This window comes from Cervus elaphus, chromosome 24, assembly GCF_910594005.1.
Source record: "Cervus elaphus chromosome 24, mCerEla1.1, whole genome shotgun sequence".
Taxonomy (NCBI): Eukaryota; Metazoa; Chordata; class Mammalia; order Artiodactyla; family Cervidae; genus Cervus; species Cervus elaphus.
Genome location: NC_057838.1, coordinates 13,560,485 through 13,832,458, shown reverse-complemented (window position 1 = coordinate 13,832,458; position 271,974 = coordinate 13,560,485). Strand labels below are relative to the sequence as shown.

At 42.0% G+C, this 271,974-nt stretch overlaps 1 protein-coding gene and 4 long non-coding RNA genes across 7 annotated transcripts; 2 read left to right on the top strand and 3 right to left on the bottom strand.

The window, feature by feature from the left end:
• Positions 1 to 36,739: 36,739 nt before the first annotated feature.
• LOC122682778 lies at positions 36,740 to 109,234 on the bottom strand. Of its 2 annotated transcripts, XR_006337515.1 has the most exons (4): positions 109,079 to 109,234; positions 108,776 to 108,997; positions 57,291 to 57,360; positions 36,740 to 38,343 (listed from the first exon to the last, which is right to left on the bottom strand). It is a non-coding gene; the product is annotated as an uncharacterized LOC122682778 (long non-coding RNA). The 2 variants fall into 2 exon arrangements; XR_006337514.1 differs by lacking the exons at positions 36,740 to 38,343; positions 57,291 to 57,360 and adding an exon at positions 106,242 to 106,656.
• Positions 109,235 to 109,341: 107 nt separating this feature from the next.
• VOPP1 (VOPP1 WW domain binding protein) lies at positions 109,342 to 256,272 on the top strand. Of its 2 annotated transcripts, none has more exons than XM_043885898.1 (5): positions 109,342 to 109,463; positions 187,696 to 187,754; positions 227,748 to 227,825; positions 233,098 to 233,234; positions 253,827 to 256,272. In XM_043885898.1, exons 1-5 carry the CDS (start codon positions 109,410 to 109,412, stop codon positions 254,015 to 254,017), a joined length of 519 nt encoding a protein of 172 aa, XP_043741833.1. In that variant the 5' UTR covers positions 109,342 to 109,409; the 3' UTR covers positions 254,018 to 256,272. The 2 variants fall into 2 exon arrangements, with proteins under 2 accessions (XP_043741833.1, XP_043741834.1); XM_043885899.1 differs by lacking the exon at positions 109,342 to 109,463 and adding an exon at positions 181,549 to 181,572.
• On the top strand, positions 145,747 to 162,762 carry LOC122682780. The gene is made up of 3 exons (XR_006337517.1): positions 145,747 to 145,758; positions 161,320 to 161,323; positions 161,930 to 162,762. It is a non-coding gene; the product is annotated as an uncharacterized LOC122682780 (long non-coding RNA).
• On the bottom strand, positions 190,863 to 216,692 carry LOC122682779. Its single transcript, XR_006337516.1, has 3 exons — positions 216,654 to 216,692; positions 212,306 to 212,310; positions 190,863 to 191,270 (listed from the first exon to the last, which is right to left on the bottom strand). It is a non-coding gene; the product is annotated as an uncharacterized LOC122682779 (long non-coding RNA).
• A 2,898-nt stretch (positions 256,273 to 259,170) lies between the features above and the next one.
• On the bottom strand, positions 259,171 to 260,822 carry LOC122683072. Its single transcript, XR_006337605.1, has 3 exons — positions 260,364 to 260,822; positions 259,816 to 259,965; positions 259,171 to 259,267 (listed from the first exon to the last, which is right to left on the bottom strand). It is a non-coding gene; the product is annotated as an uncharacterized LOC122683072 (long non-coding RNA).
• Between the last annotated feature and the right edge of the window lie 11,152 nt (positions 260,823 to 271,974).

The window sequence follows — 271,974 nt, the reverse complement described above, 5'->3', positions numbered from 1 at the left end:
TCTTAAATTTAGATCTTTAATCCATTTTGAGTTTATTTTTGTGTATGGTGTTAGAAAGTATTCTAGTTTCTTGAATTATAGTTTTGTCTGGGTAAAAATGTATAGTATTTTCCAGGAGTAGGATTGCTGGATCATATGGTAATTCTATTTTTAGGTTTCTGATGAACCTCAATACTGTTTCCATAGTAGCTGCATCAATTTTCATTTCCACCAGCAGTGTAAGAGAGTTCCCTTTTCTCCACATCTTCTCCAGCATTTGTTATTTGTAGATTTTTAAATGATGCTCATTCTGACTGGTGTGAGGTGTTACCTCATTGTAGTTTCAGCTTGCATTTCTCTAATAATCACTGATGTTGAGCATCTTTTTATGTGTCTACTGGCCATCTGTATGTCTTCTTTGGAGAAATATCTAAAGTTCTTCTGCCCATTTTTTGACTGGATTGTTTGGGGAGTTTTTTTGTTATTGTTGACTTATATGAAAAGACCCTGATGCTGAGAAAGATTGAAGGTGAGAGGAGAAGGGGACGACAGAGGATGAGATGGCTAGATGGCATCACCGACTCAATGGACATGACTTTGAGTAAACTCTGGGAGTTGGTGATGGACAGGGAGGCCTGGTGTGCTGCAGTACATGGGGTCTCAAAGAGTGGGACACAACTGAGCCGCTGAACTGAACTGAACTGATAAGCTATTTTGGAGATCAAGCCCTTGTCTGTCGTATCATTTGCAGATATTTTCTCCCATTCTGTGGGTGATCTTTTCAGTTTTTCTGGTTTCCTTTGCTGTTCAAAAGCTTATAAGTTTGATAAGGTTCCATTTGTTTGTTTTTGTTTTTATTTCTGTTGAATTGGGAGAGTGACCTAAGAAAACATGATTTATGTCAGAGAATGTTTTGCCTATGCTGTCTTCTAGGAGTTTTATAGTGTCATATATTGTGTTTAAATCTTTAAGCCATTATGAGTTTATTATTGTGCATGGTATGAAGGTGTATTCTAACTTCTTTGATTTACACGCAGCTGTCCAGCTTTCCCAGTGCTCTTGCTGAAGAGACTGTCATTTCCCCCTGTTATTTTCTTGCATCCTTTGTTAAAGATTAATTAACCATAGGCGTGTGAGTTTATTTCAGGGCTCTCTATTCTGTTTCATTGACCTGCATGCCTGTTTTTGTACCCACAGCACACTTTTTTGATACTCTGGCTTTGTAGTGTTGTCTGATGTCTGGGAGAGTTGTGCCTTTTGCTTTGTTTATTTTCCTCAGGATTGCTTTAGCAATTCTGGGTCTTTTATTTTTCCATATACATTTTTGGGTTATTTGTTCCAATTCTGTGAAAAATGTCATGGGTAATTTGATCAGACTCATATTAAATCTGTAGACTGCTTTGAGTAGTATTGCTGTTTGACAGTATTAATTCTTCCAGTCAAAGAGCATGGGATATCTTTTGGTTTCTTTGAATCATCTTTTTATTTGAATCATCTTTTATTTCTTTTTTAAATGTTTTATAGTTCTTAGTGTATAAGTTGTTCACCTCCTTGATCAGCTTTATTCCTAGGTTGAGTGGGGGTTGGTACAATTTTAAAAGGTATTGGTTTTTTTACATTCCCTTTCTGATACATTGTTAGTGTAAAGTTCGGTTCAGTTCAGTTGCTGTCATGTCTGACCCTTTGCAACCTCATGGACAGAAGCATGTCAGGTTCCCCTGTCCATCAACAACTCCCAGAGTTTGCTCAAATTCAGGTCCATCAAGGCAGTGATGCCATCCAGCCATTTCATCCTCTGTCATCCCCTTCTCCTGCCTTCAATCTTTCCCAGCATCAGGGTTAAATGAGTCAGCTCTTCGCATCAGGTGTCCAAAGTACTGGAGCTTCAGCTTCAGCATCAGTCCTTCCAATGAATATTCAGGACTGATTTCCTTTGACTGGTTGGATCTCCTTGCAGTCCAAGGGACTCTCAAGAGTCTTCTCCAACACCACATTTCAAAAGCATCAATTCTTCAGTGTCAACTTTCTATATAGTCCAACTCTCATATCCGTATATGACCACTGGAAAAACCATAGCTTTGACTAGATGGACTTTTGTCAGCAAAGTAATGTTTTCTATGTACACTATCATGTCTTCTACATATACTGATAGTTTTACCTCTTCCTTTCCATTTTGGATACACTTAATTTCTTGTCTGATTGTTGTGGCTAAGACTTCCAATACTATGTTGAAGAAAAGTGGTGAGAGTGAGAATCCTTGTCTTGCTCCAGACTTTAGTGGGAAGTCTTTCAGTTTTTCACCAGTGAATATTATGTTGGCTGTGGGTTTGTCATAAATGGCTTTTACTATGTTGTGATATGTTCCCCCTATTCCCACTTTGGTAAGAAATTTTTGTTATGAAAAGATGTTGAATTTTGTCAGATGCCTTTTCTGCATCTATTGAAATAATTGTGTGTATTTTTTTTAATTTTTCTTTTGTTAATGTGGTGTATTGTATCAGTCAGTTCAGTTCAGTTGCTCGGTTGTGTCTGACTCTGCGACCCCATGGACTGCAGCACGCCAGCCCTCCCTGTTCATCACCAACTCCCAGAGTTTACTCATGCGCATGTCCATTGAGTCGGTGATGCCATCTAGCCATCTCATCCTCTGTCGTCCCCTTCTCCTCCTGCCTTCAATCTTTCCCAGCATCAGGGTCTTTTCAAATGAGTCAGTTCTTTGCATCAGGTAGCCAAAGAATATTCAAGACTAATTTCCTTTAGGATGGACTGGTGTATTGCATTGATGGATGTATTTGCATATGTTGAAGCATCCCCTTGTGAACCTGGGATGAATTCCACTTGGTCAGGGTGTATGATCTTTTTTTTTTTCTTTAAAGTGGACCATATTTTAAAGTCTTTACTGAATTTGTTACAATATTGCTCCTTTTTTTTTTTTTTTTTTTGCTCTGAGGCATGTGGGGTCTTACCTGCACACCCGGCATTGGAAAGTTAAGTATTAACCACTGGACCACCAGGATAATCCCCTGTATGGTCTTTCTTATATCTTGTTGGCTTCAGTTTGCTAATATTTTGTTGAATTTTTACAGCTATGTTCATCAAGGATACTGGCCTGTAATTTTCTTTTTTGGTGGTGTCTTTGTTTGGTTTTGGTATCAGGGTGATGGTAGCTTCATAGAATGACTTTGGGAGTGTTCCTTCTTCTTCAGTCTTCTGGAAGAATTTGAGAATAGTCAGTATACTTTCTTTTTATGTTTGGTAGAATGTGCCTGTGAAAAGTCCTGGACTTTTCTTTGTAGGAAATTTATTATTATTATTATTACAGATTCTATTTCATTTCTAGTGATTGGTTTGTTCAAATTATCTGTTTCTTCTTGACTCAGTTTTGGTAGGCTGTGTGTTTCTAAAAAGTTGTCCATTTCTTCGGTTGTCAAATTTGTTGGCGTATAATTGTTCATAGTATTCTTTTAATGGTTGTATTTCAGTGGTATCAGTTGAGATTTCTCCTTTTTCATTTCTTATTTTGTTTATTTGGGTTTCCTCTCTTTTCTTCTTGGTAAGCCTGGCCAGAAGTTTGTCAATCTTGTTTACTCTTTCAAAACCAGCTCTTGATTTTGTTGATTTTTTCTATTATTTTTTAATCTCTATTTTATTTATTTCCTCCCTGATTATTATTATTTCCTTCCTTCTGATGACTTTAGGTTTTGTTTGTTCTTATTTTCCTAATTTTCTTAGGTGGTAGGTTAGACTTACTTGAGATTTTTCTTGTTTTGTTTGTTTTAATGAAGGCGTATATCGCTATGAACTTCCCTCTAAGCATTGCTTTTGCTGTGGACCATAGGTTTTATATGGTTATGTTTTCATTGTCATTTGTTTCAAGGTATTTTTAAATTTCCTCTGTGATTCCCTTTTTGATCCATTTGCTTTTTAATAGAAAGCTATTTAGTGTCCATGTAATCTTTTTTTCTAATTTATTTTCCTGTGGTTGATTTCTAGTTTCATGCATTGGCATCAGAGAAGATGCCTGAAATAATTTCTGTACTCTCAAATTTGTTGGGGTTAGTTTTGTGCCCTAGGATGTGGTCAGTCCCAAAGATTGTTCTGCATACACTTGAAAAGGATGTGTATTCTGTTTTTTTGGGGTTTAGTGTCCTGAAAATATTAATTGTTTAATTGTTCTATTGTATCATTTAGGACCTTTTGCTTTATCACTTCTGTCTGGAAGATCCGTCCATTGGTGTAAGTGGGATATTAAAGTCTCCTACTACTATTGTATTGTTATTAATTTCTCGCTTTATGTTAGTATTTGTTTTATTGTTTGGGTTTTTCTATGTTAAGTACATATATGTTAATGGATGTAAAATCCTCTTTTTGTATTGATCCTTTTATCTTTATATCTTCTTATATTGATCCTTTTATCATTACATATGTCCTTCTTTATCTTTCTTTATAGCCTTTGCTTTAAAGTCTATTTTGTCTGATATAAGTGTTATAACTCTTGCTTTCCTGCCATTTCCATTTGCATGAAATATCTTTTTCCATCCCTTCACTGTCAGTGTGTGTGTCTTTTGTCCTAAGGTGGATCTCTTGTAAGCAGCGTATTATAGGCTCTTGTGTTTTTTTTTAAACCAGTATGTCACTCTTTGTCTTTTGATTGGAAAGAAAGTGAAAGTGAACATTGCTCAGTCGTGTCCAACTCTTTGTGACCCCATGAACTATACAGTCCATGGAATTCTCCAGGCCAGAATACTGAAGTGGGTAGCCTTTCCCTTCTCTAGGGGATCTTCCCAATCCTGGGATCAAACCCAGGTCTCCCACATTGCAGGTGGATTCTTTACCAGCTGAGTCAAATATCTGGTCAATTGACATTTAAGTTAATTGTTGATACATATGTATTTTTCTTACAATTGAATAGATTTTTATTTTTTAATTAATTAATTTATTTTAATTGGAGCCTAATTACTTTACAATATTGTGGTGGTTTTTGCCATACATTGACATGAATCATATGTATTTATTGCCATTTCAAACCTTGTTTTCTGGTTGATTCTTTGTTTCTTTGTTCCTTTTTTTTGTGGTTTGATAAATTTCCTTTTTAATGCTTGTATTCTCTTCTTTTAGGTCTCTGTGAATCTGTTCTATGTTTTTGATTTGTGGTTGCCATTTTTAAATTATGTTAACCTCTTCCTCTGTCTGCTTGCTTTAGACTAATAGTCCTGTAGACTCAAACACATTCTAAAAAAAGAAAAAGAATCTTCATTTTCTTATTTTCCTTTCCTGAATTATATGATTTTGATGTCCCTTTTTACATATTTGTGTTTATCATTTTGCTGTTCCTTGTGTTTATCATTGTTTTCACAAATAGGTTGTTTGTCTCTTACGTCTCCTGTATTGACAGGCAGGTTCTTTACCGCTAGTGCCACCTGGGAAGCCCAGTTTAAGTGATTTACTTGTGATTTCTTCCCTCCTGTTTTCTTCTTGCTGCTTTTCTAGGTAGAGACAACCTTTCAATATTTCTTTTAGGATAGGCTTAGTATTAATGTATTCTTTTATCTTCTGCTTATTTGAGAAATTCTTTATTTCTCCTCCTATTCTAAATGATAATCTTGATTGGAAGGTTGCAGATTTTTCTCTTTCAAGACTTTAAATGTATTTTGCCATTCCCTTCTGGCCTGCAGGGTTTCTATAGAGAAATCAGCTGATAACCTTATGAGGGTTTCTTTGTAAGGAACTCTTTTATCTCTTGCTGCCTTTAGAATTCTCTCTTTAATCTTTGTCATTTTTATTATAATATATTTTGGTGTAGGTCTGTTTGGGTTTATTTTGTTTGGAACCCTCTGTGCTTCCTGTTCTGGATATATTCTTTAGATTTTGGAAATTTTCAGCCATAATTTCTTCAAATACATATTTAATCCCCTTTCTCTTTCTTCTTTTTCTGGAATCCCTATTATGTATAGACTGTCCTGTTTTATATTATCCAATAGGTCTCTTATATTGCTTTCTTTCTTTCTTTTTTTTGGGGGGTGGCTTTCTATATGCTGTTTTGATTGGGTAATTTCCATTAGTCTATCACCCAGGTCACTTATTCTTTCTTCTGCATTATTCATTCTGCTGTTCATTCCTTTGAGCTCAGATTTCATCTTGGCAAATGGATTTTATAAATTTTCTTGTTTCCTCATTATAGTTTCTAGTCCCTTTTTACAGTAATCTTCATTTCTGTCACTATCTTAATTCCTTCAGCACTTTTATTACCTCCTTTTTGAACTGAGTGTCTGTTAGGCTGGAGAGGTTTATTTCACTGTTCCTTAGAGGAATTTTCTTAGTTTTAACTGAGAGTGGTTCCTCCGCTTCTTCATTTTTGCTTATATTTCTCTTAGTCTGTGAGTTTAGGAAGAACAGTATCAGTTGTAGTCTTGGAGGGTTATTTATAAGTCGCAGCATCCCTGCATAGCTTGTATGGGTTTGATACTTTTGGTATGAGGGCTGTTTTGGGTCTGGACGCCTGCTGTGCTTTCCGCACCATGTTCGGGGTATTACCACCTTGACAAGGGGATGTGCAGATGCTCAGATGCACAGCTCACACAGGCTCACTGAAGGTGGGGCCAGGGGTCCCTCCTCAACAGAAATGGCGGCAGGTCACACCCCCTCCCAGGGAAGCTGGCCCTAGATTGCAGAGCCCTCAATGGTGTAGCTGTGTCAGCTCCCAGGAAGGTGGAGGCAGTGACCTGAGCAGGTGGCCTGCGCCGGCTCACAGGCAGCAGCAACGGCAGTCTGGGCTGCCTCTGGAGTCCAGGATAACAGCCGTCATTGGCGTCGGCCCCCGGAGCTCATGCAGGTGCTGCCTGCCGCCTGTGAGCTTGGAGGAAGAAGCTCCTATTGTGGGCCCACCCGTGTCCTCGCATGCTTCCCAGCAGTGATCCCTTGCCTGTCTGGCAGGCCCAGGCTGCTTCCTGGACTCAGGTGTGGCGCACTGCACCCTATCCCCCTCAGGCTCCCTTCACACAACCCCAGTCCTCTCTGCAGGGTGTGACCCCTGAAGCCTGAGCCTCGGTTCCCAGCCCTCACCTACCCCATGGGGGAGTGGACAGCTGTCTCAGCTGGGGAGAGCCAGTTGGCACTGACGCTGTTGGAAGGTCTGCCTCTGCTTTGCGCTCAGTACACCTGCTGCTGCCCTGGCCTCCAAGGCTCTGAAGCTGTCTCTGTCCCTGCTAGTGAGGGGACTTCCCAGCGTGCAGAAACCTTTCCTCTTCCACAGCTCCCTCCCAGAGGCACAGGGCCACCCAGATTCCGTTCTCTTTCTGTGGTTCTTCTTTCTTTTGCCATGCCCAGTTACATGGAGGTTTTCTTGCCCTTTTGGAAGTCTGAGGTCTGCCAGTGTTCAGTACAAGTTCTATGAGAGTTGTTCCACATGTGGTTGTATTTTTGATGTATCTGTGGGGAGAAGGTGAGCTCCACATCTTATTCCTCCACCATCTTGATCTGATCTCCCTAGTTATCTATTTTATATATATATTAGTTTGTACATATAAGTCCCAATCTCCCAATTTTTCTCTCTCCCTTCTTCCCCACTCCACCAGTAATCATGTTTGTTTTCTACATCTGTAGCTCTATTTCTGTTTTATACAGAAGTTCATTTGTACCTCGTCTTCATATTCCACATATACTAGATATCATATATTTGTCTTTCTCTCTCTGACTGACTTCACTCAGTATGACAACCTCTGGATCCATCTATGCTGCTGCAGATGGCATTATTTTGTTCCTTTTAATGACTGAGTAATCCTGGAATGTGAAGTCAGGTGGGCCTTAGGAACCATCACTATGAACAAAGCTAGTGGAGGTGATGGAATTCCAGTTGAGTTATTTCAGATCCTGAAAGATGATGCTGTGAAAGTGCTGCACTCAATATGCCAGCAAATTTGGAAAATTCAGCAGTGGCCATAGGACTGGAAAAGGTCAGTTTTCATTCCAATTTCAAAGAAAAGCAATGCCAAAGAATGCTCAAACTACCACACACTTGCACTCATCTCACACACTAGTAAAGTAATGCTCAAAATTCTCCAAGCCAGGCTTCAGCAATATGTGAACTATGAACTTCCAGATGTTCCAGCTGGTTTTAGAAAAGGCAGAGGAACCAGAGATCAAATTGCTAACATCCGCTGGATCATCAAAAAAGCAAGGGAGTTCAGGAAAACATCTATTTCTGCTTTATTGACTACGCCAAAGCCTTTGACTGTGTGGATCACAATAAACTGTGGAAAATTCTGAAAGAGATGGGAATACCAGACCACCTGACCTGCCTCTTGAGAAACCTATATGCAGATCAGGAAGCAACAGTTAGAACTGGACATGGAACAACAGACTGGTTCCAAATAGGAAAAGGAGTATGTCAAGGCTGTATATTGTCACCCTGCTTATTTAACTTATATGCAGAGTACATCATGAGAAATGCTGGGCTGGAGGAAGCACAAGCTGGAATCAAGATGGCTGGGAGAAATACCAATAACCTCAGATATGCAGATGACACCACCCCTATGGCAGAAAGCAAAGAAGAACTAAAGAGCCTCTTGATGAAAGTGAAAGAGAAGAGTGAGAAAGTTGGCTTAAAGCACAACATTCAGAAAGCTAACGTCATGTCATCTGGTCCCATCACTTCATGGCAAATAGATGGAGAAACAGTGGAAACAGTGGCTGACTTTATTTTTCTGGGCTCCAAAATCACTGCAGAAGGTGATTGCAGCCATGAAATTAAAAGACGCTTACTCCTTGGAAGGAAAGTTATGACCAACCTAGACAGCATATTAAAAAACAGAGACATTACTTTGCCAACAAAGGTCCAACTAGTCAAGGCTACAGTTCTTCCAGTAGTCGTGTATGGATGCGAGAGTTGGACTATAAAGAAAGCTGAGCACCAAAGAATTGATGCTTTTGAACTGTGGTGTTGGAGAAGACTCTTGAGAGTCCCTTGGACTGCAAGGAGATCCAGCCAGTCCATCCTAAAGGAGATCAGTCCTGGGTGTTCATTGGAAGGACTGATATTGAAGCTGAAACTCCAATACTTTGGCCACCTGATGCGGAGAGCTGACTCATTTGAAAAGACCCTGATGCTGGGAAAGATTGAGGGCAGGAGGAGAAGGGGACGACAGAGGATGAGATGGTTGGATGGCATCACCGGCACAATGGACATAGGTTTGGGTGGACTCTGGCAGTTGGTGATGGACAGGGAGGCCTAGCGTGCTGCGGTTCATGGGGTCACAAAGAGTCGGACACGACTGAGTGACTGAAGTGAACTGAACTGAACTGAATATGCCATTGTTTGTGTACCACATCTTTATCCATTCCTCTGTTGCTGGATATTAGGTTCTTCCATGTCCTGACTATTGTAAATAGTGCTGCAATGAAGACTGGGGTGTATGTATCTTTTTGAATTATTGTTTTCTTTGGAAATATGCCCAGGAGTGGTATTGCTGCTGCATCATAGGTTAGCTTTATTTTTAGTTTCTTAAGGAACCTCCATAGTGTTCTCCATAGTGATGGTACCAATTTACATTCCCACCAACAGTATAGGAGGGATCCCTTTTCTCTACACCCTCTCCAGCACTTACTGTTTATAGATTTTTTGATGATGGCCATTCTATCCAATGTGAGGTGATACCTCACTGTAGTTTTGATTTGCTTTTCTCTAATAATTAGTAACATTGGGCATCTTTTCATATGCATTTTGGTCATCTGTATGTCTTTGGAGAAATACCTATTTAGATCTTCTACCTATTTTTGATTGGGTATTTTTTTTTTTTTTTTTGAGCTGCATGAGCTTTTTGTATGTTTTGGAGATTGATCCCTTGTTCATCACTTTGATTGCAAACATTTTCTCCTATTCTGAGGGTTGTCTTTTTATCTTATTGGTTTTTCTTTGCTGTGCAAAAGTTTTTAAGTTTAATCAAGTCCCATTTGTTTATTTTTGTTTCTGCTTTCATTACTGTAGGTGGTTGATCAAAAAAGATCTTGCTGTAATTAATGTGAGAGTGTTCTGCCTATATTTTCCTCTAAGAGTTTTATAGTATCTAGTCTTGCTTTTAATTCTTTAATCCATTTTGAGTTTATTTTTGTGCATGATATTAGGGAGTATTCTAATTTCATTCTTTTTTTACTTATGACTCTCCAGTTTTCCCAGCACCACTTACTGAAGAGCCTATCTTTCCTCCATTGTATATTCTTGCCTCCTTTGCCATAAATTAGGTGACAACAGCTGTGTGGGTTTATCTCTGGACTTTCTATCCTGTTGGGTGGTATATGTTTTCTATTGAAGTGTAGTTTATTACAATACTGTGTTAGTTTTAGATGAACAGAAAGTTCAGTTATATATACATAATATATTTTTCAGATTATTTTCCGTGATAGGTTATCATGCTTATTGAATATAGTTCTGGTTCCCTGGGCTCTACAGTAACACTTGCTGCTCATCTCTTTTATGTAGAGTAGTTTGTATCTGTTAATCCCATGCTCCCAATCTATCCCTTTAGTAACCATCAGTTTGTTTTTTATGTCAGTGAGTCTGTTTCTGCTTTGTGTAAAGATTAGTTTGTGTTACTTTTTAGAGTCAACATATAAATGATATTACATAATATTTGTCTTTGTATGATATTCTGTAGGTCATCCAGGTTTCAGCCAGTGACAATACTTCATTATTTTTTATGGTTGAGTAATATTCCATATGGGCTTCCCAGGTGGCACAGTGGTAGAGAATCCCTCTGCCAATTCAGGAGACACAGGAGACATGGGTTTGATCCCTGGGTTGGGAAGATCCCCTGGAGTAGGAAATGGCAACCCACTCCAGCACTCCTGCCTGGAAAATTCCATGGACAGCGGAGCCTGACAGGCTACAGTTCATGGGGTTGCAAAGAGTCAGACAAGACTGATCATCACCACTGTCCACCCAATATTCACATTTTATTAAGCTAATCATCACTTGATGGGCAATTGGGTTGTTCCCATGTCTTTACTATTGTAAATAGTGCTGCTGTAAGCTTTGAGTGTGTGTATCTTTTAAGATTAAATTTTCATTGTTTTTGGTTATATGCTCAGGAGTGGCATTGCTGGATTTTATGGTAGCTCTATTTTTAGTTTTTTAAGGAACTTCCATACTGTTTTCCACAGTGGCTGCACCAGTTTACATTCCCAGCAACGATGTAGGTGGATTCTCTTTTCTCTGCACCCTCTCCACCATTTATTATTTGTAGATTTTTAAATATAGTCATTCTGATAGGTATGAAATGATACCTCACTGTGGCTTCAATTTGCTTTTCTCTAATAATTAGTGATGTGCCTTTTGAGCATCTGTATGTCTTCTTTGAAGAAATGTCTATTTGGATCTTCTGCCCATTTCTTGATGTGTTGTTTTTTATATTGAGTCATATTAGCTGTTTGTGTGTTTTGGATATTAACCCCTTGTCAGTCATATCATTTGTGAATATTTTCTCCTTTTCTGTAGCTTGTCTCTTCATTTATGGTTTCCTTTGCTGTGCAAAAGCTTTTAAGTTTGATGTAGTCCCATGTACTTTATTTTTCCTTTTATTTATTTTGACTTGGAAGACTCATCTGAGAAAATATTGCCACAATTTATGTCAGAGAAAGTTTTGCCCGTGTTCTTTTCTAGAAATTTGATGGCGTCATGTCTTATATGTAGGTCCTTAAACCATTTTGAGTGTATATGATGCAAGGGAGTGTTCTAATTTCATTGATTTACATGTCCAGCTTTCCCAACACCATTTGTTGGTGTCTTTTTGTTGTTGTTGTTGTGTATTCTTGCCTCCTTTGTTATAGATTAATTGACCAAAGGTGTTTGACTTTATTTCTGGGCTATTTATTTCTTTCCATTTGTGTGTCTTTTTTGTTGCAGTAACAGTATTTTAGAGCTTTGTAGTATAGTCTGAAGTCCAGAAGGGTTATGCCTCCAGCTTTATTCTTTTTCCTCGGGATTGCCTTGGCAATTCTGAGTGTTTTGTTGTTCCATATAAATTTTAGAATGATTTGTTCTATTTCTGTGAGAAATGTCATGGGTATTTTAGGTAGTATGGCTATTTTGCCAATATTAATTCTTCACATCCAAGAGCATGGGATACCTTTTCACTTCTTTGAATGATCTTGATTTTCTTTATCAATATTTAAACATCTTTGGTGTATAGTTCTTTCACATCTGTCAAATTTATTCCTAAGTATTTTTTTGGACACAATTTTTAATGGGCTTTTTATGCTTTCTCTTTCTGATATTTCATTGTTAGTATAAAGAAATGCAACAGATTTTTATACATTAATCTTGTACCCTTCTACCTTGCTAAATTTATTTTTCTGATAGTTTTTGAGTGGAGACTTTAGGGTTCTCTATATAGAGTATCATGAAATCTGCAAATAGTGACAGTTTTACCTCTTCCCTTCCAATTTGGATACATTTTATTCCTTTTTCTTATCTGATTGATGTGGTCAGGACTTCCAATACTATGTTTAATAGAAGTGGTGAGAGTGGGCATACTTCTCTTACTTCAGATTTAAGTGGAAAGACTTTCTTCAGTTTTTCACCCTTGAGTATTACATTGACTGTGGTTTTGTCATAGTTAGCTTTTGTTATGTTGAGATGTTCCCTCTATAACCACTTTATCTGTTTCTCTGGAGGCTCAGATGGTAAAGAATCTGCCAGCAATGCAGAAGACCCAGGTTTGACCCATGGGCCCCTGGAGAAGAGCGTAGCAACCCACTCCAGCATTCTTGCCTAGAGAATTCCATGGACAGAGATACCTGTGAGCTACAGTCCATCGGGTCACAGAGTCAGACACAACTGAGCAACTAACACTGACTTACTTAGTTATACCCACTTTGATGAGAACATTTATCATGAATGGACATTTAATTTTGTCAAGAGCTTTTTCTTCACCTGTGGAGATAATTATGTGGGCTTTGCCTTTTCTTTTGTTACTGTGTATCATGTTAATTTCTTATGTTTAACCATCTTTGTAACTCTGGAATGAATCCCACTTGAACATGGTGTATGATTCTTTTTCTGTATTTTAGGATTTGGTTTGCTAATATTTTGCTTGAGGATTTGCATCTATATTAGCCGATAAGTTTCTTTTCTTTCTTTCTCCTTTTTTTTTTTTCTTTTCTTTTCTTTTCTTTTTCTTTTTTTTTTTTTTGGTAATGTCATTGTCTGCTTTTGGTATCAGAGTGAAGATGGCTTTCTAGAATGAATTTGAGAGTGTTCCCTCCTCTTCACTCTTTTGAAATAGTTTTGGCAGGATAGGTATAAGCTTTTCTTTTCTTTTGTAGAATTGCCCAGTAAAACCATTTCATCCTGGACTTTTTTGTTTGCAGGGAGTGTTCATTTGTTTAATTAGAGATTCCATTTCAATGCTTGTCATCAGGTTGTTCAAATTATGTTTCTTCTTGACTCAAATTTTGGCAGCTGTATGTTTCTAGAAACTAGTCTGTTTTTTCCTAGGTTCTGCAATTTGTTGTCAGATAAATTTTCATAGTATTCTCTTATGATTTTTTGCATATTTCTGTGGTATCAGTTCCTACTTATCCTTGTTCATTTCTTATTTTGCTTATTTAGTGCCCTCTCTCTTATTCTCCGTGAACCTGGCTAGGGATTTGTCAACTTTATTTGTCTTTTCAAAAAACCAGGTCTTGGTTTTATTCATCTTTTCTGGTGTTTTTATCTCTATTTTATTTATTTCCTAGATGATCTTTATTATTTCCTCTCATTTGGCTTTGGGTTTTGTTTTTTTTTTGTTGTTGTTCTTTTTTAAGTTCTTTTAGGTGGTAGGTTGGGTTATTTATTTGAGATTTTTCTTGTTTCTTAAGGGAGGCCTGGCCTGTATTAACTACCCTCCAAACTGCTTTTGCTGCATCCCATAGATTTTGTAAGGTTGTATTTTCTTCGTGTTTTGTCTTGAGGTATTTTATTTTTTTGAGTTGTTTTCTTCCTTCTTAGAAAATTAGTTAATTTGAAGATGGCAGAGAAATAGGATGGGGAGACCACTTTCTCTCCCACAAAGTCATCAAAAAGATCGTTTGAATGTTGAGCAACTTCCACAAAACAACTTGTGAACGCTGGCAGAGGACACCAGGCACCCATAAAGGCAGCCTATTCTCTTTGAAAGGAGGTAGGACAAAATATAAAAGAAAAAAAACAGAGACAAAAGATTTAGGGATGGAGACCCATGCTGGGGAGGGAGTCGTGAAGGAGAAGTTTCCACACAGTAGGAAAGCCTCTCACGGGCAGGTCTGTGGGGCCGCGGGGGGGGGGGGGGGGGGGGTGGGGGTTGGAATCTCAAGAGGGCAACAAAATTGGGAGAAAAAAAAAACAACAAAACCTACAGAATACGTGCCTAACCACAACTGCCAGGGGAGAAGTTGCCCAGACACTTGCATCTGCCACCAGCGAGTCGGGGCTGGGCAGGGAGGCGCAGGCTGCATCCTGCATCTTGCCAATAAGGTAAGAACCCGGCCTGAATGCCCTGAGGACAATCCGAGGGAGCTAACGTGAGATAGCAAGGTAGCAACCCAAACCGTGGGATCGCCAGAGAGCCAAAAAACAGAAAGACCTGTCCCAGGAAAGGCTCTAATGCAGCCCAGTGACCCTGGGGCACTCAGAACAAAGGATTGAGCGAATACCAAAGGAGATCAAGCTGGCTGCCGTACAGGCCCTCCCCCTCTGGAGGCAGAGAGGCGGGTGTGACACCAGAGCTGGAAGGCAAGGGGCTGCTGCCGTCGCGGCCCCAGAGATGACATCTCCCACCAAACTGTGAGCAGGCTCCCAGTTGCTGACCACGTCTTCCTGGGATTCTGGACGGTTGACATCTGCCAGGAGTGTCGCAGCCTGAGATCAGCTCCCCAGAGGAGACACGGCGCACCTGAGACAGAGCTCTCGCAGTGCCCCCGGAAAGCTGAGCGGCCAGGACCAGGAGGTGATGAAGATGTACAGCTCCCCTGGGCAGTGCGCTCCCCAAGCACCCAGCCACCTGGGCTGCTCAGACCTGGGACGGGCACAAAAGGCACAGCCCATCCAGGCCTGTGTGCTTGCAGGGTACCAGTGAACTGAGTGGCTCAGACTTGGGAAGTACCCGAAGCCCTGGGCCCACCCGGGACAGTGCCCTTTCAGAGCACCTGGAGTCTAAGCAGTGTAGAGCTGGGAAGCACGCGCTGCCTTGGGCGGTGACAAACCCCGTGTGGTCCGTACACTGCAAGCGCTCCCCACACGTGCTGGCGGTATTTGTTTGCAGTCTCCCTCCCTCCCCACAAGACAGCTAATGTGATCCTAAATAAATGGCCACCTTCACCTCCTGTGTCAGGGCAGAAGTTAGACACTGAAGAGACCTGCAAACAAGTAAGCCAAACTAAAGAAGAGGGAACTTCCCTGGAAGTGACAGATGCAACAGATTAAAAGCCTGCAGTTAATACTGACAGTGCATTGGAGGGGGGCTTATAGACCTTGAGAACAAGTACAAGCTGGAGCAAGGAACTATCTGGCACTGAACTGACCCCACACTGCCCACAACAGCTCCAGAGAAATTCCTAGATATATTTTTATTATTATCACTTTTTAATTTTTAAAAAAAATTTAAGTTCTTTATTCTTTAATTTCCATTTTTATAACCTAGTATTACCTTGCAAAAAAGGACCATATTTTTCAAAGCAAATTTCATACATACATATATATTTTAATTTTTTGGATTGATTTTGTTTTATAATTTTTATATTGTACATATGAGAGTCTAACCTCTATTCTAGATTTTTAATCATTGCTTTTTGTTATTTGTTGTCAATTTTGTACCTTTAAAAATCTAATCTTCAGTATCCATTTTCATTTAGGGAACTGATTACTGGCTAGCTTGCTCTCCCCTTTTCTCCAGGTCGCCTCTCTCTCTCTCCTTCCCCTCCTCTTCTCTGCTTTACTCTGAGACTGACTCTGGGTGTTCTGGGCTGTGAGAGCACATAGGGAAGTGATTATTGGCTAGCTTGCTCTCTCCCCTTTTGCTCCCCCTCTTCTCCTTCTGGCCACCTCTATCTCCCTCCTGCCTCTTCTCTTCTCTGTGTAACTCTGTGAATCTCTCTGGGCGTTCCTTGCTGTGGAGAGTTGTTTCATCATTAACCTAGATGTTTTATCATCTGTGCCATATGGATGGGGAAATCTTGAGTCTACAGTAAGAGATGGACTGAAAGCCAGAAGCAGGAGGCTTAACTGCAAAACTTGAGAACATCAGAGAACTCCTGACTCCAGGGAACATTAATAGACAAGAGCTCACCCGAAAGTTTCCATACCTACACTGAAACCAAAATCCACCAAAGAGCCAACAAGTTCCAGCACAAGATATAACATGTTAGTTCTCCAGCAAAATAGGAACACAACTCTGAGCATTAAAATGCTGCCCAAAGCCATACCAAACCCATAGACACCCCAAAACTCACAACTGGACAATTCATTGCACTCCAGAGAGAAGAGATCCAGCTGCACCCACCAGCACACATGTAAGCTCCCCCAAGCAGGAAACCTTGACAACCCACTAGTCCAACCCCACCCACAGGGAGCAGAGTCCACAATAAAGAGGAGCCACAAACTTCCAGCCTACAGAAAGGGTACCCCAAACACAGCAATCTAAGGACAATGTAAAGCAGAGAAATATTCAGCAGGAAAAGGAACATGATAAATACCCACCAAACCAAACCAAAGAGGAGGAGATGGGGAGTCTACCTGAAAAAATTTCAGAATAATGATAGTAAAGATGATCCAAAATCTTGAACACAAAATGGAATTACAGATAAATAGACTATAGAGACTATTTATTTATAGATAAATAGTCTAGAGACTAGACTAGAGACACTTGAGAGGATGCAAGAAATGTTGAACAAGGGTCTAGAATAAATAATGAAGAAGCAATCAATAATGAATAATGCAATAACTGAGATCAAAAGCACTCTGGAGGGAACCAACAGTAGAATAACTGAGGCAGAAGAGAGGATAGTGAAGTGGAAGACACTTCATTTATTATAAATAAATGAAGCAGAGAGGAAAAAAGAAAATTAAATGAGGACAATCTCAGAGACCTTTGGGACAATGTTAAAATGCCCCCAACATTTGAATCATAGGTGTCCCAGAAGAAGAAGACAAAAAACAGGGCATGAGAAAATACTTGGGATAATAGTTGAAAACTTCTCTAAAATGGGGAAGGAAATAGCCACCCAAGTCCAAGAAACCCAGAGCGTCCCAAACAGGATAAAGCAAAGGAGAAATACCCCAAGACACATACTAATCAAACTAACGAAGATCAAACACAAAGAGCAAATATTAAAAGCAGCAAGGGAAAAGCAACAAATAACACACAAGGGAATCCCCATAAGGATAACAGCTGATGTTTCAATAGGCCAAAAGGGAATGGAAGGACATACTTAAAGTGATGAAAGAGAAAAACCTACAACCGAGATTACTCTACCCAGCAAGGATATCATTCAAATATGAAGGAGAAATCAAAAGCTTTACAGACAACCAAAAGCTGAGAGAATTCACCACCATCAAACCAACACGTCAACAAATGCTAAAGGATCTTCTCTAGACAGGAAACACAGAAAAGGTTTATAAAATTGAACCCAAAACAAAGTAAATGGTAATGGGAACATACTTATCAATAATTACCTTAAATGTAAATGTGTTAAAGGCCCCAACCAAAAGACAAAGACAGGCCAAATGGATACAAAAACAAGATTTCTATATATGCTATCTATAAGAGGCTCACCTCAAACCAAGGGACACATACAGATGGAAGGTGAAGGGCTGGAAAAAGATATTTCATGCAAATGGAGACCAAAAGAAAGCAGGAATAGCAATACTCATATCAAATAAAGTAGATTTTGAAATAAAGATGGAGAAAAGAGACAAAGAAGGACACTAAATAATGATCAAAGGATCAATCCAAGAAGAAAATATAACAATTATATATGCACCCAAAATAGGAGCACCACAATATGTAGGGCAATTGCTAACAAGTATGAAAGGGGAAATTAACAGTAACACAATAATAGTGGGAGACTTTAATACTCCACTCACACCTAGGAATAGATCAACCAGACAGAAATTTAGCAAGGAAACAAGCTTTAAATGATACAATGGACCAGTTAGACCTAATTGATCTCTATAGGGCATTTCACCCCAAAACAAATAATTTCACCTTTTTCTCAAGTGCACACAGAACCTTCTTCAAGATAGATCACATCCTGGACCATAAATCTAGCCTTGGTAAATTAAACAAACAAACAAACAAAAAAACATTTCAAGCATCTTTTCTGATCACAATGCGGTAAGATTAGATGTCGACTATAGGAAAACTATTAAAAATTCAAACATATGGAGGCTAAACAACAGGCTTCTGAATAACCAACAGATCATGGAAGAGGTCAAAAAGGAAATCAAAATATGCATAGAAACAAGTGAAAATGAAAACATGACAACCCAAAACCTATGGGATTCAGTAAAAGCAGTGCTAAGAGGAAGGTTCATAGCAATACAAGCTTACTTCAAGAAACAAGAGAAACAGCAAATAAATAACCTAACTTTACACCTGAAGCAACTAGAAAAAGACAGAAAGAAGAACCCCAATGTTAGTAGAAGGAAAGAAGTCAGAGGAGAAATAAAAAGAAATGAAGGAAATGATAGCAAAAATCAATAAAAACTAAAAACTTATTCTTTGAGAAGGTAAATAAAGTAGACAAACTATTAGTCAGACTCATCAAGAATAAAAGGGATAAGAATCAAATCAATAAAATTAGAAATGAAAATGGAGAAATCACAACAAACAACACAGAAATACAAAGGATCATAAGAGACTACTATCAGCAAATATATGCCAATAAAATGGACAACTTGGAAGAAATGGACAAATTCTTAGAAAAGTGTAACCTTCCAAAACTGAACCAGGAAGAAATAGAAAATCTTAATAGATCCATTACAAGCACGGAATTGGAAACTGGAATAAAAAATCTTCCAACAAACAAAAGCCTGGGACCAGATGGCTTCACAGGTGAATTCTATCAGTTTAGAGAAGAGCTAACACCTATCCTGCTCAAACTCTTCCAGAAAATTGCAGAGGAAGGTAAACTCCCAAACTCATTCTATGAGGCCACCATAACCCTAATACCAAAACCAGACGAAGATGCCACCAAAAAAAGAAAACCACAGGTCAATATCACTGATGAACATAGATGCAAAAATCCTCAACAAAATTCTAGCAAACAGAATCCAACAACATATTAAAAAAGATCATACATCATGACCAAGTGGGCTTTATTCCAGGGATTCAAGGATTCTTCAATATTTGCAAATCAATCAATGTAATACACTATGTTAACTAATTGAAAGATAAAAACCATATAAGTATCTTAATTATTTCAAAATTTTTTGATTGAGATTCAATCAAATAGTATCTCAATTACTCAAACATTTAAAGTAATTACTGATAGTACTTATTGTAATTTTAAGTCTCATTTCTCAGTTGATTTTGTTCATTACTTCTTTTTTTTTTGTCCTTTCTGGTTTGATGGTTTCTTTTTGTATTATGCTTGAATTCCTTGACTTTTGGCTTCTATAAATCTATTATGTTTTTGGTTTTTAGTTACCATGGTTTTCTAGTATGTCGACCAATAGCCACACCTACTTATTTTAAACTGATAGTCATGTAAGTTCAAACACATTCTAAAAGATCAATTTTTTTTTTTTTACTTTCCTCCTGCACATTTTGTGATTTTGATGCCCTATTTTACATCTTCATGTTTATCCTTTTGCTGTTAATAGCTATAATCACTTTTACAAAATTTTTTGGTTGTTTTTTAATCTATGTGCTGGTTTATTTAAGTGATCTTCAATCCTTTTCGATATTTGCTTTTTCTATTGTGATTTTTCCCTTTCCATAGACTCTTGTTTCTTTTCTGTTTAGAGAAGATCCTTTAAGTTTTCTTTTAGGGTAGGTTTTATATTGCTAAATTCTTTTCATTTTTGCTTGTCTGAGGAATTGTTTATTTCTCCTTCTATTAGAATATACTAGGTTTCAGGTTGTTCTCTTTCAAATTTTGAATATATGCCACTCCCTCTGCCCTGCAGAGCTTCTGCAGAGAAATCAGCTGATAGCCTTATGGGGGTTCCTTTGTAATTAAGATCTTTTTGTTGCTTCCTTTAAAATCCCTTTTCTGTAAGATTCGCCACTTCTGATATACGTTGGTGTGGGTCTGTTTGGGTTCGTCTTGTTTGGGACCTCTTGTGCTTCCTGTGCCTGAGTATTTGTGTTCTTTTTTTAAGTTTGGGATATTTTCAGCCATCATTTCATTAAATACATTTTTGATCCCCTTCTCTCTTCTCATCGTCCTGGAACCTTGATTATATGTAGTTTCAGTTCAGTTCAGTTTATTCACTTAGTCATGTTCATCTCTTTGCGACCCCATGAACTACAGCACACCAGGCCTCCCCGTCCATCACCAACTCCTGGAGTTCACCCAAACTCACGTCCATTGAGTCGGTGATGCCATCCAGCCATCTCATCCTCTGTTGTCCCCTTCTCCTCCTGCCCTCAATCTTTGGCATGCTTTTAATTATCCCATGGACCTCATGTTGCTTTCACTTTTTAAGTTTGTCTTTCCCTCCACTGTTCTGTTTGGGTGACTTCCAATATTCTATCTTCCAGATTACTTATTTCTTACTTAAGTCTGCTGTTGGTTGCTTCAAGGTTGGTTTTTACCTTGGCAGTTGACTTGTCTAATTTTGATTGGTGTATCTTTATAATGTCTAGTTCCTTGTTCCCTGTTATACATTTCTATTTATAATTTCTGGTTCCTTGCTATGTGTTCTGCATTTCTATGGGTAACCTTTGTTAATTCCTTTAACATTTCTAATACCTTTTTTAATATTTGGGGTTTCATAGACTAGTGAGGTCTGTTTTATTGTTTGTTCTTTCAGAGGATTTATCCTGTTCTTTTCATTGGGAGTAGTTCTTTTTCTTTTTTATTTTACTTAACTTTCTCAGTCTCTATGAATTCAGGAGAAACAGTTATCTACTTGGTCTTAAAGGGCTTTGCTTATGTGGGAGCATCACTGTGTAGATTGTGTGAGCCAGTGTTTTTGGTGTAAGGACTGTTTTTGGCATGCTGCGAGCCTTGTCTTTCCTTAGAGTGTGCTGGCTGTTATCCCCTTGATAAGAGTGTGGTTGCTGTTGTGAAGTCCAGACCTGTGCTGGATGTGGGCAGGGCCTCTTCTTTGCTCAGTGGCTGCCACAGCCCTGCTGGGGGGCAGGTTCTACTCTGCGGTTGTTGCAGTAGAAGCCCTGAAGGTTGGGTTTGGTAAGGCTTTGTTGCCCTTGAGTACATGCCCTGTCCCAAAGGAGGTGACTGCTAAAGCACGTGAAGCCCATATGGCCACAAGTGAGCTTATGTGCAACCTGTGTGAGCGTCTGCAGTTCTGCCCAAAGCAGCTCAAGGTAAATATCCTTTCTCTGTTGCGTTCATCCTGGATCTAGTGTTAGTCTGTGGTGTGGAATGGGCTGGTGCTGAGTACTGAGGAGGTAAGAATTGAGATTTTGCATCCACCTGGGACCAACCTGGGCTGACTCTGTGGCAGACCTTCCCCAGGACTTCTCTGCCCCATATCCGGCTCCAGGCTGCAGTGCAGGGTTGGTGGAGCTGGAGTGCTTCCACAAGGAAGCAAACTACTGTGTACTCCTCTCCAGGGCCTGTCCATGGAGATTTGCATTTCTGTGTTACCACCAGGTATGTGCTGCAGCAGACCCACCACAACTGGACCCATTATCACAGTGTAGGTGCTGTCACTGGGCTCAAAGCCAGACCCACCCCAGCCATACCCCTGCTAGTGAACTCCTCAATTCCGCTTGGACCACCTCAGACACTCTGGGCTCTCTCGACACAACTATACCGAGTTCTGTCCTGGGGATCAACTGCCCAGGACTTAATGTCTAGACACTGTAGCATCCTCTCTTGACATGTTTCAGACAGAATTGCAGTGAGGTGGCAGCTGCTATCACCTGTTTCTCTCCATGCAAGCAAGTCAGCATGAGTACTTTGCAAGCAGAATCCAGGCTCCTCCAGCCTCTCTATCTGTCCCAGCAGCCCTCTGAACAGGCAAAGGGAGAGTCTCCAGGTGAGAGTCTGCTAGCATGGACCTTCCCTTCTTCACAGATTCCTCCCAGGGTACCAGTGCCATTCTGATGCCTTTTCTTCTCCCACTTCTGCCCACGAACATGGACATTTTCTTTGCAAGTTTGGTAGTATGAGATCTACCAGTTTCTAGTAAATGTCTGTGAGAGTTGTTCACTCTGTTGATGTATTTTTTTTTCATTTATTTTTATTAGTTGGAGGCTAATTACTTCACAACATTGCAGTGGGTTTTGTCATACATTGATATGAATCAGCCATAGATTTACACGTATTTCCCATCCCGATCCCCCCTCCCACCTCCCTCTCCATCCCATCCCTCTGGGTCTTCCCAGTGCACCAGGCCCGAGCACTTGTCTCATGCATCCAGCCTGGGCTGGTGATCTGTTTCACTATAGATAATGTACATGCTGTTCTCTCGAAACATCCCACCCTCGCCTTCTCCCACAGAGTCCAAAAGTCTGTTCTGTACATCTGTGTCTCTTTTTCTGTTTTGCATGTAGGGTTATCATTACCATCTTTCTAAATTCCATATATATGTGTTAGTATGCTGTAATGTTCTTTATCTTTCTGGCTTACTTCACTCCGTATAATGGGCTCCAGTTTCATCCATCTCATTAGAACTGATTCAAATGAATTCTTTTTAACGGCTGAGTAATATTCCATGGTGTATATGTACCACAGCTTCCTTATCCATTCATCTGCTGATGGGCATCTAGGTTGCTTCCATGTCCTGGCTATTATAAACAGTGCTTCGATGAACATTGGGGTGCACGTGTCTCTTTCAGATTTGGTTTCCTCAGTGTGTATGCCCAGAAGTGGTATTGCTGCTGGAGAGGGTGTGGAGAAAAGGGAACCCTCTTACATACACTGTTGGTGGGAATGCAAACTAGTACAGCCGCTATGGAGAACAGTGTTGATGTATTTTTGATGTGTTTGTGGTGGGGGGGGGGGGCGGAGGTGAGCTGTACATCCTACTCAGCAATACTGATCCTCTGGACCAAGCTGTACATTTTCATATACCACTCCCTCAATGTTTTATGTCTTTAATGTTACAATTTTTTGGCATTTAGTATCAGTTAACAAATTACTGTGTTTGCTTATTTTAAATACTTTTGCCTTCTAACTTTTATTAGACTTAAAAGTGATTTGTAGATTTTTAACTGTTTATTCATAACCATTACAACATTATTCTGAATTTAACTGTATATTTAACTTTACCAGTGAGATTTATATTTTTAGATTTTTGTTGCTAATTAATGTCCTTTTGTTTCAGCTTGAAGTTCCTTTAATAGTTTTTGTAAGGCTGGTATAATGGTAATGAACTCTTTCTGCTTTTGCGTATCTAGAAAATTCTGTATCTCTCCTTCAATTCTGAAGGATAGCTTTGCCAAGTATTCTTGACTGGCAGGTTTTATTTTTCCCAGCAATAGTTTCTGATAAAAACTCTGCTGGGGGATTTCCCTGTATCACAAGTCTTTTTTTTTTTTTTTTCCCTTTTGCTGCTCTTAACATTTTCTCCTTATCTTTAATTTTTGACAATTTAATTATAATGTGTCTTGGTGTGAGTCATTTTGGATTCATCTTATTTGGAATTTTATGTGCTTCCTGGATCTGGATGTCTGTCTGTTTCCCCAGCTTAAGGAAGTTTTCTGCCATTATTTCTTTGAATAAGCTTTTTGTCACTTTCTTTCTTCACTTTCTGGGACTCATGATGCATATGTTGACCCACTTGATTCTGTCCCCTAAGTCCCTTAAACTATCTTCACTTGTTTTCATTGTTTTTCTTCTTTCTTTTTTGATTGGACAAATTCCACTTCCCTGTATTTGAGTTAGCTAATCTTTTTTTTTTTTTTTTTTTCCTGTTTAGTCTGATGTTGAATCTATTTAACTTTTCAGTTCAGTTATTATATTCTTCAGGTTTGTGATTTCTGTTCCATACTTACTTATGTTTTCTGTCTCTTTGTTGAAATTATTTCTTAATTTATGCATTGTTCTGAGCTCACTGAGCATCTTTATGACTATTATTTTGAACTGTTTATCAGGTAAATCACTTATGACCATTTCATTTAGATCTGTTTCTAGAGTTATATCTTATTTTTAGGAGAGTGGGCATATTCTTCTGCTGACTTAAAAAAAAAAATTGCACAAAGTGAGAGTTGTGAGTTAAGTTTTATTTGGGGAAAATGAGGACTGCAGCCTGGCAGAGAGCATTTCAGATAGCTCTGAGAAACTGCTCCGAAGAGTTAAGGGGGAAGGTCAATATATACGTGATTTTGGTGAAAGGGAGTTCTTACAGTCAAGCACATATTTTTGTGGAATATTTATGTAAGTCACAAGGAGCAGATGTCACCATGAAGGAATTTAGTGCTTTTCTAGATATGAGGAGGTGCAAGAATTGGGCTTGTAAAATCTGCTCCTGAAAACATCTATCTAAAGACCTGTCCTGCCAGTTTTTCCAGAGCACAGAGTGCCTCCTTCCTGATCGCCACCCTAAATTCTCTTCAGGGCGGTTAAGGTTAGCAGCTGCAGCAGCACCTGTAATTTAATCCTTGCAGAGGTAAATGGCAAAGGCCCATGGCAAGTACCAGTTTGTAGTTCACACCTGTACGTCTTCATTTTTCTTCATTATTTATGTTGGTTTCTGTGCATTAGATGAAATAGTCACCTCTCTCAGTCAATAGAGTAGTCTCATGAAGATGAACCTTATCACGTAGCCTGCGCTGAGCTCTTGGTTGTCTTTCAAACCTTTGTGATAGTCCAAGATATCTTCTTTGTTTTTAGTAGCTCCCAGTAGTGGGGGGTGTGCCAAGACTTGTCAGTGTTTCAGAGGTAAGGATCGCCCCGGGTGTATCCTAAATTAGAAGCCTGACCCTCAAGCAGAAGATTTTAAAATAGGTAAATAAGCCTCTTGCAAGGAAGGACAGCAAGATAGAATTTTTGTCTGTGTCCTCTGTAAACCTTGGGAGGATAGTGGGTTAAAATCTGTTTGTTTGTTTTTTTAACAGACCTGTGGGGCCTGGCAAACAGACCTGGGGCCCCTCACTGGCCACCAGAGACAGGTGATCAAAGAGTGTGTCCTTTGGATGGAAACTGCCAAAACTAGGGAGCTAGATGTATTCACAGACTCCTTAGGGAGACAGGTGAGCAGTTTCACTGTGAGTATTTTCTTATTCAGCTGAGATGTGGGCATTGCTCAGCTACATTCAAGATTTCTTTTAGAGGGAACGGCTTCTTGTGTAGCTATAGATTTAGTGTACCCAGAGGAGGAATTGAGTTTAGGAGCCTCCTATGTTGCTGTCTTGGACCTGAAGTCAGAACTAATTGACTTTGGTCAAGAAGATGTCAAGGATATTACAGTTAAGGGTCTAGAAGTAGTGAGATGTTGTAGGCAAGTTTATCTGGAAGCCTATTCCTCAGTCCTAACTGTTGAGAAGGAAGTGGTAGATGCTTCAGTTTCTCCAGTTTTCTGGGGAAATGTTTACAAAAATAAATTCAGGATAGATTAGACTCGAACATAAGACCTGAAACCATAAAACTCCTAAAAGAAAGCACAGAGGGAAAGCTCCTTGATATTGGTCTTAGCAATAATTTTTTGAATATCAAAAGCAAAGGAAAAAAATAAAAAACAAGTGAGGCTACCTCAAACTAAGAAACTTCTACACAGTCAAGAAAACATTCAACAAAAGAAAAGTTAGTCTATGAAATGAGAGAAAATATTTGAAAATCATGTGTCTCATAAAGGATTAAACTCCAAAATATGTAAAGAATTCATACACTCAATAGCAAAACCCAATCTGATTAAAAACAGAGGAAGTGAATTAACATTTTTCTAGAGAAGACATATAAATGCCCAATCGGTACATGAAAAGATGCTTAACAGCACTAATCATCACGGAAATGCATGTCAAAATTACTGTTATCACCTCACACATGTTAGAATGGTTGTCACCACAAAGAGAAGGGATAACAAGTGTCACTGAGGATGTATAGATTCTCCACACCTTAGAATCCAGCAAGCATACTTCTGGGTGTATAACCAAAGGAAATGTGTTCAATGGATGAATGAATAAAGAAGGTGTATGATGTGTGAGTGTGTGTGTAAAATTCAGCCATGAGAAAGAAAAAAAAATCTTGCGACTTGCAACAGTGTGGATGGACATTGAGCATATTATGCTAAACAAAATAAGTAAGAGAAAGACCAGTGCTGAATGGTATCACTTATATGGGGAACTTCAACAACAATATCAAACTTACACAGAAACAGAGAGAAAAGTGGCTGCTAGAGTGTGAGGAATTAGGGAGAGGTTGGTAAAATAGTATACACTTTGAGCTATAAACTGAGTACGGTCTGAGGATCTAATGTAAAAACCTGATGATTATAGTTGATAACACCATATTGTACAATTAAAGTTTGCTTAGAAAGTAGAACTTAAATGTTTTCATAGAATAAGCAAACTTCAGTCCCAAGAATCACTCCACTTTCTAACTTGCATATTAGCCTTTCTTTCCCTTCTTGTCCTCTCCTGGCTATTCCCTGCTCAGCTGAAAGAACACTCTATTGAACACCTGTTGCAAATAGCTTTTCAGTTCAGTTCAGTCGCTCAGTCATGTCTGACTATTTGCGACCCCATGAATTGCAGCATGCCAGGCCTCCCTGTCCATCACCAACTCCTGGAGTCTACTCAAACCCATGTCCATCGAGTCGGTGATGCCATCCAGCCATCTCATCCTCTGTTGTCCCCTTCTCCTCCTGCCCCCAGTCCTTTCCAGCATTAGGGTCTTTTCTAATGAGTCAACTCTTTGCATGAGGTGGCCAAAGTCAGTATTGGAGTTTCAGCTTCAACATCAGTCCTTCCAATGAACACCCAGTACTGATCTCCTTTAAATAGCTTTTAAGAAACAATTTTATAACAAGTCTTGTTAAACACTTCAGTAAATACATTCTGGAATAGTGTCACTCCCATTTGCTTAGATAACACAGTGTTGAAAATATGTTCCAACTAGCCAATAATTTTTTTTTTTTTTATAGTCAGAGGAGTCTAAGATGATGGCATAGGAATACTTTGAGTCCACCTCCTGCTACAGACACACTAATCTACACCTACATACAAAGCAGTTTCTTCTGAAGACTACCCGAGGGCAGAATGAACAACTACTACACATAAGGACCACACAGAACCAGAGTTGAAAGATGGAGATAGGAATCCCGTGCTCAGTGCAATGATCTGTAGTAAAGAGGCATATTGCTGAGGCACCAGGCTGCACATACCCCTGCTTTTGGATATTTGAAAAAACAGTGGTTTAAAAGGTACCTACACTATCTGACAAGAAATCCATGTGCTAACACTAGAGGTTCTGCCAAATGGGCAGGAACCTGATGGAGCTATCTCTGTTTGTTGGCATTGGTGAGTGCCATTTTGAGGCCCTTGAGAGTCTCATTGTCCCGGACCTACCCCAGCTCTATCCATACCCTCGGGGGTTATGCTGCCTTAGGGCTGCCCACAGCTCTTGCCCACTTCAGCCCACACCAACTCAGCCTCAGGAGCAGTTCACCCTGTGGACTGAGCTGGTCTTTTACCCCTCCAGCTCCATCTCTCTCAGCCTGCACCCACTCCAGCCCCAGCCAAACCTTGTCAAAGCCCCCAGGTGAAAGCAGTCTACACAAGGATGATCTCACACAAGACCAGGAAAAGTGGCTGTTTTGCCTAACTCAAATAAAAACCAAATGTCAAAGAAGAGAGATGAACACGTTTCAGATGAAAGAACAACAAAAATGCAGGAAAAACCCCTAATGAAACAGAGATAAGTAATTTGCCTGAAAAAGTGTTCAGAGAAATAGCTATTGAACTTGGGAGAAGAATGGAGGAACTCAGAACTTCAACAAAATCTTAAAAATATAAGAAGGAACTAACCAAGTTAAAGAACAGCTGAAATTTAAAAATCCTAGAGTCATTCAACAGTCAATTAGATGGTACAGAAGAATGGATAAGAAATATGAAAGATAGAATAGGAAATTGCCCAATCAGAACAGCAAAAAGAAGAAATAATTTTCTAAAATGAGAAGAGTTTAAGGTACTTCTAGGACAACATCAAGTGTGCTAACATTTGGATCATCGTAGTCTCAGACGAACAGAGAAAGAGAAAGAAAGAAAATTTTTGCCACTTTATTTAATTGAAGGATTGTGGTTTTCTGTCATACATTAACAAGAATCATACATAGGTACACCCATGTCCCCTCCCTCCTGAACCTCCCTCCCATCTCCCTCCCCATCCCACACTTCAAGATTGTCAGAGTCCCTGTTTGAATTCCCTGAATCATATGGCAAATTCCCATTGCCTATCGATTTTACATATGGTATTGTAAGTTTCCATGTTACTCTCTCCATACAACTGCCTCCTCCCCTCCCCCCATGTTCATAGGTCTGTTCTCTATGTCTGTTTCTCCAGAGAGAATTTATTTGAAGGGATAATCACTAAAATTCTTCCTAACCTGGGGAATGAAACAGACATCCAGGTGCAGGAAGCACAGAGGGTTCCAAACAAGATGTGCACAGAGAGATCCACACCAAGATGTATTATGATTTGAATGGCATATGTCATAAACAGTCTTAAAAGCATCAAGAAAAAAACAGCTAAGACAAAGGAACTCCCATAAGACTATCAACTGATTTTTCAGCAGAAAGGGGAAGAATAAAGGGAGAATTATAGGCCAGGGGGAGTGGTAAGATATTTAAAAAGCTGAATATTCTACCTAGCAAAATTATTCAGATTTGAAAGAGAGACAGTTTCCCAGAGAAGAAAAACTAAAGGAGTTCAGCATTAATAATGTGACCTTACAAGAAGTATTAGTCTTCTTTATGCAGATGAGAAAAGGCCACAACTAGGAATTACAAAGCATATGAAAAAAAAAAAAAAAAAAAGACCTCACTGGTAAAGGCGAGTACATGGTAAAGGCAGTAGACCAGCCACTTAAAAAGCCAGCACAGAGCTTAAAAGACAAAAGTAGTGAAATCAACTATAACTGCAATAAGTAATTAAGGGATACACAAAATAAAAAGGTGTGAAATGTGATATCAAAAATAGATTCCACTCTTAAAGGGCACACAAATTCTCACATGCTCCAGGACCCAGGACAGAAACGGTAATTTGAAAAGATCTCAGCTCAGGCTCACTTGCTGACATTTAAAAGCCTCCCACAGAGGCAGGAAGCAACTGGAACTCACCTTGGGTACACAGATGATGGTGAGAGTCATTATTGGGAATTCATCCTACCGTAAGAACACTGGCAAGTATCATTTTTCTATCCTCCCTCTAGTTTATTCAAAACAGGACCCAGCCCAGCTCACCAACCTGTCAGTGCTAGTCGTGGGATGCCTCAGCCCAAGCAACTAGTCAGATAGTGACACAGTTTCACCCATCAGCAGACTGGCTGCCATAGAAAGTGCTAAGTCCCCTGCAGCACTGAGACCCTCGCCCACCCACCACAGGGCTCAGGACCCACCCCCACTCACAGTCAGGCTGACACTAGTTCCAGGACCCACGGGGCCACACAAACAGCTACTCCTGGATCTGGACCTACCTAGCCGCAAGCCAACACCAGTTCTGTGGCCCCTTAGGCCGTGATCCCACATAGCAGCAGGCTGACACTAGCCCCAGGCCTCCCAGCCCCACAGAAAGCTACCCTCAGACACAGCCCCATCCACCAGCATTCTGACACTATCTGAGGACTCCCCCCACCCGGGCTGTGGTGCCACCCACCGACAGGTGGGTGCCAGAACTGGGACTCCTCAGACCATGCAACCAGCTGTGACAGGACCCGCCCCCACCCACCAGCAGCCAACAAACTCCATACTAAGCCGGGCCCGGCAGCCAACAGGGCTGGAGACTCGCCACATCAACCAGCATGTCCACAGTAGCCAGCCGGCCACAGCAGAAGGGCCCACGGGGCACACAGAGGGCACGCCTGGAGAAGACAGCTCTGGTGACTAGAGGGTGCGGCTGGACCTCACAGGATGTCTCCCACACAAGGCCACTTCTCCAAGATCAGGAAACATAGCCACCCTACCAAATGCATAGAAATAAAAACAGAATTGGCAAAATGAGGTGACAAGGGAATATGCTTCAAACAAAAGAACAAACTAAAATCCAAGAAAAAGAGATAAATGAGTAGAGATAAGCAATCTACTGTATATATAATTAAGTGTAATGATCATAAAGATGCTCAAAGAATGTGGGAGAAAAAGGAATAACATAGTGAGAAGTTAGAAGTTTCTAACAGAACCAGACATGATGAATACAATAACTGAAATTAAAAATTCACAAGAAGGAATCAACAATAGAATAGATGATACAAAGGAACGAATCAGTGAACTGAAGATGGAGTTAGTGGATGTCACCCCACTAACCTGAACAGAAAATAACTTTTTAGAAATGAGAACAGTTTAAGAGATTGGTGGGACAATAGCAAGTATACTAACATTCACATTATGGGGTCCCAAAAGGAGAATAAGAGAGAAAGGAACAGAGAACACATTTGAAGATGTAACAGGTGAAAACTTTTCTAACCTGAAAAAGAAAACACACACTCTCGGTCCAGGAATCACATAGAATCTCAACAAGATCAACTCAAAGAGGATCACACCAACAAGCATTGTAATTTAAATGGCAAAAATAAAGATAAAGAATATTAAAAGAAGTGAGGGCAAAGTAATGAGTTACATACAAAGAGACTCCCATAAGATCATCAGTTGATTTTTCAGCAAAAACTGGACAGTAGAAGGGAGTGGCACAATAAATTTTAAGTCATGAAAGCATCTGAAATCAAGAATATTCTATTCAGCAAGTCTCTCATTCAGATTTGATTAAGAGATCAAAAGTTTTACAAAACAGCAAAGCTAAAAGAATTTGTCACCATGAAACCAGCCTTACAAGATATGTTAAAGAGATCTCCCTAAGCAGAAAAGCTTACAATAAGAAATAGGAAAATTAAAAAAGGAATAATCTCATCTGTAAAGCCAAACATCTAGTAAAGATCAGCCATATATAAAACGTGTGTGTGTGTTTGCTCTGTCGTGTCTAACTCTGCGACCCTATGGACTGTAGCCCGCCATACTCTTCTGTCCATGGAATTTTCCAGGCAAGAATATTGGAATGGGTTCCCATTTCCTACTCCAAGGGATCTTCCCAACCTAGGAATCGAACATGCATCTCCTTCATTGGCAGGTGGATTCTTTACCACTGTGTCACATGAGAAGCCCATAAAACTAGTAGGAAAGCTAAAAGAAAGAATTGGTCAAGTTACCTATATCCACAATAAGTAGTTTAGGAATACACAAAACAAAAACGTAAAATATGATGTCAGTAGCAGTAAGTGTGAGGTGAGAACAGAGTAAAAATTGAGGCTGCTAAACTTAAAAATAGATATAATGCATTATATACATATACATATATACATCTTTTTCTGCATATATAAATATTATGGTAACCACAGACCAAAAAACCTATAATACAGACAAAAAAGAGAAAGAAATTGAAACATAACATGAAAGACGGCCATCAAATCACAAATGAAAGAAAAGGAAAAACAAAGAGAAAAATAACCTCAAAACAATGAACAAAATGTCAGTAAGCACAACCTTTCTAATAATTGCTTTAAGTGTAAATGAACTAAATTCTCCATTAAAAGACATAGACTGAATTGTTGTTGTTCTTTAGTTGCTAAGTTGTGTCTGACTCTTGTGACCCCATGGACTGTGGCGCAAGCTTCTCTGTCCATGCGATTTCCCAGGCAAGCATACTGGAGGGTTGCCATTTCCTTCTCCAGGGGATCTTCCTGACCTAGGGATTGTACCTGCATCTCCTGCATGGGCAGGTGGATTCTTTTTCTTTTTTGTAATTATCTGTAGTATTTTTAATAAGAAGGTTTTAAGTGAACAGTCAGTGTGTTTAACAATATTGGATAATTCATATAGGGTTATCGTTACCATCTTTCTAAATTCCATATATATGTGTTAGTATGCTGTAATGTTCTTTATCTTTCTGGCTTACTTCACTCTGTATAAGGGGCTCCAGTTTCATCCATCTCATTAGGACTGAAACAGACTTTTGAACTCTGTGGGAGAAGGTGAGGGTGGGATATTTCAAAAGAACAGCATGTATACTATCTATGGTGAAACAGATCACCAGCCCAGGTGGGAAGCATGAGACAAGTGCTCGGGCCTGGTACACTGGGAAGACCCAGAGGAATCGGGTGGAGAGGGAGGTGGGAGGGGGGATCGGGATGGGGAATAAGTGTAAATCTATGGCTGATTCATATCAATGTATGACAAAACCCACTGGAAAAAAAAAATAAAATACTTTCTTGGAAAATAAAAAAACAAAACAAAACAAAAAACAAAAACAATATTGGATAATTCAGATTTCTTACTGATCATTTGATTACTTAGGGGCACTTTGTGTCTTATAGGAATTTGCCCATTTGAATTAAATTTCTTTTTATTTATTTATTTCATTTATTTTTATTAGTTGGAAGCTAATCACTTTACAATATTGTAGTGGTTTTTGCCATACATTGACATGAATCAGCCATGGATTTACATGTGTTCCCCCTTCTGATCCCCCCTCCCACCTCCCTTCCCATCCCATCCCTCTGGGTCTTCCCAGTGCACCAGCCTGGGCAGGTGGATTCTTAACTGCTGAGTTACCAGGGAAGCCCATAGACTGGATACAAAAATAAGACCCTTACAAACAGCCTGCCCCCAAGAGACTCACTTCACATCTAAAGACACATACAGATTGAAAAGGAATGGAAAAAGATATTCCATGCAAACAGAAATTAAAAGAAACCTGGGTCCAAGGAAGAGTAAGAATCACGTCACATTTGGTAGTAACTTTGATCCTGGTCTAGATAGAGTCAACACTTGGGCTGCCCTGTTTATGAGATTGGAGCCGTTTGGCATGTTCATATACATTTTGAATGTAGGTATAACAAACCCAGTTAGAAGTAGTTGAAAGAGTGACAACATCAATCTTAACAGACAAAATAAATCTTACAATTTCTTTTTAGAAGAAGGAGTCTAAACCACAATGTAGACAGCTGTTTTAGGGAGACTTGTAGCCAGGTAGCCAGTTGTCTAAGTTTGTCCAAGTAGGTTTTAGCCTCTTATTGTGGTATTAACATATAAGCATAAGTAGTTGTCACCATTAACAATTTTAGCATTTTTCTAAGTGTGAGAAGATGCAAGAATATGGGCTCAAGAAAATATTTACCTGAAAACATCTAACTATCTGAAGGCCTGTTTTGCCCATTTTTCCAGAGCACAGAGTGAGTACCTAATTTCTGACTTCCACCCTGAATTCCCATTCAGGGGATGTTGAAGGTCAGCAGCTGTAGCATCTGTAATTTAACCTTTGTAGAGGCAGACAGCAAGTGCCAGTTTCCAGTCACAGGATCCCTTTATGGCCATGAGTTTGACCACGGTTTGGGGGCATTTCATGACCATTTTGTCCCACAGTGCTGGGAAGGTTCATCCCCAGGTCTATCACAGATTTCACTGACAGGCCACTCAATGTGCTGTCACTGGACTAGGCCCTGTGAGTATCAAGTCTGTGGATCGCACCTGTCTCACTAGTCTCTTGGTCCAGGAGAATATTCCCTGTTGTTGCTTCTTCTCATATACAGAGTCACACCATTATAACTATGGATTTCATATGGAACTGTATACCATCATTATATCAGTGGCTCAGTCACACTTGATAATGTAAGGGACACTTCCTGAAACAGGCAATATAGAAACTAATATAGTTAGCAGTAATAGTAAAATCATAAGTAAGAACTTAAGAACTTCCATTAGGTATAGTCCAGTGACATCTCCAGGTCCTCTGACTTAGTTTCTTAAATGACTATAGCCTGCTGTCAATCTCCTGGTTGTAGATCTTGGAGCATATGATCTTTATTCCTAGACTGGTTACTAAGATAAGCTTTAGAAACAAACTCAGAGTGTCCTTTTTAATAACTTAATTAAACCTCTTAGTGATGTAACATAATCACAAGGAACTATCTCAGAAGTGAATCTTAATAAATACAGACCTTAATGAACAAAACTAGAACTTAATATTCAGTGAAATATAATAGATGCCACAGGCCTGACATCGGTTGGGTGGGTGTCGGGAGCCGGCGAGAGAAACCCTGCCTGTGACAAGGTCTGGGTTCAAGGAACTGGCACGCAAAGGCGTCCGGACCTCCGGGGGTTTCTGGGACCGCCCCACCATCCACTCCCAGGCTTTCGTCCTTTCATCTTCTGATGGTTGACGTTCTTCTATGTTCCCTGAAAACTAGTCTGACTCTTACCTAAAATCCCTCCTTGAAACCTTTGCATGGCAGCAACACAGTCCCTGGGGGCACATGGGTCCCATAAACAGGCCAGAGGTAAGGAAAATATTACACAGAACATCCTGCCTCTTCTGGCTCTGTTGGAATTATGATTGCCAGTTTAGAATCTGGAATGCTCATGATTGCACAAAAACCCTTCTAGCACAAAACCAAATCTGCTAGCAACAGGCCTATCTATCCCATAAGCAAAAGTAGATAAACAGTCCATTATGAGATTGAGAAGATTCCTTAGGGTGTGATCAGGAGGGAATTCATGAGACCTCTGACCCTTAGGATTACATGCCAGAGCTAGCCCAGGGCTGAGCTTCCCAAGATAAGGTTTGTAGATGGCTTTTCACAGTTGACTAGCTGCTGCCATTGAATTGTTTAAAAGTTATGTGTAGGTATTGATTGTTCTGAAAAGTTATTTATGATGTAACCCGTGATTATGCACCTGGTAAAATCTTATCATTCCCCCCTCCTTAAACCTCTTTAAAGGATTATTGGTTTTAGGGTATATAAGCACTGATGTAAAATAATAAAGTAGTCTTGATCCTGCACTCAACCAAGACTCGACTCGATTTCTTTTCTTCGCTGACGCCGCTCATCCGAAGGGAACCCCTGGACTCCGCTGGGGCTGGACCCCGGCAGGTGGGTTTTTCTTTAGAGCTCCCCAGTACACTTTGAGATTTCTGTATATGTTGGGAGAGAGTCTTTTTTAATTTGATGTGGCTATTCAGAACCCCAAATGTCTCAAATTTCTGGAAGGATGAGGCAGAAAGAAAAAATGTTTTAATTTTACCCACAGGTGTAAATTACTAAATTGTTTTAAATCATCAGTAACGTGAGAAGAGCTTCTTTATATCTGAAAACAAAGATTAGAAGCCAGTAATATGTCAGACAAAACGTCATGAAAATTGTAATCATATTAGGCAGTCTAATCTCATGCAACCAATTCCTTTGTTTTGCCATCCCTGCCTGACAACCGAGGATGCCAGTGAAAGCAATAGTCTCTAAGAAGCTTGTGAAGCTCTTTGCCAATGTCTGTATGACCCGTCCAGCAAAGTGGGTCCCCCAATCACTGGAGATCTCAGAAAACACATTTTAACCATGTTTTCTTCATTGTGAGATATTAACCCTACAGCCAGGAAAGGCTTTATCCTGTTAAATAAAAGTAAAGTCTGTCAGGGAGCCAGGAAAAGCCAAGCGGCCAGCTTGGATTTCCCATAGCCCCAACTATTTGGATTATAGCCATTATTTATCCATTTAAAATTCCGTGATGGGCTAATTTTGTAGAAGCAGAGTGAGCTTTGTCTATGTGTGCCACAGTCTGTTAGCAAAAGCCACATTTCAAGAAAACTTTGTTCTTTTAATCAGGGAGAGAAAACCAAATTCCAGGTTGGTACCATCTTATATTCACTGTGAAACAATAGTTATTTACTTAGTCAAAGAAACAATAAAAGGTTTCAAAGGCAGTTTAATGTCTTAAGAAACTTGTACCAAGCACAAAACTCTTCTTTTACTTGCCACAAACCTTTTTACACTTCTGTACTTATCACTTCATTTGCCCATTTGGAGAACAGCCATGTGTAAATTTAGACTTGCTTTTTTTTTCCTTAATAGAATGTAATTCCATTCCTTATATCTTTTTATTAAAAACACACATCTTACTTTAGCACCAATGAACTGTACTTTATATTATCATTTTATAGATTGGTGAACATAAATCACCCAAAGCTATGTCATTTGCAAAAGTATCTTCACAATGTCTATGTTAATTAGATCAATAAACAAACATTAATACCAGGTATCAATTCAATTGTGAATATTTCCCAGTTCACACAGCCTGAAATTCATTTTAGTTTAATTTTCTTGAATTTAGAATTGTTTGATGTGTAAGCACTTACTTCTCTTTAGGCCAATTAAAAAGAGCTCATTGACCAATCAGCCTTCAGCAATGTTGTCCAAAGATGGAAACACACACTGAGACACACATAAATCTAGGCAGAGAGAGACCTCATAGTTTTCCATTTGAACTTTAAAATGTCTCTTTGCCCTTTTTCTCTCCCCTTGTATTGAAGTTTACCAATTTGCTCATGGCTGGCGTCCCAGAAAGAGTGGACTGTATATCTCAAGGACATGATAAGAGTTAACTTCAGGTTTTTTTCCCAGGGCAGTTTTTGTTTTTCAAGCAGGGTTGGAGCTCCAATAAAAGTATTTTAATAAGCCAACTTTTTCCTAATTGCAAGTGCAAAAAGAACCAGTTTTGTGATTTCAAAAAGATTTCATTTTAACCAGTTTTCTCTAGAGTCTAAAGAATATCATGGCCATTCAGTGTCAAAAATGTCATCTCTCCTTTTTGTAGTCATAGTTTCATAGCTAAAATTAAACCAAAGATTGTTCAAACTGGCTCTGATGACAGGGGTGGGGACCGACTGATAAGATGTCCCAGCAGGGATTGTCTCTAGGGAGGTGAAGTCTTCTCTTAAATCAAAGAAAGCCTGTATATAAGGGACTTTTTAGGGTCTGAGGATCAAACTTATTCCATCTTTTCAAGATACAGTTCAAAGAGGGTGGTTCTGGAACTGCTAGCTCCCATCTGTAACACAGAAAGAGCCGCACCCAGTGCCATGGCTTTTTTCTACTGGAGGCACCCCTCCCTGCTCTAGATGGGGGTGGAGACAGGTCTCCCACCTAAGCTTCCTCCCCTAACCTGTCTTACTGATGCCGGTGTCCACTATCATCCCTCCCAGTTCTACCACTGAGGTGGGGTGGAGACGCACCAGGGGTAGACCTGATGGCATCCCAGATTGATGTCCAGTTCCTCACCATTAAAACCTTGGCTTGATTTCCCCTTTTTCTCTGGTGCCATGTGGGTGGGGCGGAGTAGCCTTCCGGAATGTCTCCCAAGCTAAGACGGCTAGAGGAAACATCCGTCTTTTGTGTGCCGGTACACATTCTTGAACATATTCCTGACCACAGTAGAAGTGATAAGTCATAAACGGATGAACAGAAAACCCAAGAGGTCCCTTCTGAAAGTTGCCACATGAGTCTATGCAATAACAAAGGAGGTTATGGAGGGCTGACCTGTGAGGAAAAATTAATCTTTCATGTTCATGGAGTGTCAAAGTCAACCTTCTATTCCTGTCCAGCAGAGTGTACAAAAAAACCATCTAAGGAATTGAAACAAGAGGCACCAGAGGGCTTTCTCTGGCCCACTAAGAGCTGGCACTACCAGGGGAAGAAGCCTGTTGTGTTTCCAGTCTGCCCAAATCTGGGGTTCCCCAATCTGTGTCCTCAGGAATCTCATGCTCACCATCAATGTCTCCACCACACAGTCCAGAGGCATAGCCATGACAAGAACTTGCCTCTGGGTCTCTGGGTCAGTATGGTGATTTCCAGTCTGGGAGCTGTCTCTGCAGCTAGAGGTCCAGCTAGCTCCCTCATGTGTTCCTACCTGCAGTGTCCTGTAAAACTTGGAATGGGGTCTGGTTAGAAAAACACAAGAACAGCATAGACTGCAAGTCCCCTGAAAGTGTACAAACCAGCACATTAGGTTAGTAGCTTTAATTCCCCAAGCAGTTATGAAATGGTCAGAGAGACCAGGAGAAGCAGCTCAGTCCATATGCTTCTGAGTTAGTAAAGTGGAGACTTTACAGTAAAAGAACAAAGGAGTCCCAGCTCTGAACATTCTTACCTTGTCTTGACGATTCCGGATGTGACCCCAAGATGATAGTTTACGGTGTTCAGTGAACAGTGTCACCAGATGTGTGATCTCCAAAGGAGATTTAACTCTGGGACCAAAGACAGTCTCAGTCACTCAGAGCTTTGTGTAGATTTTATTTAAAGTGAAAGTGACAGAAGAAGCTTCTGACATGGACATCAGAAGCAGGCAGGAGAGTACCCACCTCATTAGTTTAAGTGGGGCCTTATATACTTTTCAACTTGTTGCTGAAAATAGATAAAAAGAATACCTCAAGGTTGTAAGAGTTCCACCAGACCATTTCCCAAGGCATACATCCTGAGATGATCAGCCAGGGAGAATGGGTTCTGGGCAACATCTCTGGGACAGACATACTGTTGCTGTGTAATCAGGGGTACAAGTCTTGAGAAACAGGTTCCCCCGCATGATTTGTTACAATTATAATCATTAACATGGAGCTTAAGAAAAGCATTTCCATGAGTAGGACATTGTGCTGTGTGATCCTTAGTTTGGACCTAAAGAAAGGCCAGTTCTTGGGTAAGGTACATTGTTGTGCAAGGCTTAAGGAAAGCATGATCCAGAAAGTTCACCTCCTCCTTAAAGGGCCTTGGACTGCCTGCCTAAGCTTTAACTCTTTCACACCACAGTCAAGAGTAGCCCCCACTCACCACAACTAGAGAAAGCCTACGCAAAGCAAGGAAGACACAGCACAGCCAAAAATAAAAAATAATTATCAAACTAACATTATTAATAAAACGGAAGTAGCAGAAAACACATTCTTTTCAAGTTCACATGGAACGTTCACTAGGATAGATCACAAAACAAGTGTCAATAACACTAAGAAGACTAAAGTTACATCAAACATATTTTTTCGACCAGAACACTCTTAAGACTAGAGATCAACTACAAGGAAAGAAAAAAAGTTAATACCCACAAGCATATGGCCGTTAAAAATATGCTACAAAACAACCAATAAGTCAATGAAGAAATGAAAAAGGTAATTAAAAAAATACCTGGAGACAAATGAAAACAAAAACACAACGATCCAAATATCTATGGGATTCGGAAAAGTAGTTCTAAGAGGAAAGAAAGTTTATAGCAATACATGCCAACCTCAGGAAACGAGATCTCAAATGAACAACCTAGCCTTACACCTAGAGGAACTGGAAAAAGAACAACCAAAATCCAAAGGCAGTAGAAGGAAAGAAACAATGAAGGTCAGATAAAAAATAAATGAAATACAGATTTACAAAACAGTAGAAAAATTGATAACAGTAAGAGCTGGTTCTTTGAAAAGAAAAACAAAATTGATAAACTTTTAGCCAGACTAATCAAGAAAAAAATAGAGAGGGGTCAAACAAATAAAATTAGAAGTAAAAAGAGAAAAATTACAACCAACACCACAGAATAAAAAGGATCACAAGAGATTACTATGGACAACACCTAAGAAGTGGAAAGTTTTCTAGAAATTTACAATCTCCCAAGACTGAATCAGGAAGAAACAGAAAATATGAACAGACCAATAATCAACAATGAAATTGAATTGGTAAGAAGAAAACGCCCAATAAACAAAAGTTCAGACCCAGACAAGGTCACTGGTGAATTATACCTAACACTCAATGAAAAGTTAACACCTATCTTTCTCAAACTATTCTAAAAATTACAAGGGAAGGAACACTTCTCAAATCATTCTGTGAGGTTAGCATCACCCTGATGCCCAAACCAGACAAGGATATCATGAAAAAATAAAATTACAAGCCAATTTCACTGATGAATATAAATGCAAAAATCCTCAAGAAAACCCCAAATACCATATGTTTTCACTTATATCTGGAATGGTGTATGTGTGCATATGTGCATGTCTGCTCAGTTGCTCGGTTGTGTCTGACAACCCCATGGACTGTAGCCTGCCAAGCTCCTCTGTCCATGGAATTCTTCAGGCAAGAATACTTGCATGGGTTGCCATGTCCTACTCTGAGGGATCTTCACAACCAGGGACAAACCCTTGCCTCCTACAATCCAGATGGATTCTTTAACACTGAGCTGGTAAAGAATCTGTCTGCAACGTGGAGACCTGGGTTTCATCACTGGGCTGGGAATATCCCTTGGAGAAGGGAAAGGCTACCCACACCTGTATTCTGGCCTAGAGAATTCCATGGACTGTATAGTCCATAGGGTCACAAAGAATCAGACACAACTGAGCGACTTTCACACTCACTCACACCAGGGAAACCCATATGTGGAATCACAGGTATATAATAAACACACTTTACACAGTTCATGGGGTTCTGACAGCTAGTATACTGGAGCGGCTTGCCATTCCCTCCTCCAGTGGAACCTGTGCATGTTAGATGGCCCTACATGGCCTGGCTCGTAGCTTCATTGAGTTATACCAGCCCCTTCACCACAAGGCAGTGTGACAAGCCACAGTTAGAACCCTGTCTGGAACAACTGACTGGTTCAGGATTGAGAAAGGAGTGCCACAAAGCTGTTTATTTTCACCCTGTTTATTTAGCTTACATGCAGAGCACATCATGTGAACTGCCAGGCTGGATGATTACAAGTGGGAAAGAAGGTTGCCAGGAGAAATATCAACAACCTCAAAGATAGCAATGATACCACTCTAATGGCAGAAACAGAAGAGGAACTAAAGAGCCTCTTGATTGAAGGTGAAGGAGGATGGTGGAAAAGCTGGCTTAAAACTCAGCATTAAAAGACCTAAGATCATGGCATCTGGCTCCATCACTTCATGGCAAGTAGAAGGGAAAAAGGTGGAAGCAGTGACAGATTTCCTCTTCATGGGCTCTAAAATCACTTCAGATGGTGACTGCAGCCATGAAATTAGAACACAACTGCTTCTTGGCAGGAAAGCTATGACAAACCTAGACAGTGTGTTATAAACCAAAGACATCACTTTGCCCACAAATGTCCATATAGTCAAGGCTATGGTCTTTCCTGTTGTCATGTACAGATGTGAGAGCTGGACCATAAAGAAGGCAGAACACCAAGGAATTGATGCTTTTGAACAGTGGTGCTGGAGAAGACTCTTGAGAGTCCCTTAGAAAGCAAGGGTATCAAGCCAATCAGTCTTAAAGGACATCAACCTTGAATACTCTTTGGAAAGACTGATGCTGAAGCTGAAGCTCCAACACTTTGCCCACCTGATGCAAAGAGCTGACTCATTGGAAAAGACTTTAAGGCTTGGAATCATTGAAGGCAAGGCAGAAGGAGAAGAGGGTGACAGAGGATGAGATGGTTGGATGGCATCACTGATTCAATGAACATGAATTTGGGCAAACTCTGGGAGATGGTGAGGGACAGGGAAGCCTGGCATGCTGCAGTCCATGGAGTCGTGAAGAGTCGGACATGGCTTGGCAAATGAACAACAAAAAATGTACACATAGGGAATATAGCCAATAATATTGTAACAACTTTGTATGGTGACAAAGGTAACTAGTTTCTTTGTGGTGATCATTTCATAATGTATAAAAATCTCAAATCACTACATTGTGTACGTGAAGCTAATATAGTATGTTGTATCTCAACTTAAAAATCTTTATTACAAGTCTTATTAATATTTGCATCTAGAATGGTTTTCAGTTGCATTCATGAAAGAACACTGTGTTGAGTGCTACTGCAATTCAATTGTAAGAAGAAGCTTTTATTACAAGTTTTGATTAACATTGGTATATGCATCGGAGAAGGCAATGGCAACTCACTCCAGTACTCTTGCCTGGAAAATCCCATGGGCAGAGGAGCCTGGTAGGCTGCAGTCCATGGGGTCGCGAAGAGTCGGACACGACTGAAGTGACTTAGCAGCAGCAGCAGCTATATGCATTAGAGAATGGGTATCACTTCCTAAAGAACACAGTGTTGAACAGTTGTTGCTAGTACAGTTGACCCTTGAGTAACAAAGGTTTAGACTATGTGGGTTCACATACACGTGGATTCTTTTCAATAGTAAATACTGTGCTACCGCAGAAGCTATGATTGGTCGATTTGAGGATGCAGCACCATGGATGCAGAGGAACCTTGGTTTCATAGGAACCATGTATATGGAGGGCCTAGTATAAGTGGTTTGTGGATTTTTGATTGTGTGGAAGGTTGGTGTCCCTAACCCGCATGTTATTCAAGAGTCAACTGTAGTTTGTAAGAATTATCTTATTATTAACATGTCTAGTTAACACATCACCACATGCATCACAGAATGTGTATTACTAGAAGCACTGGAAAAACTTGGTGCTGAACTCTGTGCACCTAACTTGTAAGGAATGACTTTATAAGTGTTTTTAAATAGTTCACACTTGCATCAGAGATGGGGCATCACTTCCATTCACCAAAAGAACACTGCCGAGAGTAGCTTGGGATGGATATGTAAGAAACTTCTTTATCACAAGTCTCTTTAGACATTTTATTGCGTGCATTACAGGATGAGTACCATTCCCACTCACTAGAAAAATGCAGTGTGCTGAATGTCTGGTGCAAACAGCATGTAAGAAACATCTTATTTCAAGTTTTGTTAAAACTTCACTGTATCACTGAAATTATTAGATTGTTCTGCCATACTTTATTCTCATAGAGAGAGGGTACTAGAGCCCAGACAACTTTTAAACTTCCCAGTGGTTTAGCAGGCTAAACTTTATATCTTATAGGAGCCTCCGAGTGATAATTAAATATCTTGGGGAAGTGTTAGCTCTTCATCATAATTGCCAGGGAGTTGGGGCTGATCTCATAGAATGATGTTGCTAGTGTTCCTTCCTTTGTAATTTTTTTGAAATAGTTTGATAAAGATAGGTGTTAACTTAAATGTTTGGTAGAATACAGAGCCCCTTTCTTTGCCCTATCTCACCATACTCTATGGCATAGTGTCTAGGGAGGAAAAACAGGAACAATATGAAAAGCCTTTGCTTCCAGTTTCAAGGGTGAGGTAAATACAGTGGCTTTCTACTCCCTGGTATCAGGCTAGACTAAGAAGACTAGTTTCCTCCACCCTACTGGGAAAGCAAATCTGTCAGCTGTTCTCTTATCACCTCAAGATGACTTTCAATTATGGCTATCAGTCATTATTGTTTTAAAATATAGCCAGTGTTTTATGTTAAAGAGGTATGGTAAGATGACAGACATGACTGCATTTAAAGAATATATTACTTACAGTTCCCCAAAGAAGGGGGCAAGGGAAAGCATGCAGGACCACATGAAGAAGCACCAGGGTCAGGAAACAGAAGGAACAAGAATAAAGTGTGAGCAAAATCTTTACTTTCTTTTTTTCTTTCCTTCCTTATTTCTTTTGGGGTAAGGAATGGAAAAGCAGGAGGCTTATAATGGGCTAGTTTTAACAATTTCTGCAGACTACTGAGGTGGTCCTTAGTTTTCTGGTACCTGGCACTGGAGTGATTTACTTTTTAAATTTTTAAATTTCAGTTGGAGGATAATTACTTTACACTACTGTGTTGGTTTCTGCCATACATCAACATGAATCAGCCATAGGAATAAGTGCGCCCCCTCTGTCTTGAACCTCCCTCCTACCTCCCACACCATCCCACCCCTCTAGGTTGTCACAGAGCACCAGATTTGAGTTCCCTGCATCACACAGTAAATTTGCACTGGCTATCTAATGTTACATACTAATGTAAATGTCTCAATGCTACTCTCTCAATTCGTCCCACCCTCTCTTTCCTCCCCTGTGTCCACAAGTCTGCTCTCTATGTCTGCATCTCCACTGCTGCCCTTCATGTACGTTCATCATCTTTTTAGATACCATGTGTGTGTGTGTTAGTTGCTCAGTCATGTCTGATTCTTTGTGACCCCATGGACTGTAGCCTGCCAGCCTCTTCTGTCCATGGAATTCTCCAGGCAAGAATACTAGAGTGGATTGTCGTTCCCTTCTCCAGGCGATCTTCCTGATCCAGGGATCAAACCCAGATCTCCTGCATTGCAGGCAAATTCTTTATCACCCATCACCAGGGAAGCCCCTTCAACTCCATATATATGCATTAATATACGATATTTGTCTGTTTCTGACTCATTTCACTCTGTATAGTAGGCTCTAGGTTCATCCGCCTCATTATAACTGAGTCAAATGCATTCCTTTTTATGGCTGAGTAATATTCCATTGTGTATATGTACCACAGCTTCTCTATTCATTTATCTGTCAATGGACATCTAGGTTGCTTCCATACCCTAGCTATTGTAAATAGTGCTGCAGTGAACAGTGGGATGTGTATGTATTTTTCAACTATGGTTTCCTCAGGGTATATGCCCAGTAGTGGGATTGTTGGGTCATATGGTAGTTTTATTCCCAGTTTTTAAAGGAATCTCCATATTATTTTCCCTAGTGGCTGTATCAACTTGGATTCCCACCAAGAGGGCAAGAGAGTTCCCTCTACTCCACACCCTCTCTAGCATTTATTGTTTGTAGATTTTTTGATGATGGCCATTCTGACTGGTGTGAGGTGACAACTTATTGTAGTTTTGATTTGTGTTTCTTAACTAATGAGGAATGTCAACATGTTTTCATGAGTTTATTATCTATCTGTATGTCCTCTGTGGAGAAATGTCTGGTTAGATCTTCTGCCCACTTTTGATTCGGTTGTTTTTCTGGTATTGAGCTGAATGACCTGCATATATATTTTGGAGATTAATCCTTTGTCAGTTGTTTCATTTGCTATTATTTTCTTCCATTCCGAGGCTTGTCTTTTCACCCTTTTTTATAGTTTCCTTCACTGTGTAAAAGCTTTTAAGTTTCAGTTCAGTTCAGTCGCTCAGTCGTGTCCGACTCTTTGCGACCCCATGAATCGCACCACGCCAGGCCTCCCTGTCCATCACCAACTCCCGGAGTTTATTCAAACTCATGTCCATCGAGTCGGTGATGCCATCCAGCCATTTCATCCTTTGTCTCCCCCTTTTCCTCCTGCCCCAAATCCCTCCCAACATCAGGGTCTTTTCCAATGAGTGAGCTCTTTGCATCAGGTGGCCAAAGTATTGGAGTTTCAGCTTCAACATCAGTCCTTCCAATGAACACCCAGGACTGATCTCCTTTAGGATGGACTGGCTGGATCTCCTTGCAGTCCAAGGGACTCTCAATAATCTTCTCCAACACCACAGTTCAAAAGCATCAATTCTTTGGTGCTCAGCTTTCTTTAGAGTCCAATTCTCACATCCATGCATGACCACTGGAAAAACCATAGCCTTAACTATGGTTGGCAAAGTAATGTCTCTGCTTTTTAATATGCTATCTAGGTTGGTCATAACTTTCCTGCCAAGGAGTAAGCGTCTTTTAATTTCATGGCTGCAATCACCATCTGCAGTGATTTGGGAGCCCAAGAAAATAAAGTCAGCCACTGTTTCCCCATCTGTTTTCCATGAAGTGATGGGACTGGATACCATGATCTTAGTTTTCTGAATGTTGAGCTTTAAGCCAACTTTTTCACTCTCCTCTTTCACTTTCATCAACAGGCTCTTTAGTTCTTCTTCACTTTCTGCCATAAGGGTGGTGTCATCTGCATATCTGAGGTTATTGATATGTCTCCCCGCAATCTTAGATTCCAGCTTGTGCTTCCTCCAGCCCAGCATTTCTCATGATGTACTCTGCATATAAGTTAAATAAGCAGGGTGAAAATATACAGCCTTGATGTACTCCTTTTCTTATTTGGAACCAGTCTGCTGTTCCATGTCCAGTTCTAACTGTTGCTTCCTGACCTGCATACAGGTTTCTCAAGAGGCAAGTCAGGCGGTCTGGTATTCCCATCTCTTTCAGAATTTTCCACAGTTTGTTGTGATCCACACAGTCAAAGGCTTTGGCACAGTCAATAAAGCAGAAATAGATGTTTTTCTGAAACTTTCTTGCTTTCTTGATGATCCAACGGATGTTGGCAATTTGATCTCTGGTTCCTCTGCCTTTTCTAAAACCAGCTTGAACACCTGGAAGTTCACAGTTCATGTATTGCTGAAGCCTGGCTTGGAGAATTTTGAGCGTTATTTTACTAACATGTGAGATGAGTGTAATTGTGCGGTATTTCTTTCATTAGTGTCTTATAATTTTCTGCATACAGGTGTTTTGGCTCTTTAGGTAGGTTTATTCCTAGGTATTTTTTTGTTGTTGTTGTTGTTGCAATGGTGAATGGGATTGTTTCCTTAAGTTCTCTAATTTTTCATGGTTAATGTATAAGAATGTAAGAGATTTCTCTGTATTAATTTTATATCCTGAGACTTTCCTATATTCATTGATTAGCTTTAGTAATTCTCTGGTGGCATCTTTAGGGTTTTCTATGTATAGATAGCACCATCTCATCTGCAAACAATGAGTGTTTTACATCTTCTTTTCCAATCTGGATTCCTTTTTTCCCTTTTTGTCTCTGATTGCTATAGCTTGGGCTTCCAAAATTATGCTAAATGATAGTGGCTACGAGTGGGCACCCTTGTATTGTTCCTGATCTGAGAGGAAATGCTTTCAGTTCTTCACTATTGAGAATAATGTTTGCTGTGGATTTGTCATATATGGCCTTTATTATGTTGAGGTAGGTTCTTTCTATGTCTACTTTCTGGAGAGTTATTATTATTATTTTCTTTATTATAAATGGGTGCTGAATTTTGTCAAAAGCTCTCTCTGCATCTACTGAAATGATCATATGATTTTTATCTTTCAATTTGTTAATATTGTGTATCATAGTTATTGATTTGTATATACTGAAGAATCTTTGCTTCCCTGGTATAAAGCCCACTTGATCATGGTGTATGATCTTTTTAATGTATTGCTGGATTCTATTTGTTAGAATTTTGTTGAGGATTTTTCATATATGTTCATCAGTGATATTGACCTGTAATTTTCATTTTTGTGGTCTGATTTTTGGTATCAGGGTGATGGTAGCCTCATCACTACCATGGTAGACTCATGGGAGTCTTATTTCTTCTGAGATTTTCTGGAAGAATTTGATGAACAGGGTAAGTATTAGCTCTTCTCTAAACTTTTGGTAGAATTCCCCTGTAACGTCATCTGGCCCTGGGCTTTTGTTTGTTGGAAGATTTTTGATTACAGTGTCAATTTCCATGCTTGTGATTGGTCTCCATATTTTCTATTTCTTCCTGGTCCAGTTTTGGAAGATTATAATTTTCTAAGAATTTGTCCATTTCTTACAGGTTGTCCATTTTAGTGGCATATAGTTGTTTCTCATGGCATGTAGTAGTTTCTTATGATCCTTTGTATTTCTGTATTGTCTGTTGTAACCTCTGCTTTTTCAGTTCTAATTTTATTGATTTTGATCTTCTTTTCTTGATGAGTTTGGCTAATGATTTGTCAATTTTGTTTATCTTCTCAAAGAACCAGCTTTCTTACAGTTTTATTGATCTTTGCTATGGTCACCTTCATTTTCTTTTATTTCTGCTCTGATCTTTATGTTCCGTCTACTAATTTTGGAGGGTTTTTGTTCTTTTTCTAGTTGCTTTAGGTGTAAGGTTAGGTTGTTTATTTGATATTTTTCTTGTTTCTTGTAGTAGACTTATACTGCTATAAACTTCCTTCTTAGCACTGCTTTTAGTGCATCCCGTAGGTTTTGAGTTGTCATATTTTCTTTATCATTTGTTTCTAGGTGTATTTTGATTTCTTCAGTGATCTGTTGGTTATTCAGAAGTGTATTGTTTAGCCTCCATGTGCTTGTGGTTTTTTTGTACTTTTTTCCTGTACTTGATATCTAGTCTAGTCAGAAAATATGCTTGAAATTATTTCAATTTACCAAGGCTTGATTTGTGTCTCAAGATGTTATCTATCCTGGAGAAATTTCCATGTGCTCTTGAGAAAAAAGTGAAATACGCTGTTCTTGGATGAAATGCCCTATAGATATCAATTAGGTCCAACTGGTTCAATGTATCATTTAAAGTTGTGTTTCCTTATCAATTTTCTATCTGGAAGATCTGTCTGTTTGTGTGAGTCAGGTATTAAAGTCTTGCACTATTATTGTGTTACTGTCAAGTTCCCCTTTAATACTTGTTACCATTTGCCTTATGTATTGTGGTGCTCCAAAGTTGGGTGCATATATGTTTATCATGGTTATATCTTCTTGGATTGATATCTTGATTACTACATAGTGTCCTTCTTGCCTCTTATAACGGACTTTATTTTAAAGTCTATTTATCTGTCATGAGTATTGCTACTCCTGCTTTCTTTTGATTTCTGCTTGCATGGAATATCTTCTTCCAGCCCTTCACTTTCAGTGAGTGTGTGTCCCTAGTTCTGAGGTGGGTCTCTTGTAGATAGCATATATAGGGATGTTGTTTTCTACATTCAGCCAATCTGTGTCTTTTTGTTGGAGCACTTAACTAATTTATATTTAAGGTAATTATTGATATGTATGCTCCTACTACCATTTACTTTATTGTCTTGGGTTGCATCTTGTTTGTAACTTTTTTCCTTTCATCACTCTAAGTATGTCCTGCCACTCCCTGCTGGCCTGCAGAATTTCTGTTGAAAGATCAGCTGTTAGCTTTATGGGGAACCCCTTGTATGTTATTTGTTGCTTCTTCCTTGCTGCTTTTAATATTTGTTCTTTGTGTTTAATTTTGATTAGTTTGATTAGTATGTGTCTTGTGTTTCTTTGAGGGTTTATCCTATATGAGACTCTCTGGGCTTCCTGGATTTGGGTGGCTATTTCCTTTCCCATGTTAGGGAAATTTTTGACTATAATCTCAAATATTTTCTCATACCTTTTTTCTTCTTCTTCTGGGATCCCCTATAATTCTAATATTTGTATGCTTAATGTTGTCACAGAGTTCTCTGAGACCATCCTCATTTCTTTTCATTACTTTTTCTTTATTCTGCTCTGCCTCAGTTATTTCTACCATCTATCTTCCAGCTCACTTATCTATTCTTCTGCCTCAGATAGCCTGCTATTATTTCCCTCTAGTGCATTTTTAATCTGTTACTGTGTTGCTCACTGTTGATTGTCTATTCTTTTAAATCTTCTAGGTCTTTGTTAACATTTCTCGTAACTTCTTGATTTGTGCCTCTAGTCTATTTATCTGTGCCTCCATTTTGCTTATAAGATTTTGGATCATCTTTACTATCATCACTCTGAATTCTTTTTCAAGTAGACTTTTTCCTCTTCATTTTTTTGGTCTTGTGGGTTTTTATCATGTTCCTTCATCTGCTACATGTTTCTCTGTCTTTTCATTTTGTTTAACTTAGTGTGTTTGGAGTCTTCTTTCTGCAGGCTGGATGGTGGTAGCTCCTCTTGACTGTGGGGTGCAGCCCCATGAGTGGGGCTGGACCAGTGCCACGTGCAGGCTTCCTGGCTGGGAGGACTTGTGCCTACTTCTCCTGACTGGAGTTGGACCTTGTTGCTCTGAAGGGCAGTGCCATATGGGTTCAGTATGGCTTTGAGCAGCCTGTCTACTAACGGGCAGGGCTGTGTTTCTGTTTTACTGATGGTTCGGTGTGCGGCATCTGGCACTGGGGCTTGCTGGCCTTTGGCTGGGACTTGGTCTTAGTGTTGAGATGACGGCCTTTGAGAGAGTTCTCATGAGTTAATGTTATGGGGTCAGGGGTTCTCTGGTGGTCCAAAGTCCTGGACTCAGGTCTCCTACTTTGGGAGCTCAGGCCCAATCCCTTACTGTAGTGTGAAGACTTCACAGGCCTCACAGCACAGAAGACAAAGCCCCATGACTAATGGTGAAAGAAACACTCAACAGCCAAGAACACTGAGGCAAACTTGTGCACTTACAAAGAGAAGAGGAAAAAAAGGGAAAAAAGGATAAAATGGGGGTCAAAAAAGAAGACAGCAATCAAGAATGTAAAAACAGGAAAAATGAGTTTATTTAAAAATAAGCCATTTTAAAAGTGGAAATAATAGGTTATAAAAAATAAAAATTGAAGGGTTAATAAAGACAGTATATGATAACAGTATGAAAAAGAAAAGAAAGAACCAAGAAAAAAGGGGAAAAGATAAAAATAACTCTGCACCTGCTTTCTCCTTAAGCAGTGGTAGTTCCACCTCTGCTTCCTTATGAGGCCCTTCAATACTGGACTTTTCTCTGGACCTGCTGTGGGAACAGCTCAGACTCTAATCTGGCCCTGCTCCTGCATGTTTGTACCTCCAATGTCCATTGTTGCCAGAGCTAGGGCTCTTTCTTTTGTGAGATCCTCTGCATCTGAAGATGTATTCCTGAGGCATCTGTGGAGAGAGAAGTACCCTTTGTCCACTTACTCCTCTGCCATCTTGCTGTCCTGGAGTGACTTAGAGGAAATATTGGCTTGCTGTGTGACAGTAAGATGAAGAGGGTGGTTGGAGCTATGAGTTTTGGCTTGGTTAGTTTACATATAAAGGTGCAGTTTTTTAAAATTAATTAATTTTAATTGGAGGATAATTACAATACTGTGATGCTTTATGCCATACATCGACATGAATCAGCCATGAGTGCACATTCTGAGCCCCCCCACCTCCCTCCCCACCCCATCCCTCTGTGCTGTCCCAGAGCACCAGCTTTGAGTGCCCGGCTTCATACATCAAACTTGCACAGGATGCTAACAATGTCTAGGATTAAAAAGCACTGTGCCTGTAATATTCATTACAGATATAGCTAACTGTGAATGCCCAGATAATAACATTCAACCATTAAAACTTAAAAGAGGATGTTTAAGTATCTTTTGTCATATATAAACTCTTTTGCTGCCATAGAAAGGCTAAATGATTATCCATCTAAGTGATGTCATTTGAAGCAGCATTGCCTTCAGAAATTGCTTCCTGCTCTACCTGCTGTTTCTCAAAAAAAAAAAAAAACACTGTAAACATTAAGCTTATGATTTAATCCACTGATTTCACTACTGCGTTTCCATTAGGAAACAGCTGAAAATTTAGAGATCATTTTGAGAAATTCCAACCGTGAGAAAGTGGTGGAATATGAATTCCCACTAATGTCAATATTGGAGGCAAGAGAAATCCTCTTAAGATCTAGAACTAAAAGTCACCTCTGAGGATTTCAGCTGGATGGCAGACAAGGAAGAAACAGACCCTTGTACCCCATAGAGACACTTGAAAAGAAAGTGAAAGTGAAAGTCGCTCAGTCATGTCCAACTCTTTGGGACCCCATGGACTGTAGGCTCCTTTGTCCGTGGAATTCTCCAAGCAAGAATATTGGAGTGGGTAGCCTATTCCTTCTCCAGGGGATCTTCCTGACTCAGGAATTGAACTGGGATCTCCTGCATTGCAGGCAGATTCGTTACCAGCTGAACTACCAGGGAAGCCCATAGAGACACTTGGTTAACACTATTTAGCCTAGGATACCTTTGTGAGAACTTTAGAGGTCAGCTGAAAAAATGCAGTACCAAAGCCTATGCAAATCCAATAAGGATTCCAACAAGAGGTAGAGAAGTTTGTAGCATTTTGAACACCCATGCCCCTTCCTCTACCAAGCATAGCATCACTCAACTAGGAGGAGACTTCCATAATGGGACTTCATCCTCAGGGTGGAAACAAGTGTTCAAGATTCTGGCTTGTCTGGGGATTGCTTAAGGATCTGATACCTCTATCACCTAAATTGGAGCCCTAGCCCTAGAGATGACATAGGTTGGAAGTTTCTAAAACCAGAGGACAGTGCCTGGAAATATTAGGATTGTAGTTCTAGAGACAGACCCAAGGGAAGCAAGAGATCAGTCAACATTTGAGAACTCTTAAAACCTCTATCTGTATTCCCTAGTGAAGAGCTACTGCAGCACAAGTCCAGTTCATAAAGACATAAATAAGTGGTTGTTTTTGTTTTTTCCAAATGCCCAGATCTCAAGAAAATGTCACAAAGAAAAGTTACAAAGAAATAGGGAAACATGACCCACGGAACAAAATAATACTTGAGAAGTGAAGTGAAAGTTGCTCAGTTGTGTCCGACTCTTTACAACCCCACAGACTATACAGTCCACGGAATTCTCCAGGCCAGAAAACTGGAGTGGGTAGCTGGTCCCTCCTCCAGGGGATCTTCCCAACCCAGGGATTGAACCCAGGTCTCCCGCATCACAGGTGGGTTCTTTACCAGCTGAGCCACAAGGGAAGCCCAATACTAGAGAAACTAACCCTAAAGAAATTGGAAGTCTATGAGCTGACTCACTAGGAATTTAAAGTAACTATCTTAAAGGTGCTGAATGAGCTGAAGGAAAATGTGTATGTGTCTGTGTGTGTGTTAGTCACTCAGTTGTGTCTGACTCTTTGTGACCCCATGGAGCTTGTCAGGCTCCTTTGTCCATGGAATTCTCCAGGCAAGAATACTGGTGTGGGTAGCCATTCCCTTCTCTAGGGGATTGTCCTGACCTATGGATCAAACCCGGGTCTTCTGCACTGCAGGCAGATTTTTTACCATCTGAGCCACTAGGGACGCCCAAAAGAAAACATATACAGACAGCTAAATGAAATAAAGAAAATAATTCATGAACAAAATGAAAATATTAACAAAAAAATGACTATTAAAAAAAGTACTAAAAGGAAATTCTAGAGTTGAAAAATAAAATAACTCAGTTGAAAAAGTCACAAACAGTACAAAAATTGATGCAATCTGGCAGAAGAAAAAAATCAGCAAATCTGAAAACAGTTCATTTCAAATCATTGAGTGAAGGAAGAAAAGAATAAAATGTAAAGAGAGATGGTATGGTCCACATGACAGAGTAGGAAGACCCTGAACTCACCTCCTTCCACAGGAACACCAAAATGACAATGATATATGAAGAAACTATCAGAGATAAAAGATCAGAAGACCAGCAGAAAAGATCTTCTACAACTAAAGATGTAAAGAGGGAATCACAACAAGATGGATGGGAAGAGTGGAGACACAGTGCAGTCAAGACCCATAACCTGGGGCGAGCAACCTACAAATGGAATAATTTCAATTCCAGAAGTTCTTCCCAAGGAGCAAGCTCTGCAGCCTGGGATTCTTGCGCTGGAAAGACAAGCCCACAGAACATATGACTTTGAAGGCCAGGAGAGCTTACTTTCAGGAAAGCCAGACGACTGTGGGAAATAGAGACTCTTTTAGAATATATTTACTTATTTATTGCTTTAATTTTTGCTGCACTGGATCTTCATTGCTGTGCATGGGCTTGTCTAGTTGTGGCAAGTGGGGGCTAACCTTTGTTGTAGTATGCAGGCTTCTCATTGCAGTGGCTTCTCTTGTTGTAGAAAACAGGCTCTAGAGTATGCAGCCTTTAGTAATTGCAGTGCATGGGTTCAGTAGTTTTCATTCACAGGTTCTAAAGCATACGCTCAGTAGTTGTGGCACATGGGCTTAGTTGCTTTGTAGCATGAGGGATCTTCCCAGACAAGGGGTCCAACCCATATCCCCTGCATTGGCAGGTGGATTCCTAACTACTGGACCACAAGGGAAGTCCTCAGACTCTACTCTTCAAGGGTGCACACAAAACCTCAGACAGTCCAGAACCCAGGGCAGAAGTAGTAACTTAAAAAGAGCCTGCATCAGACCCAGCTACTGATCTTGGAGAGACCCTCGGGGAGGCAGGAAGCCACTAGATCTCACCCTGTGCACAGAGACACTGGGGGCAGCTATTTTGTGAAACTCAATTCTAGCACAAGAACAGTGGTGCTAGCAAGAGTCATTTTGGAATCCTCCCTCAAGCTTATCAGTGCTGAGATCTGGCACTGCTTCTCAGCACCAGTACTGGGACACCTCAGGCCAAGCAACTAGCTGTGAGGGGACACAGCAACAGGCCTGTTGCCTTAAGGATCCCTGAGCCCATAACTGTGTCAGGACTCGGCCCTGCCTACCAGCAGGCCCTGCACCTAGCCTCAATTGCTAGCAGACAAGCATCGAGGCCAGGCATACCTGGACTCCAGCCCTTCACACCAGTGGGCTAAAACACCAACTCCAGAACTTCCAGGGCCATGCAATCAGAGACCTTAGGACCCGGAGAAGAAAGAAAACCAAGATGCCCACTCTTACCACTTTTATTCAACATAGCATTGAAAGTCATAGCCATAACAATTAGGCAAGAAAAAGAAATAAATAAAAGGAATCCAAATTGCAAAGGAAGAAGTAAAACTGCTGTTTGTAGATTACATGATACTATAGATTGAAAATCCTAAAGATGCTACCAGAAAACTATTAGAGCTCATTGGTGAATCTGGTAAAATTTCAGGATACAAATTAATATACAGAAAGCTATTGTATTTCTATACACTAACAGTAAGCTATTGAAAGAAGAAATGAAGAAAACAATAAAAGTAGGAGAAATGAAGAGAAGAATAAATCTAATAAATGAGGTAAAAGGCCTGTACTCAGGAAACTATAAGACACTGATTCAAAAAAAATTGAATATTATGACACAAACAGGTGGGAAGTTAAACTATGCTCATTAATTGGAAGAATTAATATTGTGCAAATGAGCAGACTACCCAAGGAAATCTACAGATTCAATGCAATCTCTGCCAAAACACAAATGGCATTTTTCACAGAACTAGAACAAATAATTCTGAAAGTTATAAGGAAATACAAAAAGACCACAAATAGCAAAACAATTTTTATACAGAAAAATAAAGCTAAAAGTACCAACCACCTTGATTTCAAACTATACTACAAAGCTACAGTATCAAAATAGTATTGTACTCATACAAAAACAGACACATAGATCAATGGAACAGAATAACAAGCCCAGAAATAAACTCACACATATGTGGTCAAATAATTCATGAGAAAAGAGGCAAGAGTATACAATGGGGGAAAGGAAGTCTCTTCAATAAATGGTGTTAGATCTGTCCTTAGACAAGGGAAACAAAAGCAAAAATAAGCAAATGGGACTACATCAAACTTAAAAGCTTTTGCACAATGAAAAAACTATGAAAGATGTATTAAATAAGAGAATATATTTACAAACAATATATCCAATAACAGATTAATATGCAAAATATACAAAGAATTAATACAATGCAGTATCAAGAAAGCAAACACCCCAAATAAAAATTGGGCAGAAGGGACTTCCTTGGTGATCCAGTGGCTAAGACTCTGTGCTCCCAATACAGGGGTCCCAGGTTCCATCCCTGGTCAGGGAACTAGATCCCACATGCCACAAGTAAAGATCCCACATGCTACAGTGAAGATTGAAGATCCCATGTGCCACAGCTAAGACCCAGCACAACCAAATAAATAACTAAATATTTTTTTAAAAGGGCAGAGGATCTGAACAGACATTTTTCTGAAGAAGGCATACAGATGGCTAATGAGCACATGAAAATATACTCAGCATCACTAAATCATCAGGGACAGCCAAATCAAAACCACAATGAGTTATCAACTCATACTTGGCTATTATAAAAAAAAACACCAAGAACTTCCCTGGTGGTTCACTGGTTAAGAATCTCCCTTCCAAAGCAGGGGACGCAGGTTTGACCCCTGGTTGGGGAAATGGGATCCCACATGCTGAGGGGCAACTAAGCCCGTGTGTCACAACTAGAAAGCCCACGCATCACAGACAGCCTATGCCCTGCAACTACTGGGCCCTGGAGCCCATGTGCCACAGTCAGGGAGACTCCCACATGCCACAGTGAGGGTCCCACGGCCGTGACTAAGGCCCAGCACAGGCATATCAATAAACACCTTAAAACTCACAGTGTCATGGGATTCACCTTTAAAAACACAACAGATAATGTGTCAGGAAAGCTGTGAACAAAGGGAACACTTATGCACTGTTGGTGGAAAGATAAATTGGCACAGCCACTATAGAATGCAATTTGGAGATTTCTCCAAAAATTAAAAATAGAACTACCACATGATTAGCAACTTCACTCCTGGGTATTTCTTAGATGAAAACAAAAACACTAATTAGTATCCCATGTTCTTCACTGTACTACTTACAATATCCAAGATATGGAAGCAGTGTAAGTGTTTATCAATAGGTGAATGGGTAAAGATGTGGAGTGTATATACTTAGCCATAATAAAAAATAATGAAATCTTGCCATTTGCAACAAAATGGATGGGCCTTGAGGATATTATGCAAAGTGAAATAAGTCAGACCAAGTAAGGCAAATTCTGTATGATTTCATTTATATATGGAATTCAAAAAACAAAACAAATGAACAAATAGCAAAACAACTACAGTTATAGATGCAGAGAACAAATCAGTGTTTGACAGAGGAGGAGGAAAGAAAGTTGACAGGAAGAGGAAAGAAACTGGTGAGGGAGATTAAGAGGTTCAAACTTTCAATTGCAAAATAATTGAGTTGTGGGTATGAAATGAACAGTGTGCGGAATAGTCAATAAACGTAATATATGTGTATAGTGACACCATTATCCAGACTTATCATAGTGATTATTTGAAAATATTAATATATAGAAATATCAAATTACTATATTGTGTAACAGGAACTAACATATTCTTATAGATCAACTATACTTCAAAAACAAATGATAGAAAAATAGATCAGATTTGTGGTTACCAGAGGCAGAGGATAGGGGAAGGGGGAATTGGATGGAGGCAGTCAAAAGGTACAAACTTCCAGTTTTAAGATAAGTAAGTACTAGGGATGTAATGGACAGCATGATAAATGTAATTAATGCTGCTATATATTCTATATGGAAGTTGTTTAGAGAGTAAATCCTGGAGTTGTCATCGCAAGGAAAATTGTTTTCTAGTTCTTTAATTTTGTATCTATGTGAAAGAATAAATGTACTAAACTTGTGATAATCATTTCATAATATATGTAATTCAAATCATTATGCTGTAAACTGTAAACTTACACAGTGCTGCATATCAATTATATCTCAATAAAACTGGAAGAAAAAAGTGAAGAGAGCCTAAGGCACTTATGAGATATGAGCAAGTGGACTAGTACATGCATAACAGAAGTCTAGAAAGAAAACAGAGAAACAAAGGAACAGAGAGCTTATTTGAAAAAATAATAGAAAACTTTCCAAACCTGAGGGATAAAACAGGCATACAAATTCTAGAAGCTCAACAGTATATAACAAGAATAGATCCAAAGAGTTTCACACACAGACACATTTTATTCAATGTCAGAAGTTACACACAGAGAGCAAAAAGTGAGCTTCATAAGATTACCTGCAAATTTCTTATGAAGACTCTTGCAAGCCAGGAAACTTCCCTGGTGGTCCAGTGGTTAAAAATCGACCTGCAAATTCGGGAGACACAAGTTCAATCACTGGTCCAGGAAGATGCCACGTGTTTCAGGACAACAAAGCCCATGTGCCACAGCTGCTGAAGTTTGCAAGCTTCAACAAGAGCCCGCAAGCTGTAACAAGAGAAGCCACCACAAGGAGAAGCCCACTCAATCAGTGAAGATTAGCCCCTGCTCACTGAAAATAGAGAAAGCCTGTGTGCAGCCAAAAATAAATAAATTTTCTTTAAAGTTTTAAAAATTTAAAAACAAAAGCAAAACAAAAAAATCTTGCAAGCCAGAAGGAAGTAGGGTGATATATTCAAAGAGCAGTGAGAAGGGCGAAAATCTACCAACCAAAGATATTGTGTCTAGCAAATTTTCTTTGGAAATTAAAGAATTTAAACTCTTCAGAGAAACAAAAGCTGAGGGAGTTTATCATCACTGGATCTGACCTGTTTTTTTTTTTTTTTAAAAGCTAAACTGAGGTGTTCAATTGAAATGAAAGGATACTAGAAAACAATAAAATGGAATACAAAAATACTAGGTTCTTGGTAAATGTAAACACTCGGACATATAGTAACCTATATTATTCTAACTTGGTGCATAGAGTTTGAATAATAAAAATAGTTTTAATTTTAAAATTACTTGTTTACTTATTTTTGGCTGTGCTGGGACTTTGTTACTGCGTGTGGACTTTGTCTAGTTGTGGAGGGCAGCCTTCTCACTTCGGTGGCTGCTCCTATTGCAGACCACGGGCTCTAAGGCAAAAGCGCTTCAGTAGTTGGGTGCACAGCCTCAGTAGCTGCAGCTCCTAGGCTCTAGGGGGCAGGCTCAGCGGCTGTGGGGCACAGGGTTAGTTGCCTGATGGCACTGGGATAGTCCCAGACCAGGAACTGAACCCAGGTCCTCTACATTGCCCGCTGGATTCCTAACCACTGGACCACCAGGGAAGTCCTAAAGAAAAAAAATTTAAAAACCATACAAAGTAGACATTTTATTGATATTTGTGATTCAAATTATATTGCTATCAGTTTAAAATAGAATGTTATAACTTGAAGATGTTTTTATATAAATGCAATGATAACTACAAAGAAAATGTCTATAGAATATATACAAAAGGAAATGAGGTAATCAAAGCACATCACTACAAAAAATCAACAAAACACAAAGGAACATAGCTAAATGAATGATGAGATAAAGAAAGCTAGAAAACAAAATTGCAATAAAAAGTCCTTTCATATCAGTAATCAAATTAAAAGTGGATGAATGGTGATTGACAATAGCATCGTAGTGGCATAAGATATACTCCCCCATTTTTGACAACTAATTAGATGTTGATCCATGAACAAAAGTGCCTCAGAGGGAGCTGTGGGACACAGCATCACATATCAAGGGACCCTGGAGGACTATCATTCACCCGTATATCTGAAAATACACAAAAGAACCTTGGTAAGAACTGTATATCAAGCAGATGTACAACTTGCCCATCTCTTTTCACCATGACTGGAGAAAAAACATGGGGAGCAGACACCCATGGGCAAGAGAATTTTTAGAAGTCCAGCATACCCGAGGACAGCTTCTAACACCCATCAGAGAGAAGATGAAAGTTTGGAAACACAGAGGAGAGGAAGAGATTTTAGCAGGGCTGCTCCCCACTCCCCTGTCCAGAGCAATATTGCAAGGGACTAAGCTGTTAGGTGTGGGCAAATTCTTCCCACAGGAGAGTTTGAAAGCAGTGAATGAGTTCCCAGCTATCCTGGTTGTGTGGGTTGTGCCCAGAGAAACCCATATTTTACCAGCAGAGCCCTGAGTACCGAAAAGAGACCTCTATGACAAGTGGGATAAGGGAGAAAGAGAGAAGCAGATAAGGATTCCCAAGATTAAAGCGCCTAGACTGCTGACTGCTTTAGGACTTTAGCAGGAAGTCAGCCCCATAAGCCTCTTGGAGTATCCCTACTGAGCATCTTCCCATATGGTCTGAAGGTACACAAAACACCCCACACTAAACCCCAACTTGCAAGTGCTCTGTCCCCAGATCCTTGTAAGAAAGAGCTCCCAGGTGCAGAAGCTACAGCAGGTCCAGTAGTCATAATGCTCCCAGCAAAATCATAGTGCTCCCAGGGTCTGTGGGCAAAAAGAAAACCATAAACTGGAGCTATAGTACAACTTTTTGAAAAACAAAAATATTTCCAGCAGCTAGCCTCATGATTTGTAAGAATAAGAGAAGACATTAAAGTCAAATAAATCTGCCACAAGAGGGAGCAAGAAGAATGAGGACTGGGAAGTGTTAGTTGCTCAGTTGTGTCAGACTTTGTGACGATATGGACTGGAGCCCGCCAGGCTCCTCTGCCCATGGAATTTTTCAGACAAGAATACTGGAGTGGGTTGCCATTCCCTTCTCCAGGGGATCTTCTCAACCCGGGGATCAAACCCGGGTCTCTTGCATTGCAGGCAGATTCTTTACCATTTGAGCCACCAGGGAAGCCTAGAGAAGGACTTCATAATCTAGGAAACCTCAGAAAGAGCTACACCAACTAATCTATCTGAAGGCAAGCAATAAAGATTTAAGGAAGCGTCTGCTACTTCAAATATGAAAGCAGCAATGCAAAACTACAAAAAAGAAAAGAAAAAGAAAAATCAAGAAAATATGTCATCACCAAAAGATACCAAAAACTACACAATCAAGCTCCAAACAACAGAATATTGCAAGCTGGCTAATGAAGAATTAAAAATAGATGTTTTGAAGATACTCAATAAGCTTCCAGAAAACTCAGAAAGACAGTTCAGTAATATCAGGAAGCTCTTTACTAAATAGATAGAAACCATAAAAAATAAAACAGAAATTCTGTAGCTGAATAATTATTGAATGAGCTAAAGCATGCAGAGAGAACATCTGTAGTAGAGTAGAGCAGATGGAAGAGAAGAGCAAGGGCTTAGAGGACAGGACTTTTGAAATAACACAGAAAAAAAAAAAGAATAAAGAATTAGAAAGAGTGAAGAAAGCCTGCGTGATCAATGGGAATACATCAAAAAACAAATATTAGAATAATCTATATTCCATAAGAGTAAAAGTGAAAGAAGATTATAGAAAATTTATTTAAAGGAATAATAGTTAGGGAGTTCTCTGGTGGTCAAGTGATTAGATTAGGAGTCCAGGTTTTCACTGCTGTGGCCTGCCAGTCCTGGAGGTGAACTGAGATCCTGCAAGCTGTGTGGCATAGCCAAAAATGTGTTTGTTTGTTTCTTTGTTTTTGTAAATAAAGTAAAAAATGAGGGAATAATAGCTGAGAAATTCCCACATCTGGACAAAGACTTGGATATCCAACTTACGGAGCTAATAGATCATCCTATTATTTTCAATGACAAAAGACCATCTTCAAGACACATTATAATAAAACTGAAGTGAAAAATCAAAAATAAATTAATATTAAAGGCAGCAGGGAATAGGGGCACGTAATCTACAAAGGAACCTCTGTTAGGCTATCCGTGAATTTTTCAGCAGAAACTCTATAGGCCAGTACAGGGTGGAATACTTTATTCAAACCATTGAAAGAGCAGAAAAAGTCAGCCAAGAATACTCTGTATGGCAATGTTATTGTTCAGATATGAAGGAGAAATAATTTCCCAGACAAAGACAAATGGATGGAGTTCACCACAACTAGACTTGCTTTTGCAAGGAATGGTAAAAAGAGTTCCTCAAACTGAAATGAAGACATGATAGTCAGCAACATAAAAACATATGAAAGTACACATCACACTGTTAAAGATGAAAACCACGTGGTCAGATTTAGAACAATCTAATTCTATAGTAGAGTGGTATATTAACATATCTATGGCATAAAAGTAAAGAGCACTAAAATAACTAGCGTGAATTAGCAATCTAATTCTATAATAGAGTGGTATATTAACATATCTATGGCATAAAAGTAAAGAGCACTAAAATAACTAGAGCGAGTAGTGATGAGACATCAGTATCATGATGCTGTGAGTCCTTCTTTCTCTCCTCTTTGATACTTTTGTTGTTATGGTTTAGTTGCTAAGTCGTGTCCGACTCTTTGCAACCCCATGTTCTTAGCAGGCCCTGCTCCTCTGTTCTTCACCATCTCCTGGAGCTTGCTCCAATTCATGTTCATTGAATCAGAGATTCTATCTAACCATCTCATCCTCTGCCACCCTCTTCTCCTTTCGCTTTCAGTTTTCCCCAGCATCAGGGTCTTTTCCAAAGAGTTGGCTCTTTGCATCAGGTGGTCAAAGTATTGGAGCTCAGCATCAGTCTTTCCAATTAATATTCAGGGTTGATTTCCTTTATGATGATGTACTCTGCATATAATTTAAGTTAGCAGGGTGACAATATACAACCTTGTTGCACTCCTTCCCCAGTTTTGAACCAGTTCTATGTTCAGTTCTAACTGTTGCTTCTTGACCTGCAAACAGGTGTCTCAAGAGACAGCTAAGGTGGTCTGGTATTCCCATCACTTTAAGAATTTTCCATGGTTTGTTGTGATCCACACTGTCAAAGGCTTTAGTGTAGTCAATGAAGCAGAGGTAGATGTCTTTCTGGAACTCCCTTGCTTTCTCCATGATCCAGTGAATGTTGGCAACTTGATCTCTGGTTCTTCTGCCTCTTTGAAACCCAGCTTGCACACCTGGAAGTTCTTGGTTCACATACTGTGGAAGCCTGGCTTGAAGAATTTTGTGCATAACCCTGCTAGCATGTGAAATGAGCACAACTATACAGTAGTTTGAACATTCTTTGATTAATATCAGTACATTATGGCTGGATCCCTAATGCACTCCTGTAAATGGCAATTAAGAAAGTACACGCCTTTGCAGACAGACAGCAAACAAATGCGGAGAGTCAGCCCAGCTCTATGGAGCTGGAAGAAGAATCAAAAACAGCAGCAACTCAGGAAACCATTTTAAAGAAAACAAATGGGAGGCTGTCAGCACCCCGCCTGGCTTTCTGGGAAGAAGCCAGGTCTTCTTCCCAGAGGAGGCATGTAATGTCAGGAATTCCACCCCCACCCCCATCATCAGAGGACACTAGAAGAATGGAGCAAGTGCATCCACAGAAAAAAGGTCTGAGAAACTCAGGATCCCATGCTGAACTGACTGGGGGAAGTTCTCTGTCTCTCAAAGAGAACAGTAAGATTCGAAGCGGTGATTGATTCTTAGAATGTGAAGACAGCAACACAAGACTTTAAGGAACATGGAATACCAAGGAAACATGACACCACCAAAGGGACACAAAAATTTCCAGTTACTGACCCCAAAGAAATATAGAAATATAAAAAAGATAAAAAAAAGAAAGATCTTTGTTTTTGAAAGATAAAAAATTGTCAAACATTTCACTATGTAACTAGGGGGAAAAGGGAGAAAACTCAAATAAATAAAATCAGACTCAAAGTGTAGACATAACAACTGATACCATAAAAACACATATAATTGCCAGAGATTACTATAAATGACTGCATGCCAAAGATTTGGGTACCTTAGAAAATAGATAAAATCCTACACATTACCTACAGAGACTGAATAAGTAAGAAATAGAAAATCTGAACAGACTAATTAAACAAGTAAGAAGACAGAATCAGCAATCAAAAACCTCCCAACACAGAGAAGTCCAAGACCAGATGATTTAGCTGGTGAAATCAACCAAACAATATCAATCTTTCTCAAACTCTTCCAAAAACTGAAATGGAGGAAACATTCCCAAATTCATTTTACAAAGCCAGTATTACCCTGATACCATGGTTAGATAAGGACAAAATAAGTAAAGAAAACTATAAATCAATATCCCTGATGAGTGTAGATTTAAAAATTCTAAATGATATATTAGAAAACTAAATTCACCAACAAGTTAAAAGGATCATATAACATGATCAAGTGGGATTTATCCCTGGGATGCAAAGATGGTTCAACACATGTAAATCAATGTGTGATATCATATTAATGAAATGAAACATAAAAATGGTATGGTCATCTAAATAAATGCAGGAAAAGCAACTGACAAAAAACATCTCTTCATGATACAAACCATCAACAAATTGGATATAGAAGGAATATACATCAACATAATAAAGACCATATAGACAAACCTACAGCAAATATCAGAATCAAAAAGTGAAAGGTTGTAAGGGTTGTAAGCTTTTTCTCCAAAATCAGGAATAAGACAAGGATGTCCACTATTCCTGCTCTTATTCAACATAGTACTGTAAGTCCCTGGTGGCTCAGATGGTAAAGAATCTGCCTGTAATGCAGGAGACCCCAGTTTGATTCCTGGGTTGGGAAGATCCAGGGGGATAGGCTACCCACTCCAGTATTCTTGGGCTTTCCTGGGGGCTCAGCTGGTAAGGAATCCACCTACAATGCAGGAGACCTGGGTTCGATCCCTGGGTTGGGAAGATCCCCTGGAGAAGAGAAAGCCTACACACTCTAGTATTCTGGCCCGGAGAATTCCATGGACTCTACAGTCTGTGGGGTTGCAAAGAGTCAGACAGGACTGAGTGACTTTCACTTTTCACTGTAAGTCGTAATTAGAGGAATCAGACACAATAAATAATTAAAAGGCATGCAAATAAGAAAGAAAGAAGCAAAATACTCATTATTTGCAGATGATAAGATCTAATTTGCAGAAAGTACTAAAGATTTGACCATAAAACTATTAGAAATAGTCAACAATTTTAGTAGAATCGGTGAATATAAAGTCAACATACAGAAATCAATTAGACTCAGTTCAGTTCAGTTCAGTTCAGTCGCTCAGTCATGTCCGACTCTTTGAGACCCCATGAATCACAGCACGCCAGGCCTCCCTGTCCATCACCAACTCCCGGAGTTTACTCAAACTCATGCCCATCGAGTCAGTGATGCACTAAAAATGAAATATCTGACAAAGAAATAAAGACATTCACAATATCAAAAACAAACAAACAAAAATACTTAGGAATAAATTTAACCAAGGAAGTGAAAGATTTGTACAATGAAAACTACATGAGTTTGATGAAAAAATATTGAAGAAGACATAAACAGATGGAAAGTTGTCCCATGTTTATGATTCAGAAGAACTAACATTGCTAAAATATCCATATTAGCCAAAGCCATCTATATTCAATACAGTCTCTAACAAGTTTCCAATGACATTTTTCACAGAAATAGATAAAAACTATCCTAAAATTTGTATGAAATTGTAAGAAACTTGGAATAGTCAATATGATCCCAAAAAAGAACAAAACTGAAGATAACACACTTACTGATTTTAAGACTTAAACATAAATCTTGATACTTTAAAACTGTGAGAAGAAAATGTAAGAGGAGAAACTCCTCAATTATGTCTTGGCAACAATTTTTTTTTTTTTTTTTTTGGAAATGACATCAAAAGTACATGTAACAAAAGTAAAAACTAGTAGGTGAATGACTCCAAACTTAAAAGTTTCTGGAAAGCAAAGGAAACAATAAAGTGGAATGAAATAAAATATTTGCAAAGGATATATCAGAAAGGGTGAACACCCAAAATATATAAAGAATTCATACAACTCAATAACAAAAACAAAACAATCTGATTAAAAAATTGGCAAAGGAGCTGAATTGACATTCTCCAAAATTAGGAGACACACAATGGCCAACAGGTATATGAAAAGATTCTCAACATCAGTAATCACCAGGGAAATAAGTGCAAATCAAACCCACAAGGAAATATCACCCCACACCAGTTAGAATCACCGTCATTAAGAAAACAAGAGGAACTGTCCTGGCGGTTCAGTAGCTAAGACTCCACACTCTCAATTCAGGGGCCTGGATTTGATCCCTGGTTAAGGAACTAGATAACACATGTTGCAGCTAGGAGTTTGCATGCCACAATAAACACTGAAGATCCTTATGCTGCAACTGAGCACAGTCAAGTAAATAAATAAATAAATGTTTCTTAAAAAGACAACAGATACCAAGCACTGATGAGGATGTGTAGAAAAGAAGACACTGGCGCGCTGTTTGTGGGAATGTAAGTTGGTACAGTTGCTATGGAAAACAGCCTGAAGAATCCCTAAAAAATTTAAAAATATAACTACCAGCAATTCCATTTCTGAGTATATATGCAAAGGAAATGAAAACTCTATATCAAAGAGACATCTGCATCCCCTTGTATATTATGACACTGTTCCAATAAAACAGTGTTCCAATGAAACGGTTTTACTGTTCCAATGAAACAATCCAAGTGTTCATCAGTGGTTGAATGGATATTGAAGAAGTGGTACATTTATTACAATATAATGTTATTTAGCCATGAGAAAAAAGGAAGTTGAGGGCATTGTGCTAAGTGAAGTAAATCAGACAGAGAAAAACAAATATTGTGTGATGTCATTTATATGTGGAATCTAAAAAAGCTGAACTTGTAGAAACAAAATGGTGGGTACCAGAGTCTGGTGTTATGGGGAGTTGGGGATGTTTTTTAAGGATACAAACAACTAGGACATAAATAAGTTCTGAGAATCTTATGCACAGCATAGTATTTTTAGCCAACAATACTGTATTATATAATGCAAAGTTGCCTAGAGACTTGATCTTAAATGTTCTCACCACAAAAAAGGAATCAATAATTATGTTACATGATATGATAATTATGTTACATGTTACCTAACTCTATGGTAGTAATCATATTGCAATCCATGAAAATATCAAATAAACAAGTTGTATACCTTAAATTTACACAATGATATGTGTCAATTGTCTCTCAATAAAAAACTAAAGAATTAAAAAATATAAATGATAGCTTTATATAAATGGATTGCCCTAGAATGAGTGATTTAAGAGAACAAAGAGTGGTAATATCTTTTATGATTAGCTATAAGTCACACACCATCATTTCCACTGATAACCATATGAGGAAATTACATGGCAGTGGGAATATCAGAAGGTGAGAATCATAGGACCGTCTGAGAGGTTGGACCCCACAGTTCCACATAACAAAAGAATTCTGCATTATTACTTTAGGACAATCTGCTGGATATTCATGTCTTGGAAAACCTGTTTATAATTAAGTCCACAATGAAACTGTGTTTTACATATAAACACTATGTAGCTTTTGAACCAGCACATATACACTAAATTTTCTAGGAATGTAAATTTCTGTGTAAATATAAGGAAAGAGTATAACCATTTTGTTTATAACTGCACTAAAATTTTTTTAATCACTTCCCATCACCAACAGTAATGTCACATGACATTTCAGCCAAACAGCACACCTGGCAATCCTGGTATACACTTGTCTTCCAATTCATGGTAATTCTCTATATAATGGCAACTAGTTAACCACTTCACTGCATCAACCAGTGCTGGATATTTACGAATCAAGATACATATTATTTAACCATAAAAACCTTTTTCTCCTTTTTGCAATAAGATTATTATGTTGTTTTAAATTATGTGTCTGGGAGGTATGAATTTCATCTCAGGATAGTAACAGTATTACAGTGTATTTTAAGAAAAGGTGTGAGAGTCAAATAATGTTATGGATCTTTGCTTTAGTTCAGGGTCTATTTTTCTAATTTTTATTTTATATTTGGGTATATTTGGGTATAGCTGATTTTATATTTGGGTATAGTTGGGTATATGTTGTGATAATTTCAGATATGCAGCAAAGTGATTCAGCTATACATATACGTGTATCTATTCTTTTTCAGATTCTTTTCCCATATAGGTTATTACGTATTGAGTAGAGTTCCCTGTGCTACACAGTAGGTCCTTGTTAATTAAATATTTTACACATAGTAGTATATGTATGTTAATCCCAAACTCCTAATTTATCCCTTCCCCAATCTTTCCCTTTGGGTAACCATAAGTTTGTTTTTTATGTCTGTGAGTTTGTTTGTTTTGTAAATAAGTTCATTTGTATCATTTTTCTTTTTTTGATTTCATATATAAGTGATAGAACATTCATCTTTGTGTGACCTACTTCATCTGGTATGGTGAGCTCTAGGCCCATGCATGTTGCTGCAAATGGCATTGTTTCATTATGTTTGTGGCTGAGTAATATTTCATTGTATATGCGAATCACATCTTATTTATCCATTCATCTGCTGATGGATACTTAGATTGTTTCCATGTCTTGGCGGTTGTAATAGTGCTGCATTGAACACTGGGGTGTATGTATCTTTTTGCATTACAGTTTTCTCCAGATACATGCCCAGGAATGGGATTGCTGGATCATGCAGTAGCTCTATTTTTAGTGTTTTAAAGAACCCCGTTACTGTTCTCCCATAGTGGCTGCACCTATTTACATTCCCACCAGCAGTATAGGAAGGTTCTCTTTTCTCCACATCCTCTCCAACATGTATTGTCTGTAGATATTTTGATGATAGCCATTCTGGCTGACGTGAGGTGATATCTCATTGTAGTTTTAATTTGCATTTCTCTAATAGTGGTGTTTGAGCATCTTTTCTTGTGCTTTCTGGCCATCTATATGTCTTCTTTAGAGAAATGTCTACTTAGATCTTCCACCAATCAGCCAAGTTTTGATTGGGTTGTGTGTTTTTTTAATATTAAACTGCATGAGTTGTTTGTATATTTTGGAGATTAAATCCTTGTTGGTTGCATTGTTTGCAAATATTTCCTCCCATTTCGTAGGTTTTCTTTTCATTTTATTGATTGTTTCCTTTGCTGTGCTAAAACTTTTACGTTTAATTAAATCCCATTTGTTTATTTTTGTTTTTACTTTTATTATTCTCAGAGGTGGATCCAAAAACATATTGCTCTGGTTTCTGTTAAAGAGTATTTTGCCTATGTTTTCCTCTAAGAGTTTTTATAGTATCTGGTCTTATATTTAGGTTTTGAATCCATTTTGAGTTTATTTTTGTGTATAGTGTTAGAGAATGCTTTAATTTCACCTTGTACACATAACTGTCCAGTTTTCCCAGAACCACTTATTAAAGAAGCTGTCATTTCTCCATTGTATATTATTGCCTCCTTTGCTGTGTATTAATTGATCATAGGTGTGTGAGTTTACTTCTGGGATGTCTATCCTGTTCCATTTTGTAAACTGCAACATCTTCGAAATACATTCATGAGCTCTCATAGTTTTATAGTAGCAACTTTAGGATTTTCTATGTATAGTGTCATGTCATCTGAAAACAGTGACAGTTACTTCTTCCTTTCCAAGTTGGATTTCTTTTTTCTTCTTTGATTTCTGTGGCTAGGACTTCTAAAACTATGTTAAATGAAAGTGGTGAGTGGCCATTATTGTCTTTTTCTTGACCTTAGAGGAAATACTTTCAGCTTTTTATCTTTGAGTATGATCTTAACTGTGGGTTTGTCATATATGGCCTTTAATTATGTTGAGGTATAGTCTCTCTGTGCCCACGTTCTGGAGAGTTTTTAGTACAAATGGTAGTAAATTTTGTCAAAAGCTTTTTCTACATCTATTGAGAATGTCAATTTCTTAGTGTGATGTATCACACTGATTAACTTGTATATATTGAAAAATTCTGTATCCCTGAGATAAACCCCACTTGATCATGGTGCAGTGAAGTGAAGTGAAGTGAAGTGAAGTCACTCAGTCGTGTCCGACTCTTTGCGACCCCATGGACTGTAACCTACCAGGCTCCTCAGTCCATGGAATCTTCCAGGCAAAGATACTGGAGTGGTGGTACATGATCTGTTTAATGTATTGTTGCATTTGGTTTGCTACTACTTTTTTGAGGATTTTTGCATCTATATTCATCAGTGATATTGGTTTGTAATTTTCTTTTTTGTGCTATCTTTGTCTGGTTTTGGCATTAGGATGATGGTGGCCTCATAGAATGAGTATGGGAGTGTTCCTTCCTCAACTATTTTTTTGAATAGCTTCAGAGGATAGATGTTAACTCTTATTTAAATGTTTGATAGAATTCACCTGTGAAACCATCTGGTCCTGGGCTTTTGTTTGTTGGCAGTTTAAAATCAGAATACTAGCAATTTGTTCATATTTTCTTGTAATTTGTCTGTTCATATTTTCTGTTTCTTCTTGGTTCAGTCTTGAGAGATAGTACCTTTCTAAAAACTTGTCCATTTCTTCTAGGTTGTCCATTTTATGGCACAGCATTACTTCTAGTAGTCTCTTATGATCCTTTGTATTTCTGTTGTTTCTATTTCATTTTCATTTCTAATTTTATTGATTTGAGCTCTCTTCCTATTTTTCTTGATGAGTCTGGCTAAAAGATTATCAATTTTGCTCACCTTTTCAAAGAACCAGTTTTTAGTTTCATTCATCTTTTCTATTGTTTTGTATATATCTATTTCATTTATTTCTGCTCTGATATTTCCTTTTACTAACTTTGAGTTTTGTTTTTCTTCTTCTAGTTCCTTTAGGTGTAAAGTTAGCTTGCTTCTTTGAGATGTTTTTTAATTTCCTGAGTTAAGACTGTATTGTTACAAACTTCCCTCTTCAAGCTGCTTTTGCCATGTCCCATAGGTTTTGAAGTGTCATGTTTTCATTTTCATTTGTGTCTAGGTATTTTTTAATTTCCTCTTTGATTTCTTCAATGATCCATTGGTTATTTAGTAGAATATTGTTTACCCCTCATGTATTTGTGTTTTTTACAGCTTTTCCCCTTGTAATAGATTTCTAACTTCATAGCATTGTGTTCAGAAAAGATGATTGATGTGATTCCAATTTTCTTAAATTTACTGAGGTTCTTTCCTCAACTATCACTTTGTGGCCCACCATAAGATCTATCCTGGAAAATGTTTCATGTGCACTTGAGAAGAATGTGTATTCTGCTGTTTTTAGGTGGAATACTGTAAACATATCAATGAAGTCCATCTGACCTAATGTGTCATTGAAGGCCTGTGTTTCCTTAATGATATTGTCTGGATCACCTATCCATTAATGTAAATGGAGAGTTTAAATCCCCGACTATTATTGTGTTACTGTCAATTTCTCCTTTTATGGCTGTTAGCATTTGTCTTGTATATTTTAGGTGCTCCTATGGTGAGTATATATGTTCACAATTGTTATATCTTCTTCTCGGGTTGATCCCTTGATCAATTATGTAGTATCTTTATTTCTTGTAACAGTCTTTATTTTGTAGTCTATGTTTTTATGATATGACTATTGATAGTCCAGCTTTCTTTTGATTTCCATTTGCATGGAGTACATTCTTCCATCCCCTCACTTTTAGTTCATATGTGTCTCTTGATTTGAACTGATTCTCTTATAGACAGCATATGTATAGATCTTGTTTTTAATCCATTCAGCCAGTCTATGTCTTTTGATTGGAGCATTTAATCCATTTACATTTAAGGTAATTCAATGTGTATGTTCTTACTGCCATTTCATTAATTGTTTTGGATTTGTTTTTGTTGGTGTTTTCCCTGCTTCCTCTTTTGTTGTCTTTTCTTTTGATTTGATGGTTTTATGTTTGGATTCCTTCTTCTTTTGTGTATGCGTATCCATTGTAGATTTTTGGTTTGCAGTTGCCATGAGGTTTTGATACAGTGGTATGGTATATATATATAGTGGTATGGTGTGTGTGTGTGTGTTTTAAAACACAAAGTTGTTTTAAATTGCTAATCTCTTAATTTCAAATGCATTTCCAATATCCTTCATTTGTACTCTCCTCATGATTGCTGGTTTTGGTATCATATTTGTGTGTGGATGATTTCCTACCTTTACTATACATTTATTTTCCCATTTATTATTTTCTTGTTTCTTGTTATGGCCTTTTCTTTTCTACTTAGAGAAGTTCCTAAAGTTGGTTTAATGAATTCTCTTCACTTTTGCTTGTCTATAAAGCTTTTGATTTATCCATCAAACCTGAACGAGTGCCTTCCTGGGTGATTATTCTTGGTTATAGGTTGTTTTTTCTTTCACAGCATTAAATGTATCATGCCACTCCTTTGGGCTTGCAGAATTTCTGCTGAAAAATCAGTTGGTAACATTATGAGGATTCTCTTGTATTTTATTTGTTGCTTTTCCTTTGTTGCATTAAATATTTTCTCTTTGTCTTTAATTTTTTTCATTTGATTACTATCTTTCTCAGCATATTCCCCCTTGGGTTTATCTTGTATTGGACTCTGTTCTTCCTGGACTTGGATGACTCTTTCCTGTCCCATGTTAGGGATGTTTTCAGCTATTATCTCTTCAAATATTTTCTTAGGCTTTGTCTCTCTCTCTTCTCCTTTTGTGACCCCTAAAAAGCAAATATGGGTGCATATGTCCCAGAGGTCTCAAACTGTCCTCACTTAATTCTTTTTTCTTTATTATTTTTTCTGTAAGTGTGATTTCCACTATTCTGTCTTTCAGCTCACTTATCCATTCTTCTGCCTCATTTATTCTTCTATTGATTCCATCTATTGTATTTTTCATTGAAGTTGTTGTATTCTTCATCTCTGATTGTTTATTCTTCATATTTTCTAACTCTTTGTTAAGCATTTCTTGTATCTTCTTGGTCTGTGCCTCCATTCTTTTTTTGAGATCTTGGATCATCTTTACTATTATTACTCTCAATTCTTTTTCAAGTAGATTGCGTATCTCCTCCTCACTTAGTTGTTCTCCTGGGGTTTTATTTTGCTCATTATTCTGGAACATATTCCTCCACTGTCTCATCTTGTCTAATTTCCCGTGTTTGTGGTCTCTATCCTGTAGGCTGCAGGGCTGTAGTTCCTCTTGCACCTGGTGTCTGCTTTCCGGTGGGTGAGGCTGATCTAGCGGCTTGTGCTGGCTTCTTCACAGGAGGGGCAGTGCCTGGCCACTGGTGGATGGACCTGGGTTTTGTTTTGTCCCTGTGATAGGCAGGACTGTGTCAAGGTGTGTGTTTAGAGGCAACTGGGCGCTCAGGAAGACTTTAGGCACCCTATCTGCTAATGGGTGGGGCTGTAACCCTGCCCTGTTGGTGTTTTGGCCTGAGGTATCCCAGCACTAGAACCTACAGGCTCTTGGGTGCGGCCAGGTCTTCGTATCAAAATGGCAGCTTCCAGAGGAGCTCACACCAATGAGTACTTCCTGCTACCAATGTTCTTGTCCTCACAGTGAGCCAGAATTGCCCCCTTGCGTCCCTAAAAGACCCTTCAAGACCAGGAGGTAAGCCTGGCCCAGGCTCCTATAAAGTCACTGCTATTTCCCTGAGTGCCAGTGCACATGAGACCTTATGCACACCCCCCAAGAGTTTCTATTTTTCCCAATCCTGTGGAGTTCCTGCTACCTAGCCTCATTGCCCAATAGGAGACTCTCAGGCTGGAAAGCCTGACAAGGGGTTCAGAATTCTCACTCCTATGGGAGAATCTCTGTGATATAATTTTTTTCTAGTTTGTGGGTTGGCCACCCAGTGGGTATCGGATTTGATTATATCATGGATGAACCCTTCCTACCATTTTATGGTGGCTTCTTCTTTGTCTTTGTAGGTTCCAGTCTTTCTTTGCCGATAAATGTTTAGCTGTTAATTGTGGTTTTGGTGTTTTCATGAGAAGTGAGCCCAAGTCTTTCTATTCCACTATACTGTCCCAGAACCTCTCCAGGGTCCTCTTTTACATTTACAAACTGAAGATGAGAGAGTCTGAAAATGGTCACACATCTCCTGGCTAATTAGTGGAAGAGCTAGGAGGAAAACCCAAGCCTTAAATATAGTCCACTGCAAACTCCATTGCATCAAGTTCCAGGGACTGATTTACCAGTTATTTTCTATGCTTTAAACATCAGCTTTGGATCAGCTTTTGGCTACAGTGGTTGAGGAGCTCATTCTTTAGATGGGTAGCTTCTCTTCTTCCCTACAAAACTTAAATCTATCTTATGAATTACTTCTTACTACATCAAAAGTTATTCTCTCCAGTCAAACCTGGATAGCTGAGAGCTTTCCAGGTGCCTCAGTGGTAAAGAATCCACCTGTAAATGCAGGAAACATAGGTTCAACCCCTGACCCTGGAAGATCCCACATGCTGCAGAGCAACTAAGTCTGTGCACCACAACTACTGAGTTTGTGCTCTCGAGCCTGGGAACTGCAACTACTGTACCCACACTGTAGTACTGAAGCCCCAGAGGCTGTGCTCAGCAAGAAGAGAAGCTTCCACAACAGGAAGCCCGCACCACAGCCAGTGTGCCCTCTGCTCACAGCAACAAAGACCCAGCACAGCCAAAAATAAATATAATGCTTTAAAAATCATCAGGGAAAACCTAAAAAAGCTTGGGCAGTTGACTGTATGTTTAATATAATTACCCCACTTTGACTTTTACTAACTGCAGAGGATTTCTGGTGTGCAAAACTTTTATATTAGTAATATATATAGTAATATTACTATGCAGAACAAAGTTTTATCACAAATGTCATAAATCACATGTGCAGATTTTAATTTCTTTACATAAGCTTGAAAATAAAATTCTTGTATTTCAAAAAAAGCAATTTAAACATTGGAAATACATTTTCTGAGGAAGGAAGTCAGAATGAAACGATGTTTTCCTTGTACAAATTTTATCTCAAAATAGATAACTAGTGCTATGAAGAGCAAACTTGGACCAATGAACTATAGGAGAAAATTCTTTAAACAAACAGATGAGATTTACACAGAGATACATATGTATTATTTATGTTAAAATCCTATCTATTAAAAAATCTAACTCATGTTTCCCAAGTAAATTACTTAAGGGTAATAAATCTGGAAACCTAGCTATGGGATTGTATTCTAAACATATGGATTTTGCGACAAGGAATGGAGACTGAAGATTTCAGTGGTTTAAACAAAATGGACATTCATTTCTCTCTCAAGTAAAGGGCTAGAGGTAGGCAGCCAAGGACTACAAAGGAAGCTCTGCATCTATCCAAATGATCAAGAATCCGGCTCCTGCAATATCATCGCTTCCATCTTTCCTAGACTGTGACTCTCATTTTTATGTCCGAGATGGCAGTATTTGTGTCCCATTTATCTGCTGAATGAAGAAGGAACACACACACACAAAAGAGAGCATGAGTCTCTAAGAATACATCCTAAAAATTCTCATCACAAGGAAAAAAATTTTGTAACTATATGAGGCAGTGGACACTAATGCTGGGAAAGATAGAAGGCGAGAGGAGAAGGGATGAGGGTGAGATAGTTGGATGGCATCACTGACTCAATGGACATGAGTTTGAGTAATCTCTGGAAGTTGGTGATGGACAGGGAGGCCTGGCGTGCTGCAGTCTATGGGGTCGCAAAGAGTTGGACAAGACTGAGCGATTGAACTGAACTGAGCCAATGGATGTTAAGTAAAACTTATTGTGGTGATCATTTTGCAGTAAGTCAAGTCATTTCTGTAAAGTTTAAACTTATACAAGTGCTGTATGTAAAATATATCTCAATAAAAATGAAAAAACAAAGAACATGAGCCATCTACCTCTGATTGTTTATTTTACTTTACTTATTCTGTAACTTTTTATTATGACCATTGGTAGAAATTGAGAAAGATTGAAAATATACAGTAAGCATCTATTTCCCTCCTTCTCCAGAATCAACAATGTTCTCTCTCTCTGCTCTCCGACCATCTGCTGTACCTCACCCCCAATATCTGTGTTTGACTTAAGTAATCAAGACACTTGAAAATAAATTGTAGACATCCTATTTCACCCTTAAGCTTTCAGTTGCATTTCCTAAGAATAAGAACCTTATCCAACATTTTTTGTTTGTTTGTTTTTGGTCACTAAGTCATTCCCAACTCTTTTGCAACCTCACGGACTGTAGCCCCCAGGCTCCTCTGTCCATGGGATTTCCCAGGCAAGAATACTGAGGTGGGTTACCATTTCCTTCTCTAGGGGCTCTTCCTGACCCAGGGATGGAATCTGCATCCTGCATTGGCAGGCAGGTTCTTTACCACTGAGCTACCAGGGAACCTTATGGAACCTACTCACAATATAATTATCCAGCTAAGAAAATTAACTATATTATCTGGTATTCAATATTTTCCAAATATTCCAAACAAGGAGCACAAACTATATTTGGTTTTTATGTCTCTTCAATTTTTTCAAAGAATGGTTCTCTAAATTTTTCTTTCAGGAGACATTAATTTTTTTTCAAGAGTCCACATTAGTTATTTTATAGAATGTCTCATATTCTGGAATTGTCTGATTTGTTTTTCCATTGCGCTATTTGATTTGTTCCTATATCCCTATATTTGCCGAAAACTGGAAGTTAGGCCTAGACTCTTGATTAGATTCAAGTTAAGTTTTGGCAAAAGTTCTTGACAAGTCTTTTTTATAGTGATGCTGTATACTTTATATTGCATAGCGTCAGAGAGCACATAATACCACATTATTCCACTGTTATTCACGTGGTATTTGATCATTTGTTTATGGTGTTGTTCAATGCATCTCTTCATTGTAAGGGTACAGTTTGCACCTGCAGTTGTAAATAATCTCTTAGCCTTCTGTACATAGACTCTTCCTCAAATATAGGTCACTCAAAGGGTGATGATCCTCATCTGAATTAATGACTACATTGAGGGTCACAAAAATGTAGAATTTCTTGGACAGATTCTTAGAAAAGTTCAGTCTTCCAAGACTGAACCAGGAAGAAATGGAAATCATGAACAAACCAATTACAAGCACTGAAATTGAAACTGTGTTTAAAAAAAAAATCTCCCAAGAAACAAAGGCCCGGGACCAGATGGCTTCACGGGAGAATTCTATCAAACATTTAGAGAAGAGCTAATGCCTATCCTTCTAAAACTCTTTCAAAAAATTGCAGAGGAAGGAACACTTCCAAACACAGTCTATGAGGCCACACAAACCAGACAAAGAACACACAAAAAGAAAACTACAGGCCAATATCACTAATGAACATAGTTGCAAAAATCCTCAAAAAAATTTTAGCAAACAGAATTTAGCAACACATCAAAAAGCTCATACACCATGATCAAGTTGGGCTTATTCCAGGGATGCAAGGATTCTTCAATACATGCAAATCAATCAATGTAATACCCCATATTAACAAATTGAAAGATTAAAAAAACATGATAATCTTAATAGATGCAGAGAAAGCCTTTGACAAAATTCAGCATCCATTTACGATTAAAACTCTTCAAAAAAATGGGCATAGAAGGAACCTACCTCAACATAGTAAAGGTCATATATGATAAGCCTACAGCAAATATTACTCTCAATGGTGAAAAAGTGAAAGCATTCCCCCTAAGATCAGGAACAAGACAAAGGTGTCCACTTTCACCACTATTATTCAACATAGCTCTGGAAGTCCTTGCTACAGCAATCAGAGAGGAAAAAGAAATAAAAGGAATCTAGATAGAAAAAAAAGAAGCAAAGCTCTCACTATTTGCAGATGATATGATACTGTACATAGAAAACCCTAAAGATAATATCAGAAAATTACTAGAGCTAATCAGTGAATTTAGCAAAGTTGCAGGATATAAAATCAATACACAGAAATCAGTTGCATTTCTATATACTAACAATGAAAAATCAGAAAGAGAAATTAAGGAATCAATCCCATTCACCATTGCAACAAAAATAATTAAATATCTTGGAATAAACTTACTTAAGGAGACAAAAGAACTGTACACAGAAAATTATAAGACACTGATGAAAGAAATCAAAGATGACATAAACAGATGGAGAGATATTCCATGTTTCTGGGTAGGAAGAATCAATAATGTGAAAATGAGTATACTACCAAATGCAATCTACAGATTCAGTGTGATCCCTATCAAATTACCAATGGCATTTTTCACAACACTAGAACAAAAAAAACATAATTCATATGGAAACACAAAAGACCCCGAATAGCCAAAGCAGTCTTGAGAAAGAAGAATGGAACTGGAGGAATCAACCTTCCTGACTTCAGACTGTACTACAAAGCTACAGTCATCAAGACAGTATGGTACTGGCACAAAAACAGAAATATAAATAGCAAATGAAACAACTGACAAAGGATTAATTTCCAAAATATACAAGCAGCTCATACAACTCAATACCAGAAAAACAAACAACCCAATCAAAAAGTGGGAAAAAGATCTAAACAGGCATAAAAAACACATGAAAAGTGCTCAACATTGCTCATTATTAGAGAAATACAAATCAAAACTACAATGAAGTATCACCTCACACCGGTCACAATGGACCTCATCAAAAAGTCGACAAACAATAAATGCTGGAGAGGGTGTGGAGAAAAGGGAATGCTCTTGCACTGTTGGTGGGAATGTAAATTGATACAGCCACTATGGAAGACGGTATGGAGATTCCTTAAAAAAACAGGAATAAAACCACCATATGACCCAGCAATCCCACTCCTAGGCATATACCCTGAGGAAACTAAAATTAAAAGAGACACATGTATCCCATTGTTCATTGCAGCACTATTTACAATAGCTAGAACATGGAAGCAACCCAAATGCCCATTGATAGATGAATGGATAAAGAAGTTTGGTACACAATGGAATATTACTCAGCCATTAAAAGGAATGCATTTGAGTCAGTTTTGATAAGGTGGATGAACCTAGAACCTATTATAGTGAGTGAAGTGAGTCAGAAAGAGAAAGATAAATATTGTATTCTAATGCACATATACAGAATCTAGAAATATGGTACTGAAGAATTTATTTACAGGGCAGCAGTGGAGAAACAGACATACAGAATAGACTTATGGACATGGGGAGAAGGGAGGAGGGGTTGAGATGAATGGAAAGAGTAACATGGAAACTTACAGTACCATATGTAAAATAGATAGCCAATGGGAATTAGCTGTATGGCTCAGGAAACTCAAATAGGGGCTCTGTATCTAGAGGGGTGGGGTGGGGAGGGAGGTGGGAGGGAGGTTCAGAAGGGAGGGGATATGTGTATACCTATGGCTGATTCATGTTGAGGTTTGACAAAAACAACAAAATTCTGTACAGCAATTATCCTTCAATAAAAAATAAATTAAAAATTAAAAGAATGTAGAATTTCTAATTATATCATTCTGTTAGGCAGTTAGAGCAGGGAAGAAGGGGTCCAAAATGGCAGTCAGAGGAAGTGGGGACTGGAAGACCCACACAGAGGGCAAACAAAGGTTAAAAAAAAAAAAGCCCATGAAAAAGGAAAACAATGGATCAGAGTGAAGACATGCAGCAGGAAAACACTCCCAACACATCCCCTTCTCTGACTGGTCTCAGACATATGCCCTATTTTCATTCCCTTCTCTGATTGGTCTTGGGTTCATGCTTCATTTGCATAAGGCACAACCAATCAGACTCTGGAGACCACCCAGAGGAGGGAACAAAAGATTAAAAAACAGAAGCCAAAATGAGAGGAGACCACTCCAATGGGGGTTGCTCTGCTCTCACATCTCAAGATTGAACTTCTTACTGCTTGTTCAATAAACTTTGCCTGCCTGAGCTGTCCTGGTCTGTTGTTTCAATTCTTTCCTATGAGGAGATAAGAACTGAGGAGGAGAAGAACCGACCCAACCGTTTGGTGCCATGACTAACATCTAAGACCTCTTTCAGTTAAGGTAAGGTTCCTCGCCCATATGACTGGAAGGACCTTGACTCCCTCTAAGGCTTCCTCTGAGATTTCTCGTTTCTTATCTCCTCAAACCCTCTGTACATGGGCAAGCAGCTATGGAAGAAATTGAGGAACTCTGACTAGGGTTAGCCCCTGGCATCCTCCAAAGTCTCTACTGCCCATGGTGCTCCAGTAGTTGCTGTCCAAGTGGACGAGGATTCCTCTTTCCTCTATCTCTCTTGTGCTGAGGAACAGGCCAATTATAATTGTCCAGGCATGGGTCAGGAACATACAAGCCTTTAGGGGCCTGCTGCTTGAAGATTCCTGTGACAGGATAAGAGAGGGTCATGGAATTGACCAGACAATTAATATCCACCCCCAGCAAGACAACTTCCATGCAATCCAGGCACATATTGGTTCAAGCAAAATACTGATCCCACTTCCTGGCTGCTGCCTCCCTTAGTAGGACTATGGGGTGGACCTGGCCAATCTTTCCTACTGCTTTCTCCTCCCATCCTCCTGCTCCCTCTTCTATCTACGCTATTCTCTACAAAGTTTTGGGAGGATCACCAGCTTCCTATTTCCAGAGGATATACTCCTTTAGCAAGTCCTGTCCGGGCCCTCAGTGCTACTTCTGCAGCCTTCTAGCAAGAAAATTGGTTCGCTCGCCCTAGAAAGCATGGGAATTCCCTACCTCAGAAGGGAGGTATTCTACAGTCCCCTTTAGGTCCAAAGATTCAGGCCTTCATCTCCTGTGGTTCCTATGACATGTACAATGCAACAACTCTCAGTGGACCCATCAGAATGAGCAGCAGGCACACAGTGTCTTTTTTTTTCTTTTTTTTCTCATTTGTTTTTATTAGTTGGAGGCTAATTACTTTACAATATTGTAGTGGTTTTTGCCATACATTGACATGAATCAGCCATGGATTTAACACAGTGTCTTTTAGAAGTTCACCTATTGGTGCATCTCTCTGAAGGCAGTTGGCTTTACTGGGATGTTTGCTGCTTTAGGAGTTAGCCCTCTTGGCCATTCGAACCCAAACCCTTACTGCCCTTCTCCTAAAGTTACAAACCCTTACTGCTCTTCTCCTCAATCCCTTTGATTAAGTCTCCACTCCACTCTATCAAACACAGTCTGCTGCCCTTCATTATTCTTTTTAAGTTTGGCAGTCCTTGGTCTGTAAGCCATCTCATGCTTTACCTCTTACAATCGCAAGCTTGCACTCTCTGTGGGCAGAACTGCCCCACCTGACCAGCCCTTGAGGCACTCCGAGTACCCCTCACAGGATCAGACAACCCACTCCTTTATCATTACTTCTGTTCTTACCTAGAATGGGCCCATGGTAGAAAAATGTTCACTATTGGGAATACCCTGGGCTATTACTGAGGGGGGCTGGGGGAAGAAATAAAAAATTCACATCTCCTCAGGGCAGTACAGGGATTAGACCTGCAGTTATTTCACCAGCCTCTGAGTCTCAGGGCACACTGCTATATATCATTCTATTTATTCCCACTCAGGGTAGACAACTGACAAGGAATCCAGCATCTATCTCTGCTCAGGCTTACCAGACATCCTTCCTGCTAGAGTTTCCTGGGGATGCCCAACTCCAGTAAAGGGGATCCCAAGGAGAATCACAATCTGTTTGGGGATCTGTATCTTGACACCGGGAGGCTACTCTCTCAGGTTACAACCCTTATTAAGGTGGCAGAACAGGGATCCTTTCCCATTAGGCATGGCGTGGAACCATCAGGAGGATGAGATGGTTGGATGGCATCACTGACTCGATGGACATGAGTTTGAGCAAGCTCTGGCAGTTGGTGATGGACAGAGAAGCCTGGCAAGCTGCAGTCCATGGGGTGGCAAAGAGTTGGACATGACTGAACGAATGAACTGAACTGAACTGAACTAAAGAGACATGAAGGAACTTTGCCTTAAGTATGGGATTGACGTATATCTTAAATGTGAGCCTGCTAGACAAATGGTGTTAGGCATAGACAATCAAGATAAAGAAGTCCCCAATGAGGCTCACCTCCCATGGCTTCTGAGCTGTTCCTTCCCTGTACCTCAGAGCACCCCCTCCACAGAAGCCAGCTGGAATATGTCCCTTAGTTGAAATCAGAGGGGAATTCAGACCGACTCATGCCCATAGCCTTTCTCCCCTCTTAGAATTTAGACAAATCAAATAAGATCTAGGAAGCTATACAGACGACCCAAGCAAATATATAGATACATTCCAACACATTACTTTGGCCTTTGACTTAACATGGAAAGGTGTCATGGTAACATTAATCAGACTCTATCTGACCCTGAGTATACTAGGGTCTTAAAGTGAAGTGAAGTGACGTCTCTCAGTCATGTCTGACTCTTTGCAACCCCATGGGCTATAGCCTACCATGCTCCTCCATCCATGGGATTTTCTGGGCAAGAGTACTGGAGTGGGTTGCCATTTCCTTCAGCCCAAAAGTATGCTATGGGACTTCACATGTCAAGCAATAAATATCCAGTGGGGGAAACTGAAGTACCCTCCTCAGATCCCGGTTGGAACTGTAACAACCTTGGTCACATTGGGAAAGAGACCATTTTTCTAATCTGTGTAAAGGCAGGACTAAAAGCAGCAGAAAGTAATCAGCTACACCTGAGTCTCAGCAGTAACTCAGAAGCCCAGTGAAAACCCCATGGCCTTTTTGGAAAGGCTAAAAGAGGCTCTCCATATGTTTACCAATGAGGGACAGATGACTTTAAAGATCAAATTTCTGTCCCAAAGTGCATCAGATATAAGAATAAAGCTACAGAAGTTACAGCAACAGGACCTTGTGGCCTCTGTAGATGAGATGGTCCAGACAGCCACTAATGCCCTTTACAATCAGGAGCAGGAAAGGGAGGCTAATGCTCAGGAAAAGGAAAAAAGGAAAGAGACCAGGCATACCAGGCTGCCAGCCACCCTCCAAGGGTGCTCTATGGCAAACCCAAGCCCCAGGTCCTTAAAGGACAAGGCACAGATAGATGCCTGATGTGCAGGCAGGTGGGGCATTGGGCTAAAGAATGCCTCCTAAAATGGCCTGCCACAAATGCTCTCACCTGGGACACTGGGACCCAAGGAACCCAAAAGCCCTGAGATCAAGCACCAAGCCCTCCCCTGTGATGCTCCAGCAGGACTGAAGCAGCCCACTCCAGCCAGCCCCCATGTCACAGATAACCATCACGGGTTGGAGCCAAGGATGCAAGTGGATGTGGCAGGTAGGTCCAAGAATTTTCTGATTAACACCAGGATTGCCTACTCTGTTCTGACCTCCTATTCTAGAGCCTTCTCCCTCAAATCCTGTATCATGTTACATGTCACAAGAAAAACAGTTACTAAAAGATTCACACAGACACCTCACTGTTGCTGGGATGGACAGGTATTCTCCCACCAGTTTCTGATAGTTCCTGAGTGACCTGACCCACCCCATTGTTGGGTAGGGACATACTTTACAATTTGGAGACTACACTCATCATGGGTGGCATCATGATCCCCAAGGCTTTACAACTTCTCCTGGTAGTGGGGGAAGCTATGATGATCCCTCTGACAGGGAAAGCCAAGGAACCCTGGGAAAATGAAATTGACTCCCAGGTTTGGGACCATGGGGCCCGGGTGAGGGCACTGAACCAAGACTGTCATTACAACCCACCAAAGACCCCACTTGGTTCCCAAATTGAAAACAATATCTCATCAAAATCAGGGGATTACAACCCCTGATAAATAAGTTCCTTGCCTGCAGTCTATTAATCCCCACGAATTTGCCATGCAATACCCTGATTCTTCCTGCAAAGGAAAAGGATGGGACATGGTGTATTGTCCACAACCTAAGGGTCATAAATGAGGCTATGGTCCTAACTGTACCCAATAGTCCCCAAGTCATATGTTATCCTGGGCCAGATCCCACCTAATGCCAGGTGGTTTACTGTCCTAGATCTTAAAGATGCATTCTTTTGCATACCACTGGCCAGAGAATCCCAGTTTCTTTTTGCCTTTGAATGGGATGTCCCAGGAGAAAAGCATCAACAGCTAACTTGGATGGTATGACACGCAGGGTTCAGAGACAGTTCCCATCTGTTTGGATGGGCCTTAAGTCAAGACCTCCTAGATCTAGACTTGGGACCAGGAGGAAAAATAATACAGTATGTAGATGATTTATTAATTTGCTCAGCAGATAAAGAAGGGAGCCAATGACACATGGTCCAGGTTCTAACTTCCTGGCCGAATAAGATCTCCCGTGCCAAGGCACAATTAGTCCAGTCAGAAGTATTTTACTTGGGAGTACACATTGCCTGTGGATCAAGAAGGCTCTCATCTGATTGACTACGGGGACTACTCCAACTATCCAATTCCACGATCCAGAAACAACTTTTGGGGGCTGACAAGGTACTGAAGAAACTGGATACCCAATTACAGTCTTATAGCACAGCCCCTCTATGAGAGCCTAAAAGGGCAAGATGACACTGTCCCATTGACGTGGGGACCACCTCAGGAAAAGGCAATGTCTACCTTAAACAGGTCTTAATCAGGGCTCCTGCACTGAGATTACTGGACTAAGAGAGGCCATTTCAACTGTGTATTTATGAGAGGAAGGGAATGGCCTTGGGAGTCCTAACTCAGAGTTTGGGGTCTGAACCCCAGCCAGTGGGATACTTATCTAAAAGACTTGACCAACATGGCTAGAAGATGCCCTCAAGCTCCCATTGGGAGGAAATTTAACCACATTCATCAATCATTGGGTGAATCAACTCCTCAATGGGAAAGGTCATTTGTGGATATATGACCAGAGGATCCTCGGATACCAGGTAATGCTAAAGGAAAACCCATATTTCCCTGTGGGACACTCAATCCTGCTACTCTCTTACCCCTACAAGAAGAGTCTCTCCCCTTCACTCTTTCCTAAAGACCACAGACCATTGGGCAAAGCCCAAAGAGGGATTATCAGAAGATCCTGTGACCAATCCTGAGGAAAGTTGTGAGCAGTTGATGGGAGCAGCTTTGTCTTAGATGGAAAAAGGAGAGAAATGTATGCCATAGTCTACATTCATGAGGCCAAAGAGGCTAAACTTTTACCACCAGGAACTTCAGCCCAATTGGCTGAAGCTCTGACCCAAGCATTAGAGCTTGGGAAAGGGAAAAGATTAGCTATTTACACTGACTCCAAGTATGCCTTTCTGATGCTACATGCACACTTGGAAAGAAAGGAGTCACCTGACCACCCGTGGGTCCTCAATCAAGTATGGCGACCAAATCCATAGCCTCTTGGAAGCACTCCATCTGCTTGCTGAGGTTATGGTCTCCCACTGCAGGGGACACCAAAAGGGAAGTACAGTGGTGGCACAAGGAAATCAAGCTGCCGATCAGAGCTAAGAGAGCGGCACTACAGAGTAATGACCTAATAGGATTTGCCACCCTAAGGTACTTAAGGGTACCTTACCAGAAACCCCTTCATATACCAAGAGTGGAACCCTCAAGGCTAAGAGTGAGGGCTTTCAACAAGATCATATGGGGTAGTTCCAAAAGGAGGGATGCTTCTTTCTGCCCAGGTACCTCCAATGGAAACTGGCTAACTCCCTACATGCCACCACTCATCTAGGGGACAAAGCCCTCCAAAGATTACTGGAAAGATCTTTCAGGGGAATAGGTCTCCAAATGACTATAAGGCAGGTGGTCTCCTCATGTCCCACTTGACAACTAAATAACCCCCAAGGAGCTCAAAAGCCCCAGTTGGCCCAACCAGTCCAGTGGTGAGGAGCATACCCAGGGAAACAGTGGCAGACAGACTTTACCCAGATGCCAGTCTCTTAAAGAAATAAGTACCTACTGGTCATGATAGATATCTTCACAGGGCGGATTGAAGGCTTTCCCACCTGGACCGAAAGGGCTGAAGAGGTGATGAAAAAGGTGCTCCATGAAATTATTCCAAGATTTGGTCTACCGAAGTTGCTGCAAAGTGACAATGGAACATCATTTACTTCTAAAGTCACCCAAGGGGGTTGCAAAGCATTGGACCTTACTTATTACCTCCACTATGCATGAAGGCCTAAGTCTTCAGGAAAAATAGAAAGAGCTGACCAGTTCTTAAAATTGACAATAAAAAAGATAACCTAGACAACCTCCCTCAGATGGAAGGAGGCTTTGCCAATAGCCCTCCACACTTGCATTGCTCCTAAAGAATAAGTCAGTCTTAGCCCTTATGAGATGCTATATGGGAGGTCTTTTATTTTAATGACCTCTTTTTAGATCCAGAAATTCAGGCCCTCTGATCTTACACTATGGCCATTGGACAATTCCAACAAGAAATGTGCTTATGGGGTGTCAACCAGGACCTAAAAGACTCTAAGGAACTACCACTATATGTTTCAGGGACCCAAGTCCTAATCAAGATTTGGAAAAATGGGTCCCCAAAGTCTCAACTCCAGCCCTTATGGAAAGGACCCTACCCTATAATACTTTCTACCCACACAGCAGTCAAGGTACAAGGGCATGACTCCTGCATTCACCTCTCAGAGTCAAACCATGGAAGGAAAACAGAGAAGACACCCAATATACCTGCAAGTCCCTGGGAGATCTCTGATATCTATTAAAGGCTACAGATAAGTACCATTCTTATGAATACGCAGAAAATTAAGCTTCTTGGGATAAGCCTACTGCTCTATCTATACTTTGTTACTATCACTCTCTTGGTTTGCCTATCCCAAGGAAACTCTTTCCTCACTTGTTATACTCAGATCCCATAAACTCTGTACCCTAGATACCACACTTCTTTCTCATCTGTTTCACCAGCTTAGGCAACTTGTACATACACCCTTTAAGCCTGGCCAACACCAAGGTTGCCAAGTCCCTCAACCAGTCTGTTGGGTGTGCCCTCATCCAGTGAAGAATGTTGACAATAAAACATGGTGATCACTTGAATACCCCTTGGTGGCCATCATTGAACTTTATGCCAATCTAACACAGGTCAATGGGAGCTGGCTAGGTTCCACTCACTCAAAAGGAAATAATATTCCAAAGGTCAGAAAAGTTGAAACAATGTCTGGTGTTGCCCCTATATGCTTTGTAAGTTGCCCCTGGCAAAATGGAAAACTACTCATGAAGGTGTCGTTTGATTTCTTCATTGGAGAACTTAACTTCTCCACCTACTGTAACTGGACTATGAAGATATGGAACTCTTCCAAGCTCTGGGACACCAGGTTCAAAACCCTTAAAACAAGGACCCGAACCCTCAAAGGGCTCATCTCAGATGGTTGAAGAGGAATCAACTGGCACCAAAATTAGACCATCAACCCCCGGGACTTGGAATGGGCATCCCTTGTCAGGGGAAATATGAAAAATTGTACATATGATTATAAGGCCTACAACAACACTAATAGCTTCCCTAACAATGACAATGGAACCTGGTTTGCAGATGCCCACATACAGCTATACAGGTCTGTCCAAGCTGAGATTGGGGGAGGATGAGATATTGTGGAGCAAATCCCTGTAACTCTAACCAAGATTGTGGAGCTGGCACACAGTAAGACACTGCTACTCTAAATAGTCCATGCACCACCCTGGAAATATTATTTCACTCATCTTCCGAAATGCCATTTGTCAAAAGACAGCAACACATGCGACATGCCAAAAACTGCCCCCAATAGTGACAGACTACACCAAATGGGGGGGGGGTACCATCATCCAGCACAGGTCCCCATACCGTGTATGGGAAACAAATTCACCCCGCCAGGGCTAAACCGAACATCTCAGGTCAGCCCACATCAAGGGGAAATCTCTATGGTGGGAATAGGATATTATTTCTAATGCAGGAAGTCTCTATACCTCGTCCTCCTGGCCCAATGATATGGGGTTTGCACAGTAGTCCTGACTGTTACGAGGGTTTGGTTTCTTACAGCTGAACAAATTGGAGCAACCTCGGGGCAATCTCCAACTTGAGTTCATTCTTAGAATGGACAATAGCAAAAGCCATATATTGGCACAAGTGTTCCTTCCCTTCTTACCAATTACCATCTGATATAGGAGGACATGCTCGTGATAATCCCATCTTGGAAAGACTGGGAACAGGACATTTTATAGCTAGAGGGTTTTTTTAGTTTATGGGAATCCCCCTCCTTGAGAGCTCAATAATAAATATCTCTCACTGAGACATTTAGACACAGCATCAGCTCTAGAGGATCAATAAAAATCCGTTGCCACCTTCGCAGGGGTGGTACTCCAAAATAGTCAGGCTGTAGGTCTTTTAACTGCTGAACAAAGAAGAACCTGTGCCATCCTGAATGAGACTTGCTTTTTTGGGTAAACACCTCAGACCAAGTTGAAGAAAGTCTTTCTATTCTCAAAAAGCACCTACAGATTATCTAAGATCTCAAACATCAAGCAGGGGACCTCCAGATTGGCTCCAGTTCCTCCTCAGGCTTCTCTTGGAGAGGAGGGATTTGGAGTTGCCTGCTGCTCCTGCTGACCCCTGTTGTCACCATACTAATACTATTATGATTGCTCCATGCATTATCAACAGTTTAACCTACCTTATTTCTGTCCAGGTCAACAAGCTACAGAATGCAGCGTTAGTTCACTGAGGATATATAGAACTGCACCTGACCACAGAAGGAATCTACCACTCTCCCCTTGAGGGACATTATCACCACGACCCTGGTTTTGAAGTCTAAGTAGCAGCAAGAAAGGGAGACCCCAAACCCTTCGTCGCCCCTTCTCAGCAGGAAGTAGCTAGATCAGTCATTGTCCCTATCCTTAAAGAACTGGGTCTCCCATCTCTTGAGAGGTGTATGTTAGGCAGTTAGAGTAGGGAAAAAAGGGGTCCAAAGTAGCAGTCATAGGAAGTAGCAGCTAGAAGAACCACACAGAGGATGAAAAAAGGGGGGGAAAATAGTCGACTAAAAAGGAAAACCATGGACCAGACTGAGGACTTCCAGCCAGAAAGCGTGCTCAACACACCTCCTTTCCTGATTGGTCTTGGGCTCATACCACCTTTGCATAGTGTGTAACCAATCAGGCTCTGGGGACCACTCAGAGGAAGGAACAAAAGATCAGAAAAGGGAAGCCAAAAAGAGAGGAACCATTCCTGTGGAGGGTTGGTCAGCTCTCACGTCTTGAGAGTGTACTGCTTACTGCTTGCTTAAGTGAGATTCCTGGAAGACGTCTTATATTAAGGAAGCTGATAAACAGATTGTGTTCCCCTTCCTCCAATTTTGTATGTTGAAACCTTAACTTCTAGTACTTCAGAATGTCACAGTATTTGGAAATAAGACCCATAAAGAGCTGACTAAGTTAAAATGAGGCTATTAGAATCCAAGATGACTGATGGCCTCATAAGAAGAAGGAACTTGAATACGTAGATGCCAGGCATGCATATGAACAGAGGAACAATCACATGAACAGAAAGCAAGAGGGTGACCATCTATAAGCGAAGGAGAGAAGCCTCAGAGAAAACCAATTCTGCATGTAGCACCTTGATCTTGGACTGGCTTCCAGTCTCCAGAACTGGATAAAATAAACTTTTGTGGTTTAAGCCACCCAGTCTATGGTACTTTGTTATAGCAGTCCTAGAAAACTGACACAGACTAATTCTGAAAAGTGGGGTGCTGCTGTAACAAATACCTAAAAATGTAGAAGTGACTTTGGAACTGTGTAGAGGCTAGAGTTTTAAGTACATTTTAAAAAAAACCCTAGATTTTTTTACCTTGAAGTAAAAAAGGCTAGATTACCTTGAAGGGAGTATTGACAGATGAAATATGGACACTATAGATCAATCTGATGAAGTATCAGACATAAATGAGGAAAATGCTACTGGACAGTAGAGAAAAGGTGATCCTTGTTATTGAGTCAATTCCTAGGCAGGTTGATAAGAAGTCCAGGGTCTCCCAAGGAGACAGATGTTTGGGGTTCTTGAGGAGGAGATAGAGGTCTGGAATTCTCAAGGAGGAGGAAAGGACAAGCATCTTTTTTTCCCTCTACATTCCTTAGTCTTAGGCACATAAAACGTTTTTTTCTTTAAGCCCAGAACTGATGATTACATAACAAACAACTCAGTTTAAACTCTGTACTAAGGATTATATAACAACAATGTATCCTGCTTGAGGACAGTTTGTCCTTCCTAAAAACCTTCTGGCTAATCCTGTTATCCTAAAATGTAAATTATGGGAATGGGTCTGGTAAAATTTTCACAAACTTGAGACATTCTTTTGATTTATTGTAATAATTAATTAAAAAGTATATAACTCCCTTGCTAAAACTAGCAAGGGGGGCATTCTTCATCCCCCTTCTGATGTCTGTGTCAGAAGCTTTGTCTGCCCCTTTTCTTAGTTTAATAAAACTCTGCTACAAAAGCTCTTGAGTGATAAAGCCTGGTCCCTGGTCCCAAAGCTAAATCTTCTTCGGAGATCACAAATCTGACATTGTTCACCACAAGCTATTATTATAAAGTGGCAAAGAACTTGATTGAATTGTGCTCTTGTATGTTACAGTAGAAATCATAAGTGACAAAATATAGCTAAGGAGATTTCTAAACAATCACAGTCACAATCTTAAAAATCAGAAGGTGATTATAGCTGCCTTAAGAATAAATCTATTACACGGGGAAGTGAACTGTCCTTGGTGTTCACATGTTGCAGGTGCAGAACTGGTTTCCCCTACTGCTTAGAGTGAAATGAGAGTGGAGAGAGACAAATTGAAGAATCAATTGGTAACCAAAGCGGATCTATAACTTGAAGATTTTAAATTCTGTCTGTCCATATTGCAAAAGTTGAGAAAGCATTGTCAACCACCAACTGGCACTTGCCATGGGTATTTGCCATCTACAGCTACAAGGATTAAATAATGTACTGCTGCAGCTGCTGACCTTCAACACCTCCTGAAAGGAGTTCAGAGTGGAGTAGAAATGAGGCACTCTGTGCTCAGGGAAAAATTGATAAGATAGTCCTTCAGATAGCTAGATATTTTCAGGAGCTGACTTTATGAGCCCAATCCTTGTATCTCCTCATATCTAGAAAAGCACTAAAATCCATCAGTGATGGCTATTTCTCATGTCTAGCAGAAAGCTTCACAAGAATAGCAGAAACCTGGAAAAATATGTGGTTGATTGCATGTATTCCCCCTTCACCAAAATCACATATACACTGACCTTGCCCCCTGCCACAGTTTCTCAGAGCTGTCTGATGTGCTGTCCTTTCGGCTGCAGTCCTCATTTTTCCTCAAATAGAACTTATAAAACTCACAACTCTCACATTGTGCATATTTTTAAAGTCAAGAGCTTTATGGTGTCCAAGAAGAAGGGGCCCAGAGGGGACTTCTCTTCTTCGTCTGAACGCTATGGGGAACCAGAGCCTTGGTATCAGCCGAGGCTCCTTGTGCCTGTTTGCCTCCTTGGAGAGTCCAGATGAATCTGGTAAGTCTTCCCTGGTTTGATGGATCTCCCATATTGGTTGATGATCCCGAGTTTTATTTGGCGGTGGAGCAGGTACCTACCCGCTTCCAGTTGAAAAAGATGGGGGGTTGAAAGATACCAGGGCATACTCACCTAGTGGAAAGATACTGGGGTGGGGCTCAGTTGAAAGATACCAGGGGAATACCTACCCAGTTGAAAGACACTGTGGGGTGTGGTTGACATATACCAAGGCTGCTTAGTTGTAGGAGACTGAGGGGTTAGGTAAGAGGCTGACCTGATGTTTTTATAAGGGGCATCAGAAAGCCAGCCTCTAACTAACACCCCAGCCAGGGTCATGTAGGTACAAAATTTATACTTGAAAGTATCTACTTAATTGGGGAAATCATACTAAAGGAGATCTGAACCTAAAATGGCCAAATTGGGGTTCTTTTGATATTCCAAAGTTGATATTTTTGTGCTTACAATTAGAAAAAGCTGGCCATAAGATCAACAGAATGAATGGAATGGAATGCTTACTTTGATTGGTATCTAGAAGCTTCTCTTGAAACTATCAGAGCAAAAAATACTGCTAGCACTCTGTCATTGACTGTCTCTCCCTCTGCTTCTCCCATATATCATCTTTTATCTGAATTACCTGACCAGACGCTTCCTCTTTTTTCTCTTTCAACTCTTCCTCCTCATGCTGCTCCCCTTTTCCCAGCAAAGGAGGAAAAAAAAAATCAGAAGGTAATTATAGCTCCCTTAAGGAGAAATCTATTACACGAAGAAGTGAGCTGTCTTTTCTGTTTACATATACACCCAGGACCCGAGCAGAATTTAAAGCCTTCGCTAAAGAATTTTCCAATCCAAGTCAGGATCCATTGGAATTCGCTAAGGAATTCAGGTTAACTATCTGGTCCTATGAGCCTGGGTTTTCAGATCTCTATCAATCTATACAGATTTTAGCTTCTAAAAACAAAGCAAGGGAATGATTAAAGAAAGCAGGGTGGAAACACCCCTTAATGAACTCTGAATCACATAGTCCAGAAGCTCACACTAAATGCAATGAATTAGCTCAAAAATTACTCTAACTTGTCCCAGAGCTTTCCCCTAAAACTGTACAACTGGACAGAGATTCAACAGTGCAAGCAAAGATCAAATGGATCAGCTCTGGTCTTTAAGAGAGGTTTGGGAAAAAATACTTTTAAGCAACATTATGGCTTGAGACCTGAGTGATTCTCTAATCCTTTGCTTAACTCCACTTTTTAGAATCATCAGATGAGGATTTGGCTGCTGCAGTCAAAAGACAACCTAGGTTGGTCTGAGTTGCCCACAAACACCCTTGTTACACTGGTTGACCAACTTTGCAAAACCATTAGAAGAAAAGGGGGATCTATGAAAATTATGAACTTTCAAGAGTGCCAATTAAGTACACAATGCCAGTAGAAGGTAAACCGACTCCCAACTAGTTTAATTTCAACCAATAGAGAAAATCAGCTTGAAAGAATAAGTCCTGAAGGAATAAGCCCTATTTGGAGAACCTGAGTTTTGCTCCCTATGCCTTGAGACCACAGGTCTCAGGATCACTTATCTTATCTAGATCATCTCTAATTCCTGAAAATGAAGGAAAAAAACAGGAAATGAATTATTTAAATTTTTTCCTTACTGTTATTACAAACTTGTGAGTTTTGTATTGTGATATCTGACTCATGACTAAGTTTAGAAAATGGAGCTAGATTTCTTGTTGTGTCTATCTGAATATATATGTCTCAGTATGTGCCTTGATCTTTGGATAATATTACTGAGGTTAATTTATAAATGAACTCTAATTTAATTGGCATAAGGAAAAGTAAGTACTTACAAATCAAACAATTCTAAATATAAGAAAAATTAAGTTAAATAAATTCCAGGTTCACATTAATCAACATTAAATTAATTCTTAAGTATTAATGATTATTAATGCTGGTATTAATGCTTAAGTTTATTGGTTGAATTAAGAGAGATGTCTTGAATCATCAAGATTAAGAATAATATTAAGTATAATACTTTCACCATGCCTAGATTTAATATAAGTGAAATAAAATCTTGTTATATCAGTTTCAAACTTGTCAGCAAAGTAATTTGATATGAAGAAAACCTTTAGGAAAAAGTAAATGAGATAGCTTTAGATAAACTCTGTTAAGAATAATTATGCTTTAGGAATCTCTATTTTAGTCTCTGCAGATATTTGACAACTTTAAAATATAGAGTTGTCGCAAATTTTAAGTGATGGAAGTTTATTGAATAGCTAAGTCATTCCCAAATTAAAAAGATAGTGAAACATTAATTACTAAACATTAGCTTCTTCTTACAGAGAAACTAAACATATTAATAATGAATATGTTTGGTGCCATCCAGAGATGTTCTCTATAAGAAAGCAAATGTTTTTAGAATTATCACTGGGTTTTATGCACACCAAACTACAGAATGCTAATATAAAGAACAGTGCATGGTTGCTTAAGGATCATAGGATGTGTATTTTCAGTAAAGAAGGCATGATGAATGGGATTTCATTTTATTAAGGGAAAAGGAAGTAGGTCTGATTTATAGGTGGCTGTTTCTGGATGAACAAGTTAAGTGACGGCTACAGAAAGTGAGGAAGGTTTCTGGAAAGTCGACCCTGAGAAAAGAGTTTTGTGCATGGTACAAGTTTTCTTAAGATGATGCACGTCTTTTGATAATAGATTTTAAATTTCTTTACATCTTGTTATCTGTTCTGTATTTGCCTTTGAAATCTTTTATTGTTACTTGGTTAAGTTAATAATGGTTTCACAGTGACCTATGATCCTATATGACTGAGTGTTCTAAGCCCTTTTGGACTGAGTGTTTCTAAGCCCTCTTTGACAAAACTTCCTAAATCAAATTCTAATGAAATCTTTTCTAGACAGCTAACTTTGGGATGCTTCAAAGGGCCCCTGAAATATGCCAAAGAGAGCTACAAACCAGGTTCATTTGGTACATTAAGGACTTCCCTTGTGGCTCTATTGGTAAAGAATCCACCTGCAATGTGGGATACCTGGGTTCGATCCCTGGGTTGGAAAGATCCCCTGGAGAAGGGAAAGGCTAGCCACTCCAGTGTTCTGGCCTAGAGAATTCCATGGAATGTATAGTCCATGGCGTTGCAAAGAGTTGGACACAACGAGCAACTCCCACTCACTTAGTATATTAATTACATGGAAAGTATTGTCAAATGAGTAATAAACCTTTTCAGACTATATTGTATGGTAAATGTTACTAATACAGATAACCCAGAAATTATATGCCCTAAAATTCTGACATTTGTCCTGGCAAAATGTTACCAGTCATGATTCTAGTTATTTTCTTCAAGTGTTCTGTGTCACAGCAGTAACCAAGTTTCTCTGTCAACTGCATTATAATCAGATTTTAAACATGCTTTAAGTCTTTTGTCATTATAGACGGTTATGGTTTTATTCTGATGCCTTTGCAAAAATGCCTCCTCTTCAAGAAGACTAGTAGAAAGAACCTTTGGATAAATACAAGTTTATGATTTTTAGACCATAATGCTGAACTTGGGCTTCTCAGGGGCACTAGTGGTAAAGAACCCGCCTGCCAAAGTAGGAGACATAAGAGATATGGGTTCAGCCATGGGTAGGGAAGATCCACTGGAGAAGGGAATGGCTACCAACTCCAATATTCTTGCCTGGAGAACTTCATGGACAGAGGAGCCTGGGGGACTGCAAAGGGTGACAAATAGTCAGACACGACTGAAGTGACTCAGCATGCATGCATGCATGCTGGATAAAAAATATCCAAACTGGATAAGAAATTAAAGAATACTAGTGAGAAACTAGTGAGAAACCTAATGGCTTCATAAACTGTTAACAAAAAGAGTTAGCTTCCGGTTCAAGAGTTAGTTCCTCTTCTGGCAGAGTAGAAGGACTTGCGCTCCTGTCCTCTCGCAAGAGCACCAAAATCGCAACTAGTTGTTGAACAACCATCGGCAGAAGGATACTGGAACCCACCAAAAAAAGATACCCCATATCCAAAGACAAAGAAGAAGCTTCAGTGAGACAATAGGAGGGGCATAATCACTATAAAATCAAATCCTGTACCCACAGACCGGAGAAAAATAATACCAAACAAGTTTTCAGACTGTTGTGAAGGTTCTGAACCCCAGATTGGGCTTTCCAGCCTAAGAATCTGACAAAGGGACTGGGAAACCCAGGGAATATGACCTTGAGAGCCAGTGGGAGTGATTATAGGACATCCAGAGGACTGGAGGAAACAGAAACTCCAGTCTTGGAGGACACAAACAAAATTTTGCATATACCAAGACCCAGAAGAGAGGAGCAGTGACACCACACGAGACTGAACCAAAATTACCTGCTAGTGTTAGAGGGCCTCCTGTGGAGGCATGGGTTGGCAGGGGCTCATCACAGGGACAGGGGCACTGTAGGGCCCCCCTTGGTGCAAATCCTGTAGGCTCCAGGGCTGGGTCACCTCAGGCCAAACTACTACCAGGAGGGTGTGCAACTGCACCCATCAGCAGATAATTGGATTATAGCTGTACTGAGCAAGGCCTGCCCACCAGAGCAAGATCCAGTTTTTACCATCACTAGTCCCTCCCATCAAGAAGTTTACATAAGCCTCTTAGCCTCCTCCATCAGAGGGCAGAGAGAAAAAGCAAAAAGAAGCACAGTCTCACAGAGGCTAAAATAAAAATCATATTACAGAAAGTTAATCATGAAGAAAAAGCAGAAAGTTATGTCCCAGATGAAGGGACAAGATAAAATCCCAGAAGAAGAACTAAATGAAGTGGAGATGGGCAACCTTCCAGAAAAAGAATTCAGAATAATGATAGTGAAGATGATCCAGGATTGTGGGGAAAGAAATGGAGAGAGAAATTGAGAAGATGCAAGAAATGTTTACTAAAGACCTACAAGAACTAAAGAACAAACAGAGTTGAATAGTACACTAGAAGGAATCAATAGCAGAGTAACTGAGGCAGAAGAATGGATAAATGACCTGGAGGAGAGAATGCTGGAAATCACTGCTGCAGAACAGAATACAGAAAAAAGAATGAAAAGAAATGAAGACAGCCTAAGAGACCTCTGGAAAAACATTAAATGCACCAACATTCACATTATAGGGGTCCCAGAAGGAGAAGAGAGAGAGAAAGGACCTGAGAAAATATTTGAAGAGATAATAGCTGAAAATTTCCCTGAACATGGGAGAGAAAATAGTCAACCAAATTCAGGAAGCACAGAGAGTCCCAGGAAGGATAAACTCAAGGAGGAACACACCAAGACACATGGTAATCAAACTGACAAAAATGAAAGACAGAGATAAAATATTAAAAGCAACAAGTGAAAAACAACAAATAACATACAAGAGAACTCCCATCAGGCTATCAGCTGATTTTTCAACAGAAACTCTACAAGCCAGAAGGGAATGGCATGATATATTTACAGTGATGAAAGGGAAGAACCTACAAGCAAGAATACTCTATCCAGCAAGACTCTCCCTCAGATTTGATGGAGAAATCAAAAGCTTTCCAGACAAGCAAAAGTTAAGAGAATTCAGCACCACCAAACCGGCTTTACAACAAATACTAAAGGCACTTCTCTAGGCAGGAAACACAAGAGAAAGAAAAGATCTGCACAAAATAAACCCAAAGCAATTAAGAAAATGCTAATAGGATCATACATATCGATAATCACCTTAAATGTAAATGGATTAAATGCACCAACCAAAATTCATTGACAGGCTGGATGGATGAAGGATAAACTTTCGCTTACCACATCACTCTGCTTGAGCCCCGCTCAAGTTGTATGCAATGATTTTATATTGTTGCTAATCATGTTCCCATTATAGCTTGAATTGTAATTGTCTTCTGTTTTTTGTCTGGCTGTTGAAGTGAAACATCAATAAAGATGTATAATCAAAAGAATATAAACATCTTTTACCATTGTGATTAGGCAGCTATTACTCACTTAATACCATTGTATCATGATTGGTGAACAGAAAAATAAAAGAACTCTATATCACCTAAAATAGGATCTAACAGAAAAACCTGTAATCACTTTTTAATGCATATCAGATGCATATCAGAATTATCTTGAAATTTTTTGAAAAATACAAATCCTCAGGTATTGCTATTTTTTTCTCCAGAGCTCCAGATATGTTTCTATTGAGCAGTTATGTTTAAAAACACCTGAACTGTACGATCTCTTTTACTTTTAGCTAGTTTGTTTCACTTTTTCTGTTTAATATTCAGCGCTTCCATTTCACTTGGTTTGTGTTCTCCAATTCTCCATCTCTTCTTCTTTTTTTTTTTAATGTTCTTTCTTAAGCCTTTATCAAGTGTAATAGAAAAGCTTTTGTATACATTTATATAAATATGTATAATATATATTTTGGAAAAAATGAATTTTTGCCTAAACAGTTATGACATTTTGATTCCACTTGTTTGATTAAGTATGAAGAGAATGCTAGATTTCTAATTAAAAAATAGATATGCAACAAGAAACAAAGGTTTACTATATAGCATAGGGAACTATGGTTAATATCTTACAACAACCTGATAGAAAATAATTTAAAAAATAATATATGTGTATAACTGAATCACCTTGTTGTGCATCTGAACCATTGTAAGTTAACTATTCTTCAATAAAAAAAATATATATTTTTAAGAGTTAGTTCACAAAAGGACTGAGTGAACTGGTAAAAATGGTGATAATTTTTATGGTTGGTGTTCTGAAAAATTACTGGTTTGAATCTGTGTTACAGGTGTAAGGAAAATCTTCCCCTCAAATTAATTATGACTCATAGTAATTTGGTAAATTACATTTTTGTAAACAGAATTGATACATTTGTGCTTTTTCTCTATCTACTCCCTCCAGAGACTGTAAATTCTTAGGTTTTCAGCAGCTTTATCAGATAAGTTAGGAAGGCTACCTCACTAACAGGTACAGAAATCTCAATATATTTTGGGGATCTTGTAAATGGAGGAATTCACCTAGATATGTTAGGAACCCGTGTGATAAGCCCTTAGCATGACTTTCCTAGCCCTGAAAGGTTTTTTCCCCAAGGTTCAGTCTGAGACTTCTTGTAAAAGTTTCAGTAAAGCAAAAAGCTTATATGATCAATTATAAATTGTATAAATTATCAGGTCAAGTTTTTCTGAGACCAGACTTATTTTGCAACAAATTAGGATATATTTGGTAGAAAGGAGGGTAGTTTTGGAGGAAAAAAGATTATGTATCAATGAATGTTAATCCCAGTTTTGTTAATGGAGGACTATATTACTGATTCACTTCCCAGAAAGTTCCTTGCTATTATGCTGCATTAATGTAAAAGTTAATGGAATTATTAAAAGGACACTCTAAGTTTTGTTTCTGAAGTTTATCTCAGTAATCGGATGAAGAGCAGATGCCCCATAACCTGTAACCAGGGGATTATGCCTACTGGGAAAGATACAATTTAAAGGAGAGTCTCCAACCTGGACGGGAGCACCTTTCTCAGGTACTCTTAACTAGTTCATGCACAATGAAACTAAACGGAAACTGGCTCTTAGATGAATTCCCACTTCCAAAGGCCCCAAGCCTAGACTGATCTATAGAGGGGACTGCTGACTTCAGTTCAATTCAGTTGCTCAGTCGCGTTTGACTCTTTGCGACCCCATGAACTGCAGCACGCCAGGCCTCCCTGTCCATCACCAACTCCTGGAGTCCACCCAAACCCATGTCCATTGAGTCAGTGATGCCATCCAACCATCTCATTCTTTGTTGTCCCCTTCTCCTCTTGCCCTCAATCTTTCCCAGCATCGGGGTCTTTTCAAACAAGTCAGCTCTTCACATGAGGTGGTCAAAGTACTGGAGTTTCAGCTTCAACATCAGTCCTTCCAATGAACACCCAGGACTGATCTCCTTTAGGATGGACTGGCTGAATCTCCTTGTAGTCCAAGGGACTCTCAAGAGTCTTCGTCAACACCACAGTTCAAAAGCATCAATTCTTTGGTGCTCAGCTTTCTTTATAGTCCAACTCTCACATCCATACACGACCACAAAAACCATAGGTTTGACTAGACAGACCTTTGTTGACAAAGTAATGTCTCTGCTTTTTAATACACTGTATAGGTTGGTCCTAACTTTCCTTCCAAGGAGTAAGCGTCTTTTAACTTCATGGCTGCAATCACCATCTGCAGTGATTTTGGAGCCCCAAAAAATAAAGTCAGCCACTGTTTCCCCATCTATTTGCCATGACGTGATGGGACCGGATGCCATGATCTTAGTTTTCTGAATTGTGCTTTAAGCCAACTTTTTCACTCTCCTCTTTCACTTTCATCAAGAGGCTCTTTAGTTCTTCTTAGCTTTCTGCCATAAGGGTGGTGTCATCTGCATATCTGAGGTTATTGATATTTCTCCTGGCAATCTTGATTCCAGCTTGTGCTTCCTTCAGCTCAGCGTTTCTCATGATGTACTCTGCATAGAAGTTAAATAAGCAGGGTGACAATATACAGCCTTGACATACTCCTTTTCCTATTTGGAACCAGTCTGTTGTTCCATGTCCAGTTCTAACTATTGCTTCCTGACCTGCATACAGGTGTCTCAAGAGGCAGGTCAGGTGGTCTGGTATTCCCATCTGTTAGAGAATTTTCCACAGTTTATTGTGATCCACACAGTCAAAGGCTTTGGCATAGTCAATACAGCAGAAATACATACATACATACATACATACATACATATATATATATATACATATATATATATATTATTAACTCTCTTGCTTTTTCAATGATCCAGCGGATGTTGGCAATTTGATCTCTGGTTCCTCTGCCTTTTCTAAAACCAGCTTGAACATCTGGAAGTTCACGGTTCACGCATTGCTGAAGCCTGGCTTGGAGAATTTTGAGCATTACTGCTGACCGCAAACTCACCTTAAAAAGACACTCAAACAGAGGAAACCACAATTATACCAGCATGAGATGAAGATGACATCAGAAGTAGACAGCTTACCCAAGGTGCTAGACCTGGTTTGTGTGATCATTTATGTTTTTTTGACTTCTTGGATCTTTTCATGTAGATCAAATGTTTCCTATTAAGGACAGAATCTTACACTAGTTTTTAAAATCAATTCAATTGTTGGGTTGTGGCCAATTACCCATGTCTAGCAGTTCTAGACTTCCTTGGTAGATTTCTTCACTTCAAGGCTCTACTTGGATGACCCTTAAAATTTTATTTTAGAAGAAAGAAGGCTCAGTTCCGTTCAGGCTATTTTTAATATTACTAGGTGGGATCCTCTTACCTGGTCAATTAATAATACCTGCTCTGACCCTATCCGTAATATGAATTTTCCTCTAAGTTACTCAAGCTCAATCAGAACAACAAGCAAAAATTTAGCCAGGGAATAAAACTTCCCACAATCAGGGGATGGAGTCATGTGGTTAACATTTGGCTGTGGTTGTTTAAGATTTAATACCCCCTTTATCTTGGGAGGGCTTCCCTTGTGGTTCAGTTGATAAAGAATCCACCTGCAATGCAGGAGACCTGGGTTTGATCCCTGGGTTGGGAAGACCCACTGGAGAAGGGAAAAGGCTACCCACTCCAGTATTCTGGTCTGGAGAATTCCATGGACTGTATAGTCCACGGGGGTCACAATGAGTCGGACACGACTCAGTGACTTTCACTTTCACTTTATCTTGTGAACAATTAAATTATACTATGGATAACCAGCCTAGTAACAGTAGGACATTGGGCTGGGAACCTTATGGACAGTGCCAATATTTATTAGGTTGGTCAAATATAATTCCAGTTTCAGATTGTGACTTTTAAGTCATTATAACTAGGCTCAAACACATCTATATTAATCAAAATAGGAACCATTAAAATCAACACATGTTTGCAATGAGAAAAAAGTTTCTTTATTCTTGTAGCGTAGAAATCCATGCTTCAGGACTCAATGAACTCTTGGAAAACATTTTCTGCCTCATGCTGGTCGTGGAAGCATTTTAGCTGCAAAAAGTTGTCAAGATACTTGAAGAAGTGGTAGTTAGTTGCTGAGAAGTCAGGTGAATATGGTGGATGAGGCAAAACTCTGTAGCCCAATGTGTTCAGCTTTTGAAGCTTTGGTTGTATTATGTGTGCTTGGGCATTTTGAGAAGAATTGGGCCCTTTCTGCTGACCAATGCCTATTGCAGGTATTGCAGTTTTTGGTGCTCTCATTGATTTGCTGAGCATAATCCTCAGATGAATGGTTTCACCATGATTCAGAAAGCTATAGTAGATCAGACCAGAATCAGACCACCAAACACTGACCATGACCTTTTTGGGGTGCAAGTTTGACTTTGGGAAGTTCTTTGGAGCTTCTTCTTGGTTCAGCCACTGAGCTGATTGTCTCTGGTTGTCGTAGAAAATCCACTTTTCATTGTATGTCACAATCCAATCAATAAATAGTTCATTGTTGCATACAATAAGAGAAGCCAACACTTCAAAACAACAATTTTTTTTTTTTGATTTGCAGTCAGCTCTTGAGGCACCCACTTATCAAGCTTTTTAACCTTTCTAATTTGCTTCAAATGCTGAATGACCATGGAGTGGTTCATGTTGAGTTCTTTAGCAACTTTTCATGCAGTTATAAGAGGATCAGCTTTGATGAAGGTTCTCAACCAGTCATTGTCAACTTCTGATGGCCGGCCACTGTGCTGCTCATCTTCAAAGCTCTTGTCTCCTTTGCAAAACTTCTTGAACCACAACTGCGCTGTGCATTCATTAGCAGTTCCTGGGACAAATGTGTTGTTGATGTTGTGAGTTGTCTTTGCTGCTCTAACACCCATTTTGAACTCAAATAAGAAAATTACTCAAGTTTGTTTTTTGTCTAACATTATCTCCATAGTCTCAAATAAATATAAAATACATAGTAAGTAATAAATCATTAGCAAAAAATCATAAAGTGAGAAATGTGCATTACAATGATGTATAACATAACCACATTTAAGAATGCATTCCAATATCAGACAGCAAAGTTCAACAATGTCAAACTGCAATTACTTCTGCACTAACCTGATAATTTCCCTGAAAGATAAAGAATAGACTAGGTTAGATGACCTGAGGACATACTGGGCTGCACCTAATGGAAGTCCTTGGCTTAATTCTTAGTTACCTTTAACAATATTGCTAGCTATGTTATTTATACTTTGTTTTACAAGATTGTTGTTTCTAGCATTATGAAACATGTGACTGAACCTCCAATGAAAATGATGATGACTTGAAACAGTTGATCAATATATAGATCTGTAAGCGATCAATGACTGTAATAGTGTAACTCTAGATATGGGAAGATAAAGCAAGTAGGACTATTTCCTGGACCATAACAGATTGAGGAAGGCAGCTGGTCCAGAGCCCCTTTGGTTACTATTGATAGACCTAGTCCAGTAAGAGAAAACTAAGTGACCTATCAGTGAAACCTTTGCTAGACCTGGGAATGAGCCTTCTTAACATCATGGGATGAAATGGTCATGAAACACCTCCCAAAGTATAGTCAAATTTGTGACGAAGAGGGGGCCCTGTCAACTACAAACTGGCACTTGCCAAACAGTAATCCAAGTCTATGCTCCAACCTCTAATGCCGAAGACGCTGAAGTTGACTGGTTCTGTGAAGACTTACAAGACCTTCTAGAACTAACACCAAAAAAAATGTCCATCATAGGGGAATGGAAGGCAAAAATAGGAATTCAAGAGATACCTGGAGTAACAGAGAAGTTTGGTCTTGGAGTACAAGATGAAACAGGGCATAGGCTAACAGAATTTTGTCAACAGACCACAATGGTCATAGCAAACACCTTCTTCCAACAACACAAGACACATCTCTACATATAGACATCACCAGATGGCCAATACCAAAATCAGAATGATTATGTTCTTTGCAGCCAAAGATGCAGAAGCCCTATAGAATTAGCAAAAATAAGACTGGGAGCTGACATGGCTCAGATCATGAGCTCCTTACTGCAAAATTCAGTCTTAAATTGAGAAAAGGAGGAAAAACCACTACGTCAGTCAAGTATGACCTAAATCAAATACCCTATGATTATACAGTGGAGGTGACAAATAGATTTAAGGGATTAGATCTGGTAGACAGAGTGCCTGAAGAACTATGGAGATCCATGACATTGTACAGGAGGCAGTGACCAAAACCATCCTAAAGAAAAAGAAAAGCAAGAAGGCAAAGTGGCTGCCTGATCAAGTTTTACAAATACCTGAAAAAAGAAGAGAAGCTAAAGCAAGGGAAAAAGGGAAAGGTATATCCAACTGGATGCAGAGTACCAGAGAATATCAAGAAGAGATAAGGAGGCCTTCATAAGTGATGAATGCAAAGAAACTGAGGAAAACAATAGGATGGGAAAGACTAGAGATCTCTTCAATAAAACTGGAGATATCAAAGGAACATTTCATGAAAGAATGGGCATGATAAAGGACAGAAATGGCAAGGACCTAACAGAAGCAGAAGAGATTAAGAAGAGGTGGCAAGAATACACAGATGAGCTACACAAAAAAGATCTTGAAGACTTGGATAACCATAAAGGTGTGGTCACTCACCTAGAGCCAGACGTCCTGGAATGTGAAGTCAAGTGTGCCTTAGGAAGCATTACCATGAATTAAGCTAGTGCAGGGGATGGAATTCCAGCTGAGCTATTTGAAGTCCTAAAAGATGATGCTGTTAAAGTCCTGAACTCAACATGCCAGCAAATTTGGAAAACTCAGCAGTGGCCACAGGACTGGAAAAGGTCAATTTTCATTCCAATCACAAGAAGGACAATGCCAAGGAATGTTCCAACTACCATACAATCACACTTATTTCACATCCTAGCAAGGTAATGCTCAAAAGCCATTAAGCTAGGCTTCAGCAGTACATGAACCAAGAACTTCCAGATGTTTAGAAAAGGCAGAGGAATCAGAGATCAAACTGCCAACAGTCGTTGGATTACAGAGAAAGTAAAGGGATTCCAGAAGAACACCCACATCTGCTTCATTGACTGCACTAAAGCCTTGACTGTGTGGATCACAACAAACTGCAGAAAATTCTCAAAGACATGGGAATACCAGACCACCCTATCTCTCTCCTGAGAAACCTGTATGCAGGTAAAGAAGCAATAGTTAGAACCAGACATGGGAAAACAGACTGGTTCAAAATTGGGAAAGGAGTACAGTCAAGGCTGTATGTTGTCACCCTGCTTACTTAACTTATATGCAGAGTACATGATGTGAAATGCTGGGCTGGATGAATCACAAGCTAGAATCAAGATTGCCAAGAGAAATATCAGTAACCTCAGATATGCAGATGATACCATTCTAATGGCAGAACATGAAGAGCCTCTTTAATAGGGTGAAAGAAAAGAGTGAAAAAGCTGGCTTAAAACTCAGCATTCAAAAACTAATGGCACCTATTTCTATCACTTCATGACAAATAGAAGGGGTAAAACTGGAAGCAGGGACAGATTTTTTTTTTTTCTTGGCCGCCAAAATCACTGCAGTGACTGCAGTCATGACATTAGAAGATGCTTGCTTCTTGGTAGGAAAGCTATGACAAAGCTAGTTGTTATTGTTCACTTAGTTATGTCTGACTCTTTGATATCCCATGGACTGCAGTATGCCAGGCTTTCCAGTCCTTCACTATCTCCTGTCCTTCAGGAGTTTGCTGAAACTCATGTTCATTGAGAATGATGTCATCTAAGCAACTTTCTTTGTTGCCCCCTTCTCCCTCTGCCTTATCTTTCCCAGCATCAGGGTCTTTTCCAATGAGTCGACTCTTCACATTAGGTGGACAAAGTATTGGATCTTCAGCTTCAGCATCAGTCCTTTCCGTGACAGGGTTGATTTCCTTTAAGATTGACTGGTTTGATCTCCTTGTTGTCAAAGGGACTCTCAGAGTCTTCTCCAGCACCACAGTTCAAAAGCATCAATTCTTCAGTGCTCAGCCTTCTTTATGGTCGCTGTCTAGGTTTGTCATAGCTTTTCTTCCAGGCAGAAAGTGTCTTTTAATTCCCTGGCTGCAGTCACCATCTGCAGTGATTTTGGAGCCCCCAAAAATAAAATCTGTCACTGCTTCCATTTTTTCCCCATCTATTTGCCATGAAGTGATGGGACTGAATGCCAGAATATTAAAGAGCAGGGATCACTCTGCCAACAAAGGTCCATATAGTCAAAGCTATGGTTTTTCCAGTAGTCATGTATGGATGTGAGAAATGGACCATGAAAAAAGGCTGAGCATCAAAGAATTGATGGTTTTGAACTGTGTTGCTGGAGAAGACTCTTGAGTGTCCCTTGGACTGCAAAAGAGATCAAACCAGTCAATCCTAAATGAAATTAACCCTGAATATTCATTGGAAGGTTTGATGCTGAAGCTAAAGCTCCAATACTTTAGCCACCTGATAGGAAAAGTCTACTCATTGAAAAGACCCTGATGCTGGGAAAGATTGAAGGCAAAAGCAGAAGGGAAGCGACAGAGGATGAGATGGTTGGATGGCATCACCGACTCAATGGACATGAGTTTGAGCAAACTCCTCGAGATAGTGAAGGACAGAGAAGCCTGGCATGCTGCAGTCCATGGGAGTCACAATGAGATGGACACAACTTAGCAATAGAACAACAACAACAAATGGGCACCTGCAATCTACTTCTACAAGGATTAAGTCAAGTGCTGCTGCAGCTGCTGACTTTCAACAACCCTTGAAGGGAGTGCAGGGTGGAGAGCAGAAATGAGGCACTCTGTCTTTGGGGGGAAAACTGGAAAGATAGATCCTCAGATAGGTATTTTCAGGAGTTGATTTTATGAGCCCAATTATTGTATCTCCTTATATGTAGAAAAGCACTAAAATTCTTCATGACAATGACTGTTCCTCATGACTAGCAGAAAGCTTCATGAGACTAGTTGAAATTTTCTGGAAAATAATTCGATTGATTGAATGTGTCCCCCCTTCACCAAGATGACATATTTACTGACCTTGCCCCGTGCCTCTTTGGAACAGTTTCTCAGAGCTCTCTGAGTTACTGTCCTTTGGGCTGCAGTCCTCATTTTGCTCCAAATACAACTTAACCTGAAACTCTCATTTGCATTTTTAAAGTCAACAGAATATTTTAGAGAGAATCCCAAGAGTGGTTAGACAATCTTTCTGTACACAGATTACATATATATATAATAGATAACCAACTACTTACCTACTGTATAGCACAGAGAACTATACTCAATATCTATAATATTTTTCAGATTCTCTCTCCTTATAGGTTAGAGAATCTGAAAAATGATCTCTCTCTCTCTCTCTCTCTCTGAAGATACATATACATATGAACGTATATATGAATCTCTTTGTTGTACATGTGAAACTAACACAATATTGTAAATCTACTGTGCTTCAATTAAAAAATGGTTAAAACATAAAGAGATTTCAGTGTGACCTATGGATCTAGTCCACTGTCTCAGCAGAAGCTGGGAATATAAATGGGGTTGTATATTACCCAGCAATCCCACTGCTGGGCATACACACTGAGGAAACCAGAATTGAAAGAGACACGTGAAACCCAATGTTCATCGCAGTACTATTTATAATAGCCAGGACACGGAAACAACTTAGATGTCCACTGGCAGACGAATGGATAAGAAAGCTGTGGTACATATACACCATGGAATATTACTCAGCCATTAAAAAGAATTCATTTGAACCAATTCTAATGAAGTGGATGAAACTGGAGCCTATTACACAGAGTGAAGTAAGTCAGAAAAAAAAAAACACCAAAACAGTATATTAACGCATATATATGGAACTTAGAAAGATGGTAACAATGACCCTATATGTGAGACAGCAAGAGAGACACAGATGTATAGAACAGTCTTTTGGACTCTGTGGGAGAAGGCAAAGGTGGGATGATTTGAGAGAATAGCATTGAAACATGTATATTACCATATGTGAAACAGATCGCCAGTCTAGGTTTGATGCATGAGACAGGGTGCTCAGGGCTGGTGCACTGGGATGACCCTGAGGGATGGGGTGGGGAGAGAGGTGAGAGGGGGGTTTAGGATGGGGAACACATGTACACCTATGGCTGATTCATGTCAATGTATGGCAAAAACCAATACAATATTTTAATTAGCCTCCAATTAAAATAAACACACACACACAAATAATTTACCAACAGGAAACGCACCAAAATGTTAACAAGATTATGTCTGGATAGTAGGTTCAATGGTGACTTTATACCTGCTTTCTATATTTTTCCATTTTCTATCATGTTTTTATTAAAAATTCAAAATTTTATTTTTAAATAAAGTAAATAACACACACACACACACACACACACACACACAAAATGGGGCTGTAACAGCAGGAACACCAATGTCTTGAACTAAAGGGGACAGAAATAGGATAAAATGAGGGAAGGCTATTGCGGATTCTTTAGGACAGGACAACAGAAGTATTTGACTTTGAACATGCATTATCCTTGAAGAAAAGGGGGAAATGACCTTAAGGTGGGACTGTCCCCTTAGTTTCAGAGAGCAGGGCCACTTACTAGGTTCCAGTGGGCCAAGCTGCCACCATCCAGGGCTGAGGAGGCAAACTTACCTCTGCTGTGCCCTGTCAGTGGGCCCAGATGCCAGAGATGCAACCCCAGTGAGCCCAAAAAACATAGCACTGAGGCAAAGAGAATTATTCTCAAGACTTAAAATCTATAAATTTTCCCTGCTGGATTTGAATTTGTTTGGGACCCATCCCTGCTTCCTTTTCCTCCTATATATCTATTTTGGAATGGCAATGTCTGTACTACGCCTGTCCCACTGTTGTATCTTGGAAATAAATAATTTGTCAGGTTTCACAAGTTCACAGCTGAAGAGAAATTTTCCCTCAGGATGAGTGACACCTCAAGTCTCAACACACACTTGAAGCAGATGGAATCTAGATGAGATTTGGGACTTAAGAGTTGATGCTGGAATGGGTAAGACTTTGGGGCTATTGGGTTGTAGGTGAATGTATTTTGTGTGTGTCAACTGAAAAAAAATGCACAACCTAAAAGTTGAAAATGATGCTTTTTTGTGGACTTACTGAGGACTTAAGCCTGGGACTTACTGAGACTTAAGGCTCTCAGATACCTCTGAAGGACTGTTCTGAAGAGATAAGGAAGGAGGGAGGTACCAGGATATATAGGAGTTTTTGCAAAATAAAATTAAAAAACCCAAAAACCAAAAAGTAGGTAGTGTGAACATCAAAAGATTACTAATAATGAAAAACCAGTCATCTCAAATTAATAAATTTAGCACTTTTCTCTGTACGGGAAGATGCAAGAGTCTGGGCTCACTGAAATCACTCCTTTGCTATGTACCTTAACTATCAATGGCCAGTGTCCTGCTTTCCTCTATCCTGAATCTCTTCAGGGTGTGCAGTCTGGGGGTGCACAGTGGTTGACGGCCTGATGGCCACATCATCCTTTGTTTAGTGCTTTGGCAGCCAATATTCTTTGTCCACATGTTTGAGAAGGACATGAATTAGGGAAGGACAGTGGTGGAATATTGTGGGCTGAATTGGGTCTTCTCCAACTCATATGTTGAAATCCTAATGATCAGTACCTCTGAGTGTGATTCTGTTTGGAGACAGGGCCTTTAAAAAGGTGAGAGAGGTAAAATAAGGCCATTGTGGACCTGAATCCAATCTGGGGGTGCCCTTACAAGAGGAAATTTGCACAGGGCCACCAGGGCCCTGTACACAGAAGGATCAGCGCGTGAAGAGGCAACTAGAGGGTGGCGACCTGCCAGACACGGAGAGAAGTCTCAAAGGAAATCAACCCGGTTGACACATTGATTTTGAACTTCTCTTTGGAACTATGAGTAAAATAAATTTCTGTTGCTTAAGTCATCTGGTCTGGTACTTTGTTATGGAAGCCTGAGCAAACACCTAGTGCAAGGGAAACTGAAAAGTAAAATCCTCATTATTCTAAACCCTGGGGGCCTATTTTTATGGAAGAAGAAGAGAATTGGTATTGTGGGGTAACTCAGGGACGCATAACCCCTGCCTGTTGAAGACCTTTTCTTTTTTAAAGGGTCCCAAGTAACTATTCAGTACCCCCTGGTCTCTGCACTTTGCATCCTACTGGTGCAAGAGACTATCTCTCCCTGTAGACACCAAGCAGAGTTTTCTCACCTCGCTCCCCACCTCCCCCACGAGCTGGCTCTCCAGCTCATGATCTGGTACAACTTACAAGCTCAATAAATACTTATCGAATAACTGTAAAAATGAGATGCAATCTGAGCCACATTGTGAAAAAAATATATATACACACACCAGTAAGTACGTGGTAGTGGAAGTTTCCCTTGTGGCTCAGCTGGTAAAGAAGCCGTCTACAACGCGGGAGACCCGGGTTCGATCCCTGCGTTGGGAAGATCCCCTGGAGAAGGGAAGGGCTACCCACTCCAGCATTCTGGCCTGGAGAATTAAATGGACAGTACAGTCCACGGGATCGCAAAGAGTTGGACACGACTGAACGACTTTCACTTTCTTTCTTTCCTTTCACGTGGTACTGAGGAGTGGAAAGTCAGTTCCGCAGAGGCGAAGGACATTGCAAACTTACCAGCGGGACGGTGGGCTTCAACGTGGTCCAAATGTAGAGGGTGTGCAGGCAGGGACAGCGCAGGGGGACGTGGGCATGAAAGCACCACATTTAAGCGAGAGATGAGGCGTAGGGAGCCTTCCACTCTCGGTCTGCCTCCTCATCCTTTGGCCGTCCTTGCAGTCATCCGTGGTGAGGGTGTACCATCCCACGGTGAGCGCAGGGATGAGAGGGAAGAAGAACCTGCAGGCACACAATAGGTTCCTGTGCCTCCTTGGAACAAGCCTCACATCGCGGAGACTCTGCTTCTTTTATAAACCTTACCGGGTCTATTCAGGGGCGACACGACTGTGTCTTCGGAGGGAGCAAACGATTGGCAGCTTCCCTCCCACTCGCCCTGCCGCGCGACTCGTCTCCAGGCTCCTGGCGCGTGCACTCTGGAGGAGAGGACCCTTGACACTCCTTAGCTGAGCCGGGGGCGCGCGAGCCCGGGCGCGCGAGCCGGGGGCGGAGCGCGGCGACGGCGGAGCGGCTTATCCCGGGTCCCCGCTCGCCCGCTCGCGCCTCTGGGTCCCCAGGCTGGGATCCCGCCCGCTGGCCGCCTTGCAGGGGACGTGCTACTGACCCGCACCTGCGACCAAGAGGACGTGCAGCCATGGACCGCCTGGCCTGGAGGGTGGCGGCACTGCTGCTCGGGCTGCTAGTGGAGGTAGGGCCGGGCCGGGCGGGGTAAGCGGGAGCGGCACCGAGCGTCCGCAGGAGCCCTGGGAGCCGAGGGCCGAGAGCCAGAGGCTCACCGGTGCGGAAGGCTCTGGGCCCTGGTGACAGGGTCGCCCGAGCCCTTCCCGCTCTTCGGAAGGCCCTCGGTGCCCCCGCCCCGCGCTTATCGATTCTCGCGAGTGTAGAGGACTCAGGAGCACCCTTTGCGCGCTCTGCGCCGGTTCCCATCCCCGGGGCCTCGGCTCTGGTCCGCTCGAGGGTCTCGGGTGCGGCGCAGGCGGAGATTCCAGGCGCCCGTGGCCTGGGGCTCGGGACTTGGGGCGCCGCCGGGTCCAGGTGCGGCCGCGCGGGTGCGTGGTTGTGGGAAGCGTCACGGGAGCACGAGTGAAATGGCGGGACAGTGAAGTCCTCGCTCGTGAAAATGGAGCGCGGAGTCTTCAGACGCGAGAGAAAACCTCGGAAGAGATGGCTGGTGGGTGTGGCCTTTTGGCGCCGAGACCCGGGACTTGTTGAAGCGACTGCGGAGGAAGCGCCGGTAAACCGCAACCTCGTGGAGACCTCGACTGCCTACGGCTGGAAAGGGGCGCCCTCGGATGGGGTCACCTCCTTCTTGATAAAACGGAGTCTTTAAAATGTGAGCTGGGGGTAGGTGCTGGGGTGCAGTGTGGATTAGGGCTTGTTCCATTCTTTGCTCGGCTTCATTATTTTAAAGGAAATTTTATTAATGAAGTCTAAGTAAATGGATGATGAGTATCTTAACGTTTTCTCTTTTAGGTAGTACATCTCTGGAAATGACTCCTTGGTTTTCTTCATTTGTAAAGAAATACAAGTTACAAAATGTTGGGAGGGAGAGCCTTAGCTCTCCTGAAAGAAAGGTTGATGGAAAAGTTTCTTGTGCCAGGCGCCACCATAGCAAGTCTTCTTGGTTTTGTTCCTGTGTCCCCCCTGGCTAAGTGGTTAAAATTTTTGTGGAGTGCTCTCCACTCCCTCCACTTGGATTGTCTTCGGTTATTCGGAATTTTATGACCTTAGGAATAACATCCTTTCCGTGATCACCAGAGAGATAATGGAGAAGTGAATCTGACACCACTGTTCACATAAAAAGGGATGCATCTGTACTTAACACGTGCAATCCTCCCCCCACACTTTAAAAATCAGCACTTGGTGAAATAATTTACACTAAAATTTAAATAACTGAATTGATGCTTTCACGAAGTCGAATATCTAGATGGTTGGTAATTTTTGTTTTCATGGGATGATGCAGTGTAGCCCATTTTTACATGATTGTCCCAAGCATCTATTTTGTTTGTGGTAGAGGGGTGTCTCTCTGAGGCATTAAGGAGATTTCTTTCTCATTTATCACATGGAATCTTAACACATGAGTTATGTGTCTGAGATGTTTTCATCTTTAGTGTGTTGCTCTGAATTTCATTTAATATTTGTTATCAGTACATTTTTGATGCTTTTGAAGTCCTTAATCACATACTTAAATGTGAAATTTCTGTTGCTGAGATGTGGAAGCAAAGAGCTGTTTTCAATTTGAAGGTATAAGACAATTAAGAGAGATGTTGGGAGGCCTGACAGCCAGCTGCAACCTGGGATTCTCGTCTTTGTTTCTTTGTTCTGCTTGCGCTGGTTTCATTGCGGTTGTAGAGTAGTTGACCATAAACCACCTGGCAGCCTTTATGCCCTCTGGGATCCTCTTCCAAGCCAGAGTCACTCTGGGTTGCTTGGGGCAAGGGTGGGGGAAGTGTGCTTGGCAGAAGTCCTTGAGCAGGGAGAGTATCTAAAAGCTGTTTAAGAAGGGCTTTCCTCCAGCTGCTTCACATCCTTATATAGAAATTCGCTTACCTGTTAGAGAGCTAGACTGCCTGTTTGTTTTTTAATTAGCAAACATAGAGTGCCTACCCTGTGTCAGGGATTGTTGTAAGCACTTGACAAATATTAGCTCATTAATCGTCTTAGCAATTACTTTAATTCCCTTTTTTGTTTCAAATGGGAGGTGGTAAAGAGCTTGCCCACAGTCTCACTGCTGTGACATGTGAGGACTTGAGAGGTCAGCACTAGGAGTGGCCCGACCACGTGGTCTTGCTGCCTCTCCCACTGCTAGACACAGAGACATGGAGAGAATTTGTACAGGTCTGTCCTGAGGCCAGTGGTGGACTTGGAGAGGTATTGTCTCATGAAATGGGTAAGCCAACAAAATACCCATTAGGAACTCAGTTAACATTTCCTTAGGGGCCCATATAATTTAACATCCAAGCTCTGACCCTGGAGAGTGAAGTTGGGGACTGTTAGCAGTCACGTCAGCACAGTTAGGCAGCAGCAGGACTGTCCTGGAAGCCCCAGTATGTGCTCACCCGAAAGCCCAGGCACGGCTATTAGTAGAAACAGGCTGGGGGTGGCATTATCCCTTCCCTGGGGAGGCTTCAGGAAGCTCATTACTGAAGTGACCTTTTCTTTCCATCAACTTGGACTTGCCTGTGAACTGCATGGGAAGCCAGTCCTCGAGGACCCTTGTTACATCTTTTCTCCTCCCCAGTCACTCTATGCCAGCCTTGGAGATCCCAGGCACATAGGCCATGGGGAGGCCACAGAATAGGGAAATCCCAAAGCTCTTTGCAGGTCATGAAATTCTAAAGTTCGGTGTTTTTCTTCTGTTCTTTGGTTTCTGGGAGGCCCTGCTAACAATGCCTGCAGGAAGAGTGATGGTGTGAGCGGTCTCCTAGTAACTCTGGTGAATTAATTCCCGGTGGCCTTCACTGGGCTGCAGCAGCACCTTAGAAACTGAAAAAGAAAAGCAGTTTCAAAACTAATTATGCCTTAGTAGAACCTGGGGAGTCATTAGGTGAGCATGTGTGCGTATGGGCTTTCGTCAGAATGTGTGGTTTTCTGGATATCTTCACTCCAACCTCTTTCTAGAGGTCAGGTTGTTGACACTTTGTTATATACTGAGTAGTATTTGTTCTGGGTTCTGTCCTCGCTGAAATGAGCCCAGAAATGTGTAGTATATTATTTAGTATAAAATCACCCCTGTACCAGGGCTGGGGGCTCTGTGAGCATCCATTCTCAAGGGAAAAGACTCTCTACTATGTTATTTTATTCAAGAGACTGGCGTCAGTATCTTTCTGATCCTTCCCTGGACCAAAAGCTGGAAACCTTTAAGTGAGGCCGCCATGTGTTTCAAAGTTATTCTGGCCAAAGAACATCCCTTCTTGGGCTGGAAAAAGGATTGGTCTTCTTTAGAGACAGTTGGAAAGGGACCATTGCCTCTTGAAACTAGGGAAACTAACAGGATTACTGAGTATTTTTCCAAGTCCATTGTATTTTGACACCCAGGAGTCTTGAAATTAGAACCAACTCATGTTTAAGAGTGTTTTTTGTCTCATGCCATCTGTTTTTTGTACCCTGGAATTGCAATGAATGTGGCAGCCGCTGGATGCCAATTTTCTGAAATAAACCAGTGCAGTTCTCCCTAAGCAACATGCAGTTTGAATGAAAGAGAAGACTGGAGGCAGTTTGTTATCTCTGGAAGCTCCCTGGAGGCTGGGTGATGAGGGTGAGAGGTGGCAGTGGTAAATGAACCTGGTGGGAAGGACTCTACTTGGAACTCTGGGAACTGGCTCCTGGTGTATGAAGAGGACCTGGGGCTCTGGGCCCAGATTCTGGGGCCCTAATTAACCTTGCATTCTGTGACTTGTGCAAACCTATGAAGACCAGCTGGACAGCAGTGACTCTAGAAGTACCTAGATTAGGCTAGTGGCCACTGGATTATTTAACCATGGGCTGGCAAGTGAATTTCTTAGAACCTACATTTATCCTCTCAATGAGGCCTCTCAGATTTCCCCCTCTTGATGAGGCCTACCTTGACCACTCTATATAAAATTCCAACCTAAATCTCTTCCCAGCACTCTGTCTCTAACCGAACCAATTCCCTCTTTCTCTGTATTTATTCACTTCAAAATATGATGGAATTTACTTCCCATAATCTACACATTATAAAGGCAAAGGTTTTGATTCACTTGTGTTAACTGAGATATCCCAGACTCCTGGAACAGTGCCTGGCATAGAGTAGGGATTCCATAAATGTTTGGACAAGTGAAAAGAACCATGGGTAATGATCATGGGAGGAAGGAGCTGAATACATCTTCAGTAGGAGAGGGGAAGGTAATGTATTAGCTATATGACTCTGAAGGGTCTTTGTGTGCTAATCACACAAAGAGCTAATCATTATGTGAACACCTGTAGAGATGGAAACTCAGTATCTCTAAAGCAACGTATCAATATTTTGGATAATTTTAATTGTTAAAGTTTTCTGTTGTGTTGAATAGAAATGTCTGCATTGTTTCTACCTGGTCCTAGTTCTGGATCCTTGTGCTTTTCAGAAGAAATATAATCACAATGACAGCCCTTCAATTGAGCGCAGCTGTGTTGGTCTCCATGTGTTCTTCTCTAGGTTTCATTTCCTTCTGTGATTTCTCACAAGACATGGTTTTGAATCATCTCATCATCCTCACAGCTGCCCTTTGAAAACTGCCAAACTGGACGGACAGTGGTTAGGAAATTATCACTGAAAAACTGGTCCTAGAAAAAGACCTTGGAGTACAAAGTGAAGTTTGGCCTTGGAGTACAAAATGAAAAGGGCAAAGGCTAACAGAGTTTTGCCAAGAGAACGCACTGGTCATAGCAAACACGCTCTTCCAACAACACAAGAGAAGACTCTACACATGGACATCACCAGATGGTCAGTACTGAAATCAGATTGATTATATTCTTTGCAGCCAAAGATGAAGAAGCTCCATACAGTCAGCAAAAACAAGACCAAGAGCTGCCTGTGGCTCGGATCATGAACTCCTTATTGCAAAATTGAAGAAAGTAGGGGAAACCACTAAACCATTCGAGTATGACCTAAATCAAATCCCTTATGCTTATACAGTGGAAGTGACAAATAGATTCAAGGGATTAGATCTGATAGACAGAGTGCCTGAAGAACTATGGACGGAGGTTCATAACATTGTATGGAAGGTGGTGATCAAAACCATCCCCAAGAAGAAGAAATGCAAAAAGGCAATATGGTTGTCTGAGGAGGCCTTACAAATAGCTGAGAAAAGCGAAAAGCAAAGGAGAAAAGAAAAGATATATCCATCAGAATGCAAAGTTCCAAAGAATAGCAAGGAGAGATAAGAAAGCCTTCCTCAGTGATCAATGCAAAGAAATAGAGGAAAACAACAGAATGGGAAAGACTAGAGATCTTTTCAAGAAAATTAGAGATAGCAAGGTAATGTTTCATGAAAAGAGGGGTAGAATAAAGGACAGGAACAGTATGGACCCAACAGACGCAGAAGATATTAAGAAGAGGTGGCAAGAATACTCAGAAGAACTATACAAAAAAGATCTTAATGACCCAGAGAACCATGATGGTGTGATCACTTACCTAGAGCCAGACATTCTGGAGTGTGAAGTCAAGTGGGTCTTAGGAAACATCAATACGAACAAAGCTAGTGGAGGTGAAGGAATTCTGGCTGAGCTATTTCAGATCCTAAAAGATGATGTTGTGAAAATGCTGCATTCAATATCCCGGCAAATTTGGAAAACAGCAGTGGCCACAGGACTGGAAAAGGTCAGTTTTCCTTCCAATCATGAAGAAAGGCAATGCTAAAGAATGTTCAAACCACTGCACAATTGCATTCATCTCACATGCTAGCAAAGTAATGCTGAAAATTCTCCAAGCTAGCCTTCAACAGTATGTGAACCAAGAACTTCCAGATGTTCAAGCTGGATATAGAAAAGGCAGAGGAACCAGAGATCAAATTGCCAACATCTCTTGGATCATCATAAAAGCAAGAGAGTTCCAGAAAAACATCAACTTCTGCTTTATTGACTACACCAAAGTCTTTGACTGTGGGAATCACAGTGAACTGTGGAAAATTCTTCAAGAGATGGGACTATCAGACCACCTAACATGCCTCTTGAGAAATCTGTATGCAGGTCAAGAAGCAACTGTTAGAACCAGACATGGAAAAATGGAATGGTTCCAAACTGGGAAAGGAGTACGTCAAGACTACATATTGTCACCTTGCTTATTTAACATCTATGCAGAGTACATCATGTCCAATGCTGGGCTGGATGTGCAAGATTGCCATGAGAAATATTAATAACCTCAGATATGCAGATGATACCACCCTTATGGCAGAAAGTGAAGAGGAACTAAAGAACCTCTTGATGAAAGTCAAAGAGGAGAGTGAAAAAGCTGCATTAAAGCTCAACATTCAAACAATGAAGATCATTGCATTTGGTCCCATCACTTCATGGCAAATAGACGGGGAAACAGTGAGAGACTATTTCCTTGGGCTCCAAAATCACTGCAGATGGTGACTGCAGCCCTGAAATTAAAAGGTGCTTGCTCCTTAGAAGAAAAGCTATGACCAGCCTAGACAGCATATTAAAAAGCAGAGACGTTACTTTGCTGACAAAATGTAGTCAAAGCTACGGTTTTTCCAGTAGTCATGTATGGATATGAGAGTTGGACCATAAAGAAAGCTGAGCACCGAAGAATTGATGCTTTTGAACTGTGGTGTTGGAGAAGATTCTTGAGAGTCTCTTGGACTGCAAGGAGATCCAACCAGTGAATCCTAAAGGAAATCAGACCTGAATATTCATTGGAATATTCATTGTAAGGACTGATGCTGAAGCTGAACTTCCAATACTTTGGCCACCAGATGCGAAGAAATGACTCATTGGAAAAGACCCTGATGCTGGGAAAGATTGAAGGTAGGAGGAGAACAGGATGACAGAGGGTGAGATGGTTGGATGGCATCACCAACTCAATGGATGTGAGTTTGGGCAAACTCTGGGCCTTGGTGGTAGAAGTTGGTGATGGACAGGGAAGCTGCAGCTCCGTGGGGTCTCAAAGAGGTGGACACGAGTGAGTGACTGAACTGAAATGAGAAAAAGACCACTCGAGTGAATAAAACAGGGTTCATAGTTTTCATAGTGGGAAAAACATTTTATTTAGCTTTATTTGGAAAAATCAAAGCACAGATTGTAAAATAAGTTAATTTTATTCCAAGTTCTCAGTTTTAGAATTGAATCAATGGGTGAGGGGAGGGATTATTTTTCTGGTAAAAGTCTGTGATGCATAATAGCATAGTCTTCACTTCACTTTGGAAGTTAGTGGCATGATTATATTAAGAATCTTCTCTGTTTTTCCAGAATTACTTGCTTGAGTAATCAATCCCACCATCTCCAGGTGGGGGCAGGAGGGCCATCCCCAGCTTCTCTTGGTCTTTTTTTATTCATATCATTCTGTTTTGTGCATCTGTAGGGTCATTATTATCAGGTACCTTCCATAGGCTTGGTGTATCTTTGTAAGATCTGCGTCAAGATCTGCAAGGTCACTTTGCCGCCCATCTGTGTGTTACTGGTGTTGTAGTTACTTGCCTGTGATCCTGGCACGGGAGGTTGCTTATGGAGCTGCTCTTGTTAAGTGGGCTGGGGTGTTGGTGCACTTTTTAGAAGGAACGAGTTCAGTGTTGTGTGCATTTTGTCATGCAGCCTTTGGCTTGACTCCCATCTCTTCCCCACTGGGACTTGTTTGAACAATAAGGACACGCTGTTCTGTAGATGTGCGCTCACTGGCACTGTCTCAGCCCTTGTTTAGACCTTTTCGTTATGCAGATAAAATCGTCCAAGAGATTCACCTTGACTTTGCAGTGACACTTCAGTCTTTTTAACCTCAGCTGCTGGTAACCCACAAATCCTCATAACAGTTGTAAAGTGTTTAGTATAATATTTAAAACCTGAGTTGAGGACTATATATTCATTCTAATTATGTTTTATGTTACTTCCTTCATCTCATCTTCTTAAGCCTGTTGGAATACTGGTTTTTAAAATCAGGTGTCCTTTACGGTTTTGTGCCATATACAGATTTCACTATCACACCATTTTCAGCTTTTCCAATGGAGTAATGAAAATGTTGAATTGAGCCAAGTCAAAGATGGAGACTCTTATCTGGGTTGAAGTAGATGCTTGAGATTTTGACTTGGAGAATACTGATGTCCTTAATTTAAAAAGTCAGAATTTAGCTTTAAATATGCAGTGCTTTGAAGTGTTTCCTTGGTGAGGAAAGATCCAACAAATGAAGTCTGGAACTCCAGCAAGATATCTAAATTTGGGAGTTATTTTGTGCTTATGCTGCAGAGCAGTTGAGAGCTTTATGCAAAGCTGTTGTGCTTGGTCAGTTGGACACGGTGACATGGTTGGGGTTAATGAGGCAAGTGGTCAGCGAACACAGAGAGGCAATGAATATGAATATACTTATTTTTTCAAGAAGTGCATCTGCATACTTCAAAGTTCTTGAGGAGCACAGTATCCTCAGACCAGAACAAAGAAATAGTATCTTATAAATCAGGTTTGAAATTGATCAGTTGTGTACTTGAAGCACAGAAGACATGTGATAGTAGTTTCTTGTTTAGATGTTGTCTTACTCCATTTGAGCTGCTGTAACAAAGTACAGAATACTACTTACTGGGTGGTTTATAAACAACAAAAGTTCTGGAGGCTGGCAAGTCAGTAAGGGCACCTGCAAGGTCCATTTCTGGTGAGGACTGTCTTCCTGGTTCAGAGCTGGCATCTCTGCCTGTGTCTTCACATGGTAGAAGGGGTAAGCAGTCTCTGTGGAGTCTCTTTTATAAGAGCACCTATCCCATTCATGAGGGCTCTGCACTGTGATCTAATCACATTCGAAGTGTTCCCACCTCCTAATGCCACGACCCTAGCTTTGAGAATTCAACATGATTTTTAGGGGACATGAACACTCAGAGCATAGCAGATGGCAATATGGTGATGTTTTATGGAATCTCAGCTCTTTGTCTATTGACTGGCGGGCTTTTGAGTGAATTACTTAGGCTCTCATTGACTCAGTTGAGTCACCTGTAAGAAAAGAAGTGCCCCAGCTTTCCCAGAGGGAAGCTCTGGGAAAGTTCACCACTTGAAATTCAGCTCTCTGCACAGGATAGACCAGCAGATTGTGAATATCGTCACTTGTCTCTAAGCAAGGTTCTTTGCCCAGGTTCCCTGCCAAAATGGAGAGAGGGTTCCAAAAAATACCTTTTCTAAAAAAATGTGTACTTTATTTACTTATTTTTGGATGTACTGGGTCTTTGTTGCTGCATGTGCTTTTCTTTAATTTTGGTCAGTGGGGACTACTCTCTAGTTGCGGTGTGCGGATTTCTCGTTGAGGTGGCTTCTCTGCTTGCAGAGCACAGGCTCTAGGGCACATGGGCTTAGCAGTTGTGGCTCCCAGGCTTTAGACACAGGCTCAGTAGTTGTGGAGCACTGGCTTAGTTGCTCTGAGACGTGGAACCTTCCCAGATCAGGGATCAGACCAACATCTCCTGCAGTGGCAGGCAGATTCTTTACTGAGCCACCAAGGAACACCCCAAAATACCTTTTTGTTTAAAAATTGCGCTTTCTTGCCTTCTTGTCGTTGTTGTTCAGTCTCTCAGCCGTGGCCCCGTGGACTGCAGAATGCTGTCCTGTCGCTCACCGTCTCCTGGAGTTTGCTCAAACTCATGTCCATTGAATCAGCGATGCCATCAAAACGATGTCATCCTCTGTTGTCCCAACTGTTCAAAAAAAGTGAAAGGAAGATTGTGATTATTGTCATCTTTGCCTCTTCATTGTTGCTCTGGGTAAAGCAATGAAAGAGTGCAAATAAATGTTCTCTTCCCCTGCTGTGCAATTTGGATGGTGGAGCAGAAGGCAGCATCCACACAGGTCACACCTGGACTTTAACTGGGAAGTAAAGATGAGTGAGGGAGAAGGCAATGGCAGCCCACTCCAGTACTCTTGCCTGGAATATCCCATGGACGGAGGAGCCTAGTAGGCTACAGTCCACAGGGTCGCTAAGAGTCGGACACGACTGAGCAACTTCACTTTGTTTTTTTGTTTTTGTTTTTGTTTTTCAGTGAGTAGTATCAGGTTTTTATTGCATGCAATCTTCAATAGAATAAAAGATTGCATTTAAAAAAGCCCAACAACCCTTATAACGTCTGTCTTTCAGAATTTTGAACCTTTCATTCACAGCTTTATTAGAATGAACATCCTCCTGGTTTGCGCCTAGAACACTAACGAGGCACAGTTACTGAATTGCTTTAGAAGAGCAACTTCACTTTGACTTTTCACTTTCATGCACTGGAGAAGGAAATGGCAACTCACTCCAGTGTTCTTGCCTGGAGAATCCCAGGGACGGGAGCCTGGTGGGCTGCCGTCTGTGGGGTCTCGCAGAGTCGGACACAACTGAAGCGACTTAGCAGCAGCAAGATGAGTGAAACCCTTTGGCTCTTTAGCTTGTCTTGGTCTCTTTGTGTTTTGTAATTTGTGACAGTTTTTTCAAAAGAATCGAACTGTTGCTTCCTGGAGAGAGTGCGGGTGGGGAGTGTGGGAGTGTGTGTGTGAGGGTTGCTGAAAGTCCCTATTGCAGTACTTGTTTCCGTGTGTGTGGGTGCTCAGTCGTGTCTGACTCTTTGCAGCCCCATGGACTATAGCCTGCCAGGCTCCTCTGTCCATGGAATTTTCCAGGCAAGAGTACTGGAGTGGATTGCCATTTCGTTCTCTAAGGAATCTTCCTGACCCTGGGATCCAACCCATGACTCTTGCGTCTCCTGCACTGGCAGGCAGATTCTTCACCACCACGCCACCTGGGAAGCCCACCTTGTTTCCTTAGTTAGAAAAGAAGCTGGGATGAGAAGTGGGATGGGAAGGGTGCGGGGTGTCTGAAGCAAGGCCCATAGCCCCATCGTTCTTGCACTCCTGCAGGGGCTGTGCCTTTAGCTACAGTCTCTGCAACTCAGCTGCTCTCTACTGACATTATATATTTCAAGCAATTCAGGATTCTTTTCAGGAACCCTGTCTTCTTTCTGTTCTTCTTTTTTACTAATTTCTTGTCACTTTTCACGTAACCATTTTTCTATAGCTTAGAGAGTGTCAAAGTTTTTGTTAGTATACTCTCTTAAGGAACTTTCAGAAACTATATACACCTGCATGTATTTTTTAACTTGACATGCAATCTTTTATTACAGATTTTAAATGACTAATGAATTGGATTCAATGAGATGAATAGATTTGATCCCTTGTGTATTGTGAAAGTTAGCTATTTAAAATTAAAGTAGAATAGCCCTCGTTGTATACAGTGAAATTTAAATACCAGTAGCCAGGACTTCCCTGGTGATTCAGTGGTTAAGAATCTGCCTGCCAGTGTAGGGACACAGGTTCGATACCTGGTCTGGGAAGATCCCACATGCTGCAGAGCAGCAGCGAAGCCCATGTGCCATAACTACTGAACCCTGTGTGCCTACAAAGAGGAAAAATTGAAATTTTCCATAACCTCCTGCTCCTCCTGCCTCTGTAACTCAGCTTGCTCCTTGCAAAGTCTGGATCACGTAGGTCATGTGGTCTCAGAAAGTGGGGACTTAACAATACTAGGAACTGGAGCTTATGTCACTCACCCTTGTCCTGCTCTTTGCAGTTGCCCAGCCCTTGCAAACCTGCTTAATCATGCCTGTCCGTGTAAAGGTCAGGCATCCCCTACCCCATCCTGACTGCTGTTCCCGAGCATGCGAAACCCTTTAGTTTAAACCAGCCTATTAACACCCAGTGTTGCCCACTATAAGCTGTCTATGAAAGCTCTGTAACCCCTTTGTTCAGGGCTCAGAGCTTGGAGTGTTAACTGCTCTGGGCCCACTGGCATAGTAAACGTGAGTTCTCCAGCTCTCCGAGTGTGGTGCTTGGTTTCTTGAGTAGTGGTTTCTGCAACACCTAGAGCCCATGCTCTACAACAAGAGAGGCTCCCACAGTGGGAGATCCACACACCACAACTAGAAGAGTAGCCCTGCTCACCACAACTAGAGAAAGCCTGTGCACAGCCTTGAAGACTTAGTGCAACCAAAAAAAAAAAAAAAATACCAGTAGCAACTTGATACTGATTATTGTGGAGGAAGAATGTCACCTGCGGTATCAGTAAACAAAGGATGTTGTGGCCTCTAAGCCAGCAGCTACTGCTGCCTCGAAGACTGTGCACCCTGAGGGGATTCAGGATAGAGAAAAACAGGATACTGGCCCTAAATAGTTAAAATGCATAGCAAAGGAAGGATTTCAAAGAACCTAGACTTTTGCATCTTCTCATACTTAGAAAAGTAGTAAATTTATTAACTTGAGATGCCAGGTTTTCTTTTTTTAAATTTATTTATTTATTTATTTTGGTTATGCAGTGTCTTCATTGCGGCCTGTGAGATCTTAGTGGCAGGTGGGATCTAGTTCTCGGATCAGAGGTTGAATTTGCGCCCCCTGCATTGGGAGCAGAGAGTCTTAACCACTCGGCCACCAGGGAAGTCCCAAGATGCCTGGTTTTCTTTAGCAGTAATCTTTTAATACTCTTAACTGCCTCTTTTGTTTTGTTTATATATCCTAGCTTCTCCCTTACCTCTCTGGAACTGTCTTAGCTACCTGAGAACCTGTCTCCAGGACTTATGTCCTCAGTATATCTGCTGAGTAAAACAATTCTCAGCTTCTAGGTTGTGTCTTATAATTCCTTTAAAAATAAGCAAACAAGTTCATCTTATAACATTTGGAAATTTCATATCATATGCCTTTCTCTTTAATCTTCTGTTTCCATTCTACTTCCCCCACAGAACTTTATTCTAGTGAAATCTATGCTTAATAGTCTGTTTCTGATATCCATTTTTATAACAAAAATATATATCTTGAGTTAATTTTTGAAACATTTCCTCAGATAAATCATTAAAAGATTAAAGAGTTACTATTACAGCTATTACTATACATTTGATTGAAACAATATAAGTATATTACAAACTGAATATTATTAAACAGAAAAACATTATTAAACAGTAAACATTTACTGGCAATGCATTTCTGAGTGAGGTGGATGAGGGTTTTTTTGTTTTTCATTTAGATCATGTATCACTGGTAGAAATGGAAGAAGTTTCCTGTTGAACTTCTTCTGAGTAATGTGCACAAACCTCATAGTAAACTATGATCAGGCTGTTTTTCAATTTAATTAAAAGCAAAATATTTGAGAACACCTGAAGTGTAAAGTACGCATTGACAAGGGTAGTCTCCTTGATGGGACTTCAGTGAGGTTCTTTTGAGCTGTCTTCTTGACTAGTCCTCTCCTTGGCCTTGCACATCTGTCTGCACTGACCCACATTTAGCGAGAATATTGCTAACTTATCCCCCTACCGTGGATATCCAATTACTTTGCCCTGCCTTCAGTAAGAATTCTCTTAAGTCAACTTAGCAAGAATGCCCCTCCCCTTGATGTGTCCTGCTAGTGATTTTCCATCCCCTGACTCCCTCACTCTGCTCCTTGGCTATAAACCCCCACTTGTCCGTGTTGATTTTGGGATTCAGCTCCATCACACTCTTCCCTGGGCTCACAGTCTTGAATAAAGTCTTTCTTAACATTTTAACATGTGTCAGAGTAATTTCTCTTTAAGAGAGTTGATACCAGTATGTGCAGTGGCCTTAGACAGATACCTAAACAGTTTTCAGTTCTAGACCAGTACAGCCCATAAGGATAGGAATAAGCGGGAGGTGTGCCTTGTTTTGTACAGAGGAGAAGGCTGATTGTGAAAGGGGAACTAGCGCAGCCACTTGCCCAGCATCTTCACCAGAGCGTGTGTTCTTAGGAAGGCCAGTTTCAGGAAAGAGGGCCCATTAGGAGGTCTAGAAATTGCATTTTTAACAGTATGTGGAATTGAGACCACAGGTTACTTGATGCATTTGCCACTCCCTTGCAGGAGAGGACCTGGTGGCCACAGTCATGACGCCTGGGCTTCAGGCAGCGGAGCCGGGTGTGAGGGGCCATCACTGTGGCAGCTGGTCAGGCTGCCGTGTGCTAGGCTCTGTGGGCAGTGGCTCTTCTTCTGGACTTCATCCTGGGCAGGGTCATGCTTCTCTCAGGGCTGGAGGGGTAAACCTCTTCATCAGGCCTCTGTCTGGCCCCTTCCCGAGTGTCAGCATGACCTGCTATTGATGTATTTCATGAAACTGCCAAGAGTAGAGATAGGTTTACTTATTTTATTTTATTCCCACCCTTTTGATTGGAATTCAGTTGTGTGTTGCCGCATGCAGCACAGCGGGTGAGAAAGACCTGAAACGGGGGCGAGCACATAATGAAAAGACAGACACATAAAATTTGGCAAGTGCGGAGTCAGGGGGCCTTCCTGCTCTCCGTGGCAGGAAGACAAAATGGGCCTTTCAGCCCGCACTTTTATTGGCAGAAGAGATTATTAGGGAATAGCTATACTGGGGAGCTCAATTAGCACCCCGTAAAAAGAGAGTAAAGTTAAGGCTCTGTTGTTGATCAGGAATATCTTGTTTTGTTTCCATGGGGATGGACGCAGGGGTAGGCAGTGAAGTAGAGCAGCGAGCACGTCCAGCCCCAAGAATGTCCTGTTCGGCATGCTTCCTAGGACAGTCACGAGGGCGCAGTTTGCCGCACCCTTGAGTCATGGGGCAGGTTCTGGTCTCTGGGTTGCTCCAGAAAGCTACAACAGTATGTCTAGTTCTATTTTTGGCAGCTGGCTCAGGATCTCATTGAAAGCACCGTCTCAAAGAAGTGAGGGAACCAGAATAAAGGAAACTCTTACTATCTACCTAACACCTAACATCCACCTGACTTAAGTTCTCTGTGTATTAGTACTTTGAGCACAAATGTAATTAATACCGTTAAGTCTTCAGAAGGAAACTTAAAGTCGTGTAAAGCTTTTCAATGAAGCCAGCTCCTCTCTGACCTTGAACATTAACCTTCCATTTGCTTTCTCCTCTGATTTTTAGCAAGTTTGCACTATGTTTGCTGAAAATGTCTTAGGACACTAAAACAGCTCCTTCTTTGATAGCATCACCAGTGATGCCAGGGTCTGGTGTTGTCCCTTTAGCCTACTGTGTTTTAGGCCATGGTCTGAAATCCTTACTCTGTGGGGTCATTGGCTACAAGGGGGCTGGAGTGAAAGAACGGGTGACTATGTGGGTGAAGGTGGGGAATTCTTCAGTGCAATGCACAGCCATGCTGTCTCTGTGCAGGGAAATCGTGGCTCCTGGGAGACTGAGCAGTGATGGTTGGAATTGGCATTAGCAGAGCATTTGCAGGTGGCAGGACCCGTCCACTGATGAAAGCAGTATCTGTCTTCCTTGAGGTTTTCCACAAGGAAACAAGTTAGCAGGTATAAAACACTCACATAATTTGTATGAGTTTACATTTATTTCTCTGGGGAAAGTTTAGGGTAAACATTTGAAAAAATAATAGGATTCTCTTGTGTGCCTCTAATTACAGAGTCCTTTAGTTAGACTGTATATTGATTAGAATGCTCTCACCCCTAAGTGGTGGTGGTGGTGTTCAGTTGTTCAGTTGTGGCCAACTCTTTGTGACCCTATGGACTGCAGCACACCAGGCTTCCCTGTCCTTCACCATCTCCTGGAGCCATCCAGCCATCTCATCCTCTGTTGGCCCCTTCTCCTTCTGCCGTCAGTCTTTCCCAGCATCAGGGTCTTTTCTAATGAGTCAGCTCTTCGCATCAAGCGGCCGAAGTATTGGAGCTTCAGCATCAGCATCAGTCCTTCCAGTGAATATTCAGGATTAATTTCCTTTAGGACTGACTGGTTTGATCTCCTTGCTGTCCAAGGGACTCTCAAGAGTCTTCTCCAACACCACAGTTCAAAAGCATCAGTTGTAAATTTGGTCCACTGTAATGCAAACCACATCAGCATTCTTGCCTTGATAACCCTGAGTAACAGGGTTCTGCCTATGTGGCTGCATTGTGGGTTGCAGCAATCGTTCATGTTATGCAAATAAACCAACTTCCACAGCTCTCTGTGAGGACATAGATGTACTTTTTCTGTTCTGGTCTAGCAGTATGACTTGTTTCCCCCCACCCCCTGCCCATTATTTCTCCATGTGAAACTCATTTTGGATGAGGATGGTATTGGATCAGCATTTTCAAGTCAAAAATCAACCCAGTGATTCAGATATAAACACACAGAAAACTTGCTAGCATGTAGCATTAATTACTTTTTGAAACATCTTACATTTGAGTATTTTTTAAACTCTCCACTGTTATTTACTTTTTTCTGATTTATAAGTGATGATGGTGATGATGTGGTAACTAGTACTTACTGTGTTTTTACTATGTGTCAAAGACTATTTTTTAAAAATTTTTTGATACTTTCAAATTTTCTTTTTTTCAGCTTTACTGAGGTATACTTGACAAATTAAAATGATATATATTTAAGGAGTATAATATGATGATGTGATGTGTATATTTGTGAAATGAGCACCACAGTCAAAGTCATTGACATTTTATTACCTCATGTCACCTTGTGTGTGTGTATGGTAAGAACACTTAAGATCAACTCTCTTAAGAAAATTTCAAGTACAATTTTATTAGCTTCAGTCACCATGCTGTACATTAGATCTCCAGAACTTATTCATCCTATATAACTGAACTTTTATACCCTTACCAACACCTTTTCATTTCCCCATCCTCTCAACTCTTGCAACCACCACTCTACTCTCTTTTATGAGTTCGACTTTCTTAGATTCCACATATAAGTAAGATTATATAGTATTTATGTTTGTGAGTTGTCTTATTGCACTTAGCATAATGTCCTCCAGGTTCATGTATGATGTTAAATGACAAAATAGTCTTTTTTTAAGATTGAATAATCCATTATACATGTTATATATTTTAAATAAATAAATTTAAATAAGTTAACTTTGTTTAACACATATATTTAAATTTTATTTTATTTAAATAAATATATATATGTTAATACATAGAAGATAAATTACTATACTAAATTTTATTTCACTTAAATATGTATATATAAATATGTTATATATACTGTATAATATATAAATATTATATTTGTACATATTTTTTTCTTTATTCTTCTGTTGATGTACACTAGGGTTGTTTCCTTACCTTAGCTATTACAGATATTGCTGCAGTGAACATGAGGGTTCAGATATCCCTTCAAGATAGTGATTTATTTCTTTTAGATTTGTAGCCAGATATGGGATTGTTGAATCATATGGTAGCTCTATTCTTAATTTGTTGAGGAATCTCCATACTGTTTTCCATAATGGCTATACCAGTTTCTATTTCCATTAAAAGTGTGCAAGTGTTCTCTTTGCTCTGCATCCTTGCCAACACTTATCCTCTTATGTTTTTGATAGTGGCCACTAAAACATCTGTGAGGTGACACATCATTGTGGTTTTGATTTATGTTTCCCTGATAATAACTCCAGAATGAAGAGATGGAGCCAAAGCAAAAACAGCACCCAGCTGTGGATGTGACTGGTGATGGAAGTAAAGTCTGATGCTGTAAAGAGCAATATTGCATAGGAATCTGGCATATTCGGTCCATGAATCAAGGTAAATTAGAAGTGGTCAAGCAGGAGACAGCAAGAGTGAAAATCGACATTTTAGGAATCAGTGAACTAAAATGGACTGGAATGGGCGAATTTAATTCAGATGAACATTATATCTGCTACTGCAGGCAAGAATCCCTTAGAAGAAATGGACTAGCCATCATAGTCAACAAAAGACGCCAAAATGCAGTACTTGGGTGTAATCTCAAAAACGACAAAATGATCTCTGTTCGTTTCCAAGGCAAACCATTCAGTATCACAGTAGTCCAAGTCTATGCCCCAACCAGTAATCCTGAAGAAGCTGAAGTTCAATGGTTCTATGAAGACCTACAAGACTTTCTAGAACTAACACCCAAAAAAGGTGTCCTTTTCATCACAGGGGACTGGAATGAAAAAGTAGGAAGTCAAGAGATACCTGGAGTAACAGGCAAATTTGGCCTTGGAGTACAAAATGAAGCAGGGAAAAAGCTAACAGAATTTTGCCAAGAGAATGCACTGGTCATAGCAAACACCCTCTTCCAACAACACAGAGACGACTCTACACATGGACATCACCAGACAGTCAATACCGAAATCAGATTGATTATATTCTTTGCAGCAAAAGATGGAGAAGCTCTATACAGTCAGCAAAAACAAGACTGGGAACTGACTGTGGCTCAGATCATGAACTTGTTATTAAAATTCAGACTTAAATTGAAGAAAGTAGGGAAACCCACTAAACCATTCAGGTATGACCTAAATCAATTCCCTTATGATTATACAGTGGAAGTGAGAAATAGATTCAAGGGATTAGATCTGATAGAGTGCCTGAAGACTTATGGATGGAGGTTTGGGACATTGTACAGGAGGCAGTGATTGAAGACCATCCCCAAGAAAAAGAAATGCAAAAAGGCAAAATGGTTGTCTGAGGAAGCCTTAAAATAGCTGAGAAAAGAAGAGAAGCTAAAGGCAAAGGAGAAAAGGAAAGATATACCTATTTGAATGCAGAGTTCCAAAGAATAGCAAGGAGAGATAAGAAGGCCTTCCTCAGTGATCAATGCAAAGAAATAGAGGAAAACAATAGAATGGGAAAGACTAGAGATCTTGTCAAGAAATTAGAGATACAAAGGGAACATTTCATGCAAACATGGACACAATAAAGGACAGAAATGGTATGGACCTAACAGAAGCAGAAGATATTAAGAAGAGGTGGCAAGAATACACAGAACTGGAAAAAAAACGACCCAGATAACCATGATGGTGTGATCCCTCACCTGGAGCCAGACATCCTGGAATGCAAAGTCAAGTGCGTCATAGGAAGCATCACCATGTAGAAAGTTAGTGGAGTTGATGGAATTCCACTTGAGCTATTTCAAATCCTAAAAGATGCTATGAAAGTGCTGCACTCAATATGCCAGCAAATGTGGAAAACTCAGCAGTGGCCACAGGACTGGAAAAGGTCAGTTTTCATTCCAGTCCAAAAGAAGTGCAATGCCAAAGAACGTTCAAACTACTGCACAATTGCACTCATCTCACATGCTAGCAAAGTAATGCTCAAAGTTCTCCAAGCCAGAGTTCAACAGTATGTGAACCGTGAACTTCCAGATGTTCACGCTGGATTTAGAAAAGGCAGAGGAACCAGAGATCAAATTGCCAACATCCTCTGGATCATCAAAAAAGCAAGAGAATTCCAGAAAAACGTCTGCTTCTGCTTTATTGATTACACCAAAGCCTTTGACTGTGTAGATCACAACAAACTGTGAAAAATTCTTAAAGACATAGGAATTACCTGCCTCCTGAGAAATCTGTATGCAGGTCAAGAAGCAACAGTTAGAACCAGACATAAGACAACAGACAGGTTCCACAGTGAGAAAGGAATACATCAAGGCTGTATATTGTTACCCTGCTTATTTAACTTGTATGCAAAGTACATCATGCGAAATGCCATGCGGGATGAAGCACAAGCTGGAATCAAGAGTGTCAGGAGAAATATCAATAACCTCAGACACACAGATGATACCACCTTTATGTCAGAAAGTGAAGAGAACTGAAGAACCTCTTGATGAAAGTGAAAAAGGAGAGTGAAAAAGCTGGCCTAAAACTCAACATTCAAAAAATGAAGATCATGACATCCACTCCCATCACTTCATGGCAGATAGATGGGGAAACAGTGGAAACAGAGATACTTTATTTTCTTGGGCTCCAAAATCACTGCAGCTGGTGATTGCAGCCATGAAATTACAAGATGCTTGTTCCTTGGAAGAAAAGCTATGACCAACCTAGACTAAAAAGCAGAGACCTTACGTTGCCAACAAAGGTCCGTCTAGTCAGAGCTATGGTTTTTCCATTGGTCATGTATGGATGTGAGAGTTGGGCTGTAAAGAAAGCTGAGCACTGAAGAATTGATGCTTTTGAACTGTGGTGTTGGAGGAGACTCTTGAGAGTCCCTTGGACTGCAAGGAGATCAAACCAGTCAATCCTAAAAGAAATCAGTCCTGAATATTCATTGGAAGGACTGATGCTGAAGCTGAAACTCCAATACTTTGTCCACCTGATGTGAAGAACTGACTCAATGGAAAAGACCCTGATGCTAGGAGAGATTGAAGGTGGGAGAAGGGGATGACAGAGGATGAGGTGGTTGGATGGCATCACTGACTCGATGGACATGAATTTGAGCAAGCTCATGAGTTGGTGGACAGGAAAGCCTGGCATGCTGCAGTCTGTGGGGTCACAAAGAGTCAGACACAACTGAGTGACTGAACTGAACTGATAGTTATGTTGAGCAACTTTTCATGTGTCTGTTGACCATCTGTATGTATTCTTTTGCTTAAGTTGCTCAGTCATATCTGACTCTTTGTTTTCCTACATCATAGCCCACCGGGCTCCTCTGTCCATTATATTCTCCAGGCAAGAATACTGGAGTGGAGTACCATTCCTTTCCCCAGAGGATCTTCCTGACCCAGGGATTGAAGCTGGATCTCTTGTGTTGCAGGCAGATTCTTTACTGTTTAAGCTATAGGGAAGAATATATCTTTGGGGAAACATATTTTCAGGCACTTTGCCTATTTTTATTGGGTTATTGTTTTTTGTGTTTCATTTTTTGTTAATGAGTTCATTGTATATTTTAGATATTAGTTCCTTATTAGATGTATGGTTTACAAGTATTGTTTACCACTCTGTAGGTTGCCTTTTCACTTTGATTGTTTCCTTTGCTGTGTGGAAGTTATTTAGTTAGAGGTAGTCACACTTGTTTATTTTTTTATTTTATTGCCTCTTCTTTTAGTGTCATATTGCAAAGACTCATGTCAAAGAGCTTTTTTCCATATGTTTTCTTCTATGGGTTTTACAGTTTTAACTCTTACATTTAGGGGTTTGAACTTGTGACGCCTTGATTTGTTTGAAATTTTTATGACCTGTTTTGTGAACTAATGTAATCTTGCAGAATTTGCAGTGTGTACTTGAGAAGTATGTGTATTCTTCTACTGTTGATGCAAAGTTCTATATATGTCTGTTAGGTCTATTTGGTTCTATAGTGTTGTTCGGTTCTGTTGTCTCCTTATTGGTATTTTCTGATGATTTATCCATTTTGAGAGTGGATCTTGAACTCTCATGTTTTTATTGAATTGCTGTGTATTTCTCTCTTTAGATCTGACAGTATTTTCTTTATGTATTTAGATGCTTTGATCTTGGGTAAATACATATTTATAACTATTACAGCTTCCTGTTGAACTGTCCTTTTATCACTATGCAGTGACCTTCTTTGTCTCTTTTGACAGTTTTAACTTAAGGTCAATTTTATCTAGTATAAGAATAGTTGACCCTTGAGCAGTGGGAGTTAGGGGTGTCTGTTGCCTAAGTATTTGAACATTTGTATGTAACATTACAGTGAGCCCTTTGTATTCAAGATTCTGCACTCACAAGTTCAGCCCCCTGAATCATGTAATACTGGAATACGTATTTATCACAAAATATCTGCATAAAAGTGGACTCTGACTTAACACTGGTGCAGTGACAGCTATACAGTCACCCCTGCTCTTTTTTGGTTACCGTTTGCATAGATTATCTATTTCCATCTTTTTGAGCCTATGTGTGCCTTTAAAGCTTGAGTCTCTTGCATGAAGTGTATACTTGGATCTTGTTTTCTCATTAATTCAGCCATTCTGTTTTTTTGATTGGGTAGTTTCATCGGTTTATATTTAAAGTGATTATGAACTAAATGGCAAAAGAACTACTCTTGCCATTTGATTCATTATTTTGTGACTTTTTTTTTCAAGTTTTTTTGCTTTCTTCCTTTGGAATTTGTAGTGGTACACTTTGAATTGGGCTTCACAGGTGGCACAGTGGTAAAGAATTTGCTTGCCATTGCAGGAAGTGTAAGGACTGCAGGTTTGATCCCTGGGTTAGGAAGATCCCCTGGAATAGGAAGTGGCAACTTCCCACCTCAGTGTTCTTGCCTGGAAAATTTCATACACAGAGGAGCCTGGCAGGCTGCAGTCCATGGGGTTGCAAACAGTCAGAGACAACTGAGCAATTGCGTTCTCACACATGCTTTGAATCATTTTAAGCTTTTGTGCATCTGCTGTAAGTTTTTTCTTGGTGATTACCAAGCTGCTCTTGCTGCTGCTAAGTCGCTTCAGTCGTGTCCGACTCTGTGCGACCCCATAGACGGCAGCCCACCACGCTCCCGTCCCTGGGAGTCTCCAGGCAAGAACACTGGAGTGGGCTGCCGTTTCCTTCTCTAGTGCATGAAAGTGAAAAGTGAAAGTGAAGTCGCTCAGTCAAGTCCAACTCTTCGTGACCCCATGGACTGCAGCCTATCAGGTTCCTCTGTCCATGGGATTTTCCAGGCAAGATTACCATGAGGTTTACATAAAATGTCTTACAGCAGTCTATTTTAAGCCAGTAACTTACCTTCATTGCGTACAAGAACTCTATACACTTTTACTACCTCACACATTTTATGCTATTGTTGTCACACTTCTTTTTATATTGTATATCCACTAACAAATTATTGTGTATGTAGTTATTTTTAATATTTTTGTGTTTACATTTTTATACTAGAGTTGAAGGTTATTTACCCATCAGCATTGAGTATTATTCTGAATTTGATTATGTGTTTACCTTTACCAGTGAGTTTTATACTTTTGCATGTTTTCATGTTATGTATTAGCCTGCTTTCATTTTAACTTGAAAAATTCCCTTTAGCTTTTCTTGTAAGATAGGTCTAGTGGTGATGATTCCATCAGATTTTGTTTGTCTGAGAAAGTCTTTGTCTTATCTTCATTTCTGAAGGGCAGCTTTGCTGGGAATAGTATTCTTCATTGGTCATTTTTTTTTTCCTTTTGTCACTTTGAATGTATTATCCCACTGTCTCCTGGATTGTAAGTTTTTTTGCTGAGAAATTCACTTACAGCCTTGTAGGCGTTCCTTAATATATCATAAATCCTGTTTTTCTCTTGCTGCTTTTAAAATTTTGTCTTTGGATGTTGATTATTTAGTTATAATATGTTTCTGTGTAACATTCTTTGGGTTGATCCTTTGAGGATTTGGGTTGATATTTTGGGGACCTTTGAGCTTCAGGAACCTGGATGGGCTTACCACTCTCAAGATTTGGAAAAGTTTCAGCCATTATTTCTTTAAAGAAAGTTTCTGCCTCTAATTTTTTCTCCTCTGCAAAGTCCCATAGTGCATCTATTGATCTGCTTAATGGTGTCCCTTAAATCCCATGGGCTTTCTTCACTCTGTTTCATCCTCACCCCCCCACTGGATAATTTCACAGATTCTTTCTTCTGCTTGGTAAAGTAGTGTTGAAGAAATCTATTGGATTTTTCATTTCATTCATTGTGTTCCTTAGCTCCAGAATGTCTGTTTGGGGCTTTTTAATGATTTCTATATTTTTGTTGAAGTTCTCTTCTTGTTAATGTATTTTATATGGATTTTATTGAGTTGTCTACCTGTGTTCTCTTGTAGCTTGCTGAACTTCCTTAAGACAATCACTTTGAATTCTTTGTGAAGCAAGTCATAGATTTCCAGTTCTTTGTGTTTAGCTACTGGGGCTTTATTAGTTTCCTGTGGTGGGCCATGGTTGCCTGTTCATGTAGCCTTGTGTTGATGTCTGTGCATTTGAAGAAGCAAACACCATTTCCTATTTTCACAGGCTGGCTTTGGTAGATTAAGACCTTTTGCTGCTCTGTCCCCAGGCTGATGGAACTGCCTCACAGATTAAATTTGAGCAGGGCTAGAGCCTGGTTACTTGGCTGCTGCCAGGTCCTCAGTTGTGTCCACCTTTGGCAGGCATGTAATTGGGGATGCAAGTGGTTTGAATCCTGTCTATTCCCTGGGTGCTGGGACTGCTTGCAGGACTGGGGTTGAATAGCCTAGTCATGGTGCCATATCTAGGTCCACAGTTGAAAGGCCTTCTAGCAGGGTCATGGATAGTGTGGTATCCACGGTGTCCCTGAGCATTCTCCCACCGGGTCTCTGGGTGGGCAGCACTGCCTCTGGGACCAGGGCAGAGTGGGGTTAGACTGTCACGGGGCTACTTCAGGATTTACCATCAGAACTGAGGTCAGCAGACCTGCCACTGGGGGTTCAGACAAGTGTGTCTTACACTGGTTTCCCGAGTGGGCAGTATTGCCTCTGCATCATGGCAGATTGGGCCTGGAATCAAGTGGTAGGGCCGCTTGAGCATCTGCAGCTGGGACTGAAGTCAGCAGACCTGCTATTTTCAACACTGATAGAAATTGCTTCTAATATTTAAGTCTATAACTTAAATAGAATGCTTCTCCTAAAGTTTATGATTGATTTTGTTGTTATATATTTACTATTGACTTGTTACTTTGGGAAGTAAGCATCTGGTTTAGCTATACCTTCTTTCACACACATGATGGTTTTGGTGGTGTGTGCTCAGTCACGTCCAATTCTTTGTGAGCCTGTGGACTGTAGCCCACCAGGCTCCTTTGTCCTTGGGATTTCCCAGGTGAGAATACTGTACTTGCCATTTCCTCCTCAGGGGCAAAGACTGGTGTGGCTGGGTCCCCGGGCCAGCAGGAGTGACTCCAAAACCACCTTAGAGTGGGGCGGGGGCCAGGTCACAGGACTGCCTCCAGCCTGCAGTTGGGTCTGAGGCTGGAAGTCCTGTTAACAGGGGCATGGGTGTGTGTGGCATCTCCTGGTCCCTTGGCAGCTTGGTTCTCTGCACCATGGCCAGGCTGGGCCAGAGCCGAGTCTGTGGGGAAAGGGCTGCTTTTGGTCTGTAGCCAGGGCCACTGTCAGCAAGCCTGCTTCTCCAAGCAATTCTTCTTGGTCTTGGGCTTCATCAGGGTTTTGCAACTTTATACATGGATCCCAAAGCTCCCAAGAAGACCCTTTTGTCTGTGGAGGGATGCCAGGTTGCTCTTTGTGTGGGAGGTGTGAGCTGGGCACCACCTATTCGACCATCTTGCTGATATCCTGCTAAACACTTGACATTTCATCTCTACAACCCTTCTCTGAATTTACTGCTGCATTATGTCCGTTTTGCAGGTGAACCAAATGAGGCACAGGCGATTAAGAAGCTTGTCCAAGGTTTTCTAGCTGGAGTCAGGATTCCAACCTCTTCAGACTGACTTCAGAGTTTGTGTTCTTAAATACTGTGGTTCCCCTGCCCTAAGTGTTTACATTCATATAATAATAACGTTTTCTTCTCTGCAGTTCCTGGGTAGCCTGACCTGAAAGGAGTTCTTGGTGGATGGTTCACATGTAGGGCTTTTCCATTCTTAAAGTCTGAGAAATTCACCTATGTTACCTTAAGTGATGTGTCTTTATTTTAAATAGACTGTGGAAATAGGGAAGATGGGGATTTTGGTTCGTGGAATCCAGAATGGATAAACAAGCTTAAGATCTGGAAGGCGACTCGGGAACCAGTGCCCTCACTGGATTGTCTTTGTGGCCTTTGAGTCACATCTTCTGCTGGGCTGCCTCACCAACCCCCCCAAACCCTCACCTGCCTCACTAGGTAGGCTGCAGTCAGGGGCCCAACCTGTCTGGCCTGGTACCCTGTGCCAGATTGGGTCGGGCAAGTTTAAGGAGGCCTGACAGGCTCTGTGAGAGTGACGACTCAGAAGCAGGCTGCAGAGACTCCAGGCGAGTGCCTTGTGCTTCATAAATGTGACTGACTGGTCCCTGCACAGGTGAGCTGGGAGGCCCTGGGCGCACATACATATTGTCATTGCCATGTAAAAATTGTTATGCACATCTGTTGGAAAATGTCTTAGAACACACAAAACAAGCAAGTAGGTTTTGGTTTATGAACTATTTGGCATTATTCACTAATTTGTATTTATTTTCTGTCTTATATTTTCATTATTAGAACTCACTGAAGTATTTCTAGTACAAGCAGTCTTTTTATCTTGGCTGTGTGGCATATGGGATCTTAGTTCCTCGACCAGGGATTGAACCCATGACCCCTGCAGTAGAAGCAGAGTATTAACCTCTGGACCATCAGGGAAATTCCAATCAGTCTTTTAAATTGGTAGGATTATAATCCTTGAAAGGCCTTTGTAGGTAGAAATTATGTGAGTGAAACTTGGTTTTCTTTTTAAAACTCATCCTAAAGAATTATGTTGTCAGCCAAAAAGACATGCCACTGCTGTGAAAATAATGGGCCATTACTACTCTAATAATGAGGTGTGGGGCAGGGAAATGAGGAGCTCGCACCTAGAGAGCTTTTGACACTTGGACACTTAAGGAAGGAGCCGCCTAGAACAATAAGCTGAACCAAGATAGCACTCCCACCCATGAAAGCTGGACCTCACTCGCCCCGGCAGTTTGCTGCTCACCCTTTCAATTGTGGTGCCCTATTGTTTCCCCACAGGAACCTTGTAAATATCATTACTCTACAGGATGCAAACCAAGGTTGAGAAGTTAAGTGGTTTATTAAAGATCATGTGTGAAATAAATGAAGATGGTCGGAGCTTTCTTTTCACCTTTCTTGTGTGTGGGGAAAACTGAAACACTAAAGGTCAGTGATTGTTTCAAGTCAGCATCATCCCCTTCCACACTTTGTCCTGCACCTTGCGTATTTATGTCTTCTACCCTTGGTTGAGCACTTCATCCTCTTCTCATTCTCTGAACGATCATGAGGAACTCATTCATGCCTAAATCTTCAATTACAGTGTTTATGCTCATGTTTCCAAAATATGTTTTTCTAGCCCAGAAATTCGGAGAAGGCAATGGCAACCCACTCCAATACTCTTGCCTGGAGAATCCCATGGACGGAGGAGCCTGGTAGGCTGCAGTCCATGGGGTCGCAAAGAGTCGGACTCGACTGAGCGACTTCACTTTCACTTTCCACTTTCATGCATTGGTGAAGGAAATGGCAACCCACTCCAGTGTTCTTGCCTGGAGAATCCCAGGGACAGCGAAGCCTGGTGGGCTGCCGTCTATGGGGTCGCACAGAGTTGGACACGGTTGAAGTGACTTAGCAGCAGCAGCAGCCACCCAGGAATTCCCTGCTAAGTGCCAGCTCCTATTGATCTGGTTGTCTAATAGAAATCTCTGAGGGCCTGTATCTGAAATAGAGCCCATCCTTTCCCCAATAAATGGCCCCACCACTCACCCAGAATGCTGCTCCAGAAACCTGGACTACTCCCACACCACCTGCTCTGCATTCTCTGCAGTCCTGTTCACGCTTACTCCTCCAAGTTTCTGGAACTCACCTCTCTCAGGCCTGCAACCTGTGCGCTTGCCTCAGTCCAGGTCATTCTTCCTGTGGACAGCCCTCTTTCTTCTGCCTGTGTGCTCTCTTAAGGCCCTAACCCAAGCTGTCACTTCCTTGTTTGAAATCCATGAATGGACCTAAAAGTTCCACTCAGCCTTAGCTGAGTTCAGAGTGCCCGCAGGTGCCCTGTCCACTCTTTAGGTGGTGTGGCTGTCCTGTCCCGAGGCTTTCTGACTCTATACACCCTTGCCCTAAGCAGATGCTGCATCTAAGAGCAGAGATCACACATGTCTAAGTATGTTTTATCTTATGAGAATTGACTGATTACAAGTTTTGGAGCCTGGCTCGTCAGCAGTAAATGAGGAGGGCCTTTGAATGGCTAGTTCTTTCTGTCTTCCTTACTGGTGATCACAGTTCTGAGTAAGGTTTCACATTTTGGAAATCACCAAGGGTTGGAGGGAAAGATATCCAAGATTGTGAATTTTGAACAGAGTAGGCAGCCTTGCTGAGATCCCACCAGGACATGCCTGCCAGAGCCGTCTTTCTGAATGCCCCCACTGTGGCGTGCAGTGTACCATCTTGTTCTTGAGCAGGACAGCCTTGGGAGCAGCCCTACTATGAGGCTCCAGGCTCTGGGAGGAGGAGTGTGTGTGAGCAGTGGTGTGTGTGTGCGCTTAGGGTGGAGGAGAGGGAGCCCAGTGATACCAGTGGAATCGGGGTGGGGGGCTTCTTATGTGGTGATGAATTACTCAGTAGCCATGTTGTGTGTGTGGGGGGGTGTGGAGCTGTTGGGGTTGAGAACAGGGAGTGGGGCCACCTGGTAGAGTTGAGGGGAGCCCCAGTTTGTCTCATTGGTTTTGTTAAGGGAAATATTTAAAGCAAAACCCCCATCTTTAGGCCTAGACATGTAATCTGAATATTATGTCTTGCAGTTGATGAATCAGCAGTCACAGCCAAGCCTCGTAACCTCGTCTTAGGGTCTGTGTCATTGGTAAACAACCTCTGGCTCCCCAGGCTCGTCTTTTATTTCCCTCACTTTGAAAGCAAACCTCTGGCAAAGATTTTCCACTGGTGAGAAGGCCGTCAGTGTGTTCCTGACCGCTCCTCCCAAGTGGTGCAAAAGCAGAAATGAAAATATATCCCGTTTAAATTTTGTTAGGTGGTGAAACTAGTTGCTAGGGACTAGGGGCATTAAAAATTTTTTCCTTTTAACCTCTCTTTTTGCAAAAACGAATTCCTGAATTCAGACTTTTAAATTAGCTGGTACAAGAGATGAACTTTGGTTCCTTTCCAGCAGTGCCTCCTGGTAGTGTAATAACGTATACTGGGAATGAGGTTATGAGATGCAGTTAACTCCTGCACCTGTATTGTCACTCCCTGAATGGTTCCAAGCTTAATTCCTTGGAGGAAGATTGACAGTTGTAATCATGTTGTCCGTCATTTGCCTTTTTTGCTGTAGCAACATTGATGTCCAGACAGAAAGCTCCACCCCGACTGACTAATATGAGGCGCAGGTCTTGGCTGCATGTCTCTCCTAAAATGCCAGTACTCGTCAGCAGTTTGCAGCCAGTGCTGTGTGTACCTGTTTCTTTGGGTTCAAGAGTGCAGTCTAGGGAGTCCTGCGTCTTGTCTCCGCAGTGTGGCCCCTTTCTGAGTTTAGTGTGGTCGACACTTGGAGGTCTCCTGGGAGAATGTCTCCACCAGCCGCCCTATCACTTTCTTCTGTGAGTAAATCCCCATCAGCCGTCTGGAGTATTTAGACTCCATGACCTGAGGTCTCCCTCGGTTTTTGGAGGTGATGTAATGTGGTAGGAAAAGGCAGCTTTGGACCCAGACATTCCTGAGTTTTAAACTGATTCCAGCATTATGCATGTCACTTAGCTCTCCTGGACTTTATTTGTAGCACAGGGAAACTCTTGTTCATCTGGAAGGATGTGAGCTTAGCAGTCCTGTGGAATGTGGAGATCTGCCAGGTAAGAGACATCTGATAATGCCTGATGTCCTTGATATGTCATTTGCCTATCAGGGAAGCCATTCAGTGTAAGGTGGGAATGAAAATATTTGCCACCATATTCCTAGAGACAGTGTGAAGACAACAGCCTTTGAAGGCAATTTAAGCTTCTTGAGGGGAAAGGCATTTTGTGCAGAGCTTTTGAAATCAGCTAAACTCTTTCCTTGCTCATACTTACACTCAATCACTCAGTTGTGTCCGACTCTTTGCGACCCCATGGAGTGTAGCCCACCAGGCTCCTCTGTCCATGGGATTTCCCAGGCAAGAATACTGGAGTTGGTTGCCATTTCCTTCTCCAGGAGATCTTCCTAACCCAGGGATTGAACCTGAGTCTCCTGCTTGGCAGGTGGATTCTTTAACACTGACCCTTCAGGGAAGCCTGACCTCTAGCCTTGCTGTTTCTAAATCCAGAAGTTGCCAGTATTTGTCGATTTCATCTGGTTCTTAAATGGCCCACCTTATCCATGCAATGCATGTTAAAAACTAGCTGAAGGCACAGCCCTCAGCTGCAGTGAGCCCCCCACGGCAGTCCCCGGCATGTCGCTGGTCTCTGCCCTGGTCCCAGTTCTCTCCCTCCACCTCTCCACCCTTGTTTGGTTCAGCACCCACTTTGTCTTGTCCTCCTGCTCCAGCTTCCGTGCGCTCCTTCGCTGTGTCTCCCCTTCCTTCCTCCTGTCCTGAAGGGAAGCCAGGCCCTCCTTCTCCACCTCATGGACCCCTCCCCACTCAGGGTTTCCCTTGGGAGGACAGAACAACACATCCTTTCATTTATTTTGGGTGTGGGTAGGAAAATTGGCCTCTGAGATATGGAAAGTGCTCAGAAACTGATTGAGCACAGAACACGTCTTGTACTGTTTCAGTTCTCTAGGAAATCTATAGGTAATTTGTCAGCCAAACTGGAGTGCTCCGTGTTTACACAGAAGAACCTCCCTTTGCTTCTGGTGGTGCTGTTTCTTCCTCTGGGAATGCCCTCTCTCCTTGTCTTTCTGTTCCCATTTCACAGCCATCCTCCTCCAAGAAGCCTGTCGCAAAACAATGTGATCTCTGACTTTCAAACTTGATAATTAAAAATTGCTGTATTTATTATGAAAATAAAACTAATGCATTCTAATCATGAAATAATTTTAAAGTAGAGAAATACATGAAGAAACAAAACCACATCTCTCATTACACCAAGACAGGAGCTGTTTACATCAAATGATGTTTTCCTTCCAGCCGTTTTCTTTGCATCCTTCATACAGTGGTCATAACATACATAAAGTTTTGTATTCTCCTGTCATAAGTACTTCTATTCCATTTTACATTTCCTTTAAACATTGTAGAAGCTGTATGATATTTTATGATGTGGCTACTGATTGGCTGATCCATTCTCCTGATGTTGAATATTTAGCTTCTTCCCCATTTTTCTGTGTTTTAAGAATCATGAGATAAGCATCTTGGTGTGTTTTGGATTAAAAAAAAATAGATTTCTAGAAATGCAATAACCAGATCAGAGCTTATTGACAGACTTAAAAGTATCTGATATATATTACCAAACTGACTTTGAGAAAGTTTGCTTGTTATTTGTTTATTTTTTTCTCTGCCTACCTTTCTTTATTTTTCTCATTTTAACTTTTCATTTCATGTTGGAGTATGGTTGGTTAAGAATGTTTTGTTAGCTTCAGGTGTACAGCAAAGTGATTCAGTTATACGTGTATCTAGTCTTTTTCAAATTCTTTTCCCATTTAAGTTGTTACATAACATTGAACAGAGTTCCCTGTGCTATACAGTAGATCCTTTGTGGTCATCCATTTTATATATAGCAGTGTGTACATGTCAGTGCTAAACTCCCTAACTTACCCCTTCCTCGTTCCCCAAGTCCTTTCTTGCATACAATAAAATTCACCCTTTTACAGTTACAATCCAGTAATTTTCAGCATATTCACAAGATTACACAATCACCACTATCCCCCAAAGAAATGTGATACTCATTACTGGTATTACCCCCTACACCCTCAGTTCAGTTCGGTTCCGTTGCTCAGTTGTGTCCAACTCTTTGCGACCCCATGGACTGCAGAACGCCAGGCTTCCTTTTTAAAACAAATTTATACTCCCAAATTTATACATTCAGCAGTGTATGTGACTACAAGGTCACATATTATATGTTTGCTATTTGAACAAAAATATATTTCCCCATGTTATGAGACTTGGAGGATTAAGACTGTAGCACATGTGTGCATTTACTGGGTGTTGCAGATGCCCTGTCTTGGAGGTGGGTTGACAATCTACCCCTTGGTCCCAGCTTTCACGCCAGGTAGACCTCTCGGTTGGTGTTGGGCTGGACTGTCGATCCAGATGGCTGAGCTCCGCAATGATAGGAAGTTGGATTCTGCCAGGAGCTTTTGGTCTAGTGCTGCGCCCTCTCCCCAGCACAGCATTTTCTGGGGTGCTCCTTCACTCTGCTGTTCTGTCCCCTTGACTCTAGCCCTGTGGTCCTCAGCGGCGTGGGCCCCAGGAGCATCCTAGAGAGCAGCCAGTTTTGATGTGGGTGACCCAGGCACTGCTTCCCTGGTCAGAGGAGTCCATCCCTGCAGCTACCCTGATGGGAGTGGGTGAAAACGAGCATTGTCCTGACTTGAGAGCACCATTTTTTTTCCTTCAGAAAGAATCGGAGTGGAGGTTTTTAAATATATAGGATTATTTTTTTTTAAGAGAGGATTTCTTTTAGAACAATCCCATACTCTCTTGTCCAGGAAGAAGCAAAGTGTTCTTCATATAGTTGGATGTGTGTCTGTTTAGAATGTAGTGTTTGGATTAAAGAAAGTAGATGAAGCCTTGCATGCCTAGGCAGATGTCCCCTCCTTTTGTGTATTGAGCACAGAGCATTAGCCAGTGTGGCCCTGCTCCTCCCAGCCACCCTGGGGAGACCGTGAAGGTTGAACAGATTATTTCTTAGGGTGGGAAACATGAAAAGATCTCTAAGAACATGGATCTCTGGTTCTGTCCCAATCGCAAAAGTGATGTTTGAGGGTCACTGCCTTCCTTAGTTTTTGTCTGGCTGTGTCACAGGTTGGAGGATTTTGGTAGAAATTAAGCCATATTACCAAGTCTGTATTCCATGAAGTGTGGATCCCTGACCTGGGGGCCACTTGCCCTGAGGGAAGGGCAAATGGTAAAAGGACTTGAGCCCTTGCTAACCTCTTTGCCCCATAACTGTCTTAATAAATGGGCCTTTGCTTTAGGAGCCTGGGTATTTTTTTTTCTTTTTCTTTTTTATAGTGAAAATTTTTATTATATTTGGAATTAACCAGCTGGACTCAGTTTAGGTGTTCCTAATTTTGTTGGCAACATCCAAAGCATCATAGTCAGGAGCCCCTCGAACATATGCCTTCTCTCCATCAGGCCTGATCACAGTTTTCACCTTGGCCATGTCAGGCCACAGAGCTTCTTCACAGCCTGTTTAATTTGGTGCCTAGACATCCACAGTGGATACCACTGTGTTGTTGTCTTCTATTTTCCTCATGGCTGACTCGATGCTGAGAGGAAATTTGATGATGGCATAGTGGTCAAGTTTGTTTCTCCTAGGGCCGTTCTTCTGAGGACGTTTGGGCTGCCTCCTTAGCCAGTGTTTCAGGCTGCCGGAAGGTGGGTAACATCTGGATCTTTGTGTGTGTGTGTGTGTGTGTGTGTGGCTGTGGATGCCTTTCAACACCGCTTTCTTGGCCTTCAAAGCCTTTGATTTGGCTTTGGCTTTAGGAGGGTCATGGGCTTCCTTCGTCACCTTCGGCACCATCTTTGTGTGTGTGTGTGTGTGTGTGTGTGTGTGTGTGGCTGTGGATCCCTTTCAACACCGCTTTCTTGGCCTTCAAAGCCTTTGATTTGGCTTTGGCTTTAGGAGGGTCGTGGGCTTCCTTCGTCACCTTCGGCACCATCTTTCTGTGTGTGTGTGTGTGTGTGTGGCTGTGGATGCCTTTCAACACCGCTTTCTTGGCCTTCAAAGCCTTTGATTTGGCTTTGGCTTTAGGAGGGTCATGGGCTTCCTTCGTCACCTTCGGCACCATCTTTGTGAAAAGGAACCTGGATATTTTTAATGCTTGGGAATGGCTTATGGTGAACTGGTCTTATCTCCTCTCCTATCTCCAGCTGAGCTATTTCAAATCCTAAAAGATGATCCTGTGAAAGTGCTGAAATCAATATGCCAGCAAATTTGGAAAACTCAGCAGTGGCCACAGGACTGGAAAAGGTCAGCTTTCCCAATCAAGGTTTGCAATCCCAAACAAAGATTGTTCAAACTACCACACAATTACACTCATCTCACATACTAGCAAAGTAATAATCAAAATTCTCCAAGCTAGGCTTCAACAATACGTGAACCAAGAACTTCCAGATGTTCAAGCTGGATTTAAAAAAGGCAGAGGAACCAGAGATCAAGTTGCCAACATCTGTTGGATCATAGTGAAAGGTTGCCGCTGTGAGCCGTGTGCTGCGCAGGGGTTTGTGACCTCCAGAGGAGAGGCTTTTGATCTCGGGCCAGAGACCAGGCTTGACTAATGGAGGTTTTTGTGTAACAGAACTTTATTAAAGTATAAGAGAGATAGAGAAAACTTCTGACATAGACATCAGAAGAGGACAGAAAGACTGCCCCCTTGATAGATTTTAGCAAGGTGTTTTATGTCTGCTAGCAAGCTTATTAATCAGACAAGTGAGACCTCAGGGCTGAGGGAGTTTCACCAGGCCCCTCTACCACAATATGCATTTTTGAGATAGGATGGCATGAGGTGTGTTGTCCCCCAGCCATAAAACAACTGGAATGAATACTACTTTGTTGCACCGTTATCAACCCAAGGTTTAAGAAAAGAATAGTTAGTCTTAGGGGGAACCATTTTGAAGAAAGGCAGATTTCAAAGCAAATACATAGTTTCATTAACATAGCTTAAGAAAAACATTTCCTTAAGGAAAACACATTGGTTAGCTCAAGTCAGAACCAGGTGTCCTCAACACAGAATTAAAAGAAGCCTCTTTTAATTCTGTGTAGAGAAGGAAAAGTCTGCCACTTGCAGTTTATTTCCTCCTGCAGCTTGGGGACCTTTGGCCTTTCTATGTGTTACCCTCTCAATAGAAAAAGCAAGAGAGTTCCAGAAAAAATCTATTTCTGCTTCATTGACTATGGTAAAGCCTTTGACTGTGTGGATCACAACAAACTGTGGAAAATACTTGAAGAGATGGGAATACCAGACCACCTGACCTGCCTCCTGAGAAATCTGTATTCAGGTCAAGAAGCAATAGTTAGAACTGGACATAGAACAATGGACTGGTTCCAAATTGGGAAAGGAGTATGTCAAGGCTGTGTATTGTCACCCTGCTTATTTAACTTATATGCAGAGTACATCATGAGAAATGCTGGACTGGATGAAGCTCAAGCTGGAATCAAGATTGCTGGGAGAAATATCAATAACCTCAGATATGCAGATGACACCACCCTTATGGTGAAGAGGAACTAAAGAGCCTCTGATGACAGTGAAAGAGGAGAGTGACAAAGCTGGCTAAAGCCCAACATTCAAAAAACAAAGATCATGGCATCCGGTCCCATCACTTCATGGCAAATAGATGGAGAAACAATGGAAACAGTGACAGACTTTATTTTCTCAGGGGCTCCAAAATCACTGCAGATGGTGACTGCAGCCATGAAATTAAAAGGTGCTTGCTCCTTGGAAAAAAAGCTATGACCAACCTAGATAGCATATTTAAAAGGAGAGACATTACTTTGCTGACAAAGGTCTGTCTAATCAAAGCTATAGGTTTTCCAGTAGTCATGTATGGATGTGAGAGTTGGACTATAAAGAAAGCTGAGCACGAAGAATTGATGCTTTTGAACTGTGGTGTTGGAGAAGACTCTTCAGAGTCCTTTAGACTGCATAGAGAGCCAACCAGTCTATCCTAAAAGAAATCAGTCCTGAATATTCATTGGAAGGACTGATGCTAAAGCTGAAGCTCCAATACTTGGGCCACCTGATGCGAAGAACTGACTCCTTGGAAAAGACCCTGATGCTGGAAAAATTGAAAGCAGGAGGAGAAGGGGACTACAGAGGATGAGATGGTTGGAGAGTATCACCGACTCGATGGACATGAATTTGAGCAAGCTCCGGGAGTTGGTGATGGACAGGGAAGCCTGGAGTGCTGTAGTCCATGAGTCTCAAAGAGTTGGACACGACTGAGGAACTGAACTGAACTGAGTCCTATCTCTTCTATCAAACCTTTAGGTAATTTAAGGTCCATTTGGAACACCTGGTCTCTGACTGCCTGACCTGTCCGTTGTGTGCCGGCAAACCTCTCAGGTGTGCTTTCTTTCTGTCAGCAGAACCCACGGAATCCACTTCCAGTGCCTACAAGGCCCCGTGTCTCCAGGTGGCCGGTCCCATCCTTGTCACTCCGGGCTCATCCAAGACATACATGGTGATAAAACAAGATGCCCCCATCTCCCTCCTAAGATTATAGACTTTGTTGTGTATTGGGAGATGCTGGTTTTTCATTACACTATAGTACCTATTTCAGAACCCATGATATTTGCCAGCTTTTTCCTCATATTTTGTTTACTCCCAGCTTCACCTCATCCTGAGTAATGGGAAGGAAGGTGGTGATCCAGAACAGCCTCATCACGTAACAGACAAGTCAGTGCGGGCAGGAGGAGGGAGAGGGTAGGTACCACTCAAGGCCTAGTTGATTGTTGATAGGCCTTTGGACTTTTTCACAAAAGGCTGAAAAATCTTGCTTTTTCTGTAACGTTTCCTTGTCATAAAACTACTGTGGGCCAAACAAAACACATACATGGGTGGCTAGTTAGAGATAACTGTTCTCAACTCAGCTTCCAGTAAGGGCTTGAATGATTGGTATACTTAGTCCCAGGTGTTTAGAGGTCACTAAGGGAATTTTCCTGCTGTTTCTCAAGTTTACATGGTTCTGTAACTCCCAAAAAGCTGGCAGGATTTATCAGGATGCAGAGACTTAAGTTTAAATGATTGATCCCTGCATTTAAATGTTGCAGAAGATAAGGACTTCACTATAAAATTAGCAAAAATGTCCTGCCTCAGTTCTCCAAGTGGCATCAGAGTTAGAACCTCAGAGGCACCTGGGCACCCCTTTCCTCTTCCTGCCTCGAGGGGAAGGAGGTGACCATGGTCCATTGGGATCTATTTGTGAAATCCCTGGAGTCTCTTTTGTCTTCCCCCCTAGCCTCAGAGCTGGGGAAGGACTTGACCTGGATGTTAATAGGCATTAGCTGAGAGGATTGAAATGATCTCCAATGCACCAATGTTCAGCTCCGCTTCCTAGAGCTGTGACCTGGGGCTGCTGAAATCTGGGTCAGAGGAATTAAGAATTGCCCAGCCTTCTGTCACACTGGACACTTGACACAATGTGGGTCAGAGCTGGCCCTCCACTTCCTTCTGTGCTCATGTGTGGGTTCACTCATCTGCACCCCAAGACCTGCCCATCAGCCACGTCCCAGAAGCTTTCTCTCCCCCTCTTAACAGAGGCCATAAGCCTCAGGGCCAGGCTGAGGGCTGGCCACCCCGCTGCAGCCCTTCCCCATCCCTGCTGCCTCTGCTCCTTGTGTTTGAAAGCCAGGAGCCTTAATTCAGGTTTTGTTGTCATTGTGGTTGTTTATATGTTTTGGCACAATATGTTTCTGTGTTTTTAATCAGTCTTTAGAAAACTTTTAGATTCATAGAAAAGCTGTGAAGCTAATGTAACATTCCTGTATACCGCTTACCCATTTTCCACTGATTTAACATCTGATATTGCCTCACTATATTTGCTAAAAAAAAAAAACAAGCCTACATTGATAATGTTACTATTAATTAACATCTGATATTACCTCACTATATTTGCTAACATATCAGGAAGCATTTAACAGGGGGCTTCCTGTGTGCTGTTTTGAATCTGTCAGGAATCCTTTGGTCCTTATTAATTCCTGAATATTCAGGAACTAAGAAGAGAGGCACGCCTTTCCTGGGCTGAAGAGTCCAGGCATTTCCTTTGTTAGTTTCTCATTATGATGATAAGTACCGTCTTCTCTCTTTAATAGGGATCGCCTTGTGTTTTGTAAGTCTGGAATTTTAATCTTTATCTTTGCTGAGAATAACTACCTTGTAAGACAGTATATATGCCCAGGCCATGTTGCTTAAAACACCTTTGCTCCATCAGAGCTTTGGTCCCCGTGCCTTTCTTTCTTTCTCTCTCTTACTTTCTAATCCTCGACTCCGGATCACCAGGTTCCAGTCCATCAAAGGACCAACACTAAAGGAAAGCAAACCTACATCAATAACGTTCGTATTAATTAAACTTACGGCTTTGTGTGGATTTCACTGGTTTTCCTGCTGTGCCTTCTGCTCCAGGACTCCATGTTGGATTTAGGCTTCCGTGTTCAGTGTTGCCCCAGCCTCCTGCCTGCCTTTCTTTCCCTTTTCTTTACACATTCTGTTTGTATAACCATTCTCAACCTGGGCAATTCCCCAGGAGAGATTATATGTTTATTTTCGGGCTCGTTTTTAAATACGAGAGCCTTAATCCGCATCCCATGATGGAGCCATCAGCTTGGAAGGTACACGGCTAACACAGACGCGGGTGGGGGCTTCTCGGGGCCTTTGGAGCAGAGCAGGAGCAGGTGTGCTCGGGCAGACCCCGCGACCCCGCGCTCTGCCGGCGAATGGCCAGCAAGGCCCACGAGCCGGGCCTCCAGCTGCAGGCACGTCGGCTTTATCTTCCCAGTCACACCAGGGTGTCATCGTGCCTGTGTTGATCTCTAGGTGAAGTCGGCTGTGCCCAGCCAGCCAGAAAGTGGGAGTGGGAAGAGACACCGTGGCCCGAGCTCAGGAGCGGGCTGTGTTGAGGCTGGGGGACTCGGGAGAGGCCGCGGCCAGGCGCGGATGGGCAGACCCCGCCACCAGAGCACTGGCTTCCTCACCCGGCCTCGGCTAGTGCCTCCTTTGGTAGAAGCCGTGCTCACAGCTGACTGTAAATGACCTTGGCTGTATGTAGCGGGTTTATTTTTATTTTATTATTTTTTGTTTTTAAGAAACTAACATGCATATCAATGGAACAGTTCAGTAGTACCAGAGTTTAAAACTAATTACAGCCCCCTCATGCTTCTGCCATTGCTGTCTGCTTCTGAAAGGCAATGAGGTTCAACTTTTTAAGTTGGTTCTTTTTTTTTTTTTTTTCATTTATATTTATTAGTTGGAGGCTAATTACTTTACGATATTGTAGTGGTTTTTGTCATACATTGACATGAATCAGCCATGGATTTACATGTATTCCCCATCCCGATCCCCCCTCCCACCTCCCTCTCTACCCGATCCCTCTGGGTCTTCCCAGTGCACCAGGCCCGAGCACTTGTCTCATGGTTCTTTTACTGTTTGCCTCCAAAATTAAAAATAATATGCATATACTTCTAGCTGTAGACTCAGCAGTGTTGGACATTTTTTCAGTCTCTCTCCCTCTGGCATCTCGGTATATTTGATTATAGCAGTAGACATATGGCATACTAATATTTTGCATCTCTTAAAGTACAGCTTTTTTTTCCCCCTTGAGTTCAAAACAGCCTCATGTTTTCATTAACTTAGCCTATTTAGAATATATGATTGAGTTCCCAGGGTCTCCACCAGCTGTGTAGAAATCCTTAACAACGTCTTTCAGAGGTTAGCATCAGATGACATTTGTCAGTCCCAGTTTCCCTCTGGGGAGGTCCTCCCTGAAACTCTGAATTCTCTTTCACGCCAACCACACTGTGTCCTCCTTGGGAAGAACATGCCAATATCAGAAAGATGATTGTTTTCTGAATTGTTTTCAGTTGGATGAATCCTGGGGTGTTAGGGCTAATATTGTTTCTCTCTGCCTTGGCTTCTGGAAGCTGGGGGCCTACCTCCCCCCACCTGCCACACTGCTGCAAACGACCAACACTGTGTTATTTTGTGTATGTATTTCATTCCAGTTTCATCATATTTTCCTCTTCCTGTTCCCCTTTTACTCAGCCGTCATTTTAAAAAAATGTATCTTAGAAATGAACATAATACATCCTTGTTTTTCTTATATTTTTAAAGAAATTTTATTAAGATGTAATTCACATATCATACACTTTGCCTGTTTAAATATATAATTCAATATATTCTAGTATATTCACAGGGTTGTGCAACCATCTTTGTGATCTAATTTTAGAATATTTTTTGCCTCCTGAAAAAACCCCCATACTCATTAACAGTCAGTCATTCCCCATTCTGCCCCATCCGATGGCCAGCCCTGAGCAACTGCTAATCTATTTTCTGTCTCTCTAAGTTTGCTTATTATGGACACGTTACATAAATGAAGTCATACAATGTGTGGTCTACTGTGACTGGCTTTTTCCCTGTTATAGCATGTATTAGTACTTCTTTCCTTTTTTATTGGGCTTCGGTGTCCAGGAATAGATCAGAGTATTTATTCAACAGTTGATGTGCTTCTGATTTGCTTCCACTTTTTTGCTGTTATAAATAATGCTGTTGTGATATTTGTGTACAAGTGCTTTTTTATGTGGATGTATGTTTTAATCTTTGTTAAGTATATACCTGGGAATGAAATTGCTGAGTCATATGCTGTTTAGCCTTTTGAAAATCAGCCAGACTTTTTCAAAGTCTGAGAATAGCTGCATCATTTTATATTCTCAGCAAATCCTTGTAATTGTGTCTTTTTTTTTTTTTTATCGTAGTCATCCTAGTGAGTGTGAAGTGGTGTCTCATTGTGATTTTCACTTGCATTTCCTTAATGAGTAATGATGTTAAGCATCTTTTTATGTGCTTGTTGGCCATCTGTATATCTTCCTTGGAGAAATGTCTGTTCAAATAGTTGCCCATTTAAAGAACAGTTTTATTGAGTTATGATCGACATACATGCAGTTCGCCCGTTTAAAGTGAACAAGTCAGTGGTTTTTAACATTCACAGTTGCGCAAGTACTGCCACAGTAAGTCTGAGAACTTGACTAGTTCTCATCACCCCAAAAAGAAACCCTGTAGCCATTAACAGTTATTCCTTTGTCCATTTTTAATGAGTTGTCTTTTTATTGTTGAGTTTTAAGACTTCTTTATACAAGTTGCTTATCAGCTGTCAGACTGGCAAATATTTTCTCCCATTCTGTGAGTTGCGTTTTTATTTTCTTAATGGTATTGTTTTCATCAAAACAGTTTAATTTTTGAAGTGGTCCAGTTTATTTTACTTTTTTCTTTTGATACATTTGTTTTTGGTGTCTTTGCCTTGTGTTTTTAGTTGTTGTTTACTTCTGTAGTCTCAGATTTTTTTGAGATCAAAGTCATTAATAAAAATAAATAAGAAAGTTGTGTGGCGATGGCATGAACTCTGTCCACGTGCATCTCGGCAGGGAAATCGGTAATGAGTTTTTAATGTTGAAGCCTCAGTAGAGGCAGGGATCTTTCCAGTGTCTGGAGGGATCAGTTGCCTTCAGCTAGGCTTCCCTAAATCTTTCTTTCAACCTCTGTCTCGGGTTGGTGTGGGGCTGGGCAGCAGGTAGAAGCTGGAGGAGACTTGATGAACCTCTGACACAGTATCCGGGCCTGTCCCCTTCACTTCTGCTGGGGCGCTGGGTCTGAAGAGCACAGACTGGGATCCTCCTGCAGACAGCTCGCACCACTTACAAGGATGGAAGAGAAGTTCATTTATTTTATGAGCTCAGAAGAAAGGGGTTGGCTACCAGGTATTTAGCCACATGTGCACCATTATTTCTGTGAGAAAACAGGCCCTAGATTCTCAATCATCAGTTCAAAAATAGACTTTTGAAAAATGCTGTGTTTCTGAGTTGGTTCTACCTGTGCTCAATCAGTGTTCTTTTTTAGCTGTTCCACCCATGGGGGCTGTGTGTGTGTGAAGTTTTATGTCCCTTTTTTTTTGTCTGCCTATGAGCATTACTATCCTAAGATCCTGGCTTTAAGGCAGCATGCCTGGGGTGGCCATCCCCCTCCAGACCGCACAGTCTGTCAAGGGAGAACGTGAGCTCGCCGAGGCTGGTCTGAGTGGCTGTAGCCCTTTTTCATGAAGAGCTGATTATCCAAGTGTGAATTAGAGCCCTTTTTTTCTCTTCCAGACTCCCATTTGGTTGTTTCATGGCTCATTAGTTTTGTTTTAAGGATGGGCAGGGAAACATGAATAGGGAGAAACTGGAGCTTTTGAAAAAGTGGTGGATATCAACTGAAATGGCATTCTTAATTTATCTAGGAATTTTATCTGTGTTGATCTTGTTCCATGTTTTCATAGAGAATTGGTATGATGGTTTTTAAAAATAAAATGAATGCATGTATATGGTTAGAAAGGGGTGTGAAACTGAACATGATGGCCTCTCCCCCTCCCCTCTACCTCCCCAACTCTAGACTCTTTGCAGAGGTAGCTACCCTTAAATTTCTTTTGCTTTGCTCTGAATTTTTAAAGTATTTATATATTAGATACCTTGTTAAAAGTGCACAGATGGTATCATATTACACAGTCTTGTGCATCTTATTTCTTCTTTTTTCATAAGAGATATTTGTTGAAACTGTTTCCATGTTGGCATGCACAGACCTACTGCATCCCCCTTGGAACTGCAGAATATTCCTTTATGTGAATGGTCCTCTTAATCTACTCTCTTGATAGACATTTAGGTAGTTTCTAGCTTTTTGCTAATACAGTGCCCCATGAAACTCTTGGGCAAGTGTCTATCTTTTGCAAATTTGTATTAATGGATTATTATATTTGCTCTTAAACCATGAAAGGTCCTGGTTTCCAGTGATTCTTAACTGGGCCATAGAATCATGAGGCTTTGGGTTGTGGACTGATTTGTTGTATATGGTTTGGGTGCAGTCTGATAGGAGAGACTAGAATTCAGATTTTATTTTTCAGAAGATACTTGAGCATTAAGTTAAAACAGGACCCAAGCATTATTATCTGTTTTGGAGTGCTCAAACATTTATGCTTACATTTTGCATCTTTGTAATGCTTTGGAGGCTGGAAGGACCTTGCTTAACTTTGCCTGGATTTGGAGATGGACTAGAGAGAATAGCTTGGTTACAGAATACAGTCCCAAACAAGAGAGTTGGGGCAGAACTGGTGAACTGCACCCACTCATTCTGGTCAATAGGAAAAAAGCCACACTGTGTTTCCTGTTCTAGAAGTACTTTTGCAGTGAGATGGAGACATGGTCTGGGGAGTGGATCAATAGTAAAAGTTCTCATGATGTCAGATATTGAAGACAGGTGTCCTGAAGCTCAGGGTCTGGTATGTGGGAGTGTGGCGGAGGGCAGCTTGGCATGACTGATCTGACAGGGCTGGGCATTTGGTTCTGACTGTGCGAACCTCTCTGCTCAGACCCACAGTTTCCCAAGCAGAGCTCTTGACCTCCTTGTTGGCTTGTGGAGAAGAGCTAGCAAGACAAACAAGATGTGGGCAGGTGATGACTTCAATCCATCTGGCCACTGCCACCCCCTCCTGGCGTGACAGTCAGGGCTTACTAGTACTTACTAAGTGGGTTTGGGGAGAATTAACTTTTGTGGGTAGTTTGGGAGTTGAATTTTCATTAAATGGTTTGGAGTCGTTGGATTGGGAAGACCTGGGAGATACAGGAAGGTGATTGTTTCTTGATGGTCAGTGAAAGGGCGGCAGACCAATTTCATGCTTTTACACACATTATCTCGTATAATCTTTATAATATCCTCAGTGAGGTGTTTGCCATTATCTACCTTTAATGGTGATTGCAGCCATGAAATTAAAAGACACTTATTCCTTGGAAGGAAAGTTAAAACCAACCTAGACAGCATATTAAAAAGCAGAGACAGTACTTTGCCAACAAAGGTCCACCTAGTCAAGGCTATGGTTTTTCCAGTGGTCATGTATGGATGTGAGTTGGACTATAAAGAAAGCTGAGCACCGAAGAATTGATGCTTTTGAACTGTGGTGTTGGAGAAGACTCTTGAGAGTCCCTTGGACTGCAGGGAGATCCAACCAGTCCATCCTAAAGGAGATCAGTCCTGGGTGTTCATTGGAAGGACTAATGCTGAAGTTGAAACTCCAATACTTTGGCTACCTCACGCGAAGAGTTGACTCATTGGAAAAGACCCTGATGCTGGGAGGGATTGGGGGCAGGAGGGGAAGGGGACGACAGAGGATGAGATGGCTGGATGGCATCACCGAAACTATGGACATGAGTTTGAGTAAACTCCGGGAGTTTGTGATGGACAGGGAGGCCTGGCGTGCTGCGATTCATGGGGTTGCAAAGAGTCAGACACGACTGAGCGACTGAACTGAGCTGAACTGAACATTTAACTGATGAGGGTATGAGTGGAGTCAGAGTTTTACTGACGGTTGATCTGTAATTGGTTTCATTTCTGTGAGCTATAGATGGAAGGTAACTGTGGGTCTTCCACTGACTGCACTTTTTTGCTCTGTGTCTTTCCTGGCACCCAGTGTGATGCTGAACTGAACACTCATTAGAGTGGTCATGGGCTGATGATTGAGTTTGCTGAAGCCTTGCCCAAAGTTCGGATTTCTGTTCTCAGAAGAGTATGGTTGGGGTGTTGTACATTATCCTCCCAAAAACTTGAATGTGAAGCTACTTGTGTGACTTATATGCTTCTGCTTGCTTGAAGAATGATGGCATGATCATTTCTTCCTGCTGGGTTTGGTTCCTGTCTGTTTCCTCATAGTGAGAACATGCCCAGGAATGTTGTGTGAGCTGCCTCACCTGAGAGGCTTGCCTGAGGCTCGCGGCTGTCTTTCATGGCTTTACTGAGCCCCTGGGGTGCTCAGGGCACACAGACTGAGCATGGGGAAGCAAGCTTTTTCCCTGTAAGTCCAGCTGGCTCCAGAAGAGGTCCTGACAGACCGTCCTTTCCAGTTAGAGAATTAGATAGGGTTAGGTTGAAAGGTCTCTGACTCAGCATTGACATTCAGCCTGCTGTTACAAAATGGCCAGGCTCCTCCCTCCACACGCTTCTGTTGACTTGAAGTTTCTACTAAACCCCCCAAACTTCTTAGACACAACTTTATTTTTTTATAGGGTTTTTTTTTTCCATTTATTTTTATTAGTTGGAGGCTAATTACTTTACAGTATTTTAGTGGTTTTTGCCATACATTGACATGAATCAGCCGTGGATTTACATGTATTCCCCATCCTGACCCCCCTCCCACCTCCCTCTCCACCCGATCCCTCTGGGTCTTCCCAGTGCACCAGCCCTGAGCACTTGTCTCATGCATCCAACCTGGGCTGGTGATCTGTTTCACCCTTGATAATATACATGTTTCGATGCTGTTCTCTCTAAACATCCCACCCTCGCCTTCTCCCACAGAGTCCCAAAGTCTGTTCTGTACCTCTGTAGACACAACTTTAAAATCCAGTTCTTCGGCCAGTTCTCTTGCCTCCTTCCCCAGTTCTGCCGCAGGAGCTCTGTCTCACACACGACAAAGTCTGTTCTGTTCACTGTTTGTGACTGCTCTGCCTAGTCAGAGTGCGTTTCCCGTCTGCGGGGAGCGACGCCGCGTGCCTGTATTGGTCCAGGGACAGCGTGCCTTTGCTGCTGCTGACGTCCAGTCACCAGAGCTGCTGCCCTGTCACTGCTCTTGCCAGCGCCCCAGCCAGGGTCTTCCACTAAGAGTGTTCTGCTCTTCAGTCCTGCGCACGTCATCTGCTTCCCATCCCTCGACGGTGCCCCGGGATCTCGTCCCACCTTGTTCCCTCAGCAGCCCCCACTGCTGTCCTCACTGTGCTGAATCCTAATTGGAAAGTGACCAGGGCTGGGTATCAACCGTGCTGTGCTCAGTCAAATCAAATGGAAACTTTTCAGCAGGCAGAGGAGGATATGTAAGCATTTCCACAAAAGCATCTCCTGGACCCCTGCGCTGGGCCAGACACTGGACGTAACAGGGCAGATATGGCAGGACCGCTAAGCTTCAGAGGCTCCTGGTCTGTGGATGCTCAGGAGTATGGAACAGCGGAACCCCCAGGTAAAGAATATGGGCCCTTGAAGACAGCATCATACCAGCTGCTGGGTAGGCACCACATGCTCCCTGATATACTGGGGATGGTCCTTCCCTGATCACATCATGGGACAGCCCACACCACACTAAGTATCCCTCCAGGCTCAGCAGTCTACCCATTGATCCATTTTTAGGAATCAGTTCAGTTGAGTTTAGTCACTCAGTCATGTCTGACTCTTTGAGACCCCAAGGACTGCAGCACGCCAGGCTTCCCTGTCCATCATCAACTCCCAGAGCTTACTTAAACTCACGTCCATCAAGTCAGTGATGCCATCCAACCATCTCATCCTCTGTCGTCCCCTTCTCCTCCGACCTTTTATCTTTCCCAGCATCAGGGTCCTTACAATGAGTCAGTTCTTCACATCAGGTAGCCAAAGTATTGGAGTTTCAGCTCCAGCATCAGTCCTTCCAATGAATATTCAGAACTGATTTCCTTTAGCGTGGACTGGTTGGATCTCCTTGCAGTCCAAGGGACTCCCAAGAGTCTTCTCCAACACCACAGTTCAAAAGCATCAATTCTTTGGCGCTCAGCTTTCTTTATAGTCCAACTCTCACATCCATACATGACCACTGGAAAAACCATAGCTTTGACTAGATGGAACTTGGTTGGCCAAGTACTGTCTCTGCTTTTTAATATGCTATCTAGGTTGGTCATAGCTTTTCTTCCAAGGGGCAAATGTCTTTTAATTTCTTGGCTGCAGCCACCATCTGCAGTGATTTTGGAGCCCAAGAAAATAAAGTCTGTCACTGTTTCCACTGGTTCCCCATCTATTTGCCAAGAGGTGATGGGACCAGATGCCATGATCTTAGTTTTTTGAATGTTGAGTTTTAAGCCAGCTTTGTCACTCTCCTCTTTCACTTTTCATCAAGAGGCTCTTTAGTTCTTCACTTTCTGCTCTAAGGTTGGTGTCATCTTCATATCTGAGGTAATTAATATTTCTCCCAGCAATCTTGATTCCAGCTTGAGCTTCATCCAGCTCAGTGTTTCTCATGATGTACTCTGCATATAAGTTAAATAAGCAGGGTGATAGTATACAGCCTTGACGTACTCGTTTCCTGATTTGGAACCCGTCTATTGTTCCATGTACAGTTGTAACTTTGGCTTCTTGACTTGCATACAGATTTCTCAGGAGGCAGGTCAGGTGGCCTGGTATTCCCATCTCTTTAAGAATTTTCCACACAGTTAAAGGCTTTGACATAGTCAATGAAGCAGAAGTTGACATTTTTCTGGAACTCTCTTGCTTTTTTGATGATCCAGTGAAAGTGAAGTTGCTCAGTCGTGTCCAACTCTTTGCGACGCCGTAGACTGTAGCCCACCAGGCTCCTCTGTCCATGAAATTCTCCAGGCAAGAATACTAGAACGGGTTGCCATTTTCTTCTCCAGGGGATTTTCCCAACCCAGGGATCGAACCCAGGTCTCCCGCATTGCAGGCAGACGCTTTAACCTCTGAGCCACCAGGGAAGCCAATGATCCAGTGGATGTCGGCAGTTTGATCTCTGGTTCCTCTGCCTTTTCTAAAACCAGCTTGAACACCTGGAAGTTCACAGTTCAAGTACTTTTGAAGCCTGGCTTAGAGAATTTTGAGCATTATTTTACTAGCATGTGAGATGAGTGCAATTGTATGGTAGTCCACACAAATGTCCACACCGCACATTTTTAGGAATAAGATAATGTAAATGAAGTTTCTTGTACTAATGATTTTAGAAAAACTTAGAGCCCCAAAGAGAATGTTAACATCTCATTTTCTGAAAATTCAGGAAATTTTCATCTAAGCAACACAGCCTGACCCCAAACAGTGGGCACTGCAGGGAAGAACATTCCAGGTGGAGATAAAGATCTAGACTTGCCTTCACGAGCTTGCTGTCCAGAGGCAGGTGGAAGGCAGGGAATGGAAAGTGGCCCTGGTGTGGCCGAGCTTGGAGGTCTGGCAGGTTGGGGCATGTGGCCAGGCCAAGGTGAGACCTTCCCTGGTTGTCTGGAGTTTAATCTGTCATGAGGAATTTTCAGGGATCTAGGGGAAAGCTGTACAGGTCAGGCTTTCTGAGCCCCATTGCTTTCTCTTGTTCATATAATGCAGTCCTGTGTAGGATAAAATTATATTCCAAAGGAAGGGACTATATATTCCAACCTCCAGGAGAAAAAAAAGAAAGAAACATGCAATCAATGGAACGTCACTGGAGATTTGCAAGCAAGGAGTTGGTGTGCTGCTGTCCATCCTTCTGGGTTGTCCTCTACAGAGCCCGGTGTAGCCCCTGAGCCTCGTTTGGTCTTGTGAGGAAGGAGGGAGGCAGGCGCAGTCCCAGCTGTGCCCCCAGCCAGGCCTCCTGTGGTGTGGGAGCTCATGAAGGCTGTGCGGAATACAGGAGTGGCCTTGGGCCTGCCCAGCCTGGGCCCCTGCTCTTCTGTCCCCACCTGCCTCCCCTTGTCTTCCTCATCCTCTTCTTTACTGCTGGCAAGCTCCTACACGCTCTCTATTCAACTCCTGGCCCCTGGCATGGCTTGCTGACCAGATAGCTGGGGTGGCAATAAGAGGAGGAGCTGGCCTGTGTGGCTGGCATGCTCTCATGGGGGTGCTGCTGTTCCCAAATAGGAGCTGGAGGCAGTGGAGGCTCTCTGCTGATATGCTACCAGGAGGTTGTATCTGATTCGGTGTCTAGATGGCAGGTAGAGGTGGAAGAAGGTCCCCAGGTCAGTAGAGAACCCTCCGCAGTATTGTATTCCGGCATTTGTCATACTCAGGATGCATGTACGAGGGCTGCACTGGAGAAATGTGGGCGACCTTAGGTCATAACTGGGGAAGCTGCAGAGAAAACTCAAAAGCAGAAACTCAGTTTTGGGAAATCCTGAAATTGGGTTCTGAGTGACAGAGAGAGGCAGAGAGGCAGAGATGCAGAATGAGGCTATGGGCAGTCCCAACTTCCCAAACAGCTACTCTCAAGGGAGTAAGAATTTTTGCATTCTGCAGGCAGCTGTCACAGGACCAGGCCCTTTGTCAAAACTGCAGAGCAGAAGATGGTATGAGAAATGAAGCTGAGTCCACCAGTGGAATTTGTCTTCTGCTTGTATTTACTTTTTTACCACCATATGGTCTTCCTTTTCTCCCTTCATTCTCCATTCCCTTAAGAAAAAAAAAAAAAAACCCACACAAACCAATTTCCATCACAGATTTTAAAAAGCAAGACACAGTGAAAGCTATTAGAAATGATAGCTGATGCAGCCATGAATTAAAAGATGGTTACTCCTTGGAAGAAAAGCTATGAGAAACCTAGACAGCATATTAAAAAGCAGAGACAGTACTTGCTGACAAAGGTCTGTCTAGTCAAGGCTATGGTTTTTCCAATAGTTATGTATGGTTGTGAGAGTTGGACTATAAAGAAATCTGAGTGCCAAAGAATTGATGCTTTTGAACTGTGGTGTTGGAGAAGACTCTTGGGAGTCCCTTGGACTGCAAGGAGATCCAACCAGTCCACCCTAAAGGAAATCTGTTCTGAATATTCTTTGGAAGGACTGATGCTGAAGCTGAAACTCCAATACTATGGCCACATGATGCAAAGAACTGACTTATTGGAAAAGACACTGATTCTGGGAAACATTGAAGGCAGGAGGAGACTGAGATGACAGAGGATGAGATGGTTGGATGGCATCACTGACTCGATGGACATGAGTTTGAGTAAGCTCCGGGAGTTGGTGATGGACAGGGAAGCCTGGTGTGCTGCAATCCATGGGGTCTCAAAGAGTCAGACACGGCTGAGCAACTGCACTGAACTGAGAGCTAGGAGACAGAGCTATAAAAAGTTTGCTGATAGTCTTGCAGAAATGTGTTGCATTGGGTGGAAAGCCAGGGCTGTCTATAATACTAAAAGAATTGTTTTATTTTTTAACTGAGTTCTGCTATCCTCCTCCCAGTGGGTGTTTTGCTGCACCCCAGCCCACCCCAACCCACATCCTCAGTAGGAGAAAAGAGGAGTCACTCAGAACAGAGCATCAAGAGGGTGATGACCCCATGAGGTCAGTTGATTGTAACCACTGTCAGATGTGGGCAAGCAGGTCATTCAGACCACATGCCCTGACCGTTTCAGGACATATTTCTTTTCATTCTTTAAGCTCATGTATTATGCATCCTATGCATGCAAGGGCCAAGTGTGAGTCACACCCATGTATCCCTGCCATCCTGTCTAGGGGAGCAAGGATGGGAGCAGCAGTTAACACCAAGGACTCTGCTCGTTGCAGCCACAGCATGGAGTCCAGGGCATGCAGGCACAGGGCTCAGATGGCACAGAGGAGTCTGTTCAGCAGAGTCCCCCCTCATACACTCAGATCTGGGAGAAACTTCATGTTTAGGTTGAGACTTGAAGGAGAAGTGCCCGGCACTGTGGGGCTGACATGGAGACGCACACTGTTAAGTCGAGGCTGCAGGAAAGAACAAGACATGACTGGAGCTCTTGACCCAGGGCGACGGGTAGGTCACAGTGCCTCTGAACATGGGGAGCCACCATATGTTCAGCCTTTAGACATGCTTTAGTCAGATCTCAGCTTCTTTTCTTCTCCTGTCCTCCTTACAGTTAGAATCCAGACTTAGAGATGTATATGTCATCACACTGTCCAATACACTCTTCTTGCAAAATATAAGTTAAATAGGAAGGGGTAGTACACAGGTTAAGTTAGGAAATCCTTATCTACTCATTTCGGCATTTTTTGCTCTTAAAGCTGCTGGTCTTACTAATCTAAGGCATTTCTCTTAGTAAAAGTTGATAAGTAGATATTTTCTCCTTTGTCTGGTGGCTAAGTTTTGGGTCTGCTGGTAAAGACTTAGAACCAGTATCTGTTATTGAATTTGAGCTGTGTGATGTGGTTGGAAATCACAGTTCTTTCTCCCATTCTCACTCACTTCCCTGGTGGCCCTTAAAGCTACGTTTCAGGCCCCTGCCCACCCCCTGCCCCCACTCTGGGCAGAGCTGCTCTGCTGGGCTTTTCACACTGCAGCTCGCTGATTCCAAGCAGTGCTGCTCAAAGGGATGCCTCTCCTGGACTAGGCCTTTGGGAAAAGCACCAGAAGTCTGGACTTTCTTTAGGGATTTTGTTGGAATTGGGCCTGTAACCAAGGTTGATTATATTAGTTTATTGCCACCAAATAGCACTGATTTTCCATCTGTTACCATTGCTTTCACACCATTCTAATTAACTCTCCTGGTCGTCAGTTTCTGAATGAATTATGTTTTGTGACATTTGGAAAATTTGTCACATAAACCCTTTTGGCTGCAGCCCATGCATTCATTTCCTGTTGTTTTGTGCCATGAGGTTGCACCTCTGAGTATTTTTAGTAGCTAAGAACTCTCTTCTGTTGCCTTAAAAATTTGCACAAAGTGAGAACTGAGAGTTAAGTTTTATTTGGAGCAAATGAAGACTGAAGCCTGGGAGATAGTACTTCAGATAGCTCTGAGAAACTGTTCTAAAGAGGCAGGGGGAAAAGGTTAGGATATATGTGATTTTGGTGAAGGGGGAATACATGTAATTAAGCACATGTTTTCCCAGAAGTTTTCTACTAGTCTCATGAAGCTTTGCTAATCGCAAGGAACAGTCATCACCTTGAAGGGTATTACTGGTTTTCTAGATATGGGGAGATACAAGAATTGGGCTCATAAAATCTACTCCTGAAAATATCCAAGTATCTGAAGACCTGTCCTGCCAGTTTTTGCCCCGTGAGCACAGAGTGCTTCATTTCTGCTCTCCACCCTGAACTCTGTTCAAGGAGCATTGAAAGTCAGTAGCTGCAGTAGCACATGATTTAATCCTCATAGAGGCAGATGTGTGTGTGTGTGTGTGTTTGCTCAGTTACTCCATGTCCAACTCCATGCGACCCCATGGACTGTACAGCCTTCCAGGCTCCTCTGCCCTTGGGATTATTCAGGCAAGAATACTGGAATGGGTTGCCATTTCCTCCTTCAGGAAATCTTCTCAACCCAGGGATCGAACCCACATCTCCTGTGTCGGCTGCATGACCACTGAGCCACCAATTGGCAAGTGTCAATTTGTAATAGACACTTGTAAGGGCAAGTGTGGGTGGTTTTTGGTTTGCCTCCAAGATGGGTTTTGGGTCCATTTGTTCTGCAGTTGTTCTTGGCAGGTCAGCCAATTTGAGCACCTTTGTTTTCATTTTGCTCTCAGAGATGCAGTAAGTGACAGCTAAGATATCTGAAGAATAGTTCCTAATAGCCTATAAAAGGAGATGGAGGTAGACTCTTCCATGTGGTTTCAGTTGTCATTTTAATTTTCTTCTAGACAGTGAAATCATGCCTAAAATAAATCTCATATGACTCCCTGTGAGAGCTGTGTCAGATGTTCCAAAGAATAAGATTGTGGATTATTGTGGCACAGGAAACTGCATCTTCTGTTCACTGCCAGGGAAAGAACAGACGTAGAAACCAACTTACCTCATGCAAACCCAGCTTTCCGCTTACTTTTTGTGTTACCTTGGCCAAGTCTACCTCTCTGAGACTTAGTTTACTCATTTGTAAGTATATGAGCTCCTGATTCCCGGGGTTGTTATGCTGTTGAATGAGATTTCATCTGAAGAGCCCCTGGAGGATGATAGATTCTCCGTCAATGGCAGCTGCTACTTTTACCTTACAATTGAGCTGGAGTGAAAAGGTGTTCATTGTTAGGGAAATGCCAATTAAAACCACAGTGGGGTACCAGAACATCAGACGATTAGTGTGGAGGAACAAGCCTAAGACACTGCTGGTTGGAATGTAAAGTAGTACAGCTGTTTGGAAAGCAGCAGGTTCCTCACAAAGTTAAAAGTAGAGTTGCCGTATGACCCAGCAGTTCCACTCCTAGGTACCTTCCCAAGAAGTGAAGACAGACGTTCACACAAAGACCTCCATGTAAGTTTTTGTAGCAGCCTTATTCATAGTAGCCAAAATTAGGAAAACAACCCAAGTGAATAGATAAACAAAATATGGTATGTCCATTCAGTAGAAAACTATTTAGCACTAAAAAGGAGTGAACTGCTGATAAATGCAACATTGATAGATCCAGATATAAAGGATTGTATGTCGTATGATTTTTATTTAATTGAACCTTGTAGATAAGGCAAAGCTATAGTGATACAGAATTGGTCATTGTTGCCTGGGCTGCAGTGGGACTCTGCGCTTTCACTGCTGAGCGCCCAGGTTCAATCCCTGGTCGGGGAGCTAATATCACACAAGAAGTACAGCACAGCAACAAAAAAAAAGAAAAAGAAAAAAAAGAAAATGGATGATATCTACAGTTATAATTTTGTGATTTTTAATGAGAAATATGTATTCAGTAAAGATGTCTGTTGTTAGGTTAATGGAGTGACTTTTGGAAAGCCCCTAGGCAACCTAAGGATTGGGGCTGCTTCCAGGGAAAACAGCCATGTGATCAGAAGAACATGTGAACTTTCAGTATACCCCCATATCTCCAGGGGAGGGGACAGGAGTGGGAAACTGAGTCCATTTACCAACAGTCCGTGATTTAATCCACTCCAAGATGGCAGAGTAAAAGGACATGTGCTTATCTTTTCCTGTGAGAACACTAAACTCGCGACTAGCTGCTGAACAACGATCAATAGGAAAATGTTGGAACCCACCAAAAAAGATACTCCACATCCAAGGACAAAGGAGCAGCCTCACCAAGATGGTAGGAGGGGCCCAATTGTGTTTAAAATCAAACCTCATACCCGCCAGAGATGTTGCAGGGCACAAACAAAACCTTGGTGCTCCAGGGCCCAGGAGACAGGAGCAGTAACCCCACAAGAGACTGAGCCACACTTGCCTGTGAGTGTTTTGAGCTCTCTGGTGAAGGCATGGGTTGACAGTGGCTTGCTGTGTGGCCAGGAGCACTGACAGCTGCAATACTGGGAGACGCAGTGTGCTGGCAGAAATTTTTTTGAAGGAGGTTGCCATTACCCCTACCGTAGTTTGGGCTCAGGCCAAACTACAGAGAAGGGGCACAGCCCCACCCATCTGCAGAAAATTGGATTAAAGATTTACTGAGCATGGCCCTGCCCATCAAAGCACGGACTGGATTTTCCTCATAGGCAGTCCCTCCCATCGGGAAATTGCACAAGCCTCTTATTCTCATGCATCAGAGGGCAGACAGAAAGAAAACCACAATCTCAGAAAACTAACCAAAATGATCACATGGATCACAGCATTGTGTATTTCAATGAAACTAAGAGCCATGCTGTGTAGGGCCTTCCAAGACGGATAGGTCATGGTGGAGAGTTCTGACAAAAATGTCCACTGGAGAAGGAAGTGCAAACCACTTCAGCATTATTGCCTTGAATACCCCATGAACAGTATGAAAAGCATAAAGATATCACACTGGAACATGAACCTCCCAGGTTGGTATATGTCCAGTACGCTACTGGAGAAGACCAGAGAATCAGCTCCAGAAGCAGTGAAGAGGCTGAGCCACAGCAGAAATGATGCCCGCTGGTGGGTGTGTCTGTTGGTGAGAGTAAAGTCTGATGCTGGAAAGAACAGTTTTGCCTAGGAACCTGGAATGTTAGGTCCATGAATCAAGGTAAATTGAAAGTGGTCAAACAGGAGATGACAAGAGAGAACATTGACATTTTAGGAATCAGTGAATGAAAATGGACAGGTGGGCGAATTTAACTCAGATGACCATTATATCTACTACTGTGGACAAGAATCCCTTAGTATAAGTGGAGTAGCCCTCATACTCACACAACAGTCTGAAATGCAGTACTTGGGTGTAATCTCAAAAATGACAGAATGATCTCAGTTTGTTTCCAGGGCAAACCATTCAATATCACAGTAATCCAAGTCTGCCCCAACCACTAATGCAAAAGAAGCTGGAGTTGAATGGTTCTATGAAGATCCACAAGACTTTTATAACTAACACCAAAAAAAAAAAAAAAAAAGGATGTCCTTTTCATCATAGGGAAGTGGAAAGCGAAAGTAGGAAGTTAAGAGATACATGGAATAACAGGCAAATTTGGCCTTGGAATACAAAATGAAGCAGGGCAAAGGCTAACAGAGTTTTGCCAAGGGAATGAATGGTCATAGCAAATACCCTCTTGCAACAACACAAGAGAGGACTCTACACTTGGACATCACCAGATGGTCAATATCAAAATCAGATTGGTTATATTCTTTGCAGTGAAAGATGGAGAAGCTCTATACAGTCAGCAAGCAAGATTGGGAGCTGCCTGTGGCTCAGATCATGAACTCCTTATTGCCAAATTCAGACTTAAATTGAAGAAAGTAGGGAAAACGACTGGGCCATTCAGGTATGACCTAAATTAGAACATTTATGATTATACAGTGACAAATAAATTCAAGAGATTAGATCTGATAGACACAACTCCTGAAGCACGATAGACAGAAGTTCACAACATTGTATTTGGTGGTGACCAAAACCATCTCCAAGAAAAAGAAATGAAGCAAGACAAAATGGTTTTCTGAGGAGGCCTTACAAATAGCTGAGAAAAGAACAGAAGCTAAAGGCAAAGGAGAAAAGGAAAGATAAATCCATTTGAATGCAGAGTTCCAAAGAATAGGCAGGAGAGAGAAGAAAGCCTTCTTAAGTGATCAATGCAGAGAAATAAAGGAAGAAATAGAATGGGAAAGACTAGAAATCCCTTCAAGAAAATTAGAGATACCAAGGGAACATTACATGCAAAGATGAGCTCAATAAAGGACAGAAACAGCAATGACCTAACAGAAGCAGAAGATATTAAGAAGAGGTGGCAAGAATACAAAGAACTGTACAAAAAAGTTCCTAATGACCCAGATAACCAAGATTGTGTGATCACTCACCTAGAACCAGACATCCTGGAGTATGAAGTCAGGTGGGCCTTAGGAAGCATTACTACAAAAAAAGCTAGTGGAGGTGATGGAATTCCAGCTGAACTATTTCAGATCTTAAAATATGATGCTATTAAAATGCTGCACTCAATATATCAGGAAATTTGGAAAACTCAGCAGTGGCCACAAGACTGGAAAAGGTCAATTTTCATTCCAGTCACAAAGAAGGGCAATGCCAAGAAATGTTCAAACTCTTGCACAATTGCACTCATTTCACATGCTATCAAGGTAATGTTCAAAATCCTTCAAGCTAGGCTTCAACAGTATGTGAACCAAGAACTTCCATGTACACACTGGATTTAGAAAGGGCAGAAGAACTAGAGATCAAATTCCCAACATGTGTTGGATCATAGAAAAAGCAAGGGATTTCCAGAAAAAACATCTATTTCTGCTTCAGTGACTACGCTAAAGCCTTCAACTGTGTGAATCACAACAAACTGTGGAGAATTCTTAAAGAGATGGAATACCAGACCACCTTACCTGCCTCTGGAGAAACCTGTATGCAGATCAGGAAGCAATAGTTAGAACCGGACATAGAACAACAAACTGGTTCAAATTTGGGAAAGGAGTACATCAAGGCTGCATATTGTCACCCTGCTTATTTAACTTATATGTGGAGTACATCATGCGGAATGCACGCTGGAAGAAGTGCAAGCTGGAATCAAGATTGCTGGGAGAAACATCAATAACCTCAGATATACAGATGACACCACCCTTATGGCAGAAAGTGAAGAGGAACTAAAGAGCCTCTTGATGAAGATGAAAGAGGAGAGTGAAAAAGCTGGCTTAAAACTCAGCATTCAAAAAATAAAGATCATGGCTTCTGGTCCCATCACTTCATGGCAAATAGATGAGGAAACAGGGAAAATAGAGAGATACTTTATTTTCTTGGGCTCCCAAATCACTGCAGATGGTGACTGCACCCATGAAATTACAAGACGCTTGTTTCTTGGAAGAAAAGCTATGACAAACATAGCATATTAAAAAGGAGAGACATTACTTTGCCGACAAAGGTCCATCTAGTCAAAGCTATGGTTTTCCCAGTAGTCATATATGGATGTGAGAGTTGGACTATAAAGAAAGCTGAGCGCCAAAGAATTGATGCTTTTGAACTATGGTGTTGGAGAAGACTCTTGAGAATCCCTTGGACTGCAAGGAGATCCAGCCAGTCCATCCTAAAAGAAATCAGTCCTGAATATTCATTGGAAGGACTGATGCTGAAGCTGAAACTCCAAAACTTTGGCCACCTGATGTGAAGAACTGACTTACTGGAAAAGACCCTGATGCTGGGAAAGATTGAAAGTGGGAGGAGAAGGGGACGACAGAGGATGAGATGGTTGGATGATATCACCAACTCGATGGCCATGAGTTTGAGCAAGCTCTGGGAGTTGGTGATGGACAGGAAAGCCTGGCGTGCTGCAGTCCTTGGGGTCACAAAGAGTCAGACATGACTGAGCAACTGGACTGATGAGACTTCCCAGAATTTTCCCAGGGATATTAACTGGGACTAATTATGTCTTATAATCTCTATGATCCTGGAATCTTCAGTATTTTAGTAGATAGTGCTGTATCTTTGTTGGTTATTTGCTGGCCATTTGTGAATTCCTGGTGTGGTGTGGTTTCCTTGTATTAGACACTGGAGGATTTTTTGTTTCTGTCTCTTAGCTTCTGTGGCTTTTTTTCCCTTTAGAAGTTTTTTCCCTTCCCTCTGAGAAGTCTCATACTCTTATTGCAAAAAAAAAAAAAAAAAGAAAAGAAAAAGAAAATAAAGAAAACAGAACAAGTTTCCTTGGCGATTTCTTCCTGAAAATAATGAATGCACATAAGCCCAGAGATTAAGTAATTAGCACTCAAGGAATTGATTAAAATTCCAATACAGGAGTTTAAGGCACTATCATTTCAATATATTATTTGAGACATTGAGATAACTAACTGTCACACACTCTGTAAATTCTTTTTTTTTTTTTTCTAGGTATTTTCTCCCCTCCCCCCCCCCCATTTATTTTTATTAGTTGGAGGCTAATTACTTTACAATATTGTAGTGGTTTTTGCCATACATTGACATGAATCAGCCATGGATTTACATGTATTCCCCATCCTGAACCCCCCTCCCACCTCCCTCCCCATCCCATCCCTCTGGGTCTTCCCAGTGCACCAGCCCCGAGCACTTGGACTGGCGATCTGTTTCACAGTTCATAATATACATGTTTCGATGCTGTTCTCTCAGATCATCCCACCCTCACCTTCTCCCGTAGAGTCCAAAAGTCTGTTCTATACATCTGTGTCTCTTTTTCTGTCTTGCATATAGGGTTATCATTACCATCTTTCTAAATTCCATATATATGCGTTAGTATACTGTATTGTGTTTATCTTTCTGGCTTACTTCACTCTGTATAATGGGCTCCAGTTTTATCCATCTCATTAGAATTGATTCAAATGTATTCTTTTTAATGGCTGAGTAATATTCCATTGTGTATATGTACCACAGCTTTCTTATCCATTTGTCTACTGATGGGCATCTAGGTTGCTTCCATGTCCTGGCTATTATAAACAGTGCTGCGATGAACATTGGGGTACACATTTCTCTTTCAGATCTGGTTTCCTCGGTGTGTATGCCCAGGAGTGGAATTGCTGGGTCATATGGCAGTTCTATTTTCAGTTTTTTAAGGAATCTCCACACTGTTCTAATATCTAAACAGACATTTCTCCAAGGAAGACATAAAGATGGCTAACAAACACATGAAAAGATGCTCAACATCACTCATTATCAGAGAAATGCAGATCAAAACCTCAATGAGGTACCATTACACGCCAGTCAGAATGGCTGCTATCCAAAAGTCTACAAGCAATAAATGCTGGAGAGGGTGTGGAGAAAAGGGAACCCTCTTACACTGTTGGTGGGAATGCAAACTAGTACAGCCACTATGTAAATTCTTTTTTAAAATCTGTCTATTTTTAATTGACTTCCCTGGTGGCTCAGATGGTAAAGAATCTGCCTGCAATGCAGGAGTCCTGGGTTTGATCCCTGGGTCGGGAAGATCCCTGGAGAAGGAAATGGCAGCCTACTCCAGTATTCTTGCCTGGAGGATTCCATGGACAGATGGACTGATGGACTACAATCCATGGGGTTGCCTAGAGTTGGAAATGACTGAGCGACTAACACAGAACACACAGTGGAGGATAATTGCTTTACAGTGTTGTGTTAGTTTCTGTCATACATCAAAATGAATCAGCCATAGGTATACATATATCCTGAAACTCCTTCCCACATCCCACCTCATCCGCCCATGTAGGTTGTCGCAGAGGACCAGTTTGAGCTCCCTGTGTCAGAAGCAAATTCCCACTGGCTATCTATTTTTCATATGGTAATGTATGATTACATGCTACCCTCTCTTTTGCCCTCTGTGTCCACAAGTCTGTTCTCTATGTCTGCATCTCCATTTCTGCCCTGCAGATAGATTCATCAGTACCATCTTTCTAGGTTCCATGCTGCTGCTAAGCTGCTTCAGTCGTGTCCGACTCTGCGACCCTATAGACGGCAGCCCACCAGGCTCCTCCGTCCCTGGGATTCTTCAGGCAAGAACAGTGGAGTGGATTGCCATTCCCTTCTCCAATGTGTACATGCTTGCTAAATCGCTTCAGTTGTGTCTGACTCTCTGTGACCGTATGGACAGCAGCCCACCAGGCTCCTCTGTCCACAGGATTCTCTAGGCAAGAATACTGGAGTGGGTTGCCATTTCCATCTCCAACCTAGATTCCATATATATGCATTAATATATATGATATTTGTGATTGTTTTTTTTTCTGACTTACTTCACTCTGTATAATAGGCATTATGTTCATCCACCTTGTTAGAACTGACTCAAATGAGTTTCTTTTTATGGCTGAGTACCATTGTATGTGTACCACGGCTTCTGTATCCATTCATCTTTCAATGGACATCCAGGTTGCTTCCATGTCCTAGCTATTGTAAATAGTGCTGCAATGAACATTAGAGTATGTATGTCCTTTTCAGTTATGGTTTTCTCAGAGTATATGCCCAGTAGTGGGATTGCTGGGTCATATGGTACTTTTATTCCTAGTTTTTTAAGGAATCTTCATACTGTCTTCCATAGTGGCTCTATCAATTTACATACCCACCAACAGTGCAAGAGGGTTCCTTTTAAGCCACACCTTTCCAGCATTTACTTTTTATAGATTTGATGATGACTATTCTGACCAGCATGAGTTGATACCTCATTGTAATTTTGATTTGCATTTTCTGTAATAATGAGCGATGTTGAGCATCTTTTCATGTGTTTTTCAACCATCTGCATATCTGCTTTGGAGAAATGTCTGCTTAGGTCTTCCACCCAGTTTTTGATTGGATTTTTCTGGTATTGAGTTGCATGAGCTGCTTGTATATTATTGAAGTTAATCTGTTGTGTTTGTTTTATTTGCTATTATTTTCTCCCATTCTGAGGGTTGTCTTTTCACTTTGTTTATAGTTTCCTTTGCTGTGCAAAACATTTTAAGTTTAATTAGGTACTACTTGTTTATTTTTGTTTTTATTTTTTAATATATTTTTAATTGAAGGATAGTTGCTTTACTCAACTTCATTGTTTCTGTCAAACATCAACATGAATGAGCCATAGGTATACACACATCCCCTCCGTTTTGAACCTCCCTCCCATCTCCCTCCCCACCCCACCCCTCTAGGTTGATACAGAGCCCCTGTCTGAGTTTCCTGAGCCACACAGCAAATTCCTGTGGGCTATCTATTTTACATATGGTCATGTAAGTTTCCATGTTACTCTTTCCATTCATCTCACCCTCTCCTCCCCTTTCCCCATGTCCATACGTCTATTCTCTATGTCTGTTTCTCCATTGCTGCCCTGTAAATAAATTCGTCAGAACCATTTTTCTAGATTCTGAATATGTGCATAGGAATATGATATTTATCTTTCTTTTTCTGACTCACTTCACTCTGTATAACAGGTTCTAGGTTCATCCACCTCATCAGAACTGACTCAAATGCATTCATTTTTATGACTGAGTAATATTCCATTGTGTGTATGTACCACACTTCTTTATCCATTCATCTATTGATGGGCATTTGGGTTGCTTCCATGTTCTAGCTATTGTAAATAGTGCTGCAGTGAACAGTGGGATACATGTGCCTTTTTCAACCCTGGTTTCCTTAGGGTTTATTACTAGGAGTGGGATTGCTGGGTCATATGGTGGTTTTATACCTAGTTTTCTAAGGAATCTCCATACCATCTTCCATATTGGCTGTATCAAGCTACATTCCCACCAACAGTACAAGAGCATTCCCTTTTCTCCACACCCTCTCCAGCATTTATTGTTTATTGACTTTTTGATGATGGCCATTCTGACAGGTATAAGGTGATATCTCATTGTGATTTTGATTTGTATTTCTCTAATAATGAGCCATGTTGAGCATCTTTTCATGTATTTGTTAGACATTTGTATGTCTTCTTTGGAGAAATGTCTGTTTAGGCCTTTGTCCCATTTTTTGATTGGGTTGTTTGTTTTTCTGGTATTGAGTTGTATGAGCTGCTTGTATATTTTGGAAATGAATCCTTTGTCAGTTGTTTCATTTGCTATTATTTTCTCCCATTCCCAGGGTTGTCTTTTCACATTGCTTATAGTTTCCTTTCCTGTGCAAAAGCTTTTAAGTTTAATCAGGCCCCACTTCTTTACTTTTGTTTTAATTTCTGTTACTCTAGGAGGGTCATAGAGGATTTTGCTTCGATTCATGTCATTGAATGTTCTGCCTATGTTTTCCTCTAAGAGTTTTATAGTTTCTGGTCTCACAGTTATGTCCTTAATCCATTCGAGTTTATCTTTGTGTATGGTGTTAGGAAGTGTTCTAATTTCATTCTTTTACAGGTAGCTGTCCAGTTTTCCCAGCACCATTTATTGAAGAGGCTGTCTTTGCCCCATTGTATATTCTTGTCACCTTTGTCAAAAATAAGGTACCCATAGGTGCATGGGTTTATTTCTGGGCTTTCTATCTTGTTCCTTTGGTCTATAATTCAGTTTCTGTGCCAGTACCATACTGTCTTGATGACCATAGCTTTGTAGTATAACCTGAAGTCAGGAAGGTTGATTCCTCCAGCTCCATTCTTCTTTCTCAAGACTGCTTTGGCTATTTGGGGTCTTTTGTGTTTCCATATGAATCGTGAAATTTTGTTCTAGTTCTGTGAAAAATGCCATTGGTAAGTTGATAGGGATTGTATTAAATCTGTAGATTGAGTTCGGTAGCATACTCATTTTGACTATATTGATTCTTCCTACCCAGAAACATGGAATATCTCTCCATATGTTTATGTTGTCTTTGATTTCTTTCTTTATTGTCTTATAATTTTCTGTGTACAATTCTTTTGTCTCCTTAGGTAAGTTTATTCCTAGATATTTAATTCTTTTTGTTACAATGGTGAATGAGATTGATCCCTTAATTTCTCTTTCTGATTTTTCGTTGTTAGTATATAGAAATGCAAGTCATTTCTGTGTATTGATTTTGTATCCTGCAACTTTGCTAAATTCATTGATTAGCTCTAGTAATTTTCTGATACTATCTTTAGGGTTTTCTGTGTACAGTATCATGTCATCTGCAACCAATAAGAGCTTTACTTCTTCTTTTCTTACCTGAATTCCTTTTATTTCTTTTTCTTCTCTGATAGCTTTAGCTAGGACTTCCAGAACTATGTTGAATAATAGTGGTGAAAGTGGACACCCTTGTCTTGTTTCTGATCTTAGGGGGAATGCTTTCAGTTTTTCACCATTGAGAATGTTTGCTGTAGGCTTATTATATATGGCCTTTACTATGTTGAGATAGGTTCCTTCTACGCCCATTTTTTGAAGAGTTTTAATCATAAATGGGGGGATTAATTTTGTCAATGGCTTTTTCTGCATCTATTGAGATGATCAAATGGTTTTTATCTCTCAATTTGTTAATATGGTGTATTACATTGATTTGCGTATATTGAAGAATCCTCACATTCTGGGAATAAACCAAACTTGATCATGGTATATGAACTTTTTGATGTGTTGCTGAATTCCATTTCCTAAAATTTTGTTGAGGATTTTTGCATCTATATTCATCAGTGATATTGGCCTGTAGTTTTCTTTTTTAGTGTTGTCTTTGTCTGGTTTTGGTATCGGGGTGATGGTGGTCTCATAGAATGAGTTTGGAAGTGTTCCTTCCTCTGTAATTTTTTGAGAGTTTTAGAAGGATAGGCATTAGCTCTTCTGTAAATGTTTGATAGAATTCTCCTGTGAAGCTGTCTGGTACTGGGCTTTTGTTTTGTTTTTTGGGAGATTTTTTTATCACAGCTTCAATTTCAGTGCTTGTAATTGGTTTGTTCATAATTTCTATTTCTTCCTGGTTCAGTCTTAGAAGATTGAACTTTTTTAAGAATCTGTCCATTTCTTCCAGGTTATCCATTTTATTGCAATACAGTTGTTCATAATAGTGTCTTATACTCCTTTGTATTTTTGCACTGTCTGTTGTAACCTCTCCTTTTTCATTTCTAATTTTCTTGATTTGATTTTTTTTTTTCTTGTTGAGTCTGGCTAAAGGTTTGTCAATTTTGTTTGTCTTCGCAAAGAAACAGATTTTAATTTTATTAATATTTACTATTGTTTCTTTAATTTCTTTTTCATTTATTTCTGCTCAGATCTTCATGATTTCTTTCTTTTTACTAATTTTGGGGTTTTTTTGTTGTTCTTTTTCCAGTTGTTTGGTGTAAAGTTAGACTGTCTATTTGATGTTTTTCTTGTTTTTTGAGGTAGGATTATATTGCTATAAACTTCCCTCTTAGAACTGCTTTTGCTGCATCCCATAGGTATTGAGTTGTTGTGATTTCATTGTCATTTGTTTCTAGAAATTTTTTTATTTCCCTTTGATTTATTCAGTAACCTGCTTGTTATTTAGAAATATGTTGTTTAATCTCCATGTGTTTGTGTTTCTTACAGTTTTTTTCTTTCTTGTAATTGATATCTAGTCTCATAGCATTGTGGTTGAAGAAGATACTTGATATGATTTCAATTTTCTTACATTTACTGAAGTTTGATTTGTGACCCAAGATGTTGTCTATCCTGGAGAATGTCCCATGTGCACTTGAGAAGAACATGTATTCTTCAGCATTTGGTTGGAATGATGGTCCTGAAGATATCAGTGAGATCCAACTTGTCTAATGTATCTTTTAAGACTTGTGTTTCCTTATTAATTTTCTGTTTTGATGATCTGTCCATGTGTGATTGGGGTGTTAAAGTCTCCTACTATTATTGTGTTACTGTCAATTTCTCCTTTTATGTCTGTTAGTGTTTGTCTTGTGTATTGAGGTGCTCCTATGTTGGGTGCATATATGTTTACAATTGTTATGTCTTCCTCTTGGATTGATCCCTTGATCATTGTATAGTGTCCTTCCTTATCTCTTGTAATCTTCTTTATTTTAAGGTTTTTTTTTTTCTTTCTTTTATTTATAAAGAAAATGTGTTTTTTTTTTTTTTTACATGTACATGTGTTCCCCATACTGAACCCCTCTCCCACCTCCCTCCCCATCCCATCCCTCAGGGTCTGATATGAGGATTGCTACTCCAGCTTTCTTTTGCTTCCCATTTGCATGGAATGTATTTTTCCATCCTCTCACTTTCAGTCTATATGTGTCTTGAGGTCTGAAGTGGGTTTCTTGTAGACAACATATATATGGGTCTTGTTTTTGTATCCATTCAACCTGTCTGTGTCTTTTGGTTGGAGCATTTAATCCATTTACATTTAAAGTTATTATTGATATATATGTTCCTATTGCCATTTTCTTAATTGTATGGGGTTGATTTTGTAAATCTTTTTCTTCTCTTGTATTTCTTGACTGTATAAGTCCATTTAACATTTGTTGTAAAGCTGGCTTGGTGGTACTAATTCTCTTCACTTTTGCTTTTTATTTCTCCATCAATTTTGAATGAGATCCTTGCCTGGTTCAGTAATCTTGGTTGTAGATTTTTCCCTTTCAGTACTTTAAATATATCCTGCCATTCCCTGCTGGCCTGCAGAGCTTCTGCTGCAAGATCAGTGGTTAAGTATATGGGGTTTCCCTTGTATGTTACTTGTTGCTTCTCCCTTGCTGCTTTTAATATTCTTTCTTTGTGTTTAGTTTAAACTTTCTTTGTTAGTTTGATTAGTATGTGTCTTGGTGTGTTTCTCCTTGGGTTTATCCTGTATGGAACTCTTTGTGTCTCTTGGACTTGATTGACTATTTCCTTTTCCATGTTGGGGAAATTTTCAACTATTATCTCTTCAAAAATTTTCTCATGCCCTTTCTTTTTGTCTTCTTCTGGGACCCTGTTATTCGAATGCTGGTGCATTTGATATGGTCCCAGAGGTCTCTGAGACTATTCACAGTTCTTTTCATTCTTTTTACTTTTTTTTCTGCTCTTCAGAAGTTATGTTCACCATTTTATCTTCCAGCTCACTGATTTGTTTTTCTGCTTTAGATATTCTGCTATTGATTCCTTCTAGAGTATTTTTAATTTCAGTAATTGTGTTGTTTGTCTCTGCATGTTTATTCTTTAATTCTTCTAGGTCTTTGTCAATTGATTTTTACATTTTCTCCATTTTGCTTTCAAGGTTTTTGATAATTTTTAGTATCATTATTCTGAATTCTTTTTCAGGCAGTTTGCCTGTTTCCTCTCCATTTATTTGGACTTCTGTGTTTCTGGTTTGTTCCTTCATTTGTGTAGTATTTTTCTGCTTTTTCATTATTTTTTTTAACTTGTTGTGTTTGAGTTCTCCTTTTCTCAGTCTTCAAGGTTGAATTCTTTCTTCCTTTTGGTTTCTGCCTTATAAGTTTGGTCCAGTGGTTTGTGTGAGCTTCTTATAGGGTGAGATTTGTGCTGAGTTTTTGTTTGTTTGTGTTTCCTCTGATGGGCAGGGCTGAGTGAGGTGGTGATCCTGTCTGCTGATGACTGGGTCTGTATTTTTGTTTTGTTTGTTGTTTAGATGAGGCGTCCTGCACAGGATGCTACTGGTGGTTGTGTGATGCCGGGTCTTGTATTACAGTGGTTTCCTTTCTGTGAGTTCTCACTATTTGATACCCTCTAGGGTTAGTGCTCTGGTAGTCTAGGGTCTTGGAGTCAGTGCTCCCACTCCAAAGGCTCAAGGCTTGATCTCTTCTGCTGTGAACTGGGACAGCAACCACATCTCTTGGGGTTTTAGTTTCCTTCTTCAACCTCCATAAGCTTTGGTTCCTTCATAAGTGAAACCAGACCTCTCAAGACACTGGGGAAGGCAGTTTTTCTTAGGCAGGACACTGAAAGGACCACCTCTCGGAGCTCACTGTCTTCCTGGAAACTCAGCCTATTTTTATTTTTATTTCCATTACTCTAGAGGGTGAATCATAGATGATCTTGCTGTTGTATATGTCAAAAAGAGTCCTGTCTGTGTTTTTGCTAACAGTTTTATAGTTTCTGTTCTTACATTTACATCTTTAACCATTTTTAGTGTATCTTTGTGTATGTTCGGAAGTGTTCTAATTTCATTCTTTTACCTGTAACTGTCCAGTTTTTTAATTACCACTTAGTAAAGATACTGTCTTCTCACCATCGTGTGTTCTTGCCTCCTTTGTCAGAAACAAGGTGCCCATAGTTGCTTGGGTTTATGTCTGAGCTTTCTGTCCTGTTCCTTTGGGCCGTATTTCTGTTTTTGTGTTGGTACCATACTGTTTTGATGACTGTAGCTTTGTAGTATAGTGTGAATTCAGAAGGGTGATTCTTCCAGCTCAATTCTTTCTAAAGATTGCTTTGGATATTTGGGGTCTTTGTGTTTCCGTATGAATTGTGAAATATTTTATTCCTGTTATGTGAAAAATGCCATTGGTAATTTGATAGGAATTGCATTGAATTGGTAGATTGCTTTGGGTAGTGCAGTCCGTTTTTGCAATACTGAGTCTTCCAGTCCAGGAACATAGTATCTCTCTCCATCTGTTTATGTTTTCTTTAATTTCTTTCATTAGTATCTTACAGTTTTCTATATAAAGCTCTTTTGTCTCCTTAGGTAGGTTTATTTTTTATTGTTGCAGTGGTAAATGGGATTGTTTCTTTAATTTCTCTTTCTCATTTTTCATTGTTAGCATATAGGAATGCAAGTGATTTCTGTATTTTGATTTTGTATCCTGCAACTTTACTAAGTTCACTGATTAGCTCTAGTAATTTTTTTGTCTGACATGTTTAGGATTTTCAATGTGTAGTATCATGTTTTCTGCAAACCATGAGAGTTTTACTTCTTTTCCAGAGTGGATTCCTTTTATTTCTTTCTTCTCTGATTTCCATGGCTAGGACTTCCAAAACTATGTTGAATAGTAGTGGTGAATTGGCACCCTTGTCTTAGTCATGATCTTAGAAGAAATGTTTTTAAGTTTTTCACCATTGAGAATAATGTTTGCTTTGGGTTTATTGTTCAGTTAGGTTCAGTTGCTCAGTCATGTCCAACTCTTTATGACCCCATGCACTGCAGCTTGCCAGGCTTCCCTGCCATCACCAACTCCCAGACCTTACTCACATTCATGTTCATAGAGTTGGTGATGCCATCCAACCATTTCATCCTCTGTTGTCCCCTTCTTCTCCCACGTTCAATCTTTCCTAGCATCAGGGTCTTTTCAAATGAGTCGGTTCTGGTATATGATATATGGCCTTTATTATGTTGAGGTAATTTCCATCTATGTCCATTTTCTGAAGAGTTTATCATACATGGGTGCTGAATTTTGTTAAAAGCTTTTTCTGTGTCTGTTGAGTTTTTTGTCTGTTAGCATTTGGTTTTTTTTTTTTTTTTAGCATTTGTTTTATGTATTGAGGTGCTTCTGTGTTGGGTGCATAAATATTTATAATTGATACATCTTCTTGGATTAATCCATTGATCATTATGTGGTGTTCTTCTTTATCCCTTGTAATATTCTTTATTTTAAGGTCTATTTTGTCTTATATGAGAATTGCTACTCCAGCTTTATTTTGATTTCCATTTTCATGGAATATCTTTTTCCATACTCTCACTTTCAGACTGTATGTGTCTCTAGGTCTGAACTGGGTCTCTTGTACACAGCATATATATGGGTCTTCTTTTTGTATCCATTCAACCAGTCTATGTCTTTTGGCTAAAGCATTTAAGTCATTTACACTTAAAGTAATTATTGAGATATATGTTCCTATTTGCATTTTCTTAATTGTTTTGGATTTCTTTTTGTAGGTCTCTTCCTTCTCTTGTATTTCCTCCGTATAGAAGCCCCTTTAACGTGTGTTATAAAGCTGGTTTGGTGGTGCTCTTTAACTTGTGCTTGTCTGTAAAGCTTCTGTTTTCTCCCTCAATTTTGAATGAGATCCTTGCTGGTAGAGTATTCTTAGGTGTAGATTTTTCCCTTGCAGTACTTATGCTGTGTCCTGCCATTCCCTCCTGGCCTGCTGAGTTTCTGCTGAAAGATCAGTGGTTTACTGTGTGGGGTTTCCCTTGTGTGTTACTTGTTGCTTTTTCGTTACTGCTTTTAATATTTTTTCTTTGTTTTTAGTCTTTGTTAGTTTGATTTATGTTTCTCAGCGTGTTTCTCCTTGGGTTTATCCTGGATTGGTATCTCTGTGCTTGTTGGAGTTGATCGACTATTTCCTTTCCCATGTTAGGAAAGTTTTCGACTATAGTCTTTTCAAAAATTTTCTTAGACTCTTTCATTTTCTCTTCTTTTTCTGGGACCCCTATAATTCGAATGTTGGTGCTTTTAATATTATCCCAGAGGCCTCTGAGACTGTCCTTAGCTCTTTCCATTCTTTTTTCTTTATTCTGCTCTTTAGCAGTTATTTCCAGCATTCTGTCTTCCAGCTCACTCACCTGTTCTTCTGCTTCAGTTAGTTATTCTGCTATTGATTCCTTCTAGAGTATGTTTAATTTCAGTAATTATGTTGTTCGTTTATGTGTGTTTGTTCTTTATTTCTTCTAGGTTCTTGTTAAGTGTGTTCAGTGATTCTTGTATTTTCTCCATTCTATTTTCGAGGTTTTGTGTCCTCTTTACTCTTGTCACGCTGAATTCTTTTTCGGATAGTTTGCCCATTTCCTCTTTGTTTATTTGGTCTTCTGAGTTTTTACCTTGTTCCTTCATTTGCAGAGTATTTCTCTGTCTTAATTCACTTTTTCTAACTTCCTATATCTGAGGTCTGCTTTCCCCAGGCTATAGGGTCACAGTTCCCCCTTTCGGTCTCTTCCCTTAGTGGCTGGATTGGGTTCAGTGCTTTGCGTAGGCTTCTTGTGGCTGTGTTCTGGTGGGTAGGGCTGGGTGAGACGGCATGTCTGGCGTGTCTGTGGGAAGCCTGTCTGCTGTTTTTTTCGTGTTGTTTGGGTGAAGCATCTTGCACTGGGTGCTTCTCACAGTTAGATGAGGTCAGGTCTTGGACACACGTGGATGCCTTCGTGGGAGTTCCCAGTAGTTAACACCCCCTGGTGTCAGGAGTTCTCTGCAGTCTAGTGTCCTGGGCTCAGTTTCCCCAGCCCAAAGGTTCAAACCTGACTTCTGGCCAGGGAACCAAGATCCTACAGGCCATTTGTTATGGCATTAAAGAAGATTAAACGAACACACTAAAACAAACAAAAAATGAACCCCAGACAGAAGATAAATGGACAGTCAGCCAATAATAACAAAAACAAAGGAACACACACACACACATACACACACACACACACGAAACCCCAGAATAGTCCAAAGAAAACAAAGTACAAGACAGTGACCTGGCAAGCAAAGAAAGCCAGGAATTATATCAAACAATTAAAGACAAAACTAACTAAAACACAAACCAGAAAACAAGACCAAAGGAGATTACCAACTAGGGAACAGAGCAGAGAAAACCAAACAAACTAACAAGCATGGTGAAATAGAGAAAAGGAAGAAAACAAAAGAAAAATAGAACTATATATATAGAAAAAAAATTATATATATATATATATACACACACATGTTCTTTTCCTGCTGAAAAGAACATATATACACAGTATATATATGTATAAATACAAGTATATAACATATATACACATATATATACAAGTATATACATATATACAAGTATATAACATATATACACATATATATACAAGTATATACATATATACAAGTATATAACATGTACAAGCAGATGTATACAAGTATGTATATATACATATATATATACACATATACAAGTATATACAAGTATATAACATGTATATATGCAAGTATATATACAAGTATATACATACATACAAGTATATAACATGTATATACATATATACAAGTATATAACATATACAAGTACATATATACAAGTATATACATATGTACAAGTATGTATATATACACATATATACAAGTATATACATATATACAAGTATATAACATGTATAAATATATATCAGTTCAGTCGCTCAGTTGTGTCCAACTCTTTGTAACCCCATGGACTGCAGCATGCCAGGCTTCCCTGCCATCACCAACTCCCAGAGCTTACTCACACTCATGTCCATCGAGTGGGTGATGCCATCCAACCATCTCATCCTCCCTCTGTCGTCCCCTTCTTCTCCCACCTTCAATCTTTCCCAGCATCAGGGTCTTTTCCAGTGAGTCAGTTCTTCACATCAGGTGGCCAAAGTAGTAGAGTTTCAGCTTCATCACCAGTCCTTTCAATGAATATTCAGCACTGATTTCCTTTAGGATGGACTCGTTGGATTTCCTTGCAGTCCAAGGGACTCTCAAGAGTCTTCTCCAACACCACAGTTCAAAAGCATCAGTTCTTCAGTGCTCAGCTTGCTTTATGGTCCACCTCCCACATCCGTACATGACTATTGGAAAAACCATAGCTTTGACTAGACGAATCTTTGTCAGCAACGTACTGTCTCCACTTTTTAACATGCTGTCTAGGTTGGTCATAGCTTTTCTTCCAAGGAACAAGCATCTTTTAATTTCATGGCTGCAGTCACCATCTGCAGTGATTTTGGGGCCCAAGAAAATAGTCTGTCACTGTTTCCATCATTTCGCCATCTATTTGCCCTGACGTGATGGGACCAGATGCCATGATCTTAGTTTTATTGACTGTAGAATTTTAAGCCAACTTTTTCACTCTCCTCTTTCATCTTCCTCAAGAGGCTGTTTCGTTTCTCTTTGCTTTCTGCCACATGGTGTCATGTGCATATCTGAGGTTATTGATATTTCTCCTGGCAATCTTGATTCCAGCTTGCACTTCATCCAGCCTGGCATTTTGCATGATGTACTCTGCATATAAGTTAATAAATATATATATAGCATATATATAAACATATATATAACATATAGAAACATACATACAAAAATATAACATATATGTATATAACATAAATATAAACATATATATAAAAGAATAACTACAGCAGGAAAAGAACAATATGAGAAACAAACAAAATTTTAAAAGGAAAAAGAAAATACCCCACAGAAACCCAAAAACTCAACACAGAGGTAGAATTATATAATGGAAATAAAAAGTGTGATTTTTAAAAAAGTTCTCAGAAGGTTGAACAAAGTTAATAAAAAAAATAAATAAACAGCGACTACAACAACACAAAATATAGAAGAGGAAAAAATCCAGAACAAATCAAAATATAAGCATAATAATAAATATTTTTCTTGGATCTCAGCTGTCAGTATCCTTCTCACCACTGTGAGTCCCAGCCCACCTCTGCATCCATAGGAGGCCCTCCAATACTGGGCTGGTCTCTGGACCTTCCGTGGGGACAGCTCGTACTGTAATCTCGCCCTACTCCTATGCGTTTTTTCCTCCACTGTCTACCCCTGCTAGAGCTAGGACATTTTCTTTTGTGAGAACACTCACTGTCCTTTTTATATATTCCATAGATACAGAGTCCACCTAGATTGTGTGGATTTGATCTATATCTTCTACAGCTGGTGGGAAGGTTTTCAATCCTCTTCCTAGCCACACTGCCTCTGGGGTTTAACTGTTGTTTTACCTCAACTTCTGCGTGTTGGTCATCTACAGGAGTTGGAGGACCATGCGTGGGAGTGGCACAGCTGCTTGGATTGTGGGGACCCTGGCAGCACCAGGTACACAGGGGTGCCGGTGGCCACAGAAGCAGGAGATAGCGCTATTAGGGTTTTCTCTATGGGGTCACACAGAGTCGGACACGACTGAAGTGACTTAGCAGCAGCAGCAGCAGCTACATTTATAAATATCATAGTCCTTGAATGACAGACCGCTAGGATTCTTTCCTGAGTACAGACAACTTACAAGCCTTCCCAGTTTAAATCTTAAGATTCTCTCACTTGCATTGTGCTTGACAGTAAATGTTTTCTTGCATTCCTGTAGGTTCTGCTTTGTCAATAGTTTATAAATTGAATGTTGCTACTCTCCACTCTCCCTTCAGGAAATAGATAGCTTTACTACTAATGCTTCCATGAGCTCAGTGAAGGCCCACTGTTTGCCAGAACATGGTGGAGCATCCTGGCTGTTGAGGACATCATCAATCACAGCAAGTAGCTGGCTGATCTCTCCTAACAAGTGTATTTTCTGTTTCAGTAGATGGTCAGTTTTTAAGAAGTCACGGTAATATCTTTATAGAATGGGTTGAGCTACTTTTGGAGGTAGACATAAAACCCTGAAATGTTTTTTTTTTTTTTTTTTCTTCCCTTGCTTATTTTACAAACTCTTTTTGGAAAGGGGCTTATTCTTTTAAGGAGATTTTAGAAAACTGCATACAACAGTTTTCCAAAATGTAAGGTATTATATATTTAGAATCTTTGTTTTCAGGATATTTTGCTTTTGCTTAAATGATAAATGATCACAGGAAAAATGAGCCTTGGAAGTTATTTGTTCCAGAGAAGTAAGAAAGCTGGCTTCAGGATGCATATTTCCAAATAGAGTGCTAACTGGCTATGGGATTCCTGGAGCCATATCCCAGTCTGGCCAGGCATTTTGAGGTGTTCAATCTCAATTAGTTCATCAGGCTCTCTCATACATTTCAGCAGGGATGAGAGTCCATCCTGCTTTAGAAGAAAGGACGCTGAGATCCAGACCGACTGACAATGTGGTTGGTGAGTGGCCGTCAGAATTGGAATACGGTTCTTTAGGTTCTAATCCATCCTTCCTCTGTGGGTGGATTCCTCCTGGCCCCGGTGCAGTGGAACCTGGCTCTGTGCCTTCTTCCCACTTTTCTCCATGCTGCCATCTGCCTGTCTATGGGGTTGCCTCTGACAGCCCAGCCCTGTTGGGGAATATTCTGGAAAGCACCCTCACTCACCTTTACAAATGCCCATTTTGACCACATCTGCAACGCTTAAGCTGTCTGGCAGTACCCTGAATCCTGCTGTTTATGCTGATTTGGAAGCTGGAATCAGTACGCTAACTGTGGCTCTGCTGGTAGACTTTCGCTTGGTAGAACCTGGCTCTCCATGCTGGGTGGGTTCCAGCAGAAATCTCCCTCTGCATGTCCTACCTGGAGAACCTAATCTCCATTTTCACCACTGGGTCTCTCAGATGCTTGTGCAAGGTGACTTTAACACTGGTGCTCAGTTACCCAGCTTTTACTGGAGGAGAGGCTCAGCAGTGGAAAGGATCAGGACCCCCCAGTCCTCTTTCAGTTTTGCAGTTAATGAAATTGTCTTACAATTAATGAAACATGACTTGTGTTCTTCATATTATTCAGCTGTAAAATGATATGATGATGTGTTAGCTTTGGTGAGGTACCATATATATGTGTTGTTGCTCTATTGATAAAAGCTCTTGTAAAAGTTCAGCTTCCAAAAGTAGTGAAGAAGTTGCCTGGATATTAGCAAATTTCAAGAATTTAAATGGTAGGTAGCTAGCGCAGTTTAACAGAGATTTTTTTCTTCTGTCTCAGGAAATATAACTGTAACATTTTCTTAGAGAATATTTTATAAAGGAACAAACTGGGTTAATATTTAAAAAATAGATCTTATTTGAGTGGCTTTAGTGATAAGTGATGAAAGGTCATCACCAGAATAGTCAACAATCACCAGTGGGTTTACTAGACACCCCAGCAAGTGCTGGGAAGAGACTAGGGGTGATCTGAGTAAGAGTGGGTGGAGAAGGGCGACCTTGGCATCTTTGGGCAGCAGGAGGGGAGGGTGTTTTTGTAAGTCTCTTGTGTTAATCCCAGCTCCCTCTGTGTGGTTGCTTCCAACAAAGTGGTAGCCTGTGTAAGAGCTCCATGATGGAATTCAGGGAATCTCTCCAAGCTTGAGAAAGTGGGTTTTTTAAAAATCCTTTTTATTTTTTTCTTTTCTTTTTGCTTCAAATGTGCTTTATTTTTAAAAGATAGAACCTGGAAATAACCTAGTGTGTTACTCACTGAGCTGTGTCCAGCTCTTTGCAACCCCATGGACTGTAGCCTGCCAGGCTCCTCTGTCCATGGAATTCTCCAGGCAAGAATACTGGGGTGAGTTGCCATTTCCTTCTCCCGGGGATCTTCCCAACCCAGGGATCGAACCTGGGTCTCCCACATTGCAGGCAGATTCTTTACCATCTGAGCCACCAGGGAAGCCATGGAAACAACCTAAATGTTCGTTAACGATGGATAAGCAACTGTATAACATCCATACACAGGGAAACATTACTCAATGCAAAAAGGAACAATATGTTGATATTCCCGACAACAGTAAATAATCTCAAAACAATTATGCTTACTGATAGAAGGTAAAAAAAAAAACTCATACTGTATTACATTTATATAAAATTCTGGAAAATTCAAACTAATGTATTATGAAATGAAATAAATCAATAGTTGCATCTGGATAGGGAGGACAAGAAGAGATCATTAAGGGGCATAAGAAAATTTTTGTGGGTAATGATATGTTCATTACCTTAATTTTGTGATATTATAGGTACACACATATGTTAAAATGCATCATATTGTACAATTTAAGTGTTGTTGTTGTTTAATCACTAATTTGTGCCTGACACTTTGCGACCCCACTGACTATAGCCGCTAGCCTCCTCTGTCCATGGGAGTCTCCAGGCAAGAATACTGGAGTGGGTTGCCATTTCCTTCTACAGACTTTGTTTTTTGAATATGAAAAATATTTACATGATTCAAAAATCAACCTATATAAAACAGTATACTCGGGGACTTTCTTGGTGGTCCAGTGGTTAAGACTTCGTACTTCTACTACAGGGGGCACAAGTTTGATCCCTGGTCAGGGAACTAAGATCCTGCATGCCACACAGTGTGGCCACAAAAAAAAGTATACTCACAGAATCCCCATTCCTGCACCAGCCTCTGCCACTCCTCTGCCACCTCCCCTGCAGGACAAGTATTCTCATTACTTTTCACCATACCTTTCCTGTGGTTCTTTTTGTAAAAAAATTAACCAACTGTACAAGTTTCCTTTTTCATAAAAATTAGTGTGCTACAACAAAGGAAACTATAAGCAAGGTGAAAAGACAGCCCTCAGATTGGGAGAAAATAATAGCAAACGAAGCAACAGACAAAGGATTAATCTCAAAACTATACAAGCAACTCCTGCAGCTCAATTCCAGAAAAATAAATGACCCAATCAAAAAATGGGCTAAAGAACTAAACAGACATTTCTCCAAAGAAGACATACAGATGGCTAACAAACACATGAAAAGATGCTCAACGTCACTCATCATCAGAGAAGTGTAAATCAAAACCACAATGAGGTACCATTACATGCCAGTCAGGATGGCTGCTATCCAAAAGTCTACAAGCAATAAACGCTGGAGAGGGTGTGGAGAAAAGGGAACCCTCTTATACTGTTGGTGGGAATGCGAACTAGTACAGCCGCTGTGGAGAACAGTGTAGAGATTCCTTAAAAAATTGGAAATAGAACTGCAGTATGACCCAGCAATACCACTCCTGGGCATGCACACCAAGGAAACCAGATCTGAAAGAGACACGTGCACCCCAATGTTCATCGCAGCACTGTTTATAATAGCCAGGACGTGGAAGCAACCTAGATGTCCATCAGCAGACGAATGGATAAGGAAGCTGTGGTACATATACACCATGGAATATTACTCAGCCATTAAAAAGAATTCATTTGAATCAGTTCTAATGAGATGGATGAAACTGGAGCCCATTATACAGAGTGAAGTAAACCAGAAAGATAAAGAACATTACAGCATACTAACACATATATATGGAATTTAGAAAGATGGTAACGATAACCCTATATGCAAAACAGAAAAAGAGACACAGATGTACAGAACAGACTTTTGGACTCTGTGGGAGAAGTCGAGGGTGGGATGTCCAGAGAGAACAGCATTGAAACAAGTATACTATCAAGGGTGAAACAGATCACCAGCCCAGGTTGGATGCATGAGACGGGTGCTCAGGGCTGATGCACTGGGAAGACCCAGAGGGATGGGGTGGAGAGGGAGGTGGGAGGGGGGATCAGGATGGGGAATACATGTAAATCCATGGCTGATTCATGTCAATGTATGACAAAAACCACTACAATATTGTAAAGTAATTAGCCTCCAACGAATAAAAATAAATGGAAAAAAAAAATCAGTGTGCTACATGTGACCTTCTTAAATTGCTTTTTCACGGCACTGCATTGTGCAAATCATTTCATTCAGGTTCTGAGAAACTTCCTTTTTGTTGGCTGCTTAGTCCTCCATTGTATGGACATACTGTTCCCTATCTGATCAGCCTGCTGTAGGTATGCATTTACATTGTTTCCAGAATCTCGTTGTTAGAAATAATGCCACCGTACATAACCTTGTACATGTGGTGTTCCATCTTTGTGGAGAGGGAATCAGTGACAGAGAAAGGCAACCATAGTTTTGCAGAGATTGCTCTTCCTTCCCAACAGCCACGTGTGGGAGTGTCTGAGAGTTGTGCTGTCTCACAATTGAGGTTGTTATTTAACCTGCTGTAGCTCCGAAGCTCATGCTCCCATGGGTTCTGCTAGACACGCGTGTGCATCTTCCTACCACCTACGCTGCTGCTAAGTTCAGAGGAGGCCCAAACTGGGAACCCGCCTTCCCACGCCTCTCATCTGCTAATGGTGGAGCTGGGAGCATATCTGATGTCAGCCTGTCCTCCAGTCATACAACAACATGGGGGCATGGGAGGTGGGCAAAGCAAGTTCTTCAGGGTAATGTTGATTAATCTAGGAGAAACCACACTGTAAAGAAACATGGTTTTGAGCAAGATACCCATAAGGGGTCCCAGTGTTTAATCTGTAAAATGGCATTCCTCATACTGACACACCAAGAAAAAAATCCTAAAAGGCAACAATGATACTATTTTTGTTGTTCCCTTAAGAGTTAGGAGATGTGGTGCTTGGGTCCAACAATGTGGCTGCTTTGAATAGGAGGTCTTCAGGTAAAGGGCTGTCCCACAGCAGACACCGAGGGCAGCATCTCAGGTCCTGCCTGCTGAGGCCCTGCCAGCCCTTGCTCCTGGGCCCGTGGGTCTGAGTCTCCAGTGAGATGCCTGTGGGGGTGACCAGAGAAGCAATAAGTGGGGAGTTGGACTTGGCTCTGGTGTCCCAAGTTTCAGGACTGGCATTAGGGACACCATTTCTTGACTGTGTGGAACTTGAGAATTGAATTCCAAGAAAGTGTGTCTGTCTCTAGTGGTGATGGAGAATGAAGAAGAGACATTGGAAACGCCACCTGGAAATGAGACCTGGTTTCTCAATTTATCACAGAAGACTCTAGTGAAATGAATTTTAACTTAGGGTACAGACCTGAAATTGCTCTTCCTTGACAAAATAAGTTGATTTCTTTAACTGTCTGAACTTTGTTTCTTGAATTGGACACAAGCTAACCTAGTCTGAATTAAACTCATTTTCCATAAAATCTGGGTTACTTCAGGCTGCCCTAATGTGCTTCTTAGTGTCTTAAAGCATATATGTGTTTTTAAAATCCAGTGTTTCATGCTCTTCTCACAACTCATTGAATTTAGCCAGCCTGATACATGACATTAATACTCACCTCTCCCTTGGCATTCTGCTGTAGATTTGGGGTGTGTTTCTGAACTTCTGCAGCTGTCAGGCAGACTGAGGTAGAAGGGCATCAGCATACACCCCGGGAGAGGGGGTGAACAACACAGTTGGTCCCTGCCTTGCCCAAAGAGAGCTTTGCTTTCACTGTGCCTTTTCCTGCTGGTACTTCTGCATTGTAATATTTTGAAGATGTTATTTACACATGGGAGTCAATGAACTGGGTCATGAAAGTAGGAAGTTGTGTATTTTTTAAAAATAATGATATGAGTGGAGTAATTTTAGAAAACCCTTGCTCAACTCAGCCAGAGCATTTCTGCTTGGAGCTCTTGCTTGCAGTTGATGCCACTGGCTTTCTGCCACTTGTCAGGTGTTGGAGATAGTGAACCCCCCAGGGTGGAATCACATCTGCTCAGCCCTGACGTCTGGAAAATTCAGCCTCAGCTTCCTTGGAAAGCACAGGGAAGTCCCTCCTTTTCCCCCTCTCCATCTTTCTCATCCCTGGGAAGGAACGAGGGCAGGGCCCCCACTGATTGTATCAGGTCAACTCTGCCTCACAGATCTGGCAGGCATAGGTGCCCACTGGGGAATGTGCCTTTTGGAATCCTGTAGACCATTGAACAACATGGGTTTGAACTGCATGGCTCTACTTACACGTGATTTTTTTTCAATAGTAAATACAACAGCACTACATGATCAGTGGAGCCACGGTGACGGGGGGCCGACCCACAAGTTCAGTGTGAATTTTCAGCTTGTGGAGGGCGGGCGCTCTGAACCACCGCACCGTCTGAGAGTCAGTATATCCTGAAATATAGAGGTCTAGAAATGTTAAAACTCTGGGGGATGTTTTTCAAAAACAAAAATTAGGGGGAATCTGTGTAATTATTTCTAGCATCTTTAGATATTTGAAGTATCATACCATGTGAATTTTAAAAAATGGATTGTTTTTAATTTGCATTTTAATGAATTATTCATCCCCTTGTACTTAGAAAAGCTAGAAAAATGATAGGGAAATAGATGTTTTCTTCTCTTTCAAAAATTTTGAAGAAATAAAAAGTCATGTAGCGGGTGAAACTCCCTCTGGCTCATTGTCCCTTCAATGCCTGCTTTTCATACTTTAAGCTGCTTTCACTCATCCTTCCTTGTTTTTTTGCGTGAGATCTTCTCAACAGTATGCAAATGAGTTTTCACTGACAAATCTTTTCTTCCTTCTATTTCCAGTGCACAGAGGCCAAAAAACATTGCTGGTATTTTGAAGGACTCTATCCCACTTATTATATGTAAGTATTGGCACTTACCTGTGGTCACATCTTTCTCTGGGAATTATTTCTTTCATAGATCACAGGAGTGGTTATGGAATAGGGCAGACCCAGCCGTGGGAGGCCTCTAGCCCTGGTTTCACCTGCCTGTGCCCCTGAATGAGCGGGCACCCTCCCTAAGGACTCAGCCCAGCTGCCCTGAGGGCAGTGTAGCATTCTGAGTGCTCTGTTCTTTGAGGCATGTTAGCTTGTATGTGATTGGTGAGGGCAGAAGGTCTAAGCAAGGCCAACGTTGTATTGATGTATACACATCTTCCTAGGCAAAGAGAGCAGAGGTGGTTGGAAAGAACTCTGAGCTTGAATAGGGCAGGAAAAGTACTTAGTTCTGCTGTGAGTGTGAGAGAAAGAGAGAGATGCGCAATCACAAGGGTCGCCTGGCCCTGGCGGCTCTCTAGACAGGTGCAGTCAGCCCTGCATGTCTACAGGTTACGCCTCTTCCTGTGCCCTCAGCACTTGCCAGCATTGCTTTTATTAAAGCATTACTGTATTTGTTTTTCTGTATTTTTAATATCTGCTATGGCCGCCACTAGCTTCACTGACACACCTGCCTAGGTGGCCAGATTAACTGTCTAGATTATCAATTACTATTTTTGATTATGTTTTGAAGTTCCATAAGTTTCAAGTGGAATGCGCCAAAGCAATTTTTCCCCAAAAACCCTTGTATTGAATTTTGTTAAACATGAAAAATGTTAGTAATGCATATAATTGTTATAGCAGAAACATTATTTTCTAGTATATGGGGAGATTGAACAGGAGATACTATACATAATAGCAAAGAGGGTTATTTCTTAACTGGCCAAGATGTATATTTTTCTTACCTGTCATTCTTCAGTTTTTAATCTTGAAGAGACCAGTATATGTGGAGAAGGCTGCTGGGTTGTGAATGGGAATGGAATGCAGGTAAAGGGCAGGTTTTTCTGCCTTGGTTTCATATGGAATAGCAGGAGTCGTTAGTGCCCCACAGGGTGTAGTCCTGGCAGAAATACTCTGCAGCTGCAGGAAGACAAAATCTACTTGAAAGATAAAGTAGCAGCAAAAGGGCTTTGGTTCTGATTACAGAGTTGTCATCTTGAAGAAAAATGGTTGTGGGATAACAGGGAGACGAAAGATTTGGTTCTTAGTACAGTGAATTTTCCTTGCAAAGCTTTAGTGCTTTTTAAAAAAATTGTTTTACAATATTGTGTTGATTTCCGCCATACATCAACATAAACCAGTCATAGGTGTACATATGTCCCCTCCCGCTTGAACCTCCTTCCAGCTTCCCATCGCATCCCACCCCTCTAAGTTGTCACAGAGCCCCAGTTCAAGTTCCCTGAATCATATACCAAATTGGCACTGGCTATTTCTTTTGTATATGGTAGTGTATATGTTTCCATACTACTGTCTGCATTCATCCCACCCTCTGCTCCACCCTCTCCCGTATCTACAAGTCTGTTCTCTGTGTCTGCATCTCCATTACTGCCCTGCAAATAGGTTCATCAGGAGCATCTTTCTAAATTCCACATACATGTGTTAATCTTCGATACTTGTTTTTCTCTTTCGGACTTACTTCACTCTACGTAATAGGCTCTAATTTCATCCACTTCGTTAGAACTGAGTCAAATGTGGTCTTTTTTATGGCTGAGTAATATTCTGTTCCATACATGTATCACAGCTTCTTTATCCATTCATCTGCCAATGAACATCTAGGTAGCTTCCATGTCCTAGCTATTGTAAATAGTGCTGCAATGAATATTGGGGTATGTATGACTTCTTCAGTTATGGTTCCTCATGGTATATGCCCAGGAGTGGGATTGTTGGGTCATATGGTAGTTTTATTCCTAGTTTTTAAAGGAATCTCCATACTGTCTTCCGTAGTCTTCCAATATATATTCCCACCAACAGTGCAAGAGGGTTTCCTTTTCTCCACACCCTCTCCAGCATTTTATTTATAGATTTTTAAACATTTATTTGGAGAAGGCAGTGGCACCCCACTCCAGTACTCTTGCCTGGAAAATCCCATGGACGGAGGATCCTGGTAGGCTGCTGTCCATGGGGTCACTAAGAGTCAGACACGACTGAGTGACTTCACTTTCACTTTTTACTTTCATGCATTGGATAAGGAAATGGCAACCCACTCCAGTGTTCTTGCCTGGAGAGTCCCAGGGACGGGGGAGCCTGGTGGGCTGCCGTCTATGGGGTCACACAGAGTCGGACACGACTGAAGCGACTTAGCAGCAGCAGCAAACACTTCTTTATTTTTTAGTTGAAGGATAATTGCTTTACAGAATTTTATTTTCTGTGAAACATTAGCATGAATGAGCCATAGGTATACATCTGTACCCTCCCTCTTGACCCTCCCTCCCACCTCCCTCCGCATCCCACCCCTCTAGGTTGTTGCAGAGCCCCTGTTTGAGTTCTCTGAGCCATGCAGCAGATTCCCATTGACTGTCTGTTTTACATATGATACTATAGCTTTCCATGTTATTCTCTCCATTCTTCTCACTCTCTTCTCCCCTCTCCCTGTGTCCGTAAGTCTGTTCTCTATGCCTGTGTCTCCACTGCTGCCCTGCAAATAGGTTCATCAGTACCATCTTCTAGATTCCATGCGTGTGTGTTACTATATGATATTTATCTTTCTCTTTCTGACTTACTTCATTCTGTACAATATACTCTAGGTTCATCCACCTCATTAGAGCTGACTCAGATGCATTCCTTTTTATGGCTGAGTAATATTCCATTGTGTATATGTACCACAACTTCTTTATCTGTTCATCTGTTGATGGACATCAAGATTGCTTGCCTGCCTGTTCTAGCTATTGTAAATAGTGCTGTAATGAACATTGGGGTACATGTGTCTTTTTCAATTTTGGTTTCCTCAGGGTATATGCCTGGTAGTGGGATTGCTAGGTCATATGGTGGTTATATTCCTGTTTTTTGAAGGAATCTGCATACCATCTTCCATAGTGACTGGATCAATTTACATTCCCAACAGTGCAAGAGGGTTCCTTTTCTCCATACCCTCTCCAGCAATTTTTGTTTGTAGACTTTTTGATGATGGCCATTCTGACCAGTATGAGGTGATATCTCATTGTAGTTTTGATTTGCATTTCTCTAATAATGAGTGATGTTGAGCATCTTTTCATGTGTTTGTTAGCCATCTGTATGTCTTCTTTGGAGAAATGTCTGTTTGGGACTTCCACCCACTCTTTGATTGGCTGTTTTTCTGATATTGAGTTGCATGAGCTACTTGTACATTTTGGAAGTTAATCGTTTGTCATTTGTTTCATTTGCTACTGTTTTCTCCTATTCTGAGATTTGTCTTTTCACTTTGTTTGTAGTTTCCTTTGCTGTGCAAAATCTTTAAGTTTAATTAGTTCCCATTTGTTTATGTTTATTTCCGTTGCTCTAGGAGATAGTTCACAGAGGATATTGCAGTCATTGATGTCATAGGGTGTTCTGCCTATGATTTCCTCTAACAGTTTTACAGTTTCTGGTCTTTCTACATGATGTCCATGTGTAGAGTTTTATCTTGTTGTTGAAAGAGGGTGTTTGCAAGAAAAAGAAATGCAAAAAAGCAAAATGGCTGTCTGAGGCGGCCTTACAAATAGCTGTGAAAAAAGGAAAAGTGAAAAGCAAAGGAGAAAAGGAAAGATATACCCATTTGAATGCGGAGTGCCGAAGAATAGCAAGGAGAGATAAGAAAGCCTTCATCAGTGATCAGTGCAAGGAAATAGAGGAAAACAATAGAATGGGAAAGACTACAGATCGCTTCAAGAAAATTAGAGATACCAAGGGAACATTTCATGCAAAAATGGGCTCAATAAAGGACAGAAATGGTATGGACCTAACAGAAGCAGAAGATATTAAGAAGAGGTGGCAAGAATATACAGAAGAATTGTACAAAAATACATCTTCACAACCCAGATAATCACAATGGTGTGATCACTCACCTAGAGCCAGACATCCTGGAATGTGAAATCAAGTGGGCCTTAGAAAGCATTGCTATGAACAAAGCTAGTGGAAGTTATGGAAGGCCAGTTGAGCTATTTCAAATACTAAAAGATGATGCTGTGAAAGTGCTGTACCCAATATGCCAGCAAATTTGGAAAACTCAGCAGTGGCCACAGGACTGGAAAAGATCAGTTTTCATTCTAATCCCAAAGAAAGGCAATGCCAAAGAATGCTCAAACTACTGCACAATTGCACTCATCGCACACGCTAGGAAAGTAATGCTCAAAATTCTCCAAGCCAGGCTTCAGCAATATGTGAACCATGAACTTCTAGATGTTCCAGCTGGTTTTAGAAAAGGCGGAGGAACCAGAGATCAAATTGCCAACATCCATTGGATCATTGAAAAAGAAGAGAATTCCAGAAAAACATCTATTTCTGCTTTATTGACTATGCCAAAGCCTTTGACTGTGTGGATCACAATAAACTGTGGAAAATTCTGAAAGAGATGGGAATACCAGACCACCTGACCCACCTCTTGAGGAACCTGTATGCAGGTCTGGAAGCAACAGTTAGAACTGAACATGGAACAACAGACTGGTTCCAAATAGGAAAAGGAGTACGTCAAGGCTGTATATTGTCACCCTGCTTATTTAACTTATATGCAGAGTACATCATGAGAAACACTGGGCTGGAAGACGCACAAGCTGGAATCAAGATTGGCGGGAGACATATCAATAACCTCAGATATGCAGATGACACCACCCTTATGGCAGAAAGTGAAGAACTAAAGAGCTTCTTCATGAAAGTGAAAGAGGAGAGTGAAAAAGTTGGCTTAAAGCTCAACATTCAGAAAACTAAGATCATGGCATCTGATCCCATCACTTCATGGCAAATAGATGGGGAAATAGTGGAAACAGTGGCAGACTTTATTTTTTTGGGTTCCAAAGTCAGGTAGACGGTGATTGCAGCCAAGAAATTAAAAGACGCTTACTCCTTCTGAGAAAAGTTACGACCAACCTAGACAGCATATTAAAAAGCAGAGATGTTACTTTGCCAACAAAGGTCCATCAAGTCAAGACTATGGTTTTTCCAGTAGTCATGTATGGCTGTGAGAGTTGGGCTATAAAGAATGCTGAGCACCGAAGAATTGATTCTTTTGAACTATGGTGTTGGAGAAGACTCTTGAGAGTCCCTTGGACTGCAAGGAGATTGAGCCAGTCCATCCCAAAGGAGATCAGTCCTGAATATTCATTGGAAGGACTGAAACTCCACTACTTTGGCCACCTGATGTGAAGAACTGACTCATTAGAAAGATTGAAGTCAGAAAGAGAAGGGGATGACAGGGGATGAGATGGTTGGATGGCATCACCGATTCAATGCACATGAGTTTGAGTAAACTCCAGGATTTGGTAATGGGTAGGGAGACCTGGCGTGCTGCAGTCCATGGGGTCACAAAGAGTCAAACATGACTGAGGGACTGAACTGAAGTGGACTGAGTGTCCTTTCTCATCTCTTGTAATACTCTATATGTTACGTTCTGTTTTGTCTTACATGAGAATTGTTACTCTGGCTTTCTTTTGACCTACGTTTGCATGGAATATCTTTTCCCATACTCTCACTTTCAATCTGTATGTGTCTCTAGGTCTGAAGTGGTTCTCTTGTAGACAGCATATATGTGGGTCTTGTTTTTTTTTAATCCATTCAGCCATTCCGTGTCTTTTGGTTGAAACGTTTAAACCATTTTCATTTAAAGTAATTATTGATATATTTGTTTCTATTGGCATTTTTGTAATTGTTTTGAGTTGGTTTTTGTATGTCTTTTCTTCTCTTGTATTTCCTTCCTATCGAAGTCCCTTTAATATTTATTATAAAGCTGGTTTGGTGGTGCTGAATTCTCTTATCTTTTGCTTGTTTGTGAAGCTTTTGTTTTCTCCCTCAATTTTGAATGAGATCCTTGTCAGGTAGAGATGTCTTGGTTGTAGATTTTTTTTCCCTTTCAGCACTTTAAATATATCCAGCCACTCCCTTCTGGCCTGCAGAGTTTCTGCTGAATGATCAGCTGTTAATCGTGTAGGGGTTCCCTTGTATGCTACTTTTTGCTTTTCACTTGCTGCTTTTAATTATGCTTTGTTTTGTTTAATCTTTGTTAGTTTGATTAGTATGTGTCTCAGTGTGTTTCTCCTTGGGTTTATTCTGTACGGGTATTTCTGTGCTTCACGGACTTGACTATTTCTTTTTCCATGTTAGGGAAGTTTTTGACTATAGGCTCTTCAAAGATTTTCTAGACCCTTTTTCTCTTCTGTGCATGCACACATGCTCAGTCATTTCTGTCATGTCCAACTCTGACCTTATAGACCATTGCCCACCAGGCTCCTCTGTTCATGAGATTCTCCAGACAAGACTATTGGAGTGGGTTGCTATGCCCTCCTCCAGGGGATCTTCCTGACCCAGGTATTGAATGCATGTCTCCTCCATCTTCTGCATTGCAGGAACTTTTTAACCCACTGAGCCACCCTTTTAGGGCCTGAGAAACCCCTTCGTCTTCCAGGAACCCTATAATTCAAATGTTGGTGCATTTAATATTGTCCCAGAGGTCTCTGATGCTTTCTTCTTTTCATTCTTTTTCGTTTTTTCTACTCTTCAGCAGTTTTTTCCTCCATTCTATCTTCCAACACACTTATCCATACTCCTGCCTCATTTATCCTTCTATTGATTCCTTCTAGAATACTGTTAATTTCAGTAATTGTGTTATTTGACTCTGTTTGTTCTTTATTTCTTCTAGGTCCTAGTGAAATGTGTTAATTGATTCTTGCATTTTCTGCATTCAGTTTTCGAGGTTCTGGATCATCTTTGTTGTCATTAATCTGAGTTCTTTTTCAGATAGGTTGCCTAGTTCCTCTTCATTTATTTGACCTTGCGAGTTTTTACTTGTTCTTTCATTTTACAGCATTTCTCTGTCTTGTCCTCTTTTCTAACTTAATGTGTTTGAGGTCTCGTTTTCCTAGGCTTTATGGTCATAGTCCTTCTTCCTTTTGGTTTCTGCCATCAGTGAGAAAGGTTGGTCCCGTGGTTTGTGTATACTTTGTGTTGGGAGGGACTTGTGCCTGCGTTCTGGTGGTAGCAGATGAGTGTTTTTTCTTCTGGATGGGCAGGGCTGTGTGAGGTGGTGTGTTTTGGGGTATCTGTCTGCTGATGACTGAATTTGTGTTGTTGTCTTGCCTGCTGTTTTGTGACGTATTCTGCACTGGATGCTGAGTGTCGGGTAATGCTGGGTGTTGGATACAGGTGGAGGCCTTTGTGGGAGCTTTCACTAATTAATGCTCCCTGGGGTTAGGAGTTCTCTGGAAGTCTTGGGTCCTGGACTCAGCACTCCCACGCAGAAGGCTGAGGCCCAGTCTCTTACTGGGAACCAAGACTCTGCAATCTCTCTCTGTGTCAATGATTTGGTTTGCTTTGTTTTCTCTTTATTTTCTTAGACATCTATTAAGGCCTTCAAATTACATTTGTTACTGAGTCCAGGTCACTCTGCTCGTCGCCTGATAGGCCAATGAGTCTGAGAGATGGGTGTCGAAGCAAGGAATCGGACTTTATTTGGAAAGTTGGCTGACCAAGAAGATGGCAGACTAATGTCTCAAAATAACCATCTTGCTTTAGTTCTTGATTCAGCTTCTTATGCAGATGTGGATCAACCTTGTCTTCTTTTGTGTTCTTGATTTTGTGTGTGTGTTCTTTCTTGAAAATGGATCTTTCTCAAATTGATTTGTAGATCAGCTGATGAACCATTTCCTGAGTTTTAGTAGTCAGATGTCCTTTTTCCTTTGTTCCTTTATACATTTATTTATTCACTACATATTTTGTGAGTGTTTTGCATTGATAGAAACACACAAAGAAAGACAAGCCCTATTTTGTCACTCAGATGGTCTAGTTTGGATTCCTTTCACCTCTTATCTCTGCTGATAGTGAGGGGAAGGGTCCTAAAAATAGAAAAGTAACATCACTCTATTTTTAGAATACTGATGCTCTGTATAAAAATAACAAACGTAACATTCATTGAGCACTTAATTTGGCTAGGCATTGTTTTATGCACCTCACATGAATTTATGTCATTCAACCCCATAGCCACTTGAAAACTCCAACCACACACACCTAGTTCTTGAATCTATCTCTGATTTTTTTCTTCCTTTTCTCTCTGTTCCCACACCTCACCTGAATCCATACCTCTATTAATGCTCATCTAAACCATTGTTATAAACTACCCCCCAGTTTTATTAAGATATAATTGGTATATATCATTGTATAGATTTAAGGTATATATTATGGTAATTTGATACACTTATACATTACAAAATGATTACCACCATTGCATTAGTTAACACCTATATCACATCACAGAATTACATTTTTTTTTTTTTTTTGGTGATGAGAACATTTAAGATCAACTCTTTTAGTAACTTTAAAGTATATAATGAAATAGTATTAACTGGAATCACTATTCTGTGCCTTAGGTCCCCAAAACTTATTCATCTTATAACTGGTAGTTTGTACACTTTGACACACATCTCCTCATTGCATACCCCTGCCTGCCCTCATTGCCTGTAATAACCACTATTTTACCCTCTTTTTCTATAACTTCTGCTTTTTAGATTCCACATATAAGTGAGATATTGTTGTTGTTGTTTAGTCACCAAATCATGCCTGGCTCTTTGTGACCCCACTGACTGTAGCCTGCCCGGCTCCTCTGTCCATGGGATTCTCCAGGCAAGAATACTGAAGTGGGTTGCCATTTCCTTCTCCAGGGGATCTTCCTGACCCAGGTATTGAGCCCATATCACCTGCTTGGCAGGGAGGATTCTTTGCAACTGAGTCACCTGTGAAGCCTAAGTGAGATCATAGATCTATCTGTATTTCATTTAGCATAACACCCTCAAAGTCTGTCTATGTTGTTGCAAATGCCAGGATTTCCCTCTTTCTCAGGACTGAATAAAATTCCATTGTGTGTATATGTACATTTATTCATTCATCCATTGACAGACACTCAGATTGTTTCCATTTCTTGGCTGTTGTGAATAAGGCTGTAGGACACCATAGGATTGCAGATGTCTCTTCAAGATCTTATTTCCATTTCCTTTGCATATATACTGGAAGTGTAATTGGCAGTTGTATTTTTAATTTCCATAGTGGCTGCATCAATTTAAATTCCTCCCAGTAGTGTACAGGGTTCACATTTTCCATACCAACACTTTTCTTGTCTTTTTGATGATAGCCATTCTAACAAGTGTAAGGTGATACCTCTGTGCGGTTTTGGTATGCATTTCCTGATGATATGTGATATCAAGCATGTTTTCATGTACCTGTTGGCCATCTTTATGTCTTTTTTGGAAAATAATCTATTCATTTCCCCTGCCCATTTTAAAATTGGATTATTTTGTTTTTTTCTTGTTAAGTTATATGATTTCCTTGTATATTTTAGATACCAATCCCATATCTGATATATAGTTTGCAAATATTTTCTTCCATTCAGCCTTTTCATTTTGTTGAGTGTTTCTTTTGCTGAAAAGAAGCTTTTTAGTTTGATGTAATCCCTTTTATTTTTAGTGTTTTTGTCATTTGTGCTTCTAGTGTCATGTCCAAAGTCATTGCCTAGACCAATGTTGAAGATTTTCTTCCCAACATTTTCTACTAGGAGTTTTAGATCCATTTCAAGTCAATATTTTTTAGTGGTGTAAGATAGGGGTTCGATTTCATTTTTTTTTACATGTGTTTTCTTCAGTTTTCCCAGCTCTATTTGTTAAAGTGACTGTCTGTTCCCCCACTGGATGCTCTTGGCTCTTGTATTAAATATTAGTTGACCATTTATGCAAGGGTTCACTTCTGGGTTTTTTATTCTGTTCCATGGGTCAGTGTGTCTATATTCATGCCAGTACCAAATTGTTTTATTACGGTAGCTTTGTTGTGTAGTGTGAAGTCAGGGATTGTAATACCTCCAGCTTAGTTCTTTCTCGTGATTGCTTTAGCTATTCAGGGTCTTTTGTGATTCCATAAAAAATTTAGGATTGGTTTACCTGTTGCTCTGAAAATACCATTGAAATTTTGATAGAAATTTCATTGCAGCTCTAGATGACTTTGTGATGGGTCTCCTTTCATTCTCTTCTCCCATCAAGTTCTCACTTCTTTCTAAATTACTGAAAATTTTGTGTCATTTTTGTACTTAGAGGCATTAGGAAAAAGTTCAAGCCCTTGGCCAACTGTAAACTGTAGGTTTCCATGATATTTGTCTGATTTTATCTTCTTTATTTTGAGTCTCATGAAGGCAAGCCCCATAACTTTATTTTTATTTTTAAAGTATTTTTGTCTTTTTTAAAAATTGAAGTATAGTTTATTTACAATGTTGTATTAGTTTCACGTGTACAGCAAAGTGATCCAGCTTATATATATATATATATAGTTTTTCAGATTCTTTTGCATTGTAGGTTATTACAAGATACTGAATAGAGTTCCCTGTGCTATACAGTAGGACCACAACTCTTAAATGAACTCTCAATGCCTAGGACAGCGCCTGGCACACAGGGGGCATCCCTGAACACTGAGTGGATCTGAGTGGATGCTTTTCCATCCAGTGCTCACCACTTGGCAGTGTTGGCTCTGCTGGTTCCTCTCGGGCATTTCCATGGTCTCTGCTTGGGAGGCTTCTCAGTTCCTCTTTCCTTCAGAACCTGTTACTCCTTCCTTGTTGGCCTCTTGGAGAGTCCTCACAGAGTGCTGTAAATCCCTCGAGTGCTCATGGGATGGAGCCAGGGCATGTGCATCTGTTTGACTCCGTGTGCAGCGGAGTACATGGCGTGTGAGTGGCCCTCGATACCTATCTTCACCTTTGCAGTTTGTTTACTACCAACTTGTTTCACTCTTGATTTCATTTAACATATTCTGGCACCTTATCATTAATCATAGATTTTGAAATGTTTTGGGGTCCAGAAGATCAGCATTCAAATATATGCTCTATTACTTTTTTTTAAAGTGAGATGAATTTACCACAAAATAAAATTACAGGCCAACATCACTGATGAACATATTTGCAAGAATCCTCACAAAATACTAGCAAACTTTATCCAAAAATGCATTAGGAGGATCATATACCATGATCAAGTAGGATTTATACCAGGGATGTAAAGAGATTTTTCAATATATACAAGTCAATCAGTATGATATGTCACATTAACAAATTGAAAATAAAAACCACATGATCATCTCGATAGATGCAGAAAAAGCTTTTATAAAATTCAACATCCATTTATGATAAAAAAAAAAAAATCTTCAGAGAGTGAGCACAGAAGGAAGCTACCTCAACATAATAAAGGACATGTATCACAAATTTGCAGTTAACATCGTACTCAATGGTGAAAAAAATGAAAGCATTTCCTCTAAGATTAGGAACAAGCCAAGAATGTCCATTATTGCCACTTTTATTCAGCATAGTTTTGAAAGTCCTAACCAGAGCAATCAGAGAAGGAAAGAAAATAAAAGGAATCCAAATTGGAAAGTGAAAAGTAAAACTGTCACTTTTTGCATAGAAAATCCTAAAGATGCTACCAGAAAACTACTAGAACTTATCAATGAATTTGGTAAAGTTATAGATACAAAATTAATATACATAAATTGGCTGCATTTTAATACACTAACAGCAAACTATCAGAAAGAGAAATGAAGGAAACAATTCCTTTTATCATCACATCAAAGAGAATTAATTATCTAGGAATGAACCTACCTAAGGAAGCAAAAGACTCTCTGAAAAATATAAGGCTATAGTGAAAGAAACTGAAGACCACACAAGCAGGTGAAAAGATATACCATGTTCTTGGATTTATATGAATCAATATTTTCAAAATGGTTATACTACCCAAGGCAATTTACAGATTCAGTGCAATCTTTATCAAATCACCAGTGGCATTTTTCACAGAACTAAAACAAAAAATTTTCAGATTTGTATGGAAACACAAAAGACCCTGAATAGCCAAAACAATCTTGAGAAAGAAAGAAGACTGGAACTGGAGGAATCAGGCTTCCTGACTTCAGACTGTACTACAAAGCTACAGTCATCAAAACAGTATGGTACTCACACAAAGACAGACATATAGATCACTGGAACAGGAGAGAAATCCCTGAAATAAACCCATGCCGTTATGGTCAATTAATCTATGACAAAAGAGGCAAGTATATACAATGGAGAAAAGACAGCTTCTTCAATAAGTGGTGCTAGGAAAACTGGACAGCTTCATGTAAAAGAATGAATTAGAACATTCTCTAACACCATACACAAACACAAATTCAAAATGAATTATAGACTTTAACATAAGACTGGACACTCTAAAACTCCTAGAGGAAAACATAGGCAGAACAATCTTTAACATAATTGAAGCAGTATTTTTTTGGATCCATCTCCTAGAGTTATGAAAATAAAAATAAACAACTGGGATCTAGTTAAACTTAAAAGGTTTTGCACAACAAAGGAAATCATCAACAAAATGAAAAGACAACATATAGAATGGGAGAAAATATTTGCAAATGATGCAGCTGACAACGATTAATTTTCAAAATATACAAACAGCCCATACAAATCAATATAAAGGCATCCAATCAAACAATGGGCAGAAGAGTTAAATAGGCATTTCTCCAAAGAAGACATGCATGCTCAGTTGCTCAGCTGTGTCTAACTCTGTGACCCTTTGGACCATAGTCCATCAGTCTCCTCTGTCAGTGGGATTTTTCAGTCCAGAATACTGGAGTGGGTTGCCATTTCCTCCTCCAGGGGATCTTCCTGACCCAGATATTGAACCCATACCTCCTGTGTCTCCTACTTTGCTGGTGGATTCTTTGCCATTGAGGCATCATTGCTAATTATTAGAGAAATGCAAATCAAAACTACCTAACACAGATCAGAAGGGCCATCATCAAAAATTCTACAAACAATAAATTCTGGATAGGGTGTGGAGAACAGGGAACCCTCCCACATTGTTGGTGGGAATGTAAATTGGTACAGCCGTTATAGAGAACAGTATGGGGGTTCTTTGAAAACTAGAAATAGAGCTACCTTGTGACCCAGCAATCCCACTCCTGGGCATGTACCTGGAAAAGGTGAAAACTCTAATTTGAAAAGATACATATACTATTCATTGTAGCACTGTTTACAATAGCCAGGGCCTGAAAGCAATCTAAATGTTCATCAGCAGAAGAATGGATAAAGAAGATATGGTGTTTACATATATATATGTAAACATACATGTATATATGTATAAACATATGTATAAACATGTATAAACACACATATATATGAATACACATACATACATATACACACAATGAAATATCACTCAGCCATAAAAATGAATGAAATAGTGCCATTTGCAGCCACATGGATGGTCCTAGAGATTATCATACTAAGTGAAGTAAGCCAGACAGAGAAAGACAAATATCATATAATATCACTTATCTGTGGAGTATAAAAAAATATGATACAAATGAGCTTATATACAAAACAGAAATAAGACCAACAGACTTAGAAAATAAATTTATGGTTACCACAGGAGATGTGGGGGAGGAATAAATTAGAAGTTTGGGACTAACAGATACATATTACTATATATAAAATAGATATTCAACAAGGATCTACTTTATAGTACAGGGAACTCTATTCAATATTTTATAATAATCTCTAAGGAAAAAGAATCTGAAAAAGAATACATATGTATAATCTAGTAATTTGGCTGTACACTTGAAACTAACACAACATTGTAAATCAATTATGGTTCAATTAAGGAAAAATGGAGGTGAAATTTGCATAACAAAATTAACCATCGTAAAGCGAACAGCACCGTGGCATCCAGTACAGGCATGGTGCTGAGAAGTCACTGCATTTGTTCAGTTCCAGACGTTTCCATCAGGGCTCCTCATTCACTAGCCCCTTGACCTTCTCAATTAGCTTCTTTGGGAACTGTAGTATTGGCCTTCTGGATTGTGGCTCAGGGCCTTTCCGCTTGCTGCACCCTTGAGGCATGTCGGTGTCCAGACATACCCACAGGCTCAGTGTGGCACCAGGAAAAGATCTTGTTTTTACCATCCGGGTCAATTAACATGTGAAAGCTCTTCTCCCTGCTTTCCATCCAGTTGGGGCAAAGGAACACTTCTCTCCCAGGGGAGTGAGGAGCTGTGATTGGGATGCTCTCTAATCTGGCCCAGCTTACATTGTTGAAGGGTTGATTTGCTGCAGGTAGACACCAGCTGCAGAAAGATCACAACCTTGGCTTGGCTACAAGCGCTTGCCCTTGTGTGTTGTTCCTGGAAGCCAGCCCCATCGTGGTTTCTTTGGACATGGCACAGAAGGTAAGGGAGACTGGCGTCCAGTGGAAGCTTGCCCTTGCTGGGGTTCCGAGTGGTGAGGTTTGGCATTGTGGTCTGCACAGGATGCCAGACCTGCCTTAGGACACGCGTCAGGTGCCACATGCTTATGACTCAAGCAGCTGGGATGCTACACCTCCTTCGTTCAATCCACCTATGCCTGTTGAGTGTCTGCCACATGCTGGTTGTTGGGCGTTGGTTGTACAGGTAGGAGGTGGTGCTTGTGCCCCAGGGAGGTGTGAAAATTATGTATGACTGACCAGTTAATTTTTTGAAGCATCTTTAACATTAAATTTAAAAATTGTGAGTTATTAACAGATCTCATTTAACAACTATATTCCAGTATATTTATATATAGATATATACTCTGCCTTTCATTTCTACTGGGTAAAGTGCTTTGTGTAAGATTCTCCTAAGTAGATAATTCCTTAGAGATATATTGACTCAAGATGGTGTTTTCATTCTATTTCAGGGTTTTCCCTGCCCTGGAAAATATGTTAAAAGGACACCTCTATTTTGTGCTTATAGCTTACCTTAGAGCACACTGGGGAGAGAACATCCAGGTCACACACTTATTTTAGGGATTTTACTCTTACTTTTGAAATCTAATTTCATTTGTCTCACCAGAAGTCCCATATGACACTCTCTTGTCCCTCTGCATGTTCCTGAATTTCATTTTAGTGTTACAGCCATCAAGCTATTAGAGGCTATTTTTTTAAAAAAATAATTAGGTTTCCATTGTAGCTACCTGTACATGCAAAATCACTTTCCCTTGATTTGTTTATTTATCCAAATTATATCTGCCTCTGCCATTTCTCTTCATCAGGATTTTTTATTTCTTTAATTTGTTAATTTACAGCAGATGTATGTACAAACAAAATATGTTCTCCTTCTCATTTTGAAAGAAAAAAATCCCTTTGGAACCAGAACAGAGAGGCAACACTTACTTTAAACCTTTTTCCTATGATGTTTTCTTCTCACCTATGCTTCCGCAACTTTTTTTCCTCTCTACAGGGGGCCCTTTCAAAAGCTTTTAATTACAATGCATCTTTTCTTGTGCTTTGCTTCTGAGCTTACTGGAGATACCTCCTGGTAGCAACAGTGTGATTTATAAATAGCAGGGAGGTCACCATGTCCTCACCAGTCCTGTTCCTTTGCTTTCATTCTGGCCCTGGGTTCTTCTGCGGAGGACTGGGTCACTCAGCTGTCTTTGTCTGCAGCAGCAGGTGGCCAGGTGAGCAGATGGGGAGCTGCCTGCCAAACTGCACTTGCTGCTGGCCTCGTGGGGCTGCCTGAGTCCGCAGAGCCTGGCTTCCTTCCTGTTTGTTCAGAATCCAAGGTGGCAGTTGCCAGAGAAGAGTCCTGATGCAGTCTCCCATCCTGAAGTGGCCGGGCGCTCCGGTAGCTGTCCTGCTCCCCAGTGCACCTGTGCTCTGCCCTGCGTGTTCAGGAGGGCAGCCGCATGGCTGGGGCTAGTTCTGGGTCGGCTGTTCTCACCAGCAGATACTTGTAGAATATATTTGTTCATTTATTTACTTCTGGCTCCTGGACAGGAACTTGAACCATAGGTCCTCAGATTAAAAGTCTGATGCTCTTCGAATCATAGGATTCCCAGAAGAAGAAGACAAAAAGAAAGGGCATGAGAAAATACTTGAGATAATAGTTGAAAACTTCCATAAAATGGCGAAGGAAATAGCCACCCAAGTCTAAGAAAGCCAGAGAGTCCCAAACAGGATAAACCCAAGGCGAATCACCCCAAGACACATATTAATCACATTAATGAAGATCAAACACAAAGAGCAAACATTAAAAGCAGCAAGGGAAAAGCAACAAATAACGCACAAGGGCACCCCATAAGGATAACAGCTGATCTTTCAATAGAAACTCTTCAGGCCAGAAGAGAATGGCAGGACATACTTAAAGTGATAAAAGAGAAAAACCTACAACCCAGATTACTATACCCAGCAAGGATCTCATTCAGATATGAAGGAGAAATCAAAAGCTTTACAGACAAGCAAAAGCTGAGAGAATTCAGCACCACCAAACCAGCTCTTCAACAAATGCTAAGCGATATTCTCTAGACAGGAAACACAGAAAAGGTTTATAAACTCGAACCCAAAACAACAAAGTAAATGGCAGTGGGATCATGCTTATCAATAATTACCTTAATGTAAAAGGCTTGAATGCCCCAACCAAAAGACAAAGACTGGCTGAATGGATACAGAAACAAAATCCCTATATATGATGTCTACAAGAGACTCACCTCAAACCAAGGGACACATACAGATGGAAAGTGAAGGGCCGGAAAAAGATATGTCACGCAAATAGAGACCAAAAGAAAGCAGGAGTAGCAATACTCACATCAGATAAAATAGACTTTGAAATAAAGGCCGTGCAAAGAAACAAAGGACACTACATAATGATCAAAGGATCAATCCAAGAAGAATATATAACAATTATATATGCACCCAGCATAGGAGCACCGCAGTATGGAAGGCAAAGGCTAACAAGTATGAAAGGGGAAATTAACAGTAACACAATAATAGTGGGAGACTTTAATACCCCACTCACACCTATGGATAGATCAACCAAACAGAAAGTTAGCGAGGAAACAAAAACTTTAAATGATACAATGGACCAGTTAGACCTAATTGATATCTATAGGACATTTCACTCCAAAACAATGAATTTCACCTTTTTCTCAAGTGCACATGGAACATTCTTCAGGATAGATCACATCCTGGGCCATAAATCTCACCTTGGTTAATTCAAAAAAATTGAAATCATTTCAAGCACCTTTTTCTGGTCACAGTGTGATAAGATTAGATGTCAACTACAGGAAAAAAAAAAACTATTAAAAATACAAACACATGGAGGCTAAACAACACGCTTGTGAATAACTCACAGGAGAAACCAAAAAGGAAATCAAAATATGCATAGAAACAAATGAAAATGAAAACACAACAGCCGAAACCTATGGGATTCAGTAAAAGCAGTGATCACCCGCTGCTCCAGTTTGTGCGGTTCCTGAGATGTCTTTATTGGGTGCTGAGCTGGAGCTTTGTGACAGTCAGGTACATGGGTGTTTATCTAGACCGTGACTGTTTTCATTTGATTTTAAACAAGCCGGAGAAAGCTGGTGATTTAGATGTGCATGTTTCCTCTTCTTTATGAATAGAAATGCATCTGGTCACTCCTTTCAGAAAATTGAAGGTAGGTTAGAAATATGTTCGGTCTCCTTAACTAGACACCAGTGATTTAAAACCAGCATGACCCTGTGGCCTTCTGTAGAGCTGGCCAGTGGAAAAGGACACAAAAGGTCTTTGATGTTCCTTTACTCTCTTGGAATACTAAGGAAACCTTAAGACCATCGCTGCCTAATTTTCCAAATGAAGTAACTGATGCAGGAGATGCCAAGCTATCCACCTGGGCCTTTCAAGGGTCTTTTTGTATGACTGGGTCACACCTCTAGCTGCCACATGGATGGAACAGAGATGCAGGACATTGGGGTTCTGGGTGTTGTGTTTGTACACTTATTCTAGTTTTGGATTCATCTCTAAGTACCATTGAAATAGAGAATGTGATCTACTGAAACAAACTAAGAACCTCTAGAAATCTCCACTGAGTCTTGAGGGAATCTACAACTGCCCACCCAGCTCACAGGAGAGAACAAAGGAAACAGAAGGAATATAAATGGAAGACAGGATGCATAAACAGGTAGTGAGGACACACATCAGGGTCAGGCACGGATTTCTGCAACCTTTGTTGAGTACCTGTTGCTTGCATACCACCACTGCAGCAGAGACTGCTTGTCTTAACGACTCTAGTAGAGATGGGGGAGGCAGGCCTCAGGCCCATCTCCTGCAGCTCTAGGAGGGGCCATTACTTCCAGCATGGTTTTTCTCTGGCTATTGATTTTGACCAGGCCGTTTTCAGACCCTGTTTCCATGTTTCCCATTGGAGTGCTGAAGCTTTGTTCAAAGTACAAAGCTGGTTTACCTGGTTTATCACATCTCTCTGGGTTCATGTCTCTGCTCTGAATAATTAAGTGGGTGAACTGTTCCCAAGGTGTCAGATCAAGATCCTAGAAACAGGCTTTGTAGAGCTGGCACTCAGCTAGGAGGTTGGTGTCAGTGTCGGCTCAGGGACCCTGCATTATGACTGTCTGTGCCCAGTGCCCCCAGCAGCTTGGGGAGCCTGATCTGTGTGCAGAGTGGGGACAGGGCAGGGCAGGGGGGTTTCAACTGGTGAAGCAGCTGAGCACAGCCTTTGGTAGCACCTGGGGCGGGGGAGGTATCTGGTCTGGGGACAGATACACTAAAGAAGAACTTTTCTTCTCCCTCATTTTTGTTGTTGGGCTTCTCAGTGAAGACTCCTGGTGTAAATTGAGGGCATTTTCATGCCCTTAGAACAGGGAGAAAGATGTCACTGTAACTCTCCTTTCAGATATCTAGACTCCTGATATGGTTTGAATATTTGTGCCCCCCCCCCCATCCACACACACACAAATTTCCACGTTGATTCCTAATGTACAAAGATAATAGTATTAGAAAGTAAAGCCTTTGGGACGTGCTGAGGTCATGAGGGAGGAGCAGTGCTCTTGGAAAGTAGCCCTTGGAGAGCTGCCTCACCCCATCTCCCATGTGAGGACCCAGTGAGAAGGCTGTGAACCAGGAGGGGTCTCATCAAAACACAACCATGAGCTTGATCTTGGACTTCCCAACCCCCAGAACTGTGAAAAGTAAATTTATGTTGTTCATATGCCACCTAGTTGGTAGTATTTTGTTATATTGACCAAAACAAACTAAGATAACCTCTAAAATATTAAGTTTTATATGTATTCTGTAACTTGATTTTTTTGATTAACTATCTATTGTAAATCTTCTAAATCGATATACAAAGCAACCTCATTGGCTTTCACAGTGACAGAGTGTTCCTTGAGGAGGTACCATAATTCATTTATACATTCCGTTATAATCTTTGTACATTCAGTTAGTGCCGCTTTTGTTTTGCAGGTCTGCATTTCCTTGTCTATTAAAATTTGAAACGGTACTCATAAACAAATTTTTAATTCACTTGGTAGCAAGAATGGATTTGAACAACATGAGGCCTTTAAAATTCTTTTTAGAACTCCATTTAGTGTGATGTCCTAAAATATAAACTGAGATATATTAAAATTTTCAAGAGTTTATTGGAGGAAATATCGATTCAAATTGGGCAGCACCATCCTGGCAGTGGTGAGGAACATTCCACCCTCGGGAGCCAGGGGCCAGGTGTTTATTATACAGAAGCAAACAAAGAAGTGATTTGATAGGCTACAGTGTAAGAGGTTGCCTCCTCTGGGAAAGTCCTTTTGGCTCTTGGTCATTGGTTTCCTTCCCAACCTGAGGCATTCACAGGAATCTGGCTCAGGTTTCAGCTTGCTTACTAGGCTTGGCAGCCAGCCATCAGAGCCCCCTCAGGCTAATGACCTTCTTGTTTGAGAACTTGAACAGGTGTTTTGTGTATTTCAATGCAGATTTTGCTGGCAGTGTTATGTAGCACATTGTGTTACGTATCTTATCATTCATAATTCCAGACAGTTTTCAGTCTCCACATATCTAGTCCCAGGAGTTTGGAGAAAGGAATCTGGTATGCCCCATGCTCAATAAACATTTTCCTACAAGTACTGGAACTTACTTTGTTGTGAGATGGATTTGCAGAAATATCCATCTCTGGATTGCTGAAGCAAAAGTTATGCTTGCTTTATATATTTTTTAAAATACTGTTAGTCTCCCAAATGTTGTGTTGGCCATCAGAGTGTGGGAGCAGCTGACCTTGCTTAGCACCACTGGGTGGAACACTGTGATCAGAGGACACTCTGTACTTTGGGCTTTTGTTGGTTATGTGTTGTCTCATCACGGGGAGCTCTCTGCTGCAGCATCACCTCTGCTGAAGGCAAACACTTGTGATGTGCCAGGAACTGTGGTAGGCACCTGGGCTATACATAGAAGAATGTGCTAGGATTGCTCTTAAGCTCATGGTCTGAGGGGGATAGATGCCTTTAACAATGAGCAGATGTTGTACATGGTCAGAGGTAGAAACACAGCAATGGGAGGATTCTGTCCTAGGGGGAGAATGAGGGGTGGTGCTGAGAAGGTCCTCACAAAGCTGACCTTTGACAGCCGAGGAGCAGTTTCAGAGGCTCTGATAAGAGTGTATCTGGGGAACCACAAGTCTGGAGTTGAGGCTGCCTTGCTGATGGCCAGGGCTGAGGTGAAGAAGGAGGGTATGGCACATTGAGGGTGTCAATGGCCTTCTGATGAGCTGAGACCTCCTTCTGCATAAAGCAAGTCTACAGCACCAGCTTGGCCTCTGAGAAGGCTGCCAATGCAGCCCTGAGCTAAGGAGGTTGCCCTGCATTGAGGGCACAGGGCGGTGGGTCTGACTCCTTCAGTGAAGCTGGGCTGAGAAACAGGTCAATGGGCCCAGATGTACCTCAGAAGAATCAGTGTGGGGACGAAGGGAGTCAGGAACTTAGAGGTCTCTGCTTGGCAGACGGTGAGAGCAAGTGTGAAGAAATCAGGCTCAGTGAGGGTTTTTGCAGGAGGGTGTGGGGGATATCAAGTTTGAAGTTTTTGCACAAAGTCCCGGCAGTGGGGGCTTTGATTCTGCAGCTCAGGAGGCTCCAGAGACAAAATATAAGTTTAGGAGCTCTGAACACATAAGGAAGAGTTAAACCAACTCAAGTAAAAGTGAAGCTGAGAAAATAAGTCGGGTGTCAGTCTGAATCCAAGTTTCTACATTTTTGAGCTGATGGATCCTAGAATCTGTCTGCTTTCCAGAGCTCTTGGCCACACTCACCATTCTATTTATGCCTTGCTTGTGTTATTTCAATGAAATGAAATTTAGTATCAGATTTCTTTAATTCTAAAATAGGAGGGCTTCTGATTTTCATTTTTAATAATACCTGACTGGTCAGAATTTACTTTATAATCTGAGAGTTAATTAACCCAAGCTGAGAATTAATATAGAAGGATATTAAAAAGCAGAGACATTACTTTGCCAACAAAGGTCCGTCTAGTCAAGGCTATGGTTTTTCCAGTGGTCATGTATGGATGTGAGAGTTGCACTATAAAGAAAGCTGAGCACAGAATATGCTTTTGAACTGTGGTGTTGGAGAAGACTCTTGAGAGTCCCTTGGACTGCAAGGAGATCCAGCCAGTCCATCCTAAAGGAGATCAGTCCTGAATATTCATTGGAAGGACTGATGTTGAAGCTGAAACTCCAATACTTTGGCCACCTCATGCAAAGAATTGACTCATTGGAAAAGACCCTGATGCTGGGAGGGGTTGGGGGCCGGAGGAGAAGGGGACTACAGAGGATGAGATGTCTGGATGGCATCACCAACTCGATGGACATGGGTTTGGGTGGACTCCGGGAATTGGTGATGGACAGGGAGGCCTGGCATGCTGCGGTTCATGGGGTCACAAAGAGTCGGACACGACTGAGTGACTGAACTGAACTGATAGAAGGATAAGTTTTCTGTTTTCCAGGATAGAGTTGGATAGAATTGATATTAAATGATCAGCAATTTACTGAAAGGAGGGAAGAGGAGAAACCTCTACTACAGAAACACAAGGGCAGAGTTTCAAAACCTGGAGCCAGCAGAGCCCGGTGCCTGTGGGGAAGCCACTCAGGCTATCTTTCCTCCTCTGCTCATTCAGCTCTGGGTGCAGCTGGGCTTGGAGGTGGCAAAGAAACGAGCACTTTTAGCCTGTTTAGTCTGTTATATTTTAGGTATTATAATAAGCACTTATAATGCTTTCTCCATGGAGGAAGTAGCTTGAAATTTCCCTACATAAACTCCATATGCTACCCTAAGTTCAACAGATTTTGCTTTATTCAGATTTGAAATGTTTTCTGGTAAAAGATGTGTCCCTGGAGGAATGACTTAGGGCACGTCCTCCCACCCCAGAGGCTCATGGTTGGTCTTGTCACAGCCACTGCATCCCCCTCTTTGCAGCCCAGATGTGTGTGACTTCACCATGAGGTACTGAAAGGTCATCAAACTGTAACCATCCATCTCCACAGATGGGCAAACCTCTGCCTGTCAGGGAAACCAAGTCAGACCAGGAAGGAAAGATTCTGATATGTGACTCCTCAGCTTAGGTTGACAGAAAGAACCATCAATTCATCCTCAGGTCTGTGAAGTTTTTGACATATTAGCCAGCATATTAAGATGTAAGGTCTAAAGCCTGTGACTGGAGAGGTGAAAGTTCTTCTGAAAAGACTTTTTCTCACAGATATTCAATACTGAAACTTACCAAAATATGTCTGTTACCTTGTTTGTGATCATGGTATTGTATATGGGTTTGTATGTGTACAAAGTCAACGAACTGTGCATACTAAATATACACAGTTCTTTGTATACTAATTATACTTCAGTAAAACTATTTAAAAAAGAAAGCAGATCAAGAAAGCCAAGATAGTGTCTCCTCCCCTGAGATGCTCCTCCCGGGTGCCCCGAGAGCAAAGACTGATGCCCATGTTCTCGGTGCAGGGCCTGGGTTCTCCATCCATCTTGGCTGTGCTCTGGACTCACCTGAGCAGTGATTCCAAATCCACAGGTCTCAGAGGTGTGTCTGAAAGTTGCCCAGTAATTGGGAGTCAACCAGAGTTGAAAACCACTGTTTTCCAGACTGTTCATCACAGGGTGTCCACCTGAAGCTGCAGGGGCTCCTCCTGGGCTGCCTCCTTTCCTCTTTAGATGCCCACAGGTAAAGGGTTCTCACTGGAGGACTTACTGCAGCCTTGTTGAAATGAATGACTTTCCCATGGCAGGTCTGGGCCCTAGAGGAAAGGCTGGAAATATGATCTGCCATGTTATGCCATAATAAGGCTAAAAATAAATGAATGCATTAGATAATATTTTAAGACCTTGTTATAGGAAGGTAGAATGGGTGGTAAGTAATATATTTTGGATGATAGACTCAGTATTGGGAAAGAGATGTCTGTGACACATGGATATCCATCTGAACAGGAAGAGTGCTTTGGGGGAATTAGTGGGAAACCTGAAATGTCATGAAAATCACAGAATACTTTGTTTAAGGAGAGAAGAGGCAGGAATTCCCAGGATATCAATATGCCAAGAAAGCAAGTAGCCTACTGAGATTTTAAGTGCAGAGTAGTAGGGAACCCATATGAAGGCTTCAGGAGAATCTAAAAAAGATTGTTAATGGGGCCTTTTGTGATCATTTGGAAATAATTTGGCTTTGCCTGCTAACATCCTGTGAGGTTGGACTCATTGTTTCAATGGAATCATGAGACTGATTTGATGGTCCTGAGTTGTATGGAGACATGTAATAGCAGGTCTCTTATTCCAACTGATAAGATAGGGAGTTCTGGTCTAAATAAACAGGCCAGTTAGGTAGATTTGTGGCTGGTATAATAGCTGTACCTATAAAAGTATGATTCATAAAATGCCAACATGGAAGGAAGGTCTTTAATGGAACTGATCTGTCTGAGACAGCTCATCAGAGAACACCAGATAGTGTTTGGGTAACGTGCGTGGGTGCACACGCCCCCTCTCTTCCAGCAGGGTCCTTCCTTTCTGCCTACACTCCTGCCATCTCCTCTCTGACCTTCCATGAGCTCGGCCCTCTATGTGGAGTGGCCTTTTCTCTTTCCCTTGCGTTGAGTTTCTTACTCCAGGTAGCCTGTCTGACTGTGGAGGATGTCAGGTTCTGGACTGTGGTTTAGGATGTGAAAGGTCCCCCTGTCTCTTCAGGCCCAAGCCTCATGCTACAGCTTCCTGTGGGGCTATGCTGTGGTCATTGCAGAGAAGAGGAGCAGGATATATTCTTGATCTCGGTTCTTGATATAAGTGACAGGAGTCTGGGAGGAATAGTGAATACATTGAGTGACAGAATGAGGCTCCCAAAGCTCCTGACTGGCCCAAATAATGAGCCAGATTCCTAGGTTTAAATTTTGTTATGAATAACTCTAAGTCCCTGTATTTAGGGCCCCGAGCCCTGTGCCAGTTCAGGGTGGGAAGACAGAACTGACTGAGAAAAGCTTGGAAGCTCAGTTGACAGAAAGTTCTTGATGACTCAGCTATGTTGTGGTTGCTGAAAATGTTAATACTGTCTGAAGCTGCAGTGGTGAGACTGAATGGGTGTTTTTTCCTAATGATGGGGAGCCAATTGTACCCAAACTGGACATGCTTTCCTGGAGGTAAGAAGACTCCAAAAGCATGAGGACCCCTGCAGATGCTGGAGGGTGCACTCCCACTGGAACGGCTGTGGAAGGTGTGGGCAGCCAGCCTCTAGTGGGGAAGTTGAGAGGGAAGGTGAGTAGCGATGTGACAGGGAGAGTGGGGTGGGGGCAGAGCTCTTTGGGTTCCTAATGGGGGCCTGCCGAGGGCACTATGCTGAGGGACCGACGACCTTGCCTCTGCCCCCGTTTCATTTCCCCTTTGGAGTTTTCTCTCACACTGTGGGGCTGTGTTTAGTGGTTTCCAGGAGCCCAATTTCTCACAGTTGAGGGGAAAACCTCTGGTAACCTTGAATGTACTTCCTGATTCTAGCTCTGGAAGTCTGTAAGCATCTGCCTTGTGTTCTGCGCTGTGGGAAAATGCAGATGATAGTAATAGTCATGTAAGAAGCAGGTCCAGGTGTCAAGATCCATACGGTATATAACTGAGGAGAACAGACCAACCATCAAACTAAGAAACTGGAGAGGAAAAAAATGTTCTGGCTGATACATAGAAGGGAGAAAATAGCCCACTGAGATTTATCCCAGCATATTTGGGAAGAGTTGGCCTTGTGCTTAAGATGGGATTGATGGGAATTTACTTAAAACCCTAAAATGTCCTTATTTCAGCCATGCTCCTTTCTTTAACACCAAAAAAAAAAAAAAAAACCATCCCCCATGAACTCCATGTCTAGTCCTCCAGCTTGATGACTCAACTCATATTTCAGTGGCTGCACTAAATGCTGGGATGATTTTCCATGAATCAATTTAAACATAAATTACCATTTTACAGCACAATAAAAAATCTCTTCACCAACATTTGGCTTTTTTTTTTAATAGAGTTTGTAACTTTATTAATATTGGACACTCTCTGATTTGATGTTGCTTTCTGTCTCTCTACTCTTGAGACTTATGTGACTCAAAAGCTGACAATGGATGTGTCTGCTGTGCAGACTCTTCCCTTCCTGGGCTGTGCTGAGGTGGCGCGTGCTTACCTCTTAGGCTCCTTGAACTCCCAAAGGGGCCATCCTGTTATATTTGCATTTAATCGCTGCCATGACAAATCTCTAACTTGGGGCAGACATACTTGCAGGCAGAAGCATCCTCAAAACCACATCACCTTTCATTTTCCTGGAGGGAAACACTCTGATTTTACCTACGTGTTCACACCTACTCACAGTGGACCATTCCTTTTCTGACCTTATAGAAACTTGTGCTGGATCCTGGGATGCAGTGGAGGATACTTGGTTAACAAGAAGCAGACCCAGGGGCCCATTTCAGCTAATGTACATGCTCTTTTCACTCTTCTAAAGCAATCGTGTATTTCAGAGCCTTAGACCTATAATTTAAAATGTCTGGGAGTAGATTTATTAATGGTACTGAAAAGCAATGTCTTCCTTTCTGCTGCAAGCTTGAAGATCTGGCACACAGAGTAGAACAAGAAGGAAAATGCAGTTCTGCTGTCTCCCTCTTAAGTAGCTCTGCACACAGCAGAGAGAAGGTCATGGGCTTAAGTCAGTCTTCAGCTGTCCTTTGGAACACCAATGCCATCTCAAGGCTTGGGCACTGGAAGCACAAGACCGGGTGTGTCGGATGATGACTTATTTAGTAGCTAGACTGCCTGCTAATGTTGGCTGCTTTTAATTAAGCTCTGTATTGCAATTAACATTCTTTTTATAATTGCAGTTATTTGGAATGTCAGCAGGGGTGTGCTTAGGGCCCCAATTTACCAGCAGGTTCATTGGAAGAAGGGGCTTCCCTTGTGGCTCAGCTGGTAAAGAATCCGCCTGCAATATGCGAGACCTGGGTTCGATCCCTGGGTTAGGAAGATACCCTGGAGAAGAAAAAGGCTACCCACTCCAATATCCTGGTGTGGAGAATTACCTGGACTGTATAGTCCACGGGGTCGCAAAGAGTCAGACACGACTTCACTTCACTTCATTGGAAGAAAGCGGCAGAGAGAAGGGGGTGACAGTGTCACCCCATGGGTAACTGCATGCTCCTTCAAGTAGTTGACACATCCAAGCATCCACACGGGGAGGCAGGCCAGTACCGCAGGTAGCACAGGTGTGCTTGGAGTGAATGGATCTTCAGCTAAACAGAGCATAAAGGACACTGTCTTGTGGAATGAAAGCAGATAATCAGTTGACTGCATATTTCTGCTGGTGTTCCAAATTTGGATCCTGAAAAGTGAGAGGTAGAGCACTTAGATCTTGAATCTTGCTAACAGAGAGTAATTTGAATTAGTATATCAGAATCAACATACTTTTTAAAATGTTTTTATGACATTTAATATTGAATTACAGTAGGACTTTGTTGCTTATCTATTTTTTACTTGGTTTTCTGTATCTGCTATCCTAAGACTCCTAATTTATCCCTCCCTCACTCCCCACCATTCCTCTTTGGTAACTGAATGTTTGTTTTCTATGTCTGTGAGTCTCTTTCTGTTACATAAGTAAGTTCGTCTGTGTCATAGTTTAGAATCCACATATAAGTGATATCATATGGTATTTGTCCTTCTCTGACTTTGCTTAGTATAACAATCTCTAGGTCCTTCTATGTCACTGCAAATGGCATTATTTTATTCTTTTTAAGGCTGAGTAGTATTCCACTGTATAAAAATTGGTATACTTGCAGTCTTTGTTCCCAGACTGAGGTATGCGTGTGTGTGTAATTTGAGACAGGAGGCTCTGAATATGTTTAAAAGTTTGTGGAGATTCTAATCATGTTTGCCTCTTCTAACATGGGAGCTAGTTTGCTGCAGCAGTTCAGGTTTCAAAGCAGTAAATATTTCCTGATGCATACACCTCTGAAGGCAAGTGTTTTATCAAATCAGGACCCCATCCTTATGGCCTCATTTAACTGTAATTACCTTTTCAAAGGGTCCATCTTTAAATTCAGTCACACTGAGGGTAAGGACTTAAAATAAACACAGGCACTTTGGGGAGACACAGTTCAGTCATAACAACGTCCATCTGCATCACCTCCCACAGCTTCTGAGTGTGGCCCACAGAGTTCCATGCACCAAAAAAGAGGGGGAAAGCCTCACTAAATTTTTATCCTTTAATTATTTTTTATTGAAGGATAATTGCTTTACAGAATTTTGCTGTTTTCTGTCAAACCTGAACGTGAACCAGCCATAGGTATACATATATCCCCTCCCTGTTGAACCTCCCTCCCATCTCCCTCCCCACCCCACCCCTCTAGGTTGATACAGAGCCCCTGTTTGAGTTTCCTGAGCCAGACAGCAAATTCCCGATGGTTATCTATTTTACATATGGTGATGTAAGTTTCCATGTTACTCTTTCCATTCATCTCACTGTCTCCTCCCTTCTCCCCATGTCCATAAGTCTATTCTCTATGTCTATTTCTCCACTGTTGCCATATAAATAAATTCTTCAGTACCATTTTTTTAGATTCCATATATATGCGTTAGAATACAGTATTTATCTTTCTCCTTCTGACTCACTTCACTCTGTATAATAGATTCTAAGTTCATCCACCTCATTGGAACTGACTCAAATGTGTTCCTTTTTGTGTTTACGTACAACAACTTCTTTATCCATTCATCCGTCAATGAACATCTAGGTTGCTTCCATGTTCCAGCTATTGTAAATAGTGCTGCAATGAACAATGGGATACATATGTCTCTTTTGATTTTGGTTTCCTCAGGGTATATGCCTCGGAGTGAAATTGCTGGGTGATATGTGGTTTTATTCCTAGTTTTTTAAGGAATCTCCCTACCATCTTCCATAGTGGCTGGATCTATTTACATTTCCACTAACAGTGCAAGAGTGTTCCCTTTTCTCCACACCCTCTCCAGCATTTATAGTTTGTTGACTTTGATGAGGACCAGTCTGACGGGTGTGAGGTGGTATCTCATTGTAGTTTTGATTTCCATTTCTCTAATAATGAGTGATGTTGAGCATCTTTTCATGTGTTTGTTAGCCATCTGTATGTCTTCTTTGGAGAAATGTCTGTTTAGGTCTTTTCCCCACTTTTTGATTGGTTTGTTTGTTTTTCTAGTATTGAGTTGTATGAGCTGCTCGTATATTTTGGAAATGAATCCTTTGTCAGTTGTTTCATTTGCTGTTATTTTCTCCAGTTCTGAGGGTTATCTTTTAACCTTGTTTATAGTTTCCTTTGCTTTGCAAAAGCTTTTAAGTTTAATCTGGTCCCATTTGTTTACTTTTGTTTTTACTTCCATTACTCTAGGAGGTGAGTCAAAGAGGATCTTGCTTTGATTTATGTCATTGAGTGTTCTGCCAGTATTTTCCTCAAGAATTTTATAGTTTCTGCTCTTACATTTAACTCTTTAATCCATTTTGAGTTTATCTTTGTGTATGGTGTTAGGAAGTTTTCTAATTTCATTCTTTTACATGTAGCTGTCCAGTTGTCCCAGCACCATTTATTGAAATGGCTGTCTTTGCCCCATTGTATATCCTTGCCTCCTTTGTCAAAAATAAGGTACCCATGGGTTCATGGGTTTATCTCTGGGTTTTCTATCTTGTTCCATTGGTCTATATTTCTGTTTTTGTGCCAGTACATTACTGTCTTGATGACCATAGCTTTGTAGTATAATCTGAAGTCAGGAAGATTGATTCCTCCAGCTCCATTCTTCTTTCTCAAGACTGCTTTGGCTATCCGGGGTCTTTTGTGTTTCCATATGAATCATGACATTTTCTGTTCTAGTTCTGTGAAAAATGCCATTGGTAATTTGATAGGGATTGCATTAAATCTGTAGATTGCATTTGGTAGTATACTCGTTTTGACAATATTGATTCTTCCTACCCAGAAACATGGAATATCTCTCCATTTGTTTATGTTGTCTTTGATTTCCTTCTTTATTGTCTTATAATTTTCTGTGTACAATTCTTTTGTCTCCTTAGGTAAGTTTATCCCTAGATATTTAATTCTTTTTGTTGCAATGGTGAATGAGATTGATCCCTTAATTTCTCTTTCTGATTTTTCATTGTTAGTATATAGAAATGCAAGTGATTTCTGTGTATTGATTTTGTATCCTGCAACTTTGCTAAATTCACTGATTAGCTCTAGTAATTTTCTGATACTATCTTTAGGGTTTTCTGTGTACAGTATCACGTCATCTGCAAACAGTGAGAGCTTTGCTTCTTTTCCTATTTGGATTCCTTTTATTTCTTTTTCTTCTCTGATTGCTGTAGCTAGGACTTCCCAAGCTATATTGAATATTAGTGGTGAAAGTGGACACCCTTGTCTTGTTCCTGATCTCAGCGGGAATGCTTTCAGTTTTTCATCATTGACAATAATGTTTTCTGTAGGCTTATCATATAGGGTCTTTACTGTGTTGAGGTAGGTTCCTTCTATGCCCATTTTTTGAAGAATTTTAAGCATAAATAGGTGCTGAATTTTGTCAAAGGCTTTTTCTGCATCTATTGAGATCATCATATGGTTTTTATCTTTCAATTTGTTAATATGATGTATCACATTGATTGATTTGTGTATATTGAAGAATCATTGCATTCCTGGAATAAACCCAACTTGATCATGGTGTATGAGCTTTTTGATGTGTTACTGAATTCTATTTGCTAAAATTTTGTTGAGGACTTTTGCATCTATGTTCATCAGTGATATTGGCCTGTAGTTTTCTTTTTCTCTGTTGTCTTTGTCTGCTTTTGGTATCAGAGTGATGGTGGTCTCATGGAACAAATTTGGAAGTGCTCCTTCCTCTGCAATTTTTTGGAAGAATTTTAGAAGGATAGGCATTAGCTCTTCTCTGAATGTTTGATAGAATTCTCCTGTGAAGTCATCTGGTCCTAGTCTTTTGTTTCTTTGGAGATTTTTGATCACAGTTTCAATTTCAATGCTTGTAATTGGTTTGTTCATAATTTCTGTTTCTTCCTGGTTCAGTCTTGGAAGATTGAACTTTTCTAAGAATCTGTCCATTTCTTCCAGGTTATCTGTTTTATTGCCATATAGTTGTTCATAATAGTCTCTTATACTCCTTTGTATTTCTGCACTGTCTATTGTAACTTCTCCTTTTTCAATTCTAATTTTGTTGACTTGATTCTTCTCTCTCTTTTTTTGATGAGTCTGGCTAAAGGTGTGTCAATTTTATCTTCTCAAAGAACTGGCTTTTAGTTGTATTAATATTTACTATTGTGTCTTTCATTTCTTTTTCACTTATTTCTGCTCAAATCTTCATGATTTCTTTTCTACTGCTAATTTTGGGGTTTTGTTATTCTTCTTTTTCCAGTTGTTTTAGGTGTAAACTTAGGTTGTCTGTTTTAATGTTTTTCTTGTTTTTTGAAGTAGGATTGTGCTGCTATAAAGTTCCCTCTTAGAACTGCTTTTGCTGCATCCGATAGGTGTTGAGTTATCATGTTTTCATTGGCATATTTTTCTAGAAATTTTTTTATTTCCCTTTTGATTTCTTCAGTAACATTTTGATTATTCAGAAACGTGTTGCTTAGTCTCCATGTGTAGTGTTTCTTATAGTCTTTTTTTTCTTGTAATTGATATCTAGTCTCACAGCATTATGGTCAGAGAAGATGCTTGATTGTGATTTTAATTTCCTTAAATTTACTGAGATTTGACTTGAGAACCAAGACGTGATCTATCCTGGAGAATGTTCCATGTGTGCTTCTTCCATGAGAAGAAGGTGTATTCTTCCTTATTTGGATAGAATGTCCTGAAGATATCAAGGAGATCCAACTCATCATTTAAGACTTGTGTTTCCTTATTAATTTTCTATTTTGATGATCTGTCCTTGGTGTGAGTGAGGTGTTAAAGTCTCCTACTATTATTGTGTTACTGTCAATTTCTCCTTTTATGTCTGTTACTGTTTGTCTTCTGTATTGAGGTGCTCCTATGTTGGGTGCATAGATATTTACAATTGTTACATCTTCCTCATGAATTGATCCCTTGATCATTATGTAGTGTCTTTCCTTATGTCTTGTAATCTTCTTTACATTAAGGCCTACTTTTGCTGATATGAGGATTGCTACTCCAGCTTTCTTTTGCTTCCCATTTGCATGGAATTTTTCCATCCTCTCACTTTCAGTCTATATGTGTCTTGAGGTCTGGAATGGGTTTCTTTAGACAACACATATATGGGTCTTGTTTTTGTATCCATTCAGCCAGTCTGTGTCTTTGGGTTGAAGCATTTAATCCATTTACATTTAAAGTAATTATTGATGTAAAAACTAGACATGGAACAACAGACTGGTTCCAAATAGGAAAAGGAGTACGTCAAGGCTGTATATTGTCACCCTGCTTATGTAACTTATATGCAGAGTACGCTGGGCTGAAGAAATGCTGGGCTGGAAGAAGCACAAACTGGAATCAAGATTGCCGGGAGAAATATCAATAACCTCAGATATGCAGATGACACCACCCTTATGGCAGAAAGTGAAGAGGAACTAAAAAGCCTCTTGATGAAAGTGAAAGAGGAGAGCGAAAAAGTTGGCTTAAAGCTCAACATTCAGAAAACTAAGATCATGGCATCTGGTCCCATCACTTCATGGCAAATAGATGGGGAAACAATGGAATCAGTGTCAGACTATTTTGGGGGGGCTCCAAAATCACTGCTAATGGTGATTGCAGCCATGAAATTAAAAGACGCTTACTCCTTGGGAGGAAAGTTATGACCAACCTAGATAGCATATTAAAAAGCAAAGACATTACTTTGCCAACAAAGGTCCATCTAGTCAAGGCTATGGTTTTTCCAGTGGTCATGTATGGATGTGAGAGTTGGACTGTGAAGAAAGCTGAGTGCCAAAGAATTGATGCTTTTGAACTGTGGTGTTGGAGAAGACTCTTGAGAGTCCCTTGGACTGCAAGGAGATCCAACCAGTCCATCCTAAAGAGATCAGTCCTGAATATTCATTGGAAGGACTGATGCTGAAGCTGAAACTCCAATACATTGGCCACCTCATGCAAAGAATTGACTCACTGGAAAAGATGCTGATGCTGGGAGGGGTTGGGGGCAGGAGGAGAAGGGGACGACAGAGAATGAGATGGCTGGATGGCATCACCAACTCGATGGACATGAGTTTGGGTAAACTCTGGGAGTTGGTAATGGACAGGGAGGCCTGGTGTGCTGCGATTCATGGGGTCACAAAGAGTCGGACACGACTGAGCGACTGAGGTTAGTTCTCTGGTAGTTTACGGTCTTGGAGTCAGTGCTCCCACTCCAAAGGCTCAGGGCTTGATCTCTGGTCAGGAACGAAGATTTCACAAGTGGTTTGTTATGGCATTAAGTGAGGTTAAAGCAAATACCCCAAAATGAGAAAGCAAAAATGAACCCCAGACAAACAGCAGTTACAAAATCAGGCAAATAATAATTAAAATAATGGAATATACATATACACCCATGAGCAAAGTGAAAGCAGTCCAACAGAAATAAAGTACAGTAGACTGACCTGGCGAACAAAGGAAATGAAACATTACGTTGACCAGTTAAGAAAAAAACTAACTTAAGCACAAACTGGAAAACAAAACTAAAGCAAGGTGCCAAGTTGGGAATAAAGCAATGAAAACAAAACTAACAAATATGTTGAGAGGAAAGAAAATAAAGAAAGGAAAAAAAAATAGATATGTAAAGTTAAACAGAGGTAGATGAAGAAGATTTATATACATTAAAGATTAACTGAAACTGGAAAAGAACAGTAGGAAAGGCAAACAAAAGAATAAATGTAGAAAAATACAGTAGATTTTAAAAAATTAAAATTCTAAGAGAAAAGAAAAAAACCAAAAGAATAAAGAAAAAAGTAAAACTCCACAGAACTGCAAAAGCCCAGTGTAGAGGCAGAGGTTTATAACAACATTAGAAAATGTGACTGAATATACACATATACATATACACCCACAAGCAAAATCAAAACAGTCCAACAAAAATAAAGTACAGTAGATTGACCCAGTGAACAAAAGAAACAAAAAAATTATATCTACCAGAACAAAACTAATTAAAGCACAAACTGAAATAGAAAACTAAAGCAAGGTGTCAATTGGGGGATAAAGCAATGAAAATAAAACTAGCAAATATGTTGACAGGAAAGCAGAGAAAGTAAAGAAAGAATAGGTATGCAGAGTTAGAGGTAGATAAAGAAGACTTATGTATGTTAAAGATTAACTTCAAGGGGAAAAGAACAGTAGGGAAAGCAAACAAAGAAATAAATGTAGAAAAAATAATAATAGGTTTAAAAAATTAAAAGAAAAGAAAAGAGGAAACTCCACAGAACTGCAAAAGCCCAACTAAGCGGCAGAGGTTTATGACAACAATAAAAAATATGACTGAGAAAAAAAGCTCAAAAGCTTAGTTGGATTTCTTGCCAATAAAATTGACAACTACAACAGAGGAGGGAAAAAGGAGGAAAAAATCCAACAGCATCTACAGAACAAGTCAAAATAAGAATAATAAATGTTTTTCTTGAGTCACTGCTCTCAGAGTCCTTTCCCTCACTCACCTCCCTAGGATGCCCTCCAACTCTGTGCTGGTCTCTGGACCTGCTGTGGGGGCAGCTCAGATTCGAATCTGGTCCTGCTCCTGTGTGTTCTTGCCTCCAGTGTCCACAGCTATCAGAGCTAGAGCGTTTTCTTTTGTGGGAGCTCTCAATGGCCTTTTATCTATTCCATGGACGCAGGGTCTGCTTAGTTGATCACGTGGTTTTAATCTGCAGCTTGTACAGATGGTCTTTTGGGTCTTCTTCCTTAGCCACACTGCCCCTGGGTTTCAATTGTGGTTTTATTTCCACCTCTCCATGAGAGTCGACCATTGGGGTTTGCTCCTGAGGCTGCCCTGGAGGACTAGGGTCTGCCCCAGTGAGGGCCAGGCGTGGAGGTGGTGCAGCTGCTTGGCTTGCGGGGACCCTGGCGGCGCCAAGTGTGCAGGGACACGGACTGCCTCCGCTGCAGGAGTCATGGCCCTGTCAGTCTTTTTTTGAGCCTCTTGTAGCTGGCGATCAGAAGGCCTCCGTGGCCAGTCTGTCTCCATAGCTCCGCCCCTTCAGGCACTTAGAGGTCCTTCTCTGTTGCTTGGGTGCGTCAGGCAGTTAAAGGGGCAGCCTGGGTGGGGTCCTACTCTGGAGTTCAGGGCATCCGTCACTGAAAGAAGCACGCTGGCTGGTATCCTAGTCTGATTCAGTGCATCAGGCATTTGATGGGCCAGCCTCTCTATTGTTCAGCTGCTGATGCTGGCCTGTGGGAAGAGAGAGACTATGGTGTGACTCAGCAGTATTGCCTTGCTTTCATGGCTGCCTGGCCTTCCTCCACCAGCATTTCCCACCACGATCTCCTTCCTCGCATCCCCTTGATCCATCTGTCTGCAGTCAACAGCAGGCCTTGCCCTGGGATTGCTCCACATTCCCTAAACTCCAGCTCCCAGTGCTGCACTTCCAGGAGATCAGCATTCCTGTCCAGGGTATGTATGGCTGCAGCAAGGACTGTCTGATTCTCATTCCATTTAGGCTGCCACAGATCAGCTGTTTCACCCTCAACCTTAAATGTTTCTCCTGTGACTCAGACAGTTGCCCCACTGTAGGGATCGGACCCCCTGCTTCAATTCCCCTACCCACTGTGGGCAGGTCCAGTCCTACTAACAGTCCTGTTTGTCCCCCTAGTTCCTTCGTCCCTCCGAGTTTTGAGTGGTTCTATATATTCTTTTCCACTGGTCAGGTCCTCCTGTCCACTCTCCGCTGGTGTTCTGCATGCACTTCTGTGTCTGAAGGTGTGTTCCTGATGTATCCGTGGAGAGAGATGTACTCCACGTCCACCTACTCCTCTGCCATCTTTTTCCCTCCTAAATTTTTATTCTCATATCTGCTTTCCTCCTTTGTACCAAGTCATGGTCACCAGACAGGTTACCCTTCAGCCCTCACTGTGCCCAGAGCTGGGCAGCTCTAGTTATAGTCAGGAGTCAAGCTAATTCTGTGGGAAACGTCTTGATGGTTAAGGTGGTAGAACAGTGGGAAAGAAGGTGTTCTGAGCTTGGAAGATCACAGTCTCCCTGCTCCTAAGCTGCAGGTGTCTGCTGTCTGTGTTCTCCATCCTGGGCAGCCACCGCCCACACTCATTCAGAGGTTGTCCATAGTAGGCCAGATGAGCAGGGGTATCTCGACCTGACAGAACTCTCCACGGGAGTTCTAGAATGTGATCATTTCAGGACATCAAGTAGAATTAGGAGCAGCGTCAGTGTCACCCAGACAGATGTCATAGGGGACCAGACTTAGCCCCGCACCATTAACAGCAGGAAGTGATCTCCTAGTCAGGAGACTTGGGCCTGCAGCTGCCCAGCACCTACCAGGAGGATGAAAGAATCCCTTCTGGACACAACAGAAACAAACCTGTTCACTTTTGACCTGGGGCTTCCACAACAGTAGGTTTGAAGCAATGTGTGTATCTATGCGGCTGTATGTGACCATAACCTAAGTTTCACAAAGCATTCCTTTTGTGGGATGCCCTCTGATTTTTAAAAAATTGAGCTTTACCTTTGTAAAATACATGATGTTACAACCCAATAACTTGATTTCGTAATCCACTAGTGGGTCACAATATCTGAAAACACTGTTCTGTTGTATCATATTGTGGGAACTTTGGTAGTTCTTTCCAAATCAGCACTTCACTTTTACCCAGTGTCTCATCTTCCTGTGTTAGTTCTGTCTCTATGATTACATTATCTGCTGATTGTAGAGAGTTCTTGGCATGGAATGGTACAGGCACTTTGGTCAATATGCAGTTCCACATTAAAGCACGCACCCCCTCAGGTATTATTAAAGAGTGGTTGCTGAATTTCTGTTTGTAACTCCATCACAGGGATCTCCCGCCACTTGCCCAAGGAGTCTGCTTCCTTCACCTTGTCTGTTACCATCTGCTGAATTTCCACCTTTGCCTCCTGTTTCTTCTGGGCTTGGTTTGCTCTTTGGGAAACTTTCAGCCTTAATCTGTGCCATATTAAACTTTGCCTTCCCCTCTATACCTTCTCAACCCCTTTTACTTTCTTAGGCATCCTGCCACTGCCTTGCCTCTCAGGCCTTTCCAGTTGGTTTATTTGCGTGAGTAAATGGTTGTGGAGTCTTACACAGTCACTGTTCATGAGCATGATCACGACACACCATCGTGGTGATGACTTGGTCCAAGCAGAGGAGTAGGAAAATCAAGGGGCATCCAAGAAGGTAGCCCTTTGGTGACAAAAGGCTCAGTGTCACTGCAGAGGCAGTGTCTGTGCAAAACACCTTCCTGAAATATTTGCCAAATCCTTTCTTGGCTTCAGCAGACAGTGGCCTGGGCTGAGAGGAGGTGTGACATCCCCAGCACCTTGTTACCTGAGCTTATTTCAAACATGGAGTTGATAATATTTAACTTGCATGTTAAATAAGACAGTTGTGAAGTACAGACCTGGCATCTCGAATGTAAGACATGACCAAAGCGTATAACCTTTGTTCTCGTTTGTGTAAGTTCTCTATTGCTCAGTCGTAAGTCACTGCTGAGTGCGCAGATTGAAACCATTTGTGCTTATTGTCTTACAGTTCCTATAGATCACAAGTCTGGATGCAGCATTGGTGTGTCCTTTGCTCTGGGTATCACAAAGCTGAAACCAAGGGGTGGCTGGGTTGTGCTCTCTTTGGAGCTTGGGTCCTCTTGTAAATTCATTCAGTTGTTGACAGGGTTCATATTGTAGGACTGAAGTCCCAGTTTCCTTGCTGGTCGGCTGGGGGTCGCATTCAACTCTTGGAGACCACCCTTAGTCCTAGCTCTCTTTTTCAAAGCCACAGAGGGCCCCCTGGTCTGCTACTGCTGTCTTATATAACATACCACCTTATGTAATGTTTCATAATCATGGGAGTGACCATCCCATCATAGTCACAGGACCTGCCACACTCAGGGGAGGAGGTCATGCAGTCCGTGCACTCTAGGGGGGGGCGGCATCTTGGGGCTGTCTTTGAACTCTCTCTACCACATCATCACATTTATCTTCGGATCTAACTTAGTTGCTCAGGACTCTTGTCTTTGCAAATTTGTGGTCAGAAACAGTCCCATCTCTTTGTGTTTACTATTAGTTGTCTGAACTCCACATACTCTGGAAGGCAGAAGCCCTTTATCTCCCTTGAGTGCGCCACCCTACACACACACACACATATACACACACACCCATACACACACACCACACACACACACCCCAAGGAGTCACTGTGGATGGTGCACACACACACACCACACACACACACCACACACACACACACACACACACACACCCCAGGGAGTCACTGTGGATGGCGCTGTGTGTGGTGTCAGCAGATGATGGACACACACACACACCCCCAAGGAGTCACTGGATGGTGCTGTGTGTGGTGTCATCAGATGATGGACACACACACACACACACAACCCCAAGGAGTCACTGTGGATGGCACCGTGTGTGGTGTCAGCAGATGATGGACACACACACACACCACACACACACCACACACACACACACACCCAAGGAGTCACTGGATGGCGCTGTGTGTGGTGTCAGCAGATGATGCTGTCCGTGCAGGGCCGGTGCAACGCTGGCCTGGTCCCTGGCTGCCCTGCCCCCGCGTTCCCTTTTGTCTTCCACGCTCTGCTCAGCCTCCTCTCCACACTGCAGCTGGAGGGCTGGCAGCCCTGGGGCCAGGATCCTCTCCGAGCCCTGAGGCCCTTGTGCTGTTCGCAGCCAGGCTGGATGTCTGCCTGGTCTGTGTTCAGATGTCAGCCTGTCACTGAGTCATCCTTGAATACCTGGTTTGACGTTGTATCACCCACCACTCCTTCCCCACTGCTTTCAACCTGCCGGCTTCTACTTTAGTTCTCACCGTGTGGAACTTACTGCCATCTAACCCCATTCATGTTTTTCGTGCCTGTTGTTTGTCCCCTCCTTCTAGAAAGAAAGCTTCTGCATGTCTCTCTGTTAGGGTTTTATGGCTCCCCCCAGATGCAGCACAGGCTGAGTTCAGAGTGGCAGCTCGGTGACTGTTGCGGATGCTTGGGTTGTGAGAACTGGTCGTGCTTTTTAGCACACATTTTGGTGCTCTACTAGCTGTTGGTTGCGTAAAACAAGCTAGGCAGATTTTAGCTTATGCTCCAGCATATAGGAGCATCCCATCAAAATCAAGAATTTCAGCCAGTAGACAAAAGTTCATGTTCGTGGACTATAGGAGGAATGGGCATATGGGTGTGTGTGAGATGGCAGTGGTTTGGTGGGGGTCTCTCTGCCCAGTTTGTCCTCGAAATGACAAAGGATATAGCAGTGATTGGGTGCTGAGTGTTTAAAGAGCTCGAGGCCCCAGGAGCCAGACAGGGAGAAGCAGCACTAGAGCTCAGATGTGTGGAGTTCCATTATAACTCATAATGCTCCATCTTAGCTAATATTTTATAGGGAGCTATTTTCTACATGTTCTTCTACATAAAACAAATCAATTTGTACTGGAATTACCTGAAAATTCAGTGTCCAAAGTCTTGGATCAAACTGTGTATTTCTCCCAACTACTCTTTTTTTTAAGAAGAAAATTGGCAGGAACTTGATAGATCCTAATTCTGTGATCATTTAATATTATTGAGAAACAGCCTTACCCCTCAACACACACCCAACCCACTACCACTTGGACTGAAGTTGCTGAAAGTGTGTCTGTAAAAGCCCAAATGCAGAAGCTTTCATAGCTTCTCTCTTTTCTTAGAGAAAGCGGGGCTGGGGAAGAGTGAGGATGTTGGAGGAGTCCAGGCTGACCCCTGGGAACCTTGGCCCTGCACTGGGCCTGTCCTTGGAGAGTGAGGGCCTTGCTCAGAGAGGAAGGGCACTGAGCAACATGAGTGCGGCATCGAGGGGGCAGGACAGGTGTGAGCAGCCGTGGCCCTCGTCAGCAGTTTAGGTGAGGGTGAGGCCTTCAGACTCAAGGCAGTGCTGTCAGGAGGCCCTGCCCTCCCTCGCCTTTTGCTTACGGGGAAACTGAGGCTCGTAGATGTTGAGTAACTTGCTAGCAGTCTTGCAGCTGCTAAGTGGCAAGACCAGGACTAAACCGCAGAACTTGTCCCGCTTCATCACCTCTGCACTTAAGCTCGCTGGCCTTGTTGATGCAGGTGCCCGTCTTCTGACGTGGACAGCACTGCCCAGCGCCTGCAGCCTGCGATGCTCCCCTCTGGTTTCACGCAGGTCTTTCCTCATCCAGTCACAGGGCCTCCGCAGAAGGAAACCACTGTGATTCTGCCCACGGGGATGTGTAGCAAACAGATGCTTTGGATGACACTGTCCCCTCTCAGTGCCTTCTGTTTGGGCCGCCACAGCTCTGCTAGTTTCATAAAATGCGGCGGTGGCAGTTGTGTCCTTCACCCTGAGATCTGCCTGGACCCCCCAGTTGGCCCAGCCCTTCTCCTGCGGGAAGCTGACAGCCTGTGCCCTCTCTCCCACAGATGCCGCCCCTACGAGGACTGCTGTGGCTCCAGATGCTGTGTGCGGGCCCTCTCGATACAGAGGCTGTGGTACTTTTGGTAGGTCACGACTCTTCCAGGTCTCGGGTGCTCCCCCCTTCCCCAGGGCTCTGCCCAGTCAGTCTGTCACAGCCAAGGTGACGCCGCCTCCACCGGAGGTCGTGGTCTCCGGGTGGCCTATCAAGAAAGCAGGTATGTTTGGGCTGGCTTTGTTTCAAGTGCTTCTGCTCACAGAGTTTGCAGAAAGCTCATCCCCGTTTCCTCAGGCTTGTGGCTGGGAAAGAAGAGTTATTCTTTGGGAAGCTGGACTGCACAGCAGCTTCATCCTTCAGCAGCTCCTCCACCAATGTCTGAAATGGATTGAGGCTGCCTGTCTTAATCAGAGAATCAGCAGATCTTGCTATAAGGTTTCTGCTGCCTGGAATCTTCCATATTCACATTGTGTCAGCTGAGTCCTAACTTTCAAGACAGCCTGCTTCCTTATCCATCTTCCAGCTCTACTGGAGGAACTTGAAAGAGCTGTCCAGCATCTGTAAGACTGTAGCTCAGGAGAGAATAAGGGATAAAGCTGACAGAGTCCTGAAGGATGGTGCAGAGTTTCCAGTAAGGAGAGGAACCTCCTGTGAGTTGCTGTCCTCAGAGGATGCCTGTAAGGAATGCCTTTGGACATAAGGAATGTCTGAAGACAGGCCTTTGCTGACCCCATGGCAGGAGCCACTTGGCTTTTTTGTGAGATTTTGCTATTGGCCTCCTGACGACTGTTCCTAATGTTTGGTTATGGAAACCAGCACCATCGAGGACACCACATGCCGTGCTTTCTGTCACGGGAGAGCCTCTTCATTTTCACCATCACTGCCTCCTTGCTGGACCTTGGCCGTCTGGGGGCTGGACTCACCTGTCACATGGGGCCCTGAACGGTGCCAGGCTGTCACTAGCCTCTCCCCACCTCCTAGCTGCGAGCACCTCAAACTGTAATAGCAGGAGAAATCTTTTAGCCTGAGACTTTTGGAATGTAAGCAGCTCTGGCATTTCAGAGCTTTGCCTGGCTTCACCCACGTGTTCCCTCAGAACTTGTGGCTAAGGGTCCCGTAAGGGATCAACAGTGCTTCACATTGGCCTGGAGCACCAGACAAATGATGATGAGGCTCTGGAAGTGCTCCCAAGAGGAGAAAACTTGTCAAAGTTTAGGTCTTATGTGATTAGAAAGAAGGCAAAGTTGAGAGTCCAGGAGAACTCTGTGGGCCTGGCTGCCAGAGCAGCTTCTGTTGACCTTTCCTGGAAACGTCCTCTGAACTGGTAGCTGGTGCTTCCAGGTTGTTGGCCCGTGTCCCTTGTCAGGGTCAGGGCACCTCAGCAAGCCAGTGGGTCCCTACACAGAGGCATCTCATGAGCGCCGTGAAAGGAGGGCAGGTCTCCAAGCTCGGGATGCCAGATGCCAGAAGGTTTGGTCTAGTTCTTTGGGTTGAGATTCTGATACCAGCTTCTAAACCAGGGAAAATGCTGGCTTGAAACTCAGCATTCAGAAAACAAAGATCTTGACATCTGCTCCTATCACTTCATGGCAAATAGATGGGGAAACAATGGAAGCAGTGACAGACTTTATTTTCTTGGGCTCCAAAATCACTGCAGATGGTGACTGCAGCCATGAAATTAAAAGATGCTTGCTCCTTGGAAGAAAAGCTATGACAAACCTAGACAGTGTATTAAAGAGCAGAGACATCACTTCGCCAACAAAGGTCTGTATAATCAAAGCTATGGTTTTTCCAGTAGTCATGTACAGATGTGAGAGTTGAACCATAAAGAAAGCTGAGTGCTGAAGAATTGATGCTTTCGAAGAGTGGTGCTGGAGAAGACTCTTGAGAGTCTCTTAGACAGCAAGAAGATCAAATCAGTCAATCATAAAGGAAGTCAACACTGAATATTCATTGGAAGGACTGATGCTAAGGCCAAAGCTCCAATACTTTTGCCACCTCATGCAAAGAGCCAGCTCGCTGGAAAAGACCCTAATGCTGGGAAGGATTGAGGGCAGGAGGAGAAGGGGGTGACAAGGGATGGTATGGTTGAATGGCATCACCAATTCAATGGACATTAGTTTGAGCAAAGTCTGGGAGGTAGTTCACTGTTTCCTTCAGGACAGGGAGGCCTGTCATGCTGCAGTCCATAGGGACACAGTTGAGCAAATGAACAACAACAAAACCGGGGATACAGCCAGAGAACACTTTGAGATGCAAGCCCCAGCTGAAGTCTGAGGACACTTGGTTTTCGCTCCATGCACTCCTTCTCTCAGTAACGTGTCTGTTATGTACCAGGGTCCTATGGAGAGGCCCTATGGCAGCTGGGCTTCTGAAACAGATCTCTAAACACATGGAGAGTTTTAAGCCAATGTTCTGGAAACAAAGCACGCAACTTCTGATGGCAGAAAAGTTGGGGAAAGCTGCATGGCTTCTGTCTGGATCTCAGAGAAGAGGGCCCTCCTTGCAAAAGGGACCTGCACATTTCAGGGGCAGGACCTTAAGAATGGACCTGGTGAGAGAGGGATGATGGGGAGCTGGTGTTGGGGGGAGGTTTGAGGGGAGATGTAGGAGGTTGGGAGGAGGGAGCTGGGCATGGAGCGAATGGAGGGCTGTTCTCCAACCTGGCTCCACTTGACTTTGGAGGATTTGGGGTTCCTTAGCATAGCACAGAGGTTTTGGCAGAGAATGTGTTTGGAATTCAGCTCTAACATCTTAAGTAATCCTTACCTAGGGTAGTCTAATGCAGGCCCCAGGAGTAGGAACGGTGTCTAGTTGGCAAGCACACTGGGACAGAGTGCAGTCTGGCAGGTAGTGCTGCCTGCCGTGGGGCGCTTGCAGAGTGGGGCATTCGGGCCCAGGGAGGCTCTGCTGCTGCCTAAGACCTGCAAACCACTGGGGAGGAGGGCAGGAAGAGACTGCAAAAACAAACTGAATTGAAGAAGCCGGGTTACTTTTAATGATAGAAAAGGCACAAACTTCCTCTCTTAATCCCAGGAATGCTCCCCATACCTGCTCAGCAATGACAGAGAACTTCGAGAATTGCTTTTCTTACCTTGACACCCCTTTCCTCTTTGCTACCAGAAGTTCATTCCCCTGCCCCTCTCTTCTCCGACTGCTGTTTCGGTAAGGAGCAATGTGATGATGGCTGCTCCAGGAGCCAGGAGTGGGTCTGCTACCGCAACTGTGCTCTTGTTTGCTTGCACCCACTTGTTCTCTAGCAGTCCACGCTGTGAGGTGCATGTCACTTACATTTGTCTCGGAAAACGTGTATTCCATTTGAATTGAACCGGGGTCTCCTGCATTGCAGGCAGATTCTTCACGAACTGAGCCATCAGGGAAGCCCATTCCAGTTGACAGATAAGCCAAAACTATCATTTTGGGTTATCTCATGGAAGAGACCAAGAACTCTCATGGTTTCTGCGTGTCCAACACAGGGAGCCTGGACCTTTGGGAGTGAGCAGGGGTGTAAACCCTCATGCACAGTCACCTCCGTGTGCCTTGCATTTCTGCTCAGATATTTACAGTTGGACCCAGGGTTGAATGTAAGGCTATCATGGAGTCCAGACGAAGTTGCCCATTTTAGATTCCAGCTTCCGACTTGGGAGTAGGGGCTTTGTTTTGCACTATTTGGGGTTTTCCTGCTCCCCAGGACTGCACCCCTCTAACCCCTTCCCCATCTGCAGCTCATAGCTGTCCTCTTTAGGCCTCTCGCCCACCCAACTTTTCCTGTTGGGGCACCTATATAGTTCCTTTCTACCCAGAGACATCTTCACTTCCCTTCAGTTTGTCTCTTTCCATCATTCAGAATTCAGCTCAGAGATTGCCTTGAAGGAAAAGAAGCTTTTGTGATCTCCCTTAGTCTGGCAGATACCCTCATTAAACCTCTTGTTGCACTGAATTGTACCCTTGAAATGATGAACACGGCTGTGTGTTATATGAATTCCTCCCTCCAACCTGTGTTGCACCCTTCCTCTTCTTTCCTGGCACCATCAGACTTGTAAATAAATAATTTTGTTACTTTGTTGCTTACTGTCCTCCTCTCCTATGACAACTCAAGTTCAGTGAGGATGAGGCCCCACCTGTCTTACCCCTTATAATGCAAAGACTGATGCTGGGAGCCTGGCAGGTAATGCAAAGACTGGTGCTGGGAGCCTGGCAGGTGCTTCAGAAATTTTGTTGGATTAATAATGAATTAGACGAAAGATTAGGAAGCCACGGTTTTAGTCCTCTTCTGAATCATTTCCTGTCTGGTGCCCCTCATCTTGGTTCCTTCTCAGTGTTCCATGGTGTCTGGTAAATACTTATTGATTAACAGCCTTAGCTCTTAATATCGTGTTCATATTTTCAAAACCTTTATTGTCTAGTCTTTCCTTAAATTACATTCGTGTGTGGACAGGGGCCTTTGACCAGGACATGGCCAGCTCTGCTATGAGTGCATCCTTCACAAGAATGTGTGTATTGTGTGAGGTTCTGGCAGGTTCTGTGAGTCCCATCTCACGTCCGTTTAGAGATGGACAAGTTTCTCAGCTATGTCTGTGTGGAACAGTCAACTTGGACCTGCTCAAAATGATTTCCCCTGTTTCTAGAAAAACTAGGTGAATGCTGCAGTGAGATGGGAAGTGCCATTCGTTCATTTTTTATCGAATGCCAGTGATCCAACAGTCACTGAGAATCCTCAGATGATTTCGACAAACATCTGATCCTTCAAGGAGTCAGCTCTTGTCCGTTAGACTGTGGGGTCACAATAGAAGGTCCAGCCATACTCAGAACCTAGAGATTTAAAAACAGCTTTTAAAATGAATTATGAGTATTTTCTCTATTCCTATAGTTTCTCTAAAATTAAGATGTGCTCTAGAAAGGGCACTTCAAAAATTTTTTATAGATGTTCATATAATAAAGGAGAGGAAACTGTTAGAAAGGATCCCATGCTTACTCTTCTCGCTTTAACAGTAAAGAAAACTGATGGGGTGGGGGGATGAGGACAGTGAGAACCAGCAGTAGTCTTCAAGCAGGATTGAAAAGGCATCTTCTGTTTTGATTAAATGTTGAGTTGAGGTCAGGACCATGGACAGGGAAAAACTGTACCAACCCTTTGAGGCCAATAGTCATTTGGAGCTTTTGAGGCAAAATGTTCACTCTGAGAGCTTCTCCATGCTAGTGGCCTCCAGCCAGGGGCTCCCAGAGCTCTGCTGGCTGGGTGTCTCCCTGGTTCCTCCACTGGGACCATTCCTGGGGCCAGCGGCCAGGTAGGACCAGCCAGGGGAGCCCTGCCGTCTACCTGGGCCTGTGCCCAGGCCTCACCCTGTGCTCTCACCCAGGTTCCTCCTGATGATGGGTGTGCTCTTCTGCTGTGGAGCCGGCTTCTTCATCCGGAGGCGCATGTACCCACCACCGCTGATTGAGGAGCCGGCCTTCAACGTGTCCTACACCAGGCAGCCCCAAAACCCCACTCCAGGTCAGCCAAGCCCTCTGCCCTTGTCTGTCCTCCTTGCAGTGTACATGTCCTCTGTAAGCATTTGCTCAGGGCCCCGCCACGGACTATGCTGAAAGAAAACTTCAGGCCACATTCATTCCTTCATAAGAAATTCATTGTCTGTTGTATTATATGTCTGTCACCTCATATTCTTACCTTATTATTGGTGCATCTTTTATGCACATTTATGCAGTTCATGGGGGCTTCCCAGGTTTCAGTGGTAAAGAATCTGCCTGCAATACAAGAGACACAGTTGATATCAGCTAGATCCCTGGGTTGGGAAGGTCCCCTGGAGAAGGGAATAGCAGCCCACTCCAGTATTCTTGTCTGGAGAATCCTGTAGACAGAGGAGCCTCATGGGCTACAGTCCTTGGGGCCGCAAAGTCAGACACAACTGAGCATGCACACATACATGCATTTGTGGTTCATGTATGCACATTGTTTTCTCTTTTTTCTCAAAAATTATTTCACATATAAATTTTTATGTAGAAAGTGTAATATTCTTGCCATTCTTAATGCTTCTGGACTAAATATTAATCACCTTGTGTGTGTGTGTTAGTTATGCTAACATAACTAACATGTTAGTTAGACATGCTCAGTCATGTCTGACTCTGCAAACCCCATGGAATGTAGCCCACCAGACTTCTCTGGCCATGGAATTCTCCAGGCAAGAATATTGGAGTCGATTTCCAGGGACTCTTCCTGACCCAGGAATCGAACCTGGGTCTCCTGCATTGCAGGCAGATTCTTTACTGCCTGAGCCACCAGAGAAGCCCATTAATCATGTTACTAAATGATAATTAGCTTAGTCTGTCATTGCTGGTCATTTGTTTTCTTTTGTTTTGCTCTTTATTGCTTCACTCAGTAAGCATGTACTGTGTGTTTATTAGTATCATGAGTACTTGCTAATTCTGCCGCTATACACATTTTTGCACAAGTTACATTCGGCCTATTTATGGAACATTACCCAGAGTGGTGCCCCAAGGTCAAAAAGAATTCGTGGTTTCTTAATTCTTGTAAAACCCTGCTTTAACTGTCTAAACTCAGACACACTGTAGTGGGTGACTCCCAGTTTCCCCGGGGACACAGGCCGGTTCCTTGTTTTGAGAGTACACTTGAGGAGGGGGTGTGCGAGGGGCTCTGCGGGGCATGCCCCTGGAGCTCCCGTCTTTCGCCGTGTGGTGGGCTGGGGGCTGCATGGCTCCCTGGTGCCTTGAGGGTCGGGGGCAGGGTTTCTCTATTCCTCACACACTGCAGAGGGAGTCGGAGTTCCAGGAGCAAGTTCTGGTTGGGTTTTTACAGAAGTTCAGGTCTATAATGTAAGCCATAAGGTCTGCTGTACATAGTGAGGCCTGTAGTTAATAACACTATCATATACTCACAAATTTGCTAAAAGTGGAGATCTCTTTTTCCGCATTGAAGGATGGTTGCTTGACAATGTTGTGCTAGTTTCTGTTTTACAGCAAAGTGAATCAGCCAAATGTATACACATATCCTCTCCCTTCTGGACTGCCTTTCCATCTCGGTGACCACAGAGCATCACGTAGAGCTCCCTGCACTATTCATAGTAGCCATCCCATGCATCGCGGAGTCAGTCCCAGTCTCCCAATCCACCCCACATCCCACTTCCCCTCTTGGTATCCATAGGTTTATGGCAGATATTGTGGTGATGGCTTCACAGTGTATTTTTATTTCTGAAGTCATCAAGTTGTAGACATTAAATGTGTTCACCTTTTTGTATGTCAATCAAACCTCAAAGGAAAAAGAAGTTGGAGACTGAGTGTGACAAGAGCTCGCTATCTCTCTGTGCTTTAGACAGAGATACGGGGATGGTCATTTGCTCATCTGTTCTTTTATAGTTTTATTCTACCAGGTACTCTCTGGGATTTAAAAAAAAATCAACTTTATTATTGTTTAAAATGTTGCTAAAAATCTGAATATGTATTTTTCACAACAGTTCAGGGGTTGTTGTACCTTAAACTTTCTCTCAAGGTTAGTACCACTTTTCATGCATAAGTGGATTTTTATTCTTTCCTATTTTGAAATGTTTATATAGTTTCAGATCTGCTCCAACATATGGCAAAGTGGAAATTTTCACTTAAAATGAGAGGTCAAACCTAAATTTTATCAGGATTAGTCTGACTTTGGGGGCCTTTGATTTCTTTTTTCAAGAAGCAGACAATAGATCAGAGAAGTGGGTAAAAGACTAATGAATTTCCTTTTCCTTCTGCCTTCATGACATGGATTTTTAGTGTCCCATGTGGCCAGAGATCAAGATACTGTGTGTGCTCGGCCCATGGTGTCAGGCCTGGGCTGGCCTAGGGCGCACAGCTCCCACGGAGTGTCCACAGCCTCTCAGTTTCCAAACACAGAGGCCCTGCAGCCTGTCACCCGCTCTCCTCATCCTCGCCTCTTTCTGCATTGCAGTGCGCACGTCTTTCTGACTGGAATCCTCAGTCCCCCTATAATAAATATGTCATCAATCCTACAAGTCTTCCTTCCTTCAGAGTCTTACCTCACCCCTGAGCAATGCCTACTAAAGATTTTCCAGTCACTAGTCTCTGCCAGTTCTCCTCTGTCGTCCATGTTGCCACCAGAAAGTTCTTTGGGGACAAAAGAAGCACATAGGTCATGCTGTTCTCCTGCTTAAGATAGTACATGGGGTCCTCTTTTTTCCACATCCTTGTCAACAAGTGTTGACACTTGTTTCTTATTTTTGGTAACAGCCACTCTGACAGGTGTGAGGTGACAGCTCTTTATGGTTTTATTTGCATTCCTTGGTCAGTGGTGTTGAGCTGCTTTTCATGTACCTCTTGGCCATCTAGATATCTTCTTTGGGAAAAAGTCTGTTCAGATCCTCTGCCTATTTTTAATCAGGTTGTTTGGGTTTTTGTTGTTGAGTTGTAAGAATTCTTTGTGTCCTGAATATTAACCCTTATCAGATATATGATTTGCAAATATTTTCTCCCATTCAGAAGGGTGCCTTTTTGTTTTGACAATGGTTTCCTTCACTGTGTGTTTGTGTGTCTTTGCTTTGGTTTCCCTTGCCTGAGGAGACATGTCCAAAAAGATGGGGCTAAGACTGATGACAGAGCTTACTGTCTGTATTTTCTTCTAGAAATTGTATGGTTTCAGGTCTTATAATCAAGTCTTTAATCCATTTGAGTAAATTTTTGTGTATGGTATATGATAGTGGTCTAGTGTGATTCTCTTGTATGTAGCTGTTCAGTTTTCCCAACTCCATTTGTTGAAGAGACTGTCCTTTCTTCAGTGCATGTTTTTCATCTTTTTTTTTTTTGTAAATTAATTGTTTGTGTCTGTGTGAGTTTATCTCTGAGCTCTTAATTCCGTTCCATTGATCTCTGTGTGTGTTTTTCTGCTAGTACTGTGCTCTTTTGATTCTTATAGCTTTGTAGTATCATTTGAAATCGGGGGTAAGGGGGTGTGATACCTCTAGCTTTGTTCCTTTTTTTTTCTCAGGATTGCTTTGGCTATTTGGGGTGTTTGGGTTTCATATAAATTTTAGAATTTTTTGTTCTATTTCTGTGATAAAAAATGTCATCGGGATTCTAATAGTGATTGCATTGAATCTGTGGGTTGCTTTAGGTAACATGGACATTTCAACAGTGTTGATTCTTCTAATCCATGAGTATAGGATACTTTCAGTTTCTTTGTGTTATCTTCAATTTCTTTCATTAGTGTCTTACATAGGCCTTTTACCTCCTTGGTTAAATTTATTCCGAGGTATTTTATTCTTTCTCTTGTAATTATAAATGGGATTGCTTTCTTAGTTTCTCTGTGTGCTAGCTCATTGTTAGTGTATAGAAACAACAGTGACGCTTGTGTACTGATTTTGTACCCTGCCACTTTACTGTGTTTGTCTGTTATCTCTAATATTTTTTGTTGGAGTCCTTAGGGTTTCCTGTATCATGGTGAGCTTTAATCTCTATGTATACTTTGGGGTCCTCACTGGGCTGGGTCCTGAGTGCTAGGACTCATGTCTCAGGCACCAAGCTGATTTACATCTGCCAGCTGAGTGAACGGTCAGCCTGGGGCAGGGATTTGCCACGGCCACACTTGCAGCCTCAATCAATCCATATTTACTTCCCACCCGCTCAGGTGCTGCAGGTGCCTGGGACTGCAGACCGCAGCCTGGGTTCCAGCCCTCGCTCACCCCACTGTGCTCTGTAGGCTTCGCACAACCGTGTGTGGAACACCGTGTCATTGCACAAGTACAGTCACTGTGTGATGAGAGGTGTGCAGAGAAAGTTCCCGATGCTGGCAAGCCACGTGAATGGGAGGCACAGTCTGGTGTATGGATGGAAGGAACCGAAGAGTGGAAGTATATTTAAGAGGAAGTAGGCAGGAGGGGCTGGAGACTGAGGAGCAGCCAGCAAGGGCCCTGTGCCTTCATTTGCTGCCAGCTTTTCACGTGTCTGCCCACTGAGACTTCTGAGCCTCAGAGTCCAGACAGCTCTAGTCAGTCCCACAATTTCGGCATCAAGGGCTGGTGCTCTTGTAGGCGAGGCGGACATAGGCGTCTAATGCAGCACAGACGCCACATCAACAATCCTGACTCTCCCTGGGGAGACGGGGGGTCACAATCAAGGGTCCAGCAGAGTGTCTCCCACTTCTCTGGTAGTTCAGTTTGGCCCGATTCTACCCTGCAGTTCGGGGCATTCAGAGAAATGGGGGCTGTTAATTCTCCTCCGCTACCATCTCATAATGCAGCCACCTGTGGGGCCTGTGGGAGGGGCCCCACCTTCTGCTGGGAGGTGCTGGTGTGGGAGCCTGCAGGGACCTACCATCCTCCTCCATATGTGCAGCATGAAATGTTCAGTCCCAAATGTACCAGAGCATCATAGGAAGGCTCGTTTTGTTCCATGGAAGTATACAGTTCCCATTCTTTCACCACCAGGTCCAGGGCTGTGTCCTTAGTTAATAGTGGGGTGTTTGGGAAGAATTTACTCGATTTTTTACAATCAGTGATAATGATGAAAAAATAGGATCTCTTAGTTTCTCTAATGGGGCCTGAAGACCCACCTCTTCCCATGGGTGGGTTTCAGCTGTGCGCTTTGGTGGGGTGGGGGGTAGTAAGGGCAGGCCGTGGGGGCAGACTGGGAAGGCAGCCTTGCGCTGACGGGCGCGCTGACCCCACGAGGTAGGCGCTCAGGCCCTGGAGGAGCCTGGCAGGTGTGGAGGGAGATGAGATCAGCGAAGGGAGCACGGGGTGCACCTGCCCATCTGCCAGGGGCTCTGCTTACCCTCTGCTGCTGGTCTAGGGGAGGGGAAGTAGATTCTGGTGGGTTGTGCTTATTCATGAAGAAGAAAAGGCAAGTTTTCTTCTTCTTCTTCTTCTTTTTTTTTTTTTAAGGCTTGGGAATACCCAGGAATTATCTTCCAGAGAATTTCTGCCTTAAGTGAGTTCAGTCAGTTAAGTCATTCAGTCATGTCCGACTCTTTGCGACCCCATGGACAGCAGCATGCCAGGCTTCCCTGTCCGTCACCAACTCCTGGAGCTTACTCAAACTCATGTCCATTGAGTCGGTGATGCCATCCAACCGTCTCATCCTCTGTCATCCCGTTCTCCCCCTGCCTTCAATCTTTCCCAGCATCAGGGTCTTTTCCAGTGAGTCAGTTCTTCGCATCAGGTGGCCAAAGGATTGGAGTTTCAGCTTCAGCATCAGTCCTTCCAATGAATTCAGGACTGATTTCCTTTAGGATGGACTGGTTGGATCTCCATGCCGTCCAAGGGACTCTCAAGAGTCTTCTCCACCACCACAGCAATACCACAGCAACACCACAACTCTGCCCTAAGAGTTGTGTTCAAAAGGCAAGTTTTAAGGAACCAGTACTCTTGCCCTGGAGGGCTGAGGGAGGGCACACTCGTCCTGCATGCAGAGGGGCACATGGAAGTGTTTCGGCAGGACCAGCTCCCCAGCCCAACAAGGCTGAGTACAGAAGAGCAGAGACCTGCACGTGATCAAGATGATCAAAACTGGGGTGGGGCATGGCAGCTTCACGGTTCTATGGCAGTGCTGTGTGTTGGAACAGGACTAGGTGGAAAGAGACTGGCTAACTAGATATGAAAGCTGAGGTGATGAGGTGGGGCTTCAAGAGCACCCAGAAACCAAAAGAAACAAAGCTTGAAGCTACCTGTGAAAGGCAGCTCACTAGGGCCTTTGCCAGCATGGAGAGCAGAGGCGTGCAGCGAAGCTGGTCTGGGGACTGGGGAGAGGCACCTGGATGGGGCGCCAGAAGGACTGAGGTCTGTTGGGCCTGGGGTGGGCACGTCTCTTTGCCTTGTCTGCAAAATGAAATTGCATAAAGAAAAGCGGTCCCAGTTATTGTCTTGTGTCCAGAGGTGGCCAGAGTGTGGCTGGAGACGGTTAGAGCTCCCTAAGAGCCTTCACCTTCCTCCCACGCCCCTGGCAGGGTCCTGGATATGCCCTTCTGGGTACTGAGGAAAGGTGGACTTTGTTCATTCAGAAAACACTGGCTGACTGGCAGTGACAAACACAGCCTAGTGGCCATGGGTATATTTGAAAGCTGGCAAGAGAGTAGATCTTAAAAGTTCTCATCACAAGGGGAAAAAATGTCCAACTATGAGATGATGGGTGATAATTCATTTGTGGTAATCACAATGTACATGATTACCAAATCATTATGCCATACAATGTTATATGTCAATAATACTTCAATAAAACTGGAGGACGTTTAGAACAGTGGGAAGAATGTAAAACCTTGGCTACAGCGGAACTGTGGGTCCGGAGGAGAGTAGGGCTGGATTTCATGGTGATCTGAGCAGGGCCTGAACTTGTGCACTTGAGACAATGTGGGGAGAGGGTTTGGGGCCACAAAGAAAAAGATGATGATGTTATGGTCTCTCTTCTTTATGGCATATTATGTGGCACTCAAATTGACAGTCAAGATGAGGGCTGTGGAACTGCGGCAGGACAAGCATGAAGCTGCATTTAGGGAGGAGGGTGAGCACTCTGTTACAGAGTGGTCCCATGTGTGATGACACAGGTGCATAAAGACTGGAGAAAACAGTCGGTAATGACATCTGTGATGTTAATATGGTTTAGCAGTGTTAACTGTCCTTAACAGTGGTTTCCTTTCATATGACTGGTGCTGGTTTTTAAAACACTTAGAAGTAGATGGAGTATTCCCCTTGGGAGATACTTTTTTTCCTTTCCATTAGTGAGCTTGTTGATGGTTTTCTGACTGTTCTGGCACCCCAATCATGTACTAAATCTGTCAACCTGCAGTGATGGTGTGGTGTGCATGCTAAGTCACTTCAGTCGTGTCCAACTCTTTGCAGCCCTGCGTACGGACTGTAGCCCGCCAGGCTGCTCTGTCCTTGGGATTCTCTAGGCAAGCGATGGTAGTGGCCTGAATAAGTGATGCAAACTGAAGGAGAATGGAAATAGTAGGAAGTATGTTTTGACAGTTAAATTACCCTCCAAATCAAAGTTGAAACACACACAGGGCTGCTTCAGTTGTGAAGACAAGCTGTTTGCCTTTTTTTGTGGGATGTGAGGGCCCTGGTGTTCATCTTTGTGTTGGCAGAATTTCAGCTATATAATCTCTACAAAGCCTGACAGGTCAGCCTGAAAGACCAGGTACCTAATACAGAGACAGCTTTCAACTCACTTCTTCCCCTCCTCCCAAAGAAGCAGTAAAAGAGGGCATCTTTGTGATGGCTGATCCTTGCAAGAGAAAACGCAAAGGGTCAGGCCTTCCTGCTCCCTTCCTCAGACTGATCAGTATGACCAGTATTTTGTGTATCTTCCAAGAAATAATCCATGATTGTCATAACATATGTATGAAAAAGAACATCTTTTTAATGCTGATAAAAATAACTTTGGATAATGAGGATATAACTTGAGTCATATATTGAATGACATCAAAGTACATAAAACAAAAACTCAAGAAATAGGGAAGTATGATGGAAACTCTCAAGTGTCAATGCATTGTTATTAATCTGCTCAAAATACAAAAATGAATGGAGTATTCAAAAGAATTTAGCAAATTGTCCACAACAAAGAAAGTCTGAGTACGTCTGCAAGAGCAGAAGCAACAGACCTTGGCGTCTGGACTAGGACAGTCTGGGGTCATTTCTCACCCGTGCCTGTGGCACATCTGGGAAGTGACTCCATCCTGCAAAGCCTCAGCATCTGGACTGTGAGGCTGAGCTCTTGGCGACCGTCGAGGGTGACTGCCTGTGAGATGATTCCACACCATGCTTAGCACAGGGCCTGAGACCTCAGAGTGAATGGCAGTAGTTGCTGCTACTAATATTACTAAAACTTGTAGCTGTAAGAAATGTATTCAACATAAATGAGCAAATTAATCATCTTCTAATCCGCTTGGAAATAAAAGAATTCTCCCCTAAATTACTCCTTAAGTAAATGAAGGGTAGGATGAGGGAAGACCCTGAAGTCCTGACCTGCTCCCACACCCTCGCTGCAGACCTCCCGCGCCACCTTCCTGTCGGGAGAACCTCAGCTCCACGGCTTCTCAGAGCCCTTCGCAGGTGTCCGCCAGCGCCGCCTCCAGAGCTGCACCTCTAATGGAGATACTCAGACGGCCTCCTAACCAGTCATCTTGCTCCCCCAGCCTCTACTTCAGTCTACGGATTTCCAGAAGAGCAAGCAGGGTGAAAACAGGAGTCAGAGCACAGTTCACAATCAGACCCCTCACAGTGGCCACAGGCCGTTTCTGACTGAGCGTCGCACCTCCGCCTGCCCTCTCTTCTCACCCACGTCTGCTGCCGTCTGTCCTCCTGGCCCCCGTTCCACTCTCGCTGCTCGTGGGCTCTGTGCTTTTCCGCAGAACTTGCAGACTGCCGTGCTGACGCCTTCACACTGGCTCCTTCTGCATCTGCCCCTGCCTCCCCCTGCACACGTGCTGCTCCTCCATCACCTGCTGCCCCTGCACGTGTAGCAGCTCCTCCCTCCCCTTCTCCCCCACACATCTGCTCAGGTTCGGCTCCTTCGTTTATTTCTAGCTGTTCCGCCTCCCAAAGACCTTCCCTTTGCAAACAGTGAAAAATTGCACTCTCTTTGTTTTCCCTTTTTATCCCCACTTTATTTTTATCTTTAGCACTGTCATCAGTAACATGCTACATACATTTCTTTTTATCTTTTTTATTTCTCTTAACTGCAAGTGCCATAAGGACTTGAGAATTTCCGTTTTCATCATTGCTGTGTCCTAGGTGTTCATAACCATGCTGGCAAATAGTAAACATTCAGTGTTTATTTAATTATCAATGTGGATTAAGTATTAATGGAATTAACAAGTTAATTAAGTATCAATGAAAAATTAATACAGAAACATAGGCAGTGTAAGTAAGCTGGCATTCAAAGTTAAATTCATGGCCTTATTCTTTGTTTAAAAGTTTAGAAAGCAAGTTAGCTGACCCCCTCCTTAAAAGAGGTTCAGAAATTAATAAAGTCACAAAAAGCAGTAAGACGAACATGATAAAAAATGTAAGTTAATCAAAGCAAAGAGAAAAATTGATTTGCAGATCTCAAAGTTAGTGCTTTGTAAAAAGCAATAAAAGTAAATGGTATTGCCAATATATATATCCAGAAAAAACTATAATTGGAAAATATACATGTACCCTGTGTTCATCAGAGCACTATTTACAGTAGCTAAGACATGGAGAGAACCTAGATGTCCCCTGACAGATGAATGGGTACAGAAGATGTGGTACATACATACACTACCACTCCACCATAAAAAGGATGAAATAAGGTCATTATCAGCCACACTGATGGACTTCTCACACTAAGTGAAGTAAGTCAGAAAGAGAAAGACATATACCACATGACATCACTTGTATGTAGAATCTAAAATATGACACAAGTGAAGTTATCTACAAAACAGAAACAGGCTCAGAGACAGAACAGACTTGTGGTTTCCAAGGGGGAAGTGAATGGGGAAGGGATGGAGTGGGACTTTGGGACTTCCAGATGCAAGCTATTGTAAATAGAATGGATAAACGCCTGGGTGCTCCTGTATAGCACAGGGAACTATATTCAATATTCTGTAATAAACTATAATGGAAAATAATATTAAAAGGATGTAAAACTTTGCTGTACAGCAGAAATTAACCCTACATTGTAAATCAACTACACACACATACAGTAAATTTTAAAAAGTAAATGACAATGCCATTCCCACCCTGATAAATCTAATTGGTAAAACTAGATAAAGAAAATATGAAATCATAAGTGAAAACATTACATACCCATAGGAGATTAAAAATGACAAAGAAGTACACCTGAAATGGAAAATTTGGTAAGATAAGAAATGTACGTTACCAAAGATGCATTAGAATATTGAAAATCTAAGTGGTCCAAAAAGCAAGCAAGAGTTTGAGGAAGTTTGCAGAGAGTGAACTTTCAGCTCTAAATTCATATGGTATCTTTGAAACTTTTTAAGAAACAACTCATTTCAGTGCTTATGAATTACTGCAAGTATAGAGAATTATAGAAATGTAGAAAAATTATAGAAATTATATAAAAAACAAAACAGCTTGTTTTGTATAGCTACTGTAACTTGGAAATGAACACCAAAATAAAATTCTTCTGAATCATGTTTAATGAGCATAAATGCAAAAATCTTGAGAAACTGAATTAAACAGTGTGTCAAAGAAGTAAACTACCATGTCCACGCATCAGTCTACCACAGAGCAAGCTGTTAACACGGCAAGTTATATCAAAAAGCAATGATTGGCAGAGAATTCTGGGGAGAAGGTGGAGTCAGAAGCACCAGAATTCTTTTCCCTCACATAGACAAAAATTGTACTGGCAGAATCTGTCTGATGTAACTATTTTGGTAGTCAGAAGTCTGGTGAAGGCTTGGAACTTCCAGGGGAAGACTCAGAGGGTAAACTGAAGTTACTTTTGGTCATTACCAACTCTTGGCACAGTAGCAGCTACCTAACCCCTCACCCTAGGCCACAGGGGAGGCAGCTTGTGCCCACGATCCTGGGGCAGCCTGTACGAGCCGGAAGCTAAAAGGACCCTGTCCTCCAGATACCGGGGATCTGTGCTCTGGTTGCTGTTTGCTGCTGCTTATTAAAGAGAGGGCAGCCACTGTGGCACCGCCCCACATTGTTGCAAGCCCCTCTCCCTGCAGCTGAAGTGACCTCCAGGAGGTGTAAATGCCTGGTGCCCTTCCCCACACCCCTTCGCTTTTCACTTTTCCCCCTCTTGGGAGCCAGAAATTAAAGACTACAACATTCAAGAACAACTTCATATGGAGAAAAAATTACTCAAGTGACTGCACATCCCCAGGGAAAGGCTCAGAAAAGACCAAAGAAGACCTTAAATTTATACTTCAGGCTTTTCCTTTGCTTGCACAGAGACAGCCTACAATAACAGCAACAAAAACCCAGAACAGATGAGATGGTTGGATGGCATCACTGACTCAATGGACATGGGTTTGGGTGGACTCCGGGAGTTGGTGATGGACAGGGAGGCCTGGTGTGCTGCAGTTCATGGGGTCGCAAAGAGTTGGACACGACTGAGCAACTGAACTGAACTGAAAATACTGTGGTACTATGTCAACCAGGACATGTGAATGCTTTCCCCAAAACCCAGCCCTTGATTATCTTGGAGTTTCATTTTCTCTCATTTTTTAATCTCTGTTTCAGTTTGCAAATTATTCTCTTTGGTAAAGAATAAGATTTGAGGTATTTTTATATTATTTTTTATTTAAAAATTTTTTTTCTTGGAGTATAGTTAATTTACAAAGTTGTGTTAGTTTAAGCTGTACAACAAATTGAATCTATTATACATGTATCCACTCTTTTTAAGATTCTGTTCCCATATAGGCCATTACAGATTATTAAGTAGAATTCCCTGTGCTATAGAGGATGTCCTTATTGGTTATTTATCTTATGTATAGCACCCCAATCTCCCAATTAATCCCTCCCCCTCCCTTACCTCCAGTAACCGTGTTTGTTCTCTCCATCTGTAACCCTGTTTCTGTTTTGTAAATAAGTTTATTTGTATTCTTTTTCTAGATTCCACATGTAAGTGATATCATATGGTATTTGTCTTTGACTTACTTAGTAGGACAATCTCTGGGTCCATCTGTGTTGCAAATGGCATTATTCTGTTCTTTTTTATAACTGAAGAGTCAGATATGACTGAGCAACTGAACTCAACTGAATATTCCATTGTATATATGCAATGCATCTTCTTTATCCTTTCCTCTGTTGATGGACATTTAGGTTACTTCCATGTCCTGGCTATTGTAAATAATGCTGCTATAAACTTTGGGGTGCATGTATCTTTTTGAATAATGGTTTTCTTTGGGTATATGCCCAGGAGTGGGATTGCTGATTCATATGGTAGTTCTATTCTTAGTTTTTTAAGGAAGTTTCATTCTGTTCTCCATACTGGATGTCCCAATTTACATTCCCGCCAACAGTGCAGGAGGGCTCCCTTTGTTCCATACGCTCTCCAGCATGCATTGTTTTAGATTTTTTAATGATGTCCATCCTGACTGGTGTGAAGTGATACCTAATTATAGTTTTGGTTTGCATTTCTCTAATAATTAGAGATGTTGGCCATCTGTATGTCTTCTTTGGAGAAATGTCTATTTAGATCTTCTGCTATTTTTTGACTGGGCTTTTTATATTGAGCTGCATTGTATATTTTAGAGATTAATACCTCATCCATTGCTCCATTTGCAAGTATTTCCTCACATTCTGAGGGTTGTCTTTTCATTTTGTTGATGGTTTCCCTTGCCATACAAAAGCTGTTAAGTTAGGTCCCATTGCTTTATTTTTGTTCTTATTTTAATTACTGTAGGAGGTGGGTCAAAAAAGATCTTGCTGAGATTTATGTCAAAGAGTGTTCTGCCTGTTTTCCATTAAGAGTTTTATAGTGTCTGGCCTTACATTTAGGTCTTTAAACCATTTTGAGTTTATTTTTGTGTATGGCATTAGGTAGTGTTCTATTTTTCATTCTTGTACATGTAACTGTCAAGTATTCCAGTACCACTTATCAAGGAGACTGTCTTTTCTCTGTTGTATATTCTTGCCTTCTGTGTCACAGATCACAGGTGCCCATAGGTGCCTGGGTTTATTCCTGGGCTTCCTGTTCTGCTCCATTGATGAATTATGATTTTAAAATGCTTTGGACTCCAGAGTCATGTGCCATGGAATCCTGTGTATGTTTGAGGGACATTTTTGAAATGATCTCTCTCATCTGTGGCACATACGCATTCTTGCCTGGCCTTCTTTCTTCGTCACTCCACCTCCCTGAATGAGTCAAAACTGAGCATGTCTCCTCTCTGTGTCTCTGAGATCCTGGATATTCTGCCACATCAGTATATTGCCAGGAGTTCTGCTTTAGTCAAATGAGCAAGCGTAGTGAACGTCTGGGACACACCCATCCTCCATGCCAGCCGATGCCCCCTCTAGGATCATCGTGCTCCCCCAAGAGAGTGCATTCTCCACTCCTGCTGTCTGTCCCTCAACCAGTCTTTCTAGCAGTTTCATCCCTGTGTTTGTTCACCTGAGGGTTTATATTCTTGACAAGTACAGAATTTATCCACCTCCCATTGTTGTTTCTTTACTATTCTAACACCTCTCCATCTCCATGCTCAGATGTTTTAACCCCATCCTTCCAATTCCCATGTGTTGAGACTGTTAACTGTCCAATTAAATTGGACACACTTGTCATTGTTTCTCATTATCCTCCAGTGTGAGTGATGGTGCACGAATGTTCCAGACATGCCTTCAGTACCTCTCTGGTACAAAGACCACAGCCCTAGCCCGCCCCCACCCCCATCGCTCGTGATGGGGAGGTGGAGTCATCCCTTCGAACGCTTCTGTCCTCAGGGGCAGCAGGGAGGCTTGATGCAGGCTTGCTGGGCTGGTGCAGCCAGTTCCTCACGTCACATCAGAAACAGGCATGTCTCACGAAGCTGCCTCAAATGTTCAGCGCGGTGTAGCAGAGGCAGAGTTCAGAGCAGAGGCACCATCCCTCCCTTCTTCCATCGCTTATCTATCTCATGGATGGGATGTCCTTCGCATTGCCAGATGCTGGCTTGGGTTCTAAGAGTTCCTAGGTGAGTTAAGTCCTCCCCTTGTGTGCAGAAGTTCAAAGTATTCTACTACTGTGGTGCCCAACTTGTGGATTCTTTCCTGAGTGCCAGGAGGACAGGGGTCCTAGTCCAGTCAGGATTATGGTGATAGTCAGTGAGCTGTGATTCTGATCTGAGGCTTGAAAGATAAATGGGAATTAGTCAGATGAGACACTGAGGGGGTGGTGAGGGTGGTGTGAAGATGGGCCGAGACTTTCCAGGAGGAGGATCTGCATGTTTTAACACTAGGGACTGCTTTCTGATGTGGGTCTGGGAGAGGTGAGCAGGATACGAGCAGCTGGTTGTTGGCAGGACAGTGGGAAATGAGACTGAAATAGGTAAGGACTTGAGGACGGAGGGCCTTTTATCCCTAGTATAGGGACTCAGCTCACACTCCTGTGAGTGAGTCGGTGGCTGTGGTGACAGGACATTCAAGTCATGGGTGGAAAGATGAGCTGCGTGTCCGCTGGAATGTGTTTGAGAAACCTGTCTAAAGCTTGAGAAGCAGGCTGGCTGGAGGAATTTGGGATCAGTGTGTGGAGGAGGGAACACTGGAGCCCACTCTGAGCTGAGCTGGTTGTACTGACACGGGGAACAGATGGAGTCACTTAGAGCTGCGGGCACCTGGTGGCCCTGGGCTTGCGAGCCACTTGGTCTTTCTCAGGTGGTCATCGCCCCTCCTGCGTTCCCACTCCGTTCTTTATGGCGAGCCAGATTCTTCTGCATCCCAAGAAAAGGTTGGCCTGGCTCATCTCCTCCTCAGTTAGTGGCCAGTGAGCTTGGTGGAGTGGCAGCAGGATCATTGTGAGGAAAGCTTGGCAGCATCAGTGGAACGGTTCCACTCAGGTGGAGCTGCTATAATTGACTAATGTTTGCTGAATCCAGGGTTCCCTCTCAAACCTCACACAGACTCTCAAGGAGGAAAGAGAGGATGGCACCAAGGAGTAAAATGACTTCAGCTCTGTCGAGAAGCACAGTGAGGTTGGGATGGAGCGCAGCCCAGTGCAACCTGGATGGTGACAGCCCTGAACTAAGCCCGCAGTCTTGGGATGCTGCTCAGAATGCAGGTCTAGCGTATCCCCAGCCTTCCATAGTCTGCTGTCCCTCTCCAGCTGGAGGGAGGCCCATTTCATCACCCTCTTGTGAGAAGGTGTCACAGCTTCACAGGACACGACTCGGTTCAATTCGGGTGCCTCCACATGTAGCTGTGTGACCTCGGCAGGTTATGTCTTGCTGAGCTTCAGTGTCTTCAAGAACATGGATGCAATAGCAATAGCCTTGCTTTGCCAACACCACGCCCTTCCCATGTGATAGAGGTGCAGTGCAGATTGGCATTAGCACTTGAGAAGACAGCCGGGCGATGTGTGGCTGTGGTTGTTTTACTCACATCTCCTGATCCTTTCCTCTCTGTCTCCTGGAGAAATAGTCTTCCTCTGACTCCGCTTCTTCACAGACCTCTATTTTCTTTCTCTAACTAAACCATCTACCATAAGCCTTCAGAATGTAAGGGCTAGTTCTCTTCCCCCACACTCTGCCCTGTGTAAGTTAGAGGGATGGTCCTGCTGTCCCGCTGGCTCCTGACCTTCGCTTTTATGTCCTTACAGTCCCAAGAATCCCAAACCACACACCGAATCCCAAAGCAGTTGGTTCTTCCACTCTCTAACACCATTTTGCTACCATCTGTGACCATCTCTTCTTTGAGGACTTTGGAATCTCTCAAATCACCAGCCCCCCGTGGCCTGCAGCGCACAGGCCGCCTGTCTGAGCACCTGGGCCTCCGTCATGCAGGGAGCTGGGGGCCCCCCATGCTGCTGCTCTAAGCTCCTGCCTCTGGCTCCTCTCTGCCCATTTGACAGAAGGTACTAGGTGCCCTCCTGTGTGCCAGCTCTTTGCTAGACAGTGGGGTTCAAATGTTGAACCAGGCATATAAGGTCCCTACCTTCATTGAGCTTATATTCTCCCTAGAAATCCTCTCTTTACTATATTTCTGTCCCTAACTCTATAAACATGTTCAAGCACTTCCTGTCCTTAAAAATACTTCTGTCTTGAGAATATCCAATGGGGAAAAGACAGTCTCTTCCATAAGTGGTGCTGGGAAAACTAGACAGCTACATGTAAAAGAATGCAATTAGAATATGTTCTCATACCTGTTGGTCCTCTAATGGACCGGAACGTGGTGGTCCAGAGTCGACGATAAGAAAGTAAGAGAGAGAAAGAGGCTGATATTCCCTGGTTTACACGGAAAGCCAATAGAGTCCTATTCTTAGGGTTCGCGCTGCTGCATGTAGGCACCAGACGCCTTCTCGAGTGGGTGAAGGCACAGTGCGCCTTCTCCAGAGGGGCTCAGAAGCCCGGGCAAGAAAGTGAGCTCAGCGGGCCTCCACGCTCCAAGGAATTAGCCAGAAATAGAGAGAGAGAGAAAGACAGGAAGAATAGACAGACAGACAGAAAGAAAGACACGGGGACCCAAGCTCTGATGGAGCAAAGGTGTTTTAATCAACATGGCGTGGGCATATATACTGTCTTACAAGGTGGTTATTCTCAGCAAAGATAAAGATTAAAATTCCAGACTTACAAAACATAAGACGATCCCTATCAAAGAGAGAGTTGCAAACAATCACCTTTTCATAAGAAGGAAGAGGGTACTTATCACTGTAATGAGAAATGCCTGGATTCCTCAGCCCCGGGAAAGGCGTGCCTCTCCTCTTAATTCCTGAATGTTCAGGAATTAATAAGGGCCAGAGGGTTCCTGACAGATCCAAAACAGCACGCCGGAAGCCTCTTGTTAAATGCTTCCTGACACATACCATATATAAAAATAAACTCAAAATGGATTAAAGATCTCAATGTAAGCCCTGAAATCATACAACTCCTAGAAGAGAACAAAAAGCAGGACAATCTTTGACATAAATCATAGGAAAACATTTTTTTGAATCTGTCTCCTAAGGCAAAGGAAACAGAAGCAAAAATAAACAAATGGGACAACATCAAACTAAAATGCTTTTAACAGTGAAGGAAACTATCATCAAAACAAAAAGGCAATCTTCTGAATAGGAGAAAATAGGTGCAAATCATATATCTGATAAGGGGTTAACATCCAAAATATATAAAGAGCTCAAACAACTCAAACAAATAACCATACAACCTGATTTTAAAATGGGCAGAGGATCTGAGTAGACCTTTTTCCAAAGAAGATACGCAGATGGCCAGGAGGCACATGAAAAGATGCTCACCATGGGCAGGCAGCAGGGAAATGCAGATCAAAGTCTCCCTGAGATAGCGCCTCACACCTGTCAGCGTGGCCTAGTTGACAAGGATGTGGAGAAAAGGGAACCTTGTGCACTATTGGTGGGGATATAGATTGGTGCAGCCACTATGGAGAACAGCATGGAGGTTCCTCAAAAAACTAAAACAGAGCTTCCACATGACCCTGCAGTTCTTCTCCTGGGTAAACATCCAAAGAAAATGAAAACACTAACTTGAAAAGTACCTGCACCCCAATATTCTGTGTACAGTAGCCAAAATATGGAATTGACCAAAGTGTCCATCAACAAATGAATGGCTAAGAAGGCCTGGTGTGTGTGTGTGTGTGTACACACACAATATGGGCTATTACTCAGCCATTAAAAAAGAGTGAAATTTTGCCATTTGTAACAACATGGATAGACCTGGAGAATAAGCTTAGTGAAGTAAGTCAGAGAAAGACAAATACTGTATGTTATTACTTGTATGTGGAATCCAAAAACTAAAACAAATGGATGAATGTAACAAAACAGATGCAGACTCACAGACATAGATAACAAACTAGTGGTTCCCAGTGGGGAGAGGGACAGACGGAGGGGCATGGTGGGGGGGGATTAAGAGGAACAGAATGTCTAAAAAAACTAACAATAAGGGTATAGTGTACAGCACAGTGAAATACAGCTGTTATTTTGTAATAACATTAAATGGAGTATAATTTGTAAAAATTTTCAGTCACTATGTAGTACTCTTGAAACCTAATTTAACCTTTAAATCAACTATGCATGCATGCTTCCCTGGTGGCTCAGACCACAAAGAATCCGCCTGCAATGCAGGAGACCGTGGTTTGATCCCTGGGTGGGGAAGATCCCCTGGAGGGGGCATAGCAACCTACTCCAGTGTTCTTGCCTGGAGAATCCCATGGACAGAGGAGCCTGGCAGGCCACAGTCTGTGGGGTCACAAAGCGTCAGACACGACTGAGTGACTAAGTACAGCACATGGGTGCTAAGTTGCTTCAGTCATGTCTGACTCTGCGACTTTATAGACCATAGCCCACCAGACTCGTCTGTCCATGGGATTCTCCAGGCAAGAATACTGGAGTGGGTTGCCATGACTTCCTCCAGGGAATCTCCTGCATCTCTAAAGTCTGTTGCATTAGCAGGCAGACTCTTTACCACTAGCGCCGTGTGGGAAGCCCTAAATCAACTATACCTTAATTTAAAACAGTTTTTTAAAGAACAAAAGGAAAACACCTGCCCTTGTCCTGCACCCCTTTAGCCAACACCCGCCCCCTCTCTGGTCTTTGCCGCTGACCGTGGAGCAGCTCTCTGCCCCAGCAGCTGGGCCTCTGTGGCAGCCTCAGTGCTGAGGCCACTGGCCAGAAGTCTGAGGGTCCTCCTCGGGGAGCACGTGTAACACAGCTCCTGCCTCACCACTCCACTTCCCTCCCAGCCTCCCCGCTTCCTCCTCGTCCACCTGAACCCCCTGTGTCTCTCCTGTCAGCAGTCTTGGTCCTCCCCTCAGTCGCCCTCTGGCCCTCCACACGCTCTTCCTTGGGTAGTGTGGCCACGGCCGTGTCTCTGCTGCCACACCCACACCAGAGGCTCCCAGAGCTGCTTGGACGCCTGCAGGCCCCTCTCTCGCCAGGTGGGCCCCCTCCTCAACACTGGAAGCCGGGGTCTTTCCTAGGCAGGCCTCTCCTCCCCATGGTCTTCACACTCAGCTGGTCCCCGATCCTCAGATACACCTCCTGAGCCCCTCGTTCTCTGCTCATTTCTTGTCTCATAGTCAAAGGTTTTCTTGTGTCTCTCCTAGACTATTACATTAGTCTCTCTTTTTTATCTTTAACTTTTTATTTGTATAAAGTATACAGAGACTCAAAGATAAATGAACTATCTCTGCCCTTGAAAAGTGGACGGTCCTGGCTAGTCATGGGCTTCTGAACAGACACATCTCCTGGCAACAGGAAGACGCACCACTACAAGCCTGTTGAGAGGAGGAGCGGATCGAGGTCCATCTGTGGCTGACTGAGCTCCTCCTGACACCTCGAATGCCTCTTTGCCTGTGTGTTTCTGTCCTATACTCTCCTTCAGCACATTTATAGATTTCCAAGACATCCTGCACACTTTGGTGGGCATCTTTCCAGGAATCTGACCTTTATTCAGTTAAACTGTAGCAGACAGAGGGAGATCTGCACAAAAAAAGACCCCACATGATATACAGGCAGATGCTACCTCTCTGGTGCCCAAGCATCCCCTGGGTTGAATGAGGCCTAACTCAGATACATCTGATTCACTGATGAGCTTAGCTAAGCCCACAAAAAGCCTGGAGCCTATCGTTTCTTTCTTGATTCTTTATTTAGTCAGTATTCTATCACATTATCAACATGATCAGGAAATGCAGATCCAAGAAGTAGGATCAACACAGCAGCTCAGGTATTTCTACTGTTAAACGAGAGTTAGGGCTAGATATTTCCTCTTGTCACCATCTATGTGCTCTTGCCCCCTATGTCCTGCACCCCGGCCTGCAGCAGGGCTCAGCCTGCATCTACAGCCTCTCCCTGAGACAAGGGAGCGGCATCTTTCTGCAGCATCCAGGGCAGGGGAGAGCCCTCAGACCTGTCCACGCACCCCACTGACTTCAGGCCCCTAGGTTGTCTTCCTGTCTGGGAATTTGGTTCACCGGATGCCAGGTGCTCTGCCCTGAGGAAATGTCACCCAGCAGGTGCAAGCAGAGAGCTCACACTTCGGCACCCTGTTCTCGGGAACCTTGTGGGCGTGCCTGTGATGCTGGGAACCCCAGGCCCTCCTCTCAGTTCTAAGTTGGCTTACCTTTCTGCATCCTGGCTTTCCAGGCTCTCAGGACTGCTGGGCCGTCTGTGTTGGTAATCTTTTGGTGCATGTCCCCAAGTGTTGGCAGAGCTCCTCTCGTTGTCCCTCAGCTGTGGGTTGGCCTCCGCCACGCCTGACACCACCATCATCCCTCCATCCCTCAGACACCCCCGTGGACTGAGGTGCTTTCTGGCCATCTGCACCCTGTGAAGGAGCCGCTCCAGGAGGCTGGGCCAGCATCTCACCTTCATCGTCCCCTGCACCCTGGTGCCCTCCCGTGTCTGGGCTTGTCGGCCCGCGATGCACATCCGCTAAGTGCATGGCCCGGGCCGTGGTCTTCACCAGGGCGCCCGGCCAGGCCGTGCCCCCATCTGCTTCTTTGTCTTTCAGGAGCCCAGCCGCTGGGGCTGCCGTATTACACCGACCCCGGAGGACCAGGGATGAATCCTGCTGGGAACCCCGTGGCGATGGCTTTCCAGGTCCAGCCCAACTCGTCCCAGGGAAGCACGGCCTACCCACCGCCCCCTTCCTACTGCAACACGCCCCCACCCCCATACGAGCAGGTGGTGAAGACCAAGTAGCCGGGAGCTGCCCGCACCTGCCTGCGTGGCGCGGCCGGGAGGCAGGGCGAGGCTGCCGCTCGCTCTCCCCGCTCCATCACTGCTCACTTCCAGGAAAGGTCTTATGAGCCACTGAGGGCAAGTTCCTTTTTGATACCTTCAAAGCACAGCTTCCTCTCCAGTTTTCCTTGGAGGACCAATATTTCAATTCACCCCATGTCTCCTCTGTCGCTTCTGTTTCCAACATAATCTGCGCTCTGGCTGAGTGGACAGTCCTGAGGGTTGACCCCTAAGCTGGCTGCCCAGGCCCGCAGCGGGGAGACCCCGGCGGGAGGCCAGGCGGTGCGGGTGAGTGCGTGGGGACGTGAGGGGGGCCTCTGGCCCAGGCACCCCGCACACGGCAGGCTGCCGGCTGAAACCAGGCCCGCAGACCCAGCAGTCTCTTCTTCCAAAAATGACGGCGGGGCGCAGCCTCTGAGCCCCCTCTTCTCCTTCCCTTGCTGAAGACCAGAGCGCTGCCCTTGGTACCGCCAGGGCTGCGAGAGCACTGGGTGTGCTGCACCTCAGGGAGATGGGGCTCTAGAATCAGGCCAAGTTGATGTCTGTCGTTCCCCAAAAATCACTAAGGGAAGGTATTTAAATTCATGGGAAATTGCCTCCTGCGTCAAACTGGACATTGCATTTCATGAGCTCTTGGCCTGACCTGGGGGAAAATGGGGCTGTGCATCTGGGGAAGGTGGTGTGGAGTCGCGCCCTGACGTCAGACTCGGAGTCTTTCCTGGGTGTCAACAGTTCTCCAGCCTGTGATCACAGCCAGGCATCTCTGCACCCTCGGCTGAGGCAGGCCTGGCGGTGCGTTGTGATGGACACTTTGAAAGCAGAGAGGTACATCCGGCTGGGAAGCCACGTCGGCCCCTGGAGAGAAGCGTTCCAGCAGAGCAGAGCCAGTGGCTTGAGCCTGGGTGGGCAAGCCTGGGCCCTGGCTGACTGATCTCAGCAGGTGCATGCCAGGCTCTGCAAAGGAGGAGCTTGCTAAGAAAAAGACAGGAACACAAAACCCCGGGACTGCAAATAGATCTCTTCCGAAAGGACCAAATAGATTTCACTGACGAGTTAATCAATATTAGAATAAAGATGTGGTTGGAAATGCAAACCTGGCTCAGAAACCTCTCTGGCCCTCGAGTCACAGGTAGTCCTGGATTGTTAGGGGACTGGAGTTCTGCTCCTCTGCGTAGGTTACACCCACCATCGTGTACTTAAACCCAGGTTGAGACCAGATGGGTCGTGTATAGGAAGGGCAGAGCATCATAGCAGAGACATGTGTGTGTAGTAATGGGGCGGGGCGGGGGTGGGGTGCTTATTTTTGAAATGAACTGATCAGAGCCTCTTGAGAGGTTGTCAGTCATTGAACTTGAGCATCAGGACATCTCACTCGAGTGATACTGAGTGTTTTCATTCCCCACTCCTTGTCTCCATGTCCCAGCTCTGCTAGAGCAGGAGTGAGGAGTCAGGGTGGAGAATCTGGGAGTCTCCCCAGGGACTCCATGGGACACTCTTGGACTCAGACGAGCACCTTGGAAATAGTCTGAACACAAATGCTGCTGCCGGTGCTTTTGACCGCCGAGCGTGACCTCTGAACTCCTGTCCCCAACTTCAGTCCCTCCCCACACTCAAATCCTTGATTTGAATGAGACAACAAAGCACAACATTTGCTGTTTACAACCCGGGATAACTGCACGGGTCCAGAAGTTTCTCCTCCTCCCGGCCCCTCGTTTGGCATTTTCAGCTCCGGTTTCTTCCTTTGCAGTTCTGATGAGGAAGCGCCCCAAGTTGGAGTTGGTACAGCTAGGTAGGCACTCACATGTCCACGATGAAATTCTGTTTTTTGGGGTTTTTTTATAGCAAATGATCTTAAGAGACCGGATGATTTAGGTAGCACCCAACTATTTTATATTCATGCTTGTGTGAGATAAACTTTGTTTTCCCTTGAACCTTGGTGAGAACCCACTCAGTGGTCAGTGTGTGTGGAAATTCCTCTTACAGTGATATTTCCTGCTCACTGTTTCCCCATGCTGTCGGTGGACAGTGCCCACTGCTTGGAGCCAGTCCAAGCCAACTTCCGGTGTGTGAAGTCCCATAGAGTCCGTGGCTAGGAGTGAACTGGGAGTAGGTCTGTGCATGCGTTTCCTCTTGTAACACTTGACTCATTTGTCTTTTTGTTCTTTTGATAGGGTCATGTTTCCTATGTATGCACAATAAAAATAAATTTGGGCGTGTGCTTTGACTGTTTTTCTGGGGAGTAGCAAAGAGGGTAGAGATGAAGTTTCTGAAGGACAGACAGCAGGCTCTGAGGTTAGCTGGGTAGGGGTGGAATAGGTGGGGACGCACCCAGTCTCAGGAGAACTAAAATAATACGCTTTCCGAGAATATAAGGAACTTTTGTTTCACCAACACATTAAAAAAAATCTAGCTAAGGAAAAAAATCTGAAGTAAGTAGGATGACAGAAGCCTTAATTACATAAACTCATAGCTAGTACCCCAATATTAATTATTGGGGTGGGGGGTGTGTGCTCTGTATAGGTAGGGAGACCTTGATTTTTAAATCCAACTCTGGTCAGAAACCGTATTTCTCTCACAGATCTATAGCTGCTACAGTTAGGCTGTATTTTAGATGAATTACTAACTGAGATAATATTTATCAAGAAGTGTTTCATAATTTACTGTCTTAAAACAGGACAGGAAATCAGGTAGAAGATTTTCAGAGCTAATTCACACATCTCACTGGACATGCCCCGGGTCATAAACTTACCCCCAATGAAATGGGAGCAGGGTCATTTACACATCAAAGGTCATGACTAAAAGTGGCCAACAGAGTACTCATTCTTACCTGTCCCCACCCCCAAATTTCACTGAACTCCAAAAGTCCATAATGTTAATAGTTCTCCAGGCAAAAAATGTACAAGATCAGAAATTGTAATTTCTGAAATAGAAGGTGGTGCGTGGGACTGACAAAGAAACCCACATCTGAGAAGGTGGGGGCTGAAAATATGCGGAGAATTTCAGTGACTCAGAGAATCCAAAACCTCAGTTTTTTCAACTGCAAAATGGGGTCATATTCAGTTCAGTTCAGTCGCTCAGTCGTGTCCAACTCTTTGCAACCCCATGAACCGCAGCACGCCAGGCCTCCCTGTCCATCACCAACTCCCGGAGTCCACCCAAACCCAGTCCACTGAGTCAGTGATGCCATCCAACCATCTCATCCTCTGTCGTCCCCTTCTCCTCCTGCCCTCAATCTTTCCCAGCATCAGGGTCTTTTCCAGTGAGTCAGCTCTTCGCATCAGGTGGCCAAAGGATTGGAGTTTCAGCTTCAGCATCAGCCCTTCCAGTGAACACCAGGACAGATCTCCTCTAGGATGGACTGGTTGGATCTCCTTGCAGTCCAAGGGTCATACTACTTTATGCTTGTACCAGGCACTTTATGGTCACTCAGCCAATGTTAGAAATCCTCTATTCTCCTTCACTGAACGTCTCCCTGAGCAAGAGAAACTGAAGTGGAGAGAGAGAGAGAATGCGTTCCCAGCTAGTCCTTTCCCCATCAGGAGATGAGCTCCGTAGTGTGACAGGAGCAAGTCCCCTTTGAGTACATCCAAGATACGAAGGTGGAAGTCGACGGGGCCCCATTCACTGCACTGCCCCTACGTCACCTCACCATCCTGAAATGTTGGCGTGAGCTGCTCAGCCATGGGTGTAGAGCCCACCAGAGCTGGGAAGGAGAAACCTCAGGCAACTTTTTTTCCCTACCATTTATATGTAGAAGGAGATCTGTGAGTGCCCCAGATCCGGACATGAATGACAAGCAGTATTTTGTCCATCATATTACTGGGGTGTACCTTTTGCCATTCACTGACCCCACCCCCCACCCCCCCACTCCCCCACCCCCAGCCAAAGTGTGCCAAAGTGTCCAGGGTGGATCCTGCTCAAAGCCTTTCTCAAAATGGTGTGATGGGAGTGGGTATGATTATCAACACAACCCTGCTCCGTTAAAGCTGGGTCCTGTTGGATCTCCCTACTAGGAGATTCGAGTTCACAAAGGACTGGCTTTCCTTCTGTGAGGAAAGGCTCCTGATCTTGTGATCAGGAATAGTGTAGTGAGGGTGGAAGAGAGCCACCCTTTCAGCTGGAACTGGCGTGCATGGGAGCGCTGCATTTTCTTCCTCTCTGGACTTGAAACCACAAACAGCCTTGAGGTCCTGAAGCCCCTAAGTCATATTTGCCACAGACCTGGTGCTCATTGTACGGGAATTGGAGGTGGATACCTGTACCTTTGAAAAGTGCCTGGCATAAATGATCCCTCATGTTTTTAAGGAAGAAAGAAATTTTTCATCTTGCTTTAAAGTGTACAAGGAGACATGCTTTTAGATGTATGTTCTAGGCCAGGACTGTCCATTAAAAACATCAGCTAAGTATACTAAATTTTCATTAATTACATTAAAATGATGAATTTTATTTTAATATGTCATCCAATATATCAAAATGTTATTTCAACATGTAGTAATATAAAATATATTAATAAGAAATGTTACATTCTTTTTCCATACTGTCTTCCAAATCCAGTGTGGATTTTATCTTCACCAGAACAGTGAACTTTGAGCAGCTGCTTCCCAAGAGCACAGTAACTCCACAGCCAGTGGCTGCTTTATGGGACAGTGTGGGGTGAGTTAGTAAGAAAATACTCCCCCCCACCCCCGCCCTGTGTTGTGGCTGGTCACTAGCAACAAAATCCAGTGAGGTTAAAAGGCAATTAATTACAAAAAGGTTAAAGGTAAAGTTCAACAGCTTCTAGGGAACCAACATATTCTCTAAAACATCTGATATTGTAGATTCTGTAACAAAACTCAAGAGTGTTAAGGTTATAAGTCAAGGGTCTTGAGAAGTACTGGGGAGAGTTTTTCCTGAGCTCCTAGCATGAGGGGTGCTGCCCCTTTGCAGCTCAGCCCCAGCAGCTCTGCTAAAAGACACCCCTGGAGAGAGACTGCAGGTCTAGTGGGACCTGGAAATTGCGTCCAAGATCAGGTGTTCAGCTCTGGTAGATGATGCCCTGGGGTCTTCTGCCCCAAGTGTCCCCCAGTTACCAGCTTTCACTCCTTTGTTCTCACCAAGTTCTCCAAGGAAACTATGAAATCCTGGGTGGAGTGAGTTGCTCTCAAGCCAGGGAGGAGAGCACAGACGACATTAGCTTCTTCTCCCCTGTCATTATCAGGAGGAACTCAGCTGTGTGAGAGATGCAGATACGAAAGTCGTGTCCTCCGGTCAGGGTGCTCATCCCCTCAAACCTGCTAAGCTTGCCCTTGAGTGAGTTTCTCCTCTCAAATGTGACCAGGATGCAGGCACAGGCGGCTAGGACTTGTCTCATCTGAATCTAGGACGGGGCCCTAGAATGCAGGCGCAGGAGTGGGAGGGGTGAGGGGCCCGTAGGGAGGTGACAGATTCCGCTGAAGGCCGAGTCTGGAGGGCAGGGAGCTCCTGTCTCCTCAGGACCCGGCCGCCAGTCCTGCTCCCCATCCCCTTCTCCGCCCTCTCCTGGGGAGATGCTAAGCAGGTGGCCCGTCCGCCGCAGAGATGGCGGCCGGGTCTGGAGGGTCTGTGTGTCTCGCCCTCAAGTACCCAAGGGGGCAGTTCCAGGAATGTGTAGATCGGTTCTGGGGAGCCCTGGGAAGCACGTCTGCGCCTCGCTCAGGTCGGCGCCCGGCCCGCCGCGTCCCTTAAACCTGGGGAGGACGCGCTCTCTCTGACCTTGGAGACCAGCTCCCTCGTCCCACCTTCTGCTCCTGCTCTCGCCGTCTTCCGCTCATCTCCCTGGCTTAGCCCCGGCGGGCACGGAGAGAACACACACGCAGATGGACGACTCTACCCCGGAGTCGTCCAGACGACTGGGGTCCCGGGACGTCCCGGTGTCCCCGGCTCTCCGTCTGGAAAGTGGGGTTTCGGAGGCGCCCAGCGTTGTGGTGCGGGTTGGACAGCCGGCGACGCACGCACTAGCCCCACGCTGAGCCCGGGATCGGCGGCCGCGGCTTCTGAGCCCAGATCGACCGCCCGAGCGGGGACTGGAGACCCGAGACCCGGGCCCGGCCCCCGGCCCCGCTCCGCCCCTCGGACCCCACTTCTCCCAGGACCCAGCCCCGAGCCCCGCGGGAGGACCGCACCCGCGTGAAGAGGGTGGAACGGCCCCCGAGGAGGCTCCAGGAGGGGACCCTGCTTAGCCCTTCTTGGCAAAGTCCCTGCTGATATTTTTTACTCACAACTAAACTTTATTTTTAATCTGATTGCAAAAGTAATCCAAGCTCACAGCAGAAAAGGCAGATCTTACCGGAAAGCAAAATGCAGAGTGAAACTAGAAATCCCCTGCGACCCAGCATCGTAGTTCTGCAGGTGGGCGTGTTTCCGTCGCTTTCTAGGTCCCTGGCTCCGACGACACACAGCGAGCCATCTTTTGTCACCAGCTTTTCTCTAGCACTTTCCCTGACATTCAAACCTCCGCCTGCTTCTTCCCCGCAAGGATTCCGTAGCGCCCCGCCACACCGCGGCTCAGCAGTTGATTTAACCCACGCGCTCGGATCAAATCTGGGGGGTCGTTCCATTTTATTTTTCATTTTTAAACAACAAAACATTCCACAGACTCAGAATCATGAGTGTGACTTTTGCATAAAGCGTGTGATGGATGCCGGAGAGATGCTCAGGAGCGGACTGGGTCGGGCCGGGCCGGGGCGGCGCGGCGTGAGGGCGCCTTGAACACCCGCCGCCTCGACGCTCTCGCTCCCGCGCCAGCTCTGCCAGGAAAAGTACCCCTGGCTGGGGAAGCCTGGTCCTGTGTGACTGCGCGGCGGCGATTTCCAGCAACCCCCAGGACGATGGCTGCCGCGAAAAATCAGGCTCTGTTGTGATGCCGCTCCGTTTGCTGGAAGGACTGTGGATAATGTATACCAACTATACCCACGTGAACACACATTCGCACTTAGGACACCGGACTGAGTCCCCTGCGAATCGGCCCCATTGCACCACCTACCAAGACCTACATTTTTCTTTATAATTTTACCACATACATGTTTTGCTTCACTTTTAATTTTATAATATTTAACTTTATTTAATCTTTAAAAATTTTTAAAATTTATAAATTTTATAATTTTTTAAAAATTTTTAAAAATTAAAGTTAAATTTAATATTTAACTTTATATTATTAATACATTTCTCCCAACTTTTTTTTTTTAAACTGTTGCTAATTTTTCCCTACTATGAACAATGCTATGCTGAGCCTGCTTGTGACCATTTTTAATGTCCATCCACATTTATTTCCTCAGAATAAAATCTTAAACTGCTGGGTCAAAGCATGTTTGGGGCTTTTGGTACATATTACCATTAGCAAGATTGTATTCACTGTCCCGCCGGCCTTTGCCAGCACTGTCTATGATCAAGGGTCCATGTGTAGCTGCCAACTTGAGCAGGAGCCAGAAGCCCTGTTTTCCTTTAATCTGTATCATTTATTACACGAATCTCTCACCAACAGTAGAAACACCTTCTTGAATGGTGTGCAATTGGCAAGACCAGGCTGGCAAGACTAAACTCCCACAGTAAAGAGAAGGTTGGGAAGAAAAATGAAATACAGCATATATTAAATAAATATATTTGTATATTTAAATATAATATATAATATAAACAAAGCACTGAATATATATAGCACTAAGTATGTAGATACTTCAAATGTAGCTTTAAATATATATCACAAGTGAAGTAAGTGAAAGCTCTCTAAGCTGTCCAACCCAAACACCTGTGGCATTCTTCTCCTGAATGTCCTCCAGTTTTTTATTCAGGTGGTGACACACGGGGGCAGCCTCACTCCTGTTCTTTGAGGACACACACATCCTACCTCTGAAGCGTCTGAACAGCTCATACCTGGCAACGTCAGAGTCCTCATCGCATTCTTCAGCAAGCATGCCATATTCACCATGCGCTCTGGAGTCTGAGCATCTCTGCTGCTTACTCAATCTGAGCACACTGGCTTCCTCAGCTGAACCTTGAGGACAGGGACACCTCCACCATTGCTTGGTTTAATCCAACCCCTATTTCCTTCCCTATCTCTTCTATAGAAGCCCAAAGAGTCAAACATCATACTCATTTTCCCAGTCTTTTTGCAACACAGGTGCAGTCTTAGCCCATGATAAGTACTACAAAAGTCCACTCTGGGCCTCTGGGAAAGACTTCACTTCTGCCGTAAATGAGACTGTAATTGCTGGCACTGCCACTTGCAGGCTCATCCGCTTTAATCACTGATGTGATAACTGGAGCTGCAGCATCTACCTTGTGACCCTGGTGGAAAGGCCACAATGATCAGAGAGATATCAGCTTTCCTAGAGTTGACTAGGTTTCTTATTACCTGAAAAAGTAAATTCCTGTTAATCAGAGATTTTCTCCAAGTAGCCTTCCTTATGCGGTAGTTGTAAGAAGCATGTGAAGTAATTTTTTTAAAAATATTTATTTATTTACTTATTTATTTGGCTGTGTCTGCCTTAGTTATGGCACGCGGGATCTTCTATCTTCATTGCAGCAAGTAGGATCTAGTTCCCTGATGAGGGATCAAACCTAGGCCCCTGGCATTGGAAGTGCAGAGCCTTAGCCACTGGACCACCAGGGAAGTCTCTAAAGTAATTTTTTTAAAGACTAAATACAGTATCTAATACTGATAAGTACTCAATAAAAGCTGTTTTCTAATTATTTTAGTAGTGTTAGTACCAGCTGATCTGAGTTATCACTGGGTGTTTTCAATTAAGTGGCTAGCAACAAGAAGATGCTTGCTGAAGGTCAGTATCTACTTCCAACTAGCATCAGTGACCTTGGGCAAGTCTTGAGCCTCTGTGGGCTTTAGTTTCCTCAGCTGCTTATAAAATAATATCAAAGTTTCCTCTCAGATCTAAAATTCTTTGATTTTATTTTGTTTTCTCTAGAAATCTTGCCATCACAGAATGTGGGATCCCAGCTGACAACCAGAGGATGATGTGGAGGACATTTGATATTCCTAGTTACATGTGCAACTTACAAGGCCCTCGGGGCACCCCGGGACTCCCAGGCAGGTCTCTGCATGTGATGCAGTATGGAGTATGAAATACCACCTAAGAAATAGTCTTGCCTAAAATGTCCAGCCTCATATAATTGCATCTGGAGCAGCGTTATTTGACAAAAGCTTCTATGATGATGGAAACACTGCCACTTGTCTAGTGGTGGCTCAGCTGGTAAAGAATCTGCCTGCCACGCGGGAGACCTGGGTTCGATCCCTGGGTTGGGAAGATCGCCTAGAGAAGGGAAAGGCTACCCATTCCAGTATTCTGGCTTGGAGAATTCCTTGGACTGTATAGGTCAGACACAACTGAGCAACTTTCACTTTTTACCAGTACACTAGTGGAAGGGTTAGTTAGTCACTAGGTCGTGTCTGACTCCCTGTGACCCGATGGACTGCAGCCTGCCAGGCTTCCCTTCCCATGGAATCTCCCAGGCAAGAACACTGTTGTGGGTTGTTGTTCAGTCCCTCAGTCGTGTCTGACTTCTAGGGACCCCATGGACTGCAGCACGCCAGGCTTCCCTGTCCTTCACTATCTCCCAGAGTTTGCTCAAACTCATGTCCATTGAGTCAATGATGCCATCCAACTACCTCATCCTCTGTCATCCCCTTCTCCTCCTGCCCTCAAGCTTTCCCAGCATCAAGGTCTTTTCTAGTGATTCGGCTCTTTGCATCAGGTGACCAAAGTATTGGAGCTTCAGAATATTCAGGGCTAATTTCCTTTATAGGATTGACTGGTTTGATCTCCATGCAGTCCAAGGGACTCTCAAGAGTCTTCTCCAGCATTACAATTTGAAAGCATCAACACTTCGGCACTCAGCCTTTTTTATGGTTCAATTCTCACATCCATACATGATTGCTGGAAGAATCATAGCTCTGACTATATGGACCTTTTTTGGCAAAGTAATGTCTCTGCTTTTTAACATGCTGTCTAGGTTTGTCATAGCTTTTCTTCCAAGGAGCAAGCATCTTTTAATTTCATGGCTGCAGTCACCATCTGCAGTGATTTTGGAGCCCAAGTAAATATAGTCTGTCACTGTTTCCATTGTTTCCCTATCTATTTGCCATGAAGTGATGGGGCTAGGTGCCATGATCTTTGTTTTTCGAATGTTGAGTTTTAAGCCAGCTTTTTCACTCTCCTCTTTCACCTTCATCAAGAAGCTCTATAGTTTCTCTTTGCTTTCTGTCATTAGGGGTGGTGTCCTCTGCATATCTTGAGATTATTGATATTTCTCCCAACAATCTTGATTACAGCATGAGCTTCATCCGGCCTGATATTTCACATTTCCATACTCTGCATGGGAGTTAAATAAGCAGGGTTACAATATACAGCCTTGACGTACTTCTTTCCCAATTTTGAACCAGTCCATTGTTCCATGTCTAGTATTAACTGTTGGTTCTTGACCTGCATGCAGGTTTCTCAGGAGGAAAGTAAGGTGGTCTGGTATTCCCGCCTCTTTAAGAATTTCCCACAGTTTGTTGTGATCAATCAAAGACTTTAGCATAGTCAATAAAGCAGAGGTAGATGTTTTTCTGGAATCCCCTTGCATTTTCTATGATCTGGCGGATGTTGGCAATTTGATCTCTGGTTCCTCTGCCTTTTCTAAATCCAGTTTGTACATCTGGAAGTCCCAGTTCACATACTGTTGAAGCCTAGCTTGAAGGATTTTGAGCATTACCTTGCTATCATGTGAAGAGTGCAGTTATACGGGTGGATTCTTTACTGTCTAAGCCACTTGAAATGAGGCTAGAGAGATGCAGAATGTGGTGATAAAAATTTAAGTTAATCTTCATTAAACTAATTTACATTCAAATAACCATCTGTAGCTAGGGGTTACCATGCTGGGCAATGTAGCTCTAGAATCCAAACCTAACCTTCAAGTTGCAGGAAGTGGGAGATGGCAGAACAAGTTTCCAAGGGAAAGAGACAGACTCAAGGGGGAGATTTGTAGGACAGTAGTCCTGGAGTCTTCAGAAAGTCAGCGTCATTAAAAAATTAGAAAAAGCAGATGAGGTGGGGGCTGTCCAAGGTTATGAAAAGATTAACAAAATACAAAGCAGAAACCTAGATGGATCTCAGTTGAAAACAACAACGCAGACTTAAAGCACTGCTACGTTGGGAGGGGCAGGAGCCACGGCCTGGATGCAGCATGAACATTACAGAATCATTGTCGTTTCCTCAGCAGTGACACTAGTATTGTGATTGTGCAGCACATTATTAGTTTCAGAAGATGCGTGAGGAAGGATGAGTAAAGGATCACAGTGCTGACAACTTTCTAATGATGCAGGAGGTGGGGGCGGGGGAGAGAGAGAAAGAGAGCGCTAAAGCAGACACGGTAAATGCTTTAAGAACAGTCCTGTCATGCATGATACTTCTTCCAAGAAAGTAGAATATGTACTTCCTGAACTGAGTGACTTACAAGAGATTTCCAGGCAGAATGCTCAAGGTGCTATCTGGCTGCTTTCCCCTCTTTATAGTGAAACACATGATTGAAGAGATGCTCGGAGAGGCTCTTAAACACAGATGATCAGAGTGGCTGGTTCTGAAAATCCTCAGACCCTCAGATGGGAAATGATGCTAAAATGAAGAAATGGCTTCCAGTCAAAGATAAAACTCAGGGGACTGTCAGGAAAATATGATATAGATGAAGACAAATGTGTAACTGTGACATCTTTCATTAAGAGTTTTGTTAGAGGAAGCAGTTGGGCCACAACAAGCTCTTCAGATAAACAAAAGGGCTTCGTGCTTCCCTAGCCCAGACGTTGATGTGGGGGGGCATCTGGGGAGTGTTTGACGGGGCTGAGTGTATTTTTTCAGGTGGAGCATGCAGCCAGCCTCCAGGATGGCCTTAATGATCCCCACCTCCTGAGATACGTGCTCTCACGTCATGCCCCACTGAATGCAGTGCTAGAGAAGTGATGGCGTACGACTGATATCTGGCCATGAAAGAATGACCCTGGTCTCGCCTAGATCCTTGCTCTGGGGCATCCAGCTGCTGTCTCATTTGGACTGTCAGGCAGCTATATGGTGAGTGTACTGGGTTGGAAGTGCCCCCCTCCTTCATCTGCTTCTTGGAACTTCAGGATGAGATCTTATTTAGAAATAGGGCCTTCGTTAAGAGGAGAGCATAACTGGGTAGGGTGGGCCCATAATCCAATATGACTGATGTCCTCAGAAGACTAGAAAGAGCTCAGAAACACACACACAGTTGAGGACATGTGTGAAGATGTAGACAGAGATTGGAGTGATGTATCAGGAGGAAGAGGGCCAGGTGTGGTTGGCAATCCCAGAAGCTATGAGAAAGGCATGGAACAGATAGATCCTCCCCCAGATCCTAAGAGCATGACTCTGACAACACCTTGATTCCAGACGTCCAACTGCAAGTGCTGAGACAATGAATGTTTCAAGCCACCCAGAATTTTTAGCTTTGTATCGTGGCCCCAGGAAATGACAGAGACGAACTGAGCCCTCCTTCTGCCAATGCCAGCTTGCTAGCCCAGTGGGTACCCGTCTTGGAAGTCTCCCTTCAGCTATAACCTCATGACAGACTCTGAGCTAGAAACGCTGACTGAGTTGTTCTTCAACTTCTGTCCTATAAAAACAGACATGTTTACTGTTATTTTAATTGATGTTTGGGGTATCTTGTTACACAGCTAAGATTAACACTGCACGGATCTTGGGGGAAGGCCATACACTTGAATCAATGAATAAATCACTTACTTAGTTCACAGTATTTACTCTGGTCTAGAACTCTGATGATGCTTTGGAGGCTTGTTTTGAGCAATCAACTTAAATCAGAGATTATCAGACTGAAGTAGTGGTTTGGAAAATGATATGGCCTTTCAACCACCTTTTTCCAGTGGTCATGTATGGATGTGAGAGTTGGACTATAAAGAAAGCTGAGTGCCGAAGAATTGATGCTTTTGAACTGTGGTGTTGGAGAAGACTCTTGAGAGTCCATTGAACTGCAAGGAGATCCAACCAGTCCATCCTAAAGGAGATCTGTCCTGGGTGTTCACTGGAAGGACTGATGTTAAAGCTGAAACTCCAATACTTTGGCCACCTCATGCGAAGAGCTGACTCACTGTAAAAGACCCTGATGCTGGGAAAGATTGAGAGCAGGATGAGAAGGGGACGACAGAGGATGAGATGGTTGGATAACATCACCGACTCAATGGACATAGGTTTGGGTGGACTCCAGGAGTTGGTGATGGACAGGGAGGCCTGGTGTGCTGCGGTTCATGGGGTCACAAAGAGTCAGACACGACTGAGTGACTGAACTGAACTGATGGCCTTAAAGGTGGTTGAAAATCCAAACTTATATTCCACAGGGCACAAACCCTGATACTTCACACACCCTGAACACACTGCCTTTCTTTCTATTCTTTTCAAGACACAGGGCTCTCTCTTCAGCCCTTCTTACCCAGTCACGACTGCATGTCCCAGTCCTGGTTCTAGTGGTCCTTTCCAGGCCACTGCACTCCGATGGTTCCAGTTTCAATTAGGCCCCTGTTAGAGGAAACTTCAAAATATACAAAGGAACAGAGATTAGGATAATGAACTCTTATGTAGCCATCACTGAGCATCAACAATTGGCCCTGAGTTCAAGAGCCAATTTTATTTCCTCTACCTCTATTCCTTCTGGTCCTTCCTTGAATTATTTGGAAGTAAATCTCAAACATTTCATCCATAAGTATTACAACATGTAGCATTATCACACAATTAAAATTAACAGTAACTCTTCAATATTGTTAAAGATACAATCAGTATTTACATTTCTTTTGATTTTCTTGCAGTTTTTTTAAAAAAAATCATGTTTGTATCCAAGTAAGGTCACATCATAATATTGATTTCTGTATCTCTTTGAACCTCTAGGTTTTCCCTCAGTTTCTTTTTATCCTTTTGCTTTTTTTTTTTTTTTTTTTTTATGCTGTTAACAAAACCAGATTGTTTGTCTTGCAGGCTTAGCCATAGTCTGGAATTTTCTGGCCGTATATCCATCATCACAGTGACTCAAGGATCTCTGTGATGTGTGTCTTTCTTGTAAACTGATGATAGGCAGAGAAGTTTAATCGGACTCAGTGGGTTTTTTATTTTTTTTTTCTCAGTTTTGTTGAAGGTCAGCTTCAGAAGTAGTAGTGGGCATTCAAATCAGGAGATACATGATGTCCACTTGTCTCCAGACAGCAACTGACTATCATTGATGAGACTAATTAATTAAAGGGCAAAGTAGTAACATTCACATTCTCTTACTCCTTCAAGTGTATCATAGGCTGGAACACTGAGGACTGCACTTGTATGAACAGAGTATAAGACAAGAACCATCCAGTTCATATGTGTGAGTAAATGCTTAGATTTGGCGTACACTTCCTGGCCACAGCCTTGCTATCTCTGCCCACTAAACCTTAAATGTGATGTCATTCCACTATCCATTCTAATGGCCTATCTTCCTACACTACCCTCACCTCTCAGTGAGAATGGAAATCAGTTCCATTTTTATCATTGACTTTAAAATGTCTGATGCAACACCCATAAGTTTGTGTCTCGTTGAATCGCTTGTCCACATCTCAGTAGCTCATAACGGGCAGCTTATCCAACCCTGAGTTGCCTTGTACTAAAATGTAGTTTGGGCTTCCCAGGTGGCGCTAGTGGTAAAGAACCTGTCTGCAGGAGATGTAAGAGATGTGGATTCGATTCTGGGGTCAGAAAGATTCCCTGGAGGAGGGCATGACATGCCACTCCATGGCAACTCCCATTCCCATTCTTGCCTGGAGAATCCCATGGATGAAGGAGCCTGGCAAGCTACCGTCCACAGGGTTGCAAAGACCTGAACACGACTGAATGACTTAGCATGCATGCAAGACGTGGCTAAGCAGCCTCTGCACGGGCATCATAAAGACTGAACGTGACAGTGCTCATAAGTGCTTCACACAGTCCAGCCCAGCAAGGTCATCACCATCATACATTAGAAATGAAATGCGCTCAAGCAGTTAAAGCCGGTAGATGTATGGGAGCCTAAAGTGTGAAGAATACCCTGTTGCTGCAGCCCTCAAGCAGGTTATTGGGAACGTTACCAATGACTCAAAATGTGCCAATTTTGTCTTTACTTACATTTACTTTTTATTGAAGTATAGTTGATTAGTTTCAGGTATACAACACGGTGAGTCAGTATTTTTATGATGATACTCCATTTACAGTTATTGAAACAGTATTAGTAGAATATGCTGCGGATGTGTGCATGCTACCGTGGGAGGGCAAGCAGCCCCTGGAAGGCAGGCCTCGTGTTCCCAGAAGAAACAGGAACGTGCTGTGGCAACAGCAGGGGAAACTGGTAAAAGCGGCTGCGCCTGGTGGCCGGGCTGCCTGCTGCCCTCTGCCGTGGTGCTAGCGCAGAAGCAGCCAGTCCATTATCACAAACTCTTTCCCCGGGAAAATGATCTGATGTCAGTTACTTAATCCCTACTTACAGTAAAAGTGACAATTTTATTGAATATTTGCACTGTGCTAGAATTATTTAATTCTCCCCACAACCCTTTATTCTTTATTGAAAGTGGCAGAGCTCAGACCGGAACTCAGTGAGGCTGGTGTGAGACCACTCAGTCTCCCCACTTCTCCCCGGACACAGGGCGTGGGTGATGTCAGCAGGCCGGGCCCTTCTGTCCTCCCCCCTGCCTCCTTCCACCTCGCTGCTCTCGGTGACCTTCGAGGTCTATTCTTCCAGAGATGGCAAATATTTGTGATGGTAAAATAACAAACTTCCAGAAACAGTCTGGGCACAAACAGCACCCACCTCTCACTAGACCCTACACCTACCCGTGGCAGTAAAGGGGCTGGTGCATTAATGGGACATTTCAGTTGTGCTCAGGGTGTAGTGATTATGGCATGGGGTAGAGCTCAGTATAGCTCAGGAATAGCTCCTGAACACTCTCGTGAGCTCAAAAGCATTGGGCCATGCCGGGCCCTGCAAACTTGCTGGGGAGCTGGGGAGAGGAGCTGTGGTCTGAGCACTTGGGCCCTCCCACGGTCAGCGAGCAGCCTGTGCTCAGCTGATGCCCAAAGAACATGAAGTCTTCTTTGGGGAGGAAACAGCCGCATGCTGAAGAAGCCCCCAGCCCATATCAAGAAGGGCAGAGCCCCCTGATGCTGCCCAGACCCTGCGCGCCGCGGGAGCTCAGCAGCACCAGGGCATCTGGAGGGCGGGGAGGAGGCTGGGCCCCCAGATACCATGATGCCTCCCTACCTGCCCAGCAGTGGGCTCCTCCCCTTCCTGAGACAAACTGGGATCTTCTTTTCTGGGTGGAGTTCTGACCTTTGACCCAGACGACAGGAGAGCTAGGTGATGGTTGCAGTACCATCAGAGAGGGTGCTGTCCATTCTTCCTCACTGGGGATCTGCTCAGCAGGGACTGATGGATCCCAGACAGCGATCCCCGTGCTTCCCCAACTGGATGATCCAGGTCACTCAACACTACTCGGACCAGAATTTCCAATCAGCTTCTGCAGCATAAAACTAGTAGACTGACCCTCTAACATGAAAGATAGAAACTAAAGCCAACAAATAGGAATAGGAATTCAGATAAACTAAAAAGCAAGTGGGATGTGGCTGGAAAAACTGCTCTTCCCCTCCCGCTGATTCATCCCAGCACATCCAGACTGGTCCTTCTGAAGCAACCAAGAGAAGAATTGAGAGCATGCACTCCTCAAGTGTGGGGTCCCCAGGGAAGCTCAGCCTGGCAGTTGTCAGAAAAGGAATTCTCAGGTCACACCCCAGCCCTACTAAGTCAGACAACCCCAGCAATCCATGTCCTAACAAACCCTCCCTGGAACTGCCGGTGAAGTCTGAGCCCCTGCTCCCCTTTCCCACTCTCCTGGGCAACATTCACACTTTCTCGCCTCTCCTCACATCCCACAGCCCGTCTCCCTCCATCTTCACTCAGCAGATGCTGCCTCACTTCTCACGTCACCAAGACAAGCGAAGAAGCCAGAGGACTTCCACAGCTCGCCCCACCGCCACCCACCCTCTGCCTCCGCGCCCATCTGTTACCCGCAGGCTCCTCTCTGGCTGAGCAGCCGCCTGATGCCAGCTCCGATCTCCTCTGCCCACCTGAAGACATCACTCCACAAATATCCCTTTGTTCTGCATCACTTTTAACAGAAGCCCTCATTGGATCACACTGATTTATAAACACACGGTTATTTTTCTGAAGAAAAAAGTTTTCTTCTTGATCCCATTTCTCTTACAAACTATGGCCCCATTTCTTTCCTCTCTTCTGCAACAAAGCTCCTTTAGTGTTGTCTGTTCTGCTCCCCAATTCATTAAGGACCTCGGGGTGATGTATGCAATGGCCAATTCTGAGGTTTTCACTTAGGATCATCTGAAACAGCCAATCACTCCGCTGCACACTGCATTTTCCTCACTGGCTCCAGGAACACAGACCCCTACCCAGGGACTTCTTCTTACCCTCCTTGGCTGGAGCAAACCCCTTTGGATTCTTAATGCTGCAGGCTCCGCTTTCCCTGTTCCCTTCACCCTAACCTTCTGGGTGAGCTCATCCAGCTCACAGGTGTAAATAATCAATATGCGAGCGACTCCAAAGTGACAGTTCCCTCCCAGATCTCCCTCCCAACTCCAGCAGTCAGGCCACCTCACACTCCACATGCCTAAGCAGACTCTGATCCCCCCAGTGGCTTCTTCCACATCTCAACTGCAGGCAACGTCCTTTCCAAGGCTCGGGCACTCCAACTCTGCTGGCTCTTCCATGCTCTGCACCTGGCTGTCAGGAATCCTACTGGCTCTAGGACACATCTAGAGAACAAAGCTAGTGGAGGTGATGGAATTCCACGTGAGCTATTTCAAATCCTAAAAGATGAT

What these genes read in the sequence shown, in the direction of transcription:
- VOPP1 (XM_043885898.1), top strand. Translation starts at nt 109,410, where the DNA reads ATGGACCGCCTGGCCTGGAGGGTGGCGGCACTGCTGCTCGGGCTGCTA. An exon ending in CTCTATCCCACTTATTATAT is followed by an intron (nt 187,755 to 227,747) that starts GTAAGTATTGGC and finishes TCTCTCCCACAG; the next exon opens with ATGCCGCCCCTACGAGGACT. An exon ending in GCCCCAAAACCCCACTCCAG is followed by an intron (nt 233,235 to 253,826) that starts GTCAGCCAAGCC and finishes TTTGTCTTTCAG; the next exon opens with GAGCCCAGCCGCTGGGGCTG.